Raw genomic sequence first — 272,411 nt, forward strand, 5'->3', positions numbered from 1 at the left:
TATGACATGGATTATTATGGACTAGATGTGGATAAAACCCTAGAGGACATCAAGGACCCACCATTTCCCAGAGCAGCTGGATTTTCCCGCTTCCGTGCTTTCCTTCACTCTAGTTGAGGGCACTTAATCCCCTAAAAAGAATTCCCTCAGCTGGTTAGTTGTGACCCAAATTTGTTTTGACTGGGTGGTACCTGGGTTGTACTGGTGGTTAAATATTTTAAATATCACCCCTGCTTATAGGATCAAATCTAAACTCTTAAGAAGGAAAGTAGGAAGCTCACATTAATTTGGCATTTCTATGTGTCAAGCCTGGACTAAGTTCTTTCATAACATTGCTCACCTGGTTCTCAGAACAGGCCTAGAGGCATGTACTAGCCCCACCATAATGGTGAGGAAACTGCATCTCCAACAGATTTAGTAATATGGCATACACACTAACCCTAACTGCACATCCTTATACTCTAACCACACTGAAGTTTTTACTGTCCCTCAGTCATAAGCTCTGTCATTCTATTATGCTAATTTGTTATACTTATCAGGTAGCCCGAGCATTTTAAAGGAAGATGTCTGTAATCTAACGATAAAACTAATAGTGAAAATTCCTGAGGAAATTTGGAGAGGTCAGAATTTCAAGGCCATCCTTCCAATTACACTGACGACCGACCTCCTTAAAGTATTAGCTCAGTGGCCCTCCTCCCCCAGGCCTGGGCCCCCTGCAGCCTCAGGAACACCCATCACTGTTTTGAAACTTAGCAAGCAATACACTTTGGCATTGCCTTCATTGACATGGAAGCAGTCAGCTCCCACCACAGACTTGCCCTCAGAAGATTTCAGGGAACCCAACCCTTTGAGGACAGTCTTCTTACATGCTTTCTTCAGAGCCTGTAGCTCCCAACACTTCCTTTCCACTGGTTTTATCTTTTTTTTTTTTTTTTTTTTGGCTGTGCTGTGCCACATGAGGAATCTTAGTTTCCCCCACTAGGGACTGAACCCACACCCCCTGCACTGGGAGCACGGAGTCTTGACCACTGGACCGCCAGGGAAGTCCCCCTTTCCACTGGTTTTAAACCTAACATCCTCGGTAAGCGGAACCTAGGGGGTCCAAACCCAGACAAATGCCTTTCCTAAGCCTCCCTCTGGGTCTCTACTAGTCAGCTCCAGTACTGTCATTAGCCCTGTCCTACACCTCAGAGTTGGCTTGTCAGAGCCTTGTTGGGGACTAGGACAGCAATGCCATATCCTCATGACAGGTGCACAAGCAAGTGGCAGAAGACCAAGGTCTTAGCACAGTTAGCTTTGGGGCATGGTGGGTGGGTCTCTAAACTCTTGGTAAAGTGGAAGGATGGGGAACAGTATGCCTACTCCCAAATCCTTCAAATAAGCTCTTGTTATCAGGGAGATTCTTGGATAACTTTGGCTCCAATCAGCAACCACAATATTTCACTGTAAAGGCCGGAACATTATAAAATTAAAATATGAAATCTTTGTTCTAGGAATTTTCAAATAGATCCAAGACATGACCTCAATATCTTAAACTGCCTTCAAATCTCCTAAATATTTTCCCTTTGGAAAAGTCTACTCAAGTGTCTCTCTAAAAGATTTTCCAACCCTGTGATCTTAAGGGTTGATAAAGGGACAATTTGGTTCACCCAATAATAAGATTAAGAAAGGTATCCTAACTCTGAGGCAGGAGAGCAGGTATTTTGAACTGAGGTAATCTGGGGACTAAAACATGTAGCCACATTTGTCTCAAGATGAAGAAGAGAGCAGAGGTTCAGAGGGAGGGTCCAGTCTTAGAACCCAAGCTTGTAAAGTGGAAACTTACATCTATGGGAGGTGCCAGCTTCCAAGCCAGTGATTATACTGACAGGCTTTGTCTTAGATATGCCCTTTAACATGAGAAAGAAACAGGCACTCATTTTTCTTCTATGGGGCAATGAGAGCCCCTAGAGAAGCGGGCACAGCTGGGGAAAACGCGCACGAGGTGGCAAAACCCGCTAGTGGGACTGACTTGAACACATCCGGCAAGCCCACGCCCACCCACCCCGTCCTCCCCTGCGCGGCCCCGCCTCCTACGCAACCGCTTCCGGCCCAGAGTGGAGGGCGGGCTGCACGCTCCCGTTGCGCCTGCGCGGGAAGTGGGGTTGAGGGGAGGTGTCAGCGCGCCGGTGCAGTGCGGCAGTCACAGGGCGGCTGCTGTGGGACGAACCTCCCTTCTCTTAGTGTTGGCCCTGGAGAAGGAACGATGGTGCTGGATCTGGATTTGTTTCGGGTGGATAAAGGAGGGGACCCAGCCCTCATCCGAGAGTCGCAGGAGAAACGCTTCAAGGACCCGGGACTGGTAGACCAGCTGGTGAAGGCAGACAGCGAGTGGCGACGATGTAAGTACCGGGACGCGCGGAGTATCCCCGGATGCCAACTGCAACTTCGTTTCTTGGACCTCGTTACCGCTCCTGAGGTTCCACCCTTCATAAGACCCCCTCCCAGATTGCGGTGGCTCCGAAGCTGTCCCTGTCCACCCGGGGGGCCGGACCGACCCACTTTTCTCCTCCGCTTGGGCCCTGCGACCTCCCTTCCTGGCTAGCTGGGTGCGGGTCGATGCTTCTGAGTCTGGGAAAGGAGCATGGCGCGTTCGCATCAAGAGCTGTCAAGCCTTCCGGCCGCAAGGATAGCCGGAAGAAAGCCAGGGCGGGAGGTTTGGGGGGTTTCACCTTTCCTGACACTTATCTTTGGTCGCCTCCTGTCTTTTTCTCATCTTCAGCAAGGCCAGAGTGGTCTCCCTCTATCTTGATAGAATCAAAGGTTCCAACCTGACTGAGTCACATTAGGTTCACTCCGTCCATATTGGAAGCATTTTGGGACTGTGGAGGCCGCTCCTGGCTAAAAACAATGATCCCGGAGCTTTTGGGAAGGCCATCCCCCTGAACTGTGGGCAAACTTTTAAGAACCGAGAATAGTCTTACGTAGTAGCTCAGACATGGGCAGAGGGGTGCGGTGAAGCAAGAAAAATCTTGTAATTATTGAGGCTGTTTAAAGTTTTCCGAGGAAGACATTGGCAGAGTTGGGCTAGATCCTGGAACTGGACCGGGCATCTTTCATGAGGCTAAACAAAACCGTAGAACCCTCTGCCCATCAATCTCTGCCTAGGCTAGCTGGAGTAGTCACTAACTGGCCGGATGCTGTCAAACACGTGATTTATTGTCTGATGCAATAGGTCTGCCACCCGCTGAGAGGCAGGTTTATGACAGCGCACTGCAAAGGCAGTCGCTGTCCAAAAGTGTGGATTTCTGTTAGGAAAGTTGATTTTCCTAAATATATAAGTATCACCCGTGTAGGGAGAGAGTCGAAGGAAGAGTTGGTAACATGAAGGTATTGGGTACCAGGAGAATATTTGCTTAGCTCAGGTTGTTTGCTGATTCTGCACATCACAGTCAAGCCCAGTGTGGTGGTGATCCCACCACCTGAATCTGAATCTGAAGTTTTGAGTTGCAATGGAATTAAATTAAATCGGAGTGAAAAAACTAGACCGGACACTGTTTTACTGAGTCAGAAGTCAGAAGTATCAGATTTTAGTTTCCCTCTAGCCATTGCCCACCTGCTAAATGACTTTGAATGTGTTACCTAGTCTCTTGGGTATAATGTACACCTCTGTGGGAAGTTCTGTCTTTTACCTGAGGAGTGGATATGTGGTGAGGGGATGAATTCTTCAGGGACAAGGTTGTGTTTTATTCATCTGTGTGTCAGTACCCAGGGTATACATATAGATACAGGATATACATATACACATGTGTACATATAATCCCAGTACCTAGCACTGCACCTGGTCCTTGTTAAGGGCTTGACAAATGTTTGTTGAAGTCATGAATATCTTCTGTGTTCAGGGCACTGTGCTCTTCCATATGAAAAGCAGTTGATGTAGTTTATTTTCAACATTTATTGATTTGATTCTTTTCTACTTGACATCCCTAGCCAGTATTCTCTTTGCAGCTAAGGGGAGTTAATGATTTTTCCCATTGCTGGATGCTGAAGGTGGACATTGACAGATGTTGTTTCAAGATTCTTTTACATCTGAACCTCTGATCAGAGTTTAGGGTTCTTCTATCCTTAGCTGCAGTGAGGAGTTGCAACCCAGAGCCACATGAAGAAATCAGACCATGTTCCCTGAATGAGGACACAGCAAGCTTCAAAAGGCCCTCCATTACAACTATACCCATTTGTCTGTCTGTAGACCTTCAAGGTTTAGGGCTCTGTGTAGAACACAGGAATCTGCTATGACTTGGAGTCAGAGCACCACATCAGAGTTTACCACAGCTCTTGTAACTTCAAGGATTAGAACTGTGATTTCTTCTTTTAATTCAGAGTAATATAATGAGGACACATTTGGGCATATAATAAGCATTTGTCTTGACTACTTCCAAAGTCAGTAGATTTCCATGTATCTTGAAATCTGCCACTAACTACAGGAATTATTAGCTGAAGTTGTTACTTCCTCTTAACCCTATTGCACATGCCTTAAACCAGGCCCTTATCATTGGAAAAACTTTCTAAGTGCTTCCTTTGACCCCAGTCTCAGCTAGTCCAGGGCCACACCTAGGACATATGATCCGTATACTATCTTATATATTTCTGCTGTGGCATTTATATTATTTTTATATACAACCTTTTAAAACTTATTGAAATGTAATGTATTCAGTAAGTTCAGTAAAGTGCACAAATCTTAATGTGCAGCTTGATGAATTTTACAAAGCCATACACTCATGTGACCACCATTCAGATCAAGATCTAAGACATTTGCAGTTCTCCGGGGAGGCTCCCTCTTGCCCCTTCACTGTCACTTCCCTCCTCCAAAAAAACAGTATTTTGTCCTCTATCACCATAAATTACTTTTGCCTGATTTTGAACTTCATATTAATGGACTTATATAGTATATAATTTTGCATGTGACTTCTTTGTCTCAAAATTATGTCTGTAAGATTATTCCATGTTATTATGTGTAGCAGTGGTTGGTTCTTTTTCATTGCTGTGTAGTACTCCATATATGTAAACATACCACCCAGTTTCATTGATGGACTTTCAGATTGTTACCAGTTTAAGGGTACTATGAATAATGTGCTAGGAACATTGTGTCTTTTGGTGGAAGTAAGCACTCATTTCTTTTGGGTATGTACCTAAGTGTGGAATTGCTAGGTCACAGAGTAGGCACATGTTTAGGTTTAGTAGATATTATCTAATAGTTTTCCAAAGTGGTTGTAATAATTGATACTCCCATCAGTAATATATAAGAGCTCCATTTGCTCTACAACCTTGCCCTTGATATTGGCAGTCCTTTTAATTTTAGCCACTTATTCACACTGATTCCAGAGATGGAGAACAGATTAGTGGTTGCCAAGGGTTAGACGGGGCAGGGGAAAGGTAATGGACTGCAGAGGGATGATAGCAAAAGGAATCTCTGTGGAGATGGAACAGTTCCGTATCTTGAGTGTAGCAGTGGTTACACAGATCTACACACGAGATATCACACAGAACTGCAGGCACACGCAAATGAGTACATGTAAAACCACTCATCTGTTCTCCATCTCTGTAATCAGGGTGAATAAGTGAATGAGAAAGTAGCTATATAGTTTGTGCTGAAGTTTAGTTTAAATTTAGTTAAAGTTTGGCAAAACTTTAAAGAATAGCCATGTCTAGGCGCTGTCTCATCTCTAGTCATCATTTTACCTATCCAAAGCTTAAATTTTACCATATTGTTGCTAAAGCTTAGATTCAGGAGGTCCAACTTCTGCAAATCAAGGTTAGACTGATGATTCACAATACCAAGATGTTAATTGGGGCCAGAATACCTATTCAGACTGATTAGTGCACTGTCTTCCCCCAAAGAAACCAAAGTGTAAGAAATTGAATTCTTCTCAAGGCTGCCAGATGAGCGTTGTATCAAAGCAAAGGAAATAACATTAACCATTTCTAGCATAGAGAAGTAGCAACCAAGTTCATGGGAATAGAAACTTGACTGACTGCCTTTTTTTAGATCCTGGTGCATACCACGTAGTTTCTTTAAATGAATTTTAAGATAATTGAACAGGTTATAGTTACATGAGTATTTTCCAGTTTTCTCAGATGTGTTACTCTGTCTACAGTGGTATCATCCAGGTTATGATACTTTTTAATTTCAGCCCCAGAATGGCCTTTTCATTGTCATCATATGCTGGGGAATCCTATTGTAATCACCAGTATATGCCATCTAAATTTGGGGCTCTAAGGCTATAAGATTACACAACTTTGTGAGGCAGATCCTTTAGCTCTGCCTGCATTTTGGCCTTGGGCTGAGATCAGTCCTAAGGAGCCAAGATTAGGAATGAGGTATCTTAATTATGTGCCTATCTTTGGTGTATTGGGTTCTTTATTCTTCAGGCAGATTTCAGGCAGACAACTTGAACAAGCTGAAGAACCTATGCAGCAAGACAATTGGAGAGAAAATGAAGGTAAGAGAACTGACTAATACCCTTGAGAGCTTGAGCAGAGGTATCTAATCTTATTCTTAGTTAATTCATAATTTCTAACGTAGTGTTTAATTCCATGAGCTACTGGATTTCTTACCAGAGGGGGAAAGTTATTTTAAAAAGAAAGGGAGGAAGGCAGGGAGGGAACTAAGGCATTTTCAAGGATCAGTGAGTCCATCTTCTGTCTGCAGGTGTGTTTTGGTCCGTTCTTGCTGCTGTAACAGAATACTGTAGACTTCGTGGCTTATAAACAGCAGAAATTTATTTCTCACAGTTCTGCAAGCTGGGAAGTCCAAGATCAAGGCACCAGCAGATTGGTGAGGGCCTGCTTCCTGGTTAATAGATAGTCTTCTTGCTGTGTCCTCATGGCAGAAGGAGCAAGGAGCTCTCTGGTGTCTCTTTCATAAGGGCACTAATTACATACATGAGGGCTCTGCCCTCCTGACCTAATCACCTCTGAAAGACCCCACCTCCAAATACTATCACGTTGGGGATTAGGTTTCAACATATGAATTTTGGGGGACACAGACACTCAGTCTGTTGTAAGATAAGATTCTTGCCATACAAGTCATTCATTGTCTGTTCTGTTCTTAATAATATGAATTCCACCAGTAATCCTTTCCAGTTATTTCTTGAACTCAACCTACAGTGCCAGAGAGGTTTTCCTGTTGTAGATTTCAGATTCTTTATCCCAGTGTAGTCGTGCTCTTTATTTAAAAGAGCACAGATATTGAGTCCAAATCCTAGACTCTTGGTTATGTGACTTCAGGCAAGTTAACGTCTGAGCCTCAGTTTTTTTGTCTGTGAAATGACAATTCTAACACTAATCTTTAGAATACAATTGTGGGGCTTCCCTGGTGGCGCAGTGGTTGGGCATCCGCCTGCCAATGCAGGGGACACGGGTTCGAGCCCTGGTCTGGGAGGATCCCACATGCCACGGAGCAACTGGGCCCGTGAGCCACAACTACTGAGTCTGCGCGTCTGGAGCCTGTGCTCCGCAACGGGAGAGGCCGCGACAGTGAGAGGCCCGCGCACCGCAATGAAGAGTGGCCCCTGCTCGCCGCAACTAGAGAAAGCCCTCGCACAGAAACAAAGACCCAACACAGCCAAAAATAAATATAAATAAATAAATTTATAGAATACAATTGTGACAACTGAAAATTTCTAATATAGAAAACACGGCACAGTGCCTGGAACATTGTAGTTATTTAGCAATTGAGAGTAACAGTGAATGGCAAGTAGTACTGGCCTTCATCCAGTATATCCTTCCTGTCCTTGAAGAATGTTAAGTTTCAGCTCAGCTTTACTTTGGTAACCAGATTAGGGTTTTTTTTGTTTTTTTGCGGTATGCGGGCCTCTCACTGTTGTGGCCTCTCCCGTTGTGGAGCACAGGCTCCGGACGCGCAGGCTCAGCGGCCATGGCTCACGGGCCCAACCGCTCCGTGGCATGTGGGATCTTCCCGGACCCGGGCACGAACCCGTGTCCCCTGCATCAGCAGGCGGACTCTCAACCACTGCGCCACCAGGGAAGCCCACCAGATTAGTTTTAAATCTTTCTTCAAAAATACCCTCTTAGCCTCTTAATCATTTTTTTAAAAAAACATGTTAATGCACCCTACAGTCTGTCTCATTTTTAAGTTGTAAACCTCTAAAATAAACCAAAAAATTATGACATTTAGGAACCTGAACCTGGAAAGACCATAACAAAAAGATTCCCTTGGATTCTAGCACCTTATCCTTCATGATATTCTGTATCCTTCTCTTTCACACTATTTTATCACACTTTCAGCATGTGACAGGCTGTAGAAATTGATATTGATGATAATCATACAGTTTTCTTCCTGTGGAACTCTTGACACTAAGTCAGGTACACGTCAGTGACCCCATAATTATGTTAATTTCCATGTATACTTCTGCCTGAGTGTTCTTTGGGGCATATATACGGATAGTGCCAGCCAAGTATTTTTCTTCGCAAGAAGGTGGGAGTAGTTTCATTTGCGTTAACGTTCTTAGATTCCCTTCACTGCTCTCCCTGCAAGGAGTGTTCCCTCTTGCTATCCGTTGAGATAGTACTAGCAGTGCTTTAATTTGTGTAGCACTTGAAAGCATTCAAAACCCTTTCATGTACGTCTCATTTCGGTTTTGATCTTTGCTGTAAACCTGGAGTGTAGGTAGTACATTTGTTAACCCTATTAAAAGGGTAGGGTAAAGAGGCCTAGGAAATTAAGGGGCTTGCCTAAAATGGTGCCATAAGTTAGTTGCAGAGCCAGAACTTGAACTCAGAACTTGAATTTGCTGCCCTGAGGGATTATCAGAGAGGAAGAGGGCCTCAGCTATCTTGGCTACCAAATGGAACATCTTGAGATTTAAGCCATTTTTTTCTACCTCAGTAGTCTATGCCTGTTCTTATCAAGACTCATTCTGATATTGTCAGATTTTTCCAGCTTTTAAAGATGATTTTCCTTGAATCACTGTCTTCTCCCTTGCTCTGGACAAGGATTAGAAATGATGATTTGGCAGAATATCATAAAGAAGGGTGAGGAGAGAAACTGGAATGGGAAAAAGTCTAGTCCTGAGTATACCCTTGCTGTTTTGCAAAGTTGCATTGATTGCTCTAAACGTGGCTTTTTTCCTTAAAAATTGTGTTTCTTTGGCTTCCTAATATTCCTCATCCCATCCATTTTTCCTCTTAGCCGCAGGCCTAAGGGCTGGGTTTGTTCTTAGTAGGTAGATGGGGATTCACAAATTGACACACAGGTGTCTGCCCAGCGCTGGCTCCTGACCAGCACAAGTGTTTTCATACATTCTTAGGGTCATAACATTCTGTGTCCATGTCAGACATTTTCCTTCTCAAGTTCCCGATGGTGTCAACCCTCTGACCTGGATTGGTTAATCAATCTGTCCAGGATCAGAAAGCTAGTAAGTGTCAGGACAGGGACTTGGAACGTTAACTTCTTGCTTCCAGTTCACTAATTTTTCTCCCATGTGTTGCATCTTTTAGAGACTAAGTTATGTAGAATGTTCTGTAATTAGTTTATATGATATATTAGTTTGGTGTACACTTATAAAACTATGTCAGAAATTTTCCTTTATAATTAGTTATGTTTTTGTTGTTGTTTGTTTGTTTTTCTTTCCCATAGAAAAAAGAGCCAATGGGAAATGATGAGTCCATTCCGGAAGATGTATTAAATCTCGATGACCTCACTGCAGACACTTTAACTGTAAGTTATTGTCCTTTTCCAGGTTGGGATTTCTGTTCTTTTAGCTTTGTTCCTAGACAAGCAAGTCCTGACACTCTGCTCCACACAGCACTGTGGCATCCTTGAATTTCTGCAGCTGGGACATGTCCCTATCCACTCTTGTTAATCTCAGTACTTGAGTATTAGAGCAGAGATGGAGACAGGTGGAATGGAAAAGTCAAGAGTAGGAAGAAGAGAAAAAAGGAACTGAACTATGTTTGGTTTAATAACTCCATTTCCACAGAGTCAGTAATTTTTCAATTTTTTGTAATTCAGTAAGTATTCACTACAATGGGCCTAGAGCAGGAATTTTCAAGTTTTTTAGTCACTGAACCCTTTCTTAAAACCTGCAACACAGGGACTTCCCTGGCGGTCCAGTGGTTAAGACTTTGCCTTCCAATGCAGGGGGTGAGGGTTTGATCCCTGGTCAGGGAGCTAAGATCCCACATGCGTCACGACCAAAAAACGGAAAAAGCATAAAACAGAAGGAATATTGTAACAAATTCAATAAAGACTCTAAAAATGGTCCACATCAAAAAAATCTTTAAAAAAAAAAAAAAAAAAAAAACCCTGCAACAATAGCAAGAGCATAAACCCAAAAAAGCAGAGTTGCTGTGCTTGAAGGGCAAGGTTGGGGTGCTATTCCTGCCCTGCCCTACCTGCTAAGGGTCCCCCCAGGAAATCAGAGTACAGTTTGAAACACCTGCAATAAGGAATACAAAATGAGCTTAAGGTCTCTTGCTCCTAATAAATTTATAATCTTCCTAGAGAGCAGTTAAATATAGTATATAATAGCATGCTGAATTGGTTTAATCAGGAATATCAGAAAGTGCAAGTTAAGCTATGGTATTAACACTCCTGAGATATATAGGAACGAGAGGAGTGGCCACAATTTATCCATCTCTGCCTTAGGCACCCTGAAAGAAAATGCCAATGGATTTGTTGGGCAAAACTGTATATATCCCTGTGTGAAATAAATCTCAGTTCTTTGAAAGCCTCCAGTGTCAATTTTTAAAATGCTATCACAAGAATTATCATTAGAGCCCAACAAGGTTGGGGCAACAATCTTTTTCCTACTCTGCCCTTGACTCGCTGTGGCCTTGGACGGGCTTGGCCTTGTTCATCTACAGAACCTGAAAGTCTCACAAATCAAAAAAGTCCGACTCCTCATCGACGAAGCCATCCTGAAGTGTGATGCAGAGCGGATAAAGCTGGAAGCAGAGCGATTTGAGAACCTTCGCGAGATTGGTAACCTTCTGCACCCCTCTGTGCCCATCAGCAATGATGAGGTAGGCGTTGGTGCCACAGCTAGCGGCTGCCTTGCGTCACCCCTCTCTTTTGGGAAGGGGGTGGAGTAGGAGGAGGACAGTGAAAGTCTGGCACGCTCTGTATAATAGAAGCAGGCTCTTTGTGTATTCGCTCTGCCCACCAATTGAGAATTGAAAGAGTCAGATCCCTGCCTGATTGGGAAGTAGCAGAGACAGCAGGTAGGTGGAGACTCCTGGCACGGAAATCTCTTCTAAATCAGGCTGCTGTCCTCCACTGCGTGTTGCCCATGGTAGCAGCTCGTCTCGTGGGAGGGATCTGCAAGATCAGCCTCACCCCTCACCCACACCCTGCTGAGAAGCTGCAGGTTGAAGGGAAATCTGCATGATAAAAGTTTCCTGCCGAGTGGGAGCTTCCCCAGCACAAAGCTGCTCTGAGCCCAGCCTTTGTTCCCTGACACCCCAGCCGTGGCAGGGCCCATCTGTGCCTCTTTCATTCATTCCCTGGTGAACGGACATTAAACTCACGGAGGGCTGGGGTGGCAGACTCAAGAGGTCAGGGCCCTGAGCCCACCCTTGTGTGGCCCTGGACCAATGAGAGCCTGGAAAAAAAAAATCTGCATTCCCCTCCGTACCCCAGGCAGTGCGGATTGTCCAGGGAAGGGTTTTCCCTGTATAGGATTTTCAAGGAGTCATTTAAAAGGGTATAAAAACGAGAGAATACTACAGATCTTTTGGAAAATCATGATTTCAGTTCCATGGCTAGAATTGCCTCTAGGACTTTATAAATTATTATTTCTCTATTGAGCGCAGATTCTCTAGCAAATTCCCTTCTCTAGTCTCTGTACACAAGGGCCAAAACCTAGCGTTTGAGTTAAGCAGTGACATCACAAAGCTCTAGGTCGTTCCTGGAATAGGGTTCGGAAAGATGGAGGTTGTAGAATTCAGAGCTCATGCATCTTTGTCTCCTGGTCTTGTTTCCTTAGGATGCCGACAACAAAGTAGAGAGGATTTGGGGTGATTGTACCGTCAGGAAGAAGTACTCTCACGTGGACCTGGTGGTGATGGTAGATGGCTTTGAAGGCGAAAAGGGGGCTGTGGTGGCTGGGAGTCGAGGGTACTTCCTGAAGGTAAGAGTCGGCAACCAGTGAGGTTGGTTATAAAGAAAGAACTGAAAAAAAAGTGCAGAAAACATAACCCACTTAAAGAGGCCCACAAATCCGCCTTTCTATTACAAACTTACTGGCAATTAGATGCAATTCTCTTTCTAAGGCAGGAGAGTGCTCATCAGGGTTCCCTAGAACAAAAGCCACTGAGTGATCCTCCATAATGAATATGTTTTGCTGACTGAATTAGAACAGTCTGTGCCTTTAAGGAGCTCTGTGTAATTGGACAGTCAGACAAGTAACAAAGAGTCAAAAACCCTCTGTGATAAGTGCTCTGGTGTGAGTAGCCCAGGGTGCTATAGGAACGGGTAGGTGGAGGCAACACACCCAGATTAGCTGGGCAGAGGGCAGATGCACTCAGGGAAGCCTTCCAGAAGGACATGGTAAAGTAGTTTTGGAAATACTGTCCATATAGGTATGTTCTACGTATACAAATAAGTCCAGTGTTTTAAGAATTAGCACAGGAAGACTCTCCCATGCACCCTGGGTGAACAGTCCTTTTCCCTTGATTGGTATCTTAAAGGGAATGCTCTTCAGATGATGTGCTGTGCATGGCTGTTAAGAAAGAGTCTCTTGAGTCAGTTGTTGGATCCATGGTCTTTGTGGCCTACTGTGTGCCCCCAGTTGCCTCTGGGGGTAAATGCTAGCAGATTGACGTGATGGCAGCAGAACCCACTCACACAGTGCTGTGTCTGCTCCTTTAGGGGGTCCTGGTGTTCCTGGAACAGGCACTCATCCAGTATGCTCTTCGCACATTGGGAAGTCGAGGCTACACTCCCATTTATACCCCCTTCTTCATGAGGAAGGAGGTCATGCAGGAAGTGGCACAGCTCAGCCAGTTTGATGAAGAACTTTATAAGGTGAGTAGCCTGAGGCAGTGTGGCAGAATGACTCCTTAAGGTATGAAGTTTAACTTCATAGACACAGCAATGCTGTCCAGCAGAACTTCCTGCGATGATGAAATGTTCTATATTGTGGCTATTGAGCACTTAAAATGCGGCTAGTGCAACTGAGGAAGTAAAATTTTAATCTTTATGAATTTTAATTTAAATGGTCACATGTGGCTGGTGGCTACCATTTGGACAGTGCAGACATAGAGCCTATTTTATCTTTCCCCAGATAGTTTATGTGATCTATCTAAATTGAGCATGCTTTAGCACCATGAGCTTAGAAAAGAAGCTCATATGTTATTATTAAACTTGGACAAAAGGAAATTGTAGAAGTGGCTGATCTTCCCATGTCCTCCCACTCCTGACCCCAGACTGGAAGCTTCCACAGGGGGAGACATACTTCCCTTTGGATGGATGTGGCTTCCAGTCTGTGGCTCTTTCTCAACCATGAACCATCTCAGGGAGAGCCAGTGGATTTGAGTTGAGGTGCAGAAGGTCATTCTGAATCAACCAGCTTTAACATCAGCTGTAGCTCCCCCTACCCGAAGTCTACGCCCAACACTCAGAATTTCTAGTGTCTCTGCTAACGGCTGCCCATCGCATCTGAGTCCACTTCTCACCTGTCCCTCTCCTTCAACCCTGTTCCAGGGCAGGGGGGAACGACTTTGTTCTTATTGGCTGTTTCCTCCCAAAACCCATGTAGCAGGTAGTTAGACAACTGCTCCTGGCCTCATCTGATTTATCTTATGTAGAGAGATGAGTTTAATAGTCAGAACCTTCTTCCCACTAGGTCCTGTTGGTGAGTTCAAAGGTATGTTTTAATTCAAGACGCAGTGGGAAACAAAATGCTCTCTCCAAACCCTGAGCATTGGTACAACCTTGGGGTCCTCCTCTTCTTCCTTTTAATGAGAGGAACATGTGCATTATCAGATGAGACCTGTTTTTATCTTTTCCCTTTTTTTTCTCATCTCAACTCCCAAGATTGGATGGATAATCACTGACAGAACTTTAGAAGGATGCCCTGCAGGTAACACCGGGGAGAAGCTTATATGGAGGATTATGAAAAGGATTAGGTAGCAGGTGCTCTGCGTGTTCGCAGCATTCTCCATCTCTTATCCAGATGCTTCTTGGAGCCATAGGCAGGGAGAATCACAGGTCTCCATAGTGAGGAATTTTGGCTGGCATTTTGCTTAATAAACTCAGTTTATTAATTCTCTAGAGCAGTGCTGTCCAACTGAACTTTCGGCAATAGTGGAAACATTTTGTATCTGTCCTATCCAGTGTGGCAGCCACCAGCCACATGTGGCTGTTGGAATGTGGCTCATGCAAACCAAGGAATTAAATTTTAATTGAATTTAAATAGCCATGTATGGCTAGTGGCTATACCATATTAGACCGCAAGCTCTATTGTTTTTACGTTGTATGTGAATAACCTCACACGGGGCTAAATTCCCACTGTTAGGTAGCAAGGTAGTTTTCCACATTTCCAAACAGTGGCGTAGAGGAAGTTTCCTCCCCTCTTTTTTTTTTTTTTTTTTTTTTTTAGTTTTAATTAAAGTAATACCACATGACAGAAAATTTGGAATTAGTGGGGGGAAATCATCTTCTTTCCCATTACCTACTACAACTGTCATTTTTAATATTCTTGTGGGAGCTTTTTTTATACATGTATCATTTTCTCATACTTCTAATCACAATATATATAGATTGCCTTTTTACTTCACATTATATCAGAAGCATTTTTCAGTGTTACTACATGGTGTTCGTAACCATCATTTATTAGTGGTTACATAATATTACATGGCATGGATATAGACTACCCAACTCTCCCCCTGTTGAATATTTAGGGGGCTCCCTTTTTTTTTGCCATCAGTAAGTAATGTTACAATGAACTTTGTCCTGTCTATAGCTTTTTTTTTTTCTTTTGCATTACTTTCTTCAGCTGAATACCAAAGTGATTCTTCAAGGATTACAATCCTAGGTCAACCCATAAGCACCAAGAGAGCAGAGACTGTCTCCTTTTGCCCCGCATTGGCAAAAAGGACTTGGCTCTTACTAAATGCCTCACAAACATTTGTCAAGTGGATAAATTTATACTGCTACCAGCTCAGGTTTTATTGCACGCCTGCCATCACTGGCCACTATACATCATTTATAAGTATTTCATTTATTAGATAAAGTAAAAATAGTATCAGAGGGAATTCCCTGGCGGTCCAGTGGTTAGGGCTTCACGCTTCTACTGCAGGGGGCCTGGGTACTGGTCAGGGAACTGAGATCCCACAAGCTGCGTGGTGAAGCCAAGGGAAAAAAAATAGTATCAGAATATTTTATCTTCTTTTAATTTGCATTTCTTTGATCTCTAGTAGGGACCCCATTTTGGACTGACCCATTCCCTCCCATGTCTTTTTAGCATCTCCTGCTCACTCCTGGGCAGGGACTGAAGAAAATTTGTCCTCCCATCACTCAGATCTTCTCTGTGTGATCTCTGTGACTCCTTGCTCGAGCTGAGGCCCTACTCCCTCGCTCTTAACTAGTAAATATTACCCTCCTCTGACAGGTGATTGGCAAAGGCACTGAAAAGTCTGACGACAGCACCTATGAGGAAAAATACCTGATTGCCACTTCCGAACAGCCCATTGCTGCTCTCCACCGGGACGAGTGGCTTCGGCCAGAGGATTTGCCAATCAAGTATGCCGGCCTGTCCACCTGCTTTCGCCAGGAGGTGGGCTCCCACGGCCGTGACACCCGTGGCATCTTTCGAGTCCATCAGTTTGAGAAGGTGAGTAGGCAGGTCAGGGTGAGGGGTGGGACCCTCCCCTCTGTCTCTCCAGGGCTGTTACAGAAGAGATAGCATCTGTGTTGCTCAGGCCCACCCCAGCTCCAGTCTTTCCTCTCGTTGCCTCCATCTGGGTTTCTAGGGAAGAGCCTGAGAAGCACGTAGTGGAGCGGCTAGAGCATGGACTCTGGAACCAGGCTGCCTGAGCCCTAAGGCCAACTCTACCACTTGCTGCTGTGTAACCTGGAACAATTTACTTAACCTCTCTGTGCTGTTTCCTCCTCTGTCAAAGGAAGATAATAGCAGTACCTACCGCATTAGGCTACTGTGAGGATTAAACCAGTTACCACGTGGAAAGTACTTAGAACAGTAGCCGCACGTTATGTGGGACGCTCTCCACACAAGCATTCGTTCTTGCTGCAGCCCCAGCCAGTCCAGTTCAGCCCCGATCTCTCACCAGGGCTCCAGCCCCACCTGACTCTCAGTGGAATAGGAATAGGTCTTCACTGCTAGGATAATTCCCACTTCAGCCTTCAGTTTATTCACCCCGTCCCATTGTCACTGTGCCCTTGGGTACCTCTTTGCAGATTGAACAGTTTGTCTACTCATCGCCACATGACAACAAGTCCTGGGAGATGTTTGAGGAGATGATCGCTACCGCTGAGGAGTTCTACCAGTCTCTGGGGATCCCTTACCATATCGTGAATATTGTCTCAGGTTATTGGCCTCCCTCTCCTGCATCCCACAAACACTACCCTGACCAATTGAGCTGTTACACAAAGAAGTAGCTTACAGTCCAATTAATTGCCCACATTAATTAAAATATCACACTCTTTTCCCTTGGGAGTTCTTGGTGATAAGAATATCTGGGCATGATTTCCCTCCTGGGGATAACATGTGAATTAAAGAATTCTTTGGGTTTGCTAAAGGTTAGCCTTCTGAAATACCATCCCTCCTTCATGAATTCTAGGGGGTTTTCCTTACAGGTTCTTTGAATCACGCCGCCAGTAAGAAGCTTGACCTTGAGGCCTGGTTTCCGGGCTCAGGAGCCTTCCGTGAGTTAGTCTCCTGTTCTAACTGCACAGACTATCAGGCTCGCCGGCTCCGAATCCGATACGGGCAAACCAAGAAGATGATGGACAAGGTAGATGGCCCCTGGGGAGGCAGAAAGCAGGGCCTTCAGCTCAGAGTAGGTCCATCTTATTTCTCAGCCCTTGGAGGACATTATTTCCCAGCGTCATGGGAAAATCTGAGCTTCTCAGTCTAGACCAAAAAGGGAATCTGAAAATGACTTCACTGAATCAGGACTGAGTCCTTTTAGATAGAAACCTGAATCTAGCTCTATTCTACAAGGTAATTCTAGCTTTTCTCTTCTTGGCTTTGTCTTCCATAACTCCAGATAAAGAGTAATCCCCATTTGTCTACACAAAACAAGTTGGAGGCAATGTCTTCCCTCTTCTCACCCAAGAAGGTCTGGGTTGTAAGCTTATCTCTTCAAACCCAATTTTCAGGCCCTAATCTTTTGCAGGTCAGGGACTTGAAAGGGGTTAAAAGGAGAGGCCATTGAGTAGTCTCTTCCCTCCCTCAAAGGGCCCAACTCTCCTCAAAATACTGGGACCTACCACTTATCGCTCATGGAGACATGAGGAATCTTCCTGGAGTTATCTAATAAGCCATAAGTACCAAACAGAATTCAAAGGTTTGGAGATCACTAATGGGTAGAACCTGTTTTTTATTTGATTTTAGATTTGGATTTGGATAGTTGCAGTTGGGGGAGTCTGGCTGAGTGGATGGTTCCTGGTCATCAGTAAGCCCAGCTAGGGGTTGAGTGTAACTGCTCCCTCTGGGGACCCTCTCCTCGCAGGTGGAGTTTGTGCACATGCTCAATGCCACGATGTGCGCAACAACTCGCACCATCTGTGCCATCCTAGAGAACTACCAGACAGAGAAGGGCATCCTCGTGCCTGAGAAATTGAAGGAATTCATGCCACCAGGTGAGACTCCCAGCCCAGCCCATCTTCCTCCTCTTGTCTGTTTTCCTGCTCTTCTAAATAGTAAGCCCCTTTCAGAATGCACCAAGTTTTCTTCTTCATACACAGCCCCCAAAACTCTGCCTGTCCTCTGGTGCTGGGCATTGCAAGGGGCAAGGTTGAAAAGTAGCCAGTGCCGGTATGAGCTTCTATTTAAATGCGGCTAAAATTCAGGCTGGGAAAAAAAGGAATAAATGAAAGCAGTGCCTGCCTTTGTCTTGTGTAACTTTCCCCAGAGGTCCCTGGGCTTTGACTCTTGAGGAATGATGGGTTGTTTGTTCCCTTTCAGATCTCCAGGAACTGATCCCCTTTGTGAAGCCCGCACCCATTGACCAGGAGCCATCGAAGAAGCAGAAGAAGCAGCATGAGGGCAGCAAAAAGAAAGGGGCAGCGAGAGATGTTGCCCTGGAAAGCCAGCTGCAGAATATGGAGGTCACTGATTCCTGAACATTCCTTTCTCCCACTTTACCAGGCTTCCATTTCAATTAGCTGCAATCTCAGAGCCTGCCCACAAGCAGGGAAGCCAAGCACGCACCCATCGCCCACCCTGTGTGACTGCATTGCCAAAAGGGGAACCATCTGCCCTGTACAATGCAGTGTTCCTCTTTTCTCGCTTGGGCATAGGATCTAATCACCAATGACTGATGAAACCATGTAATAAAGCACCTCTGAGGGAGGCCAGGACTCTTCCTCAGTCTTCTGCCCAGGGCTTGGACCCTGTCTCTGACATTTCTCCCTGGAACCGTATTCACTTCTGCTTTTCCTGCTATATCAGGCAGGTTGTTCCATTTAGCAGAGAGCCTTTGAGAAGGTAGGTGAAGGCAGGGGTAGATTTAGTAAAGGCTCAAGGGGAAAGTGAAAAGTGAGTCTTAGACACACAGGCTTGCAGGGCAAGGGCAGGATCCTCCTTTGTAAATTTGCTCCTGCTTTGTTAAAGCAGTTAGGTAGGACCAGCTCAGAGACCTGAGTTGATACAAAAAGCTTCATAGCGGGACTTCCCTGGCAGTCCAGTGGTTAAGAGTCTGCATTTCCACTGCAGGAGGCGAAGTTGTGATCCCTGGTAGGGCAACTAAGATCCCACATGCTGCACAGCGTGGCCAAAACAATAAAAGCTTCATAGCACTTCTGTTCCCTAGGAAAGGCTCCATAGAGAGGGAAGGAGGTGGTGAGACATCAGGGTAGATGAGACTACATTTAATCCAGAAAAGCCCCTAGATTCAAGAGCACTGGGCAGGGCCTTATTCACAGCTGCTTCTCTCTTTCCAGTCATCCCCAAATGGGAGACCAACTGCCTGGCAGCTTGTTGCTTAACTCCAGAGGATCGATATAGCCCACAGGGCAGGGGGCTAGTGGGAACAAGGTTTTAGTCCTTTCTCTGGAGCTTCCACCGTTGCCCCAGTAGCCAGTTCACTTTTCTCTGGGGAGGATGATGTTTAGGCTCTTTATTTACCTGCTGCCTTTCATCTGCAATCTACAAACACTTTAATAACACCAACTGTTAGTTTAGTGCTTCTCCTCTAGGAGTCTAAAATACTTCCTACAGATGACCCCTTTTATCTTTGTGACAGTCCCAGACAGGAGGGTGGGGACATGATTATACCTCTTCCATCATAAGGAAGAGAGTACAAGGTAGGTAAGGGAGATGAGAAAGCACGGCCGGGTGGAAGCCAGGAGTCCTGACTCCTCAGCAGGGCTTGATGCTCGCTGTGTTTCTTTGTAAGGATGAGAACAGGACTCTGAACTGGCCTGTAACTTAGGAGCTTGATTTTGTCTTCCTTAGTCCCTAAGCAGCAACCTCCCCAGGCCTGCTGGAGCTTGCTTAACACCCAGGAAAGAGGCCATGTGCTTGGTTTTCCACTGGGAGCCTGGGCTGATCCTGTGAATCTTGCTACTGTCAAAACTGTGGCACCTGAAAAGTGGGATAACAAAGCCAGGGCAAAAGAACGAAAGAGCAAGCTGCTCCCATGTACTTGGAAGGATGAGATTCACATTCCCGTAGCCTCCACTATTTGGTTTGAAGAAAGGCAGTTTACACAGTGCGCAGGAGGCTGGTTTTGGTCACCACCACACACCGCTCTTTCCTGTCTGAAAAGCTCATTGGGCTGTGGGATTAGAAACTTTCAGGTGGCCCCGCACACCCCCATCTAGCCTTAGGGGTCACTGCAGCTGCCTCTGCTCCCCACTCCTACCCTCTTGGCTACTGGCGCCCGTGGCCTTCCACCAGGAGGCACTGCTTTTCTCTGGCCCTGAAAGCGCTGCGGGAGGAGGAGCTGGGGCTCTGAGCCCCAGGGGGCCCAGGCCTGGCTCCTGCACTGCACCCTCCGCCCCCTACCCCCACCCCAGGCTGACCCGCCTTCTCACCCGACTAGTTTTCTGGACCTGGCTGCACCTGGGACCTGGACTCCTGCTTGTTTATCCAGAGAGCCTCCTGCCCCGTGCTGCTGGCAGCCCAGCTCCCCATGCCAGCCTTCCCTGTGGCTGGTCAGTGTGTGGGCTGGCTTGTAAAAAGGAGTGAGTGGAGGCCTGGAAAATAGCTGCTGTGTGCACCAAGTAGTCTGTTAGCTGAAAGTCTCTACCTCCTTGAAGCCACAAGACAGAAAAGTAGTAATTGTGAAGGAAAGGATGATCCCGTGGCTGAGGTCCCTCCCTGCGGGTGGAAAACACGAGCAGGAGATGCACATAGGCACTTATTTACTGCGTGCTTGCCCTGCGCTAGGTGTGATTAGGAGCAGGGGTTACAGAATGGGACACAGTCCTTGCTCTCAAGGAACTCCAGGTCATTGGGAAAGGTGTGGCTTGCCTTCCTTCAGTGAGCTGGAAACCAGGCTCCTTCCCTCCCTGGAGCAGTGGGATGGGGCTGATGTGAGCCTTGTTTAGGATAGGCCGGCCGGCCTGGAAGCTGAGCACCAGGAATGGGCCCAGATAACCTTGACTCCACCCTGGCAGTTGCCTCCGCAACCCACAGCTGATGCCCTCATCCCTGGCACCTTGACGTGCCCCATCTCCAGCCTCAGCTGCTCAGGTTACCTCAGCAAACAGCCCCCACGGGCGCCAGGGAGTGAGTCAGAGTCCTGGGTCTCTTACCAACCCTTGGTTCCCACACCCAGGAATTCAGGGACCAAGATGCAGGTCTGGGTGCTTCAGGCAAGAGAGAGGAGCCACTAGGCCTTTCTAGCAAGAGACAGACAACTAGAAGGCCGACTTCTAGAGAGAAATATCTAAAGAGCCAGGCAACTGTGGGGACCCAACATGAGACCAAGGGGCCTGCCCGAACTCACAGTCTGCTGGGAAGTTTAGTTAGCCGAGTACCGCCAATGGGGAAACCACGCCTGGGAACTGACACCTTCCGTGTTACCCGTCCTGCTTTTCCTTCCCTGAAGCGGTTCCGGTTTACCCGGGGTCCTGAGAACGCCGCCTCTCGCCTTACCTCCCTCTGGGGGCCTGGGGCAGCCCTGGCTGCGCTCCCAGGAGGAGTCTGACAGGCAGAGCTGAGACGGACCCTGGGGAAATATGCTGCAAGTCAGAGCCTGTGCCAGGATGAGGGGCGTGCTCCACTCCCGCAGCCACCTCTCAGCAAAGGGTTCCCCTAGAGCTCCTCCCAGATACACACAAAAGGGGGCGCCACTCTGCATCTCCAAGGAGGGAGGTCCTGATGGTGCTGACATAGCCGCCTCTGACGTTGCCCTTTTAAGAGACCCCCCCCCCCCGCCCGCAACGGCGGCGGGCTGCTGCCGGCAGGTTCTCGTTGCAGAACCCCAGCAAGTGCGGCGCCCCGTCTGCGGAAAGGAGGAGACAGGACGCCCACCTTGCCAGTCTCGACCTCTGGGTCTCCGGACCTGCGGGCAGAGGTAGGGGGTCCCAGCAACCTCAGATTCTGAGAAAAACCCTTTTTTCTAGAGGGGAAGTTCCTCTCTCGCGCTGTTCTCATTGGCTGGCGAGCCCTGCATTTTGGAGAGCGGTAGGGTCCTTCCCTTGGACCAGGGCTTCCCTCCCCATACACAAGCCTGCTGTCAGAAATGGTCTGGAAGATTATTTTTACTAAGGTGTAAATTACTGGTAAGATGGTGTGACCCTTTAAGGACACTTCTTTTTCCTTGTTTTTATTAAACCCTAAAGAAAGGGAAGAATTGAGCTCCCATTTAGGATAGCATTCATTCTCTCCTCCTTCCATCTTGTCTCAGGGGGGGAAAAATTCTTTTTTTTTTACTCTTTCTCCAAAACCAGCCTTGTGTGCTTGTGCCCTGGATCTTGCCGCCTTTGGGAATTCCTGAGTCCCTGTTCTTAAGCCAGCTGTCTTTTGAACCTCCCTCTCCCTCTCCTATGCCTCCCCTCCCCACCCATTCCCCTCAACTACCAACCTATTTACACTTCCCCATCTTAAAACAGCCTTTCTGCCATCCAGCCTCTGCTGTCAAATTATGATCCCAACTGGCTCCTTTTCCTCAAAGAAAAATAAACCCTGGACACTTGTAGGTTTTGCTACGTCATCAACATTCCGGGTCCTCCTAGTCCCCACCCCTTCAGAGGGAAGGTAGAATGTTCCAGACTGAGGGAATAGCATGAGGGAGCAGGAAGAAAGCCTGAATAGCTGGAGTGCAGAGGGTGAGGGGATGTTGAGTTGGGGCTAGAGAAGTGGGCAGGATAAGGAGACAGGGCCTGCCCCGAAATGCTGGATTCCCGGGGCTCTTGCCTCTGGCTGCTCTTTCCCTGTATGCTCTCCTGCTCTACATCCCAAATCCATCATCTCTCCTTCACACATCTCTGGCTCTGGCCCACTTACCCCCAACACACACTGAGCATCTTCACCAGGATCCAAGCCTGTAACTCCCTATCTGATCCTCTGCTCCCACCATCCCCTGGGTATTCAGGCACCCAAAACAAATACCTGGGAGTCACCCTGGACTACCCCCTCCTCTTCCGCAGCAGCCAATCTCCCACAGTCCCACTGAATCTCTTCATCACCCGGATCTGGCCCCTTGGCAGCCTAGTCCTCAGCTGCAGCACAGACTCCCCTCCTCCTGGACTGTTACAACCTCCTCGTGTCTGCCAGACCCCAGCCCCTCCTTCAGGTGCAGCCTCCCCGCTGTGGCCGATGGTACAGCCACGTCATGCCCTCACCCCAACCCCCACCAAAACGCTTCAGCTGGCTCCCTCAACCTAGGAAGTAAAGTCCAGACTTCCCAGCCAGATCCGGATTCATCAAACTGTGGCCACAGTTCAGATTAGCAGTCCCTTCTGCTCTTCTTTTCCCTGCCGTGAGCCCTGCTCCAGCCCCGGGGGACTACTCACCTCTCCCAGCACTGACCATGCAATGCCCCCTCCTTATCTGCTCACGCTGTTCCCTCTACCCCAATGCCTCTCCTCCTGCCTGTCCCTGGAATTCCTCCTTCCCCTTCAAGGTGATTCAAATGTCGCCTCCTTTACAATGCCTCCTCTAACTTCTCCCACCCTCACACAGGGATATTAATGAATACGGCTCTACCACAGCATTTGTCTCTGTCCACATTAGACTGGTTGCTCCTTGAGGCCAGAGCTGGAGTCTTGTTCACTTGTGTCCCTCTCACACCTAGTCCGGTGCCTGGAGCGTGGCTAGGGCTGGACAGGGCTCTCTCCTCGGCCTGCTCTGATAAACCTAACTAAGTTATTACAGATGTTGCTTTGGGATTTGCTCCTCGCAGCTCAACCTCAGGCTCCATCTCTTCCCCTCTATGCTCAGGAGCCAAAAATGATCTCAACTGGATCTTAGATGGACTGTGCATCTGTATGGAATGCTTGGGCCTATTGAGCCACCCTCTGCAAACAGTGCCAGCACCGCGGGCTGAAACTATCATGGGTTAAGGTATCCAATGCCACCTTTTGAGTCCCGAAGAAAATCTATCTAACTTGGCTGGGACATCAGGTTTACAACTCCTGGCTGCAGCTGGCATTGGGAATACAGTTTTGTGATTAATGTGAATGAGTTCAGGGCCGCCCAAAGAGAACCCTACAGACCCAACTGGCCTCCCAGATGGTGGTTCAAGGAATGAAGGGACCACCTGGTCACTCCTCTATGCCATTTGTCACTTCATCCATCCATCCATCCACCCATCCATCCACTTGACTAATACTTACTGACTGCCTGCTACTATCAGGTGCCATGCCAGGTACTAACAAGGTATTTAAGGCAAACGTGTTCTCCCTGCTCCTGGAGCTTACAGCTAGTGAGTAAGACAGATGTTAACCAAGTAAATTAACAAATAAATACTTTCTGTAATAACAAACTTCAATATGTGCCATAAAGGAGGGGACATTTAAGACTGCCACATTCAGCAGCTGGAAGGAAGGCAGGGGGCCCAGAACAGAGTGAAGGGGGAGGAGTAAGAAGGGGCTGCGCCACTCCATCCCGGGCTTTGTGGACCCCTATGAAGTTGGCTTTTATTCAAGGCACAATCAGAAAGCCCAGTGCAGGGTTATCAGGAAGGGAGCGACATGCTCAGATTCATACTTCACAGTACTACTCGCCAAAGGACACCATGAGAAGTCCTTTAATCGGAAAAATCCAGAATGTGGCACATTCAACAAGACAGCTAGCCTGGACTTTTCAAACAGTCAATATCACAGAAAAGAAAGAAGGAAGGAAGGTAGCAAGGAGGGAAGAAAAGAAGGAAGGAAACTAAAGCGACATATGGCCAAATGTAATGCATAAACTTCTGGTTTAAAAGTACAGCCATCAAAGACCTTTGAGGGACAAGACGGAATTTGTATCAGGCCGGACATAAGATGACACCAGAATCATCACTCGAGCTCCTGGGTGTGGCAGCAATCCCCTAGGGCTCTGACTCAGGCACGGCACACTGAGGGGGTGAGGGTGGCAGCCCCATGATGTTTGCACCTCGCTTGCACTTTGTTCTCCAAACACTGAGAGAAAGCATAGTGCTGACGATTATTGAACCTAAGTGGAGAGTATCCGGGGGATACGTTGTACCATTTTGGCAATTTTTCTGAATGCTAGACATCTTCTAAAATAAAAAATTGGGGGAGAGTGTTTTCAATCTAAAAAATGTTTATTCATTTAAAAAGTTTAAAAGATTACTTAGGCGGCTGAATGGTGACTGGTTTGGAGGGGAAGCAACCTCATGAAGAATCCATGCAACTCTGGTTGAGCGCCCCCTCTGTGCCAGGCATGGAGATGGGGGCTGAGAAACCCATGCACTGTGAAGAAAAATGCAGGGCAGCAGATGTGCATGCAGGCGAGTGTGGACAGGAGAACACGCAGGTCCTGGCCCGCCCGGGGCTGCTGGCCTGTGGTCCTTTTCATTCCCCCGCCGCCATTCCCGGAGCAGCAGTGTCTGGAGCTCCCCGAGGCCAGGTTCTCCCCTCCCCATTTCTGTGCCCTTTATAAAGCAACACCGAGCCCAGAAACAGGCCTCTCCCCACCTCTCTCCTGTCAGAGAAACTGCCCCGCCCACCCACCAAAGGTCACCTCGACCTCTGCCACCAGCAGCCTCCCTCCACACCTCTCCTTCCAAGCAGGCCATTGGTCCCAGAATTTCAGCCCACAAGGATCTACCCATGACAGAGATCACCTGGTTCTTCCCAGTCTGGCCCTGTCTGGCCCTTCAGTGTGCTGGGCCACAACACACCCGCCCCAGTCTTTTTTCATTTTTTTTTTTTTGCCCATGCCATGCGGCTTTCGGGATCTTAGTTCCCCGACCAGACATTGACCCCGACCCTGGCAGTGAAAGTGCCGAGCCCTAACCACTGGATGGCCAGGGAATTCCCACACCCACCCCAATCTTGGCTTCAGCCAAGGTGACACTCACATTTCACTCATTCATAGTTTATACTGCTTAATCTGGAGCCAGATTGCCTGGGTTCCAATCCCAGGTCTGCCATTTACTAGCTGTGTAACCTTGGAGAAAACCCTTTACCTGTAGGTTAAAGGAGTTTGCTGATGAATTCATCTGGCCAGGAATGCAGTTCCTGATTCTTCAAGAGGCAACCCAAGTCCTACCTCCTCCAAGAGGCAGACTGAGATTTCCTCAACCTTCACTGCTCCCTCCTCTGAATTCCTTTAGCCTTTTCTATCTCAGCTGCTCCTGGAGCACTTCACCCACACTGCCTTATTCAGTTGAGAGCCACATCTTATGCATGTGTGTATTTTCCGTAGACCTGGAGGACCCTCAGGAAGCAGCATGGGTGAGGAAGTCCCATTGGAACTGGAGGACAGCCTGGGCTCTCCCGCAAGGCACTTTCCCTCCTGAGGTTTGGACTAGAAGAGCAGTAAGTTCCATTTGAACAGACTCCAGGATCTTGCTGCACCTTGGTTTTCTCCCATGTGGGAGGGAGATCTAAAGGTTCCTTAAGCTGGAAAGTTCCATGAAACAGGCAGGCCTTCCCCTAGGGGTCAAGGAGGACACCACCAAGACAAGCCCTAGTTTGAGACTCCATGATGCGTAGAAGACTTGGAAGTTTCCGTCCTGCTTTTGGTAGGGAGAAGCGGCTGAGCAGGGGAGAGTGGACTGGGGAGGCAGTTCTGTCCTGTGCCCCTAGGGCAGGGCAGGGAGACCATGAAGGACTATCTGCCAAACGTGCCTGGAGATGAAGGGAGGGGTTCCTTGCATCCCCAGCCTGTCTGTCCTTGGGCAGAAAGGCCCTTCGCAGGGAAGGGGGCTCCCCACAGCCGTGCTGCCTCCGCTCTAGGCTCCAGAATCAAGTTCTCCAGCCAAGGCTGCTGCGCTCTCCCACCCAGCAAGCTTATTTTAGTACAAAGGGAGAAAGATGAATGGAGGGCTGCAGTTTCTCCATGCATTGGCTTGGGCCTTCAGCAGAAATGAGTCTCATTACCCAGCCCCAATTCAAAGGATAATTAACAGATGGTATAATTTCCGAACATTCTCCGCGCCACATGGCTATTATGTGAAGAGCAAAATGCCTACGCAGCCCCTAGATCCTCCCAAACCACAGAGTCAAAGGGAGTCCGGAGAGGCAGAGCCCCGTGGAGGGCACTTAAGCCACCCTTCTGTGTCTGGAGCGGCCCTACGCCTTGTTCATCTTCAGTCAGAGAAGAGGGCACTTCCCTGAGTCGTGGGTCCCCCGCCCACTTCCTTCTCCTCATCCCGTCCACTACCATTGCCAGGAGTCTGGTCTAACCCGAATCCCTCTTGCTGTCGCCAAAGCTCATCTCCTTTCCTTTTCCCTGGGGAGAAAGAAGAAAGCTGATTTCTCATTCTTGGCATCACTCTGTGGTCACACGGAAGTTCCCTGGGCTGGGGCCTCTGAGAGGGGATTCACAGCTCTCCTGCTGTGACCCACTGAGAGTGACAACTGCTGTGACCAGAGTGCCGTGTTGGAAGAGAGCATCTGGCCCCATGCTTTTCAAACTGGGTTCCTCCAGACCCTCAAGCTCCACAGGGGGCCCAGAGGTGTGCTCCTTGGGGAGCAGTGGGGATGTGGCAAGACCTGACGCCCACTTCAACCCAGCAGCACTACTTCTATCTGCTTTATATTCTGGGCTTCTACTTTAGATTTCATTGAAAAAAGGATTCTACTGTTAAATTAATTTTTGAAATTATTGAGCTTATTCGATCCCCTCATTTTACAAACGGAAATTGAGGCACAAGCATTTGACCAAGGTCACACAGCTAGAGGGTGGTGGGCTGGGACTGGAAAAGCCCTGGCTTCGTCCACAGGCCAGCCCTCAGACCACCAGTCCCAGCCCCTCGCTGCTCACACAGTTGGCCCTGGGCCCCTGGTTGGGGTATGAGAGAGGGATGTCCCTTTGAATCATCCTCTACCTCCCTTGCCTGGCTCTTCATCAAGGTCCAGCTTCCATGCCTTGACCTCCTCCAGGAGCCCCGGAATCTCCCACACCCCTTCAAGTGGCAGGTCCAGTCTGAAGGCCTGCTCTGTGAAGAGGCTCCAGAGCCCCATGCACTGGGCAGGGCTGTTTGCTGTCACAAAGCTGTGGGTAGAAGGAGGGGAGTGGCAGCTGGACGTTGATGGAGAAGGAGGGAGGGGGCAAGAGGTCATTTCTCCAGACAAGAGGCCCTATGGGGCAGTGAAAACCACTGGTCTAGGACCCAGGAAGCCTGAGTTAAAACTTGGCTCCACCCCTATCCAGCCTTGTGACCCTGTACAAGTGTCACCCTCTCTGGACCTCAGAACCTGCTAATATTAGCATGTTTATACCAGCTGGCTTTTGCTCGGACATTCCCAGCTTACCTCCCCCTGAAAAGCCCAGGTGGCATCCAAGCTGAGGCTGAGGTCATTCTGCACTGTATTCTGCAGCTGGACCCCAAAGGGGCAGCCTGATTAGATCACAACTTTGCCGAGGGGTGTGGGGAGGTGTGGGCTCAGGAGCTCACTGTGTGTTTGCAGGGAAGTGGGGTGTCTCTCTGGCGTACGGGGGAGGCTTTATACTATTGAACAGGGCTGTTTTAGCTCAGTCTGACCCAGACCTGTGGAGGGGAAAACAGCAAGGGCTCCTATCAGCAGCCAGCAGCATCCAGCCTTGTTGGGTTGCGTGAGGTGGTCACTTGGCCTCTCAGAGCCCTTCAGAAGGTTTTGAAAACCTCTAAACATACTTAGGGTACTGCCACCATTATTATCATTTGCTGTCTGGCTTCTGATTGTTAATTCCTCTCTAGACTGTTGTAGGAATCTGGCATCGGCCCAGGCGCAGGCCTGGGGTGGGATTGGGGTGGGGGAAGGGGGTCTGGACTGCTTGAATTCTACAGCACTGGTGCGGAGGACGGCGCTGGGTGGGGCCCACCTCCTTCGGTGCGGCTGGCGTCGCCACTTTAAGGCGGCGGCGGCGGCGCGAGCAGGTCTATGATAATGAGCCGCCGCTGCTGCTGCTGCCGCCGCCGCCGCCGCCGCTGCCGCCGCTCTGCAGAGCTAGCCCGCCTGCCTGGGAGGCGAGGGAGCGTGGGGCTGGGCCCGGGGCCGCGGCGACAGCAGCAGCAGCAGCGGCGGGGACGCGGGGCACGAGCGGGCGGCGCGGGGCCGTCGGGGGCGGCCGGGGCCGGGCCGGGGTCCGGGTGCGCAGCTCCGCGGGAGCAGGTGGGCTATCCCGCGGGAGCGAGGAACACTCGGAGGATCTGGGGGCCGGCAGGGCCAAGGGCGCGCGGGGTCCGCGAGCGCAGGTGGCGAGAGCCGGGTGTGCCAGTGGAGGCGCGGCGCCAGCCCGTGGTGGTCGGTGTGACCGGGGCGCGGGCCCGGCTCAGGGAACGGTGGGAGCCGGGGCTCCGGTGAGGCATCAAGGAGCAGGCCCCCGGGGACTGGCGCCCTGGCCTGGGCATGAGGCGCGGCGGGGCGGGCAGGAGCGGGAGGAGGAGCCGCCGCCGCCGTTGACCCGGCCGGCCGGGAAGAGGGAGAGATGCGGAGCCCGGCGGCCCGCGCCCCACTTCCAACACCGCTGCCGCTGCTACTGCTGCTGCTGCCGCCACTACTGGGAGACCAAGTGGGGCCCTGTCGTTCCCTGGGGCCTGGGGGACGCGGTTCCTCGGGGGCCTGCGCTCCCGTGGGCTGGCTCTGTCCAGCCTCATCCTCGAACCTCTGGCTCTACACCAGCCGCTGCAGGGATGCGGGGACGGAACTGACTGGCCATCTGGTGCCCCACCACGATGGTCTGAGGGTCTGGTGTCCAGAATCCGGGGCCCACATCCCCTTGCCGCCAGCGCCCGAAGGCTGCCCCTGGAGCTGTCGTCTTCTGGGCATTGGAGGCCACCTTTCCCCACAGGGCAAGCTTGCCCTGCCCCATGAGCACCTGTGCTTAAAGGCCCCACGGCTGAGATGCCAGTCCTGTAAGCTGGTGCAGACCCCAGGGTTCAGGGCAGGGGAAAACTCAGCAGAAGCGTCCATGGGAGGACGTCGGAAGAGGAATGTGAATACAGCTCCCCAGTTTCAGCCCCCCAGCTACCAGGCCACAGTGCCCGAGAACCAGCCAGCAGGTACCCCTGTGGCATCTCTGCGGGCCATCGACCCAGATGAGGGTGAGGCAGGTCGGCTTGAGTACACTATGGATGCCCTCTTTGATAGCCGCTCCAACCATTTCTTCTTCCTGGACCCAATCACTGGTGCAGTAACCACAGCCGAGGAGCTGGATCGCGAGACCAAGAGCACCCATGTCTTCAGAGTCACAGCGCAGGATCACGGCATGCCCCGACGCAGTGCCCTGGCCACGCTCACCATCTTGGTGACGGATACCAATGATCACGACCCTGTTTTTGAGCAGCAGGAGTACAAGGAGAGCCTCAGGGAGAACCTGGAGGTGGGCTATGAGGTGCTCACCGTCAGAGCCACAGATGGTGACGCCCCTCCCAATGCCAATATTCTTTACCGCCTGCTGGAGGGGCCTGGGGGCAGCCCCTCTGAAGTCTTTGAGATTGACCCTCGCTCTGGGGTAATCCGAACCCGTGGCCCTGTGGATCGGGAAGAGGTGGAATCCTACCAGTTGACAGTGGAAGCAAGTGATCAGGGTCGGGACCCCGGTCCACGGAGTGCCACAGCTGCTGTTTTCCTGTCTGTGGAGGATGATAATGACAATGCCCCCCAGTTCAGTGAGAAGCGCTATGTGGTCCAGGTGCGGGAGGATGTGACCCCAGGAGCTCCGGTACTCCGGGTCACAGCCTCGGATAGAGACAAGGGCAGCAATGCCCTGGTGCATTACAGCATCATGAGTGGCAATGCTCGGGGACAGTTTTACTTAGATGCCCAGACTGGGGCTCTGGACGTGGTGAGCCCTCTTGACTATGAGACGACCAAGGAATACACCCTACGGGTTCGGGCACAGGATGGCGGCCGCCCCCCTCTCTCCAACGTCTCCGGCTTGGTGACAGTGCAGGTCCTGGATATCAATGACAATGCTCCCATCTTCGTCAGCACCCCCTTCCAGGCTACTGTCCTGGAGAGTGTCCCCTTAGGCTACCTGGTTCTCCATGTCCAGGCCATCGATGCTGATGCTGGTGACAATGCCCGCCTGGAATACCGCCTCGCGGGGGTCGGGCATGACTTCCCCTTCACCATCAACAATGGCACAGGCTGGATCTCCGTGGCTGCTGAGCTGGACCGGGAAGAGGTTGATTTCTACAGCTTTGGAGTAGAAGCCCGCGACCATGGCACCCCAGCACTCACTGCCTCGGCCAGTGTCAGCGTGACCATCCTGGATGTCAATGACAATAACCCGGCCTTTGCCCAACCAGAGTACACGGTGCGGCTCAATGAGGATGCGGCCGTGGGCACCAGCGTGGTGACGGTGTCGGCCGTGGACCGTGATGCCCACAACGTCATCACTTACCAGATCACCAGTGGCAACACCCGAAACCGCTTCTCCATCACCAGCCAGAGTGGGGGTGGGCTGGTGTCCCTCGCCCTGCCGCTGGACTACAAACTGGAGCGGCAGTACGTGCTGGCCGTTACTGCCTCCGATGGCACGCGACAGGACACGGCACAAGTGGTGGTGAACGTCACCGACGCTAACACCCATCGTCCCGTATTTCAGAGCTCTCACTACACGGTGAACATTAACGAGGACCGGCCGGCAGGCACCACGGTGGTGCTGATCAGTGCCACAGATGAGGACACAGGCGAGAATGCCCGCATCACCTACTTTATGGAGGACAGCATCCCCCAGTTCCGCATCGATGCAGACACAGGGGCTGTCACCACCCAGGCCGAGCTGGACTACGAGGACCAGGTGTCCTACACCCTGGCTATCACTGCCCGGGACAATGGCATTCCCCAGAAGTCTGACACCACCTACCTGGAGATCCTGGTGAATGACGTGAATGACAATGCCCCTCAGTTTCTGCGGGACTCCTACCAGGGCAGTGTCTATGAGGATGTGCCCCCCTTCACCAGTGTCCTGCAGATCTCAGCCACTGACCGTGATTCTGGCCTTAACGGCAGGGTCTTCTACACCTTCCAAGGAGGCGATGATGGAGATGGTGACTTTATTGTAGAGTCCACGTCAGGCATTGTGCGAACACTGCGGAGGCTGGATCGTGAAAATGTGGCCCAGTACGCCTTGCGGGCATATGCAGTGGACAAGGGGATGCCTCCAGCTCGCACGCCCACGGACGTGACAGTCACTGTGTTGGATGTGAACGACAATCCACCTGTTTTTGAGCAGGATGAGTTTGATGTGTTTGTTGAAGAGAACAGCCCCATTGGGCTGGCTGTGGCCCGGGTCACAGCCACGGACCCTGACGAAGGCACTAATGCCCAGATCATGTACCAGATCGTGGAGGGCAACATCCCTGAGGTCTTCCAGCTGGACATCTTCTCTGGGGAGCTGACCGCTCTGGTGGACTTGGACTACGAGGACCGGCCTGAATACATCCTGGTCATCCAGGCCACGTCGGCTCCCCTGGTGAGCCGGGCTACAGTGCACGTCCGCCTGCTTGACCGCAATGACAACCCACCGGTGCTGGGCAACTTTGAGATCCTTTTCAACAACTATGTCACCAACCGCTCGAGCAGCTTCCCCGGGGGTGCCATCGGCCGGGTGCCTGCCCACGACCCTGACATCTCCGACAGCCTGACTTACAGCTTCGAGCGGGGAAATGAACTCAGCCTGGTCCTGCTCAACGCGTCCACGGGCGAGCTGAGGCTGAGTCGGGCACTGGACAACAACCGACCTCTGGAGGCCATCATGAGCGTGCTGGTGTCAGGTAAGGAAGGGCCCAGGTGACATGGGGATGGGGGTGGCTCGTGGGGGAGGGCCTGGAGAGCCATTCAAGGCGGAACTGCTGACCCGCCTCTGTCCCCGGTACTGGCCCGGCGGTTGAGGGGTGAGAAGCAGCTTGGGAAGGAGCCCTAGAAATGCTGGCAGCTGTACTGGCCCTGCCCACTGCCCCAGGCTGGTCTGGGCTGCGTCGGTTGGCCGCCCCTTGCCTACCAGCCTGTGACGTGGTGGGGGAAGTGTTGTGAGGCTGCCCTGGTGACGGCTGCCAAGAATTGTGAAAAAAGGCGCGTGGAGGACTGGGGTCCGGGAGAGCTGGGGGAGGCATGGAGAGGACCGTGGCCAGGAGAGGCGAGCCGGCGGCTCAGCGCTCCTTCACGCCCGCCCACCAGGGTCTCCCTGTGACCTCATACAGCCTCTGACAGAGCTGAAGCCGTGGGGCACAGGGTTGCCACTTCGAGGTCAGGACCCTGCAGTCGGGCCCCTTCTGGCTCCTGGCTGAGCCGCAGACCGGCTGAGGGGGACTTTGTCTAGGACATTCTTTTCCCTCCAGGCAGAAAGAGCCCGGCCCGGCTCCCCCTTCAGAGCTCCCACAGGAAGTGAGGCCACAGCTCATTGTCTCTGTCCAAACAGACCCCACTGTCAGAGGTTGTGGTTCGGGGTCCTGCTTGGGGGAGGGGCTGCAAGCCCGGGGCAGGCTGCAGCCTTCTGGGCCCCCTTGCTGCCCCACGGGCTGGCTGTTCTTAGACGCCAGGCCTTCCCTGCGGGCCGTGAGAGCCTGGGCTCAGGGGATGGGGTGTGGGGACCGCAATGAGCCAGGGGACTGGCGGCCTCTGAGGGCAGAGCCTCCTGGTCCAGTGGCAAGAGAACAGAATCCTGGGGCATGGGAGCCTGGCCGGGACCTAGGCCGGGCATTCCAGCTGCTTGGCCAAGCGCTCAGCCTGCGGACTCCCTGGACAGAAGGGCTGGGGGAGGAGAGTTGGGGTGGGGACGACATCCTGTCTCTTCTGTCAGCTACAGGGAGTGGGCAGCAGCAGCAGCAGCAAGGAGGGGGCCAGCCCCAGGTTGCTGAACCCCTTCCCCAAGCCTGGGACCCTCATGAGGGCTCACTGTTAGCTGTGCCCTGGGGATGGGTGGGTCAGGGTACCCTCACTCCAGAAACATCAGGGAGGGGAGAAAGAGAAGAGCCTGCCGGGCCTTACTTCCACCCTGGGGAGTCTGAGCCAGGACGGGAGTGAGAGGCCTGCAAGACACAGGGTGTGGCTTCAGCTCCGCACCCCCCTCCACTCATGGTTCTTCCGGGGACACATGACTCCCCTCCCGACTCCTCAGGTGGACATCAGAGCCAGGGCACATGAGCTTTTAGAGGTCACGGACAAGGCTCTGTGCATCTTGAAGCCTCAGTTCCTCCCCAGGAGGAGTAAGTGGGAGCTGGAGGTCCCCTATCTCGTCCTTCTCTGTGCTGGGAGGCAGGGGGAAGGAGTGGAGAGGAAGGGCCTCTCCCTCCTGTCCATCCCCAGTCCGCCCTAGGTGATGGTGGGATGGGCAGAGGCCCCACCCAGCCTTCATGCTCCTACCAGAGCAGAGCCCCAGACCTCGGGTCCCCTAGAATAGAGGGGGAGGCCTCGGCTGACCCTCCAGCCCTAGCCCCACCCTCTCCCCTCAGCCCTGACCCTTGGAGGCAGTCACCACGGCAACCCCAAAGTTCAGGGAGGCTGGGGTGAGGGGGATTGACTCCTACTGCCCCTTTGTTTTCCTTCTCTTGTTCTTTGTCTCTTCTTTCTTTCCCGCCTCTGCCCCTGGGGGCCCTTCTGCACTGCCCCCTCCATTGCACTCTCCCCATCCCCTGTGTGACTCTCTCCTGCTTTCCCACTTTCTCCACTGCTGGCTCTTTTCCTGGGCCTTTGTCTTCCCCTGTTTGGTCTCTGTGTTTATGCCTCTCTGATTTCCCCCTCTCTTGTTCCCTGTGGCTGCGGCTGCCCCAGCTTGGGCCGGATGGCTCCCCTGAAGCCTGAATTCTCCTTGCCTCTTCCTTACCCTGCTAGGACACACAGGAGCTCCTGTCCATGGCCTGGTCATTCCCCAGAGTGGCAGACCCCCTCCAGGCCTACAACTCCCACTGGCATATCTGCCAGGGGAAGAGGGGCTTGGAGTCTGATTCTGCCACAGTCTGGGACTTGGCACTTTTCCAGGTATGGCAGGTTGGGTTCTAGACACAGGTGGGGTTTCCTGGAGTCAGGGCCCATCCCAACCCTTTTCTTCCCAGGAGGATGGCTCAGGTAACACCCCCCCCACCCCTGTTTCCACCGTTGCCTTTTGCACCTGAGGGGTGACCCAGGTCAAGGCAGGAGAGAGAGGAACAAAGAATAAACAGAGAGCAGTAGGTTGACTGCTGGGATGGGGGACAATAGCAGAGGGGGCAGGTGGCCACAGATGGTGGACCAGATGGGAAGCAACAGAGACACACTGGACAAGGGGCACAGGCGGGGCCTGGGATGACGGAGGGGGGACATAGGGAGGAGTGCTTGTTCCCAGGGCTGAGTGGTGGTGAGGTTTCTCTTGACTGCCCCCTCCCCTCCCTGATTAGTTAGAAGTACTCTGTGTGGACTCTTGGGCTGCATTCTGCCTGGAGGGATTATCCCACCAAGGAATAACTGGGCACCAGGTACGCAAGAGCCCTGTGCCAGCTCCATAACTAAGTGCAGGGGGGTCTGAAAGAGGGAGAAAAGTAGAGCCTGAGGTCATAAATCTGGGCAGGCTTCCTGGAAAAGGTGAGTTTAGAGCGGGTTAGGAAACCAGGAGGGCCGTGGGCTGGTGTCTGGATAGGCCAGGTAGGAAGGAACAGCTTGTTCAGTAGCAGCAAGTCAAGAGAAGGAGGAGCAGAAGTGAGTGATGACAAACAGGCTTGCTGGTGAGAGCAGGCGGGCCCTGCATTCTCAAGCAATGCGGCTGGAGGGCAGGTGGGCAGTGGGCCGAGGACATGGCTGAGATGGGTGTCTGGCTTTAGCCTTCCCAGCCGCCAGTGCAGTCAGCCACCTCAAGTCGCTGTGACACAGAAGCAGGATCTGTTCCCAGATCCCTTTCCTACTCCCACCCCACCCCAGAAACACCAGCTCCTGTCCCATTCCTGCTAGGGTGTCCTTTTTAATAGCTACCCGGGCCCCTCCTGCTGTGTTTTAAAGACCATTTCTTCATTATGGAGACCAAATAAATTCTCATGAACATCTTACTGAACACCTACTATGCGTAGGACATTGTAGTAAATAAAAAAGATGAATATCCTTTATAGCCCTGCCAAGTCATTTCCCTCTCCCCTTGGCCTCCAGCTTTCATTTTGAGCTAAATAAAATCCATTGCCATGTATTTGTGCATTCAGGTGTGTATGGTATTTCGGGGCTTAGGGTGTGTAGGTGGAGTGAGACGCCAGAGTGTTAGTACTTAGCTGTTTATAAGTGAGTGTGTGGCCTGGGGGTGTGGCAGGCACTCGGCTATAATGCGGTTAGCCAAGTGGGTGATGAGTAGCCAGAGGCTCTGGGGCCGGAGGAGACTTCAGCCCAGTGGGGCTCTTGTCTGGGGCTCAGGGTGGAGAGCTGCCCAGGCCCTTCCATCTCTGACCCCCAGAGCGCCACAGCATCAGGCCAGTGGGCGGTACTACCACCCATAAGGTGGCTCAGCTGGATTTCCTGGGGTGGGACCCCCCAGGCTACCCTCTGCAGCCCAGAGAGCTGGGCGGGAAGAATGCTTTGTGTGGGGCGTTGCCATGGGGATAGCGGGCCTGAGCCCAAGCAGCCATGGGGCTCAGTGGGAGGGGGACTGGGTGGCCCACTGACCCAGTTCACCCTCCATTCTCTACTGCAGTGGGGGAGGGGGAACATGGCCAGGGTCAGAGTTATGGTAGTGTTGAGAAATAGAGGCTGAGGGGCAGAAGGATTGTATCTGTGGGTCTCTCATGGTGCTCTGGGCCCTGTAGGAAGGTAAGAAAAAGGCGAAATAAGATTCTTGTGCAGGAAGGCACCTGGTCTGTTATAAGGGAGCAGGACCCGTGGCTTGGGCAGGGAAAGGTGCACAAATATTAAAAGATGTGCCCGTGCTTCACAACAGAGGGTTTCTGGGAAGTATGCAATGAGAAGTTCTGAAAATCAATCCCCTTACGTGCCCATGCGGGCTGAGCCGTCATGGAGTGACTCTCCCTCAGGTGAGGTACACATACCTCCTAGGGCACCTTTATGCCAATTAGAAAAGAGGACCCTTTCTTGGCAACTGGGCAATGCAAGAGTGTGCAGGCGGCATTTCAGCCCGCACTCACTCCCTCCTCCGGCTGCTCCTGCCCGGGGCCAGGTCTATGGCTTGGCAACCCTGCCCTCCCCAGGTGCTGACCGTCTCACCTCTCCGCAGATGGTGTGCACAGTGTGACCGCTCAGTGCGCACTGCGCGTCACCATTATCACCGACGAGATGCTCACGCACAGCATCACGCTGCGCCTGGAGGACATGTCACCCGAGCGCTTCCTGTCGCCCCTACTGGGTCTCTTCATCCAGGCCGTGGCCGCCACGCTGGCCACACCCCCAGACCACGTGGTGGTCTTCAACGTGCAGCGGGACACCGACGCCCCGGGCGGCCACATCCTCAATGTGAGCCTGTCAGTGGGCCAGCCGCCAGGGCCCGGGGGCGGGCCTCCTTTCCTGCCTTCTGAGGACCTGCAGGAGCGCCTGTACCTCAACCGCAGTCTGCTCACGGCCATCTCGGCGCAGCGCGTGCTGCCCTTCGACGACAACATCTGCCTGCGCGAGCCCTGCGAGAACTACATGCGCTGCGTGTCGGTGCTGCGCTTCGACTCCTCCGCGCCCTTCATCGCCTCCTCCTCCGTGCTCTTCCGGCCCATTCACCCAGTCGGGGGGCTGCGCTGCCGCTGCCCGCCTGGCTTCACGGGTGACTACTGTGAGACGGAGGTGGACCTCTGCTACTCGCGGCCCTGCGGCTCCCACGGCCGCTGCCGCAGCCGTGAGGGTGGCTACACCTGCCTCTGCCGCGATGGCTACACCGGTGAGCCCTCACCGAGGGAGCGGGACCCCTGGGGGCGGCTCTGGGGGGCTAATGCCGCGGTGCCAGCACAATCAGGCTAAGGACAGGGGTGGCCTCGTTCTTTTCCAGAGTAAGGTACAGGGTACGCTGGCCATTCACAAGTCCCACTTGCGCTTTCACAGCCACCTATTGAGGAAGGCAGAGAGAGGAGCCCTTCTTCTCGGCCACCTACCCACCCCCCACCCCCAGGTGGTGTAACTGAGGTCAGCTCTAGCTCTAGAGCCAAGCTGCTTGCATTTGTATCCCAGCGTTGACAATACTAGCTGGGTGACCTTGGACAAGTTACTTAACGTCTCTGTGCCTTAGTTTTTTGTTTTTTTGTTTTTTTGTTTTTTTGCGGTAGGCGGGCCTCTCACTGTTGTGGCCTCTCCGGAGCACAGGCTCCGGATGCGTAGGCTCAGCGGCCATGGCTCACGGGCCCAGCTGCTCCACGGCATGTGGGATCTTCCCGGACCGGGGCACGAACCCATGTCCCCTGCATCAGCAGGCATACTCTCAACCACTGTGCCACCAGGGATGCCCCGCCTTAGTATTTTTTAAGTGGATGATGAATCTATTCACATGATAAGGTGGTTGTGAGGACTGATTTAATACAGGTAAAGAGCTGGCCTGTAGGAAGTTTTGGCTGTGATTTAAGGGAACGCTGAGATCAGGTGACTTGCTCCAGGTCTCATCTGGATTAGAGATGAGGCTGGGCCTAGTACCTGATCTCTCCCCACCGCTGAGTGAGTTACCTTTCTGAGCTGCAGCAAGTGCTTTTCTCCCTAGGTATTGAGAGTAAGGCACAGAAGAGCTGGGGAAACTGGAGGGTTTGGGTATGGGGATAGTGGTTTTCAGATTATCGCCCCTGTGTGTGACCCTGAACAGAATAGCCCCACCCTTGCCCAGGTGTGTAAAACAGGGTCCTGACCAAGAGGTCTCCCTGTTGGCCTGTTTCCAGGGGTCTTAACACATCCTGTCCCAAGCCGCTCCCTGGGATGCTCACTGCCTCTGCTTTGTGCTCCTGACCCCTCCCTTCAGGCTCCTGCTTTTCCTCAGGACACCCCCTTCTCTCCTCCTTGGGCCCTTCCTTCCCACATGCCTTAGGGCTTGCTCCCTCTCCTCCAGAGCTATGCCCACTGGCTCTGCCAGCAGTGGTAGGCAAGCCCCACTGCCACCCCTGCTGCGTCTTCCTGCCCAGAACTTGCCAGACTTGACTCCTCTCAGCTGCTACTGTGGGTGGAGGGGCGGGTGGGGAGCAGAGGGGTGGGCTTGGGGGATGGGAGGGAAGTCTTTGTCCAGGAGGATGGGGTAGGGGGGTGCTTAGAGTAGGCGAACAACAGTTTCCATGGAAACTAGAGCCTGTCAGCAGGCACTGGAGCTGAGAACCTATCTCTAGAATCTGGGAATGGGGAGGGAGAGAAAAGGGTGGATTTTTCCATCTGATATTGTTGGAATTTTCATCTCCTCCATTGAATCCTGGTCTGCCCCCAGGGCTCAGTTCCCTGCTCTCTCAGCATCTCCCAAGTGCACAGAGGTCCTCAGTCTGGACCCCAGGGCTCAGGGTGGGAGTTCCCTGCCCCATTTCTGGAAAGTCCCCAGCTTCCTGCCCACACCATCCCATAACTCCGACAGATCCAAGTGGAAGCCTGGTCTTATCCCCAGGGAGGGAAACTGATCTTGGTGCCTGACAGGGACAAAAGCACCAGTGGGAGGGAGGGAGGAAGCAGGGGTTGGCACCAGCCCTCATGCTGTCCTGCAGGCCCTTCCCTCCATGCGCATTCACCCCTGAAGGGGCCAGATCACCCCTAAGCTTGCTCGGTAGCCCTGACGCCAAAGGCCGCTAGGACATGGCCCTTATAATCAGGGACCTCGTGGGCCTGTGCTCTCGAGGTCCAAACGGGTATGGAAGGGACTGGGAGCCTCAAGGAACTCGCAGGACAGCCGTATATGGGACTGTGGTGAGAACAGCCCAGTGCGCCACGCACAGCACAGAATGGCCGAGTTTGCACATGAGAGGAAGTGTGGATGCCTGGGAGAGTTTGGGGATATTATGGGGGTTACAGGAGACCACGAAGGGATCACTGGATGCAAAGGAGTCCCGGTTCCCCAGGCACTTGGTGCTCACCTGCCTTACCTCTTGCCCAGGTGAGCACTGTGAGGTGAGTGCCCGCTCAGGCCGTTGCACCCCGGGTGTCTGCAAGAATGGGGGCACCTGTGTCAACCTGCTGGTGGGCGGCTTCAAGTGCGACTGCCCATCTGGAGACTTTGAGAAGCCCTTCTGCCAGGTGACCACGCGCAGCTTCCCCGCCCGCTCCTTCGTCACCTTCCGGGGCCTGCGCCAGCGCTTCCACTTCACCCTGGCCCTCTCGTGAGTTCCTGGGTGCTGGGGGTAGGGGCCGGGGGGGAGTCTGGTGCCTCCTGTTCTGCGGATGAGGTGGGAAGTCAGGCAGCAAATGTGCCCAGAAGAGGTTGTTGGCAGAGCCAGGTCTGCACTTGGAATTGCCTGTGCCGTTGGCCAGCAGGCCTCCTTCACCCACCAGGGCCGTCTACGCTCCTCCCACCCCACCCTCAAGGGTGGGAGCTAGGATGCCAAGGTTCTGCTTCTGGTCCTGGTTTGGGCTCATCTTCCACACTCTAGCCACATGGCCCATAGCCTCGGCCAAGGAGTCAGCCCTCTGGCGAGTCCTGAGTAGGATCAGGGCTGGTTAGGTGGCTGGGGTGCTGGCATCCAGGTGGGTGCCCCATTGCGTGCCCCCATCGCCCACTCCTACTCAGGTTTGCCACCAAGGAGCGTGATGGGCTGCTGTTGTACAATGGGCGCTTCAACGAGAAGCATGACTTTGTGGCCCTCGAGGTGATCCAGGAGCAGGTCCAGCTCACCTTCTCTGCAGGTGATCCCGCTTGCCCCATGTCCTTGCCCATCTCCTAGAGGCCCCGTGTCTCTCGGCCCTTGACCCCAAGTCACACACTGTCCCAGCCAGATCTGGGCCCAGCCCAACCATGAGCATCCCCTCCCCATTCCCAGCCCTCATCTGGTGTCCCAGCTCACCTGGGTCCTTTCCCCAGGGGAGTCGACCACCACCGTGTCCCCGTTCGTGCCCGGAGGGGTCAGTGACGGCCAGTGGCACACAGTGCAGCTGAAGTACTACAATAAGGTGGGTGTGGGAGGCGGTCAAGGAGCTGGAGGGTTCTGTCCTTGGCTCAGGTGCTCACCTAGACCTGGCTGGCACTGCCTCCCCAGGGGCTGGTCATGGTACTTCTGGCTGAAAGGGGGGAAGGGAGGGGTGGAACTTGCCACCTTGCTGGGCATTCCCATTCCGCTGGGTGGTGCTGGGTAGAGGCTTCCTGTTCTAGTAGGCAGAAACTTGAGTAGACGTTGAGGAAGGTAAGGTGCGTAAGTCATGTGAGCACACATCAGTGTGCCTGTGTGTTTGTGTACACACACACGTATATGTGGGTGTGTGTGTACACACAGGGGGCGAGTTAGTGCCTGGCCCATGACCTGAGTGGCTCTTGCCCACTCTTTCCCATCTCTGCCCTTCCCTGTCCACAGCCACTGTTGGGTCAGACAGGGCTCCCGCAGGGCCCATCCGAGCAGAAGGTGGCTGTGGTGACCGTGGATGGCTGTGACTCAGGGGTGGCCCTGCGCTTCGGAGCTGTGCTGGGCAACTACTCCTGCGCTGCCCAGGGCACCCAGGGTGGCAGCAAGAAGTAAGCAGGCGAGAGGGCTGGGGCTGCGGTGAGGTGTGGGCCGGTCAGGGAGGGAGGGTTGTAGGGGGGCCTTTGGGGGCCCTGAAATGTGGACCAGTTCAGACGGGGGTCTTCCCTCGCCTTGCTTCCCTCTGCCCCTGCTCAGCCCTCTGCGGGGGCTGGGGTGGGAGGCGGGAGCGGGCAAGATTGGGGGACTAGAGCCGGGCCTCGTGCAGCGGTCTGGGGAGGGGTGGGTATCAGATGAGAGCAGCTCCGGGTTGAGGCTCCCCTTCCCCTGGCTGCTCTGCAGGGCCCCTTGGGCTCCTGGCCTGGCGGCAGGGCTCAGTGAGGAGGAAGAGCCGGAAGCACCCCACTCTCCCTCATGTCGCAGCCATTTTCGCTCCCCCAGGTCTCTGGACCTGACGGGGCCCCTGCTGCTGGGCGGGGTGCCTGACCTGCCTGAGAGCTTCCCTGTCCGAACCCGGCACTTCGTGGGCTGCATGAGGAACCTGCAGGTGGACAGCCGCCATGTCGACATGGCCGACTTCATTGCCAACAACGGCACCGTGCCCGGTATGGGAGCTGGGGTAGGGGCTGAGGCCATGGGCCCTACGCAGAGAGGAGGGGTGTGCCTGCTGTGGGGACCCCTGCACATGGCGGGTCTCGGAGGCCCCTCCAGCCACTGCCACAGGTTTTCTGTTGGGAGCCTCCACCTGAGCGCCCTTCTCTCCACTCTAGGCTGCCCTGCCAAGAAGAACGTGTGTGACAGCAACACTTGCCACAATGGGGGCACCTGTGTGAACCAGTGGGATGCCTTCAGCTGCGAGTGCCCTCTGGGCTTCGGGGGCAAGAGCTGTGCCCAGGGTAGGGGGCAGCCCTCAGAGGTCGGGGCCTGGGCGCTGTCAGCAGTGCTGGGAACACTGGCAGGGTCCGGGCAGGCACTGGGCAGGGCCCAGCTGAGCTGGGCTGTGGGTAGAAAAGCGTGTCTGGGCAGAGCCCTGAGAGGGTAGCACGGGAGACAAAGGGCCCAGTCAGAGGCAGGCCTGGGCACAGTGTGGTGCCGGCCCAGGGCAGGTGATTGCTCTGGGGGGGCGGGGCTGCCGTGGAGAGGGGGCACTAGGAGGGCCAGTGCCCTGCTTCCCGGGGAGCCGCCCCTGCTGAGCATCATACCCCCTGGGGCACTTGGGCGCTCCGCCTCTCAGAGTCTGCCTTTATCTGTCTCCCCAGAAATGGCCAACCCGCAGCGCTTCCTGGGCAGCAGCCTGGTGGCCTGGCATGGCCTCTCACTGCCCATCTCTCAGCCCTGGCACCTCAGCCTCATGTTCCGCACACGCCAGGCCGACGGCGTCCTGCTGCAGGCTGTCACCAGGGGACGCAGCACCATCACCCTGCAGGTGATGCAGAGAGGGGTGGGGCAGGCGGGCCCTGGCCAGGGTTGGTCAGAGATGGCTGGGTGGGGCCTTTCCCTGGAAGGAAAGACAGCTAGGTTCGTTTGGCGGATCACTGCTGCCATCTTTTGGGCCCAAGGGAAGTAATACCTTTTCCTCTCTGGCCTCAGCTGGGCAGCAGGATGGGTTTGGTGGTCCAGGAAGGAGGACAGTGGGCTGGAAGAAGAGCCCATTAAGGCGGTCTGCTGACCCTCTTTTCTTCTGGTGCCAGCTTCAGGAGGGCCACGTGGTGCTGAGCGTGGAGGGCACTGGACTCCAGGCCTCGTCTCTCCAGCTGGAGCCAGGCCGGGCCAATGATGGTGACTGGCACCATGCACAGCTGGCACTGGGAGCCAGTGGGGGCCCCGGCCATGCCATCCTGTCCTTCGACTATGGGCAGCAGCGGGCAGAGGGCAACCTGGGCCCCCGGCTGCATGGGCTACACCTGAGCAACATTACCGTCGGGGGACTGCCTGGGCCGGCCAGTGGTGTGGCCCGTGGCTTCCAGGGCTGTTTGCAGGTAAGCCTCCTGCCCTGCCTTCTCATCTCCAACAGCTGGAGGCTGGAGGCCCGCTCCACAAAGGGCCAACACTACCTTGTCCCTCCCAGGGTGTTCGGGTAAGCGAGACGCCCGAGGGTGTTAGCAGTCTGGACCCCAGCCGTGGGGAAAGCGTCAATGTGGAGCCAGGCTGTAGCCTGCCAGACCCCTGTGACTCGAACCCATGTCCTGCCAACAGCTATTGCAGTGACGACTGGGACAGCTATTCCTGCAGCTGCAATCCAGGTATGTCAGGGATCCAGGGAAATGGGGCAGGTTAGCAAGTGCGGGGCGGCTACGGTTCACTCTGGCTCTGCCATGTGACCTGGGGCTAGTCACATCACCTCTCTGAGCCTCTCCTTCTGCACTACAAAGCCAGAGCCAGCTGGTATAGCTGCTCAGAATAGAAAGAGATGGTTGAAGGCAGGTTTGAAGAAAGTGCCAGGGGAAGGTGGGGATTGAGCCTCTCCTGTCCTTCTGGTCCCAGGTTACTATGGTGACAACTGTACTAATGTGTGTGACCTGAACCCATGTGAGCATCAGTCCGTGTGTACCCGAAAGCCCAGTGACCCCCATGGCTATATCTGCGAGTGTCCCCCAAATTACCTTGGGCCATACTGTGAGACCAGGTAAGTGGACCGTTGCAGGCAGCAGCAGGTCCCAGTGGCACTGCCTGTGTCTGATGTGTCCCTCAGAGCACTGAGAACCTGGCTGAGCCACAGCCAGGCTCAGAAGGGCCACACATGGCTACGCCAGACGGGTGGCAGAGGGAGCCCATTCCTGCCTGGTCCCTCTCCGCAGGATTGACCAGCCTTGCCCCCGAGGCTGGTGGGGACACCCCACGTGCGGCCCGTGCAACTGTGACGTCAGCAAAGGCTTCGATCCAGATTGCAACAAGACAAGCGGCGAGTGCCACTGCAAGGTGACAGCCCCGACCTAGGCCTCCATAGCGGCTGCCTTGGCCTCTGTTCTGTACCTCCTGGGCCCTTGGGGGGGACAATGAAGGAAGACTCTGCAGAGAGCTGAGGGCTTATGCGCCTTTGCTCCACTAGGGTGGGCAAGCGGCTGTTTGTCCTCGTGTGTCTGGGGCGTGGGGCGTCCAGGACCTGTACTTAACCGGTGAGCTCTGGGTCAGCTATACTGGTTGTTTGCAGGCTGTTCTGATTGGTGTCTCCCTGATGGATTAAACTCCAAAACATTACCAGTTGTTACATATTTTGAATGTACCATTCTTGGTGGGGACCTGAGGTCAGGGAGCCTCTCTCCAGAGGGGCCACAGTGAAGGATCCATGAGCATCCAGGGAAGAGAGCCTGAGCCAGTGACCCCATCCTCCCTCTCCCCTCCCAGGAGAACCACTACCGGCCCCCTGGCAGCCCCGCCTGCCTGCTGTGTGACTGCTACCCCACGGGCTCTCTGTCCCGAGTCTGTGACCCTGAGGATGGCCAGTGTCCATGCAAGCCAGGTGTCATTGGGCGCCAGTGTGATCGCTGTGACAACCCTTTTGCTGAGGTCACCACCAACGGCTGTGAAGGTGGGGGTCTTGTGGTAGATGGGTGGCCCTCCCTGCTGTGTGCCAGGCCCTGGTGTCCCAGGGAGGCCAGGAGCAGGGGCTGGTTGCAGGCCTGAGGCTGCACGGGGCGGGCTGGGGAGCCTGGCCAGAGCTGTAGGGGGACCGTTGCTCCTGAGTGACGGTGTGTGCTTCCCTGCAGTGAATTATGACAGCTGCCCACGGGCCATCGAGGCTGGGATCTGGTGGCCCCGTACCCGCTTCGGGCTGCCTGCTGCTGCCCCCTGCCCCAAAGGCTCCTTTGGTAGGTGCTGGAGGCCCAGAATGTGAGACTGAGGACTTGGCCTTTCATCAGTGGGGTGAGGGTGGGGAGCCCCTGGCTACTGATCATAGGACCCCACTTTCAGCCTCCAGGTCCTGGGGACTCCATATCCCATGCTTCCTTGGCTCACCGTTCCCCTGCTCCCAAGGTTGCCTAAATGAAAGGTGCCTATATCTTGGACTCATAACAAAAGTGCTAAAAAACCTGCAGTGTGCATGGCACAGGGCTGGGTGCTAGAGATTCAAAGATGAGTCACACAGGGTTCCTGTCCTCAGCTCACCACCTGGTGCTGGAGTTATGCCACTAGAAAGATGGTCTGGGGAGTAGGGGAGGGGAGGTGCTGTCCCAGGGGACCCAGCCGCAGGATGGGGGCTGGCGCTGGTCCTTGGATTGACGGTGAGCAGAGTTCAGAAGTAGAGAGTGAGTGGCAGAGAGCTCAAGGTGGTGGCTGGAGAGGGACAGCCACGTCTGGGGGCTTGAGGGGACCACGTGCCCCATGCTCCTGTAGCCCTTTTTTGGGCTGATCCTACAGAGGTTTTGGCTCTGGTGTTCTCCACACGCGTCTCCCTGTTTTCACAGGGAGACGGCAGGGCCCTTGTTTGGTTGTCTCCTGCCTCTGGTCCGTGAGGGGCTGGCCCCCAGCAGAACTCAGCCAGGTCTCGGCAGCCTCCTGTGTCTCTCCCTGAGGCCTGCCCTCCTGGCTGCCTTCCCCCAGGGACTGCTGTGCGCCACTGTGACGAGCACAGAGGGTGGCTCCCCCCAAACCTCTTCAACTGCACGTCAGTCACCTTCTCAGAGCTGAAGGGCTTTGTAAGTGGAACTTCTCATCTCCATCTCCTTACCCCCGCCCCCTGCCCTGGCCCAGTATGACCTGCCCGCCTCCCCAGCTTTGAGAAAGGGGACTCTGGAATTCCAGCTCCTGTCTCCCAGGGCCCCCACCTGGAGGCCATTTCTCCCCTTTCCTGAGTCCTTTTACTCTAGAGTTCCAGTTCTACTCTCTGGGTACCTCACTCGTGTGCTGACCCCCCAGCCTATCTTGGTCCCAGGCTGAGCGGCTGCAGCGAAACGAGTCAGGCCTGGACTCGGGGCGCTCCCAGCGGCTGGCCCTGCTTCTGCGTAACGCTACCCAACACACGGCTGGCTACTTCGGCAGTGACGTCAAGGTGGCCTACCAGCTGGCCACTCGGCTACTGGCCCACGAGAGCACCCAGCGAGGCTTTGGGCTGTCCGCCACACAGGATGTGCACTTCACCGAGGTGGGGCTTGGAGGGGGCAGGAATGGCTGGGTGGGGGTGGAGGTCACGGTGAGTGAGCCTGCTCCTGGCCACCTGGGGCAAAGTGGGGGGCACTCCCCACCCCTGCCTTTGGGGAGCTCCCAGCCAGCATGAGGCCCCCATGAGACCCCCTGAGCCATGGCCCAGCATATGGGTAATTTAGAGCACCTCTTCCTAACCCTTCTCATAGCAAGGCGCCCGTAGAAAATAACGTTTGTACTGGGGCCTGGTCTGATCAGGCTTCTTGGAGGAGAGGCCCTGCCCGTCGTGCCAGGACAGGGAGGAACCAGCATCTAATAACATCTGTGTGGGAAACTCTTAGAGACTGAGGAGGAAGGATTGGATTAGAGGGAGGGGCATGGTGGGGGGGCGAGCCAGGGATGGTCTAGGTACAGGCTGGGGCCTGGTGGTGGGGACGAGGAGTGAGGATGCAGGCACAGCCCACCGTGACTGTGCCCTCCCCCAGAATCTGCTGCAGGTGGGCAGTGCCCTCCTGGATGCAGCCAACAAGCGGCACTGGGAGCTGATCCAGCAGACGGAGGGTGGTACCGCCTGGCTGCTCCAGCACTATGAGGCCTACGCCAGTGCCCTGGCCCAGAACATGCGGCACACCTACCTAAGCCCCTTCACCATCGTCACGCCCAACATTGGTGAGGCTGCTGCCAGGGTGGGAGGGTTCAGGGAGAGTCTCTGGTAAGGGCGGCCGTGCCCACCTCACCAGGGGTCTGACCTGTGACCTCTCCCTAGTCATCTCTGTGGTTCGCTTGGACAAGGGGAACTTCGCTGGGGCCAAGCTGCCCCGCTACGAGGCGCTGAGAGGGGAGCGGCCCCCGGACCTTGAGACAACGGTCATCCTGCCTGAGTCCGTCTTCAGAGGTCAGTGGGGGCCAAGGGGTGGGTCAGGGGCCAGGCCGGGGCATCTGCTCAGGACCCAGCTGAGTGGACAGTGTCCCCATCCCAGAAACGCCCCCCGTGGTCAGGCCCGCGGGCCCTGGAGAGGCCCAGGAGCCAGAGGAGCTGGCACGGCGTCAGCGGCGGCACCCGGAGCTGAGTCAGGGTGAGGCGGTGGCCAGTGTCATCATCTACCGCACCCTGGCTGGGCTGCTGCCCCATAACTACGACCCAGACAAGCGCAGCCTGAGGTGAGCGGCTGGGGAGACGAGGAGTGGAGTGTGGGGGGGCAGGTCGGGTGGGTGAGGCACAGAGAGGGGCCAGGGGTTGGGGGCATCTCAGAGTGATTAGGGGCGTCCTCCAGTCACGCGACTACCGTGGTGACTGTGTGCCCGCCTGCCCCGTGCCAGAGTTCCCAAACGCCCTGTCATCAACACGCCCGTGGTGAGCATCAGCGTCCATGACGATGAGGAGCTTCTGCCCCGTGCTCTGGACAAGCCAGTCACGGTGCAGTTCCGGCTGCTGGAGACGGAGGAGCGGACGAAGCCCATCTGTGTCTTCTGGAACCATTCGATCCTGTGAGCCTGCACTGCCCTGCCCCCAAGGCTTTGGGCGGAGAGCTCAGGCCCCTGGGCACCCCACCCTTCTTGTCTCCTGACCCTGCCTCCCTCACGCAGGGTCAGTGGCACAGGTGGCTGGTCAGCCCGAGGCTGCGAAGTCGTCTTCCGCAACGAGAGCCACGTCAGCTGCCAGTGCAACCACATGACGAGCTTCGCTGTGCTCATGGACGTGTCCAGGCGGGAGGTTGGCCCCACCAGGGGTAGCTGCAGAGCTGGGGGTGGGAGCCAAGGGCACTGGACGAGGTGCTCAGGCCCCGCCCTTCCTAATCCCTCTGGCTCTCTGCCACCCACCCTGCAGAATGGGGAGATCCTGCCACTGAAGACGCTGACCTATGTGGCCCTAGGGGTCACCTTGGCTGCCCTACTGCTCACTTTCCTCTTCCTCACTATTCTGCGTGCCCTGCGCTCCAACCAGCACGGCATCCAACGGAACCTGACTGCCGCCCTGGGCCTAGCTCAGCTGGTCTTCCTCCTGGGAATCAACCAGGCTGACCTCCTTGTAAGATGTTCCTCCTCACGCAGAAACCTTCCCCAGTGCCCAGCCCTCACAGGCTCCCTTATGCATCCTCCCCAGCGGCCCCCTCAATCCCTGCTCCTGCAGTAGTGGCTGATAAAGAGCCAGCCTAGTGCCTGGCCCCCAGTTTCCTCCTCTCTAGCTCCCCCTTACTTCACCAGCACCCGAGAGGTACCTTCCTCTGGCCCAGACTCCCCCTGAAGCACCTCCCAACACCCAGGCTCTCCTCCCCTGTCTGGCGAGAGCAGGACCCACACTCTGGGCGTGCCTTGGTCACTGACTGGGCGCGGCCTGGGCCCTCAGTTTGCCTGCACAGTCATCGCCATCCTGCTGCACTTCCTGTACCTCTGCACCTTTTCCTGGGCTCTGCTGGAGGCCTTGCACCTGTACCGGGCGCTCACTGAGGTGCGCGACGTCAACGCCGGCCCCATGCGCTTCTACTACATGCTAGGCTGGGGTGTGCCCGCCTTCATCACAGGTACCCCCACCCCCGATCCCGGGCCTTGAGGTTCTACATCCCTAGGGCCTACGTCCATCTTCACGCCACCTTCTCCCACTCCCATGCCAGGCCCAGGGGCCCACATCCCTATGCCCGGGCCAGGTTCTCCACAAGTATCCCTCTGGTTTAACTCAGCTATTGACACTCCCACTCAGGGACAGGGTCCCCCATCCTGGAGAGGACGGCATGGACAGATGGTGGGCAGAAGCCCTCATCCCCTGCACCTGGCCCTAGGAGCCCACTTGACCGCCTGACTGATTTCCAAGTCCCTGATCACCCCTTCCCCGCTGCTGTCACCAGGTCTAGCCGTGGGCCTGGACCCGGAGGGCTATGGGAACCCTGACTTCTGCTGGCTCTCCATCTACGATACGCTCATCTGGAGTTTCGCTGGCCCCGTGGCCTTTGCTGTCTCGGTAAGTGCTGGAAAGCGGCTGGGGGCGAGCAGGCTGAGTGTGACCTCAGGATCCCCTTTAAGAATTGCTGAGGCCTCCATAGGGTGGGGTGGAAGCTGTCTGTCCCGATGGTCCCCCTCACACGTCCCCCTCCCCTGCTAGATGAGTGTCTTCCTGTACATCCTGGCGGCCCGGGCATCCTGTGCTGCCCAGCGGCAGGGCTTTGAGAAGAAAGGCCCTGTGTGAGTATGGGGTGTGGGTGCCTTGGCAGTGGACGGGCATCGGCATGGGAGGCCTCACGGCCAGACTCATAGCCCACCCCCTCCCCAGCTCGGGCCTGCGGCCCTCCTTCGCTGTCCTCCTGCTGCTGAGTGCCACGTGGCTACTGGCACTGCTCTCTGTCAACAGTGACACCCTCCTCTTCCACTACCTCTTTGCTGTTTCCAATTGCATCCAGGTACCTGGTCCGACCCATGCCCTGTGGGAGGCCGGTGGAATTGTAGGCGGGAAGCTTGGGTACGAGGTGCCTTAATAAGCACTTAGACACTTGCTGCTTCTTGCCTATCAGGGCCCCTTCATCTTCCTCTCCTATGTGGTGCTTAGCAAGGAGGTCCGGAAAGCACTCAAGTTTGCCTGCAGCCGCAAGCCCAGCCCTGACCCTGCTCTGACCACCAAGTCCACTCTGACCTCGGTGAGGGAGCCAGGGTCAGGGAGGTGAAGGGGTCATGGGGAGTTGAGAGGGAAGAGGCAGGAGGGGCAAAGGCTGTGCTTTTGTCCCACTTTTTCTCCATCCTTACATCCTTTCCTGGAAGGAGGAAGGGGTGGTGAAATGGTATGTGGGGCCTGGGAAGAAGGGGCCTGGGGTCGGGGAGGGGATTTTTGACTTGGGAGGGATGGGAGCGGAGCTTAGAATAGATGAGGGAGTGGCCAAGACAGGTAATCAGGTCATAAATGCCCCACACCTGAGAATCCCTTGTGCATCTTGGTAAATCTTCTGTGCCTCCCAGAATGCTCTCAGGAGATAATTCCTGGTGCCATCTTTTGCCAGCAGACCCTTACACAGCCGAGTCCGGGGTACTTAGGGTGCGTAGAACTGGCACAGCTATGGCAGAGCTACAACACTACTAGGCCCTGAAATGGGGGCAGCAAACATGTGGGGCCTCTCTCTTCAGTCCTGGGCATGTGCGGGGGGAGAACTTAGGGCAAGCTCCCTCGGCCCCTCCACTTTCCTGGGGCCACCCCTTCCGGCTCCCCCATGTACTGACCTCTCTCTTCCCTGCCTAGTCCTACAACTGCCCCAGCCCCTATGCAGATGGAAGGCTCTACCAGCCCTATGGAGACTCAGCAGGCTCTCTGCACAGCGCCAGCCGCTCGGGCAAGAGTCAGCCCAGCTACATCCCCTTCTTGCTAAGGTGAGCTCTCGTGATGGGACAGCTGGGGAGGGGAGAAGAGCACCGGGCATGCTAGACCCAGGCCAGGCTGCTAGGAGTTGGGTAGCACACACCATGGCTGACACGGTGGCAGCTTGAAGTGGAAGCAGTGAGGAACATGGGGCAGGAACTGGAAAATCCAGAACAGAGAAGAGAATGGGACACCGGGTGAGGGGCCAGGCTGATGCCTCCAGCATGTCTTGTTTTCTTAGGGAGGAGTCCACACTGAACCCTGGCCAAGGGCCCCCTGGGCTGGGGAACCCTGGTGGCCTATTCCTGGAAGGTCAAGACCAGCAGCACGGTGAGGACGGAACCTCCTGACGGCCAGTGGTGGTGGAGGCGCAGCTGCCTAACTTTTGTTGAGGGTGGGCAGTGGCGGATGGGCTGCCTGTGATCTCTCCCCAACTTCCTAGATCCAGACACAGACTCTGACAGTGACCTGTCCCTGGAAGATGACCAGAGTGGCTCCTATGCCTCTACCCACTCATCAGATAGCGAGGAGGAAGAGGAGGAAGAGGCGGAGGCCACCTTCTCTGGAGAGCCGGGCTGGGACAGCCTGCTGGGGCCTGGGGCGGAGAGACTGCCCCTGCACAGTACCCCCAAGGGTGAGTCAGCACAGGGTTGTGGCCTTTGGGGGCAGTGGGAGGGCAGAGGGGCTGGGATTCCTGGGAAGCAAGACTAGGGCGGTGACTCTCCTAGCTGTCTGCCGTCTCTGGGCCTCACCTACTTCCTTTCTCCACCAGATGGGGGCCTGGGGCCCGGGAAGGTCCCCTGGCCAGGAGACTTTGGGATCGCAGCAAAGGACAGTGGTGGCAATGGGGCCTCTGAGGAGCGGCCGCGGGAGAATGGAGATGCCCTGCCTCGGGAGGGGTCCCTGGGTCCCCTTCCAGGCCCTTCTGCCCAACCTCACAAAGGTGAGTGGGGTATGCTCAGCTGCATGCTCCCCCACCAGCGACCTCACTCCTCACGCTGGCCTGTGGCTGGTGGGGCTCTCGAGGGCAGCCCCATGCTCCTTCCACCTGCTCCTCATGGCACCCGCCCTCCGGCCCACAGGCATCCTCAAGAAGAAGTGTCTGCCCACCATCAGTGAGAAGAGCAGCCTCTTACGGCTACCCCTGGAGCAGGGCACAGGGTCTTCCCGGGGCTCCTCAGCCAGCGAGGGCAGCCGGGGTGGGCCCCCTCCCCGCCCTCCACCCCGGCAGAGCCTCCAGGAGCAGCTGAATGGGGTCATGCCCATCGCCATGAGCATCAAGGCAGGCACGGTGGATGAGGACTCGTCAGGCTCCGAGTGAGTGTGGCTGGGTGGGCGGGACAGGGTGCAGCCCCGCAGAGGCCCCGCCTCCAGGCCTCCCCAGGCCACTCTGGTGGGCAGTGGAGTGTGGCCCAGGTCCCTTCAGGCCACATGCCCACAAACATGGTGCCCTGTGGGGTCAGCCCAGCCCAGCATCGGGCAGAGTGAGGGAGGGTGGGGAGCTGGGCTGGCTTTTCTGTTTCCTTCTTCTGGTGAAAGCTGCTCACTGTCTCCTCTGCTCCGACTAACTAACCCTCTGTCTGCCTTTTCTGTCACTTTCCTTTCCTGCCTCTCCAGATTTCTCTTCTTTAACTTCCTGCATTAACCCTGGGCCGGTGGTTCCTACACCCTGAGGCTCCCTTACCTTCCCCAGCTGCACTCATGCCCCCACTCCTGTCTTGTGCTTTATCCCGCCCCTGCTCCCCCTGCCTGCCTGCCTGCCTGCAGCAGCGACGAAACATCCATCTGAGGAGCCTGGGCCTTGCCGGGAGGGGCACCCACCCCACCCAAGGCCATCTAGTGCCAACTCCCTCCCCCACCATCCCCCTCACTGCACTTTGGACCCCTGGGGCCAACATCTCCAAGACAAAGTTTTTCAGAAAAGAGGAAAAAAGAAATTTAAAAAAGGAACTCCACTCTTCATGACTTCAGGGATTAATTTTTTTTATACGCTGGAAATTGACTCCCCTTTCCCTCCCCAAAGAGGATAGGACCTCCCAGGATGCTTTCCCAGCCTCTCCTCAGTTTCCCATCTGCTGTGCCTCTGGGAGGAGAGGGACTCTTGGGGGGCCTGCCCCTCGTTTGCCATCACCAAAAGGAAAGGACAAAGCCACATGCACCCAGGGCATCAAGCCCTGCGGGCCGCACCAGGCAGGCCTCAGTGCGGCGAGGGCGCAGGGCCGAGGGCACTCCTCACCCCGCCTGTGCCGCCCCTTCCAGGAACTGAAAAAGCCCTGTCCAGAGACGGGGCAGAAGGACTCGGCGCCCCCAGACCCCCAAATGCTGCATGAACACATTCTGAAGGGAACCCACGCCCCTGGGTGGCGGCCGGGCCACCCCAGCCCCTCTCCTTTCCCTGGACTTTGGCCGTGCGCTGCAGCCTGGGTGTTTGCTCAGTTCGCTGACCCAAAAGTGCTTCATTTCCCTGCCCGCCCCATGCTGGGGAAGGCCAGTCATGTGTTAAGTTGAGCTTTTTTGCTACTGTGTGGGTGGGACAGGGAGGAAGAGGACAGACGGGGCTGGCACGGTTGCCCCATGCTGTCTCCAGCCCAGGTCTCCAGTCTGGGTTCGAGAGTCCACTTGCCCTCCTCTGAGACCAGACAAACCCCACTGACCTGCTGTGGCCTCTGAGACATGTTCTATTTTTATCCCCTTCTTGGAATTGGCTCTCTTCTTCGAAGGACCAGGTCCCTGTTCCTCTTTCTCCCCCTCACCACCCAGCTCCCTGCGAAGAGAGAGTTAATATATATTTTTTTATTTATTTGCTTTTTGTGTTAGGATGGGTCCAGTCCCAGGGGGTCTGATGTGGCCATCAGTCAGGTCGGGTCTGTACCCAGCAGTCCTGGCGAGGGGGCCTCAGGCCCTTCCCCGTGCTCCAGGCTGTCATCTCCCCACCTCTCCTCTCCCTCCTCAGTTTTGCCAACTGCTGTTCATCTGAGTCACCATTTATGCTGAGCATGTATTCCAGACTTGTCACCCATTTTCCTCTGGAGCAGGTGGCTAGAAAAAGAGGCTATGAGGAGAAAAAGTGTTCCTATTTCTCATTTGTAAGGCTGGTCTCTGGCTTTTCTGCCATGGATTCTTTCCCTGGCCTCTCCCCTCAGCAATTCCTGCAAAGGGTTAAAAACTTAACTGGTTTTTACTACTGATGACTTGACTTAAAAAAATACAAAGATGCTGGATGCTAACTTGATACTAACCATCTGATTGTACAGTTTGATTGTAACTGTAAATACGGTAGCATTTTGTGCTTTGTTTTTTCAGTTCCCCATATGCTACTGAATAAAACTAGGTCTGTGCGGGCTGAGCACTGTCGTCCTTTCTTCTGTGTGGGCCCTCTCCTTCCAGAGCGGGGAGGCCTGGTCTCTGGAAAACACGAGCAGGCAGGGCCCTGGAAGGGCCAGGTCAGGGGACTCAGATATCCTCTCGACACCCCCAGCAGTGTCCCCCAAATAGCCTCAGTACTGAGCCCACGTCTTGGCATTTCCAACGAAGATGTGGCTGTTAGCAGGAAAGTATGCTTCTCACCAGGACAGGAGGGACTTGTACGGCTGGAGAGGCTGCACAGAGCAGGCAGGATTCCAGCCCAGCCCCTTAGGGCTGAGTCCCCTCCTGGGAGCAGAATTCAGGAGGCAGGGAGGGCTGAGAGGCTGGTGGGAATTGAAAGGTGCTCAGTGACTACGTATATCCTAACTTCATTCCTCTGGGTGGTCTCGTGTTTTTTCCCCGTCGGAAATGAAGCAACTACTCATACTCTAGCCAGCTGTGTGCTCTGCCACATTACTTCTGTTCCCAAGTTTTGTGTTTTTCGAAGGTCCGTTCAACAAACTAGATAGGGAGTTCACATGGGGGCCATAGAGGGGAGTTGTTAAGAACACAAACCCTGGAACCAGACTGAGTGACTTAATCTCTGAGCCTTAGTTTCCCTGCCTGCAAAATGAGGATGATAATTGTTTGTGCCTAACTGAGCTTTTATGAGAATTAAATGAGTTGACACATGTTAGTGCTTAGAACAGTTCACAGTGCATAGTAAGAGACCAAGAAACCCTGGCTTCCTTCCCTGGTGCTACTGGGGAGGGGGGTGAAGGTAGAGTGCATAAAGAGAAAAAACAGAAAGCTCGACCCAAACAGAAGGAAGTAAGCAGGCAGTGAACTAGAAGGGCAGCCGTGGCGGGCAGGCCTCCTCCCCCGCGGACGCTGCCTCCTGAACGCTGCTTAAACAGATCTGCAGTGGGATTGGAGGGGCAGTTAATGAAACCCTAGACTGACTCAGAGGGCAAAAGGAACAGGCCTTGCCTTGTCCTCTTCGGCCACCAGGTGGCAACAGCACGCGGGTCTGCTGCTTGTTTTGCCTCTGAGGACCCCCCGGGGCCTGGCTCACACGCAGGCCACACGAACATGCCATCTGCTGGCCACACCTAAGCATGTGCCTGGGCTTGCTTCTGTCAGACACCAGTGCAGGACGCGGTTGAAAGACGCACCTGAGGTCTTCTTGCCCCTGCCAAATTTTCTCCAGAGCCAGACACTCAGTGTCTGTCTCCACACACCCTCCCCCAACTCAATGCTTGGAATCCCAGAGGCTCAGGGAAAGATGAAAGTGTAGGCAGCTGTCACTGTGATATAGGTGAATGTGTTAAATGAAGCTTAAGATCAGCCATAAAAAGAAGAAAGCCATGGGGCGGGGGTGGGGGGTGGGGGTGGGGGGGGTGCCCCTGGCCCAGGAACAGGGGAAGGGCCTTTTAGTGCCTCAGAAGGGGGCCTATGGGCATGTAAACCTGGGGGGGCGGGGCACCAGCTGGAACTCACTCCCTTGGCCCAGTTGCCTGCTGACTTCCTTAAGTCAGGGCCTGGCCTCCAAGGAGCAAAGTCCTCTCAAAACTCATAAGGAATTGGGCTGGTTCTGGCATTTCCAAGAATCGAAGGCTGTGAGAAAAGGGAGACCCTTAGTTAATCTATTAAATGAATCTTCTGTCATTCATTTAACAAACAACCCCCGATCTTGCACTCAAGTATTTTTTCAATAAATGAATAGAACTCTCCACCACATATAAATCACAACACTAGGCACTGCAGAGGTTTATAAATCCTGGCACCAGCCCTCAAGTCTAGTAGGGGAAAGAAGAGGAGAACACCAACAATTCTAAAGATGTAAGGCAGAACATAACAAGGTGTTCAGGCATCTTCTGCCTGAGGCAATCAGCAAACCTGAACACCAGGGTACCCACCCGAGGGCCCCCTCATCCCATAAGTACAGCAGACAAGATGCTGAATTCCTAGGAGTATTCATTCTCTTGCCAGGAAAGGACACCCACGTTTAGAATATAAATAATAATTTACCAAGACCCTGGTTTGATAGCCTCACATACTGTGAATTAAACTCTACTTAAGTTGATCTGGACCTTCTAATAACATATGAAGCCTGGAAATGCCTAGAAAAAGGCAGCCTGTTCCCATTGAATGCCAACAAGGGGGCTAGTTATAGCCTTATTAGCTGGAATCTCAAGGGCCTAGGGCCTATTCAGACCCCTGCCTGGGAAGCCCAGCCTGGCTCCCTCACTGGAATTACACAGGAGTTTACTCCAAATTTGTTAGAAATTGGAGGATTTACTTCCACATGTATACAGAATATAAAAATATACTCATTTTATTTCAGAAAAATGCAGACCAAATGGAGTAAGCTTATCATAAACTGGCCTGTTAGGAGTCATAGAATCCACAGGAAACAAGTTCTGGAGACCAGATGCCTGCCTCTGCCTCTCCAAACAGGCCTGAGTCCAGTAGAGGATGTTATTCAGGAGGACTGCTCCTTGGAGAGGAGGGAGGTTAGCTACAGAGGCCATTCACATGTAAATGTCCAGCACACCAAAGCCTGGGATGAAAATCAAACTCTGTGGAGCTGGACGCAAGAGTAGGGGTGGATGAGGACAAACCACTCTCGAGCATTTCTTATTTTCTGTTTAACTTCACCACTGGGAGGCAACCTCTTTTTCCTATCTTGTTTCAACTGAGAGTTTGATTCCCCTCCAGCTCAACCCTAATCCACCCTATCCCCCATGGTCTCTACTCCTGGGGCACCAACCATGGTGGCAGCTCTTCCTTCTATCCCTGGGCCAGAATCTGCTGGAGTCAGGCCTGCCTCCAAGGAGAGAGCTCGGGAAGCTGAATATAGAGGTGAGTCCAGGCAGTGACTAGAGCAGTTTGCTACTGAATTCTTGCTTGCTGTCCTGATCTCTTTACCTAAAGAGACAGAAGAAGGAACTGCTTTAAATTGCCCTTCTTTCACAAGCCCATTTGTCACCAGCTGAGTTCAAGTTCAGGAAGAAATGGGACTCCCTGCCCCTCCAGGCTCCCCTCCTCATCCCCATCAAGGGAGAAAGAGACAGCATCTCACCCTGTCTTACCTGGTAGGTCCTGGGACTGCAACTTCCCTGGGGGGCTGCAGATTGCTGCGACCGGCACCGGGGATGGGAAGATTCGGTCGCTGAGAAACAGGAACTTGATGGGTGTTAACAAAAGACATGAGTTAGCAGAAGGTTCAAGTGACCTTCTCAAAAAGAAATACTGGATGAAGGCAGAGTGAGTTCGGGTTTAGTGCCTTTCTTCCCACCCAAGATAAAAAACATAAGGTATCTGAAAGCTGAGGCTCCAACTCTGCCCAGGCCCACATTCTCTCCTTAACTCAGCCTCCCCATCTTCAAACAGAGCTGTAATGAGGGTGGAGAAAGTCACTGCGACCAACTCTGGGAGGGTGCGTTCATGCTGGGCAGGGGTAGGTATTCTTCCTCCTGATTTCTTAACCTTATGGCCATTCTTCTCACCTCTGTGCCCTGCGGCACTTGGTCTTGGAAGTCCTTTCCGAGCCGGCAGGGAATCTGGAGGAAGGGCACCTTTGCTGGATGGTACACTCCGGCTGGTGAGTGGCATCCTGCTGGCAGGCCTGGGAATGGCCGACGGAACAGGCAGTCGACTGGAAGGTTTAGCAGCTGCTCCCTGTGGCCGAGACAGGCGCTGAGAGTTGCTGGTAGAAGGCTGTGGAGCCAAGACTGGTCTGACAGAGGTAGGCGGGCCTGGTGGAGAGGAGCAGAGGAATTTTAGGGTCAGCTCCGCATCCTCCCTCTTCCCACTCACCCACAGCTTTGCTGCCCAGGTCTTCTCACTTGCTGTTGCTCTCCCACTGGGCCCGGCTTTCCCCCGGACTGGAGGAGTTGATCGGGCAAGAGGAGAAGATGCTGGGCTTTTGGATGCGGGGAACAGATTGCAAGTGGGCGACTCCTGAAACACAAAGAGAGGGGAAAAAAAGGACTAGAATGGAAGAAGAATCTGTTCTGCTGGCTGACTAAGGGACAGAGATGGAGAGCTGCCTAGACCCCAGTGAGGAAGATCAGAAGTTAGCTGCTAACATCGTCATCATCGTCACCAATGCCATTTATTGAGAGCTGACTGTAAGCATTATAGAGCTCACGCACAGACGCGGTGGTAAGTTCTTTGCTTATGGTACCTCGTTTAATTCCAACAATCCTGTGAGGTAGAATTTGACTATCTCTATTTTACCAACAAAGAAACTGCTCTACGCCTGTACTGAGCCAGGCACAGTGTCGGGGGCACACATCTAACCCAAACCCTCTACACTCACCCTCTTCATGCTGGAGGGCCTCTTTCCAGATGTTGCTCGAAGAGCCCTGACTGACACCTTCCTATCACTGCTCCGGAGTCGGGGTGTCAGGCTGCTTGGGGAGGGGGTGCTCCGAGCCAAAGAGCTCACTGTGGGCAGCAGGTCTCGGACAGGACTGTCCTTGAGCACAAAGGTCTCCCGCCGAGGGCTGGGCTTCACCCTTCGAGGCCCCGGGCCCTCACCGGTGTTCTCCCGCTCCTGCAGGGCACACTGTTCCAGATGAGCTGCCAGCCGGTTGGCTTCACTGAGGATTTCTTCCAGCTTCTCTGGGCTGAGGGGGCCTAAGCTGAGCCTCAGACTCTGGGGGGCGGGGGCCACTGCATTTGGGTCACTTCGATGGGAGAGACCTCGTCGGAGGGGTTTCTCCGGAGTCACTGACACTGTTGTATCTTCTTCCTCTCGACTGAGAAAGAAAACAAATCAGGCACCGTGCCCACATGGAAGAGAGCGGGAGGCTACAAGGGAGACTGGGCCAAACCCCCACTACAGAGCCAGGAACACACCCCCAAACCCTGATACCCGTGCTGGCTGCGAGATCTTAGTGATGAGACAGCCAGTTCTAGGAGGCCTTCAGCACTTACTGACATTGGGAATTACGCCAGGATGGACATGAAGCAAATCCACTTACCCTTCTTCTTAACACCCTGAAATCTCGTTCCAGCTTATCCCTTCTCCCCTCCCCCAGTAGTGTCATAGGGGGCGAAGTCAACCAGCCACCCAGAAGCCCCAGTGCACCAACCTTGCTAACTTACCAATCCAGACCTGAGGCCAATAATTCAGCAGTAAGGGTTAGAGACAACCATTGTTGGAAGAAGGTAAGTAGGATAAAGAGTCTACTACCTGTCAGATGGTGACAGCCCCCCAAAGTCCAAGGTCTCATCTGCTATAAACTTTACATCTGTAGGGGAGGAAAGAAGGAATGCCAGCCTTTGGTCCCTAACACGGCTCTCAATCACAGGGCCTCATTCTTCCCTCCAGCGTTTCCTTACCTTCTTCTAAATCTTCCATGTTCCAGCCAGCAGGAGCAAAAGTCAGCTTAGACCCCGGCGCTGGAGAGAAAATATACCTTTCCTCAGGTCTCCATCCTGCCCAAGGCCTCCCAGCTAGGCTCGGTGCAAGCCAAGGGCTGGGAGTCACGCTGGAGGTAAAGCAGGCGTCCCAGCGGCAGCACCTGCCCCTGTAACTGAGGTACTCTTACCTCCGGAGCAAGTGCCGACCGACGCCCCCATCCTCCCATCTCCTTCCGCACATTGGCCTCCACCCCCCTGCGACCCGACCTCTTCTCGCTGGGGCGGTCTACGCGCCCCATCCTTCTCCCCGCCACCACCCTCCGGGTTCTTCCTCTCCCCAAGCCACCTTTCTACTCCTCGCGGCACCACGCCCGCACCACACCTCCACGCCACCTTCAGTTTTCACTTTCCGACTCGCCTCACCTCCCGCGTAAGGTGCTTTCCTCCCACAACCTACTCCCGGGAACCCGCTCCGAAGGGGCGGGGCTCCTTTCGAATCTCTCAGGCCCCACCCACTCCTACCACACGCGCTCAATGATTGGTGAAGGTCAGCATCCTCCGCCCTTGTGGGGCGGGGCGGTGGAGGGGTAGCCGGCCGGAAGTCCTCAGGTGGGGGCCGAGTGGAAAGCCGTTCCAAGAAAGGCTTCATTTGGAGGAGGGCTGAGGCTCGCCCGGGAGACCTTGTTCGGCTTCCCTCCCAGAGCCGGGAATGCGAGGGGCGGGACCTCGCGGCGGCCCGCGAGGGAACGGGCCAATGAGTGAGAGCTTCGCGACCTGCCGCCCCCCCCTCTTCTCCGCCCCCTCCTTCTCGTGCGGGACAGAGCTGAGCTTTGACGCCCCTTGCGGCCGTAGGTCCTAGAACTAAAGCTCTGCCTGAGGAAATTCGTTTTATTGGGCTCACTCGGCTCACTCCATTCGGAAGCCCAGTGTTAGCCTGATCCCTCAGGTGTATTCACGGAAGCAACTAAACATTTATATTTTAGGTATATTGAGGCTAAGACGTACATCTAACATCGGCTTTTTAGGCGAGAACATTCGGAACCTGAGGCATACAAGGTGTGAAGAAAACAATGGGCTTTTCAGACAAGGAGATTTGGGTTCAGATTCAACCGTGGCTCCTCTGTTGACAAGTATATTGAGTATCTTTGACCTCTCTGAGCTTATGTTTGACCCCTCGCTTATCTAAGGGGATCGTGACCGTCACAGTACATGGTTAGGAGGATAGTTATGAACATCAAGTTTCATACCGTGTGCCTTCCTCTAAATTAAAGCTGTGGTGTAAAAAGCTTAAGCCTACTTATTAGGGATTTTCTTTGTTGTTTCCAAGGGTTGCCTGTGAATAGACTGGGCCACCAGTTAACAGAGCTTCTCAGAAATATTCTAAAATTTTTAAGTTAAAAGTCCCGAAAAGAATGGTTGAAGAGCTTTCCCGTAAACAAAGAGCCTAAGCTTTTAGTCTCCAGAGTTTATGACCATTATTTTGGCGGTTTATAGGCTTTTTGTTTACTTCCTAGTTTTTAGTTGTGAAGTTGAGGTGGTGAGGTTGGCAGGAGTGAGATGTTACAGTAATAAATGCCACAGGGAGCGAAGGAGCCTTGGAATTTAGTGGTGTGATAAGGGAGAGGGTGGGGAGACCCAGAACTTGCAAGCTTATGTGAGGAAGAGCTGAGAGAAGAGGATTGCCTCTTTTTCCGTAGGTTTCCTGGTGACAGTGGAATTTTAGTTGCAGGTTTCAGATTCTTTGGAGGTAAGAAAACCAGAACCAGTAGCTTCTCTCTCTTCAGGCAGGTAGTGGAGATCAGAGGGAAAGAAGCTGTTAATTAACTGCATTCCATCTTCCCCTAGGAGCAGCCTGAGTAGGGAAATTCTTCACCCACCTTCAGGTAAGTGGAAGAGGCAGTTTTAGCAAGTTGGAAGTTAATTTCTTCTAAGGAAACTCATCTCCAATTTTCTGTCACCAAATGATGATTTTGAAAGGTGTTGAAGAGAAGAAGCAATGGATCTGCTTTCTCTTCCATCAGAATGACAACAAAGTCAGAAAATATAGATTTCAGGCACAAGAATTCTTCACTCAGCATAAGGCCACTAATCTGGGAAATAATGTGTCCCCCTCAGCTCAACTCCAAAATGGTATGTATGAATAAGAGTTAAAGATTTGGGGTAAATTATGAAGAAATGAATTAATGAAGAAATTATACCCCCTCCTAGGCACATGCTAAGCCTTAGTTGAGAAGGTACTTTGAGCATAGTGTTGAGTGCATAAATGAAGAATTTAAGGATTCCAGTGCAGTTCTCCTTGAATGCCGGGAAGCCTCTTGGTCACTGTGTACGTGACTGGCTGGCTCGGGACTCTGGCCCCTGCTCCCTAATGGCCCTCTCAACATTCTCAGCTGGGGATCCGCAAGTGCATTAGACCCTACAAATGATTTGTGTGACTATTTTCTCAGTTTTCCCAAGGATGCTACATAACTAGTAACATTCTAGATGCATAGGAAGAAGTTAATTTATGACATACAGTGAATGCCTTGGGGCATTGGGACTTTCTCATAGAACTCCAGTTGAGAAAGGCTGGAATAGATACTTGACCTCATCTGAAAATAGGCCTTTGGTCTGAACAGAAAAGCTCTTCTTCACACTCAACCAAAACATATCCACTTCCTCCTCAAAACCTTGCCTTATATTTACTGCCTCCTAGAAATTTTTTCTTTCTTAAACTCATGATTCCAACCCAGACCAAAACAGTGGGGGTCCCTGGGTGAAAGAGATAAGAGGAAATAGGGAAGACTTGAAGTCAAACAGACGTGATTCAAACCTTAGAACTTCTACTTTCCAGCTACATAACTTGGAGCCATTTATAAGCTTCAACTCACTCATTTGTAAAATGAAGATTAAAAGAGAGAATGCCTGATGCGTAGAAGGCTGTTTCAGTTATGTGTTATTGTGCAACAAACCACTCAATATTTAGTGGTTTGAAACAATAGCAACTATTCATCTGCTCATGATTTTACAGTTTGGGCAGGGCTGTGCAAGGACAGCCTGTCTCTACATGAGGAATAGATTGGGTTTGACTAGGGTTGAGGGGTCCAAGGTAGCCACACATGTCTAGGGCTGTGGTGCTGGCTGTCAGCTGGGATGCTTAGTTGTCCTCCACGTGGCCTCCCATAATTCAGTAATCTATCCTGAGATTCTTTACGTGGGAGCTGACTTCCAAAAGCAAAAGCAGAGACTAGTAGACCTCTCAACTGGCATAGCATCACCTCCACTACATTCTTTTGGTCAAAGCAGGGCACATGATCAGCCAGATTCAAGGGGGGAGAAAAAGACTCCAACTCTTGGTGGAAAGAGCACCATGACCATTCCAGGATGGGAGGAATTGTTGTTATCTTTTGCAGATTCCATCACAGAATGCCTTCAGTATCTTATTTGTTATAGAAATGAAAACATGTAAGCAAGAGCACATCACTTTTATTCTTTCCCCAGGGCTTAATGAGGCTCTGCACTGGTTTCTTCGCTCTCTCCCAGCCCTCACATCTTAGTGCTCTGTCTTTAATTAGCTATGTGTGTATTTATGTGTCCTGCTGTCCGTGTCTCTGTGATAGATGTGCATCCTGTTTTCCAACTTATACTGGAAAGCATAGAGAGGAAGAGAGCAGGTCATCTTGAGCATCCCTTTGAGCACCTAGTACTGTATAGAGTTGTCATAGACTGTCTAGAGAAAAGGACAGTGTTAGGAACCTCTGTGGAAGAGAATGTAGTTATGGGAAGAGAAAGAGGAGTCTGGGGGTCCGCAGATTCCATACAGTCTGGCTGAAGGATTCCAACTTTCTCAATGGTTTTCTATATAGAAAGGCTCAAACAGATGGACACTTACGCAGCGAGGATCCACACCTTTATTTAGATTAGTCCAAACAGACACTATGCTGGAGCTCCTTAAGAACACAGTCTCACCACAGGCTTCCTGGAGGCACAGAAAAGAGAGGGCATGTTGTGGCCATAACGGCAAACAGTGAGAGCTCATCCAGGCTGCTGAGATGACCTCCTTTCATGGTCCCTGGGTCCTGTGCTCTGAATTCTGTATTTACCCTGCTTCGTTGCTGGCACTGACCAGGAGAGATGGAAAAGGGCACGAAGAGTGACAAGGATAACACCAACACAACATGACATTAACCTTAACCTTAATGCAGAGAAGGAATTGAGGGATGGCGAGAGAACTGGCTGTGCAAGCCAGCTGGCAGAGAGAGAGATCTCCTGAGAAGCTTGTACTTTTAATGCATCCCTCAAGGTTTTCATTTGCTAAAGATCAGTGAGAGGCTTAAATAAATGGCTTCTGGGATGGAATTCATTCTTGGGTTTCATTGGCCAGGAGCTGCAAGTCAGAGGAGATGTTGGGAACCAGTTCTCTTTAATTCTCTCATGAGCTTCCTTTTCGCCCCACTCATCAGTTTGTACACAACATTTCTGCTGTGAGTGATTTAGAGTCTGAAGCAGTTATCAAATTCTAAATGATGGTCTGAGTTGCCCTTTGCCAGTAACGTGCTGCTTGGGACCACATTCCCTACATGTTCAATTATTGTTGACATATAATGATAACAGTGGTTTTCTTCTCTTGGAAGGGAAGGAATCCAAAATCTTCAAAGTAAAAAGGAAGCAAACTCATCTGTTTTTCACCATGCTTAAGATACTGAGGTAGAAACACTTAATTGATAAGAACACCTTCCTCTCTCTTTTTCTGCCATGTGGTGGTGGTGGTGACCTCAGCCATCCTCCACTCCTGATTGTTTTCCTTGACACCTTTTCTTACAGCACCTGCTCACTCCATCCCACAAAACCCCCTTACAATTAGGTAGATGCTATCACTCTTCCTCAGAGGGCCACTAGGTTTAATTCCTGTCATCAACTTGAGGAGTACAGATAGATAGAGGATGTGACAAAAGTAGACCTCATCTATGGTAAATTCCCTCCACGGGGATGATAGTATTCACTTACAAGAAAAAAAGTGGTTAAAAGAAAAGTGGTTGCCAGTGAGTGTATGGTTGAAAGGCTCAGGAATACATATCTGTCTCAGACTCAGCAACACTAGCCATAAACATGAAATACTCCATTCAGATCCCCTGTCCCTCTTTCCTTACCTTCCTCAGAGTTGCCCATGTCTGCTTAGGGTGCCTCAGTTAGGAGCTGCAAAATTCAGACATGTCTCCGTGTTGACATCTCTCCATTTTAACATCTCAGAAATCTCTGGGAAACCTTTCAGAGCATCAAGAAGGGATATACTTCCAGGTTTGGGGGGAGTCCATGGTGCTAATTAGGAGTCTATGCGGAGGGAAGAATAGGACATGTAATGGCCCATTCATTCCTGAGTCATGCTGCACATGCTTAGAAAGTGCCCACTGTGTGCCAGAAACTGGGCTGGACACTGGGGGGACAAAGGTGAATAAGATGGTCCCTGCCCTCATAGTGCTCACAGTTTATGGGGAAACAGATCAGTAAATAGATAATTATAAAACAATATTCTAAATGCAATGATGGCAATCTGAGCAAGGGGACAGGAATGGATAAATGAATGAATACTTTAAAAGCGGTAGAGAGGATGTGCAATATTCCCTTTTAACCAACTAGAGACAAAAGTCCTCTGGTTTTTTTAAAAGCCCAATAAAAAGCTAAAGCTTTCCTGGATTGAGTCAGATTGTATAGTTTAGTGAAAAATGATCTGGGTGAGGTCCAGCAGACTTGGCCTCTTTTCCACCATAGTGCCAACTCCTCAGTTAACCAGCACTGGAAATCGCAGGTAAACTGATCAATCACCTCCCTGTGCTTCAGATTTCTCCTTTGCAAAGTGGAAATAGTGATTCTTCCTATATTACAGAATTATGATGGAGAGAAATGAGGAGTGGATGATAAAAATGGCTCCTAAAATACATCCTGATGATGACAGTGATGAGAAGGCCTGAAGGGGAAGCAACCGGAGCCCGTCTCCGTCTAGTCTTGTGTCTCTGCCCTCGACTTTCCCACCTGTGGAGAGAGGAGGTGACGAGTTCTGCCCTTACCTTTCATATCCACCCGACAGGCTACTGACGCCTCCCCCAGGGGGTTAACGGCCTTGCAGGTGTAGATGCCCCCTTCAAAGGGGCCGGGCTTGTGGATTTCTAGGGAGCTGACTCCCAGGTGAGTGAGGGCTCTGTGCTTGGGGTTGCCTTGGTTATCCATCTTGTTCTTTAGCCAGATGATCTTTGGCTGGAAGATATAGATGAGGGGGGTGAGTCAGGAGCAACCAACAGGACTCCAGCCCCCCTGCCAGAGAGACAGCTTTGAATCTCGTGCCCAATTGCTAGCAGGTCATTAAGTGACATCTTCATATATGAGGAACAAACACTAAAAGCAAAACTGGAAACATTATCCACATCAGCCTGTCTTGGGACACCAGTGCCCTGAGTGTTCCTACATAATGTGCTGTGGAAGAGGCAGATGATGGTGACGGGAACAAATGTTTTGGTCAGAATGTTCTTCGACACAGCTAAGGTTAGAGCAGAAGCAGGAAGCAGCACAGCCTCCCTGCTCACCTTGGGGGAGGCATGGACGCAGCAGAAGAGCTGGGTGTCACAGCCAATGACTGTAGTGCAGTCTGCCAGAGGCTGGGTGAACTTCGGGGCTTCTGAGAAGTCTCACTGGACAAACCCCTCGGTCTTGTAAACAGTAGCTGAGGGGACCAAGGAGGGCCTTGCTGTAGTACCTGAGAGCCCCATCCGTCTTCAACTCTTTCTCCTTAACTCTTCCCAGCTCCGAGTCTCGGTGCTTTACCTGCTTTCTGGATGTGGGCCAGGTCGGCAGTGACAGAGGCTGTCTGGCTGAGCCCACACTGGTTCTCAGCAAAGACTTGAAATGCATAGGAGTTGCCGATGATGAAGTCGGAGACTGTGCAGCTGGCGCGGTGATAGCGCTCCAGCACCATGAGCCACAGCTGTGGGGCCCCGGAAGATGCCCGGAATGAGACCCCTGTTTTGGCAACTCACTCCGCCCCAGCCTACTGCGTGGAACTACCAGAGCCCCATTCCAGAACGTGCTGTTCCTCCCTCCCTCCATCCCAGCTGGGCCTCACCCCAGATTTGGTGTCAGCCTTCTGCACCGCGTATCCCAGGAATGTGTTCCCCTGTCTTGGGGCGGAGTCCACTCCAGGGTAGCGCTGGAGCCCCAGACATCCACCAACTTGATACTCTGTGGACAGCCTGGCCTCTCTGAAAGGGCCAAGCATGGCAGCGGGCATGGCACGCCTCACACGCCAGGACATCACTCCAGGAGGGGCCCCTCCGCTTCTGCTCGGCCACCCCTCCCTTCACCCACCACTGCATCCCACAGCCCCGCTTCCCCGGCTCTCTGTGCTGATTCCTCTTCAGGCTGGGGTGGGAGCCCCCAAGGACCACGTCGTCTCCCATTCCCCCCACCGTACCGATCACCAGGGTGTCAGTGGTGGTGGTGGCCTCCAGCCCGCCCAGCTGCACACGGAGCTGGTAGTGACCTGAGTCAGCACGCTGGGCCTCTCGGATGAAGAGGTTGGAGTCCTGCTCCCTATTCCGCATGCTCACATGACTGGCGTCCAAGGCACAGCCGTCATGCATGCAGATAGCTTGAGGTTGGGGTTTGCCCTGAGAAATGGGGAGAAAGCTGTGAGCTGCCCCGAGAGGCCTCTTGCCCCTCCCGGCTGCAACAGGGGTCAGATCCACCAGGTCCACATGGTGATTTGACTCGCAGCTGCAAATTCCTTGAGTGAGAGGTTGGTGGACTGTCCCAGCAGACTTCCATCTCTCAGCAATAGCCTCAGGATCATGGGAAAGGGGGTTGGCTTTGAGTCTCCCCGCCTCTGAGATTCTAGGTCATGGACACTCAGGGCAGCTGGGACTAAAATTAGCTGCCCAAACTCCTGAGAGCCCTCCAAACTGAGAGCTCCCAGACCCCTGCTGACTGAAGGGCATGGATTAGCCTCACATCATCACCTGGGCATACCCCACCTGACCTGACCCCAACACCCCGCAGGAGTGCTGATGGAAGGGCTCTTTGGCCTCACACTTGGTGACATGTCCCTTCCATTCAAGGCTAGGACGACTGTACCACTGCTAGCAGGACTCTTGTTTTTTGTTTCCAAATCAAAACCCTGGCCTGGCTCCAGTCATGGACTCAACGTGGGGCTGTCATGATCACCTGGAACGGGATTAGTAGATTCAGAGTGTCTCCAACCTTCCGGAGGTAGGTCTGCCTCAGGGCCTGAGGTAGCCAGATCTTGGGGTGCTCTGAGTGATGGAAAGAGAGAGAACGGGGTGGTGAGCCTCCCTGGGTGGGGAGAGGAGAGTTTAGAGGAAGTAGAAGTGGATGCTGCGTCTAGCTGTGCTCCATGGCCAGGTGACCCAGGCAACACTCAGCAAATTAAGCCTTCTCTCGGGGAATGGGAAGATAGCTCCCATTGTCTCACTGGGATTTAGGGATAAGCAACCAGCTGTGGGATCCTGTAGAGAGAGTTAGCCTCAGCAGAAAGAGCACTGAAGCGCAAGCCTGACACCTACTTCTTTTAATTGGTAACTCTCCACCATCGACTTTTCATCACCTGAGATTTCTTTTTTGTTTGTGCACAGACCAGTCCAGTCCGAGTAGTCTGTCTTTCCACTCCTTTTCTACATTTGTCCTCAACAACACTCCTTTTATCAAGGCCACTTTCAATGTCAATCCTGACCCCCAAGTGTCCGCCCCGCTCCCCAGTTTGGTGCCAGACCCCGAGGAGAAAGCTTTATATTCTGCAGGCAGAGTCAACACCCTGGCCCCACCAGGACAGCACTGATGTCACTGCAGAGGGAGCTGGCGTCTGGTCCCTTCTGTGCAGGGCTGCCCTGTTCAGGGGCCTGCACAGTGTCTTCCAGTCTGTGGAGGATCACTTTGTACAGTCAGAATCTGGGAAAGATAAGGTCCACTGCTTACTCCCCCTTGATCTTCCAGGCGTGTTCCAGTGAGAAGAGAGATTAGATTATGTTTATTGGCTTCCGGGATGAAGACAGGAGATGCTCAGGAAAGTGCTGAGTGTGAGTTTGGGGAATGACCAGGTGTAACTTTCTCTCAGGATGCCCCCGGCAGCCTTGGCTGAGGAAGCGCAGACATCCCACCTGGGTTCCCTTCGGGCCCGGCTGAAATCTACTCCATTTTCCAGGCTTCTGGTGCTGCTGCCCCCTCCCTTCTCAGGCAGAGACAGTCCGCCGCTGCCGTAGTCTTACAGGCAGCGTGACAGTCTCAGCTCCCACCAACTCCCCAGCCTCCCCGCTCCTTCATTCCTAGCAGTGGGAAGAGCTCCACCCCAGCACACAACTGTGGCAAACAGCTCGATAGCAGATTCCAAACTTTTTGATAACACACATTTCCCTGTAAATACATCCCTGAACATTCACCCCAATGTATGTATGTTTACTTACAAATTGAACTGTTTAAAATGTACATTACATAATGCAGAATTTGAATGGTGCAATTGAAAATAAAATAAACGAAGGGTCTACGAAGCTCTTCCTACACCTCAGTTTGTACATCGTTGTTTAGAGACCAGGAACTTCCGTAGTCCGCCCCGATTAGCATCTCGAGATTACTTGGGCTTTGTGGATGAATATAGACAGAAATATTCAGTGCATGCCGTCCATTTTATTTACCTAGTTTCCTTGTTCACCGTGTGGCTTACGTTTTAACCTGGGTTGTGCTGTCTTAGGCTGTGCCTCACCCCTCTACCCTGACAGAAGTGGGAACTGCGTGGTACGGGGCCTCCAGTGCTCTGAGTGCTGTCCTGCCCGTATGGCCCAGGGCCTGAGGCCTCAGCAAGGACTCAGCTCGGAGCCCAGGCAGCTGAATGACCCTGCTCGGCTGCCCTCTGTTCGACTTTGGCAGTTTGGGTGGAGGCGGGGCATGAAGAACAGAAGAAGTGTTGTGTGATGTGTTCCTCTCCTGTGGCCATCTTGGCAAGCGACCAAGGAGTTGAGAACAGGCGGATATGACTCCAGGGTTTTCTGCAAAAAGAGGGCGGCAATTGAAAAGGAGGGTCAAAACCTCATCTTGTTGGGCTTGGTCCCCCATTGCTGAGTGGGGACCTAACGCTTCACGCTTGCCGGGGAGAGGGCTGGGGAGAAGCCGGCTCTGCTGTCCCTTGCGCTGCCTACAGAACCTCTGAGTTAGGAAGGACCTTGGTGAGGACCCAGAGCAAGGAGAAGACTGGAAGGAAAGGGCTGGGAGAGAGAAACAGCTTTGCTGTTGACCTCATGGCCGGTTGTGAAGTCGTGCTGGCACCATCTAGGAATGTGTGTCTGAAGGACCTGTTCTCTGAGCATGACAGCATATCTGTCCACTTACCTGCCCTTCAGTGTCCACCTGGGACTGGGTACCACAGTCAGGGCTCCTGCAGTGATCTTGCCCCTGGAGGGAAGAGGCCAAGAAGGGAAGGCAGGGGGCCACACTCAAGGATTGAAAAGGCTGATGTGAGGAAAGGAACCCAGGCTGTCACGCCTGGAAGAGGTGCCAGTTGAGCCCTGCTCTGCTTACACCTCAGGTAGGAAGGGGGCTTCTGTAGGTAGGTGCATGCTGATGTATATAGTATTTGTTCCCACTTAGTCTTTCCTAGAAAAATATCCTGGAAAAGATTAGCATTGTTTCACTTGAACTAAGGAGAAAAATGAAAGAAATAAGTTTATGTGGAATGTAAGCTAAGATGGGGGAATTAGGAGGAGGATGAGCAGAATGGCCCTGAGATCCAGAGGGGATGCCAGCAGGGATCAGAGACAGAGGAGAAAGGCTGACAGCCAGGATGGTGGATTCTTCCTCCCTGGAGGGCTCCTGGGCCAGTTCCTTGCTTAGAAGTGGGATTCCCTGACAAGATGGTGAATCAGTAGGGGACAAACTTAAGTTACTATTTAGAATGTTCCAAGTCTGAGGACTAGTAGGCGAGGATTCTGCTCTCAGCAGTCTCCCAGCCCCAGTGGGAGGGCAGAGGATGGGCTTAAGGCTAAAGCCGCTGACAAAATATGGGAGGTGACAGAGAGTGTGTGACAGCTCCAGGTGCCTGGGCTGCAGCAAGCTCTTCCCCAGCGCACCCGAGGCCTTGAATCTGCCCAGCAAACAAGAGCAACCTGACCCCTTGCTAAGAGTGTTAATAGGAGGGCTCATCTGAGACATCTCTTTTCACACGTCCACAGTCAAGCGAGGTGTTAATTGTACTGACCTTGGAGAAACATGGCTTTCCCTGATGCCCAAGGTCTTTCTCCTCCTCATATGCCAGGAGGGATGTGAACCAAAGGCTACAGCCCTAAAGCAGAACCTCGGTTTTCTAAGACCAGGTCTGAGACAGCCGCAGTTTGTCTATGAGGTTTTCTCCCTTCATAGAGTCTTAGGTAAAAGACATTTTGAAAAGTCCTTTGAGAGCCCTTGGCTTCTGAGCTGTGTTGCTCTCAGCACTGAATTTCTCTCAGACAGAATACTGTCTTAAAAAGGAATGGAGAGGAAACTACTTAAAGTCCAGAGATCTCGACTTCTCTTGATTAGAAAATCCTTCCTAATTCTACCGAATTTCATCCTGCTGAGGTTTATGCCCATTTCCTTATTCTCTGCTCATGGGAAATAATTGTTCCCATCCTCTCATAACTTGGTTTCACATGGCTAAAGACTTTCTGCCAGCGATTCTCTAAGGACTATGTAGTTCAGATTGATGGTATTAATTATGGCCCAGAGAATGAAGGAACAAGATAGACACATTGAAAGAGTGGAGGAGTGTGTGCGTGTGTGAGTGTGCAAGACTGCGAGTTCGTGTGCATGTGTGCACACATGCACAGGCCTGTGTGAGTGAACAGTTACCAAAAGAGGGCAAATGCACAAGGCAAGCTATGGCTCCCAAAAAACCCCAGAGATTTCCAGGGATCCAAAAACACCAGCATTTCTTACAGAAACATTAGCAGATGCATAGGGTGTGGCCTTGACCTTATCAGAAACTTGTCTGGAGGAGTGTGGTGGGAAAGAAATGTGGTGACTTCAAAAAAAAAAAAAAAAAAAAAAAAAACCTTGTGAAGGACAAGAGTGTCACTTCCTTGAAGGCCATGAAACTAAGATCAGAAAAAATAAAAGGACATAGAACTAGGCAATACTTCTCTGAGGAAAAGACTCCATCACCCTCCCCGCTTGTGGCAGTCTCCCCCTCATGCTGATGACAGTAGCCCTGGCTCAGTGTCACTTTCTCCAACATTTCTCCAGTCATGATTCCTGATCATGTCAACACCCAGACTTCCAGTCCCTGCAGGGCCGCTCCCAGCCTTGCCTGCCACTCCTCCAATGAGTTCGTCCTCCTCTGCTTCAGCCCATGGTTCCTTTGGTCATTGTCTAGACCAATAACTATAGCCACTCTAGAATCTGAATTTCAAGCGTCCCACTCTCTCAGCACCACCTCCATGACAGGGACGGCTAATTGCTCACAACAATTTGTACATATTATCTCTTCCATAGTATAGGGATCTCTGAGAAGGAGCTGCCCCACTTGCTGTATGACAATGAAACTAGCTCTTGCCAGTGAAATGTGAGTGGAAGTGATGAGAATCACTTCTGAGTCGAGGCTTTTAATGAATGAGTTCTCTATTTCCCATCTGCTAGCTGTATGCAGATGATCACGGGGCCCTAAGGCATGGCGGAGCCACAAGATGGAAGAGGCCCGGGTCCCTGAATTAGTGCTGGAGAACTATCTGCTGAGTAGGAACGCTTGCTTTTAGTTGTTTTGCTAGTAAGGAATAAACATCTATTGTATTTGAGCCTTAAATTCTGAGGCCTGTTTCATCAACTCGCATAACCTAATGAACAGTCTCTATCCCTTCAGCTCCCTCCCTCTAAAGCTCCACCAGCAGTGATCCTTCAGCCCACTGAGACCTCTGATCCATTATCTTCCCACCCCTTCACTCTCCATCACCCCTCCATGTTATCACTTTCTTTCCCACCCAAATTAGATTCCATGGTCCTGTTAGACTCACTCCCTTGCATACCCACTCAAAGCCCTAATCCTTTTCCACTTCCTAGCAATACCCAGCCCCAGTTAAATACACCCCCTCAATGTCTGCATCCACACAGCCAAACATGACTGGGGAAAAATATTACAAAACTATGCTGACTGTAAATTGTTGGCCATTGCCTCCAAATGGACCCTGGTGGATCTGCCAGACTTCCCTAATTCACTCAATCTCTTGTTCTCCTGGGTGACTGTGGTACACCCTCTTCTAAAACTTCCATACCTTCTCCTGAATCCTTATTCTCAGTTGACAATCTTGCTAGTGTCTAAAGCCTGCCTATAGCCTATTCTTAACTCAGCAGCCAGAAAAGTCTTAAAACCTACACCTGATCATGCCAGATCTCACCTAAAACCCTGCGCTGGCTGCCCATCTGTCTCAGGGTTGAACCAGTGTTCACAATGGTCCTGCTACCTCTTTGACCCCAAACCTGCTATTCCCTCCCTCACTCTGCTACAGCCACAGTGGCCCCAATCCATAATGCACACTCCTGCCTCAGGGCCTTTGCACTTACTGTTCTCTCTGTGGAAAACCTTCACTCTCAATATCTGCATGCATTGTTCTCTGGTCTCCTTTAAGTTGCTGCTCAGATCACCTTATTAACAAGACTTTCACTGAATATCCTGCTTGAAAAAGCAAGTACACTTCCCACTCCAGCACTTTATACCCTCCTCTTTCTCTGCTTTATTTTTCAGCATAGCAGTTATCACTATCTGATATTTTATATATTTTATTTGCTTATTTATTATCTACCTCCTTACATAGAATGTAATCTCCACAAGGGAAGTTATTTTTGCCTATTTTGTGCATTTTTGTAACAGTGCGTGGCACATAGTAGACACAAAGTAAATATTTGTAGAAGGAAGAAAGAGGATAGGAAGGGACAGTGGGAGGGCAGGAGGGAGGAAGGAAGGATGGTCACTTCAAGGCTAGGGATTCAGCTTCCCAAGCCTGGAAGACACAGAACAGTCCAGATTGAAAGAGGACACAGGGTCAGTTGGAAGCAATCGAGCTGAGATCAGCAGACGGGCCCTCCTACTGGGTCTCAGGGTCCCCTCTTCTCCGTGTCAGGGTGCAGTCTGTCCCATGGCTCTCACTCTTTCGAAAGCTCTCCTCTGGCCCCTGCCCAGCATTGCCTCCAGGACACGGTGCCTCTGTGTAGTGCTGAGAGTGACAGAGGATGGTTTCCCAGTGCCACACCTACTTCTGCTTATTTAGCCATGGAGCATTCTTTCTTGACTAAAAGCTCAGTGTCGGCCAGTTGCAGTTCATTTTAATGTCACAAATATTTTGACGCCTGCTCTATTTCATGTGCACTCAAATGCTAGCCGCTGTGCCCTTCAATGTCCCATAGAGCTCCCCATAAGGAAGAGGAGGCGTTAAGAGGAAGGAAAAGTCCTTGGTGCTCACAGGGAACTTGGGGGCCATCTAGTCCAGCACCATAGCACCCCCCTGAAGACCTCTGGTTAGGCTTCAGTGATGTTATGAACTCCCTGAACTTTGTTGAGTATTTTTCTTGGAGCAAGAATCCACAGCTTTCATCAGATTTTCCTAGGGATCCATATCCACCAAAGGGTTAAGAACTCTGATTTAGTTCAACCTCTCAATTTACAGATGAGAAAATAGAAGCCCAGAGGGGTGGATTGACTTGCCTTGGGTCACAGGACAGAGCTAGGGTTTGAACTCATGTCTTCTTTTCCCAACCGGATAACAGATGCAAACACTTTGCACAATGTCACAAGGAGTCCTTGCTGCTAGTGACCTCTGGGATGCCGGTGGGTTGAGTCGCTGGGTGCTGGTGGCCCTGAGGCCACACACAAGATCAGGGCCCTTCAGGCCGCACTTGGGGGCTGTGGCCAGGGGCCATCAGGAGGGAGGAGTGTGGGAGGGATGAGCGCCCTCCCCCAGGGTTTTGTGGAGACCAGTGGTCAGAGGGTCAGCAGTCCTGGCTCTCATTCTCCCTCTGCCTGTGACTTATTCCCTGGGCCTTTTGGGGAAGAAACTGGTTTTCTGCCTCAAGACCATTCTAGCCTAGTATGTTCCCAATAACTTCTGCTCTCTTTACCTGTTTTTCAGTGGGGCAAACTCGGTCGGCTCTCTGCCCCTGACATTCAAATGCTGAAGACCCAGCATCTTCCATCAGGATGATGAGAGGCAGCAAACTTTCCCTCCACAACCCTATTTGCAGGGAGAACTCAGTCTTTATCCCTGACTTGGAAATAATTTATTATCTATTCACATCTTTGTTTGGCCTCTTCCAAGGCACTTTGGATTATCTCAACAAGCCTTTCGACTACCTTACCAGGTAGATACTATTACTCACCATTTTACAGAGAGGAAATTGAAACTGAGCAGTCCATTGACTTGGACAAGGTCACGGAGCTGCTGGAGGTGGCCCTGGGAATTGAGTCTAGATGCTGTCTTCTTTTCCTACCTCTCCCTACCCAGGGATTCCATGGTGTCTCGTTTGTGGTCTTTGCATCCTCTGAACTCAAGACTCCAAGGGGCCAGAAGTGGGGACTTTGCGCAGGGAACTGTCTTAAATGTTTCGTGCGGCCCCCGTAGTTGCTTCCGCCGATTACCTCGCAGGAGAGGGGAAGAGCCAGGCTCCCGTCTTCCACTTCCGTCGGCTGAGCCAGGTGCAGTGGGAGCCATCCAGGGTAAATGTCACAGAGCTGTTAGCTACAAAGGCCTCAGCCAGGGGCAGTCTGGGGGGTGGGCAGCAGGGCTGCTGGCAGGGAACTCTGGGGCTGGAAGGGGCACCCACCACCTCCTAGCTAGAAAATGCCTTTATGCTGAGAGGCTCACAGAGACCACAGAGAGGGAGCCAAATTCTTCTTCTGGACGGTCTCTGCTTCTTTGGAGCTCAGGCTCTAAGAGGCTAGGGTTTCCCGTGGGAGCCAGTGGAGATGTTGGGGTAGCTGGAGGACCCACGGCTCTACCGAGGGCGAGGCGGAGCGTCACGTACTGTTCACCACTTAGCCTCCCGGTGGCTCTAAGCTTTTTGTTTCTTTCTTCTCCAAATCCAGATGGACACCATCTCACCCCTCACTCCCTTCCTGACTGGCGTTGGTATATCGGGTCCCTGTGACAGACATATTTTAAAGGTAAAAATACAAACCTATCATTATTAGTCACTGTAAATTGCCACAAACATCATTCACTGACTTTTCAGGTAAAAAGCAAAAACCCAGCAGAGACACTTGAGCAGCAAGCTAGAATCCACCAAGGAAGGGGGTGGGGGCTCCAATGGATGCTCCCCCATCCTAAGTACCAATCCCATGAAACCATTTAGATCTGCAAAACCTACGGAGGTGCAGTCAGGGCAGTAGCGCATCCTCCCAACTCCCACCGCTCACTCCCCATCCCCATGGATCACCTTCTGTGGGGGGCAGGAGCTGGGGAATGGGGCTGATGGCCCCCCGCCGAGGTGAAGCCTGGGCTCCATCAGCATCGGCTAGGCTGGCTTCTTTCACCTTCGGCCGTGGATCCTGAGGCTGCCTCCATGTTGGGCCACCCCAAGGCTGGGCTCCAGAGGAAGATCTTCACTGTTGGTGGTGAGGGAGGGCCTGAGCACCTGCTCTCCAGCCTGGCCTCCCCAGGGTCCCAGCCGCACGGTTATGTAACAGGGCTGGCCTGTTCCCACCCAGCTACTCCCAGAGGGCTGAAGCAGGGGCTAGGGGAAGAGCAGGGAGCAGACTGCAGCCCATAATAGCTGCAGGAGGAGGACCCGGTAGTCCTGTTATCTTGGGAGAGCACCAGAGAGGAAGGGGAGCGCCTGAGCTTCAAACAGCCCCTCCCCACCCAGACCATCCAAATGGGGCCTCTGGCTTCTGGCAGGAGGATGGGGTGACATCTCGGCTCCTGACCTCCAGCTCATCCGAGGGTGTCCAGGTCCAAGGAAGGGGTCCCAGGCTTAGCTGATTCACAGGCACACCTTTAGGTGGTCTCTCCCTCTCTGCTCCCAAATTCGCTGAGTTGTAAAGTCTCGCCAGCTCGGCCTTTATGGGGGCGGCCCCATCCTCTGCACTCCCCCCGTGGCAGTGCAGGGCAGAGTCTGCACCCTGGAGCCAGACCCCCCCGGCTCACTTTGGCTTCATCACCAATTGGCCGTGTGACTTGTAACCACACATCACAGTCTCTCTCAGGTCTGTTTCCTCACCTGTGAAGTGGAGATAACAGCCATAGGGTTGCTGTGAGGATTCAAAGGGGTAATCTGGGTAAAGTGCTTAGCAGAGTGTAGCCGACTAAGTGCTCGATAAATGTAAGCTATTTTTAGGTTGGGCCAGCACTTGTCCCTTTCAAAGCTCCCTTGCCTATGAGATAAAGTACAAATTCAGTGAGAGGCAGCAGGGATGGAGGGGAGAGCCAGGAGCATAAGGTTAGAGGACTTGAGTGTGGCTCTGGGCTCTACTACTCACTCATTTGCTAGGTGACCCTGGAAAATCACGTACTCTGAACCTCAGGTCCCTGGTCCATGAAAAAAGGGATGATGCTGCCACAATTGTGTTGAAGATAAAATGGTCAAAGTATATAAAAGTGGCCAGAGCACAGTAGGTGTTACATACCAAAGGTCTTATGTGATTTCTAGGTTCACCAGACCATCATTTATATGCTCCATGCACTCCATCCAATCAATCTGGTTTCCTATCATACTCTACTTTCTCATCTCCAGAAGCTGGCATCCCCTCTGTGAATATATATATATATATATATATATATATATATATATATATATATATATATATATATATTTTTAAGTAGACTTAAAGAGCAGTTTTAGGTTCACAGCAAAGTTGAGTGGAAAGTAGAGTTCCCACATTCCCCCCTTCCCCTCCTCTCCTTTATTTTTTATGGAAACAAATGAGTATGGTTGAATGAATGAGCTCCTTACTCATTCTTCCCCTTTAGCCCTCAAATTGGGGGCAGTCATTAGGATCCTAGGAGCCTTTTACTATTTTGGGGTGTGGGACAGAACCCCAGAACTCATCTTTGCAACCTGTATAGGGACTGAGGGCTAGGACAACCTGTAGACACAGCTGGTGCCCAGGAAGCTGTTTATCAGGAGCTAGGATGACTGAAGAGGGTGACTGTGGAGCTTGACCTCGGGCTGGTGGTGAGAGGCTGCGCCGTGTCCTGTCAGGATTTGTGTAAAGGCCTCTTTGACCTCTCTCTCTTGTCTGACCCAGCAAAGCCCTTACAAGTCCAGACAGTATACCAGGGGACTCCAAACACCCCCACCCCCTTATACCCCACTTAATCCATGCTTTGATGAGACTGGCCCAGGCTTTTGGTCTTAGCTCCTTGTTGCAACTGAAGAATCAAATAAAAAAGGCAGACTCCTAGGGTCTTATCCATTGGAAAGGCTAATTTAATAGGTCTAGGTGGGATATGCATTAAAAAAAAACCTACTGATTCTGTTGCAGGAAGTCTTAGAACACTATGTTAGATAGAATTCCCAAAAATAAACCACCTTGGATAACCTCCTGGGGGAGGACTCTTCCAGCAGACATGGGCTCCTCAAGAGCAAGGTCTCTGCCTGGTCATCTTTAGACCATGACGCCAGAGTAAGCACTAAATGGAAATACCCACCAGGACGGAAGGCTGAGCAGTCGTCAGGCTTGGCTAAAGGCTCAGTGGGGGTGGGCAGGAGCCTCCCCTAAAAGAAATATTTTGGAGGAGAGGAAAGTTGCAATTCTTTGAAGGTCCTTAAATGAAATGGGTCAGGAAGGACTACGAGTAAGAGCAGCAGGAGAAACGTTAAGAGGGGCAGATGGAAAGGTGCGGAAGGTAAACTCCTTGGTGTTACTTATCAACCTGCTAGAAGAACATGGAATTCAAGAGAGTAATGACATGCCGCTGTGCGCAGAAGGAAGAGTGTAGCGGTTGAAACTAAGAAGCTGTACGGGGTGGCTCAGCTACTTTCGCGGAGTAAGAACAAGAAAGCTGCTTTTACAAATACCCATGGGAGGTAGATCTTTGTGAGCATAAAGCAGAAAAAGGTGAGTAGCTTTTCCCATAAATTATCTAATACCTTACATGCTATAAATGAATAGTTCTGGCTCTTTAACTGACTTATTCTCTGGTTGCTGGAGTTTGATTTTTGAAGCTAGAAAACCAGAAAAGCTTTCATATTAACAAACTGTAGCTTAGTCATTTTAGTAGGTCAGGTAACAAAGTCCAGTCTGTTTTATTTCTAACCCAAATATTGCAAATATACAGAAAATTACCAGTACAAAGTTAAACACACCCAGATTTATTTACACAATGCTAAAGAAATTTGAGTTTTATTTCCATTTTGTGGAATTTTATTCTAGGGTCTGGCTTGTGTAACCGACATTGGTCATTGAAACTTGATTATCCCACCTCACATGCAATTTTCTGTCCCAAGGGAACAGAAAACTTGGGTTTTTAGCATACATGCAGTAATGATCTTAATACTGCTTTACACTTTTGTACCGACAGCTTGGGGTGTAGGCAGAGAAGTTACGGAGCAAGGAGGGACCACATGCTGATAGGGAACAGAGACAAGAGAGGGTTGGACAACAGGCACACGGGGACCCTGAGCATTTCTGTGCACGAGGATAAGGAGGGTGCCATCAAACCCCTCCTCCCTAGACGTCCAAACACAGGAGGTGGGCAGAATCATCAGGAACATTTAAGTCACCCGACCACAACCTGAGGGCATGCGGAGGATGAGAACTGCATTAAAGACTTGGGACATATCAATAAATCATTAACATGTACACTATACAGTTTATACATGTATATATGTACACACACACACATATATATATAGAAAGGTACAGATTAGTTTAAGTTATCCTATATAAACAAGGACGCTTAAAAATGTACCTGTGTGAAAAAATGCATACAGTTAAGTTGTTGAAGACAATTTCTAATTAATGTTCTGATTCTTATTGTTATAATGCAAAGTAGCCAAGAAATCAACATGTTCCTATTTTAATCATCCTCCATGAGGGTGAGGCCTGGGCTCTGCTAGGGCAGGACAGCACTCCCAGAGCTGCCTGAGCTGGGCGAATCAGTGGCAGATGGAACAGTCTGGCACCTGCTGAGTGCCAGTGTTGAAAGTCTGGCCCTCCCTATCACTCCATCATGTGGCAAATCTTAAACTTTGGTTTTTGTTCAAAGGACATGTAAGTCCATGTTAATCTTCCTGCTTGAGGGAAGGTAGTAGCAAAGTTGAAAAGCTGAATCTCTTCCTATTTTAGCAGTTCCAAGTATCTGGGCTTCATGTGAGGCAAGGGGGCGGTACCAAAAATGAGCAGGGCAAGCTCTAAGCCATTGTATACAGGAGCGGGGCTCTTTAAAGCTCTCCGAGAAGGAAAGAGAATCTCTCTACCTGAATCATTTGCGTAGAAAATAAAGAAATGGCTCAAGTCAAGCCAGTCCTGCCACCTGGGGTGGATGTGAACTGCCCTGCACTCCTCTATCCTTGTACCGTGATGCAGGCCATGGGAGAACCAGCAATGGTTTACAGAGCCAGCGGTGGCCAGCTCATTACTTATCTTGTCAGGGTTGAAAGGCCAGCTTGGGCATGTAGAGGCCCAGAGGCAAACCTAAGAATTAGAGAGACACACACTGGAAGGCCTATTCAGAGGCAGACGGCAAATTCTAAGTTTTAGTTACAGCTAATCTGTTGAATCTCTTAAGCCCAGCCTAGAACTGCCACAATCCTCCAAACACTTTCATTCTTCTAAGGGGCATTCCCATTCGATGAACAGCCTAGGTGTATGCATCCCTGTCTCTGGTCTCACTAAAACCCAAGAGCCCCCTTACGTCCAAGACACCTGTCCACAGAGCACAAAGGATGATGAGTTCTCCGCCTGGATTTTAGAGCTCAGATCACTTTGGATGGTCTAATATGTCTAACCTACCTTACAATGCTAACTTCTATTCCTGAAATAATCTTTTGCTATCAAGCCTGAGACTTTACACAACTTTACTTTCAAAGATAATTCTCCTAACCTAACATCGATAGGACAAATTGGAAATCTTCTTTTCTTAGAAGCTGTCACGGACTTAGGCCGTTTTCCTCTCTGGCTGAGGGCATACACTTGTGTGAGAGCAGGCTGACACAGAAGGCTAACTAGCCAGGCTTGTTAGCCGTCCTCAAACCAACTGAGCTCGCTAGCCAGCCAGGGGTGGGAGGACAAGAAGAGTGAAGAGGCTGACTTGTCAATGGAGATTCCATTCCTGCACTCTTGAACAGTGACCCTCAACAAGGTGAGGGGCGGTTTCTAAACACATATTCAAAATTACCATTACTTTTGTTTTCAGCCATGAAAAACAGGAGAATAAACTCTTCTGTTTACGAAGGTGGCAAAAAAGAGCTAAATATTGCTTTGAAAGAAATGTCACTGATCCGCGTCCTAAAGAATAGCAAGTCATCTATAAGAAAGCAGCCCTGGGCCTCCCTGGTGGCGCAGTGGTTGAGAGTCCGCCTGCCGATGCAGGGGATACGGGTTCGTGCCCCGGTCTGGGAGGATCCCATATGCCGCGGAGCGGCTGGGCCCGTGAGCCATGGCCGCTGGGCCTGCGCGTCCGGAGCCTGTGCTCCGCAACGGGAGAGGCCACAACAGTGAGAGGCCCGCGTACCGCAAGGGGAAAAAAAAAAAAAAAAAAAAAAAAAAAAGAAAGCAGCCCTGCTCCAGGGGCTCAGCACTGGCGCGCATCAAAACGTACACAAGATCTGAAGACGACCACTGGCGGTGCTCGTAACACACAGGGACCCTGGCGACTTGCTCCATTTTTGTACCTCAGCTCCATCTCTAATGGGGATTACAACTCCCCCCTTTTTTTTTAATCTCACGAGAATGTTGTAAGGTTCAAATTACATAATGCAAGAGAAAAAGTGCTGTGAAAACTGCCAAGTCCTACAGAAATATCATTATAGGCAAAGAGCCCTAATCTTATACGGTTAGAGAAGAATATTAACTTTCCTACATCTTAAAACTAATCAGAGAATTACCATATATCGGCACACCTACCCCAGTGGGTATATGTGGGGAGAAGAGGTGTATGATGTAAGTAGGTCTTTTCTGGACATCAAATTCATTTTGGGCAGGAGATGAGGGCGACCGGGACAAAAGCCGATACTTAATCATTTGTGAGCTGGTATATCTTTGGAATTACTTTTAATTTAAAAACCTTGTAAAAGGAAAGAGCTTTTCCTAAAAGACTAGTGGTCTCTGGCTCTAACAAGTATTAACTCTCTTCACAAAAACTGCCCTAACTTTATAGCTCCCTGACTCATTTAAGTTTACTGCAGTTTCAAAGTCTCTAGAATTCTCCATCCAGTCCCTCCCCCACTTTCCCTGCGGCTGTGAATCCATTCTGGTGAGGAGAGAACTCAGCCATCTGCTCACGCATTCTGACAACAGTTAATTTGGCACATTTACTTCTTCCTGACTTTCTAGCCATAAAGTGAACTAGCAGCAAAACGGCAGTTTACCAAAGAATGTCCCAGTCATAATTATTGGGAGAAACTGTGACCGGCACAGTAGGTATGCTAAGACTGAAAACATACTACTATATTCCTGTATTGCAAATAGTCAAGCTGTACTAAAACTAACGATTGCAGCTTTCCGTCACTATATGGCCACCCCAAAATCCATCTTGCTACATTTTCTAATTTATTTCATTTTTTAAAATGTCAAAAGGAAAATTTTTAAAAATTTAAAATACGAACTTAACGTATCACACGAAACATCATCTACACTAGAAGTGTGTTTTTCAGTTGGTTCAGCCAAAAGTTTCATGCCAACAAATTACTTGGCAGAGCTGGGGAAAAGGGCAAAGGAGGAGAGTCTGGTAATAAAATTCTGTTTTAAAAAAGCCTAAATCTGAAAACATGTCTAGTCATGGCTCCATGCAGAGCAGCAACCTAAGAGGAAGCAAATAAGCAGCCATTCTAATGATTCACCAAGGAGCCAGCACAGCAGGCAAGAGGGGACACAGAAGACTGTGACGTGCCATCCTCAGGGGCTGCACGGCCCATGCCACCAGCCACTCCAGCGAAGAGCTCGCTCAGCCTGGGCACACAGCTCAGGCAAGCCTGAACCCAGACCTTGAGCAAGTCCACTGGCACACACACAAAGCATGGCTTGAAAGATCTCGGAAGAAGCAAGAGTTTCTCCTTTAATAGGTGCTAAATCTAGTCAATTCTCTGCTGCTCCCTTTTTCCTGCCCCAAGTTAAAAATATTGCCCTTTAAGTTTTCCTGATTTAGTGTCTTGGAAGCACATGTAAGTTAGTTGCCAAAGGGCAATTAATGAGGGTACTGCCTAATTAAACAGGGGAAAAGAAAAATCACCGTGGCCTATGGTCCCTGAAACAACAACAACAACAAAAAGCAGGGATCTGTGTGAGGAGCTGGTGTGCAATGTTCTTGGAGCGGGGCCGTCCCCAGATGGAGAAAGGCTGCCCAGGCTGTGCCAGTCATCGCAGCCTCTGTGCTCATCTCTGCGGCTGCTTCGTGTTGCCAGCACAGCCCAGGGACGGCACCAAGTGCTTTGTGAGAGTTGATGCTGAAGCTAGCAGGTGCCCTGGGGCAGGCGCCATGCAAAACATGCAACAGTGGGGTTAGTGAAAAGTTCCCTTCAATTCCATTTCATTTCCCTTAAAAAAACCAAAACAAAACCGAAAAGGGCCCGTACCTTGCAAAAAGACAGAACTTGAAATGAAAAGTTAAAGAATTAAAAAATTTCCCTCTCTTTTCAGGGCCAATTGTGAGAGTGTTTAGGGTCCCCACCCCCCCATTTCTTTAGTGTAGGTCCTTTTGGCTTTGATGGAAGCAGCAGAAATAGGGTCCCTCGCAACGGGAAATTTATTTCCCCAAGTCGGAGCCACAGGGAGTGTAAGAGGTACTGCGGTTCCATCATCTGTGCTCAGTCCCAGCTCCTTTGAGGAGCTATTCCAGGAGGTCCTGAAAAGAAAGACATAGGTCATATTATTTACAGACCAAAAAAATCCCTATTTTGAAAGCCATTACCTAGTTTCTGGGCTGGCCAAGTCTTACAGTCATTAAATTGCTGCTTCTAGCTTATACCCTCCTTTGCTTCAATCATTATCTTGATCATGAGTAAGAAAAGATCACCCTTTTTCTTTTTCTCTTTTTTTTTTGCGGTACGCGGGCCTCTCACTGTTGTGGCCTCTCCTGTTGTGGAGCACAGGCTCCGGACGCGCAGGCTCAGCGGCCACGGCTCACGGGCTCAGCCGCTCCGCGGCATGTGGGATCTTCCCAGACCGGGGCACAAACTCGTGTCCCCTGCATCGGCAGGCGGACTCCCAACCACTGCGCCACCAGGGAAGCCCAAAGATCACCCTTTTTAAAAATTTCTGGACCACCCCTCAAGAAGAAATAGTCTCACCTCATCTGAGTCATCATGATAACCACTTTTATGAGCGTGGGAGGTTGTGTCCAAAGCATCCACACCATCCACACCATTGGCCTCCGCATGTTGCTGGAGCACAGAGTATCGATGCACCAGGAACCTGTGGGTGGAAACCACCGTCAACTCTCACTTGGTGAGGAGGGGTGCATTTCTTATAGGACGGTGGATTTTCCAAGTTTTACACACTTGCAGAATGAGTCACACATATAGGAAGCACAGCCCATAGCTGGCATATGGAAAATGTAAGGAAAGATTTGGGCCTGATGTTTCAGGAACATCACTTCAACTAGTTAGTTTTTGCCAGGGGCACACTCAACCGTCTGCCCTCGGTGGACTTTCTGGTTTGATTGATTTCCGTTCCTTACCTTCCCCCACAGACGTATTTCTTCACGATCAGCACTCCTGCTATGACTGTGACCAGCATCAATCCCACAGTAGCCAGGATAATCGGAACAGAATTTGACTTGGAATTCTTGATAAATTAAAACACAAACAAACAATTTTGGGTGTGCATATTCTAGGACTGAATTCAAAGAGGCTGCTCATTCCCCTATTTCTCTGTTGAATGATCTGCAGTCTCTAGGCACCTAATGATGATACTTTCCCAACCCCCGCCCCCAAGAAGAACCATCTCAGTGCTCCCAGGAGAATATCACAGCTGGCAGAGGGTAACCAGAACTTCAACTGCCTTAAAGCTGTCAGAATGGTGCAAACTCAGTGGCTTCCATGTCAAAGTTACACTGGAAGTCGTAGCAACTACCTAGATCAAATGGTAATTGTGACTGTTCCCCACTACCACTGTTTATAAGTCTTGGAGCTTTTAAGGGTGAAGCAGGAAAGGGAGACTGTGATAGTAAGTGGGCTGAATGAATCTAAAACAGGGCCATTACCTGGGAAGGAGCTGTGCCAATGTTACATTAGGCAAGCCATCCTATGACACCAAGATTTATTTTTTACTTAAGTTGTGGTATGTTTTTACAAATAAGCTTTCCGTATCATTGTTTGAGTGTGACCTACCTGCTTTTGGGTGGGAGATAGGGAGTGTGTGTTTTCAATGTATCCAAGAGGAGGCGGAGCTGGATTCTGGGACAAGTTGTGTCCCTGTGGGCGGGAGTCCTGTGCAATCACACACACAAACACTCTGAGGACAGCCACCAGGAGTGCAGGGCGGGGATGCAGAGAAGGAGGAACTTGCCCCCGACAAGTACACACACCCACACATTTTTCTCCCACTGCCTTCTTAATCCCACCCCTTGTCAGGCCCTCATCCCTTAGAAGGTTAGATAGGCGGGAACTTCAGATTGTCCACCTCTCAATTTCCAGATTAGGAACCTGGGGCCCACAGTTTACTGCCCCAAGTCTCACTGCTGGGCCAGTGCTTCTTTATCAAGAGGTTTCCTCTTTACCATATCCCCATATTACAGCCAGATAGTTCCACTGCTACAGAATTGTAATCAGCCCTAAAACTTGCTTCTAAATCAAAACCAGCCCCTTATTACCATAGTTCAGTTTTTCATTCTGAACACACTTGACATGACTCGGCACAGAGATCCACCCTACCTATGGTCCAGTACCCTTCCCTTCCACATGTGTAAAACTCCAGCCCTTTACAGCCGAACTTCTTGAGTCGTTTTCCTAAATGACTCTGAGCCTCAGAAATTTCCTCAACCGTATGCATCTAAGACTTGGAAAAACTTTACTGAATACCATATTTTTTTCCCCAACAAAAATGTTTTCAGTAGATGAGCTTAGCATTGGGTTATGTGACCATCCCTCATCCTGACAGTTTCCTGTACGAAGGGAAGCCTGACAGAAGTAGTCTGGCCACTTGCACTCAGTAATAGAGTTCTTGACGCTGTAACTTTGACTATTCCTGGCAGAACTTGAAACCCCACTTGTATCTAAACCAGATCTACTTTAACATACCTGCTTTTCTGGACTCAGAAAGTTGCTTGTGCACTTCTTTTTCAAGTCTTTCACTTCTCGAACAGGATTCACTCCGCCCTGGCATCTGTCTCCTGGAATTTTCCGGTACCTGAGAGGCAGAGAAAATTTGTTAACAGAATACAAGGATGTACTTCTGGATTCTTGCTTACTTCCTGAAAACAAGATTTTAAAAGTTGCAGAAAAACTTCTGGTCATTACACCATCTTTCAGGCCTTGGGGGAGATCTGCAGGGATGTTTTGGGGATATTCTGGGGATATTCTGTGTAGTTTCAGTCCTTGGACAGACCACACATCCCTTGCCTTGCTGCAGGGACATGCCACCTTTCTGCCTTAAGAGACTGTGTCAAAGAACTGTGACCAGGGAAAGCACGTCAACACGCGGTACATAAACCACAGGGGAGGGGAGTGTTTATCAGGGAACGAGGCAGTGAGCCTCCTCTAGAGCAGCACTCTCTACTGTGGTGGCTATTTACACTTAAATTAATTAAAATTACTTCAGTTCCTCACTCACACTAGTGTCAACAGCCACACAGGGCTAGTGACGACCGCATCAGACACAGCAGATTATAGAACATTTCCCCCATCACAGACAGTTTTAGTAGACAGTATTTTTCTAGAGTGCTCTCAAATACTGCTCAGAACTGTGCGGAGGGACGCAGCTTTCACTCTGCACAGTGGAGGCTCAGTCCCGATACGGGAGAAGCAGCCATCTCACCCATTGGTCGTCAGGTGCTCTTCTCTCCCGTACAAACAAAACTCTAGGTCGTGGCCCTTCAGTTCTGGCTGTTCCACACACTTGGAGTCATTTTCTGGACGGAAGTAGCCAAAATCACTGTAAGAATCAGCAAATAAGGTATCTTTCAAAGTTGCTGAAAGACAGGAAGCGACTAGCAATGAAGGCTTTATATGGGGCAGTGGATGGTCAATATTCCTGTCTTGGGTTGCCAGAAAGAAGCTAAGGAAGCCTGTGACATATAAAGAGGTCTGTTTAGGAAAAAAAAGCACATGTGGAGGGCTGAACTGAGGGAAAACAGCTTATGGATTGGGCCTGGTGGACTTCAAACTCAGTAGCTAGGAGTCCCACACAGACAGCTCAGGCTCCGGGAAGGGAAGGAGGGCAGCCTGCAGGGGGTGGGGACTCAGGTGACTAAGACACAGGGAAATAGTACATCAGCAACAGATCTAAACTCTGGGACACTTGGCAACTCTTTTTTTTCTCTCCAAATTACTCATTTACCCATGTTCTACCCATGGCAGGTATGTTAAACCTTTCCTGCCTTCCCCACTTCCATGTCCCTCTTAGTTTCTTAGATGGTCCCTGCCGCCAATGTGAATGCCTGTTCCTGCCCCCCATTCCATCCCATCTCTCCATAGCGCCACCCATCTGCTCTTTCTCTGCTCTCCCCAAAGAAATGACATGAGCGGCCTCGGCCCCACCCTTCCTACTGCCCCTGGGCGGGGGCTCGCTTCATGGACAGTGTAGCAGTGACCACTAGTCCCACTTACCTGCAGGCTTCTCCTTAGCCTGAACCTGTCCTCTTCCTTCACCATCCTCTCCTTTACTGGCCAGATTTCTTAAAAAATATTTTTTCCTTGTTCTGTTTTACTCATTTACTTTTTATTCTATGCATTTGGGCTTCGACCCCCCTCTGCAACTTTGAAAATGAGTGTCTGTGGCCCCCCAGGGCTCACCAGTCATCCAACCTAGGGGGCTCGCTCTGTCTCGCTCACTCTGACCACCTATTCTGGGGCAGCTGCCACACTGCTGGGCCCCACCCGCCGAAGCCCCGAGAGCTGCACTCGTCTGTTTCTTTGGTCACTGCTTGCTCTGCTCTCTTCCTAACCCATAAGTGCGGATGTTTCCCAAGATGCTATAATTCATTCTCTTACTCCCCCTTCATGAGCTTAACTATGTGTTGCAACTAAAACTTCTAGGTTTTACCTCTCTTGAGCTCTAATCCTACATTTCCAAATACCTGCTGGACACTGCCACCTAAATCTGCTGACAGAACCTCAAATAAACAAAACATTCAAAATACATTACGTTTCCTCCTTCGTGCCAGTCCCTCTGGTCCTTTCCTCCGTTTGTCCAGGACACTACCTTCCTTCCCACCATCTAAGTTGGAAACAGCCTGAGTGAGCACCCCCATCTGGACCCACTCACTACTTTATCGTAACTACTGTAACTTCCCCTCATGGCCTATCTTCCAGCACACCCTTCCTGATCACGCTGTTGGGGTGGTCTAAGCCCACATCAGTCCACGGGCTTTAATGACCTGCTTCTTCCCAGACGTGCATGGTCAAATCCTACGGCTCGTCAGGGCTCAGCCCAAATGCCACCTCCTCTACAAAGCCTTCTTTGACCCACCTACCTCCTTTCAGCTCTGGATGGAATAGTCTCTCCCTTTTCTAAATCCTCAAGGATCCCACCTTCTGTTTCAAACATAATTATGTGCATCTTACCAGGAGGGTCTATAATAAACTTCCTGTTATCACTTTGCACTGCCCTGTGCATAGAAAACATTCAATGAATATTTGGTGAATATATAGATGTTGCTTGTACTTCAAGGCTTTCTGACAAATATTTAAGGGAGAGGATAGAGAAAACAAAAGATACAGAGACACCACACCTCCAATAGCAAGGAGAAATTTCCGGCAAAAATTTTATGTGTTCAATCGAAAATTTCAGGGACCATACCCTTCCCACTCACAAAGTACACATTTCTCAAGCACGTGGGGTACAGTGTGCAGGCTCTGGAGCTGAACAGCCAGGTTCACATCGCAGCTCTGTCCCATGATGGCAAATTAGTTATAACCTCTCTGTACCTTCATTTCTCCCTTTGTGAAATGGAAATAACCAGAGTACCTCTCTCACAGGGCTGCTGAGGGGAAGTGTAAACAGACGTACTGCTAAAAAACGTCAGCTGCTATCATTATGACTATGTGACTATCAAATACAATATGCGCTCAAAGAGTCTGGAGTTTAATGGTGGAAGCAAATCTATACACAATAATTAAAATACGGTAAGTGCTGTATTAGGAGCCTAGATGAGGAAAATCTGGGGAAGCCTTTAAGAAGGCGGTATCTGAGCTAAGTATTAAAGGCCAAGTAGGAATTCACCAGGCTTGGGGGACAAGCAGGGAAAGACTTCCAGGAAGAAGCAGCAGCATGCACAGTGGCATGAAGCTCTAAAGAAGCACAACATGTTTGGAAAACAGCAGAAGCTCAGGTGACCGAGAGCCACCCTGTGTGCACTTAAGGATGGGAGACAGCCCTTCAGAGTTTGACAGTATGAATAAGCTCTAGCCCTATTACAACATCAAAGTGATCTGAGTGATATTTTCCCCTGCGGAAATAGAGAAGGGAGGACCCCTGGCCATTCCACAGATATGAGCCGCGCAGGAGGAAACACACTGGGTCAGACTGCAGTTTGCTCAGTCCTGCATTCTCTGTCACCTGAGGAGAATACATTGTGGGAGGACAGGACTGCTATCTGCCTGCCTTCTTTTCCAAATCCACTTCTACCTCCTGTCAGTATCTTTTGCAGGTAACAAGTTCCATAAGATTAGTACCTGTGATGTGAAGCAGTTCCTCTTATTTGCCCTAAGTTACCTTGCTTAGGCTACCCAGGGACTCCCTCGCCCTTGTATAATCAACTAACCCTGTGCCAGCCAAGTAACTAATCCTTAAGCCTGGATGGTCCTGAACTCTAGGGAGTCCACCTTGATGGCTTCTAAGCCTTGATGGGACATACAGACCATACATACTGATGTCACCTCCTCTCTCAGGACAGATCCACACTCATTCCGCCTTCAGTCCTGCAGACCACCCCAAACCTACTACCCTACCTGCTACACCCAGGCTGTCAGTCCGGTTTCCTCTTAGCTCCTGTACCACTTTTCTTGGTGTTTCTGTCCTATCATCTCTCTCTCTCCTTTTTAATTCTCATCCTCCTTATGTATCTCTCTCCTTCCCACCACTGCCAAGTCAGGATGTCCAGGGGTTGTTGCTGGTTCCGGCCAATAAGTAACTGATACGATGTTATCTGTCCAATTATTAACAACTCTGGTTCCCTTTCTCTGTGCCTCAATTTCCTTAATAAGAAGCAACAGTTCTCCACTCTTGAGGAAGAAGGGAAAGAAAAGGATTTAAATATTTTTGAACTGTCTTTTGCCTCCTCCAGCATGGGAAATGGCTGATAGGGATCTGAGGGATGCTGATACCAGAGGAAGTCCTCCAGGGAGCAGGGACAGACGGACGGCTGCTTGGTCACAACATAGTCCCGACCATTCTGACAGACGGATGACTTGCGTAGTCGTAGGTATTGTTCTTTATAGCCTAAAATGCAGCCATCTCCATAATCTCCAGGGCCTGTGGAGTGAGCCAGCCATACGGTATAGTCCTTCTCTTCACCTAAAAGAAAGACAGGCTGTTCAGGAAACTGCATGGGACAGAACCCACCCATGTGAGGCAGCTGCCAGGCAACAGGAAGAATGAGGAGAGGAAAAGTAGGGATGTCTGACTCAACCTATTGCTTCACTTTGGAGTTGCAAATGAAAGCTAACATTAGTGGGAGCCTATCAGCAACTGGCTTTTCTTCATGCCAAGGGAGGAGTCTTTGCATCTCATGACCCATTTGAGTTCTAGGAAGAACCTTATTTTTGAAGTGGGGAGCTGGATGGAGAACCTCTAAGGTTCCTTCCAGACTGAGAAGCTTCTGTCTTTAAGTCTTGCACACCTGAGCCCTTGGTCAGCAGGAGCTGTCAGGTAAGCAACCAGACGCTTGCCTTTAGGACAAGATACCAATTAGCCAAAAGCATGGGTTTAATTTCACTATGGGTTAGTTTGCGTCAAACAGAAGGGGAAACATACTTTCTAGACTTTTAACTCTTGTTGACTGGCTTTCAAATGAAGACTGATGACAGTCAACCTGGCTTAGTGTGTCATATCATCCACTCCTGGAAAAATGACTCAAAGGCTGTGGCCTAAAGACTGTGGATTAGGTTTTTATCTTTTGGGATGTGAAGACCAGAACAGGGCCTGTTAAAGAGCAGGGGCTGGGGCTTCCCTGGTGGCGCAGTGGTTGAGAGTCCACCTGCCGATGCAGGGGACACGGGTTCGTGCCCCGGTCCGAGAAGATCCCACATGCTGCAGAGCGGCTAGGCCCGTGAGCCACAACTACTGAGCCTGCGCGTCTGGAGCCTGTGCTCCGCAACGGGAGAGGCCGTGACAGTGAGAGGCCCGCGCACCGCGATGAAGGGTGGCCCCCGCTCGCCGCAACTGGAGAAAGCCCTTGCACAGAAATGAAGACCCAACACAGCCAAAAATGAATATAAAATAAATAAATAAATAAATTTAAAAAAAGAGCAGGGGCTTAACAAATCTTTTAATGATGTTAAACTTCAGGGATAACTGTAGAGCTGCCTGCTGAGGGGAAAACTCATAAGCCAGCTCCTTTACAGCCTATTTAGTGAATTTAGATTATAATGACTCTCCAATTTTAAATCACTGAAACATCTTGTAGAAAAGTAAGGTCCAAACTGAGTGCTTCTGCTTCCTGCAGGACTCACTAAATTAACATGCTGAGGAAACAGGCCCCCAACACAGCCTAATAACAGTCAGGACCAAATTTAACCAGAGCTTCTCGAAACTTAAGTCTTCTATCATATTATGCCAGAAAGCAACTACGGGTCACAGGGAGTCACTTTTTCTCCAGTTTTTTTTTTTTATCCTCCATGTTTTCAGTACAATGTCAGCATCTTTGGAACTGGGGGCATGGGTTTGCTTGTGATTCTTTAGGAACACCTTGCAATGAATATTTTAACTTCTCCGAAGCCATTTTCTGGGCCTTTAATATGCCTTCCAGTTTGAAGTCACAGCATTCTGAAATGGTCAAGCCAAACTCTTTGCATGAAAACTTCCTCACTTCAACATTTTGATAAGTGACACAGTCAGTTAGATGCTCTTTGTAACACACTTTCCTCTAGAGTTTCCTCTACAGTTCTGCTGTAATCAAGTGTGAAAAACCCTGAAGTGTTATGAAATAACTTTAGACAAACATAAACATGCATTATCCTTACAAGCAGAAAAAACTCAGAAAATGCTACGGAGATCTAAAGTACAAAACTATACTCTCCTAGATGTCCACATGTGACTAGTCTGAATTGAGATTTACTGTAAAATAAGGGTGAGTGTAGAATATGCACTGGATTTTGAGGCCCTAGTTAGAAGAAAAAGAATATAACAGATGGCCAAAAAGCACATGAAAAGATGCTCAACATCACAAATTATCAGAGAAATGCAAATCAAAACTACAATGAGGTATCGCCTCACACCAGTCAGACTGGCCATCGCCAAAAAGTCTACAAATAATAAATGCTGGAGAGGGTGTGGAGAAAAGGGAACCCTCCTACACTGTTGGTGGGAATGTAAATTGGTATAGCCACTATGGAGAACAGTATGGAGGTTCCTTAAAAAACTAAAAATAGAACTACCATATGACCCAGCAATCCCACTCCTGGGCATATATCCAGAGAAAACCATAATCCAAAAGGATACATGCACCCCAATGTTCACTGCAGCACTGTTTACAATAGCCAAGACATGGAAGCAACCTAAATGTCCATCGACAGAGGAATGGGTAAAGAAGATGTGGTACATATATACAATGGAGTATTATTCAGCCATAAAAAGAATGAAATAATGCCATTTGAAGCAACATGGATGGACCTAGAGATTATCGTACTAAGTGAAGTCAGACAGAGAAAAACAAATATCATATGATATTGCTTGTATGTGGAATCTAAAAAAAGGTACAAATGAACTTATTTACAAAACAGAAATAGAGTCACAGATGTAGAAAACAAACTTATGGTTACAAGGGCAGAAAGGGGGGAGAGGGATAAACTGGGAGATTGGGAATGACACACTACTATATATACAATAGGTAACTAATAAGGACCTACGGTATAGCACAGGGAACTCTACTCAATACTCTGTATTGACCTATATGGGAAAAGAATCTAAAAAAGAGTGGACATATGTATATGTATAACTGATTCATTTTGCTGTACAGCAGAAACTAACACAACATTGTAAATCAACTATACTCCAATAAAAAATTTAAAATATCTTAAAAAAAGAATGTAAAATATTTCATTAATAATTTAAAAACATTGCTTACATGTTAAAATGATAACATTTTGGACATACTGAAGTAACTATATTATTAAAATAAATTTTGCCTCTTTTACTTTTATAATGTAGCTAGCTGACAGAATAATTTAAATTATGTATGTGGCTCTCATTTTATTTCTCTTGGACAGTGCTAATCCAAAGAGGGAAGTGCTTTTCTGGTACCATCCCTTTGCCTGCTAACCCACATGGAACATCCTTCAGTCCTCTTTCACACACATGATTTTCTTATTCCAGCTAGAAGAAATTAAACTGAATCGGTTATTTAGGAAAATGGGCTTACAAGTTTCTGGTAGAAAAGTTCAAAGGAGACACTCACAGTTCCTTTCAAGGATATCTTTAAAATCGATGGTGTAGGAGACCCACTGGCGAGTCAGGAAAGATTCTGTGAAACCCCAGATGCTTATGTTCATGGACCTAGCTCCGGGTTCTGAAGCCAGGCCAGTAAAGTAGATAGGCTCCCTGGTAAATATGTAGGTTTGCCAGCACTGACCCTCATCTGTGGAGAACCTGAAACCACAATTAGAGAAAGATCATGAGAGAGGATCAACATTTATGGGAATATCAGGAAACCACCGGCTGTTTGATAACAAATCAGAGAAAAACTCATATTTAGGTGATGGCTTACTGACTATTATATTAATTTTTAATGCCTATAGTTAACGGGGAAAAGGGATTCACTCAAATATTATGGAAGAAAATGCCTTTATAAAAATTCTTCCAGGGCTTCCCTGGTGGCACAGTGGTTGAGAGTCCGCCGGCTGATGCGGGGGACATGGGTTCGTGCCCCGGTCCGGGAAGATCCCATATGCCGCAGAGCGGCTGGGACCGTGAGCCATGGACGCTGAGCCTGCGCATCCAGAGCCTGTGCTCCGCAACGGGAGAGGCCACAACAGTGAGAGGCCCGTGTACCACAAAAAAAAAAAAAAAAAAAAAAAAAAAAAAAAATTCTTCCAAAGGAAAGAAAGGATAGTGACCCATGTAAGAATGGGCTTCCAAATCAACAAACAGAAATTATATAATAAGAACTTGTACTTAAGGAGTCATTTCCCCCCCAGAGTGCTTAAATGCTCCCATAATATTCTTGTTGGGAGGAAGAAGAGTATTTTTTAAACGTGACGAAAAGTGTTAGCTAGAGAGTCAGAGGAAAAAACAAAGCCATTTAATTTGAGTTGCTCTAAATGCAATCCTTTCAAGCACCTTCCCTACAGCTCTGTAGAATGCACAAATCTGAATCAGGGACTGTAACTTCCCCCCAACAAACTGACAAACATCCCACAGTTGCTCTCTATGCAGATAGTGTGGGTGGAGCTGAGCTCATGCATACTTAATCACATTGATAGGACGGCTGCTGTGCTCGATGGCTACAATGATGCCTCCGGAATCCAGGATGGTGTAATAGTGAGGTCCTTCCAGCATCTTCAGCCAGGAGTAACCCCCATCATCTGAGATGTACACATCTGGGATCATCACTGAGATGGCATCCCCCACGCTACCTACAACACAATCCACCATCTCATCAGCACATATCATCAGTGAAACAGGATTTACTGTCAAGAGAATAATTCTGAATGAGTTTATTCTGATTATTTCCCATCATGCCTCTTGTAATTGAAAAAAAGGCCACTGACAATTTGGTAAAGGGAGAAGTCATGTTGCTCTCTGATGAGAGTCTATGAAAAACCCACAGTATCATTATCTTGCAAGAAATTCTGCAAAGGATGGTAAAAGCCACGTATGGTGGTTTTCTCACAGGGTTCCACACTGTGACTGTGTTTCAGTGTGCTCAGCCACTTCTTCCTGCGGAAGTGAGGGTGGGCTGCTTACCGTGGGCGATGACTATGCCAACAGCATTAGGCTCTGAGAGTGGGGCCATTGGAACGTTTAGTTTCTGGGAGATGCTGTAGGAAGCGTGAATATGAAGGCTGCACTGTGGAAAGAAAGCGAAGCTTAGATTAAAACCAAAGGTGCAATTTTTTTTCTCATCTCACAGAGTCTTCTAATAAGGCTTTGAATATATTAACCCAGACTTCCGTGGGATACTCTTTTTAAAAAAAATTATGGTAAAAATCACATACCATAAAATTTATCATCTTAACCATTTTTAAGTGTGCAGTTCAGCAGTGTTAAGTACATTCACACTGTTGTGCAGCCATCACCACCATCCATCTCTGGAACTTCTGTGTCCTGCAAAACTGAAACTCTGTGCCTGTTAAACATAACTCCCCACTCCCCCTTCCCCCGACACTGGCAACTATTATTCTACTTTCTGTCTCTATAAATTTGACTAGTCTAGGTACTTCATATATGTGAAACCATACGGTATTTGTCCTTCTGTGACTGGCTTATCTCACTTGGCATAATGTCCTTACAGTCCACCCATGTTGCAGCATGTGCCAGAATACCCTGCCTTTATAAGACTGAATATTATTCCATTGTATTTATACACCACATTTTGCTTATTCATTCATCTGTCAATGGACACTTAGATTGCTTCCATCTTTCAGCTACTGTGAATAATGCTGCTTATAAACGTGCATGTTCAAATATCTCTTGAGACACTGCTTTCAATTCTTTGGGATATATACCCAGAAGTGGAGTTGCTGGATCATATGGTAGTTCTACATTTAAGTTTTTGAGGAACCCTCATATTGTTTTCCATAGCAGCTACACAATTTTCATTCCCACCAGCAGTGCACAAGGGTTCCAATTTCTCCACATCCAAGTCAACACTTATTATTTTTTATTTTTTGGATAGTAGCCATCCTAATGGATCTGAGGTGCTCTCTCGCAAATCAAAAATTTTGATTTGCATTTCCCTAATAATTTCCCTAATAACTGGTGATATTGAGCATCTTTTCATGTGCTTACTGGCCATTTGTATATTTTCTTTAGAGAAATGTTTATTCAAGTCCTTTGCCCATTTTTAATGTGGGTTATTTGTTTTTTTGTTATTGAGTTATAGGCTCAGTGGGATATTCTTGATTCTGAAATGCATTAGTATATTTGGGAAAAAACTATGCAATTACTTTTGCATGCATAATCTGTCTTAGTTTACTTTATTCCTGCACTACACCAAAGCCTCTGATCAATATTTAAAGTATGATTCCACACAAATAAACTTGATGAACGCCTGACATACTTCAGATGCTGTACAAGATGTGGCAGTGATTTGAATAAGACCCAGTCCTGTCTTATGAAATATTTCTCAGAAACTAGTTGAGGTATAAAGCAGGATGAAAATTAGTGCTCTACAAGAGGTTCAAATTGGTTAAAATGTTAATATTATGCCATGTATATTTTACTGCAATTAAAAAAAAGCTTCAAGCAAACTGCTAATGAAATGAAGAGCAATGATTAGTTCTAACTGAAGACGGGCACTAAGGATGGCTAGGATTTCCACTAACCCTAATGAACTGGGGGTAGGGGAGGCAGGTACAACTTCCCCAGGAATAATGTGGGCAAGAGGCAGCTACGTGCAGGGTGCTCCGGGAGCAGCAGAAGTTACAAGGGGCGTGCCAGTGATAAAATGGGCAATGACAATGAAAAGGCAGAAGATAGCCTGACAGGGGAGGAGGGGACCTTCATTCGCCAGATCACAGGCAAAGGGGAACCACAAAGAGTGTTGGGGAGGAGAGACACAGCAGCGTGAGGGTGTCAAGGTAAGTAAAGAGGCCACTGTACCTGCCCAGGCTTAAGGTGAGAAGGGCAGGTGCAGGGCAAGGCCAGGGCGGAGGGATGGAAAAAGGGGAGCAGGATAGGGAGAGACACTCCACAGCACTCATGAATACAGAGAAGAGAGAGGGTGTGACGGGGGTGGTGTACCAGAAAGCCCAGGTGGGACAGCAGAGTGCATAGCAGCCACAGGTACTCTGAGGAGGGCCTGGAATTACCAACACTGTCACTTTTGAAGAAAACTCCCAGGGTTCCACTAAGCTCCTCTCAAATTCTGTAAAAGTCAGACATAAAGCTTGGGGTTTTTTTGGGGTTTTTTTTCCCTTTTTTTCTTGGCTGTCAAGACCTGTCAATCATGAAACCTGGGATCTCCTGGAGCAATGCATTTGTATTTCTAGTTCTTGGTCTCTCCTCAGAGGGCTCATCTCCTGCTTCCACATGCCACACCGAGTCACCACCCATACACACCGGCCACGTGGAGCTTTGGCAGAGGGGAAGAGAGGCCAAGTTCTCCTTCATTTGTTTCTGGCCAGTACGGCTTTGCACTGCTCACGAATAGACTGGTCTATGGCTTTCTGTAGAATTCCTGAAGTTTCATAGCTTCCATCATGACTCCTAACTAATCACCAGCCCATCTGTCCACTCTGTTTTCATTCAGCAGTTTAGTACAACACAAATTGTTAGCCTTCAATTTTGTTTTTCTTTAAAGACAAATAAGCCATAATATTTTGGTCTTTCTTCACCCTTCCTATTTCCTACATCCTAGTTAATTTCAACCCCTCACTTCCAAATTTTCCACCTTTATCTGTAGACCCTCATCAAGTACAAAACTTCATTATTCAAAAGCCTGGCACTAATAAGAGCAGAACAGAATGGCTGCTTTGCTCCAAATACATGTGACAGTTGGAGTAAAACAAACCTCATTCTTATTTTTTGCAGTAGCATCGCATTCACTGTTCTCAGGCTTCCTCAGGTGCTTCCACCTTCCTCCTTGGTCAAAAGTGATCATAGTCTGGATAGAATTATCTGAATAGGAAAAGGATGATATTAAGCCTGATACACTGGAAGCACCCTATTAAATTCAGTTTATCATTGCATAACTCTCTCCTAACAGAGACTATATAACACTGTTAGAACCCTGGAGTCCCACAAGCTTGTTACATCCAGTGAAATGGCTCAGTGCTGGTGAGTATGATATTTGAAAGAGGCTTCCCACCTGAACAGGATCCAACTGATCCCAGAAATCATCTACACTGATACTCTTGTAAAAAGATACCTTTATCTCCTTACCAGCACTAACAGGCTGATGATGTCTATTCTTCCACCTTGTTTGCTTGCCTTGGAAGTAAAATCTACAGTGGGAAGGCATTCTAATCGTGACTCAGACAAGGCCATGATACGGGGCTTGTTTTAGTGAATCTCAAGATTTGAATGTATCTGTGTAAGTCTCAGTTAATAATTCCTAATTTTTGTCTCTCTGCCACTCCATATCCTATCCCTCTTTTACCTTTTCCTTTTTTTTCTTCATGTGTCTTCCCCATTCTCTATTCTTAATGATATAAACTGTTGCAGGTTTAAATTCAAAGATATTATGCTTTGAGTTTCTCAAGGAAAACCAAAAAAGAAAGCAAATAAGGTAAATTTCATTTATTCAATAGATGTTTTATTGCCTGTTCACTATGTGAAAATTGCTGTAAGGCTTTGGGAATATATCAGTGAACAAATCAGGAAAAAAAACTTTGTGAAATATATATTCTAGTAGGGTGAGGCAGATAAACACTAGACATTGTACAGGTAAATTAGATAGTATGTTAGAAAATAAGTGCTATGGAAAAGACTTGCACAGCTAGAGGGGGACTGAGAGTGTACGTGTGTAGGGGCAGGCAGACTAACATTTAAAATAGGATAGTCAGGGCAGGTCTCATCAGAAAGTAACACGACCAAAGGCTGGGAGGAGGAAAGTGTCAGCCTTCCAGATATCTGGGGAAAGACGGAGAACAGTCAGTGCAAATCTCTCAGCCACGAGTGTGCGATTCTGGTGTGTTTAAGGACTGGCAGAGGGCTGGAGTGACTACAGGAGAGTGAGTAAAGCAGAAGGGAGCTAGAAGTGAGGTCAGGGAGGAACCAGGGTGTCAACATCACTTGGACTTTGCAAGGTCTTTACAAAGTGAAAACAAACATCCCCCACCTCCTTCCAAAAAGTGAATACATAAATAAACAAAACCTAAACAAATCTTTGTACTTTAAAATAATGTGTTTACTTGTACAACTGGGCCATAGTAAAGGTAAGGTCTGAGAACCACTGAAGAGAACGCAAGACGAATCTCGGCTGGCTATCACTCCGCCCTCCACAAGGCGAAAAGCAGTAAGTGGGCTAAACTCCTTCCTGTAGGCCTGAACCTCCCAACACAGAAGACTTATTTTTTTTTTTTTTTTTTTTTTTTTTTTTTTTTTTTGCGGTATGCGGGCCTCTCACTGCTGTGGCCTCCCCCTGTGCGGAGCACAGGCTCCGGACGCGCAGGCTCCGGACGCGCAGGCTCAGCGGCCATGGCTCACGGGCCCAGCCGCTCCGCGGCATATGGGATCCTCCCAGACCGGGGCACGAACCCGTATCCCCTGCATCGGCAGGCGGACTCCCAACCACTTGCGCCACCAGGGAGGCCCCAGAAGACTTATTTTATAAACAACGTATAACCCCCCAAATATTTCTTTCTGCCTGCTGCTGTTTTGTTCTTTCTTAGTTCTATTTACCATAACTTATTTGAAATAGAGAGCCAGAATTTACATGGATAGCCTTGTTGACTAGGTAAGCAACATTACAGGGGAGGATAGGATCCTCACTTTCCCCAAAAGCCTCCACTCCTAACATGTTCAGCTGAAGGAGAGCTGTGCCGAGACCCACCTTCTGAGAGCACACTTGTCATGTAGACCCCACGGAGGGAGGTCACGTTGGTAAAGTCTGTCTCGCCACCTGTGGTTGTGTAGAGATGTCGGTCCAAGGACTTGGAATAGACAATGCCTCGATCGTCCGAGGTAAATATAGTGCCAAATCCGGTATCTGGAATAGGCAAACAAACAAAAACACTAAGTCTTGGGAGGGAACAGAGAGAAAACAATAGTCTAGTCATACACGTGACACATGACTGACTGACTGCACACATCAGCCAACTGTCTCTCTTCATGATGTACACGCAGACCTGAGAGTCAATCAAGGTTTGATACTCAAGATCTTCATGGCCATCTTTAATTCTAGTACCCAGCTTAGTGCCTGAAATATAGCAGATGCTGAATTTGTTGAATAAATTAATCAGATATTACAGAAAAGCTCTTCTCAGTTATACTCTGGTGGCAGAGGCACTGTATTTAGCTTCATATCTTACACATCTTTAAATCTTTACACTCTAAAATAATGCTTCTCAAACTGTGGTGAAGGATCAATTTTAAAATTTCAATTATGTCACAAACTGATGCTTTTGTAAATATAACAAAAATTTATCACTAGAAAAATGAAATACAAAGAAAAAATATAATCCTTAAAATTTTTTTTACTATTAGAGTCAACAGATACAAAATTTCTTTGTCAAAGGGCTGTAAGAGTTTCTAAATGCTCACTCTTGCTTTCCATACATATTTGGTAATAAAGAATTTGCAAATCAGTACCAGTCCTCTGACCATTCTTTGAGCAGCACTGCTCTAGAACACCTGGACATACTATACAAACCGCCTTAGAGGGTCAAAGCAAGTGACCTTTTTAACAGAGGCTACATATCATCTCTAAGACAGAGTATTCAGTAGGCCACTAATAAATTCCTAGGGGTAAAAGCAAAAATTGACACATAAGAAGGAAAGCTACTAAAATAGGGTTCGGAGCTTAAATCTCTGTGCTTCAAGGGTGAGCCGCTGCACAGCTCTTACCTCCAGGCTCGTCTACATGCATGAACACCATGTCATCATTAGCTGCTAGAATAGAATAGAATTGTTCCTGCCCCACAGAGGGGAGCTGGGCCATGCTCCATGTGTCCCCTCGATCTGTTGACACATGAATCCTTCTTGTTGTATCCTGGAACAAATGCCAATATTTATCTGTTAAATTTTCTACCAAGATGCCATGTGCAGTGACACGAATAGGTACATTATTATTATTAATTATATGTGGGCCTCCCTGGTGGCGCAGTGGTTGAGAGTCCGCCTGCCGACGCAGGGGATACGGGTTCGTGCCCCGGTCTGGGAGGATCCCATATGCCGCGGAGCGGCTGGGCCCGTGAGCCATGGCCGCTGAGCCTGCGCATCCGGAGCCTGTGCTCCGCAACGGGAGAGGCCACAACAGTGAGAGGCCCGCGTACGGCAAAAAAAAAAAATAATAATAATAATTATATGTATCATTATCCATTTCCTCACTGGGTACAACTGTTAAAAATGAAAGGTCCTAGTACCAATTACCAAAGCTATTTCTAACCTCTTGCAAGATCCAGGCACTGGAACAATCCATCTTATTGTAAGTAAGGTTATCCTGGTTTCCTCTTTGGCTTCTTCATTCTGGTGTGGCCCCCTAAGATATTAACCTCCCAACTTCTGACATGCCAATTTCCTTCAATAGAGATTAGGGTTTGTCGGGACCATCATTAGTTTGGCTCTATAGCCATTTGCATATGCTTGCTCAGATAATTCTTTTTATTTTTTAATTGATTAATTTATGTATTTATTTATTTATTTTTGGCTGCATTGGGTCCTCGTTGCTGTGCGCGGGCTTTCTTTAGTTGTGGCGAGCAGGGGCTACTCTTCGTTGTGGTGCGCAGGCTTCTCATTGCAGTGGCTTCTCTTGCTGTGGAGCACGGGCTCTAGGCGCGTGGACTTCAGTAGTTGTGGCACGCAGGCTCAGTAATTGTGGCTCGCGGGCTCTAGAGCGCAGGCTCAGTAGTTGTGGCGCGTGGGCTTAGTTGCCCCGCGGCATGTGGGATCTTCCTGGACAAGGGCTCGAACCGGTGTCCCCTGCATTGGCAGGCGGATTCTTAACCACTGCACCGGCAGGGAAGCCCTCAGATAATTCTTAAAATGATGACTGCTGCAGAGAAGTTGGGTCCCTTTGAGACAGTCCTGGCATAACCCAAAGAATCAGATAATTAAGGGTCGAGAAAATGGAGACGAAACGCAGGCTTGGGAGATCATGAAGGAAGTCAAAATGTGACATGTCTCCTCTTTTTTTTTTTTTAACATCTTTATGGGAGTATAATTGCTTTACAATGGTGTGTTCGTTTCTGCTGTATAACAAAGTGAATCAGGTATACATGACATGTCTCCTCTTTAAGGAAGGCTCTCAGAACAGCCATGATGGAGGGAACATGCCAGGCCAGGAAGAGGCCAAGGAGAGTCGGAAATTAATATAATGAAGCTGATCAGGGAGTATTTAGCTGTTAAAAGGAGTCTGTTGAGGAGGCAATTAACACGTACTGTCTGATAAATAGTTTAAAATAGCTTCTAGACACAGTTTAGCCAGGGCACAAGAATTAGTCCCAGAGCCTCCTTATGTTAAATACTCTTCAGTGACAAGTACATTTAACTTATTTTTCTAACTTACATCTTCGATGTTTACTGTGAATCTTACTGTCACTGTTATAGGTAGAAACTAGAGTTCTAAAGCACACAGCAGAATTTTAATTTTGTAGCAGTATAGTGTATAGGCGACTACCTCTGGAATTAGACAGTCTGGTTTCCACCAGGGTTCCACCTCTGGGTGACCCTAGACAAGTTACTCAATTTCCTCAAATAAAAACCGAGATAACAGTATGAACTTATAGGGTTGTTGGGAGAGTTATTACAAAACTGCTCCAGGGCGTGATCTGTAGTTACTATGTCTACTTCCCCATCTCCAATTCCCTCTGAACCCACTCCAATCAGCCTTTTAACTTCAGTACTCCAAGGAAACTGCTTTCATCGAGGTCACCAACAACCTATACTTTTCCAACTCCAGTGGATAATTCTCAGAACTCATCTAACTACACATTTCAGCTGAGTGTAACACAGCTGACCACTTCTTCCTCCTTGAAACATTTCTTTCACTTGGCTTTCATGACATCACATGTCTTACTTCCCCCACCTCACTGGTCCCTCCCTCGAAGTCCTCTTTGCTGACTTGAACAGTCTCTTTCCAACCTTTCCCTGCTGGGGTGATTCAGGGCACCAGGTGCTCAGCCCTCCCATCTCTTCTCGACTGACTCATTCCTCCACAAGATACCATCTAGTCACATGGCCAGATGAGATTATACCATATGATTACACCATATAATTTTGGGAGATTCATATACCCAAGTGTTTACCTGACATTTCCACCTAGATATCTAATAGGCATCTCGCATCCAAAGCTGATTTCTTGATTTTCTTCCCACAAACTTGCTTCTCGTGCAGTCTTTGCCGTCTCAGTAAATGGCACCACCATTCACCCAGTTGCTCAAGCCAAAGACTCTAAAGTTATCCTTGGTTCATCTTATTCTGTCACAATCCGCATCTAACCCATCTGCAAACACTATTGGCGATACACTTAAAAATATATCCACAATCTTACCATGTCTCCCCTCATCCACTGTTAACAGCCTGGTCCAACGTACCATCTCTCTCACTACTGCTCCTGCTGCTTCCATTCCTGCCCCATGAGGCTACTCTACGTACACCTATTCTGTCAGAAGAGAAGGCCAGTTACACCACTCCCCTGCTTGCAACCTTTACAAAGCTTCGCAACACGTGAAGAATGGAAGCCAAGGTCTTAATCACAACCTACAAAGGCCCTGTGTGATCTGGCCACTGGCTGCCCATCTCTGGACCACCCTTCCCTATGCTCCAGCCATGCTGCTCTTCTCACTTTTCTTCAGTATTCAAGCATACTCCAGCCTGAGGGTCTTTGCACTCACTGCTTCCTCAGCCTAGATGTCCACGCGGCTGTGCTCTCACTTTAGTCAGGTCTCAGAGAGCCCATCCAAACCACCCTATCTAAAACAGTGCTGCTCCAGGACTTCCCTGGTGGTCCAGTGGTTAAGAATCCACCTTCCAATGCAGGGGATGCGGGTTCGATCCCTGGTCAGGGAACTAAGATCCCACAGGCCGTGGGTCAACTAAGCCTGTGCGCCGCAACTACTGAGCCCGTGTGCTGCAAACTACAGAGCCCACATGCACTAGAGCCCGCGTGCCACAACTAGAGAGAAGCCTGTGCACCACAGTGTAGATCCCACATAGCTAAATAAGTAAATAAGTAAGTAAATAAAACAGCGCTGCTCCAATTCCTGCCTCTTTCTATGTATTCACTCTGCTTTAGGTTTCTTCACAGCTTTAATTATTACCTGATTTTATATCATATTTATCAGTTTAGTATCTATCTCCCTACTTGAATAGAAACTCTGAGAGCAGGACATATATCTGTTTTGTTCACTGCTATATTCCCAGAACCTATATACCTAGTATATAGCAGGTACTCAATTAATGTTACATATTTCCATTATCTTTATTGAATAATAAGCAAGTAGATTGCTTTTTTCAGAATCCGTGTCTGAGTAAAGCCCAAACACTGGATCTACATATCCCAAAACAGACACCAGAATTGTTGGTGACATAGGCCAAAGTACAGAGGAGCCCAGAAGAGTCAATCAGCCTCTATAAAAAGAATCACCCCCAAATCTTACAGTGATATTAAATATGCAAAGGGCAAGTAACTCCATCAGTACATGTAGTAAAAGCTACCTATTTGAGGCATAATTTATTAAATATTGCAAGAGGCAAGAAACTCCATCAGTACATGTAGTAAAAGCTATCGATTTGAGTCATATTTACAGAAATATCAGGACCCATAGAGAAGAGGCAAACACCCACCTTATCAGCCATCACAGAGGCAAAAAGGAAACGTCCCCCAAGACCAAATGAGTAGATTTTCACACCAATGGTTTTGAAGCTTCTTCCCAAGTCTGAAGTTCTCCGTAATTCCAGTGCCCCAAGGTCAGCTTCTTAAACAAGACAAAATATTAATTAAAAATTTCACTTACTTGTGAGCCTCTAGTTCAAAACAATTGTTTTAGAATTGTTCTTAGTTTTATAGCAAAAGAATTTTTAATCCTATGCATGTTAATCAGGTAACAATATAAAAGGATATAGAATTAGACATAGGAAATTCACAGTTGGGTTTTATCTTTATACACGTGAGGTTTTATATTGGACAGAAAGACAGAGTTTACTTAATTCCAATACAGTGTTGCATAAAAACACCACAGCATCCTGCTTTACTTTCTTCATGACACAGTTTGCAATTATCTTATTGTATTTTAAGTTGTCTTGTTTGAGTTTCGGTTTTCCTGTTGATCATCCAACATCCCTACTTGAACTGAGGCTCCATAAGAGCAGGCCTTGGGTGTCTCACTCTCGCCGTCCTGAGAATGGTGTTTAGCATACTACTGCAGGTGCTCAAATGAATGGATAAATGAAATGAGTCTGCTGAATGAATAAATGAAAGATTATGCTTTCAGCTTCGAAACTGTGCCACTGATTGGAAAGCCAGCGGCTTCCACCAACACAAACACAATCCATGTTCTTTGGCAGAAATCACTATGCATTTCAATTTGTTATTGTTTGTAGCCTCATATTTACTTTATGTAAATACACTGCTAAAATTAAGTATACTGTCTCTGTGTATAGGCTGCATTTTTTATTTGATCGAGGTAGAGTACAGTACTTGGTTGTTTGTACTTTCAAGATTTTAAAAATCACTAACAGCTACCTATCTTTAGCTATTAAAATAACAAAAGAATGGAAACATCTTTGATGCTTCTACCTCTTACAACCCAGAATATTCTACCATGAATGGACACCAGGACACTCTTTTCTGGGACTAAAATATACTTACTGCAGGAGCCATTCACATAGGTGGTAAAGAAGATGGTGTTTTCTGATCCCCTACAATGAGGCAAAGACAGAGAAAAGACACAGTTCAAGACTGCTAACAGACTGCATCAACCTTAGTCACTTAGTTCCAAGCAGGTCTAATAAGGGTCACCTATGGGTACTAGCCAAAACAGCCTTCTTGGATGCTGTACACCGATTCTTTCACAGCCTCACATCAAGGTTCCCACAGTCTGGCCCCAGGCATTTTCCACATGCCACTACTTCTTTATGTGAACTCTTCCAGCCGGTCAAACTGGTCTCCTTACACTCTCCAAACCTGCCTCTTGCATTTGCTCATATTATTTCCTTCTTAAAACACTTTTCTCCCGTGTGACCAAATCTTACCCTCACAATCTTCAGGCTCCAGGTTAAAATCTAACTCTTCCATGAAGCGTTGCCTGTCACTCTAACTGGAAGCCTTCTCTGGTGCAAACTTCTAGAGCAGTGGTTCTCAACCAGGGGCGATTTTGCTCCCAAGGGACATTCTTGGTTGTCACAACGGGGGGAGGGGGATTGTTACAACTGTTTAGTGGGGAAAGGCCAGGGATGCTGCTAAACATCCTGCAATGCTCAGGCTTTTCCCCCCGCAACAAAGAACTGTCCAGTCCAAACATCATTAGTGCTGAGGTTGAGAAACCCTGTGCGAGAGCCCTGTGCTACTCTGTGTCAGCCACTTGGCACTCCTTTGTCTCCTGTTTGGTTATTTTAATTGCATAGTGTTTGCCTTATCTCTCCTACTACACTACTGAGTTCTTCAGGGCAGGTACTAAGTTTTATGCTTTGTTGTCTCCCCTTAGAACCTAGTTCAATGCTTTGCATGAACTAAATAATTTAGTTCTTTCACCTCAAATAGACAACTAGGTCAGAGGTTGAATTATTTAAATTCTAACTTGGAAAGGGAGTTTCCAAGGAACTAGATTCAGACCTTGATAGTACTTATACATTAGCACCAGCAAAAGGTGCTGGGTCTCAGACACAGAGGACAAACTAGTGGTTACCAATGGGGAGAGAGAGGAGGGGAGGGGCAAGATAGGGGTGGGAGATTAAGAGGCACAAACTACTATATATGAAATAAATAAGCTACAAGGATATGTTGTACAGCACAGAGAATACAGCCAATGTTTTTTAACTATAAATGGAATATAATCTATAAAAATTTTGAATCACTATGGTATACACCTGGAACTAATATAATATTGTAAATCAACTGTAACTCAATTAAAAAAGGGTGCTGGGTCTGAGCATGTTCTTTCAGAACTTTAGATTGTAACTTCCTAGAAACCAAAGATCTAAAAGGTGAGTAAATAGTTACCAGCAGCCCAGATCTTATATTTAGACACCATGCAGAGAAACAAGTTACAAAAGTAAAAAATCTTGTATAGGATACAAAATAAAATACCACTTTAAAATAACTTTTTAGTTTTAAAGATGAGTTTTCTATTTATTTCTTTTAGCTTTACTGAGGTATAATTGACAAATAAAATTGTAAGATATTTAAAGTGTACACTGTGCTGATTTGATATACAGATGTAAAGGTGAGTTTTAATGATCAAAATTATTATAGTCTTATTTGAACACACCTTACATATTTTAGGTCTATCAGGAGCGAAATAATTTGTTAACTTAGTTAGTTTAAAAATTCCTTCCTGATAAGACCATATAAGATATAAACACAATTAATTAAAATACATAAAATGAAAGCAGATGTGGCATGTGTACCATAGTGGTGTTGTAAAAACCTAATTTAACCAGCATTTTCTTAAAAAGGATGCTTTACTTAAGCACCATTTTTAATAGTTTATTTTGGTAGACATACTTGGCAATGTCTATATTACACATTTCCCTATCTCCCTAAGTAGAGGACATTAAATAGTGAACTCTTCCTTGGGATTATGGACCATCTTCATCAACATCAACCATATGAAACGGTAACACAGTGTTCCTATTGGAAGTTACTGAGACCTGTGTGCTCTCTTGACACAGCACTAAATCCTTTCATCCCGTTGTGTTCTCTGTCTCTGCCTACTCTGAGAGTTCTCCTGCCTCCATGTGGCTCCCAGGCAGTGGACTCTCAGGCTGGCCTGTGCTTGCTGTTCACACTTACATGCCCCACCTCTGGCAGCAACCTGCTATCAACTGGGAAACCAGATCAACAAACTTGCTGAAACTAGTCAAAGAGAAAGAAGAAAGAGGCTCTAAACAAGGGTCTGAGCCTAATCAGAGTTTTGGAGGTATGAAGGCTCATAATTCTTGCTCAACCATCCCCCAAATTCCCCAAACAATTCTCCTTTCACAGAAGGAACAAACTAAAGCCCAGAGAGGTTAAGCCTCGACTAGCAGCCAATCCAGGTGAGAACAAAGGTGACATGACTCCCAAGTAGGAGCCTCCTCCACTCCATCGTCTGTAAGCCGGGGTTGGGGAGGGGCACCGAGAGAAGTGAATGGATTTTGGTGCACGGACAGTGTGACTCTGGCAGTCGGGAAGCTCTTTGAGCTTTCTTCCTGATGCCTCACTACATTCCACATAACTGAAATGGATCTCTAGAGGAGATCTCTGTGTGCAGAGAAGTCTGTAAGTCCCCAAATCAATGCTGTACTTTATGCTCTTGCAACTGATGTCACCATTTACATAAAATCAACTGTTTGCAGGCAGCAGCTACTCAGTAATGTGCCTTGTTTTATACTTTACATTCTAAAACTCAGAGAGACTAAGTCTTCTTTCCCAGAAGAATCAGAAGCTCCTCCAGGTCAAGGTCTGTGGCATACCCCTCTCTCATATCCCTCATGGCACCCTGAAGAGTACTCGGCACATAGTAAGTGCTCAATATTTATTCCTGTGACTTCTGGCAGCACCATAAGGAAAGGTTTAGGGCCCTGCACAGATGGAATGTTCTGTTACTCACCATTTGGCCAAACATACTGCTTTGTGGATTTCTTCCCATTTTCCCCCAAAATTCTTGGACACCCACAGGCCATTCTGAAAGATTATAAATGACTTATCAAAATTCCAGCTTTATCCTGTGCAGCTGCTTGTATGACCTTTAATAACTCATATCCAATCATTCAGGACAGTAAAAACACACACTGAAATTCCATCCAAGCTTCCTGAGCTCCACAGACACATACACGGTTTATGGGGGCCCCTTTGGGGTCTTGCAAGTTCAGAATAACAAATGCTTATGAAGTGCCTACTGTGTGCCAGGCACCATACCAGACGTTGCACTGGGGATACAAAGATGAATACGACACACTCCCTGTTCTCAAGGAGCTCACAGTTTAACAAGGGGTGCACATAACAAAGTTCAATACATGTGGTAAGTGTTACGGAAATATGGTCTCTGGGGTAAGAGCAGGGAAAGGAGGGACACTGCATCAGAGATGGTTTGTGAAGAAGATAGCTGAGTCTTAAATGATGAGCAGTGTAGCCAAAAGAAGGCAAATGGGAGATGAGATATCACTGCACAAAGACAGACTAGCACAAGCAAAGGCAGAGAGGTGATGAAACATCTCAGTGTATGCAGGGAGCTAAAGCCTTCAGACACAGGTGGAGCACACATTCCAAGGTGAAGACAGGAGAAGCCAGTGCTGGGTTGGGGGTGCACTCCTTCTATGCCATGCTGAGGAATCTGGTCTTTCTTTTATATGAGGTACTTGAAGTAGGTGAATGACACAACTAGTTTTACTTTTTTAAGAGGAATACTTGGATGACAGTGGGAAAGATGGATTTCAGAGGGTTCATACTAGAAGCAGGAAAAGCAGTGACTAACTGCCACATTAATTCATGAAGAGTTAGTGAGTCCTGACACCACGGCTGGGAGGAGGAGGCTCAGGAAGAATTTAGATGCTGGAGTCTGTAGAACTGGATGGCTTTTCCTGTAGGGCAGGGCGGAGAGAGAGAGAGAGAGAGAGAGAGAGAGAGTGTGTGTGTGTGTGTGTGTGAGAGAGAGAGAGAGAGAGAGAGAGAGAGAGAGAGAGAGAAAGGGAGAGAGAGAGAGAGAGAAAGCTGAACACTCTGGGAATCTGTGTGAGGGGAAAGCAGCACTGTGGAATCTTTAGCCAGCATAAGGATGAAGGGAAGAACAACATGTCTGAGACACAGCAAGGAAGACGTCAGCTTTAGATTGAGTTTGAGGGACCTGTGGGACATCTAGCTAGAGATACCCAGGGGACAGCAAGATAGGCATCTGCAGCCCTAGGAAGAAGCCAGGCCCAGAGACAGGGATTTGAGACTCTTACGCATTACAGTGGTAGTAAAATGGTAAGAGTGGAAGAGACTGTTCAGAGTAAAATGAGCAGGGATGAAAGGAGTTTAAAAAAGAGACTAAGAAGCAACCATTAGAAGGTAGGAAAAAACCAAAGGGAATGATGTCACAGAAGCCAAGCAAGTGGAAGGACTGGTCAATACTTTCAAGTGCAGCAGAGACTGACAATTTCAGTTACACTGGCAACACGAGCCTAGTGGGCCCAGATTCAGTGGAGGTGGGACGGAGGTGTCCCGGTACAGCTGAAATTAAATGGTGCTGATCTAGGCAGAATTACCTTCAGTGCTCCTCCACTCTCACCCACCATTCTTCTTTCTTTAACTTTTCCTCCTCTAGTAATGTTCACCTCCCAGCATTTCTAATCTACCTAATTCTGCTCAGAAACAGGAAAGGGTCTGGTATCACCTATTTGCACTTTAGTACAAATTGGCCCATCTTCTCCACCCTGATTATGTGTACTTCAAACTTACCCTTAATGGGAAGCCATTTCAGGTATAAAGGCAGATTGTGCCTGCCTCTTCCTGAGGACAGCCTGGTTTAATAAGCTTAAGATACTTGATAATTGCAATGGGGTGGGCAAAGGCAGATCAATGGTTCTGTCCATTCCTATGGGAGTCTCTTTGTTCCCTTGAAGGGCCTTCAGCTCAAGCTGCTGAAAGCCAATTCCCAGGAATTGTTGCTTTAAGATCTAAAGCCTACCCAGAAGGTGAGTTTCCTTCCCCTGGCCTCCTTTGACTAAGCTTAACTCTGACCTTCCTTGAGTCCTCCAGCCTCACCTCAACTCAAAGATCTGCCCACAAAAGGCCCAGAACCCAGACCTCTCTTCCAAGTGCCCTTCTCCTCCTCTTCATGCCATCTGTTTGTTCAGCCCAACTTGTCTATATTCGATAATCCTATTTCTGTCCCCACAATGGTCATTACGGCAACAGATCTCAAATTTTAGTGTGCAGGCTCAGCTGGGGAGCTTGTTAAAAACACTAGCAACCTCGCAACCAGAAGTCACCAACATACTATATCTGGATTGGGGTCGAGGAATTTGTATCTTAAACCAGCCTCCCAAGGGTTTCTATCTGATGTTGCTGGTCATTAGACCACACTCTAAGCAGTAAGATGAGAGACAGCCACATAAATATAGAGTGCAATTATGACTATCATAGTCTAGCAACTCAGCCACTCTGGGCCCTTAACATTCATGATACAGGAGACTGATCCTCCAGGAAAGGAAAAGCTGAGCTGCTCCTCAGGGAACTTTCAGAAGAGAGGTAGGAGGGACAGGGAGGGACACTGGTTTCTGGGGAGAGTATAGGAACGTGGTAGGGGGTGCAGGGATTTAAGACTCTGGATATTTAATACATGGGTGTCAAAGACAGAAATCAATAGGCTTTTATACCAAGGACCTAAACAAAAAAATTATAAAGATGTGGTTTGGCCACAGGAAAGGAACAATAACAACATTAGGAGTTTGACAATTTATGCTTGTCCCCTGTAGAACAAGAAGGATTACATTAAACTGTTTTCTAGTTCATTACTCCAACAGCACATATCTGTTCAATTTTTAAAAACTGTAATGACAACTAGACATCATACTTATCTGGAATAGATAGCACATGAAAATTGTGCCCTTTACGATATAGGAAAAAATGCAAAAAATACATACTTCATACCATAAGAAGTCACTAGAAAACAGTCCAACATAAAAAGCATTACCTACAGGGTCGTTTTAAGACAGTATATTTTGAGACTATAAAAATGCAAAAGGCAAGACAAGCTCTTCAACTAAACTTACTTCAGTGCTGAGAGCTAAAAGATAATCAGAATTCTGAGGACTATACATCATCTGAGTCAGAGGATGAAAAGGGAGATTGGTCTGAACAAAGTTCTTTGCAAAATCTGATGATCTGAAGATTCTTCCTCCATGACTTCCTCCCGAAACCTCCGCTGTTAAAATCACCTGATTAGGGAGAAGAAAGTTCAGCATCAGGGTATAATACTATGAAAGTACAGGAAGTTCTTGCACCATTTTCACCAGACATTTGTTAAGAAAATTTTAGTTCCAAAAGTAAGAAGAGTTATAAAAACAGATTAATTGGTACACTCTGCTCCTCAAGTTATTAGTCTTATCAAAAAATACTGTCCTGAATTGAGCCAGTACATTATATCTATGAAGTTGAGCCTGGTCAGTTTGAGATTAGCCCGTTTCCCCAGAGACTAAAATGTTGTCTTAAGATGTATACCTTATAATGCTAAATAACCATCACATAATTATGAAGAGTTTTGGTGCCTCTTGGACACGGTCCAAAATAAGCTGTGTGCTAAATTCCATTCTTTTGTGATCAGTATTAAATGTTTAATTTTTAAAACACGGTAATAGTAAACTAAATATATTGCTGTGTATCACCGGATCATTCAAATATCAACATATGACAGCCCTGCATATGGTTTCATGCACAGCTCTGTATATGTATGAATGAGTCTCACCTTCCCAGAGTTCTCAGGACCAATAGCCATGCCAAATTCAGTCCGAATGAAGGTGTTATTGATGAGATTTGTAATATCCTTAAAGTTCTTTCCATAGTCCTCACTGAGGGGAAGAAAAAAAAGACAAATTTAGAATGCAGAGGTCACGGGCACTGTTGGGTTCCCACCCAGCTTCCATCACTCACGCCGACTTTACTGAAGCACTCACCCTCCTCAAGAGGTCACAGCTTCAGGGAAGTTGATTCTACCCGTACCTCCAGTGGTGGGCCTGATTAGTGGAAAGAAGTTCCAACCCCTCATGGGTGATGGGGTCAGGAATGAGGGGGTGATCCAGGCTGAGCCAGTAAGGCAAAAGGGGGGAATTGGGGTCTATTAGGAAACACATTTAAGACAACCACCTAATGAAATGATCTGTCTTCTTTTAGATCAGTGGTTCTTAACCAGGGTATTTTTGCCCCATCCCCCAACCCCACCAAGTAAACATTTGGTAACATCTGGAGACATTTTTCATGATCATAACTCAGGGTTGAGGTGCTACTGGCATCTAGGAGGTAGAGGCCTGGGGTGTTGCTAAACATCCTACAATGCACAGGACAGTCCCATAAACAAAGAATTATCTGGCCCCAAATGTCAACAGCACAAGGTTGAGAAACCCCCATGTTGTAATATGTGAATGCAAAACAAAAAAGTGCTGTAAGCATTCTGATACAATGAGAACACAACTTGAAGATGAAGCCAACATAAGTGGATAGTACTGCTGAGGTAATTCTGGAATTCCAGAGAAGCAGAACCTATGACCCTGGATTGAATTGACCCTGAAACCCATCCTTCCTCTGTATTTAGTTATGAGCCATGAATTCCCTTATTATTTAAGCTAGTTTGAGTTGGGATCTCTGGTAAATGTAGCCAAAGGCTTTCTAACTAATCTACCAATGCATAGTACTCACAATAAAGCTGTAAGTTAAGTCCCCCACCAAAGTTACCATCCCTAAGCACAAGTCTCTTAATGCATGCAGCACTCAGCTAGGGAAGACAAAGATAATCTCAACTCCTGGGTTGGTAAAGCTTTTCCCAAAAGTTCATTCCAACAATATCTTTGAGAGGTATTAAATTCCATGTTTAGATTTCAAAAAATAAAAGAAAAAAAAGTCAGTAGCTGTTTAATTCTGACAGGTTTAATACTATACACAATTCTGTTACGATATATAATGCTACATCTTAATATTCATTAAGTTTCAATGTCCACGAGTGATGACCACTATGTACTGCAAGTTAGCTGCCCAGTGATAAATGCAGTATACAGTGGTCTTCACTGATAGTATATATGACTTAAAAGATGGTACAATTTTGGCAGCAGCCTCAACAAAGAAAGAATCACAGAACCACAGAACATGAGAGATACAAGGGGCTGAAGAGAACACCTTGTCCAACTCCCTCATTTCACACATGAGGAGGTTCAAGGGGAAGCAATTCATCAAAAGTCAGCCAGTTAATTAAGGGCAAAATTGAAACTACAGTCCAGTTCTCTTAACTCTCAGCCCCAAACCTGAGACAATTTTTTTTTTTTTTTTTTTTTTTTTGCGGTACGCGGGCCTCTCACTGTTGTGGCCTCTACTGTTGTGGAGCACAGGCTCTGGACGCGCAGGCTCAGCGGCCATGGCTCACGGGCCCAGCCGCTCCGCGGCATGTGGGATCTTCCCGGACTGGGACACAAACCCGTGTCCCCTGCATCGGCAGGCGGACTCTCAACCACTGCGCCACCAGGGAAGCCCAAGTTATCCTTCTTTTTAAAACCTCAAGTAACATCCTGAAAAACTTACATTGACTATGGAATAAACTTTAATGTGCAATCTCTCAGAGATTCCCTTATTAATTTCCAAAATTTGAACAACTCTCAACAGGAAATAGAAATCACAATAGCCCAGCAGTTTTCTGGTAATTTGGTACAGAATTTTGCGTACATAATGCTTACATGTGCTTTACTAAGTAGCTAATCTTACAATGAAAGGTTAGACTCAAGGCGCCATAAAACAAAAAGGTGCAAAACATCTTTTAGTTGCCAAAAATCAAATTATCACCTTAACTGTAGCTAGTTATTTCCTTTTTAACTTCATATTTGCAAGTGAGAGGCAAATGTACTTTATAATCTATTATATGAATTAATATTCCCTAACAGAGAATCAAAATTTATACTATTCAAATGATTCCTTTTAATTGAAGATATTAATATATTATTCAATTCTACCCAAACACTAATGCCTAGGGACTTTACTTCCCAAATCTTTCAACAATCCTCTTTCACAACCTGACGATTGAAGTATGCTCCAACTCGGCACAGGTAACAGAGACAACTTCCTTCTCCTTGTGTGTGCCTCCATGCAGTACTACTCACGGCAGGTGGCATGTGATTAGCTGCCTTCTACTTGAATCCCAAATGAACCTTTGACTACATAAGATGTAGCAGAGAAGGATAATCCAATGAATAATACAATCATTAAAGCTGTGAAAAACAGAAGAATCTTCAGAGTAGTTTCAACAGGCTTTTATTTTATTCCTCAGTTAGGCAAGCTCAGCATATTCAGGACTCATTTCGATCAAACTGCTCCCTCCCTTTCCCATTTCTGAAGCAACATGTGCCTCTTGGCTGGTGTGTCCAACAACATGAGTCACTTCAGACCAGGCCAGGACAGGCCAGCCCAACTGGAGAGGCAACAAGGCATATTTACAGTTTCCACCTAAACTCTGGAAGAGTTTTCACTTCACAGCAGGGAGGAAGTAATTAATATTCAAAATGACCTTTGTAAAACCAACCAACCAAGCAAACAACCCGCTGTGCAAAATGAAGAAAAAGAACCTTAGTAACATGATAGTATACCAGAAACAAATAGGATTACTCTCTGGTAAACTGTATGTTAGTGGTTTCTCACAAGACTAGACAAATATAGGATGGAAAAGGGCTGAGTCAGATGGTGGTAGGTATTTAAACAGTAACATAGTGATACCATTTTGTTTTGCTTGGGTTTGTCTCAAAGTAAGCAGGACACTGAAAAGCAAAAGAATAGGAAAAGAAGTCGTGAAAACACATTTCACTCCCCACGGGTATGATGCAGGTCTGCCAGGTCCAGTTCTAGCCACATGATTAAAGAGCACTATAGAGACTAAAAAGTGAATTCAGAAGGCAAGCAAAAAAATGGCTTAAGCAACAGATTTAGGAGATAATTCAAACAAGAGAAGGAGTTTAGTAAAGGCTTCAAAACATGTAGAGATCAATCAGAGAGGAGGTTTTCATTTGCTACCAAAAAATAAACTGGGGGCCTCCCTGGTGGCGCAGTGGTTAAGAGTCCGCCTGCCGATGCAGGGGATACGGGTTCGTGCCCTGGTCTGGGAGGATCCCATATGCCGCGGAGCGGCTGGGCCCGTGAGCCATGGCCGCTGGGCCTGCGCATCCGGAGCCTGTGCTCCGCAACGGGAGAGGCCACAACAGTGAGAGGCCCGCATACCGCAAAAAAAATAAAAAAATAAAAATAAAAATAAACTGGAAGTAGGCATCTTCTGTGACATATATGTGATATTGATTACAGCGGTATTAACAATAGTTGAAAAAATTAGCTACGACCTAATTGTCCAAGAGAATAATGATTAAATAAATTCTTTCAATCTAACAAAAATGATGGGTTACTAGCAGAGGAAATATGACAAGTATCATGGTACGAGCACTGACCAATCAGAATGGTTATAGTTTGCGATGCCAAGTGTTACTAACACCTGCATGTTGGCAGGGGTGGGGGGCGGTGTGTATCTGTAGAAGCCATGGAGGCACCTGGTGTCAGGCACTTTTTATCAACTGGTTCGGAAGGCTTTCAATTCATTTAAAAAACTGTACCACAGTGCCAGCACATGCTGGCTACATGCCATATCTGGCCGTTGGCACAGTAGCAGCTAAGAGCACCAAGTTCTTACTCCGTGCCAGGCACCGCAAAGTGTAACTCGCAGCAGCTCTAAGGTGGCCGCTATTATCATCTTTCTTTTACAGACGTCCAAAAAGACTCAGGGAGGTTAAATGACTGGCCCAAGTTCATTCTGCTCACAAATGACAATGCTGAGATCCAATCCCAGGCCTATATGCCAATAAAATTTGGCAACTTTACACTATACCATGTTGCTTCCTAAGACTATCTAGCCATATGGTATAACATTATAGGGGAAAAATCAAGATAATAAACTGTAAATAAGATTACTTAACTTTAGGGTGAATTTTTTCTTTCTTTTAAAATTTACAAATGTTTTATAATATGGTTATATTGCTTTTAAAAAAATTTATTTATTTTCTTTATTTTATTTTTGGCTGTGTTGGGTCTTCATTGCGGTGTGCAGGCTTCTCGTTGCGGTGGCTTCTCTTGTTGCAGAGCACGGGCTCTAGGCGCACGGGCTTCAGTAGTTGTGGCACGTGGGCTCAGTAGTTGTGGCACAGGGGCTTAGTTGCTCTGCGGCATGTGGGATCTTCCCCGACCAGGGCTGGAACCCGTGTCCCCTGCATTGGCAGGTGGATTCTCAACCACTGCGCCACCAGGGAAGCCCTGCTTTTTTTTAATGAAAGGTGCATTGGTAAGAAAAACTGTATCATAAAGAAAGGTTTTACAACAGCAAATTTTTTTAAAAAATGGAAAGTTATTAAAGTTACAAAAATTTTAATGCATTTTTCCCTTCTAAAACAGGATACTTTTCATATGTCTGAAATGGTTCAACTACTGTTCTAACTTAATAAACAAAGTCACCTATAAATTATAGCCCTTCTAGAACTAGAATTCTATAATACATTGTCAATCTTTATCAAACAAATCAAAAATATTATTAGTCTAAGAATTATTAGAGAAGGCAAGCCATTCATTCATTCAATTAATATGTACTGCCTGCTTGCTGTGTCAGACATTTGGCTAGTTGCTAGAGAACCCCAAGTTAAGTCAAGAACCTGCCTTCATGGAGCGTACAACAATTCCAAGATGGCAATTCCTTCTTGGCCTATTTTTAAGCTAAAGTCACTGTGTTAAAGGGCAGAGAGCACCATCTCCAGGCTCAGGAGCAGCAGTCATGGGTCACCTATTGGGGAAGGGAGGTTGGGCTGATCTATCTCAGAGTTTCACTCCCACCTTGGCCAAGACCAACAATCAAAAAAGAACCCTGAGAAAGTATGATGGCTCCTGGGAGATCCTTTGGCCCTGAGGGTAATTTCTATGTCATCTGCTGAAATGTCAAATTTCTTTAGGTTTCTAGGGGGAAAATGGGATAGAAACAAATGATTGGGAAGACAATCAACAACTTCTGGATATTAGCTGGTTTTGAATCTTATGGGTAAGGAAAAGAACCCTACTCTTTAACCAAACTATACTTCTTAAAAATTAATTAATTAATTAATTAATTATCTTTGGCTGTGTTGGGTCTTCATTGCTGCGTGTGGCCTTTCTCTAGTTGCGGCAAGCAGGGGCTACTCTTCATTGCAGTGCGTGGGCTTCTCATTGCGGTGGCTTCTCTTGTTGCGGAGCACGGACTCCAGGAGCACGGGCTTCAGTAGTTGCAGCATGCAGGCTCAGTAGTTGTGGCTCATGGGCTCTAGAGCGCAGGCTCAGTAGTTGTGGCGCACAGGCTTAGCTGCTCCGCTGCATGTGAGATCTTCCCAGACCAGGGCTTGAACCCGTGTCCCCGGCACTGGCAGGTAGATTCTTAACCACTGCACCACCAGGGAAGCCCCCAAGCTGTACCTTTGAGAAGATAACTCTAAAGCTTTGTGAATGTCACAGTACAGACTATGGTTCCAGAACATACATTACCACAATCATTACCAGGCACTTTGGTAGTTCTGACCTGAGAACCTCCTCCTCATCTAAAAACAATCTGTTTGGGGCTTAAAATGTTAGATAAAAAAATATTCACTTGGGGGAATTCCCTGGAAGTCCAATGGTTAGGATCCCACGCTCTCACTGTGGCGGCCTGGGCTTGATCCCTGGTCGGGGAACTAAGATTCTGCAAGCTGCGCGGCATGGCCAAAAAAAAAAAAAAAAAAAAAAAAAAAATTCACTTGGAAGATACAGTAAGTATTGTAACTTCAGGAGTATAAAAACCAATTTTGCTCATAATAAATAGAAAGATGGTTAAATGATATGCTACCTCCCCACAAATATCCATTTAAATTAATATGCATACACCCCTATAGATACTTCCTTCATCTTCCTTTACTGTTCTGCCACTCAGTCAGGTCAACCTAATTTCCTTGGAACTATATCCCTTTTCATACTTCTTCAGGTTGCTAAGTAGTTAGATATTAAAAAGTGTGCTGACTGTGAGTCTGGTGAAAATTTAAGATAGCCAGAAGATCTTTTAAATCAACTGTTGGATCCCATCATGTCTAGAAAAGCAGAGAACTTACATTCACAATGCATTACTCAGTCAAATGCCCCAATCATATGCTAGGCATCTCACCTTCGATATAGCTTGGACTGTCCGAAAGTCATAATTACCAGTGGTACATGGAATGTAGTCAAGACGAGAATGATCTGGAGAGACAAAGCATGTGGTCAGTAAGAAACACAGTCCAATTACATGCTTGCAACAACTGACCATCTGAACGATTGCCAGTAGCCGTGCTTCGTAGTAGCCTACATTGTAATACTATATCTGAAAACCAAGAAGGACCAAGTGATTAGGGCTTACAATGATTCAAAATCTCAACTCATTTTGTTGAGATGGTCTCATCGCCTACACTTGAAGCAGTGAGACAGAGCTAATCAACTCCACATTACAGTAAAGGAAGGATTTAACTATTTTGTATTCACATTATTGTAAGATATTCTCAAGCAAGCATCATCTCTCTGCTTACAGAGGCTAGAATAGGGTGGATGCTCTAATAGAAGTCACTATGTCACATCTGTCCTTTTCTTCTTCTCCCGGCTGTTAGTTCTCCATGAAATCAACTTTTTAAATAAGCATTCTTCTAGAGAAAAATATGCACGAAGGTAAGATTGTGACAGATTAAAACAATAGGCTAGGGAGTCTCAGATATAGCCATATAACAAATCCTGGAGACAGCAACTGTCTTAGATAAATGGATAAATCATGGGAAATAGGGAACAACTTAAATTTTAGAAGAAAACGAGACATGCTTAAAGAAATTCTACCAGGAATTAATTAAAAATTAATTAATTTATAACTTACTCTTCAGTGCCAAAATTATATTTCTTTCAGCTCTTGATACAGCCATCACGTGCCTCAGTGCTCTGATACACACATTACTGGAATACTAGCGGGGCATGAGCTATGGTCCCTGATGTTGTCAGGCAGGGTAATAACCGACACAGGTAATGCCAAGCCCTGATTCAAGACTTGAGGCCAATGAATCCTCAGCATCCCTCCTACTAGGAGATGGGCTACATACTAGGATGGATAAGGGGGAGCTTATTGACTCTCCCATTCCCCCAATCCTGGCAGTACCTCCTCTGTGGTAGGGGAAGGGACAAAAGATGGAGCTAACAGCGATAAGCCCATGGGCGCTACAATCCTTCAACATTAACTGTGGGAAAGGACACCGGAACAATACAGTTTGGAGGACAAATGCCAAGATGTATAATGTGCAGTTTTCTGCTTCCACACAGAAGTTTCCTCAAGTACTGTAAGTCTCCCTTTTCACACATAGCACTCTCTTTCCTCTATCTTCTTCTTGCTCATCTTGATGCCAAGCAGCCACCAAGGACTAAAAAGGTGTTTATCTTCCTATTATGGAAGAAGGTGGTCACAAGATGTTCCTAGTTCTAAAGCAAAACAAAATCGACCACAGCTTTCTGAAAGTCTGTCCAGCAAACATGCATTTTCCACAGTTGAGGTTGGAGACAATTTCAGAAGGTAAAACAGTTAGCACTTAAACTCCCCAAATCTACACCATCTTCTTGCTAGGTTGAATCAACAGACTCAAAACATTACTTACCCCAGTGGTATCTCCAACCCAGGACAAGGATACTGAGCCACTGAGATCATCAAACACATGCTATAAGGGAAAAAAAAAACTCAATTTAGAAATGACATCTCCTCTTCAATCTTTGACTTCTTTAAATAATACAGAACACTATTACTTTCAAAGTAATTATGTTTATAATTATAAGGGGATATGAATTCCTGGAACAAAATTTGGACGAGATAGTATTTAACCACTTAACCTGAATTACAAATAAGTTGGAAATTTTAATTCTCTCTCATACAAAGTAAGCCAAGCAGATGAGTTTTCTTCACTGCACCAGATGGGGAGATGGGATAATCTACTTGCTTTCTCCAACAGAACTAAATATAAAGATATAGAAAGTATTCTTAGGATATTTTAAAACAAGAGATCACAGCCCACAATGACAGATATAACTGTAACCCAATCAGCACAGTTAAAATTTTTCTAAGCAGCCTTCACAGTACAGCTGAATAGCTAATAGCTGGATTCCTTCTGTTTCTAGGCTAACTCACACAAAATGACAAGGGACAGAAGCAAGAGTAAATGCCCTTGTTTCGCCTTTTTATTTAATAATAACAACAACAATAATAGTATTAATAATAATAGAACAACCTTAATAGAGATGTGGTGAGTGAGGAGACAAAAATGGGAAAGCTGGTATATTATATCCAAAATATGGTAATCATATTGAAATGCAGCTATAATAATTATTGTAGGTGCTTTTGAGTTTCGGTTTTCAACTTTCTTCTCTATTTTTAAAATAATACACATCCATTATAGAAAATGTGTACAATAATAGATACAATAAAGAAAATATAAATCATTCATAATTCTATCACACAGAGATATTCAAGGCTAACATTATGTGTATAATCTACTAGTCTCTATCACTTTTTTAACCGATAAAGAAATAACACCAAAAAGGCAGCATTAGCGCTTGGTAAAAATTTCTTACTATATATATAGAAATGTATATAGTAAGAAGTGAAGATCCTTCCTCTTTCCAGCCACAGCCCCACCACCCAGAGGGGTTAGTAGTTTAGTATATATTGCTACTAAATGTTGATGACTATACTTTTCTTTTATGAAGACTTATATATTATTAAGATTTTAAAAATCTTAAATATGTCCTGCCTTTCCAAATATGAGCAGTTCCTTAGGAGGTGAGGATATAATTTTATAGTCACGGTATGCCCTGTGCCTACCATGATACTCTGCATGCTCAATGAGCATTTGTTGAAAATGATTATACATCCTTCCCAAACCACACAGTTGATCTCAAAATAGAACATGTCCATAAGCAGCTGGTGGGATTCCAGCTGCTTGGTCACTCAAGCCACCATTCCCAACAGACAAGTCTGAAGAAACAGAACTCAAAACACTGTTTTGCTTATCCTTTAATTTTCTTTTGTGGTCCTCCTAAATGGGCCACTGACTTCACCTATACTATTTCCCCCTGTACTGTAAGTACCTTTGAGGTCGACAGAATCTCTTGTATAATCTCTGTAAATAGTCAGTGCCACACAGACGGCTTGCTCAGTAAGTGCTGGTTAACTCTCAAACGCTCAGAGCTTCTCACAGCCACTGCAGGACAGAAAGGCTATTCATACATGTAAGCTGGCCAAGCATCTGAGAAAAAGTAGGTCTGCTAGAGACATCTGGAACCAGAAGCTTAAAAACTGACACAGCAGCACGTCTTGTAAGATGCCACACAGAGCAAGACAGCATGTTCTCTTGAGTGAGGGATACAGTGCCTGAAATTACATCAGTGAGCTCCTTGAGGAGAGCAGGAATATCCAGAGCTTCCACAAACACCAGATAGATCACATGGGCTAACAGTTATCTAAACAGAGGCTATCTTTCCAAGAAAGGTTCTGGGCACAACAGCTGACTAGGATAAAAGAAAAATCCCATCCCTGGAGCTCTGGCTAGCTTGATCAAGCTTTCACTTTTCAGGCAATGCTCTACACACCTGAACCAATCAGCAGACACTGGAATTACTCATATCTTCCTACTGCTCAGTCACAGAAGGAGGAGGATTATTAGATGACACTAGCAACCCTCAACTTAACCCAAACAAATCAAAGGATAGCTGACCTCATTCATCATCCAGAGTTCCTTTGGGAAAACGCAGGTGAAATTCATGAATTACAATTGTGGTCTTCTGCTACTCTTAACCTTCCCTTCCCAACAACCAACTAAATTTTACTTTTGAAAACACACAAACTCACTGAAAAACTCATCCACCTAGAGAAAAAAGCAATTAATTTTTTATATTTCAGTTTTTACCACTCTTATACTAGAGAACTTACTAAAAGAGAAAAATGAAATCAGATGTAACAACAGACCAGAGCTCAGGTAGAAAGAAAAGGTCATATGGAAAGGAGACAAATCCAGGAGAATGGGGAACCAAGACCCCAGATACAATCCTACCCCTTTAACGGGAGAATTACAGATGTCCAGGAAAAGGGTGGACAACCTGATCATAGTTAGGAGACAGAATTTACAAATGTCAGCAAATGGCCATTAATTCTAATGCTTGATTATTTATCATGTTTAACACAATGTACGTCACTCTACATTATGGTAGTATCTTAGATATTTCAAAACGTGTGTTACTTTTAATTATAGCAACAAGAATCTTGTCTGCCTCCCTCACTAGACATGAAGCCCATCTGGTGCAGGGACCAAGCCTATTCATTCTGGCAACTAATATATAGCAAGAGCACATGGAAGACAATAAATATTGAATTCATTTCCTAGAAGAACTACTTGCAAAGCTCTGAAAAGGAGGATAATGAAGTGAAAAGATAAGGCCAGATCCACTTAATTTCCCCAAGGCAGAAATGAGTATGAAATGTAGAAGTTTTATTCTGAGAGGACTTCTGCTTCTGGCCAAGATGGAGTAACATGGATCAGATTTACCTTCCCACCTGAAACAACTAAAAAAGCACAGAATATATAAAACAACAGTCTTCAAGACATTGGACTTCTGGCAATGAAAGACAATGATCCCTGAGAGAGAAGAAACAAACGAGGGCCTACATCTGCCCTAGTTTACTGTCCGGAGATAATTTTCAGGCCACGGCACAAAGAAGAGGAGCTCAGGCAGAGCCCAGGGGTCTTCCTCACTTGAAGAGATGAGCTGATAGTCTGAGGAGGCCAAAGAGGCTGGAGTTCATAGTTTAGTGTATGAAAGAGGAAGGAGCTACAAAGAAAGAGAACAGTGGAGATCTATATATGGGGGCTCCCTAACCACCCTGCCAAGTTTTCATCTGAGTACTAATCATCACATGAATGTGAGGAAACTACCTGAGGCCAGGGAAAAACATACCTGAAAAAATTGAAGGAAATAATATCTGTGTATCACACAGGACCAGAAACAATTCCTGTTCCCCAAAATCATAGGAGAAAACCACATATTTCACAAGGATTTGGACAGAATATTCAGAAAAGTTTTACCTTGGTAATGAAGAAAAATTAATCCTAGACTAAATGCTATACCAGCCTTGCCTAGAAAGCTTAAAAACAAGACCAAAAAGGATCAAACTATTGTCAAGTAACCTAACTACATCCCAAAACAAAGTTCAAGAATACTTACAGGCATATTAAAATATGCAGTACCCAAGAGGATAAAATTCACCACGTCCAACAGTCAATAAAAAATAACCAGGCATGCAAAGAAGAAAACAGGACCCATAATGAAGAGAAAAATCAATCAAACTCACCCAGAAATAATACAGATAACAAGATTAAGGACATTAAAAGTTATAATTATACTCCATATGTTCATTCAAGAAGTTAGAGAATAAACTAACACAACAGTATAAAGCAATTATACTCCAATATAAAAGAAAAGAAGTTAGAGAACAGACTGAGCAAAGATAAGCATTAAATAAGGATACAGAAGATATTTTAAAAAGACTCAAATTGGACTTCTAGAGATGAGAATTACAACATCTGAGATGAAAATTACACTGGATAGGATTAACAGGAAATTAGACATTGTAGAAGAGAAGATTAACAAACTGGAAGACACTGCCAGTGGAAACTATCCAAACAGAAACACACAAAAAAAGACACACACACAAAATTAAGAGAGCATCACTGAACTACAGAACTTCAAGCAACTATACATATATACATATATATATGTATATGTACACACACAAACACACACATATAACTGGAGTCTCTGGAAGATGTGGAGGGTGGAAATAGAAAAAAAAAATTGAAGAAACAATAGCCACAGTTTTCCCAAATTTCATGAAAAATACAAACCCAGAGATCCAAGAAGCTCACAAACCCCAAGCTCAAGAAACACAATGAAAACTACACCAGGGCACATCATATTCAAATTGTTTAAAATCAGTGATAGATAAAAATCTTAAAAGAATCCAGAAGACAAAATGATTATTACATACAGAGGAACAAAAAATCATAGTAGACTTCTCTCCAGAAACAATGCAAGCCAGTGTATCAACATCTTTAAAGAATAGGGAAAAAAACTGTAAAGATAGAATTCTATACCCAGTGAAAATATCTTTTAAAAATGCAGGTTCTGGAGGAGCTTCAAGAGGGCGGAAGAGTAAGACACGGAGATCACCTTCCTCCCAACAAATACATCAGAAATACATTTACATGTGGAACAACTCCTACAGAACACCTACTGAACGCTGGCAGAAGACCTCAGACCTCTTCCCAAAAGGTAAGAAACTCCCCATGTACCTCGGTAGGGTAAAAGAAAAAAGAAAAAACAGAGACAAAGGGTTGGGACGGGACCTGCACCAGTGGGAGGGAGCTGTGAAGGAGGAAAGGTTTCCACACACTAGGAAGACCCTTCGTGGGCGGAGACTGCAGGTGGCGGATGGGGGAAGCTTTGTAGCCACGGAGGAGAGCTCAGCAACAGGGGTGCAGAGGGCAAGGCGGAGAGATTCCCGCACAGAGGATCAGTGCCGACCAGCACTTACCAGCCCCAGAGGCTTCTCTGCTCACCCGCCTGGATGGGTAGGGGTTGGGAGCTGAGGCTCGGGCTTCGGTCAGATCCCAGGGAGAGGACTGGGGTTGGCTGCGTGAACACAGCCTGAAGGGGCCTAGTGCGCCACAGCTAGCCGGGAGGGAGTCCAGGAAAAAGTCTGGAGCTGCCAAAGAGAGAGGAGACCTTTTCTTGCCTCTTTGTTTCCTGGTGCGCAAGGAGAGGGGATTAAGAGCCCGCTTAAAGGAGCTCCAGAGACAGGCGCGAGTCGCGGGTATCAGCGCGGACCCCACAGACGGGCATGAGATGCTAAGGCTGCTGCTGCCACCAAGAGGCTTGTGTGCAAGCATAGGTCACTACCCACACCTCCCCTCCCGGGAGGCAGTACAACCCGCCAATGCTAGGGTCCCGTGATCCAGGGACAACTTCCCCAGGAGAACGCACGGCGTGCCTCAGGCTGGTGCAATGTCACGCTGGCCTCCGCCGCCGCAGGCTCGCCCTGCATCCGTACCCCTCCCTACCCCTGGCCTGAGTGAGCCAGAGCCTCCGAATCAGCTGCTCCTTTAACCCCGTCCTGTCGGACCAAAGAACAGACGCCCTCAGGTGACCTACACGCAGAGGCGGGTCCAAATCCAAAGCTGAACTCCGGGAGCTGTGTGAATAAAGAGAAAGGAAAATTTCTCCCAGCAGCCTCAGGAGCAGTGGATTCAAGCTCCACAATCAACTTGATGTACCCTGCATCTGTGTAATGCCTGAATAGACAACGAATCATCGCAAATTGAGGAGGTGGACTTTGGAAGCAAAGATATATATGTATTTTTCCCTTTTTCTCTCTTTGTGAGTGTGTATGTGTATGCTTCTGTGTATGATTTTTGTCTGTATAGCTTTGCATTTACCATTTGTCCTAGGGTTCTGTCAGTCCGGGTTTTTGTTTTGTTTTTTTTTTAATTACTTAAAAAAATTTTCTCTTAATAATAATAATAATTATTATTTTGTGTGTGTGTGTGTGGTACGTGGGCCTCTCACTGTTGTGGCCTCTCCCGTTGCGGAGCACAGGCTCCAGACACGCAGGCTCAGCGGCCATGGCTCACGGGCCCAGCCGCTCCGTGGCGTGTGGGATCTTCCCCGACTGGGGCACGAACCCATGTCCCCTGCATCAGCAGGCGGACTCTCAACCACTGCGCCACCAGGGAAGCCCAATAATTATCTTTATTTTAATAACTTTATTTTATTTTATCTTCTTCTTTTTTTCTTTTGTTTCTCCATTTTATTCTGAGCCGTATGGAGGACAGGCTTGTGGTGCTCCAGCCAGGCGTCAGGGCTATGCCACTGAGGTGGGAGAGCCAAGTTCAGGACAGTGGTCCACAAGAGACCTCCCAGCTCCACATAATATCAAACGGTGAAAATCTCTCAGAGATCTCCATCTCAACGCCAAGACCCAGCTCCACTCAACGAGCAGCAAGCTCCAGTGCTGGACACCCTATGCCAAACAACTAGCAAGATGGGAACACAACCCCATCCATTAGCACAGAGGCTGCATAAAATCACAATAAGCCCACAGACACCCCAGAACACACCACCAGATGTGGACCTGCCCACCAGAAAGACAAGATCCAGCCTCATGCACCAGAACATAGGCACTAGTCCCTTCCACCAGAAAGCCTACACAACCCACCGAACCAACCTTAGCCACTGGGGACAGACACCAAAAACAACGGAAACTATGAACCTGCAGCCTGTGAAAAGGAGACCCCAAATACAGTAAGTTAAGCAAATGAGAAGACAGAGAAACACAGAGCAGATGAAGGAGCAAGATAAAACCCACCAGACCTAACAAATGAAGAGGAAATAGGCAGTTTACCTGAAAAAGAATTCAGAAAAATGATAGTAAAGATGATCCAAAATCTTGGAAATAAAATAGAGAAAATACAAGAAACGTTTAACAAGGAACTATAAGAATTAAAGAGCAAAAAAACAGAGATGAACAATACAATAAATGAAATTAAAAATTCTCTAGAAGGGATCAATAGCAGAATAACTGAGGCAGAAGAACGGATAAGTGACCTGCAAGATAAAATAGTGGAAATAACTACTGCAGAGCAGAATAAAGAAAAAAGAATAAAAAGAATTGAGGACAGTCTCAGAGACCTCTGGGACAACATTAAATGCACCAACATTAGAATTATAGGGGTTCCAGAAGAAGAAGAGAAAAAGAAAGGGACTGAGAAAATATTTGAAGAGATTATAGTTGAAAACTTCCCTAATATGGGAAATGAAATAGTTAATCAAGTCCAGGAAGCACAGAGAGTCCCACACAGGATAAATCCAAGGAGAAACACGCCAAGACACATATTAATCAAACTATCAAAAATTACATACAAACAACAAATATTAAAAGCAGCAAGGGAAAAACAACAAGTAACTCATAAGGGAATCCACATAAGGTTAACAGCTGATCTTTCAGCAGAAACTCTGCAAGCCAGAAGAGAGTGGCAGGACATATTTAAAGTGTTGAAAGAGAAAAACCTACAACCAAGATTACTCTACCCAGCAAGGATCTCATTCACATTTGACAGAGAAATTAAAAGCTTTACAGACAAGCAAAAGCTAAGAGAATTCAGCACCACCAAACCAGCTTTACAACAAATGCTAAAGGAACTTCTCTAGGCAGGAAACACAAGAGAAGGAAAAGACCTACAAGACCCAAAACAATTAAGAAAATGGTAATAGGAACATACATAGTGATAATTACCTTAAATGTAAATGGATTAAATGCTCCAACGAAAAGACATAGACTGGCTGAATGGATACAAAAACAAGACCCGAATATATGCTGTCTACAAGAGACCCACTTCAGACCCAGGGACACATACAGACTGAAAGTGAGGGGACAGAAAAAGATATTCCATGCAAATGGAAATCAAAAGAAAGCTGGAGTAGCAATTCTCATATCAGACAAAATAGACTTTAAAACAAAGACTATTACAAGAGACAGAGAAGGACACTACATAATGATCAAGGGATCAATCCAAGAAGAAGATATAACAATTGTAAATATTTATGCACCCAACATAGGAGCACCTCAATACATAAGGCAAATACTAACAGCCATAAAAGGAGAAATCGACAGTAACACAATCATAGTAGGAGACTTTAACACCCCACTTTTACCAATGGACAGATCATCCAAAATGAAAATAAATAAGGAAACACAAGCTTTCAATGATACATTAAAGAAGATGGACTTAATTGATATTTATAGGACATTCCATCCAAAAACAACAGAATACATATTCTTCTCAAGTGCTCATGGAACATTCTCCAGGACAGATCATATCTTGGGGGTCAAGCCTTGGTTAAATTTAAGAAAACTGAAATCTATCAAGTATCTTTTCCAACCACAACACTATGAGACTAGATATCAATTACAGGAAAAACTCTGTAAGAAATACAAACACGTGGAGGCTAAACAACACACTACTTAATAACCAAGAGATCACTGAAGAAATCGAAGAGGAAATCAAAAAATACCTAGAAACAAATGACAATAAAAACACGACGACCCAAAACCTATGGGATGCAGCAAAAGCAGTTCTAAGAGGGAAGTTTACAGCTATACAAGCCTATCTTAAGAAACAAGAAACATCTGAAATAAACAACCTAACCTTACACCTAAAGCAATTAGAAAAAGAACAAAAAACCCCCAAAGTTAGCAGAAAGAAAGAAATCATAAAGATCAGATCAGAAATAAATGAAAAAGAAATGAAGGAAATGATAGCAAAGATCAATAAAACTAAAACCTGGTTCTTTGAGAAGATAAACAAAACTGATAAACCATTAGCCAGACTCATCAAGAAAAAGAGGAAGACGACTCAAATCAACAGAATTAGAAATGAAAAAGGAAAAGTGACAACTGACACTGCAGAAATACAAAGGATCATGAGAGATTACTACAAGCAACTCTATGCCAATAAAATGGACAACCTGGAAGAAATGGACAAATTCTTAAAAATGCACAACATTCCAAGACTGAAACGGGAAGAAACAGAAAATATGAACAGACCAATCACAAGCACTGGAGTTGAAAATGTGATTAAAAATCTTCCAAGAAACAAAAGCCCAGGACCAGATGGCTTCACAGGCAAATTCTATCAAGCATTTAGAGAAGAGCTAACACCTATCCTTCTCAAACTCTTCCAAAATATAGCAGAGGGAGGAACACTCCCAAACTCATTCTACGAGGGCACCATCACTCTGATACCAAAACCAGACAAAGATGTCACAAAGAAAGAAAACTACAGGCCAACATCACTGATGAACACAGATGCAAAGATCCTCAACAAAATACTAGCAAACAAAATCCAACAGTACATTAAAAGAATCATACACTATGATAAAGTGGGGTTTATCCCAGGAATGCAAGGATTCTTCAATATACACAAATCAATCAACGTGATACACCATATTAACAAATTGAAGGAGAAAAACCATATGATCATCTCTCAATAGATGCAGAGAAAGCTTTCGACAAAATTCAACACCCGTTTATGATAAAAACCCTCCAGAAAGTAGGCATAGAGGGAACTTTCCTCAACACAATAAAGGCCATATATGACAAATCCACAGCCAACATCGTCCTCAATGGTGAAAAACTGAAACCATTTCCACTAAGATCAGGAACAAGACAAGGCTGCCCACTCTCACCACTATTATTCAACATAGTTTTGGAAGTCCTAGCCATGGCAATTGGAGAAGAAAAAGAAATAAATGGAATCCAAACTGGAAAAGAAGAAGTAAAGCTGTCACTGTTTGCAGATGACATGATACTATACGTAGAGAATCCTAAAAATGCTACCAGAAAACTACTAGAGCTAATCAATTAATTTGGTAAACTAGCAGGATACAAAATTAATGCACAGAAATCTCTCGCATTCCTAGACACTAATGATGAAAAATCTGAAAGTGAAATTAAGAAAACACTCCCATTTACCATTGCAACAAAAAGAATAAAATATCTAGGAATAAACCTACCTAAGGAGACAAAAGACATGTATGCAGAAAATTATAAGACACTGATGAAAGAAATTAAAGATGATACAAATAGATGGAGAGATATACCATGTTCTTGGATTGGAAAAATCAACATTGTGAAAATGACTCTACTACCCAAAGCAATTTACAGGTTCAATGCAATCCCTATCAAACTACCAATGGCATTTTTCACAGAACTAGAACAAAAAATTTCACAATTTGTACGGAAACACAAAAGACCCCAAATAGCCAAAGCAATCTTGAGAAAGAAAAACGGAGCTGGAGGAATCAGGCTCCCTGACTTCAGACTATACTACAAAGCTACTGTAATCAAGACAGTATGGTACTGGCATAATAACAGAAATATAGATCAATGGAACAGGATAGAAAGCCCGGAGATAAACCCACGCACATATGGTCACATTATCTTTGATAAAGGAGGCAAGAATATACAGTGGAGAAAAGACAGCCTCTTCAATAAGTGGTGCTGGGAAAACTGGACAGCTACATGTAAAAGAATGCAATCAGAACACTCCCTAACACCATACACAAAAATAAACTCAAAATATATTAAAGACCTAAATGTAAGTCCAAACACCATCAAACTCTTAGAGGAGAACATAGGCAGAACACTCTATGACATAAATCACAGCAAGATCCTTTTTGATCCCCCTCTCAGAGAAATGGAAATAAAAACAAAAATAAACAAATGGGACCTAATGAAACTTAAAAGCTTTTGCACAGCAAAGGAAACCATAAACAAGATGAAAAGACAAACCTCAGAATAGGAGAAAATATTTGCAAATGAAGCAACTGACAAAGGATTAATCTCCAAAACATACAAACAACTCATGCAGCTCAATATCAAAAAAACAAACAACCCAATCCAAAAATGGGCAGAAGACCTAAATAGACATTTCTCCAAAGAAGATATAAAGATTGCCAACAAACACATGAACGAATGCTCAACATCATTAATCATTAGAGAAATGCAAATCAAAACTACAATGAGATATCATCTCACACAAGTCAGAATGGCCATCATCAAAAAATCTACAAACAATAAATGCTGGAGAGGGTGTGGAGAAAAGGGAACCCTCTTGCACTGTTGGTGGGAATGTAAATTGATACAGCCACTATGGAGAACAGTATGGAGGTTCTTTAAAAAACTAAAAATAGAACTACCATATGACCCAGCAATCCCACTACTGGGCATATACCCTGAGAAAACCATAATTTAAAAAGAGTCATGTCCAAAATGTTCATTGCAGCTCTGTTTACAATAGCCAGGACATGGAAGCAACCTAAGTGTCCATCAACAGATGAATGGATAAAGAAGACGTGGCATATATATACAATGGAATATTACTCAGCCATAAAAAGGAATGAAACTGAGTTATTTGTAGTGAGGTGGATAGACCTAGAGACTGTTATTCAGAGTGAAGTAAGTCAGGAAGAGAAAAACAAATACCGTATGCTAACACATATATATGGAATCTAAAAAAAAAAAATGGTCAGAAGAACCTAGGGGCAAGACGGGAATAAAGATGCAGACCTATTATAGAATGGACTTGAGGATACAGGGAGGGGGAAGGGTAAGCTGGGACAAAGTGAGAGAGTGGCATGGACATATATACACTACCACACGTAAAATAGATACCTAGTGGGAAGCAGCTGCATAGCACAGGGAGATCAGCTCGGTGCTTTGTGATCACCTAGAGGGGTGGGATAGGGAGGGTGGGAAGGAGGGAGATGCAAGAGGGAAGAGATATGGGGACATATGTATATGTATAACTGATTCACTTTGTTATAAAGCAGAAAATGACACACCATTGTAAAGCAATTATACTCCAATAAAGATGTTAAAAAAATAAAAATAAAAAATAAGAAATGATTGTAGTTGACAATTGCATAACTCTCTGAATGTATGAAAAATCACTAAATTTTACACATTAAGAAAAATGCAGGTTTTAAGAAGAAAGGTTCTGTTCTCAACTTGTCCATCACTCCTCAGCATTATATGGTGGGTTTTTCTTTTCTTTTTTAAATTTTATTGAAGTATAGTTGATTTACAATGTTGTGTTTAATTTCTGTTGTACAGCAAAGTGACTCAGTTATACATATTGGGTTGGTCAAAAAGTTAGTTTGGGTTTTTCCTTAACATCTGTTTTTTTTTTTTTTTTTTTTCGGTACGTGGGCCTCTCACTGTTGTGGCCTCTCCCATTGCGAAGCACAGGCTGCGGACGCACAGGCTCAGCGGCCATGGCTCGCAGGTTCAGTGGCCATGGCTCAGGGGCCCAGCCGCTCCGCAGCATGTGGGATCTTCCCGGACTGGGGCACGAACCCGCGTCCCCTGCATCGGCAAGCAGACTCTCAACCACTGCGCCACCAGGGAAGCCCTTTCCTTAACATCATATGGAAAAAACCCAAATGAACTTTTTGGCTAACCCAATATACATATTCTTTTCCATTATGGTTTATCACAGGATGTTGAACATAATTCCCTATGCTATACAGGAGAACCTTGTTGTTTATCCATTCTATATACAATAGTTTGCATCTGCTAATCCCAAAATCCCAATCCTTCTCTCACACACATACACCCCACCACTGGGAATCACAAGTCTGTTCTCTGTACCTGAGTCTGTTTTTGTTTTGTACTTATGTTCATTTGTGTCCTATTTTAGATTCCACATGTAAGTAATATCATATGATATTTCTTTCTCTTTCTGACTTACTTCTCTCAGTATGATAATCTCTAGGTCCATCCATGTCATTGCAAATGGCATTACAGTATTTCATTATTTTTTATGGCTGAGTAATATTCCATTGTGTACATACATCTTCTTTATCTATTCACCTGTCGATGGACATTTAGGTTGTTTCTATGTCTTGGCTATTGTAAATTGTGCTGCCATGAACATAGGAGTGCATGTATCTTTTAGAATTATAGTTTTGTCTGTGTATATGTCCAGGAGTGGGATTGCTGGACCATATGGCAAAGTCTATTTTTAGTTTTCTGAGGAATCTCCATACTGTTTTCCATAGTGGCTGCATTACATTCCCACATTGTGGGTGTTTCTTTTTGATAGCCACAACAGAGGGACTACACCAATGCAAAAGATCTGAAAGACAGCTGAAATCCCATCTTTCCATGTAAAACCAACCACTCTAGTTCCTAATTATCGGAGCTTGAATAACCTCTTCTTACGTATTATTCTCACAGCACTTATTGATGTTGCTTGTAGTATAACTATTTACATATTTGGCTACCTCGCAAATCATGTTAGGAATTCTTAGATGGCAAACAGTATGATCTGGTATTTCCTGTCAGGCCTAGCACAAGGTCTTAAAGATAGTAATTTCTCCACGAACATCTCCGTAAAAGTGTATTCCCAAACCCCTGCTACCAAAATTGATCTGTGTGTAATCTCCCCTCTACCATGATTACCACCATTTCAGTAAATACTAGCTAAGTAGGGTTTCTTCCTATGCCCTTACTGCCAGCCACAACATTATTAAACACTAGTATGTGTTCTTGGGTATTCACACATACAAGAGTGACCTTACTCCTCTCCTTCACTGTAGTTACCATCAATTCCATATAGTCAAAAATTGATAAACAAATCAAAGTGTTTAGAGGCAATGGCCAGGAGTAGACTATACAGAAGAGAAATTCAAATATTTGAGTATGAAGAAATAAAAGTCTGTCCACTAAGATTTAAGTGGGGCTGACAGAGCTGGGAGCAGTTGGGAGCAATAGCAAGGTATGGTAGAAGGGAGCTGTGCAGGCAGAACAAACGCGAAGATATAGGCAAGTATTTTGAAAAATTTCAAAGGGTAACACAAATAAAATATATTAATTTCACCAACTAGTAAAGTGTTGCGTATACGGTAGATGCTATTAAGTACTTGTTAAATAAGAATTTCAAGATCAGGATAAACACAGTTACAGTGGGAATAAAAGGAAAATAAAAATAGAGAAAAGGAAATGTGTGTGAAAAGAAAAAGTACTTCTTGAAATACCCAAAGAAAGCTGAGACGAGGCCACAGGATCACTCACTCAAACAAGGAAGGTTTCCCAGGGCAGCCTGGTTCTTACTTTCTTTTACCCCACAAGAGTAGATCTATTCTTGGAAGAAACTAAACCCAAAAGACTCCACAGTATGTTGTGTTCATTCTGGATTGAAAATATATGGTGCTTCTCTGCTGCCTTTCTGAGCATCACAATGTACACATTCCTGGTCCTAAGCAAAAGCAAATGATACTCCTTGGCGATGGGATAAATGGAAGGGGGGTTATGTTCTACCTATGTAATGGTCAATTGTCTAGTTGGCTGCCTCCATATTCTTTTCTAGGATTTCATTTGTTTTGGTCCTTTGGAAGTAAAACTTGGAACTCTTTCTGCCTATCATACTATTATTAGATAAAGAATCCAAAACCGCATTTTCCTGCATTAACCTATTTTATTCTCCCCATTATCACTTTGGTCCTTCTATTTAAGGTAGCCTTTTCTTTTCCAGAATGACATAAAGTTTTTTGAACAGTTGTACTGTGTGATACAAATAAAAACAAATCGTAAAAAGAAAAAAAAATGAGGAAGGTTTCCAACGGTACATACAGCTGAATATAATCAACTAATAAGTTACGGTTCAACTGCTCTAATCAAGGCAAAGTTAGATGAATAAAAGAAATAAGAGCAGAGGACAAAGCTCTGTGGATAGAAAGAACTGAAAGGCAGAATAAGCCCTTTAGGAAGAGAAAACCCCAAACCTCCAACACAATATTTCCAATGAATATCCTAGAATATTAAAATACTAAACATATAAAAACATTTAGGAGTTGAGGAGTCCAGCCAATAGAAGGTAAAGTGTCTACTTCAAGCATTGTTACAAAAAAGATGTTATGTATTAGCTGTATGCATGACAAATGAAATGGAGAAGGTGGCAGAGAGCTGAAGCCTGTTTTATTTCTGGTAAACAATAGTTGTGCTGCTCCAATGTAGTATGCTTAAGAGGTAGATTATTCAGCACTAAGAGAACACGATCTGGCCACTACATATTGCTAAGCAGTCAGTCAAATGTAGGATCTAGAAGCAGGTCAAAATTAAGGGGAACCATGTAAATATACTGTTTGTGTGATGAGCAATCCAAAACCAGCATCTAGAGGGGCCACAGAGTAAATACAGTAATTCAGATTACATAATCATACCCTATTGCAGAAAGCTCAGAAACCAAGAACTTTCAGATGAGCTATGTCAAATGTCAGCCTGATTCTGTCAGGAGCAGATGAGCATAAACCTTGCCCCATCTAGTGAGAGGTTTACGAATCCCCCAGCACAGTCACTGGCACAGGAATAGATAAGACAGATCAATGGAACAAAACAAAGTCCAAGACTGGACAAAGTTTCTTTTAGGGTACGATAAAGCAAGCACTTCAAATCAGTGGTAAAAGAGTTTTGGAAAAACCAGCTATTTGGGAAAAATTAAAAGCTGGATTCCTAATTCCCTTCTTACCCGCCCCCCACCTCGACTCCACATTAAATTCCACATATGACAAAGATTTAAATACAGAAAGTTAAACCATAAAAATCCCAGAAGTATGAGTGAATATTTTTATAATCTTAGAAATGAGAAAAACATTACAAAAAATGATACAAAACCCAGAACAATTACTTTGACTATTAAAAAAAAGTAATGGCAAAATACTGAACATAAAGTTAAAAAAAACTGGAAAAAATTATTTGTAACACAATAAAGGGTTAATACAGAGTTTTCAAATCAATAAGAAAAAGATAAAGATCTCAAAAGAAAATAGGCAGGGACTTTCCTGGTGGCGCAGTGGTTAAGAATCCGCCTGCCAATGCAGGGGACATGGGTCCGAGCCCTGGTCCGGGAAGATCCCACATTCCACAGAGCAACTAAGCCCATGTGCCACAACTACTGAGCCTGAGCTCTAGAGCCCACGAGCCACAACTACTGAGCCCATGTGTCACAACTACGTGCTCTAGGGCCCGCGTGCTGCAACTACTGAGCCTGTGTGCTGCAACTACTGAAGCCAGCACCTAGAGCCCATACTCACAACATGAGAAGCCACCGCGATGAGAAGACTGCGCACTGCAACGAAGCGTAGGCTCCCGTGTGCAGCAACTAAGACCCAATGCAACCAAAAATAAATAAAATTTAAAAGAAAAGAAAATAGGCAAAGGACACAAACAAGTAATTCACAAAAGGACACAGAAATGACCAATAATGTTTGAAAAGCTATTCGATCTCACTAGTAATCAAAAGAAAATCAAAGAAAAATAATGTGTTAACATTTTCCACCTGTTGGAAGCGCTTGACAAAATGTATCCAGTGAGGGGTGGAGACCAGAGCACCTATGTGCACTGTGGGTGGGAGTATATAAACTGCTGTAACTTTTCTGGAGAGCTATTTGGTGATGTGAATCAGAACTGAAAATGTCCACACCACATGACCCAAGCAATCCCACTCAGGAATTTATTATCAGGGGATAATTACACATCTTTACAAAATATGTTATACACCTGAAGGTTTATTGCATCCTGCAGGCCATCTACTGTGTTAAACATCTTACACACATTATCATTTAATCCACATAACAACCCCATATTACTATATCTGTATATTCTAGACAAGAACTGAAGCTTTGTTAAATGCATTATGTTATGCAATGAAACAATATACCAGGTGCTAATGAAAATGTTTCAGGTATTTACTGACATTGAAAGATATTCATAACATGTTGAGTAAAAAGCAGGTTTACAGAATAGCATGTAAAATCGTGTGTGTGTGCGTTTATGGTTAAAAACATAGTCTTCCAAATACTAACAGCAACCATCTCTAAGTGGCAGAATTTATGGTGATGTTTCTTCTTTATAGTTTTTCCATGGTGACCGAATTACTCCCCACCCCATCATCTGTTGAATAGTGATTTCTAGTGTCCCAGGTGGCACTGATAGCCATATACTTACCTCTGGTAGGGGAGCTCTGGGCAGCAGGGAGTCACTGACTGGCATTTATAACCAAATTGGTTTTCAGGGACCCATTACGTTAGAAAGTAGATGACAGCTTGTACTACCTTCTCTGAAATACAACCATCTTGACAGAGGATAATGCAAGACTCATCCACACATTTAATGCCCACCATTTAAAGCCTGAGGTCCACACATTTTAGAGATCATGAATTAACAAAAATGTCCATTTCTGTGGTCATTTGGCTAATCCCTAGTTCCATCTGGAAAAGAGAAAGGCCATAAAACACAACATTCTTTACGGAAATAACTTTGTCTTCACATCTAATCAAACAAGAAGTCTAATTAAGTTACTGTTACTATAGCTGGGAGAACTTAAAGTTGGATCCGAGAGTCACCGTAGCTTGGAAAAAAATTTTGGTAATGAGAAACCTCTGCCTATCTTTAGTTACACACCTGATCAAAAGTAAAACACTGAAAGAATTAACACCAGCACAACTGAGCCTGGATCAGTTTCACATGGCACGCCCCAGTTTAAAAGCCACTTGCAGATGACCCGACAGTCTGGCCATCAGGAGCAACCTCTCTGGCAAGTAAACGGAGAGTGAATTCAATGATGCCATCCTTCACACATGTTCCTTCTTTCAACAAATACATCTGCTTGCCTACCATGTGCTGGACCCTCTTTGGGGCACTGCGGACACAGCAGTGATAACACATACACTGTGCTCAGGGAGCTTATACTCTATGAACACACTTCTTAACAAGTCTAAGAATGAAGACTAAACATGCTAGATATTCAACCTACAGAAGACAACCTGTCATTGTGAAAATAAAACTGCAGAAGGGTGTTAAAGCCTGGTCTAGTAACTAACCGGTTGGGAAAGTGGGCACAAATCATTTTCTCTCTTGGGAATCTACTTCCTCAGGAGTAAAACTGAATTATGCTCCTTCACTCACGGAATAATAAGAATCAAATGAAATAACAAGGCACTGGTGATCCCATAGAGGCTGGGAATTTAAGATTTAGGCTTCCAAACCCCAAACAGGGAACACAGGGACAGACAGGACATAGTGATGGTGTAAGAGAGGTTTGGGACAAAACCTGGGCGAAGCTCTTGTGGGCAGGAATAAAATCTTAACAGAATACAGTTCTGTTAAATAAGGCACTGCTAGGATCATAAAACATGAGCCAAAAATAAAATCACACATGTTCCAGTCCTCCCAGAGACTACCCTTAGAAATAAAAAGGCTAAACATAAAACAGTATACAAGTTTGCAAACCTATTCAATTATTCAGAGTTTTCTGTGAGGCAGGATGATACAGAGGAGAGCACTGGGCTAATACCTGGTCAATGTGAATTTCATTTCCGGCTCTGCCAACAGCTCTGTGAACTTGGGCAGTAAAACTTAACTTCACCACCAAGGCGAGGAAGCTGGAATGACATTTCCAGTCCCTATAAGCTTTAAAATTCTATGACTCATCAATAATTTCACAACTCAGTTTGCTTTTCCACTGCTCTGCCTTCATTTGGGAAAAAAACAACAACAAAAATCAGCCCGTTGCTCCACAATACTCTAGTGTCAACAGGAAAGGGCAACAGCAACTCCATTATCTAGAAACCTCAACAACCTGGACACTCACTGAAAGGAAGCAAGGGAGAGAGACCTCTGATGACACTGTCCATGCAATAAAACCCTACGCACCTGACCACAAGAGAAACCTGCAGACCGTCACTCTAAATCAAGCTGCTAAACCTGTTAGACTGCCTAAAATTAGAAATCTTTTTCTTACAGAAGCATCTTACAGAAGTAAAATTAAGCTAAGTAAAATTTCTTAGCTTACAGAAGTTAAATTTGGGGGACACTGTATCTAGAGACAGGGACAGCAGCAAGAAGGAACAGGATATTGCAAGGGGACTATCATTTCTGCAGGAAAAAAAGAGTAAACTTCAACAGGCAGACAATGGCACTAAGCTTATAAATCTGGGCCATTCAAAATGGGAGAAAATAGCCCCACAAATCTCAACAGACCTTGAGGGCATTAATGCCATACCACTTTAAAATAATGTGAGTCGTAGTACAGCATAATTTAAACTCCTTAATGATCCAAGGTCATACTGCTGACAAAGAAGGCAGAGACATATTTTAGAAAGATGTCCATTAAAAACAACAAAAACAACAAACTTTGGCAGTCAAAAGGGTAGGCTTAAATGCCTACCCTAGGCTTAGTTTTCGAAAAACTCATCTTCATGGGATAATTCATTTCTAATCATGCCTAATAAATGAGTTAAATTTCAAACTGTTAGCATTTAATTTTTACATCTTAATCTTATTTCAAAGAAAAGAAAGTGATGAAAGGATATGTGCCAGTGGCCAGCTGACTGGACCATAAAAGCTCACCGGTCCCCACTGGGTGTGGGGACCAGCCCGGCCTCCCTCTGCTGCAGCCACACTGGCCTTCTTCCAGACCTCTGGGTGCACCACGCTCTTTCTAGCCCCAGGCCTGTGAACATGCTTTTCTCTCTGTCTGGCACACTCCTACAGGAAAAACTCTATTCATCTTCCAGTACCAGTTTAAGTAATTTCTCAGCAAGTGCTTCCTAGTGCCCCAGGCTAAAAGGACCTCTGTCAATTATGCTCCTGTAGTTGCTTTTTTCCTTCTTGGTACTTATTGTATTTGTAATTACATATGTGTTTAATGTCCATTTTCTCTACTGGTCCATAAAGGCAGGGATCTTGTCTGTTGTGTTCCAAATCAGTTCCCAGTACCCAGTACAAGGCCCAACACATAGTAGGTGCTCAATAAAAAGTTGCTGAATAATAATAATATTGACCTTTACTGAGCACTCATGATATATAAAGCACCACTGCTACTTTACAGATGAAGAAGGAGGGTCAGAGAGGCTAAGTAATTCTCCCAAAGTTACACAGCTGGTAAGTGGTAGAGCAAGGATTCAAGCTTCTGTCTGTCTGACTCCAGACTACACATTTAACGACTACGCTTTCTCCAGCACTATGTGAGGCAAAAGGGTGAAGTTAAGGGGCCATGCTTGTACTACCTTTAAGGTGTTTATAATCTGGAGAATACCAATTGAATAAATGAAAGTGAATACAAAATAGAATACTATAGTAAAGTGCTGGATTACATGGCATTGCTAAATGTTGTACGCTAGAACAGAAAAAAAAACAAGCAGAGCAAGAAAGGCATTCAGACAGGAGGAATGCCATGAAAACAAAAATGGAGAAGCAACAGAGCACATGGCAAGCTAAAGGGACTGGTGAGAAGGGAACTTCAACTAGAGCAGAGTTAACGTAGGCCAGGAAGTGGTGAGATACTACCTTAAAGATATACGTGCATTATAAAAAATAATTCCATTACCATTCTGGTCTGCCACGCTCTCAAGCTAAGTTCTTGAGGAGTACCTATCACATCTCACTAATATTTCTTAAAACGTTACAGAGGTCAATAGAGTACAAAGCTAATAGTGATTGCTCAGTTAATGAATCAAGGTGAAACAAGCAAAGTGCTATTTTAGAGCTGTCAACTTAAAACCGCATATTTAAAGCTTAATGAATGAGAAGAGAAATAGTTATTGAATTATAAATAGCCTTATTTTCTTTTAATTGTAAGCTCTTTAACACTATAAGTAAATAACTATATATACTTGAAAATATTATAACCAGATGACCAGGTATCTGATGATGGTGGGGTTATTTTCTCCTCCATCTCCCATAGCTTCAAGAAAGACACTTTGAATAGATGGTCTCTCCTTCACCATACCCAATTTTTTTTTAGCTCCAAGTCCAAGGACACAACTAGTACATAATTCTTAACACAGATTTGGTTCCTGTGAGTACCCATACTAATTTTCCTGGAATATTTCAGCTGTGGAAAAAAAAATTTAAGTGCATACACAAATATCTGAGCATCTAACTGGTAATGCATTAGAAGCTTTGTGTAGATAATCATTATAAAAAACATCCAATAAAGGATGAATACACACCAAATTCTACACTGTCTCATTTAATCTTCACAAGGACCCTAAAAGGTACGTATTAGTATATCCATTTTATAGATGAAAAAACTAAGGTTCACTAAGAGTCATCTGTCCCTGGTTACCACTGAAGTTTGAATCCAGGTCTAACCTGTGATCACATTCCTTCCTAACCACGGCCTCAAAGAACTCCAATTAATACCACTTGTTAGTATCACTCATATTAACCAGTTAAAATTTTGATGTAATTATGAAGGTTAAAAAAAAAGAAAAGAACACATATGCTTCTTACATTTCTGCCAATCTTGACTCACTCTCATTCTTGCCACCTCCGCCCAAGCCTGTCACCCAACCCTGCCAAGTGATAAAACCAAATACATTTATGCCTCATCTGTCTCCTTTTATGCACATGTTCCTCTGGAGTTGGTATTTATCAGGATCATTTGGCTGATAATTGGACTCTATGGACACAGTAATATATCAACAGGCTTATTAAGAAATGACATAGGGCTTCCTTGGTGGCGCAGTGGTTACGAATCCGCCTGCCAATGCAGAGGACACGGGTTTGAGCCCTGTTCCAGGAAGATCCCACATGCCGCGGAGCAACTAAGCTGTGCACCACAACTACTGAGCCTGTGCTCTAGAGCCTGAGAGCCACAACTACTGAGCCCATGTGCCACAACTACTGAAGCCCACACACCTAGAGCCCGTGCTCTGCAACAAGAGATGCCACTGCAATGAGAAGCCCACGCACCACAGCGAAGAGTAGCCCCGCTCGCCGCGACTAGAGAAAGCCCACGCACAGCAACGAAGTCCCAGTGCAGCCAAAAATAAATAAAATAAATTAAAAAAAAAAAAGAAATGACATAAATCCTACATATGTGGTAGGATTCAAGGTTTTCAAAACATTCTCTCTTTGAAGCCTTATGATAACACTTCATTTTACATGATGGGGAGCTGAGGCTTAGAAGGGCTAATTGAGCTCTGTTGAGGGAACTATGACCTCAAGGAGCAGAGAGGAATTCACAACTACATGACTTACAACTGGGGTCTATAACCTTGCCTTATCCCTAAAGCAAATGCATTGACTTAAAATATCTCTATGAAACACTTCCAAATGCAGCACCATGTTGGGACATAAGTGTTCTATGCCCAGCTCTTGGCCTGTAAGCAAGTCATTTAGCCTTCTTGGTAAGAGATCTGACCAGTTAATCAGCTTAACAATCTATGATGCAAACTGTTAAGCACATTATCAGCAAGAGTTCAATCTTACCCTTGTTCACAAATGTTCAGAAAAATCTGTTCCCGGGCTTCACTGTCTTATAGCTCCTGGGTTCCTCATGCCTGGGCTAACAACCTCCTTCAATAAGGTCCAGGAGTCCTGGATTGTTTCTTGGAAACTTGAGCACTTCAAGTATAAAAGATGGTCGGCCCTGCCCTCTATTCTGCTCTCCTGTTGGACATACTCTTCCAAGAGCACAGTAACGGTCAACCTCCAAAAGGATAACTCTTCTTGGCTCCCCATTTCCACCTCTGGTTTATCCAGCTCTAGCCTCATGTCAACCACTACCTGTTAAAACACTTTCCCCAGTAAGTCCTAATGGCAGACTCCCTCCCCATACCTCCCCTCTTTTTCCATCCCCCACAAAGAGCTATCTTTTTTTTTTTTTGCGGTATGCGGGCCTCTCCCGTTGTGGAGCACAGGCTCCAGACGCGCAGGCTCAGCGGCCATGGCTCATGGGCCCAGCCGCTCCACGGCATGTGGGATCCTCCCGGACCAGGGCACGAACCCGTGTCTCCTGCATCGGCAGGAAGAGCTATCTTTTTTTACTTCTCTATATGTTTTCCTGGAAACCTTAGTCTTTCATACTCCTCATCAACTACTTCTCCCCAACAGAAAGTCCCCACTGATCATCCCCTGAGCATGTCTTGGACTTCCCTACCTCCATGCCTTTACAGGTCTCCCTAAGAATTCCCTCCACACCTTGATTCTCTCTTCATCCATGAGGCCTTCCCAGACCACTGCACTGCAGTGGTCATGCCTTCTTCAAAATTTCTTCCAAACTCTCAGCAAGCCGTCTCTGAACAGCTAAATCCTTAAGATGACATCAATGTGGATGTTTTTAATGTTTAACTTTTCTTACGTACAGGCCAGAACTCCAGAAGTGTGTGAGTGAAAGATATCTACACAATACATTTAACAAAACATTTTGATAAAACTTCTCGTTTGACCCTCCAAATAATCCTAAAACTGATTCTCCAGTTTAAAATAAATAAATAAATAAAGGTCAGAGAAGTTAAGTGATTGTCTATGATCACACCATACAACTATGAAGCAGCAGAGCCAGGATTCAAACCTGAGTATTAAGAAGTCTTTTTTGAATTTTGCATATAGCATATTTATGATGTGAATCTCTTTGACAAAGAGCAGGTACCAGATAAACATTGATCTGAACTATCCTGTCTGGGAAGTACTAACGTCAGTTAAAAATTTCCTTCCCAGTTCAATTTCTCTTGGTACTTCAGGGTGATCTTACTGTTGAATCAGATTTGCAAACAGGCTCAACTACAATATTAGAACTTAGTTTTTTAGAACATACAGGAAAAAAAAGAGCAAAACTCTTAACAAAATCAAACGTAAGAGAGATACTACTCATAAGCCCTAGAAGGAAAAAACCATACATTTTCTTCTAATGAAAATAAATCAAGCCAATTAATCACATGTAAGTTTCTAACTTGCATAGGGCTGAGTATATTAATGGGAAGCTGACCATCTATTTTCAAGCACACAGGCAGCCAAGACAAAAAGAAAAAATAAAAGCCCCAGTTTTGGCAGAGTACTGTAGGGAAGGAAAAGAAAAAACAAATTTACTGCTAGATATCTATTTGGTTTGCTTTTGGAATATCCAAGCTAGTAGCTTTGATTTGCATTAGATTTTTTTCAGCCAACAAGGAACAATAAAGTATTTCCCAAAAAATAAAAGTCAAATGTCTTTCACAATTATATGAAAAAAAGAAATACTCCTGTTATCTTTAAGAACACTCATATTTCACTGAAGCAAGCTCTGGAGGTGGTAACAAATTACCCCCAGATGTGAAATCCAGGCTATGTTCAAGTTCAACTGGGAAATGGAACAGCCACAATTTGCTTCTAAACTTGGAAACAACCAGTAAACATTTGTGATCACAACCTTTGGCCTCCTCTTCTTCCATATTAATCACAGAGTTTTTTAGACATTTTAAATCTAGTCCAAAACTTCTCATGCTGTAGATGAGGAGTTGAGGGCCAGATACTGAAATGCAAAACAGAAAATAAATTACATTCACAGAAAACTTTCTCAGGAAAACACCACAGGCTCTGAATGGAAGATTTTGTTTTTGTTGTGGTTTCCTGAGACTGGGGTTGAGGACAGAGAAGGAAAAAATAGCCCCAATCTTAAAAAACAAAACCAAACCAAACAAAAAAAAAACACATGTCCAGCATTCACCTAACAACCTCTAAAGGTATGAAGCGTCTATCATGAAGATTCATTCAACTCAGCTAGCTCAAAGCCACATATTACTAACCCAATTTTGACTGCAGTCACCATTACAGTGTCAGTAAAAAAAACCCTGCCTAGAACAGACTGAAATTGACCAGTTTGTGCCGAGCCCCATTACTCCTCAAAACCACCTACATACAGATCAGTGAGGCCACGTAGACAGTGGGAAGAACAAGTTTTCACCAAGCATTTAAATAGAAGAGTACAAGATGCAACAGAAACACTGGTTAGAAAAAGATAAAAAGGTAACTGAGGGCTTCCCTGGTGGCGCAGTGGTTGAGAGTCCGCCTGCTGATGCAGGGGACATGGGTTCGTGCCCCGGTCCGGGAGGATCCCACGTGCCGTGGAGCGGCTAGGCTCGTGAGCCATGGCCGCTGAGCCTGCCCGTCCGGAGCCTGTGCTCCTCAATGGGAGAGGCCACAACAGTGAGAGGCCTGCGTACCGAAAAGTAACTGAAAAAAATAATTTTTTTTTTTTTTTTTAGAAATTTACAAATGCAGTATCTTTTTTTGGAGCCATTGCCACACAGCCCTCTGCTAGAAAAGCTGTATTTTTAATTACACGTCAAATTTGATATCTGGTCTACCTTAACATTAGCTTCTCATCATATAAAACATCTGCACTTCATTTCTCCAGTCTCAAAGCACAGTTCACTTTCTGCAAAGACAGCTTGAGGGGTAGAAAGGGAGGAAGAAGAGGAAATGTGACTCCTGATCTGACCACTGCCCTCAAGCACTGCCCTTTTTGTGAGGATCACATGAGTAACAGGCCAACTAGGACAAAGTTGGGGGGCATGGTTTCTGCAGTCACCCACTGAGAACCCAACGTTTATTGGCAAGAGTTGATTTGAAATTGGCAGAGTGCAAAAGAAGCTGTTAATAGCCTATGTGAACCTAACACAAAATATCAGATCAAAACAGCAGGATGAGGAGCCTATTATTACTATCATTACAGAAAGAAAATAGTTATTAGAAATTGACCAGAACAGGAGACTCATCATAGTGATTTTTAATTTTCTAATTAAAAATCACTATGCGCAGAACCAAAAATTTGAGTCAGCAGAGAACTTACCTAATTGTTACCCTGCATTCCCTTTGAGCCACTTGTCCTACCTGGCTAGCCCTCTACCCTCACCTCAACCAAACCTCAGATGAAAACTAACATTTCCCCAGATAAATATACTTCATCAACTTTGCTGATACTTCTAACTGAAATCCCCAATACAGAATTCATTTTAACATCCTGTAGGGATTAAAAGTCTGATGAGTATACTGTATGGGCACAGAGTCCTCATGAGGACTTTGCTCATTCTGCTCAACCAGGACCAGGAAGGAGATCCTATGGAATTCCTATTCCTTGACCCCAACACTAACGGATGAAACAGGACTCAAGAAAGATTAACTAGAGGGTGACAGTGGGAGTGGCGGGGAAGGCAGTATGAAGAGAGGCTGGGTACTGGGATAAATGAGGCAGTTAGAAAGTTCCGGGGCAGTTAAATGCACTGACCTTCAGATTTCCGGGTGTGACAAAGATCCACAACTGGCTAAGAGCGGCAGCTCCCTGAAGCCTCCAACAGGCACATTCAGTCCTGTCAGCCTGGACTCAGCCCTGCCAGCACCAGCAAACAAATACATGCATTCTTCTCAGAGCTGACACCCCATACAACACAACCTCACTACAGGGCCTGTTTATATAAGAAACCAGATGCTTTGATGTTGGGGTAGAAGTTGGGAAGTTATGTGTAAAGAAGTAGTTAATGACAGGAACAGAAGGAGGACAAAGAATGAACAACATTCCTGGCTTTCTAATCCTAAATTTTAAAAGCTTTAAGGAAATTGTCAAATAGTCTGAGCTCAGGAATGAGAAGTAAGGAAATTATGTCAGCCACCACCATAACTCTGACCAAGGCATTTCATCTGTTTCTTTAAGACAGAGCTTCATGCCTAACCTCAAAGGGGTGCTTATAGGAGGAATGTTTGGAAGCAATCCAACTTAGCAACCAACATTAATAAAATCTAGGCTTGCTCAACTTCTCTCATGCACAAAGGTTATACATGTCATGAACATTCCAAGCACTTAAAGGAAAGAATCAGTTAACAGTGTAGCATGAAAAGAGTTTGGGGTTAAAGGCAAAAGGAAGGTTATTCTTTAGTCTAAGAAAAAATCATTTATAAATACGCACACACACATACTTGCTGGATTTCATGAGTGAAGAGACTGAGTTATATAGGTCATTAGGGCACAGGTCTCCTAAAACCAGAAGACTATAAAAGCACTGTCATGCTTTAGTTCTACTTTGCTTTCTTAAGAAGATTAGTTAAACACCAACATATTCTCACAAAGCCAAATAAGCCATAGAAACAGGTCTAGGAGATTTGCTAAAACTTTCTGAGGCTTTTCGTTCTCCAGTCTGAATTATCTCTTCTTTGTATCTTGGCACCCCCAGTATCTAGCACATCTTGGACTTTTGGAGGACATTCATGTACACTGACTACATGAAGCAATGTGGCTTGACATGAACAGCAAGTTATAACAAATAAGAGAACAACAAACTTTTCATTTTTCTTGGGAATTGAATCCTGTCATCTTATGAAAAACTACTCTAAATGGCACTTTCCCAGCTGTACAAAAGTATACAATATTTCTAATAAAAAGTTGTTCTGTTATGCTTATACTTTTATTTCACACTGTTTATAAAGGCTCCCCCAACACCAGATCTCTTCAGCAGAATTCAGGATGACTTATTATGACTTCTAAAAATATAGAATTGAAAAGCAGAACAGACCACTAGATAACAGTTCTTGGTTAAGGGGGTGCACCACTAAGAACTGCTTTATTCAACCATTTCTAAGGTGAAGATTATTAACAGTGGTTCCACTTTTACCACATACACATGCTACAAAAAGGATGGGATCTCTGAAGAAACCATGGATGATTAAGAAATGCAAAAACAGTTCGTTTAAATGAGGTCAATGAAAGAAGACAAAAAAATAAGTTTAAAAAATCACTGGAAACAATAACTAAATAAAATGAAAGAAAAAGAGGGAAGATTTTTTTATTAACATGTGGACTTCAAAGAATGAGGTTTCAGATCTGCTCTTGAGTAGATCTGGCCTAAGAACCCCCTGAGCCAGTTTTTTCAACCTCTTGCTTTAGAAATCAATATATTGCAAATGACATATAAATTCAAACCAACCAGGGAAGGTTCTGACTAAAGGAATAAATCCAGGAGTAGCCCCAGGTCCTAAAGGTAGGTCAATCAGCAAGAGAATAATCCAAATATGGAGTAAGAATGCTGTGTCTGGCTGGCTCAAGGAAGGAAGTGCTCCCGTTATAAATTAGGCACTGGTGTTGTAAAGCCTTTCTCAACTCTCCACCGTGAGATGGAAGTCTACACATTTTTTCCCCTTCATCAAACGGGAAGACTTCCCAGTTCTCATTCTGCCCTATCTGCACCCAACCCATCCCACACGTCAGCGCTAGCTTGGCCACTTTTATGCAGCTGCTGCTTGGACTGCGTTTAGCAAGAGTTCTCCCTGACTGCTTATGCTTTGACTGCAATTGCCCTGGGTCCCCAGAACAGAGAATTCTGCACAGGTAACAAGTCCAGGCAGAGGGAGAAAGATCAAGGGGAGATTGAGATTCGGCTGATACAGAATGTGGTATAACGAAGACAAGTGCAGTTAGCCACTCACCTCTGTCCCCATGTGCAACTCTCTTTGAATGAGGAAGAGATATAAGAGAGAAAATGCATTAAACTGAAAATACATTATGCAACAATTAAACCGGTAGTTCTAGAAAAAACACGGGGAAGATGCCCGAGCTGATCTAGAGCAAGTAAGTAGACAGGATGTTGCCAACAACTGGCTTTGTCAACACAGTAGTGTGCAGAGGTTGGGTTGCTTGTCCCCAGAAACAGAACTGCCACAATTTTTAAAGTGTCCGACTAGGACCTAGCTCAAAGCAGAGTATCTGCAATGTGTTTCTTAACCACTGTAAACCTTGTTACAACAGGATCTAGACATCCTGGTCAGAGTCCAATGCCATGATAGAAGGTCAAGTTGAAGGCGTAAGAGAGAGCACACATACGCTGTCACCCCATTGCCAAGCTTGTTCCTTTAACTATTAAAACACACAGGAACCTAATCATTGCTTTGGGATTTCTGAACACCCGCCTACCCACCCTGAAAGTACTGACCCCGCGAGGACACACGTTTGTTTCTGCTTAGCCCCAACTTCTCCAACCACTTAAGAGGTAATTTACTCCTCCAGCTTCCTGTTGGGGTATAGCGTTGTTGGATCCAAATTATTTATACAGACGGAAAACAACAACGCTCGAGAGATGCTGACAACTTAAAAAAAGAATGCCGTGAAAAGTCTAAGCCGGCTTCCCCTGTGACGAAACACAGCTGCCCGGGTTGCGGCGTCCGGGGGCCGCTCTCCGGGCCCGACGCGGCCCGCCCGACCGCCGTAGTTTCGGGGCCGCGGCCCAGGTGGCGCGGGCGCCGCGCGGCGGGCGAGCGGCCGGGGTCTCCTCCGCTGGGACGCGAGGCGCGCGGACAGAGAAAGAGGAGCCGGGTGCGCGGGCCGGCCGCCAGAGGCCCGCGGGTGGCACCTCGTAGTCCGGGCGGTGCCCGGGCCCGGCGCCCGCTCACCTGGTGCGTGTTGTTCGCTAGCCTGACGACGAAGTCCCGGACCCCGCCGCAGTCCTCATCCTCGTCGAGCGCGCTGCGGCGCCAACGGCCGCCGCGGGGAGCCGGGCCCCCGGGCGCGGCCGCGCGCAGCCCCCAGCTCACCCCGACGGGGCCGGACCAGCGCGACAGCGGCGCAGCAGGCGGTGGCGGCGCGTCCAGCCGGTCCTGGCCGAGGGTCGCCGGCGGCAGCAGCTGGAGGAGGAGGAGGAGGCTGAGACCGTGGGGCCAGCGCGAGAGGTCGCCAGCAGCTCCCCGGGGCCGCTCCATCGCCGCCGAATGCCTACGCTGCCGACACCTGCCGCCCGGCGCGCCCGCCCACCCCCGCCGGCGCCGCGCCACACCCCCGATCCCGAGCCCGGCGCTCCTTGGATATGCGCAGCCGGGCCTCTCCGCCCCCATAGGCTGGCCGCCTGTCCTTCTTCCCTGGCCCACTGCTCATTGGCTCGCGTCGCCTCCGGCTTCGGGGGTCCTGGATTAGGATGCCAAGTTGCGGGACTGATTGGCTGGAACGTGGTAGAGACGGCTGAGGTCATCCCCCCCTCGCCGGCGTATCCGAGGCCGGGCTTCTAGAGTTAGCGCAGGAGCTTCCCTCCTTCACAAGAACGCCCCCGCTTCGTGGCGCCCCGACCCCTCGTTGCTCCCTCTGGCACCCTCAAGTTGGGGCTGGGTTGGTCCCCTCTTCTCCCCCAGAGACACCCCTAAAATTCCTTGGGTTGTGGGAGCGCCTGGAAAATCTCGGGGGATCCCTGAGTTTGCTCAGCTGGAAAAGGGGGCTCCGTCATGAACCGGTGCTTCTGGTTTTTAACCCCCCGCACGCTGCAGCGCCCATTGTCTGCTGAAGCAGCCTCCTTGCTGACACAAGGTGAAGGAGAACTGTGTGGGCTAAGTCTCATGGAGGCAGACATCAGAACATCCATGACTCACGCAAGCCTGGAGAAAAGTCTCTCCTCACTCACCTTCCTCTTATGCAAGGGGTTAAGCCAAAGAAGGAGTTGCTTATTGATTTTCCTGGAGTTAGAAAGTAGCTTAGGCATTAGGGACAGGTAAAAGGGGGCAAGAGAATTGCCCCGTTTTATAAAGTCGGCTCAGTGCCGACTTTAGACATGATCATTGCATAGATGCATATTTATCAGGGTGCCTTAACCCTGCAGTGAGCACACTGCACAAGTTTGGTTTTCAATATATAATATCCCCTAAATTAACATCCCGCCTCCAATAAATAAAACAAAACCCCTACGCTGTTCCTTTTATCGCAGAAACTACACCCATAAGTTTATTCTGGAACATGCAGTGCAGGTAAAACCAGTTCTGGATGTTCTCTTTATTGACTCCATCTCTTCAGAATGCCAGTTGTTCAGAAGAAAAGGGGACAAATAGAAAGACACAAAGTATACAACACGTTATACCCAAATAAAGAAAGCAACTAAAAATTACTTTTAACTATTAGCTGCAGGTAAACCCGAATGAGAATATATTTATTGGAGAGGAAAATGAATGGTGCAGTGCACCGAACCCAAGGTTTACATTAAAATCCTCTAGTCACATTAATTTGCAAACAAAAATTTACAAATTTACATTCTGCCAGAACAACCATAGTAAGACATGACAAGTGAAAAATATTTTTGAATGGCATCTGAGCAGGATGGTAAAATCACTAAAATAGTATTCCAAGTTCTCAGCTACTTAACTGACGAGATAAAGCTCCATGAAAACTGGTGAACAATTTGTTCCTTTCCATTAACTACAATGTGTCAGATAATTTTTTTAAGAGATTATTTTTTAATCTGTGCCAACTGTGGAGTAGATCACAAGACAGTCAGTTCCAGTAGCATGTGATTAGCCGGGGAGAGAAGAGGGGCTATACAGGAATATTTCTTTGTTTGGGTGACACAAAGATGAATGGTCTATTGTCTTACTGTCCGAAAAGTAAAAAGCCAACTCAACAGTGCCATCTCCTGGAGAAATTACTAAATACACTTTTAAACTCTTAAAATTGTTGGAATTACCTGTACATTCATTTTTTAATATATTGCTTTTAGTTATCAATGTATGTTTACAGAATATGTTTCCTTCTTCAAACTGTATTAGCTTCTGGGGACACGGTACCTTGCATATGGAACTGAGAAAATGTTTGAGTGAATGAATTATTTTAGTATTTCACTTTTGTCAATGACACTGGCACCAAATACAAAAGTTGCACTGTGATATCCTTTGTGAAATACCACACCTAAGATCTTACCTTACTTGCAGAGCTAAAATATGTAAATTTATCTTATTACTAAAAACGATACATTTCTCCAAGATAAATTCTGTGACAGAAAGATGAATTGAAAGCCGTTACATATCACAAAACCATTGCTTTTGCTAATAAGATTATTTCTGATTCTATTTAAACGGACACAAAAAGAAACTTCGTAGGAAAGTTTAAAACTCTACAGAAAACCAAAGTCCATCTCTTTCAAGAATTCTATAATTGGAATTATAGAAGGTATGAAATTTTTTGTTTCACCAGTACAGTGTAAGCTGAAGCTAAGAGCTACTTTATTCCTTGGTGTATGTTTTTCCCCTGCATAATACACATGATTCAGAGACACAACTTCACCTTGCCCTAAAGCAGCATGTTTAGTCCATTTCTGCATTAATCTACATTGAGTTAAATGGGGTATTTATTGTCTAGTTCTCCCCCACTAGAAGCTTCATGAGAGCACAGACCATACCTAGACCACAGCTCTATCCCCAATGCCTAATACATTACTTGGCATATAGTACATAGGTACTCAAATTTGTTAAATCTGAACAAATATTAGTTGAGATAGGATTTTTCAATGGCATTTTCTATTAGGATTTGATAAGAGGTGAACACGAGGGAAACTAATCTCATGATCACATTATATTTAATAACAGGGTTAAAATCACTAGGACAGTCTCCAGAACATTGGTGACAATATAACTTTAGTTCCCTACCTCATGTGTGTGTGTGTCTAGAGCAAAATTCTGTTTTCCCAAATGTTTCCCATCATTGCACTTTCCAACTGTATATAAGCACGTATTTTGCTGGAAATTTGGTATAAATTTAATATGAATTCAGCCTATTCAAATAATCAGAATTTGAAATCATAGAGTACAACTTCCTACAAATGTTAATGAAGACAATACACAATCAATTCTGCATTATTCACACGTGGATTAGCCATGTTGTGTATAGTACATTTCAAATCTCAATGAGATTTCCCTATTACTCAGTAGGTATCTAGGCTTCTCATGCCTGGCATTGTAAAACCAAGAGTTGATTATTTAAAACCAGAAAAACCTGAGTTCAAGTCTCAACAGCTTAATTTTCTGAGTCCATGGTCACACAGCCTTACATTCTTCATCTGTTAAGAATGATAAGTAACAATATCTACTTCATATGGCCATTCCTTTTAATAGATATTTATTGGAGTATAATTGCTTCACAATACTGTGTTAGTTGCTGTTGCACAACAAATCAGCCATATGCATACACATGTCCCCATATCCCATCCCTCTTGAGCCGCCCTCCCACCCTCCCTACCCCACCCCTCTAGGTCATCGCAAAGCACCGAGCCGATCTCCCTGTGCTATGCTGCTGCTTCCCACCAGCCAACTATTTTACATTCGGTACTGTATATACGTCGATGCTACTCTCACTTTGCCCCAGCTTCGCCCTCCCATCCCACGTCATCAAGTCCATTCTCTATGCCTCTTTATTCCTGCCCTGCAACTAGGTTCATCAGTGCCATTATTTTTAGATTCCATATATACGCATTAGCATACGGTATTTTTCTCTTTCTGACTTACTTCACTCTGTATGATGGACTCTAGGTCCATCCACCTCACTACAAATAACTCAATTTCGTTTCTTTTTATGGCTGAGTAATATTCCATTGTGTGTATGTGCCACTTCTTCTTTATCCATTCATCTGTCGATGGACATTTAGGTTGGTTCTGTGTCCTGGCTATTGTAAATAGTGCTGCAGTGAACATTGTGGTACGTCTATTTCTGAATTATGGTTTTCTCAGGGTATATGCCCAGTAGTGGGATTCTTGGGTCCATATGGCCATTTTTGAGGCTCCAATAGATTGATTCTTTAAATCATCTCAACCAGTCATATGCTGGCAGCTCTAACGGGGGAAGTTCATAGTATACTCCAAAGTCTAATGTAAACTACTTCTGAATTACCCAGTTCTCTCTTACTGATTTGTAATTGATTGCCAGTGAGGCCAAGATCATGAATTTGATTCTTTTATAGTCCTTGACTTCATAAAAAAAAGAAAATCTCATTCCAAATTGTCTCTTAAGGCACAAGAAATAGTACAACATTGTAGCTGGCTTATTCCAACCCATCAGTTTTGGGGAGGGCCTCAAAACATGTTCTTTTGATGGTCAATTAGTAGCATCTCCTCGTATAAGCAGCAAAAATAACTATTTACTCAAGAAAAACTACAGAACTGAAGTTTACAGTGGTATTAGTACCTATAACACATGAGGAGGAGTTGGACTAGTTGGGAGTTCATCTGTCAACACCAAGGAATTCATAATATAGTTGATTCTGTTGTACAGAGCCACTAAAACAATTTTAGGATACTGGTAGGATAGGGATATTAATACCACTATCCTTTTTGCCCCCAACACAAGTATTTTATACACAAGACTGCATTAGAAGAGAATAGTCTATTAACAAATATTCAAAATTTTTCTTTATTTCAGAACTGCCTTTATGTACAGACATCATAAAAAAATGCACATACACTGGAGATTTTCCAAGGAATTGGAGCTGGAAATAAAAGTTAAGGGCAACTAGGAGAACTGAAACTGTCCCCAAGAAATTCTGAGGATCACGCTTCCTTAAATGTCCTTGATAACCTCTTCAAGTTCTTCCTTTGTGAACATGTGGAAATTCTGGCCAGGCTGCACTGTGGCTAGCTGGAAAGAAAACAGAGAAGGGTTAATAAGCTCGGCTCGATCACCCTGCTTATAGCCCCAGCACGGTCAGGAGAAGTTGTTGGTGACGCAGCTGTTCATTAGGAACTAAGGGATCTGCTGTCCCAGGGATATCCTTTCCAGCAGCAGGTCCTAAAATAGCTGTCTGACTCCAAAATAAAAATCTTCTTGACCAAATTTTCTATTTTGAGGTTAACCCACCACATAATAGTTAACCAAATGCCTGGCATCACTGTCCCTTCTTGAGGTTACTTCAACAAGGATCACAAAAGCAGCAGCAAATTGGGGTCAGTAGTTTTTTCTGTTAAAGATTCCTTTAGAAATATATTAAAAGCATATTCACACACTTGCAAGTTGAGTTTGTGTATGTGACCTTGGTATACTTGCCCACTCTGTGCCTCAATTTCCATCAGTAAAATGGGGATAAAAGCACCTAACTCATAGGGTAGTTGTGAGGATTAAATGTGTCAATCCATGTAAAATGCTTAGAACAGTGTCTAGAACATTGTAATAAGCACCACATAATTAACTATTATTGCTGGGTATTATTTTCTCTAAAACTGCCCATATGGTAACTTAATAAGAAAAACATTTGTTTTGTTTTTTTAAAAGGACTGGCGATGAAAAGATCTCATTAACACTGACCATAGGAAATCAGTTGCGAGTAAAGATATTAGTAATAACCAGCAGTCCAGATTATAATGTATTTAAGCAATAAAAGACTAGGGTCAGAAGATGGTTAGTTTCAAATTTAACCAAACCACCAGGTTTTCCATCATCTCTGCTGACAACATAGTCCCATGTTTTAGGGTAATACTGAGGAATAGGTGCCACTTCACTTTTCCCTTTAGCTTTTGTGTTTAATTTGTTTGAAATGTCATTTCCTTATATTATCTTTTTTTAACTTTAAAATTAAACATAGTAGGGCATTTTTTGAGTAATATTCACCACTGATATTTAGTATAATTTGAAAACTGCCAAAATTAGCATAGCCCAGTTACATGATGTTTATTATTCTCTGCCTCAACTACAGGTAAAATTTAGAAGAAGACTACTACTGCACATCTTAAAACACCTGAAGATCTGGTCTGGGGACAGACTAAAAAAAATGTTCTCTCAAAGCCTGAAGTCTCCATTAGATTCTCCTAAAAGATCTATCCAATTACACGAAATATCAGAAGAGTCCCAAACATATTTGTAAAATATATGTAAAATAATTTAGTGATGTCCATATAGACCATGAGTTCTATTCCAAGGAAATTAAAATATATAAATGCTTTTCTTAAGGACATGAGGACAGAGAGATACAAAGTCAATAAACCAGAGAAGAGTGAGAGCCTATAGAGTTTTTTGTCAAGTCACCCATGGCTCACAGGCTAGTCCTCCCAAACCACTACAGGGGCTAAAAACCAGAAACTGGGCAACTCTGAATTAGAACAGACCTATAGAACCAGGCTGCAAATCAATACTAATAGGACTTAAACCAAATACTGCCTTCAGGAAGGTACCCATCACTAGGTGAGTAAAAATAACCCCTTGCCATTTACTTACATAATGAATATGAAAGCTACTTTTCCATTTATCTCATTTTACTTTCTTTTTTAAAATATACATTTATTTATTTATTATTATTATTTTTGGCTGTGTTGGGTCTTCCTTGCTGCGCGCGGGCTTTCTCTAGTTGCGGTGAGCGGGGGCTACTCTTCATTGCGGTGCGCGGGCTTCTCATTGCGGTGGCTTCTCTTGCTGAAGAGCACGGGCTCTAGGCGCGCGGGCTTCAGTAGTTGTGGCACTCAGGCTCAGTAGTTGTGGCTTGCGGGCTCTAGAGCACAGGACCAGTAGTTGTGGCGCACGGGCTTAGTTGCTCCGTGGCATACAGGATCTTCTTGGACCAGGGATCTAACCTGTGTCCCCTGCACTGGCAGGCGGATTCTTAACCACTGCGACACCAGGGAAGTCCTCACTTTACTTTCAAAAAACCTCTGTGAGGCAGGTAAAACAGATATTTTCTTTTATTGATTTGATCAATAATTAATTGCTAAGCACCTGTGTACTAGTTACAGTTTTACGAGGCACTAAAGATCCAAAGGTGAAGAAAGTCTGTCTTATTTACTAAGAGCGCTAGACACCAAATGCTTTTAATGTCAGGTAAGTGTTACAACAGAGCCAAGAATACATAAAGGCACAAAGGAGTAATCTAGGGGGAGTCCAGGAAGGCTTCAAGGAGAAGCAATCTTTGAGTTGTGTCTTAAAGCACTACAAGAATGGGTCAGTCAAGGAGCAGAGGGCAGACTGAATATGCAAATGCATAAATGCACAAAACAAGATGATGTATTTGCAAACTGAAAGTAATTCCGAATGACTAGAGCAGAGGTTGCATATGTGATGAGATGAAATGGAGAGGTAGCAGGAGTTCAGAGCTCAGAGAGAGATAGTGTATTAAAGTGGTAAAAAGTACAGGACCCCAAATCAGACCTAGTTTCAAACTGACTCCACCATTTACCAATGCTGTTACTTTGGGCAAGGTCTTGCCTTCTCAAAGCCTCAGTTTCCTCCTCTGTAAAATGGAAGTAGGAATACCTATCTCATAAGGCTATTGTGAGGATTAAAAGATAATTACATGTAAAATTAGCAAGGTACCTAACGGGTTAAACATATGCCTTAAGAAGTAGTGAATTACTGTGACATGAAAAGAAGTTTGGAATTTATCTTGCAGACAGTTAAGAGTCAGAAAAGACTTTTTACAAATGGAGGACAATTGAGATTAGATATGCAATTTAGAAAATCCACTTCAGTAGCACAATGGAAGGGGAAATGGAATGAAAAGGAGGAGGGCAAGGCTAGAGGCAGGAAGACTAGCTAGGATATCTGAAAACATACAAGGCAGGAGAAAAATGAGGGCCTGAACAAGAGAAGGCCCTGGGAATAGGCATGAAGAAGAGGCACTGATATGAGTTATTTAAGGAGGCAAAGACACAAATCGGTGAAGGCAAAGGGAGGTCAAAGTCTTCCAGGTTTCTGCTGTGAATGACAGGTTCACTGAAGGTGTCATCAACCAGAATTAGAAATAAGGGAAGAGGAAATGGCTTTCAGGAAAAATGATGAGTTTAGTTTTACAACTGTCAAAAATTTGTGGTGTCTGCTTCAGAAAAGGTCATATAAGAAGTCTTGGGCTTCCCTGGTGGCGCAGTGGTTGAGAGTCCGCCTGCCGATGCAGGGGACGCGGGTTCGTGCCCCAGTCCGGGAAGGTCCCGCGTGCCGCGGAGCGGCTGGGCCCGTGAGCCATGGCCGCTGAGCCTGTGCGTCCGGAGCCTGTGCTCCGCAACGGGAGAGGCCACAACAGTGAGAGGCCCGCGTACCGCAAAAGAAAAAAAAAGAAGTCTTAAAAATGACCATGAAATCTGATAAAGAGGAGTTATCTTTGCAAGGGGCAGTCTCAGGGAAATAATAACAGAAACCAATGGCAGTGATTGAGAAATAAATGAGGCGAGGCAGTGAAGACAATGAATACAGATTCATCATCTAGCAATTAAAGGTTAAAAGAGACGATAAATGGAATAGCAATAAAATGTAACAAACTCCTGAATTTCAAAATTATTAAGTGAAAGAAGTGAGACACAAAAAGAATACACACTGTAAGATCCATTTATAAGAAATTCTAGAACATGCAAAACAAATCTATAGTGACAAAAAGCAGATCGGTGGAAGGAAGTGACTAAAAAGGGGCATGAGGGGGGCTTCCCTGGTGGCGCAGTGGTTGAGAGTCTGCCTGCTGATGCAGGGGACACGGGTTCGTGCCCCGGTCTGGGAAGATCCCACGTGCCACGTTGCGGCTGGGCCCGTGAGCCATGGCCGCTGAGCCTGTGCGTTCGGAGCCTGTGCTCCACAGCGGGAGAGGCCACAACAGTGAGAGGCCCGCGTACGGCAAAAGAAAAAAAAAAAAAAAAAGGGCGGGGGCATGAGGGAACTTTTGGGGACGACAGAAACGTTCTGTATCTTGTGGTTGCGGATACAAGGGTTATACCTTTGTCAAAATTCACTGAACTGTAAACTTAAAACAGGCGCACACTACAGTATGTACATTATGCCTCAATGAAGTTGATCTTTAAAAAAAAGGATACTGGGTAGAGAGAGGGGTTGACAAAGGTGGGTTTTGTTTTTTTGTTTCTCTAAAGAAAGATGCAACTTGGAGATTTTCCCTTTTTGAGGGGAAGTGGCTGTTGAGGAGAGGCTGGTGACGCAAGGGACAACTGGCGGAGCAGGGACCTCAAAGAGACAGAGGAGGATGGGCTCTAGAGCAGTGGCTCCCAAATGCCTGACCTTCTTAGACTGACCATCAGAGTCACCCAAGGAGATTTCAAAAATAGAGATTTCTGATGGACAGCCAAAGACTGATGGACAGCCAGGTTTGGAAACCATGAGTTAGAGCTTGGAAAAGTGGAAGTGCTCCTGTTTTAAAGGAAAGAAAACTCTAGTCGGGGATTAATGATACAGTGTGGATAAGACACACACCTGATGCTCTCTTCAAAGCAACACTGTAGTTGCACTGAAACTGAATGAGCTAAAAAATACCTTTGAAGTTTTAGTTGAACCAAGCAGGCCTTAGAACCTTCACTGTGAAATCAAAAGAGCTACATGTGAATTACTCTGAGGTAGCAAGGAGATAGTCTTAGTGGAAATGCCAAGACCCTATCTCATTCAGTACCATAGAAAACAAAGCACAAAAGGAACTGACAAAATCCCTCCTAAGGGTCAATATGGGCTATCGTTGCATTTTTTGTGCCTCATCATCTCAGAGACTGGCATGAAGGGGAAGCATTTTCAAATCTTTGCTGAGAAGGTGAAAAAACAACTATTTATGAAGTAAGTTTTCCGTTTCCATTCCATAACCCCCTCTCCCCATGACTGCTAAAGAAGCAAGACAAACACCCCTCCCGCAGCCCCAACCTCTCTCCAACTCTTCTCAGACCTTCCCACCATTAGGCCAGCCCCTTGTTCTGGCGCCCAGTTTTGCCCATTTCACTGCAGCCTATGGAACCGGGCTCTATTGGTGACAGATTGACAAACAATACTCTCCAGTACTCTCTCCATTCTTCTGCCCATAAACAGTCAATCCTCTGCCAGAGATTTATCCAAATATACATGTTCTCAATCTATGCTGAGCATAGCTGAAAAGTATCCTGGTAAGTGCTGATTGGTTTAACTACTCATTTGTGATTCCAGCTTCAGTTGGCCTTTAAAAATTTTTTAATTAAAATATAATATACATACATACCATGCCTCCAAGGGTAACCAGTATCCTGACTTTTTACAACTTGTTTTGTGATTTCAGCTTCAGCTAGCGTATTTTAATGTGACCCAGAAATCCTTTTACTCATCCCTGTCTTCCTTTCCCCTATCCATAATGACTTTTCCAAATATTTCCCATTCTTCTTAATTTCACTGTTGCATTCACCCACCCTCAGCAGATGATCTAAAAATCACCAGGGAAATATAACACCTCTCTCCCAATTCACCTCCAAACCTGCCTTAACTTTACTCATCATTACCTCCCATCCTCCTGTCTACTCTTAGGATCCTAAATAAGGGCATTCAGAATCTGGTCCACGTCTCCCCAGTGTCATCTCCCTATCTTACATACATCTCACACTCCAGCATTCAGATAAATCCCTCAGAGTTCCCTTTCACGCACAATGTTATTTTACATGTCCTGTTCCCTCTTCCTGGAATACCATTCTCTTCCCTTCTCCAAACTTCACCTCTTCCAGTAAGCTTTCCTAACGCCCCAGTATAAGTTATATGTTCCTGTGTCAATCCATTCATATTGCTATTACAGAAGTATCAACCTAAGCTGTTATTATCTGTATGTCCTCTATACTACTTAATGGGAACTGGATTTTCTGTGTCTGTATCCCTGGCATCTACATAGTACCTGGCATGTAATGGGTATTCAATATAATGCTGAATCAATTCTACTTTTCAAAACCAACTCCTTCATTTGTACCATGCCTTCTCTCTTCTACAACTTTTCCATTATTATCTAACTTCCACTTTTAATTCTTTTAACATTTTTCTATCCACTACTTGCTTCTCAGACTATAAAAGTATTTTCAAGTCTTTCCCCATCCTTAAAAAGACAAAAATCCTTTTCTTTAATGCTGCCTGCTGCTGACATTAATTACTTCTTGAGAAGGCAGCATATTCTTGTTTTGTCCACTTCATCACTCCCTTTTATTCTTTAACTCACCAAATTCTGGCTTCTGCCATTACCATATTACTAAATTTGCTTATTCACAGGATAATAACTTCTTAAGAACTGAGCATACAAAAATGTTACTATCTTGATCTTCAGCAATGAGAGCTATATCTGAATAAAACAGAAAAATACCTCTATGTTAGTTGCATTCAGCTTCTCCTCCATTACTTGTTTGAGGATTATGAGTGAAGATTTGATGGCTTCTTTCAGTGTCATAGACTTGAAACAAAGAGGGTAAGAAGAGTAGCCATTAATTGTACATAATGCCTCCTTCCTTCAAAGATTCCCCCTATATCTCCCTGAAGAAATGATTTAGCAAATATTAATAAATCAAACATCTCAATAAGTACAGTGCATTACAAGTATCTCCAGAATTCAGGTAAATGATAAATAAGTAGAGTACCTTTATTCAGAGAATAAAAAAGTCTTATTTTGAACCAGAACAAAGTTACCAACTTTAATATGGTAAGTGATCTTTGAAGAAGGGGAAAGAGTTAGACTTCTCTAGTTATTGTCTTTTGATCTAGAAGCAAGATAATATTGATGATATCCTGTGAATAATTCCCAAATGATCTAGAAGGTAGCCCAATGGTTTAGAAAATCTGCTCTTTGCTTACCCCATTTTGTACCTAATTTTCTGCACACGTAAAAGCAATACTAGGAGAGGTAGATGTAAGCAGGCATCCCTGTATGAACCACCTGAATGACAAGTAGGGCAGCCTTCAGCCACTACAATGAGTTACCTCAAACCAAGTCTTCCCATCCCACAAAGATAAAAAGTACCAAATGCCCACTTGCTTGGAGAGCCAGACTAGGAAATATAAACTGCTAAGTAAAGCTGTGAAGATAAAGGATAAACAAATTGTGGTACATCTATACCATGGTATACCACTCATCAATAAAAAGAAACTATTGAAATGTGCAAAAATATGAACATATCTCAAAAACAGTACGTTGAACGAAAAAAGGCAGACATGAAAATACAAACTGTATGATTCTATTCATAGAAAGACCAGACAAAACTAATCTATAACGGTAAATGTGCCTGAAAGGGGGGAAGAGACTGACTGGAGAGGAGGCAAGCATTTTGGGGCAGGGTGATGGAAGTTTGCTATATATATATATATGTATCTATTTTAAAGTATTTATTTATTTGGCCACGTCGGGTCTTAGCTGTGGCATGCAGGATCTTTTAGCTGCGGCCTGTGGGATCTAGTTCCCTGACCACAGCTCGAACCGGGGCCCCCTGCATTGGGACCATGGAGTCTTAACTGCTGGACCACCAGGTAAGTCCCTATATTTTGTTTTAAGTGCTGGTTACAAGGGTGTATACAATTGTCAAAACTCATAGAACTGAACTCTTAGGTCTGTGCATTTTATTGTATATAAATTATACCCTGATTTAAAAAAAAGATAATAGAAGTAGTGAGAATGCTTAATTACCTTGTGGTAAACTTCTTGCAAGGAGCTCTGGGCACCCTCTGAAGCAGAGCCAATTGCTCGAGCATCACACTGTACAAAGGTTCCAGATGGGTCCATATGAAACCTGCAAAACCACCAAAAAGAAGAGGATTAAAATGCTTAAGAACGGTGGCATTTTATGTAACAAACATCTCACTAAAAAATATAAATGCTTGGCCCTGCAGCCAGGAAATACCGAGGCACAGATCCAAAAGATGTTCTATGGCTGGAGAAACCAGATCTTTTAAAAAGTGTTTAAGAAAACTAATAATAATTTCTTCAGGGATTTAGAAGGGAAGTATATATAAGAATACTTTATATATAGAGTATATATAAATATGACACTTATGTATGCCTATCTAAATACTATTTGAGGATAGGGATCAAATCAATATTCCAAAGCAAGGCTCTAAAACACATTTTGACTACAGCAACAAAGTTACTTCTAATTTCTTTCCAGAAATAGCACTGATTCCAATAGAGGAGTTCTTCATAAAATCCCCAAATTTGTTTTGTGTAAGCAGCACAGAATCAATGAACTTTATAGAATTAGAAGCCCTTCATTTTTACAACTCTACAATAATCTTCTCACTTGATTTAAACAACTAGTCCCATCCCAAATGAAAATAATTCTCCCAAAAAGGAAGCAGGAAAAAAATGGCCAAATGGTACTTACAGCTGGGGTCCTTTTTCATCAACTCCTCCAAATAACAGTGCTACTCCAAAGGGACGAGACTAGAACCAAAAAGCAGGAGGTATTAAGATAAATAGCTACGAAGTAGGGGGGCGAGAAGAGACAGGAAAGACATGTTCCAAGGACAAATGTCATCAGTTCCACAGGACAGCAAGAAAGCTTGGCACAAGCATCAAACTCACCATGGCACCTGGATCTGCATCTTCTTCTCCAAACTGTAGAGCCAGATTTGACACAGCCTGAGTCACACTCTCCACTGTCATGGTCTCATTGTAGGTGAACCAGTGGTTCTAAAAGAAGAGCAAAGCATGGTCTACCTTTCGTAAGAATGGCATTAAAAGTAGTCCATCATCTCACCACACACATCCCTTTGAACTGTGGTTAGAAACTGAATGCTCAAGCTCTGGTGTGTTTTCCTTAACACTAAACTCAAATGCTCGGGACTGCATGAGAGGAAGAGAAATAGCTCTGGAAATAAAGTTATACCAAAAGGACTCTAAGCAATGATGACTTTTCAAGGGAGAGGATTGCTCCCTTGAAAAACAGAGTTAACCCTTCAGAGCACCAAATCTAGTCTTTTCACAAAGTGAAGGCTAATAGCTGAGTGCTGCTTTCCCTCAAAGGCCCTATCTTATCACTCTGCTGGAGTTTAAATTAAATGACTTATTCTTACATAAGTACTGACAGCAAACCTGCAAATAAGCACAAAAAATTTTTTTACCAATCAGATATTTTTTTCCTACCAGTCTACTACTCTGCAGGCAGCAGAAGCTCAGTTTAAAAAAAAAAATCAGTATTCCTAACCAGCATTTATCACCTGGTACATATCATTACTCACTACAGGAGAGCTGTCATTTGCAAGCCTAGCTGCAAAGGCAGTTGGGGTGAGAATTCCTTTAGCTATTTCTACCTCTTGCTATGGTGCTCCCACAGAAAGTCAATTAGGGAACAGAATGCAGTGCAATGCTTGTTTTATATAAGGCAAGTCAAAAAGAAGCAAGAGACTGTCAGCACTATTTACCAGGGCTTCCTCAAAGCTGCAATGGTTGGATGGCTAGACTCCAAGCCTCAGAAAGTTGTAACTAGGGATTCTACCCAAAATCACTCCCAAGAGCTACATCTGATATTAACACAGATACCTGCAGTACAGCCCAGGCAGTTATATCATCACTAAACAAAGAACACAAGCATCATGGTAAAAAGGAGAGATGATGCTAATTTTACCTGTGTCTCCACTCTGGCTTTATCAATTAAAGTCTTAGCATCAGCAATTAGCCCACTCATGGCACAACCTGCAATGTAAAAGCAACAGTGACCCGGTAGCCAAATCCTTGTAGAACTCTTTCATCCACTCAGGAAATACTGAAATTCTGGAGTGAAACCATGGCAGCCATTCAGCAATCCCATAGCAATATACCTAAGAGATTAGATGGGAAATTATCTGCACTGAACACAAGTATAATTATATCACTAATAAATAAAAACCATTCATAATGACACAGAAGTCCAGCTATTAAGGTAGGAGACAGAGAAGAGCAGCTAATCAAACATGAATTTCCACACTTTACATCCTCAAGCATTCCTTCAGCACTCTTTGGTAGCCCGTGATGCACTTTCAAACTAGGCAAGCACTAACAGTCCAACAGGAGAAACAAGGGAAAAAAAATAACTATCTAACTATGAGCTACAATGGAAGACACTAGAAGAAAATCAAGTCTTTTCACTTTCTGACCCAACACAAACTAGTTATATGAGAGATGGCCCAAGATGCCAAGATTATGGCTGTGACTTTACATGTCATGACCCAAATCTAAATTTCCAGCCTGGGTCTCACTCCCACATTTCAGACCTATAAAGCCAAATGACTCCCTTAATATATCTACTTGGATAGAACACAGACTCAACTCATTTCCCTTCTAGGCTCCATCTTTTTCCCTGGTCCTCACAACCAACTGAATCCCAAATTCTATCAATCGCTGTCTGATTAGCCTGTCTGGCATTAGTCCTTACCTCTCCGTTTTCTGGCCACCACCTTGGTTAAGCCTTCATCATCTCTTTATTTGGACTATTAAAAAAATTTCTGACCTGGTCTCCCTGCCTCCAGTCTCAGCCCCCTTCACTGTACCTTCAACACTACTATCAGAATGGTCTTTCTCAAATCCTAATCTGATCATATTTCCTCAGTGCTTAAAACCTTGGCAATGCAAAAGGATCAAGTTCAAGCTCTTTAGTTTGGTAAAAAGGACTTCCACTGTTTGATCCCAGACTCATTTCTTGCCACATTCCACCTGCCAGTCATGCCAAACTGCGTGTGCCAGGGTATTTTATATTTTACACCACCACAGCTTTGCTCTTTTCTATTCCCTCTGACCAGAAAGCTCTCCCCTGCTACACCCAGGCACTTATTCACTTGGTAAACACTTCCTTATCTTTTAGAATTCAGTTCAGCTCAAGCATCACCTTTATGGAATCCTTTTCTGAAAACCTCACTACCACTGGCCCCAGGGAAAACTAATTGTTTCCTCCGTTGTACCCCTACTAAGCATATACTATAGCCTTTCTTAATACCCACTTCACTTAATTGCATTGACTTATTTACATATCTACCTCTGTTATTAAACTGTATGCTCCTGGAACACAAGGGGACTATGTCTCATTCCTTTCTGTGCCCCTGGTGTCTAGCACAAAGCCTGGCACATAATAGGTTCTCAATTTGTTGAACGAAGTGACACTGACCTACCTCCAAAAGGTAGATGGCTTCAGATAAAGTAGATACAATGTTCTAATCTTAAAAGACTAAATCTCAGTTTCTATATCTATGAAAGAGATAATGTCAAGTTCCCTGAGTCACTATGGCATTTGATTCTGACGCCCTCAAGCAATTATTTTACCAATGTTTCAGTAATTAGATGACTAGATAGGTTAAGTAAATGTGGGCAGTCAACTAAAATGCCATGCTATAAATAGGTAGAACTACTCATCATGCTATAATGATGCTAGAAGCCACGGCAGGGGAATTTAACAGGGACCCAAAAAAAAGGGAGGAAGGGAAGGTGAGGGGAGATAGATTGAAATGAAAAATCTGAAAACAGAGGAAGAGTACCGAGCTGGGTCAAAGTCTATCATCCTTATACTCTCTGCACCTTAGTTACTCTGAAGATCTTTAAGAACTTCTCTTTCCTTAGTGGACACCCCTACCTTCCCACACAATCCTCTGCTCCAGGTAGCCCCCTAATGTTATGCATCGATGAAGACCCAGCCATCAGAGGGAACTGGCCTATGATTCAACCTTCACATATTTCAATAACCATCACATTTGCTAAGTATAAATGTGAGGGAGAAAGGAACGTCTGGGAGTAGGTGAATCCTATAACTGCTTCCTACTGCCTATATTATGCACAGTGGCCTACTACCTGGAAAATGATAACTAACAAGGGATAAGATGTTCACATAATGAACCTCCCTTGAAACATCAAAGAAGACTAATTAACCCAGGCAAGATCCTACAGACCAGCCTTCTCCTACTCCTTACCTATGTGAGCATCAATCTCTACAATTTTCTCAATGCTGCTGGGCTCCATGAGTGGAGAGGTAATTCTCTTCTCCACAGCTAGGCACACACCCTCTGATGTCTGGATCCCAATGGCTGTAGAACCAAGCTAAAGAGAAACAGGTTATGGTTATCATCTAGAAGTCAAAGAACAGTCTCACATACTCACCAGGAATCTCTCTGTATATCTTCACATGATAGACGCTTCAATCAGCCATATCTAGTACACAGAGAAAATAAGGAGCACCCTAATAATGTACTATTTCTGTCAATGGCAAGAGCACTGATTTACAGAATTTTGTGCTTCTAAAGGGGAAGTTCAATAAAGGTCTTGAAAATGTCTGGAAAATGATCAACTCTAATGCCAGTTTTTTGGAGAGGGGCAGATTCTAAAGTTCTAAACATAGTGGGCAAGAAGTAATACAACTCTAATGTTTTTTTCTGGACTTCGTATCTTTTTACCTCTGCTACCTTGATCTATCCCAAAAGGTGATATCCCTCAAATCTATGTGAACTCCAGAAAAGTAATTTACTTAAAAAAAAAGAAAGAAAGAAAAAAGAAAAGAAAAAGAAACACCACCACCAACATAAAAATATCTTTCAAGGTCACTAACAGTCTACAATATAGCTTGATTTCATCTCTCCATCTCCATGTCACCATCCTCATCACCCACCCCTTTGTCTCAGTTTCCTTATCTACAAAAGGGGGATAATAATAACAATACCTACGCATCAAGAGGGGTAAACACACATACATAAAATGCTTAAAATGGTAACTTGCACATAATAAATGAGCAACAAATGTTAGCTATTTTTTTATATGCCAAGATTACTTCAATAGCCTCCTACTTAGTCTCCCCATCTAATCTCTCTCTCCCAATGTATCTTTCATGTTATGGCCCGACTGATACAATAAAATGCTATTTTCATTATACTTCTCCTTCTCTAAAGAACTAATACCTCTCTATACTGCCTGTAACATAAAATCCAAGTAAGCTCCCAGAGTCCTCAAAACCTAATCCTACTTTACTCTTCCAACTTTATTATTTATCACTCTCCAGCAAAATCCCTCAGGTAGAGCCAAATCCATTTTCTCATGCCATAGTATCCGCTACCCTCGTTCTGCCCATGCCGTCACACCTAGAATACGCTCCTCCCTTTGCCTATCCAAACTCCACCCATCATTCATAAAGCCTTCCATGACTATATGTGCTCTCTCCTCTAAATAATCACTATATTTACTTACAGTAAATCACTATACTTACTTAGTTCTACAAAGCAATGACTATCAGTGTGAGCATCATATTCCTGGAGTCTGTTATGGCAAAATAGTCCAAAGAATTTCATCAATCACTGTGCATAACATGCTTAAAACGCATGCAAACTGAATGATCATGTCTCATACGTATACATATTATTTTTCAAATGTGTAAAGTTGTGACTTTATTTAGAAGTGTTGTTAAATATATATACCTGCTTTTCACTGTATATTTTCTTAATGGTACATGCATAACTACAGGAGCTAAAATGTCGAAGAATTTTATGTCAACAATGAGTGTTCTTACTTCTACGTAAGGTGTAGACTGAATGCATACATTAGCTCTACTCCTTCTCCAAGCCTGAGAACAGGAGATTAAAAGGCTTAAGCGGGGACTGGATAAGTCCACTAGGACAAAGAGAATGGACAAAGACACAGACACAACATTTTAAAGAAAGAAGATGGGTTAGTGATTACTCACTTAGCAAACCTGAGAAATCCAAATCCTAAGCCAGTAGTAAAGAAAGTCAAGAAACAACCTGACTTCTATCATAGGACCCCCCAAAAAAGGGAATGGTGGCAACAAGGACCTCTGGAAATAGAAACAGAACAGCTAAAAATTATAAAATTGTTCAACGTTTGCTTAAGAGACAGATTTCCAGATCTCTTGCCCTATGTTGTAAAGCTAGATGATGGCCCCCACTCCCACTCCTGTAGAAGACTCTGGAGAGAGTAAAACAGAGGGTCTCTAGATTGGGGGATGCCACCATCGAAGGCAGAGTACTACAGGAAAACAGGGGAATTAAGTAGAAATTGACAAGTTTAATGTTAAGAACCCCAGCCTTCTTTCCCTGCTCAGCTCTCAGAAGCGAGCAGGCAGAAGCACCTTCCAGGCATGAAATGAGAAGAGACAGTTTTCTCTAGAGCAGTAGTTTTCAAATTTTCTGACCCAAATCTACATTAAGAAATATACTTTAGGGCTTCCCTGGTGGCGTAGTGGTTGAGAGTCCACCTGCCGATGCAGGGGACACGGGTTCGTGCCCCGGTCCGGGAGGATCCCACATGCCACGGAGCGGCTGGGCCCGTGAGCCATGGCCGCTGGGCCTGTGCGTCCGGAGCCTGTGCTCCGCAACGAGAGGGGCCACAACAGTAAGAGGCCCGTGTACCGCAAAAAAAAAAAAAAGAAATATACTTTATATCATGACCAAAATACACAAACAGATACAAAGAAATAAATGTAATAGAAGCAAAGTTTCATGAAGAAAACACTCACCAATACTATGAGCAAGGCATTCTGAGATCTACTGCTCCAGTCTACGTCAAAAAGAAATGCTCCCATGACCTACTAAATTGATTCAGTGCCCACTAATGGGTCAAGATCTGTAGTTTAAAAATATATATCTCTAAAGAAACTAGCTTGTTCAAGGGGAAAAAGAAATCTAAAGAAAAAAATTTTTTTTAGTCCTTGAGAAAGGTATTTTCATCCATAAAACAAGAGCAGGACACTAATAAGAAAAAGGAAAAAAACAAAAAAGCTTGGAAATTGAAAATACTTTCTTATGAAATCATTGGAGAACGGGTTCTACCAAATTGAAGGAATACATCAAAAAAGAAAATGACTTGCGATCTAACGCAAGAGGGAGTTAAACAGAGTTCCTAGGATGATGATGATAGAAGAGCCTAAGTATACAGCTGTGCAGCAGGCCCAGAGAACCAGTCCAGATTAGAGCTGGTCAAAGGCTCAAAGATTTCTTTAATAATCTTTTACAGGATACTTAATGTGCCTGAGTGTTTTGAGAGGATATACATAACTTGGAGAGACCCTGGGGCTGAATTATTGATATTTACATACTAAATTAGGCAAATTTTTTAAAGAGAATTATAAACTCCCAGGAAAACACTATTGTGCAGAAACAGAAAAATGGCTCAGGTATGAAAAGCATTTACATAGTCTTACCAATAGAAATGTTGACTAATGATCTAACAAGATTATGATAGATATGATATACATTGAGAGGGTTGCCCTATCTCTACCCCAGTAGGAAACTGTATCTGTGTGTCACTGGGGGCAGAAATCGTCACCCTTCATAATGAAAAGTCTGTGGATAATACCTAGGTGAAAAAAATGTAAGTCTGCGTTCCCATCTTAGAGATATGGAAGTAAATGCCAAGAAAATTAGCTAAAAGACTTTAAAATGTTGCATCTGAGAAGCTGAAGATAAAGAGGGGCAGGCTCGGGGATTTCTGCTTTCATTACAAGGTTTATAAAACGATTTTACCTTCTGACTAAAACTACATGCATGTATGCCTTAAAAATACAGTTGACCCTTGAACAATACAAGTTTGAACTGTGCAGGTCCACTTACATGTGGATTTTTTTTTTCAGTAGTAATACAACAGTACTGATCTGTGATTGGTTGAATGGGTGAATGAGGAACCACAGATATGGAGGGCCAACTATATCAATATATTATAGGCCAATTTTAGGCTGCTTGGAGGATCGGTGTCCTTAACCCTTGCCCTGTTCAAGGGTCAATTGTAAAATAAAAAAGTCAGAAACCATTGTCAGAGAATTTAATTTGGCACTTAGTTGTCCCCTAATTGTTTTATGTATAGTGTATTGATCTTGAATCTCCAACTGAACAGAGAAGAACAGAATTCATACCTACTTTTTAAATTTATTTATTTATTTATTTGCTTATTTATTTATTGCTGCATTGGGTCTTCATTGCTGCGCGTGGGCTTTCTCTAGTTGCGGTGAACGGGGGCTACTCTTCATTGCAGTGTGTGGGCTTCTCATTGCGGTGGCTTCTCTTGCTGTGGATCATGGGCTCTAGGTTCATGGGCTTCAGTAGTTGTGGCACATGGGCTTCAATACTTGTGACTCACAGGTTCCAGAGCACAGGCTCAGTAGTTGTGGCTCACGGGCTTAGTTGCTCTGCGGCATGTGGGATCTTCCTGGACCAGGGCTCGAACCCAAGTCCCCTGCATTGGCAGGCGGATTCTTAACCACTGCACCACCAGGGAAGTCCCCATACCTACCTTAAAACTTTATCTAGCAGGGTTATTCTCAACCGGGGGCCATTTTACCACCTAGGGGACAACTGACAAAGTCTGGAGACATTTCTGGCTGTCACAACTGGAGGAGTGAGTGCTACTGGCATCTAATGGGTAGAGGCCAGGGATGCTGCTCAACAGCCTGCAATGCACAGGTCTGTCCCCCACAACAAAGAATTATCCATTCTAAAATGCCAATAGTCCCTGTAATTATTTTGTGGAGGAAGTTCTCATAGCACAAGAAAAAAATTTCAACTTGTTCAATTTGGCCTCCAACTTAAATAGCTTTCTAGGACTTCCCTGGAGGCGCAATAGTTAAGAATCTGCCTGTCAGTGCAGGGGACACGGGTTCGAGCCCTGGTCCGGGAAGATCCCACATGCCGCGGAGCAACTAAGCCCGTGCGCCACACTGAGCCTGCGCTCTAGAGCCCGCAAGCCACAACTACTGAGCCCACATGCCACAACTACTGAAACCCGTGCACCTAGAGACTGAGCACCACAACGAAGAGTAGTCCCCGCTCACCGCAACTAGAGAAAGGCCGCGCGCAGCAACGAAGACCCAATGCAGTCAAAAATCAATCAATCAATCAATTAATTAAAAAATAGATTTCTATGCTTCTACTCCAAAAAAGTGTCAATATTTTGAGACAGGCTATTTTACAAAATATATCAAAATCAAGATAATTTTCTCTTGTACATTACATTTATCCCCAGACATTTCAATATTATGATTCTGACTAAACTCCACCCCCACCCTGGGTTGGGACCGGGGAGACGGAGAAGGGAAGAAAGGGAACATCTGAACTGACTATGTATTATTTATTTAATATAATTTACTAGCATAGTAACCAATATCCAGATGCTCAGAATAATACAATAATTTTGACACTGCCACAGATTTCCATTTCTTCCCCCAAACCTACTCTAAAAGGCATTCTGCCCCCACCTCAGCTGGCTATATCTCACCCATGCCATCCATACAGCACCTCTACGTGATAATTTCTATTTGTCAGTCATTTTTAGAAATTTCTCCAGCTCCTTTCATACTACTAAATCCTTATAGTTATCAAATTGCTTTCACATTGGCTAAGTTGCCAAGACAACAACAAGGTTGTTTCAACACCCAAGAGTATGAATTTTTACACAGGTTAAGCAGCATACATTAATGGCACTACTCCATCCTAGCTCAAACTAGGGCTACAGAGATCAGATACCATCTCGTTATCTCTAAGCAACATGGAAATTACTAGCACTAAGGGGCTTAAGGAGAACCCAAAAAACTGAGAATTACTCTTCGCTTGCACATCTGGATAGAACTATTATCTTAGCTGAGCCTCAAAATAAATGCTACAGCTTGGAATTGTGATAATCTCAGACTGCATAGTAACATATGGTTTAAATATAGGGCACACATGATGAGAAATAGAAAACAGGCACTTTTTGTAGCTGGCCCATCGTTTTCTGCCAACTATCTACAACAATGCTTCCACCTTCACTCCTATGTCTTCAACTAAGAATCTTCTTTGCCCTTTCCAGATTCTCACACAACGATTTCCCCCAATACACTCTTTCTAGAGGAGGTAACTTAGAGGGAAACACAATAGTTCTCTTCAAATATGTGAGGAATTGCCTTATGAAAGAGGTTTAAACATCCTGTATGGTTCAAGGGCAAAACTAGGGCCAACTGAAGGAAACTTCAGGAAGCTAGACTTTCAATTCAATATAAGGATAAATTTCTAAACCATTATGAACTATTTCCAAATAGAATGAGCTATCTAGTGAGAAAATATTCTGTCACTAGATCTATTAAAACAGAAGCTGTTTGGGGATGTAGAGGTGATTGAAACGGAGTGAAGAGTTGGACTAGATCAGTGATTCTCAACCCTTGCTAGACACTAAGAATCACTGAGGTAGTCCTTAAAAATACTGATGCCTGGACCTTATCCTAAATGACCTAATTTAGATCTAAAGCAGAATTTAGATTATCCATAATCCAACAAATAGAAGGTCCCACATAACTAACTTTAGTATAAATAGCTTATTTTCTAACTAATTTTTTGAATACTGGTTTGAACTATTCGATTTTGTTGTTAGATTACAGGACACATCTCTTATTCAGACCCAAAAATGTCTAGTACAAATTGACAAATTTACCAACAAGAATACAGGTGATCAGTTAAATGATTTGTTCAAGATGATAAAATATCTCCCAGGTGCTAACTCAGGAATTCTAGACCCCTTTCTTTATAGCCAAGAAGATTATAAACACAAACATGTCCTTCCAACCCCACTAAGAAAAAGCTACTTACATAACTATGAAGCAGTTATTTGTTTAAAAAGTTCCAAAGTAGTTGTTAGGAATGGGATTGAAATTGTTATACAAATGGTTAATTGTGCCCAACAGTGTAAATCAACTATACTTCAATAAAAAAATAAAATTAAAAAGAAGGTTAACTATGGTTGATTAAAGGGAGATAAAGAACATTTTCTAAAGGAACAGGTAAAACACATTTACTCCAAATGTTCTGCCAGCGAAGTACTAAGTTGCCATGAAACTTCAAAAACTACCCCACTTGATACTATACCTTGATAGCCTCAATGGCATATTCCACTTGAAATAATCTTCCCTCAGGAGAAAAAGTATTCACACCCCTATAATTAAAAAAAAGAAAAAGGTATTAAAATTGTCAAAAAATAAGCGTAGAGACACTAAAGTCAAGTTCCTTGACATCTAGCTCAGATGGCTACACGATGTGCACACTGCCTTTATGCTCCTTTACCCACAACAATCTGTAGCTATTTTTTGGTACATTAACAGTTTTTCAAGAGAATGGAACCTATACATAGAACACCTCTGCCCCACTCCCATAATATCTTCAAACTGATCAAATGAAACCAGGTGACTTTCTGCCTCAATCCTGAATCAATTTGGAATCCCTCTGGTAAATTCATGCCCCCAAACTATCAGGCAATTCCTAAGAAAATGTGCATTTATCCTTATCCTCTTCCCATTATGTGAATTTGATGTTAATATCTTACTTTTTAGTAAAAGTCAGCCACAGGGACATTTCTCTATTTATTTGTATGAATTAGTATTGTTATCTGAACAACAGACTGAGATCTGCTGCAGTTCCTAAAGCCTAACCTAGTTAATTCATTCAATACATTATACAGGCCAGACTGCTCTTCTCCCTTAAACAATTCCCAACCTTTCCTTGCTCATCTGTTAGAAATCCCTTTGGAGAAGAGGCATCACGGTCCTAGCTATAAAAGCTTTCCGCACACAGTGGACACTTTAAGAATATTTGAACAAATGAATGAAAATAGTTGTGCTCCTTGGTTTATGGAGTCTGGAGTTTATAACGTGTAAGATGATATAGAGCAGTGTTTTCAAATTTGTTTTATCAAAACCTCTTTTTTGTTTGTTTGTTTTTTTGTTTTTGTGGTACGCGGGCCTCTCACTGTTGTGGCCTCTCCTGCAGCGGAGCACAGGCTCCGGACACGCAGCCTCAGCGGCCATGGCTCACGGGCGCAGCCGCTCCGCGGCATGTGGAATCCTCCCTGACCTGGGCACGAACCCGTGTCCCCTGCATCGGCAGGCGGACTCCCAACCACTGCGCTACCTGGGAAGCCCCAAAACCTCTTTTTTTTTACAAGAGAAATATTATATATATATATCCCAAATATAAAACAGATAATAATACAAGTTGACATTTACTGAATATGTACTATATGCCTGGCACTGTTACAAACCTTTAAATGACAACACACTTAATTCTCAAAACGATCCCATGAAATAGTATTCTAAAGCGATACTATTTTAGAGATGAGGAAGTTGAGACACAAAGAGGTTGAGTAATTTGCCCAAAGTCACTCAGCATATAAGAGGCAGAACTGGAATGAGAATTTAGGCAATCTAAGACCAAGCTTTCAACCATCAGGAGTCAAAAGAGAATCTCACCATTCCAGCCTCCTACTTTCCCCAGAGGTACTATCACTAATGTCATTTAAAAGGAAATTTAGGACTCTAAGAAACAGCTTTTAAAAATCACTGAGAGGAAAGTCCGAGGGCAGAAGACCTGGGATTAAATTCTAGTTCTGCCACTTACTAACTTTAATTCGCTCAAATGAAAAAAAAAATCTATCCTGCCTCTGTCATAATACAATTGGTATTGAATTGCACAGATTATGAAAGCACTTTGTAAAGTGTAAAGTACTATGTGAATACGAATACAGTATTTTCACCCTAATTCAGGAACTTCATCCTGTTGAGGTATTACTAAGTCTTCCCTAATGTGGGCTCTGCTCTTGGCCCTGTTTTCAAACTTTCTCCGGGTTATTTCATTTATGTCAAGCACTAACTACTTCCAAATCTCTATTACCAGTTTGACCTCTTTCCTGATTAATCTGAAAGCCTCCTGAGCATTTCCATTTGGATATCCCATTAGTACCAAACACTTGACATTTTCCAGTCTGAAATATCCAGTCACCCTTGCAAAATCAGCTACATCTCCTGCCATTCCTACTTCATTTTTATTTTAAAACACCTCGCATCTCCCAGTTCCCCAAACTATAAAGTTCTGAATGATCTGACTCACTCCTCCCCTTTTCCCATAATTAACCATATGCCAAGTCATATCAATTCAAATCAGTCCCCCCCCACGCCTCCCCCCCACAGTAACTCAACACTCCCTTCCATTCTCAATGCCCTCATTACCTTTCACCTAAGTATTTTAATAGCCTCCTAACTGGTATTGATTCTCTTTCCTCTAATCCAGTCAATTAATCTCTATACAACACAATTATGATTATGTAACTTCTTAAAATGATAATTTATGCCACACAGATGCCTACAAAATAAGACCCAAACTTCTCAACCTCATATTAAAAACCATCCAGTATCTAGCACCATAGTGTTTTCCCAGATCTCCCCCCATTCCCATATGTGTATCATATGTGCCAGCAGACTAGAATTTTCACAAACACCAACTATGTATGCTTTCCCACTGCCCCTCCTTTGTTCATCCTATATTCTCTGCCTCAAAACTATTCACTCTTGGGCTTCCCTGGTGGCGCAGTGGTTGAGAGTCCGCCTGCCGATGCAGGGGACACAGGTTCGTGCCCCAGTCCGGGAAGATCCCACATGCTGTGGAGCGGCTGGGCCCGTGAGCCATGGCCGCTGAGCCTGCGTGTCCGGAGCCTGTGCTCCGCAACGGGAGAGGCCACAACAGTGAGAGGCCCGCGTAACGCAAATAAATAAATAAATAAATAAAACTATTCACTCTCACTCTCCATATTTATTAAAACCTTACATCTAAGACTCAGTTTATTTATGTTTTTTTTTAATTAATTTATTTATTTAGGCTGTGCTTGGTCTTACTTGCAGCAAGTGGGATCTTCATTGCCGAATGCGGGCTCTTGGTTGCGGCATGCATGTGGGATCTAGTTCCCTGATCAGGAATCGAACCCGGGCCCCCTGCATTGGGAGCACGGAGTCTTAGCCACTGAAACACCAGGGAAGTCCCTAAGGCTCAGTTTAAATATCAGCTCCTTTTGAAGTTTTCCATAATACCCTAATATTGAATGCAATCTCTCTCATCAAACTCCCATAGTGTTGATCTGAGCTTCTCTAATGACATGAACACATTTCTGAATTATACGGTAGTTACTTTAGTAAATAGTTCTTTAAAAGACAGTCTCCCATATGAGAAAAAGGATCATGACATTGTTCACTGCCATATGACAAGCATTCAAGTACCTTAGCTAAGTGAATAAAAAAGGACTGTTTTAGGCATTCTTTAGGAAGATACAAAAATGAGTAACACAAAGCAGTTAATAAAGATGTTAAGTAAATGATCACAAAAACCTTAATAAAGGCTTTCTGATAAGAATAACAATTTCCATCATACACACCCCTTACTCAAAATTATATCACCCACAGATGATTCTCTTCAATGCTCTGGAAGCTAAATATTGACTAACAAAGTCATTTTATAGGACAGTAGGAAAAGGAGTCCGTTTTTTTTTTTTTTTTTAAGGAGTCAGTCTTAAAACCTCACATACATTTTCTATGCGTCAGTAAAAGGATTTTTTTCTTAAAGTGGTAGTTCTGATAAAACTTTTGACAGGTTCAACATATACTTGACAAGAAATGCAGCTTCTCAAGCCATCTAGTACAAAGAAAACATCTGCCTTTCCTGGTTTTAAAATTAAAAAAAACAATAGCTATGTGAAACGTAAATGATCAAAAGAGAAACTGAAAGTAAAAATGTCTACAGCATAAGTATGTACAATTTAATATTACTTAACTTTTCCAAGCTCTGAAAGATTTTTTGTTTTATACAAATACAACAATCTCACAGCTTTGATTTCAAAAACAGATCTGGCTTCAACACACATTTAAAGTAACTTGCTTTAAACTGTTCAAAAAGTCAGAAAAGCCTGGGTCTAGTTGAATCAGCATGATGACAAAACTCTTGAGAACACTCTAAACCCCAGTTCCCATAAAATCAGACTCCATACACTGTATCTGGGCAAAGCTGAGACTTCCTTCGCGCTTCTGCAGAAACTATACATCACATCACGCCCCATTACACCGCAATCAAAGGAATGGCTGCTCTATTCCCACAGCTAAGAAACGGAAAACGAGGTTGTCCTCCTAGAAGGAAAAGGGAGCTGATATGATCAAACCCATTAAGTGATCTCTAATTGCTTTTTCTTCCAGGCACACGTTTACATTTTTAAAAAGGCAGTCACACTCAGCACAAAAAGATGAAGGGGAGAAGGGGTGACTCCTGGCCTTTCCCAGGTTAAAGGTCGGAGTCGCGGCGCACCAGCCTTCTTTCCCCAAGTACAAAGCGGAGCTTCACGCTTCCGCACCGACTTCGGACACAGCAGTGACTCAGCGGTAGGACAAGTGCGGCCGACAGGCGCAACTCTAGCCTGGGGAATCACAGCGGGCGGCTGGGGAAGGCGAGAGATCCCCGGGCCGGGCCAGACTCGGGATCCTGGGGCGCCCCCATGACACGGCAGAACCCAGGCCCAGACCGGGCCCCGGGCCCGCCGACCCGTAACTTCCACCCCATTTCCCCCAGCCACACAGACCTGTCGTACTCAGACCGGGTGAGAAACATGGTAAGGGCAGGAGAAAACGGCAGCGGCCACTCGGGGATTCTGAGGGCCAAGACGAGTCCACCTGCACCCAACTCACCCACACCGCCACACAGCCAAGTCTCCGCTACCAACTGCGCGTGCGCTCGCAACCCCTTCAGCCCGCCCTCCTGTACCTGCCTTCTATTGGTTGGTCGGAGTTCCCGCCGAGGTGACTGGGCCAACGCGCTTCCCCCGCCCGGCCTCGGTAGTTCCAGAGAGGGGCGGGACAAAGGTCGTTCTTCCGCTTTTAATCGCTGGTGGTTGCTAGGGGCGCTCGGAACGGAAGGTGTGTGGTGAGAGTTCACGTTTTAGAGACGTTGTGAAGCCATCCCAAGATTGGCAACTGGGGAACTTGTATGGAGAGTCGGTCTGTCTGAACCCTGGTTTGATAGGTCCCTCGCCAATTCCCGCAATCCCCGCCAGATCACGTTGGTCCCAGTCTCTCCTCGCTCTCCACCTGCCCGGCCTTTGGCGGGACTTCCCGCTTTTCCGGCTCCGGCGCGGACTTCCTCCAGGTGCTGTGTGACGGCCTCCAGGACTCGACTTGGGAGGTGATGAGGTGCGCTCCGGTGCGTCTGAGCGGGCGCCGGGGGCGAGTCCAGTCGCTTCAGCACACCCCTCCCATGGCTCGTTTGTTGAGAAAAGTTGGTGAGTTCTAGTCGGTAGGAAAGTCTTCAAGTTTCCGCACGGTCAAGGTAATTTTACTAGCATTTCCTTCCATTCCTCCCCGCTGCCCCCAGTACAGGCTTTCGACCTGGTGACCCATAGCTCTAGATGTGGGATTCAAATTGTTCACTGTTTTTCTTTTATTCATGGATTAGCTGACGGTGCCGTCTTTTTTGTGCTTGATGCTTCCATTCCCTAAGCGTAGGAGAGCAACTTCACAGCTTCCTAGAAAGACTGTAAATGAATTATGTGTTCAAGAAAGATAGCCAGTTAGGAAGTCATTTAGTGGGCAGTGTATGACTGAAAGGGAAACGCCAGGGTTCCGATTCCGGTTAAAGATATATACCACTGGTCAAGGCCTTAACCTCTCCAGGCCTGTCTCTCTCAAGTTAAGTTCATAACTTGGCCTTAGATTAGGTTTGTAAATGACCAAGGCAATTCAGTGGTAGGGGAAATGTAGAAATAAGCCTTTTGGGTATTGACATCTGTTTCTCCCATCATTTATTTCTTTCCCTCGTGAATTCAACAGGAATTTCGTTTTGTGGTCCCTAGCCAATAAGAAGTTTGGCACCAATAAAACTGAGGAGAAATTCCAAGTGGCAATCCTCAGGGACCTTTTAGATTTCTGAGAAAAGAATGGTATCCTTTAGGTTTCTGGTCAGCTTAATGTGTCCTTTCTATTTAAAAATTTTAGTTAATTTCAGTATGCTCTCTCTTTTGAAGTTCTCTTGAAATTAATATATAGTAACTACCTATATACCTACATAAATATTACCTATGTACCTATATAGGTACTTGAGCATAATAGTATTTCCTGAACACCCAGGGATGCAAGGTGCTCTGCAGCCCTTACTCATATCAGATGTGGTGGTGAATGTCTCACAAGATTATTTGAATGTAGACTCCTCTGGGTAAATGTGTTTGTGCCCTATATATCATAAGTGAAAGGGAGCCACAGGTAGCTCTGATTGTGGATAAGAAGGGAAATCTTGGTTTCTCCCAAGAAAGTGGACCATTATGGAATAAAAATCCAACACCTACGGACTTCCCTGGTGGCGCAGTGGTTAAGAATCCGGCTGCCAATGCAGGGGATACGGGTTCAATCCCTGGTCCGGGAAGATCCCAGAAGATGCCGCGGAGCAACTAAGCCCGTGCTCCACAACTACTGAGCCTGAGCTCTAGAGCCCGTAAGCCATAACTAGTGAGCCCGCGCGCCACAACTACTGAAGCCCGCATGCCTTAGAGCCCTTGCACTGCAACTACTGAGCCTGCGTGCTGCAACTACTGAAGGCTGCGTGCCTGGAGCCTGTGCTCCACAACAAGAGAAGCCATCACAATGAGAAGCTCATGAACTGCAACGAAGAGTAGCCCCCGCTTGCCACAAGTAGAGAAAGCCTGCGCGCAGCAACAAAGACCCAATGCAGAAAAAAAATAAATTCAAAAAATTTTTAAATCCAGCACCTAGTATAGTTTCTTGCCTATAATCAATTCCATTCAATAAATGCTTCATTAAAAGTTGAACCAGGTGTCCCTCTGAAAAAATGAGCCACAGAAGACAGAAAGGAAAGGAATGGAGTAAAGCATGAGAGAATGAGCTAGATTCAGAAACTGAAAAAGGTGTATAAACATCTCGGAGAGCTAGGCACATGGCTCCTGGAGCAAAATAAAGTGTGGCAGAATGGTCAGGGTGGACTGGAGACACTACTGGAGAAACCAGTAAGAACTGATCCCCAAACTGAATTCTTTATGTTCCTGTAACTGTTTAACTTATAAATGACTGCACTTGGCTAATGTGCTTCATTGCTGTAATGTTTGGGTCTCTGATGGGCAGTTTTGGCTGGAGAACCCATCAGCCTAGCTTGAACTTTCTTCAAACTGTGCTGTGGTCTGAGACCCTGCCTACTCTCAATCCTTTCTTTTCCCTCTCCTTCATAGGTGTCAGGCCTGAGTCACAGTTTGCAGACTCTCCCACCTTCCCTTGCATCTTTCACAGATAGTTCCCCTAAAAATATCTTGCATGTTGTTATGAATTGTGTCCTTCCCAAAATCCATATGTTGAAGCCCTAAACCCACAATACCTCAGAATGTGACTGTGTTTGGGGAAGAGTCCTTTAAAGATGTGATTAAGTTAAAATGAAGGTGTTAGGTAAGGTGAACCCTAATCCAGTTCGGCTGATTGCTTATAAGAAGAGGAAATTTGGACACGTAAGGAGACACCAGGGGCATGTTTGCAGAGGAAGGGCCATGTGAGGACACTGTGAGAAGGTGGCCATCTGCAAGCCAAGGACAGAGGCCTCAGAAGAAACCAAGCCTGTTGACACCTTGATCTTGGACCTCTAGCCTCCAGAACTGTGAGACATAAATTTCTATTGTCTAAGCCACCCAGTCTGTGGGATTTTGTTATGGCAGCCCTGGCTAATACATATGTCAAATCCCACCTTGGCAACTGCCTCTCAGAGGGCCCAAACTAGCACAAGTGGTGCCAGGAGAGGTCCAAGAAAACATAATAAGTTGTAGTTTCGGGACTGGCACACTCATTACCTCATAAGCAAAGACGATGCTATCCTGAGTAGTATAGGGGCATGGGTAGTTCCTAGCACAAGGTGGTGACCCAGTTGCTAAAGGTTTAATCAGTAGTGACCTGGGAAAACATCCCAGTGGAGGAGAAAGCCCTTGCGGATAGAATTTCAGGCATGTGAAATATATGAGTGGGAACATGCCTACAAGGCCAGTGGAGTTGGCTGGTTACTGCTAAGTTGTATTGACACTCTGAAAAGGAATAAGAAGAAAGCAAGGGTTCTCCCTGGGTTAATGGCTAAGTGTGAGAGACAGAAAACCTCTTTAGTAGCTTACAAAGAGGCTTTTATGTCCTATAGTGGAAGAGCTGACACAGTTAAGCCACAGACTCAGGTCGTGATAGAGGCAACAGAGTTCCAGAGACATTTAAATGTGCAACCAAAGCAGGTCAGGGCCCTGGTTGCAAAAACCTGAAACCCTGAAACAAGGGATAGGACTTCTGGATGGACATCTGTAAGGATGTTAGTTCTGCAAACCCACATGAACTTTCAAAGTTTGCAGAGGTGGTTCACCTCTTCGTATTATTCTCTGCATGCTGAAAGACACTGCAGAGCCACTGCCCACGAGGCAACATAGAAGTTGCCCCTACTTCCTGTCCTGGCTGCCAGGCCAGTAACTAGAGTTAAATCCTAATAAAACCCAGCTGAGGGACTTCCCTGGTGGTGCAGTGGTTAAGAATCCACCTGCCGGGCTTCCCTGGTGGCACAGTGGTTGAGAGTCCGCCTGCCGATGCAGGGGACATGGGTTCGTGCCCTTGTCCGGAAAGATCCCACATGCCGCAGAGTGGCTAGGCCCGTGAGCCATGGCCGCTGAGCCTGCGCATCCAGAGCCTGTGCTCCGCAGCAGGAGAGGCCACAACAGTGAGAGGCCCGCGTACCGCAAAAAAAAAAAAAAGAACCTGCCTGCCAATGCAGGGGACGTGGGTTTGAGCCCTAGTCCGGAAAGATCCCACATGCCACGGAGCAACTAAGTCCGTGCACCACAACTACTGAGCCTGCACTCTAGAGCCCACGAGCCACAACTACTGAGCCTATGTGCCACAACTACTGAGGCCAGTGCGCCTAGAGCCTGTGCTCCACAACAAGAGAAGCCACTGCTATGAGAAACCTGTGCACTGCAAGGAAGAGTAGCCCCTGCTCGCCGCAACTAGAGAAAGCCTGTACGCAGCAGCAAAGACCCAACGTAGCCAAAAATAAATAAATAAATTTATATTAAAAAAAAAAAACCCAGCTGAGAACATACTGGGCCTGATAACGGAGGAAAGAGATTAAATACAAAGAGCTGTAAGAATTAGCTCGCATATATAGACAGAAGCCAGGGGGAGTACCCTGCAATTGAATTTTGAGGTTGCTTGATCAAAGTGGATGGAATATAAGACTAGACAATCAGGAATTCATTGAATTGGGAGCACTTTCTTGAGGCACAGGATTTAACACCCTGGCAAGAGCTCTTGGGGATGAAACAAACTCACTGCTGGGAGGCTTTTAGAAACCTAGAGAAAGTGATGGCCAATGCTGAGTAAAGTAGAAATGCCCCAGTTGCCCTGGCATATGGTACAAGAATGAATAAAAAGACAGGAAAGTGGGCATGCAGGAATAGGTGTGTGAAGCCAGAAGACCCATCAGAAGATTATGTTCAACAGGAAGGCTTAGAAAACACACCATTCACTGAGGCCATCAGAAATCTAGTGAGGGGCAAGAGCATCACCAAGAAGTTCTCTGCTGCCTGGGCTGACAGTAGAAACAGTCACAGAGCTGGGGCTCATTAATAACTATGGGAATGATATTCCCCTTCCCCCAAGTAAGAGAGACCAGATGGTGGCAGTTAGTCACCAGAAGCCAGGAGGCTATAATTATGACAAAGACCAACAACATCTGACAAGAGTGGCAACCAAGGGGGCCTGACCCACAGCAAATTGTGGAGATGGATATAGAACTTGGCATCTCTAGGGGCAAAGTTAACATCTACAACCAAAAAAAGGCCAAAATAGAGAAGCAAGAGCCTGAGTATGGTTCCCCCCAACCACACCAAAGGTCATTATCCCTTGTTCAGTGTCTGGATTTGAGCCACTCTTCAGATCTGAAACCCATTGACTTAAGAGGTGGCAGATCCTGCAGCACTGTAGCAAGTATACATGTAACGATTCCTCAGTCCTTCCCCAAAGAGACCTGTGGCCATTTACTTTGGTGACTGTACACACTGGGGAAGAGGGATAACCAGAAAATTTACTCAGGGTCTGAGTTGACATCAGTACCCTGAGACCCAAAGCATTGTCATGGCCTCTGTTAGAGTGGGGGCTTATGGGGGCCTTGTAGTAAATGGGGTCCTGGCTAAAGTCCAGCTTACAGTGGGTCCATTGTGGCTATGCACCCACCCGATGGTCATTTCTCCAGTTCCTGTGTGTGTAATTGGAATTGATATATTTGGTGGTTGGAGTGATACCTACATTAAATCCTTGACCTGTGTGAAGTAAGAGCTATCATAGTGGGGAAGGCCAAGTGGAAACACCCACCCCTGGCCAACATAGTGAATTAAAAAAACAAATATCACATACCAGGGGCATAATGGAAATTAGTGCCACCATTAAAGACCTAAAGAACATGGGTGGAGGGAGGATGGTCCCTATCATGTCTCCACTTAATTAGCCAGTCTGGCCCCTGCAGAAACTAGATGGATCCTGGAGAATGACTGTAGACTACTGCAGGCTTCAGTAGTTGACCCATTACATAAATAATAATATGCTGGTCAGACAAGCACAAGCAAGAGGTGGCTAGTATGCTGTAGGTATTGATAAGGCCAGTGCTCCAGAGAGTAGAAAAATGCTACAAAGATTCAAGGACTTGCCACTTTGGTGAATTTTTAAGGGTCCACTGGTTAGAGGTGTGCCAGTATATCCTTCCAAGTAAAAAACAAATTGTTACATCTTGCATCCCCTACCACAAAGAAGAATTCACAGGGCTTGGTAGTTCTCTTTATGTTCTGGAGCAATACATTCCATACCTGGGAATACTGCTCCAGCCCATATACCAGGTAGTATTGAAGATTTCCAGCTTTGTGGCCCAGAACAGGAGAAGGGCTCTTCAGAAGGTCCAGGCTCCTGTACAAGCATCTCTGCCATTTGGCCATATATTCCAGTAGACCCTTTTGTATTAGAGGTGTCAAGAGTGGGAAAAGATGCATTTTGGAACTTGTGATAGTTAATTTTATGTCAACTTGACTGGGACATGGAGTACCCAAATAATTTGGTCAAACATTATCTGGGTGTGTTGGGGTGGGGGGTGTTTCTGGATGAGATTAACGTTGGACTGGTAGAATGAGTAAAGCAGATTGCCCTCCCTAATGTGGATGGGCCTCATTCAATCAATTGAAGACCTGAATAGAACAAAAAAGCTGAGTAAAAGAGAATTCCTCCTGCCTGACTGCATAGCTAGGACGTTGGTCTTTTCTAGCCTTCAGACTTGGACCGAAACATCAGCTCTTCTTGGATCTTGAGCCTGCCAACTTCTAGACTGGAACTTATACCATCGGTGTCCTGGTTCTCAGGCCTTTGAACTCAGACTGGAACTAAACATTGGTCCTCCTAAGTCATCAGCTTGCTGACTGCAGCTCTTGGGACTTCTCAGTCTCTCTAATCATGTGAGCCAATTCCTTATAATAAATCTACATCTGTATCTATATCTAACTTGTATTGGTTCTGTTTCTCTGGAGAACCCTGACTAATAGAGATACTATCAGTGGAGTGCAGCTGTAACAAATAACTAAAAATGTGGAAGCAGCTTTGGAACCGGGTAATGGGTAGAGGCTGGAATAATTTTAAGTTACATGCTAAAAATATGGACATTACGGGCAAATCTAGTGAAATCTCAAACGGAAATGAGGAATATGTTATTGGAAACTGGAGGAAAGGCGATCCCTGTTATAAAATGGTAAAGAACTTGGCTGAACTGTGTCCTGGTGTTTTGTGGAAGGTAGAATTTGAGTGATAAAATTGGATATTTAGCTGAGGAGATTTCTAAGCAAAGTATTGAAGGAGGGGCTTGGTTTCACCTGATTGCTAGCAGTAAAATGTGAAAGGAGAGAGATGAATTAAAGAAATAATTGGGGCCTCCCTGGTGGCGCAGTGGTTGAGAGTCCGCCTGCCGATGCAGGGGATACGGGTTCGTGCCCCGGTCTGGGGGGATCCCATATGCCGCGGAGCGGCTGGGCCCGTGAGCCATGGCCGCTGGGCCTGCGCATCCGGAGCCTGTGCTCCGCAGCGGGAGAGGCCACAACAGTGAGAGGCCCACATGCCGCAAAAAGAAAAAAAAAAAAAAAAAAAGAAATAATTGTTAAGCAAAGAGGAACCAGAACTTGATTTAGAAGATTCTCAGCCTATCCATATTGCAAAAAATGAGAAAGCATGTTCAAATACCAATGGTGTGATGAGATTATCACTTGATAAGGAGTTTACAGGATTACATGAGCAGAAGCACTGCCAGTTTGAACTGAAGGGGACAGAGATGGGGCAAAATGAAGGATGGCTGTTAGATTTATTGAATTGGACAGGACAGAGTGATAGATGATCACCAGGGCCACTGCCTCAGTTTTGACAGGCAGGTGGCTTCTGCCTGAAGCCTTGGGAGTGGGACTACCCAGCAAAGCCTTGGGGGTGATGCTGCCACCCCACTGGACCTGGATGGCTGAGCATTGAGCCAGAGGATTATTCTCAAACCTTAAGATCTAATGGAATTTTCTTCTAAATTTTGAACTTGCTTAGGACGCATCCCCCCTTCCTTCTTTCCTGTTTCTCCCTTTTGGAATGGGAATGTCTATCCTGTGCCTCTCCCACCATTGTAGTTTGGAAGCACATAACTTGTCTGATTTTACAGATTCACAGCTGGAGAGGAATTTTGCCTCAGGATGAATCATACCTTGAGTCTCACTATATCTGATTCAGATGATATTTAGATGAGACTTTAAAGTTGATACTGGAGTGAGTTAAGACTTTGGGGGCTATTGGGATGGAATGAATGCGTTTTGCATTTAAGAATGACATGAATTTTAGGGGGCCAGGGGTGGAATGTTATGGACTGAATTTGTCCTCCTGCCCAATTCTTTTTTTTTTTTTTTTTTTGCAGTACGCGGGCCTCTCCCGTTGCGGAGCACAGGCTCTGGATGCACAGGCTCAGCGGCCATGGCTTACGGGCCCAGCCGCTCCGCGGCATGTGGGATCCTCCCAGACCGGGGCACGAACCCGTGTCCCCTGCATCGGCCGGTGGACTCTCAACCACTGCGCCACCAGGGAAGCCCCTCCTGCCCAATTCTTATGTTGAAGCCTTAACCCCCAATGTGATGGTGAAGAAGAGATACCAGAGAGCACTTTCCACCCACCCCGCGAGGACAGAGTGAGAATGAGAAGGTGGCTGTCTCCAAATCAGGAAAAGGGATTGCCAGAGCCTGAACATGCTGGCACCCTGATCTCAGACTTCCAGCCTCTAGAACTGTGAAAAAATGAGTGTCTGTTGTTTAAGCCACCAAGTCTATGGTATTTCGTTATAACAGCCCAAACTGACTTAAGACAGAACTTATGGTAAGCCTCAGTGGAAAAATCACAATGCAGTCCCTGGAACTTGAGCAAGGCCATGCCATCTGCAGCAGAGAATTATATACATTTTAAGAAACAGCTACTAATGTGATACTAGGCCTTGGTAGAAACCGAACACTTAACTGTGGGACTCCAAGTAGCCATGTGCCGAAAACTGCCTGTTACGGCCTGGGTTCTTTTGGTGTTCAGATGGACCCAGCAGCATTTATTGTAAGATGGAAATGGTGCATCTGAGATGGAGCTCAAGCACAACTGAGGTACTTGTAAGCTGCATGACCAGGTAGTCCAGACCCCCATGTCACCCACCACAACTGCACCAATACCGTGACCAGCTGAAGGAAGGGTAAAGCCTGAGTTTGGTTTATGGGTGAGTCAGCTTAAGATGTGGGTGTAAGCCAAAGTTAGATAGTGGCTACATTATAGTCATATACTTGAGAAGCTTTGAAAAATAGTGGAGAGGAAAAATCTTCCTAATGGGTAGAGTTAGAAGCATTGTCCCTGGTCATCTGGTTTGTGTGTAAGGAGAAGCAGACTGAAGTAAGAATATATATAGATTCTTGGGCATGTGTCAGTGGCCTGGCCCACTGGTAAGGGGCCGAGAAGAAAAAAGACTGGAAGACCAAAGACAAGAAGGTCTAGGGTAGAGTCTTGTGGGTGAATATACATGAGTCGGCATGAAGTGTGAAGATTTTTGTATCATATTTTGCACCCACTAAGGAAGAGGTACTAAACAATGAAGTAGAGAAAATAACTCATGCAATTGTCATTACCAGCCTTAATCATTGGCTACCTTGGAACCAGCCTGATGGGCACTATTGTGGGTTATATTGTATCCCCCCCAAATTCATACGTTAAAGTTCTAATCCCCAATACCTCAAAATATGACATTTGGAAATACGGTTCTTGCTGTTTTAATTAGTTAAAATGACATCATACTGGAGTAGGATGGGCCCCTAATTCAATGTGACTGGTATCCTTATAAACAGAAGGCCATATGAAGACAGAAATGTGCAGAGGGAATGCCATGTGAGGATAAAAACAGAGATTAGGGTGATGCAGGAGAAGCCAAGGAACACCAAAGATTGCCAGCAAACCACCAGAAGCTAGGGGAGAAGCATGGAAGAGATTTTCCCTCACAGCCCTCAGAAGGAACCAAGCCTACTGACACCTTGGTCTCAGACTTCTAGCTTCCAGAATTGTGAGACAATAAATTTCTGTTGTTTAAATCACCAAATTTGTGGTACTTTGTTAACGCAACCCTAAGAAACTAATACAGGCACATAAATGGTGTGGCTTCAGTGGTAGAGATAGAAGCTATATATGGGCCCAGAAAGCATGGACTCCAACTTTTTAAGGCTGATCTAGCTACTAATGCCTAAATGTCCAACATGTCAGCAATAGAGACCAATGCTGAGCCCCCAATATGGAACTATTACTCATGGAGACAGTTGACTACTTGGTGACAAGTTGACTACTTTGAGTCCCTTCCATTCTGGGGGGGCCAGTGCTTCATTCTCACAGTGATAGATAGCTATTCTGGATATGGGTTTTCCTTTCCAACAACAGATCCTTAGCCAACATTACTGAATTGGGGTTTGTGGAATGTCTGATCCACAGGCACAGACTCCTGCATAATGTAGCATCCAACCAGGGCAACTGCTTCATGGTAAAAGAAGTGCGAGAGTGGACCCATGACCTAGTACCACACCAGCCAGAAAAAGCTGACCTGATAAGGAGCTGGAATGGCTTTCTAAAGTCTCAAGTGAAATGCCATTCAGAGGCAACTCTGAAAAAACAAGATGCTATCATTCAGGATATGTTATACACATTAAATCCCAGGCCTTTATGAACCCAATAGGAAAAATACATGGGTCCACTAACCAAGGAGTGGATGCAGGAATAGCTCCATTTACCTTTACTACCATGACCCACTAGAGGATTTTGTGCTTCCCATACCCACAAATCAGGGATATATGGGGCTAGAGGTACTGGTCCCCAACGGGATTGCACTCCTGTTAAGGGACACGGCAAAGGTCCCATTGAACTGTAAGCTATGACTGCTGCTGGGGCACTTTGGACTCATTATTCCAGGGACCAGTAGGTGAAAAGAGAAGTCACCATCATGACAAGGATAACTGACCCTGATCAGTAGGAGAAGGTATCATGGCTTTTTACAGAATCCATGTGATCCACTTGGGCATCTCCTGATATTCCCTTGCCCCACTGTAACTGTGAACACATGCAGCAACTCTGGACTAAGAAGGGTATGGTTACTAGGAGCTCAGTCCCCTCAGGAATAAAGGTTTGGATTATACCACCACATAAGCCACCAAGACCTGCTAAGATGATAACTGAGGGTGAGGGGAGTTTAGAGTAGATAGTGGAAAAGGGAGAGAAGGAGTATCAACTGTGGCCTCCAGACCAATTTCTATAGTTCATTCCACTAACCTTCCTCTTGCAAGTTTCTCGTCAGGAAGAGAGGCCCATGGAAACCATGGAGGAGCTTCTCCCCAAACCAACAAGAAGAAGTGTATAGATCAGTGGGGCAAAGGAGTGGACTGTGGTGTTTCTGAAAATGTGCCACTGGATTTCCTGTTGTGCATAGCATAGTTAACTGATGAACCCAGATACTGATCTGGATCCACCAGTGTGTTCACAACTGAGGCCACATTTCCCACAGCCTACTCCTACCTAACCACGGAGCATGGTGGAGTAATAATGCAGGCTCATTCCTTCCACACTTGGGACTCCTCTAACGGGACACTTTGGCTTGAGAACTACTGTTAGGATTCAGAGCTCAGAGGGAAATTGAGAGAAAGGAAATTTTTGCAAACACAGTTTAAAAAGAAAATAAAGGGACTTCCCTGGTGGTGCAGTGGTTAAGAATCTGCCTGCCAATTCAGGGGACATGGGTTCGAGCCCTGGTCCGGGAAGATCCCACATGCTGCAGAGCAACTAAGCCTGTGTGCCACAACTGCTGAGCCTGCGCTCTAGAGCCTATGAGCCACAACTACTGAGCCCATGAGCCACAACTACTGAGCCCATGAGCCACAACTACTGAAGCCCGTGCGCCTAGAGCCCGTTCTCCACAACAAGAGAAGCCACTGCAATGAGAAGCCCACACACTGCAATGAAGAGTAACCCCCGCTCACCGCAACTAGAGAAAGCCCGCATGTAGCAACAAAGACCCAACACAGCCAAAAATAAATAAATTAATAAATTAATTTTTAAAAGATAAATCAGAAATTGATAAAATAGAAAGCAAAAAAAACAAGAGAGAAAATCAACAAGGGCAAAACTTATTAATCTCCAAAAAGAAAAAAAAATTAATCACCTCCTAGCAAGACTAATCAAGGAAAAGTTTAAGAGGACACATTACTAATATCAGCAATAAAAGGGCATAGGGCTTCCCTGGTGGTCCAGTGGTTGAGAGTCCGTCTGCCGAAACAGGGGACGCGGGTTTGTGCCCCGGTCCAGGAAGATCCCACATGCCATGGAGCGGCTAGGCCCGTGAGTCATGGCCGCTGAGCCTGCGTGTCCAGAGCCTGTGCTCCACAATGGGAGAGGCCACAACAGTGAGAGGCCCGCGTACCACAAAAAAAAAAAAAAAAAAAGGCATCACCACAAGTCCTATAGACATTAAAAATATAAGAGGGTACAACTTTATACCAATAAATTTGGCAATTCAGATGAAGTGGAAAATTTTATTGAAAAATAAAGCTTATCAAAACTGAAACAATAACAAACAGGAAATTCTATATTTTATATTTTAAAGGAATTGAATTAATCATTTAAAACCTCTCTACAAAGAAAACTCCAGATAGCTTCACTGATGAATTCCTTCCAACATGTATATTTCTTTCAGAAAGGCATAAAAGGCATATTCACACTCCCTGATGCTTATATATCACACAGTCTATTTGTGGATTAACTTCCCCCTGCTCCATGTCTCATTCATTTAGCACCTACTATGCATTATGTTAAGAGTTGTAGAAGAGAAGATGGATAAAGTTTTTGGCAGAGGGAGCCTTCAGGTTGGTGGAAGAAGCAGATATATAATGTAAATGCAATGAAATAATTGCTAATGAAGATTTTTGTAAAGTACTATGAGAGATGGGTGTGAATCCAGGGAAGGAAAGGCTTTAACAGGCATGAGAAGTGAAACAATATGCCATGTGCTGTGGTCATAAAAATAACTGGAAAATAGGGGACATTCTTCCTCAGAATTCCTTACTGGATGTTCTCCCCTTATTCCCTCTAATTTTTGATACCTTGGGACTGTTCCTTGGCTTCTGCTTTTCATTCTTCCTAATTTCATCCACCCTCATATTTGTCCCTTTCATATATAATTTAATCATTCCAAAACTTGTATCTCTAGCCTCTACCCTCTCTTGAGCTCCAGGCCTAAATATTCAAATATCCAGAGAACTCACCTACTCAAAGACTTTGCTTCCACACTTATTCTCCTCTCTCTCCTGCATCACCAGTCCTCCCTCCCTTCTTGAAGAAACCCTCCCTTGATGGCATATGTCTCTTCAGCTACTACACTACTTTTCTGCTCCCCTTTATATAGAGAATCTTCTCACTTTCTTTCTACTGCATCTTAACCTTTTATGATACTTAAAAACTTTTTTTTATAAATTTATTTTTATTTATTTATTTTTGGCTGTGTTGGGTCTTCGTTGCTGCGCATGGGCTTTCTCTAGTTGCAGCGAGCAGGGGCCACTCCTCATTGCAGTGTGCGGGCCTCTCACTGCAGTGACTTCTCTCACTGTGGAGCATGGGCTACAGGCATGTGGGCTTCAGTAGTTGCAGCACGTGGGCTCAGTAGTTGTGGCTCACGGGCTCCAGAGCACAGGCTCAGCAGTTGTGGCACACGGGCTTAGCTGCTCCACGGCATGTGGGATCCTCCCGGATCAGGGATTGAACCCCTGTCCGCTGCACTGGCAGGCAGACTCTCAACCACTGCGCCACCAGGGAAGCCCGATACTTAAAAACTTGTATGAGTCTTTTATCCCCGCTACTCTTCTGAGACTACCTTTACCTGGCTTCTACCCTCTTGATCACTACTACTCTAGTCTAAACCACCATCATCTCTCACCTAGACTTATCAAGGTCACCAATAACCTTCGTGTTGCCAAATCCAATTCTCAACTTACCTGACCTAACAGCAGCATTTAAGCAGTTGATCATTTCCTCTTTCCTGAAAGGCTATCTTTACCTGGCTTCTGCCCTCTACTGATTTTCTTTTCACTTCACTGGACACTTCTCAGTCTCTTTCTTGGATCTTCTTTCTCTTCTCAACCCTTAAGTATTAGAGTATTCTAGTGTTCCATCCTTGGACTTCTACTTAGTTTTAGCTTACACTCATCTTAGAAAATCTTAACCAATTCCATCATCTTAAATGTCACCTATAAGCCAATAAATCCAAAAATGTATATCTATAGATTTAACCTCTCCCCTGAACTCCAGACTCATATCTCCAATAACTACTTAGAAGTCTAACAGTATTCCAAACTAAACATGTCTAAAATCAAACTCTTGAGTCCCTGTTTATCAAACCTAATTCCCTTCAGTCTTCTCCATCTCAGTAAATGGCTCTGTGATTCAGCCTGTTGCTCAGGCCAGAAATATTGGGGTCATTGTTGACTCCTCTCTTTTTCTACTACTCTCATTCAATCCATCATCACATTGCATCAGCTCTGCCTTCAGAGTATATCCCAGGGCTTCCCTGGTGGCGCAATGGTTAAGAATCTGCCTGCCAGTGCAGGGGACATGGGTTCAAACCCTGGTCCGGGAAGATCCCACATGCTGTGGAGAAACTAAGTCCGTGTGCCACAACTACTGAAGCTGTCATGCCTAGAGGCTGTGCTCCACAACAAGAGAAGCCACTGCAATGAGGAGCCTGTGTACCTCAATCAAGAGTAGCACCTGCTCACCGCAACTAGAGAAAGCCCACATGCAGCAATGAAGACCCAACACAGCCATAAATAAATAAATAAATAAATAAGTTTTTAAAATGTATATATATATATATATATATATATATATCCCAAGTCTGATCAGTTCTCACTAACTTGATCACTACTACTCTAGTCCAAACCGCCATCATCTCTCACACAGATCCCTTCCTTGTAACTGGCTACCCAGCTTCCACACTTCCCCCACTATAGTCTTTTGGGAGTGATCCTTTTACAGGATAAGTTAGGATATGGTACTCCCCTATTCAAAAGCCCTACAACGATTCACATCACACTTAAAATAAAACCCAAGGTTTTTTCCATGATCTACGAGGTCTCTTGCTATATTCTGACATTATCTTCTCCCATTCTCCCCTTCATTTTTTTTGTGCTTCAGTCACACTAGTCTCATTGTTATTCCTCAAACATATGACAAGCACATTCCCATCTCTGGACATTTGCACTTGCTGTTCACTCTGCTTAAAATACTCTTTCTCTAGATATTCACATGGCTCATTTCTCTGTTCAAATGTCACCCCCTCACAGGGACTACTTCATCTAAAATAACTCCTTCATATGCTGGGATTTTACTCTGCTCTATTTTCTTTCATAGCTTGTAACATTAAAGGGATGATATCATGTATGCATTTGGGTTTTTTTAATTATTTATTTTTTAACATCTTCACTGGAGTATAATTGCTTTACAATGGTGTGTTAGTTTCTGCTTTATAACAAAGTGAATCAGCTATACATATACATATATCCCCATATCCCCTCCCTCTTGTGTCTCCCTCCCACCCACCCTATCCCACCCCTCTAGGTGGTCACAAAGTGCCAAACTGGTCTCCCTGTGCTATGTGGCTGCTTCCCACTAGCTGTCTATTTTATGTTTGGTAGTGCATATATGTCCATGCCACTCTCTCACTTTGTCACAGCTTACCCTTCCCCCTCCCCGTGTCCTCAAGTCCATTCTCTAGTAAGTCTACGTCTTTATTCCCATCCTGCCCCTAGGTTCTTCATGACCCCCCCCGCTTTTTTTTAGATTCCATATATATGTGTTAAAATACGGTATTTGTTTTTCTCTTTCTGACTTACTTCACTCTGTATGACAGATTCTAGGTCCATCCACCTCACTACAAATAACGCAATTTTGTTTCTTTTTATGGCTGAGTAATATTCCATTGTATATATGTGCCACATCTTCTTTATCCATTCATCTGTCGATGGATACTTAGGTTGCTTCCATGTCCTGGCTATTGTAAATAGAGCTGCAGTGAACATTGTGGTACATGACTCATTTTGAATTATGGTTTTCTCAGGGTATATGCCCAGTAGTGGGATTGCTGGGTCGTATGGTAGTTCTATTTTTAGTTTTTTAAGGAACCTCCATGCTGTTCTCCATAGTGGCTGTATCAATTTACATTCCCACCAATACAAGAGGGTTCCCTTTTCTCCACACCCTCTCCAGCATTTATTGTTTGTAGATTTTTTGATGATGCCCATTCTGACTGGTGTGAGACGATATCTCACTGTAGTTTTGATTTGCATTTCTCTAATGATTAATGATGTTAAGCATTCTTTCATGTGTTTGTTGGCAATCTTGTGTACCTTCTTTGGAGAAATGTCTATTTAGGTCTTCTGCCCATTTTTGGATTAGGTTTTTTGTTTTTTTGATATTGAGCTGCTTGTAAATTTTGGAGATTAATCCTTTGTCAGTTGCTTTGCATTTGTTTATTGGATGTATTATCTGCCTTCCACACTAGAATGCAAGCTCCATAAGGGCAAGGATTCATGTTTTGTTCAGTCACCAAGTCCTATCAATTCTACCCCTTAGAAATATCTTCATTCCATCTTCTTCTCCATTATCACTACCTTCGCCTTAATTCAATTGCCATCACTACTGGCTAGGACTATTACAGTATTCTCCTACTTGACTTTCTGCCTTCACCTTCTTTTGATGTCTTTCTCTCCCATTACTTACCAGTTTGGTAGCACTGTAGTTGATATGTATTCATGTCTCTCCTACGTAGAATCCTTTCTAGGGGACACCCTCTTTGCGTACTGGATAAAATTCAAGCCCCTCAACACAGCATCCACGTCATCTCCTGCAACCTCCTCACCTTTACCAGCAGCACCAAACAGCTTATATCTCCTCATGTCCTTACCTGTGTCCTTGGGACATACTGGTTCTTCTACTTAAATGTCCTTTCCTAACTCTCAGAGATAGATAAATATTTCTTCCTTTGGCCATACTTCTATTGCATTTATTATAATGTGGTGGAATTTTTTTCTTTTTTTGCTTACATGTAGGTCTCTTATTAAACTATGAGCTCTTAAGGGAAGAGAGTTGTGTTTTATTCAGGCCACAGCTTCTGTCACACAATAAGGGGTAGATGAAGATTGGAGTAGGGCATGGAGAACGTTCAAAGTAGAAGGGACTGTGTGTATAAATACTCTGAGGCATGAGGGGGCTTGGCGTCTTCAGAAAAGAGAGAAAGGCTGTGTGACTGACCCAGTGAATAAAGGGGAGAGCGGCAGGAGGCAAGCTAGAAAGACATTGGGAACCAGATCACGCAAGGCCCTTGTTGAACATGCAAAAGATCTTGAACATCATCCTATGAAGCCTCTAAAAGATTTTAAGGAGAATAAAGGTAAAAATTGCAATTAAAAAAAAAACCCTCATGAAGCTTGCTATGTAAAGAATGGATTGAATGAGTACAAGAACAAACAGAGAGAGACCTGATGGACACTAGTGCAGTCGTCCAGGCGAAAAGGGATGATGCATTGGCCTGGGTTGGCAGCAGTGGGGATAATGAAAAGTAAACAGATTCAAGATATATCTTGGAGGTAAAATGAACAGGACTTGATAGGATAAAAGGGGGTGAGGAAGATAGATTGCACAACTGAATGGCTGATGGTGTCATTTGCTGAAATGCAGTAGATTTGTCCTAGGAAGTTCAAAGGAGCAATAGCTAAGTTTTGAGAAGTTGAGTTTGAGATGCCCGAGTATGAGACATATAAAGGGATATGCTGAAAAGGCAGCTGAATATGGAGGTATGAATTTCAGAGAGAGGTCTGAGCTGGAAGAATAGCTAGGAGTCATGAGCACACAGACTGTGTCTAAAGCCATAAGAGCTGATACGAGAGCCAAGGAGACATGGTAGCATGAAAACAGAAGAGGATTATGGATGATGCAGAGTTGAGAAGAAATTCATTGGATTGGAGATAATGAGGACAGGAAGCTCAGAGGCCACATGGACTTTATAATTGCCCAGGAGAGTGGCAGAAGTTGAGGGGACAGGAAGGCCATGAGCCAGGTGCTTGCAGGTCTTCAGAGAATGAGAAAAGTGGCCAAGAGTTTGGAAGATCATTGCATTCAGAAGGGAGAAAAGATGAATGGATAGATGACATGAACCTTAAAAAGGCAGATTTTGCAAGAGGGAGAGGGAATAGTGAGGAGAAACAACCTAAATTTCCCCTTAATTATATTCTCTGTTTCAGATAATGAGGATCTTCAAGAATGTCTTCGAACTTGGCAGGTTAAATAGGCTCAAAGAAATCCCACCCCTATTGTTCCAGACTAAGCCCATCCCCTGGGGCTTAATCAAGGCAGAGAAGCTGCCAGAATAAGGAGGCCAAACCTGTGGGAAAATGGCATGGAATAAGAATGGCAACTAAAAAGCTATACTAAGAGTTCAGGTGAGAGCGGGTGAGAGATTGAATTAATGCAGAGGCAGAGGGGACAACCGGGAGGGAGAGCTTGAGGAAACATCTCTAACATAGCTGGAGACTGAGTTCAATCATGTGACCAATGATCCAATCAGTCATGCCTTCCCAGTGAAATCCCAATAAAATGTCTTGATGCTGAGGTTCAGAGGAGTTCCTGGTTGGTGAACACGGGTGTGCTGGGAAGGTGACACGTCCTGGCTCCCCAGGGAGAAGATATGGGAGGTCCATGTTGAAGACCCTCCCAGACCTCACCCTATGTGTCCCTTCATTTGGCTGGCCCTGGTTGTATCCTTTAAATAAAACTGTAATTGTTAAGTGCAGTGCTTTCCTGAGTCACTCGGTTCTGTGATTTATTCTTGTGAATTATTGAACCTGATGGGATAATGGGAACCCCTGAATTTCTGCCAGTTGGTCAGAAGTGTGGGTGACCTGGGGACTCTCAAAGTGTGGATGGCATCTGAAGTAAGGGCAGTCTTGCTGAGGCCCGTGCCCTTAAACCTGCGTAGTCTTACACTACCTCCAGGTGGTTAGCATCAGAATTGTATTCAGTTGGGGTTTGTGTTAGAATAACAGGTAACAAACAGAGAATTCTACTCAAACTTACTTTAAAAAGTGAAGGGAATTTATTGGTGCACATTACCAAAAAAGTCCACAAGTAACATGGCTTCAAGCATGGCTTGACCCAGCAACTCAAATAATGTGACCAGGACCTGGTTTTTCTCTCCTAGTTTTTCCTGAGACTGGCTTCATCCTCAGCAAACTCTCCCCTCCTGGTGCAGGTTGGCTGCCAATAGTTCCTGAAGCTATGTGCATGTGGATTTACATCCAATTAAGAGAGAGATTTTTATTCATTCAAATAGATGTTCAAGAATTGAGTATAGGGCCTCCCTGGTGGCGCAAGTGGTTGAGAGTTCGCCTGACGATGCAGGGGATACGGGTTCGTGCCCCGGTCTGGGAGGATCCCATATGCCGCGGAGTGGCTGGGCCCGTGAGCCATGGCTGCTGAGCCTGCGCGTCCGGAGCCTGTGCTCCGCAACGGGGGAGGCCACAACAGTGAGAGGCCCGCATACCGCAAAAAAAAAAAAAAAAAAAAGAATTGAGTATAACTGGCCTAAATTGGGTCATATTCCCATCCTTGAATGAATTATTATGACCAGAAATGGTGCCATAAGTCAATCAGAACCTACTTCTAAAACCAGAGGTGGGGGCTTCCCTGGTGGCGCAGTGGTTGAGAGTCCACCTGCCAATGCAGGGGACGCGGGTTCATGCCCCGGTCTGGGAAGATCCCACATGCCATGGAGCGGCTGGGCCCGTGGGCCATGGCCGCTGGGCCTGCGCGTCCGGAGCCTGTGCTCCGCAGCGGGAGAGGCCACAGCAGTGAGAGGCCCACATAACGCAAAAAAAAAAAAAAAAAAAAAAAACCAGAGGTGGAATTTATCTTACTTAAACCATTTGGCCATAAATGGCTTGCCTTATACAAAATCTGGGTACTACTGTTGGAAAAATGGGGAAATAAATACTGTGGAAGCAATCAGTAATGGAACAGTGTTCAGTTGATATTTATTTAATTGACATCTCATTTTGAAAATTAGCTGCATTCTGGAAAACAGTCCCAGATTCCTTTAGTTCTTAAATTCTACACTTAAGGGTTGTTCTGTCTGTACTCCAGGTGGCTTAGATACCCTGTGAGTTTCTCTTTACAACCTAATGATTTGCTGGTACAATCCCAAATGAGAGAAATACAGCTTGTCAGATTATGGTACAATTCATCTTCTCCAGAGATCATTTATGTGACAACTTAATTATTCAGAGAATAAAACCCTAAGAGGTGCCCACACTTAAAGAGCTGACAGAAGATGATTCTGCAGAAGAACATCTCCATGCCCTCAGCTCTGAAAAATCACTTGAAACTACTGAAAGAGATGTCACAAAGTTTACATACCAGAGTTCATGGACTTTATTTATGGGAAACATTCTTCGATCTTCTCTTAGAGCCAATTTGCCATGATTCTAGGTGCAGTTCTAACAGGTTTGTTATCTGATATAATGATCATCTTTGTTTTTGCTTGTTCACTATTCTTTCTTATTTAGGCAAAAGCACCCTGATTTTCCTTTGGGGAAACTAGTTCTCTCTAACTTTCAGTTTTGTGGTTTTGATAGGACTGATACTACCCACAAGGTCCAAGAATGAGTACAAGGATCTGGCCAGTCCCTTGGCCACACCGTGACTGATTTTGAAATGGGAATGTGGGCCAACCTGGGCTATTGAGAGCCCGACCCAGAACTTCGCCTGCAACTCTTATGGGGTTGCTAGGTTGTCACGATGTTAAGACGAGACATGTTGTTGGGCTATCAAGGGGGAGAATCCAGCTGGAAAATGAAACCAACATAGAGAGGAAAGCAGAGGAGAGATAGACAGAGACAGAGGCAGAGAAAGAATCCAGTTCTGATGTTATCATTTGGGCCCCTGGAATGAGTCATGACTAAAACTCTTGGATGTTTCAGTTACAGGAGGCAACAAATTTCCTTTTCTGCTTAAGCCTGTTTGAGTCAGGTGTCTGCACTAAAGTAGTTTTAACTAATTCATCTGGTTTTCTGCAAAAAGCAACTTGGAAGCAACAACAGAGGAGGGTTTTTGCTTGGAGGCATGTGAATTAGCAGCAGTTTCACCAATTTTTAAAAAACGTTAAGAATTCTGCACACTTAATGAAATAAAATCCAATATTTTGGTACTTGGTGCTGACACCAAAGGAAAGCAAAGGAAAACTACAAAATCTCTTTCTCTAATTAGAGAAAGAAAGAAAGAAAGAAAAGAAAAGAAAGAAAGAAAAAGAAAGAAATCAGTTTGGGATCCAGATCATGACATCATATCTTACAGTAGAGGACAATGTTTGATAGTCCTGATGTGACATTCCCTATTTTTATACCTGTCATCAATGGTCTTTCACACTTAAAACCATCTTTGATTCCTCTCTTAGTGAGTAGTTACAATACTGGAGCAAAATTATATTTTTAATCTTTCTGCTTTAATTTCCTGCAAAGCCAAAATACTGGATTTTTTTACATGTTTAGAATTTATAAAGCTTTAAAAATATTAATGTAACTAAATATTATTTAACACATTTAAAAACAAAAATTGTAAACAAATTACAAAATATCCTCTGGCCACTACTGGCTCTGCTGCTTTCTGCAACTTCACTGCTCCTACCCAACACATATCCATACACATCATCTATGATGTAGCTGGTTAGGAAGAGCTTCTAGGCTTTCCTGCCCAGTTTAGCAACCCATAGGGTTTTCAGGACTACTTCCTCTGATTGAAAATGATGTCTCTCCTGTGAGCCCAAAAGAGATGGCCCTAGGTGGGTCTGACTCTTCTCCATCCCCTATGGGGAGCTTTCCTACTTCAAAGGCACCTCCGTTTTAGTCCTCGCTCAGCATTTTTGCTGAGAGAGCGTAGTGGAGGATGAAGAAGTTTGGAAGAGGTAGGGAGTTACTGGAACTGGGTGGTAAGGAGGGGATTGGAGGGTTTATGGTGATAAATGGTAATGGTTTATGGTTAGTGATGAGGAGGAGGTTAGAGCAGGAAAAGGAAGGAGGGTTTGAAGAAGACCTAAGAAGAGTAAATAAAGCTGCTGACCGAGGTCTAAAATAATGGTATTACACCAATAAAAATACCTTAATTTCAGTGCTTAAAAATAGCACAGTATACGGGTACACTGGAATATAGAAAACAGTAATGCAGTCATGATTCCCTCTTCCCTGACTTTCAGTCAGCGTAGCCTCTAAATCTTGTTAATTCAATTTCAGAGACATGCCATTCCACCTAGAGATTCAACTTCCTGAAGTATTCTTGGCACAAACCTTGGAAGGCTCTGGTTCTGTTTTAAGAAGGAAAGCCGGGCTTCCCCGGTGGCGCAGTGGTTGAGAGTCCGCCTGCCGATGCAAGGGACATGGGTTCGTGCCCTGGTCCGGGAAGATCCCACATGCTGCGGAACGGCTGGGCCCGTGAGCCATGGCCGCTGAGCCCGCGCGTCCAGGGCCTGTGCTCCGCAACGGGAGAGGCCACAACAGTGAGAGGCCCGCGTACCAAAAAAAAAAAAAAAAAAAGCCATGTACTTACATCACTTATACACACTGCTGCCAGATTAATAGTTCTGAAACACAGTTCTATCACATAGCAACGAATATTTATTGAATATTTGGTATGTGGCAGGCACCAGGCTCTCTTTTTATTACCTTATTTAACCTTCATAACAGCCCTTCATAGTAGATACTGTCATTAACCCCATTCTGTAGATAAGAAAATAGAAGCTTAGGAAAATTAAGTCTCTTGAAAAGGAAACATAGCTACTAAGTGGCAGAACCACGTTTGGAACTCAGATCTGTCTCACTCCACTTGGGTCCTTAACCTCTATTCTTTATCACCTCTTCTGCTCAAAATCTGAGTGAGTAGTCAATAAAGTCTAAGGGCTTATCACTTAAGGCCCTTACCCCCAACTGCCATTCTAATTTTATTTTCTACTATGGCCCTTCATACATCTGATTTTCAGGGCAAATAGAAGTATTTGCTGATCACCAATATCCCTCAGCAATACACACTTCCATGTCTTTGTTTATGGAGGAATGTTTTCTCTGTGTCACTGGTTCCAGAAAAAAATAGAAATATTTAAATCACTGTTTCACACAATAATTGTAATTGGTATTTTCCATTACAATAACAGCCATTGATTTTTACATATATACATATATACACACACATATATATATTTCTTCCCTTAAAATAAACTATTTTCTTCTGAAGTATGTACAAAGATTAAGTGGTTTGGAAATGTATTAGGCCTTTACAAATTGTTTATAAATCCAAATCCAACAGAATTAGGATTACAAATAGTAGAAGTCATTTTACCAGAAGTCCAAAAAGTCTTCAGGGTCTCCCAAGATTATCTAAAATAAACACAGAAACAAAAAACTATTCAGGACAGAAATTTGGCAAGTGGTCAGTCTCCTTTTGTAGGGTGCCTCTACTCCTAACAGGCATAATTTTCCCCAAAAAACAAAAAAACCCCGCTGTGGAATAAATTTCATGGATTAAAATGCTGAGTGATGTTACCTTGAATGTACAGTCGATTTGGCCACAATACAGCTTCAGCTTTTTAAAAAGCAGTAGCTCTCCAGAAAACAAAAAGAGAAGGGAACATTTTCCAACTCATTTTAGGAGGCTACCATTACCTTGATAACAAAACCAAAGAGAGTCCAAAAAAGAAAACTACAAACCAATAGCCCTCATGAACATAAATGGAAAAAATCCTCAACAGGGGAATTCCCTGGTGGTCCAGTGATTAGGACTCGGTGCTTCCGCTGCACAGAGCCAGGTTCGATCCCTAGTCAGGGAACTAAGATCTTGCATGCCGTGCACTGGCATGGCCAAAAAAAAAAAAAAAAAAAAAAATTCTCAACAGAATTTAAAAATTGAATTCAACAATATATAATATACACATATATATTATAGAATATATATATGTAAAGAATAACACATCATGACCAAAAATTCAAGGCTGACTGATTCAGTATTCAAAAATCAGTCAAGAGACCCACAAAAATATAGTCATTTGATCTTTGACAAAGAAGCAAAGGCAATTCAATGGAGAAAAAATAGGCTGTTCAACAAATGGTGCTGGAACAACTGGACATCCACGTGCAAAAAAAATGAATCTAGACACAGACTTTATACTCTGCACAAAAATCAACTCGAGATTATAGACCTAAATGTAAAATGCAAAACTATGAGATTTAGAAGATAACATAGGAGAAAACCTAGATGACTTTGGGTTTAGTGAGGTCATTTTAGATGCAACACCGAAGGCATGACTCATGAAAGGAGAAATTGATGTCAGAATTCATTAAAATTTAAAACTTTAAAAAAAGTTTAAAACTTTTTTAAAAAGCTATGCAAAAAACACTGTCAAGAGGATGAGAAGACAAACCAAACACTGGGAGAAAAAATTTGCAAAAGACATATCTGATAAAGTATTGTTATCCAAAATATACAAGGAACACTTAAAAGCCAACAATAAGAAAATGAACAACCTGATTTAAAAATAGGGAAAAGATCTGAATAGACACTTCACCAAAGAAGATATACAGATGGCAAGTAAGCATATGAATAGAGGCTCAACATAACATGTCATTAGGAAATTGCAAATTAAAACAACAATGGGATACCACTATACACCTATTAGAATGGCTAAAATCCAAAACACTGACAACACCAAATGCTGGCAACGATGTGGAGCAACAGGAGCTCTCATTCATTGTTGATGGGGCTGCAAAATGGTACAACCACTTTGGAAGATAGTTTGGCAGTTTCTTATAAAAGCAAACATACTATACAGCAATTGAACTGTATTTGCCCAAAGGAGTTGAAAACTTACATCCACACAAAAACCTGCACGTGGACATTTATCGTAGCTTGATTCATAGCTGCCAAAACTTGGAAGCAATCAAGATATTCTTCAGTAGGTGAATGGATACACAAACTGTGACAATGGACTTATTATTCAGCGCTAAAAAGAAATGAGCTATCAAGTCATGAAAAGACATAGAGGAAACTTATGTATTATATATATTTCACTTATATTACTAAGTGAGAGAAGCCAATCTGAAAAGGCTACATAATGAATGATTCCAACTGTATGATATTCTGGATAAAGCAAAAATAGGGAGGCAGGAAGATCAGTGATTGGTTGTGGGGGGGGAGGGATAAACAGGTAAAACAGGATATCTTTAGGGTAGTGAAATTATTCTGCATGATACTATAAGAGTGAATACATGTCATTATACATTTGCAAAATCCATAGACTATATAATACAAAGAGTAAACCCTAATGTAAACTATGGACTTTGGTTGATAATGATATGTCAGTGTTGACTTATTGATTGTTACAAATAAATGTACCATACTGATTTGGGATGTTGATGATGGGAGAGGCTGCGTAAACGTACCATACTGATTCGGGATGTTGATGATGGGAGAGGCTGCGTGCAGGGAGGGGACAGGGAGGCAGGAATTCTCTGCAGTTTCTGCTCAATTTTACTGTGAACCTAAAACTGCTCTAAAAATAAATGTATGTATGTATGTGTGTATATATATATCTATATGTACGTATGTGTGTGTATACATACACTTTATTTTTAAATTATATATTTTTTATATATGTATTTATATATCCTTTTAATATTCTAAAAAATATATCAGTGTAATCTACCATACTTGTCATAATTGTCCAAAGAAGAAAAAATACATTATCATTATCAATTGATGCAGAAAAAGCATTTGACAAAATTCAACATCCATCCATGATTAAAAATTCTCAGCACAGCTTCCCTGGTGGCGCAGTGGTTGAGAGTCCTCCTGCCGATGCAGGGGACACGGGTTCGTGCCCCGGTCTGGGAGGATCCCGCGTGCTGCAGAGCGGCTGGGCCCGTGAGCCATGGCCGCTGAGCCTGTGCGTCCGGGGCCTGTGCTCCGCAACGGGAGAGGCCACAACAGTGAGAGGCCCGCATACCAAAAAAAAAAAAAAAAAAAAACCTCTCAGCAAACTAGAAATAGAAGGGAACTTCGGACTTCCCTCATGGCACAGTGGATAAGAATCCGCCTGCCAACGCAGGGGACATGGGTTCAATCCCTGGTCCAGGAAGATCCCACACGCTATGGAGCAACTAAGCCTGTGCGCCACAACTACTGAGCCTGTACTCTAGAGCCCGCAAGCCACAACTACTGAGCCCACATGCCACAACTCCTGAATCCCGTGTGCCTAGAGCCCGTGCTCCACAACAAGAGAAGCAACCACAATTAGAAGCCCACGCACCGCAACGAAGAGTAGCCCCCGCTCACTGCAACTAGAGAAAGCCCGCGCGCAGCAACGGAGACCCAACACAGCCAAAAATAAATGAATAAATTAATTAATTTTAAAAAAGAAAAGAAGAAAGGAACTTCCACAAGCTGATAAAGGGCATCTATAAAAAACCTAGAGCTAATATCATACGAAATGGTGAAAAGCTGAATACTTTCCCCTAAGATCCGGAACAATGCAATGATGTCCACTGTCACCACTCCTATTCAACATCATACTGAAAGTCCTAGCCAGTGCAATAAGGCAAGGAAAATAAATAAAAGGCATACAGGTTATAAAGGTAGAAGTAAAACCTCCCCTATTTGCAGACAATGTAATTGTCTACATAGAAAATCCTAAGGAACCTACAAAAAACTCATGGAACTAAAATGTGAGTTTAGAAAGGTCACAGGATACAAGGTCAACAGAAAAAATCATATTTCTACATACTAACAATTGTCAAAAGGAAACTTAAATTTAAAATTATATAATTTATAATGGCTCCCCCTGCCAATTAAATTCTCAGGAATAAATCTACCAAAACATGTACATGATCTGTATGCTTAAAACTTCAAATGCTGATGAAAGAAATCAAAGACCTAAATTAATGGAGAGGCATGCCATGTTTATGGATTGGAAAATGCAACATGGAAATGATGTCAGTTTTGCCTAAATTGATCTGTAGATTTAATGCAATTCTAATCAAAATCCCAGAAGAATTTTTTGAAGATATGGACAACCTGATCTTAAAATTTATTTTGAAAGGCAAAGGAACTAGAATAGCTAAAACAATTTTGAAGAAGATGACTAAAGTTGGAGGAATTATATCAACCTATTTTAAGATTTACTTTAAAGCTACAGTTTCCAACACAGTGTGGTATTGGCAAAGGCATAGATACATAGATTAGACAGACAGTCCAGAAATAGACTCACACAAATATGGCCAACTGATTTTTTTACAAAAGTGCAAAAGCAATTAAATGGAGAATGAATAGTCTTTTCAAAAAATGTTGTTAGAACATTTGGACGTCTACATGCCAAGAAAGAGAGAGAGGAGAAGGAGGGAGGGAGGAAGGAAGGAAGAAAGAAAGAACCTTGACCTAAATTTCATACCTTATACAAAAAATAACTCAAAAATATATAAATGGAAAGCATAAACTATAAACATTTAAGATAGAACATAGGAGAAAATACATGTGACCTAGGGTTAGGCAAAGAGTTCTCAGACATGATGCCAAAATAATGATCTGTTTTTAAAAAAAGATGAATTAGACTTCACAAAAATGTAAAATTTTGCTCTGCAAAAGACACTTAAAAGAACAAAAAGACAAACTACAGACTGGAGAAAATATTAGCAAATCACATATCTAACAAAGGACTTGCATTCAGAATATACAAAGAATTCTCAGAACTCAATTGTAAGAAACAACCCAACTAAAAAATGGGCAAAGTATTTGAACAGCCACTTCACCAAAGAAGATACACAGATGGCAAATAAGCACATACACAATGTTCAACATCGTTAGCTATTGGTGATGCAAATTAAAATGGCAATAAGGTACCACCACGTACCTTTTAGAATGGCTAAAAAAACTCTGACAATACCAAGTTCTGGAGAAGATGCAAAGCACCTGGAATACATTGTTGGTGAGAAAACAAAACGATAAGCCCACTCTGGAAAACAGTTTGGTAGTTTCACATAAAGTTAGACATATAATCTAGAAATCCTACTTCTTGGTATTTATCCTAGAAATAAAGACTTACTTCACTCAAAAACCTGTACAAAAAAATGTTTTTTTTAACAGCTCTACTTATAGCAGTAAAAAAATAAAATGGAAATAACCCAAATGTATTTTGGCAGGTGAATAAACAGTGATGGATCATATTTTGTAAGAGGATGGAATACTACACACACAGGGCCTCAATTTTGTATGCCATTTTAATTTTGTTTTTAAGGAATAGATCTGAGACAAATGAGGAAGAATTAAAATTTAACAAGGCTGGTTGGTGGATGTGTGGATTTGCTGTGTTATTCTGATTCTTTTCTGCTTGTGTTGTATTCTGTGCGCATATTGTTGTCGACACCGGTAATGAGTAGATTATTTCATATTTGTGTAGTGTGAGCATTTACATACCTCACACCACTTAAGCCTCATTATCACTTTATGAAATAGGGACAGAAATTATTATCCCTATTCCATAAAAAAGGAATCTGAAGTGGACTGGGGACTCAGTAGTTCCTTGTTTAGCCTAGATTTGCATGGAAGTCCACTGGAGAAGTTCCCTTCAAGCCCAGGTGACTTGACCCCAGTCACTCCCCCCACCCCAACCTTGGAAGGCACTTATTTAGTGGGGGAACGAATTGTATTAATAATAGCTAAATGTTCAAAAAACAATCATTCTGAAGTACCAGAAGGGGCCTCCAGGAATGATTTCCAGGCGATGGATACACATTTACAAGTCAATTCTTAGGAGGTGAAGGCAGGTTCTTTGGCTACCTCCCACTGGCTCACTCAGTGACCTTGGGCAAATCACTTAACCTTTCACTACTTACATTTACACTCTGGTAAACCGAATGTGTAATATTCATCATTACTCATTCAGGCTCCTGCGGAACACATCTTGAAAATTAGGGACCGATTTACGGTGGATCATATGCAACAACGTCAACTTTTCAACACAAAGTACATCTTCTTAGCCAACCACCCCCCTTCCCCGCCATTCCTCAAAGAATATTTTCACTCTCATTTAAATGGCGAGGGCTATTTTAAAGGAGATTGAGTTTATACTTTTAAATGATCCATAACTTTTAAATCACTAACGTAAGAATGCTTTTGGTGTTAACAAATTAAAGCAACGCCTAACTAGGCAGAACAATAAGTTACATTCTATTGCCCATTTCGTTTGTACTGGCTCTTGAAGATTTTGGAAGCAAGCAGTTTGTTAACTGTAAGTTTTAGAACTTTATTTCAGCCCTGATAATGCCTTTATGAAAATCCTTTAGGTTCTGAGTATTATGGTGTGAAAGAAGAAAAAACGGCACAGAGCAGTTCCAAATCCAGGAAAATTAGTAAAGATAAACTAGGAGCCGATGATTGCCAGCGCGCCAGGCTGGTTCCCGACTTTGGCTATGGGTCAGGGCAGCTGTGATGTCTCGCTTGGGACTGGCCCTGGAGGCTCCTGGCAAGGAACCTGAGCCCCCTCGCGGCCGAACTGCCCGCAGAGGCCACAGGTCCCTTTAAGGCGTCCTGCGGGCAAGGACCCGGGAGCTAAGGGGGCGGGAGGAGGGTTCTCAAGCGCACGCCACGTGACTCTATTGCCAAGTTCGTTCACGAGTTTGACAGAAGTTTGAATTGGACTCGGGGGTTTTCTGCAGCCGGCGGGGCAGAGCGGCGGCCGCGGCCTCGGCGAGCGCGAGCAGCAGCGCCCCCGCGACCCACCCAGCCAGACTGGATCCCGGGCCGCCGGCGGCCGCTCGCGCATCGGTACAGCTCGCTTACCCCGCCGCGGGTCAGCAGCCCCGAGCCCCACCGCGGTCCCCGCGGACCGCGCGCCGCGCCCCGGCCCCGCCGCGCCAGCATGTCCTCGACGGAGAGCTCCAGTCGCACGGCGGACAAGTCGCCGCGCCAGCAGGTACTCCCTGCACGCCCCTGGGGCTCTCTCGCCGCCCCTTCTCCACCTGGGTGTCGGGCCGACCCTTATTCTGCCCTCTTTCCCGGGTGTGAGTGGGAGGAAGAGGGCCAGCGCTTTCCTGGGTCCCCCACCACCCTGACCCCGGGCCCTGTCTCCGCAGGTGGACCGCCTGCTCGTGGGGGTGCGCTGGAGGCGGCTGGAGGAGCCGCTGGGCTTCATCAAAGTTCTCCAGTGGGTGAGTCGCTGCCCCAGACGAGGGCTATTTCGGGAGCCTGGGCTGTGACGCTGACCCGAGCAATGTGGCCGAAGTGGGGGGCGGGGAGGTGCTGAGGCGGGTCCCGGAGGAAGGGTGGGGGGCGGCGACAGGTGGGCGGGGGAGGGGCGGGCTGGAGCTCCTTCTCCAGCACTTGGTGGCAGGAGGGTGAGGAGCGAAGCATGCGGAGCCCCGGATTCTGTCCTTCTATGTGCAAGGAGTCTTTGCCCAGGGCGCTCACATTTCACCCGGGCGAGAGGACTCGGGTGTAACCTTTCCAGAACTCTGATCCTGCACATACCACTCCTCGGTGGCGGGAGGGGCGAAGAGGACAAGTGGGAATGAGGAAAGCTGCAGAGGGCAGAGGACGGAAGGAGGCAGGCGATGGAAACCATCCTGTCCCCAAACCCACCAGGACCTGACTGATCCTGGAGGTGGATTCATGGGACAGGGTCTTGGCTTGGTGGCTGTCCTGTTGAGGTCACTAGAGTAATCTGCGTTCCTGTAACTGCGTGAGGGAGTGGATGAATGAATGAATGGAGTTCATGGCTCTAGGATTACATAAAAGAAAAAATAGTAAGACAGAATAAAAATCAGCCAAAATGTGGCTTGTAGAATAAGATAGAATATTGAGCTGGAAAGCTGGGGCCCTGGGTTCTAGACCTGGACCTGCCTTTCCTACTTACTTGACCCTGGACAAATCTCTTCTTTGGACTTCAGTTTACATATTAATCAAATGTTCAGACCATCCCTAGGGTCCCTTTCTGCTCTAAATGGGTTGGCATGCTAGAACATTGCCCTTGGGTTAGACTTATCCTGTGACCTTGAAGAAATCACTTGCCCAGGGCCTCAGTTTCCCCTGTAGTGGTATAGGGGAAATGCCATCTTCTCCTGCCTCACTGGTACTTTGAGACATTAGCATGTTCTCTGTCCTTCGCGGTGCCCAAGGCCTCCTGGGTGTAAATTAGGAATGTGGACAGGTGCAGTCACTCTTTCAAATCATAAAGACTTTTCGGGAGCAGTTACTGCACTATCACAGAAGAGATTTAAGTTAGACAATCCACACACCAAATGGTGTGTGAATAACTTAATTAATGTGCTTTCAGCACAGAATTCAGCTAGGGAATAAGTTACCATTAATACTGAGGAGGATTGAGTTCTAAAGGGCTTTTAACTCACTGGAGACAGGAGTTAGCACTGTGTCGCTGATTCTTAAATCATCCTTTGGATGAGAATCATCAGATCTGGAATTCGGGGGCAATAGTGCATTTGGGGTTACCTCTGGACATCTGAGACCCTGACTGGGGCTACAGGCCAGCATGCGGAGCTCCCAAGTGCAAACTCTGGGACCTGTTGGGGACTTTCCACTCTCTCTACTGCCTCAAGAGCGGTTGGAACAACTGCTGACTGAGCTCTTTCACCTCTCCCCCCACTTCCACTTCCCTGCCATGAGCCACCACTTGAGTACTTGAGGGGGCCGTAGAAGAATGATATTAAGGCTCCGTGTGTCTACCATCCAGAACTAGGGATCCATTATGAGTGGTCCAGAGGAGCAGAACCAGAAATGTAAGGGTACAATTTTATCATTAAACTAGACAAATGGATCTAAGGGAAATTTGAGAAAGGCTGTCAAGGGATGAGGGAAACAATGAGGTTATTAGACCATGGAATCATCCTCCATGGGAGGGATTCTGAAAAGCTTCCTTCTTCAACCTTTCTATCCTTTTCCCAACCCTCCCCCAACCAATACCCACAACATTTCTATAAGGCTGCACAAAGTAATGCCTAGTCTCCCACAGTCAGTTCTGATCCCTAAGAATAAGACCTGTTTGACTTTTTTTTTTTTTTTTTTTTGCGGTACGCGGGCCTCTCACTGTTGTGGCCTCTCCCGTTGCGGAGCACAGGCTCCGGACACGCAGGCTCAGCGGCCATGGCTCACGGGCCCAGCCGCTCCGCGGCACGTGGGATCTTCCCGGACCGGGGCACGAACCCGTGTCCCCTGCATCGGCAGGTGGACTCTCAACCACTGTGCCACCAGGGAAGCCCCCTGTTTGACTTTTAAGATCCTCAACTTCTTAGAGAGGAAGTTATGCCTTTCTCTCATAATACTCAATCCAAGAGTCCAGGGCTAGGCTCTGCACTCAGCCCTCATTCGAAGGGTAGCATCATAAAGAGACATGATTTGCTTTTACTGCCATCCTGGTAGCCTGAATTGAGAGTGAGTTTCACTTGCCCTGAGTCTCTGCAGGTGAACACAGGAACCAGCACCAAAATGACAGTGAAAATGTCGTTTGGGACTTTTTGTATATTTCCTGCTTGGAGGGATCAAATACACCCTGTCTGGAAAAGGGGGAAAAAACCACAGACGAACCTGCGGTTTTTGTAATGATAATTGAAAGCTTTGTTGTCACTATTACAAAAAGCAAAGGTTTTACTGGAATCCTGGTGAGATAAAAGTAATGTTATTCTTTTATTAGTGAGTAGCTTAGCTTAGGGTACCTCTTTAAAATTTAAAGATTAACTAATCTCACCTCAATTGCAGTTCTGGAGTCTCACTAAGTAAGTCTACACTAAGCTAGGAAAATAACATGGGCATATACCAATTACTGGAGAACTAGTTTTTCTCTGCTTTCTAGCTATGGAGCCTAGGGTAAGTGATGAAATCTTCATGGGTCTCAGTTTCTTATCTGTAGATGAGGGTAAGATCTGTCTCATGAGCTCACTGGGAGGACAACAGGAGCTAATATCTGTAAAGCATTGGAGCATTCAGGAAGACCATGGTGAGCCTGGCAGTCCAGGAGGTATTCAGCAAGTGTTTGTTCCCAAACCTCTCCTTCTCCCTAACTTTCCCCCTTATGCAGACTGTCAGCTGGACTTGTCCTTTGGTGAGATTATTCAGATGTCACTGCCAAATCCTCACTTTGAGGGTAAGGTACGAATCTCCTGGATTACTCAGTTACTGTATCGATAATGTCACGTTACCTTTAACTTGGTGTGCCCTTGATCAGTAATTCACCTTTGAGGTGCCAAAGTCACTTATTTGGTCCTGGGGTCTCTGTAATGAAAATAAGGTATTTCCATAAATGTGGGGAATTCGAAAGTACACCATCAGAGTCCATGAAAACCAGTGAGATGATTGTGGGAATAGGATCTGGGGGAGAACTTGTCTTCCTTGTGCCCTGCACTAAGTGAAAATGTTAGTGTTCTCAGGACTGACAAAGGATTATCACCAAAAAGCAAGTCAGCACTAAAGTGGAGCCTCATCCTTAAAGTAGCAAGCTTATTCTGACATCTTTCCAAAAGAGATGCAGAGGGCTTCCCTGGTGGCGCAGTGGTTAAGAATCCGCCTGCCAATGCAGGGGACACGGGTTCGAGCCCTGGTCCGGGAAGATCCCACATGCCGTGGAGCAACTAAGCCCGTGCGCCACAACTACTGAGCTTTCTCTCTAGAGCCCACGTACCACAGCTGCTGAAGCCCGCGTGCCTAGAGCCTGTGCTCCACAACAAGAGAAGCCACTGCAATGAGAAGCCCGTGCGCCGCAACAAAGAGTAGTCCTGCAACTAGAGAAAGCCCGGGCACAGCAACAAAGACCCAACACAGCCAAAAATAAAATAAATAAATTTATGAAAAAAAAAAAGAGATGCAGAGGGAGGTGGGGGAAGGGAAGAGGAGGAGGAGGAGGAGGAAGAGGGGGAGGAGGGTGGCAGTGTATGACCACTGCTGTTCCCAGCAATGCAGGTCCATGAGGAGGGAGGCTGGTTGGTACCAGAGCTCTGGAGTTGCCCCTTGTCTTAGGGTCTCCATGTCTTCTTGGCTCCTGTTCTTTATGACCAGCTTGTTTGGCTCAGAGCCTTGTGCTTGGTGACAGGGGTGGTTTCTGTTCTTCCTCACTCTTCCCTGTGGCTCAGTCACCTGGCACAATTAAGGAAGAAAGCATATCTGATACAGAAAGTAGAGGGGGCTGGGAAAGCGTGTCTTTCTCTGCTCCTACATCCCAGCTGCAGAGCTACTTCCTCTCTCTTTGCAATCCTCCCTGCACACGGTAGAGATCTTTTTCAGCCTTTATAACTCTGTGTTGCAGGGTTCTGTTTTGGTTTTTATCTGAGCATGACTCTCTCCTTTATGGATGCAAACTCTTGAGAGCAGGCACCAGGTCTGAATAAGTTGAATAAACTTAGATTCTGCAGCACCTGGCACAAAGTAGATGCTCGATAACTCTTTGTTGATTAATGAATGGGTGACGTAGAAAGAGCACTGAACCGGGAATCAGAAGTTGTGAATTCTCAGCCTGGCTCTCACATTGGCTAAATGTGACCTTGGGAAAGTCACTTAATCTTTTGGGACTTCAGTTTCCACCTCTATGAAATGAGACTATTGTGCTTGATAATCTCTGAGATCCTTTTTGCTCTGCTGCTCTGTGAACCTGTGAGATTTTGCTGAGATTCCTCCATCCGTTCACTTGCATAGCCAACTGTCATCTGTTATCTGACACCATCTGACTGTGTTATGTTCAGATTTAATCATATATTCTGGTTAATAAAGTTATATAAGGTGTTTAGAGGCTCCTGACTTTCAAAGAATCAGAATAGAAGGGAATATAGTTAATACTCAAGTTACTATGGGTATATTTTGCCCAGAGAGGAATTGTAAAGAAAGGTTCAGGATTTTCAGAACCTCAAGGTTGTCATCTGGACATAGCAGAACTTTCCGCAATGATGGAAAAGCTCTATAATCTGTGTTGTCCAGTATGGAACCTGCTAGTCACATGTGCCTAGGGAGCACTTGAAATGTGGCCAGTGTGTCTGAGCAACTGAATTTTAAGTGTTATTAAATTTTAATTAATTTAAATGTAAATAGCCACACTTGGCTAGTGGCTACCATTGTGGATAGTGCAGCTCTATAGTAGGAGCTCCATGAAGACAGAGGGTTTTTTTTTCTCTTTTGTTCACTAATAAATCATATCGCCTAGAACAATGCCTGGTACATAGTAGATGCTCAGTAAATGACATCTTTCTGTAGATGGTCAGGAGTGCCAGTCAAGAGAATGCTGGTAAAAAGCAGGCTCCATAACTGACTGTTCATTGCCCCAAGTTAGGAGTACCTACTTTTGGGGGGAACCTATTACAGAGCCATTCACTGGCTAACTGCCAACAGTAAAAATATATCCAACTGTCTGCCCTTCCCAGAATGTAACGCCTTAATTGTGTCCAGTTCTGGGCACCAGAAGCTAAGAGGAACAAAGAAACTTCCAAGAGGAATCAGAGAACTGACAAGAAACAGAGCTGACAAGATTGGAGAATTCTTACGAGGACGAGCTAGAGAAGTTCCACTGTTATGCCAGGGAGGCAACTTGGAGTATGTAAAGGATAATAATGCAGAGGCTTTGAGTAACTTCTCTCCAGGCCTGTCAAGAAGATGAGCAAACAGGGCTCTACTGCAGCCTCTGTAATTTAAGTCAGATCAGGAGGTTAAGCAGGCATTGGAGAGAGGTTTTACTGTCTCCTTTCTTGGATGATTTTTAAGATGGAGACAATTGTCATTTGTTTGAACTAAACCTCCTAGAAACAGAGAGGTACCCATTATGACCTTTAGAGAGGGGTCAGCGGCTCCAGCATGAAGAAGATCTGCCAGGCCAGGCGACGCAAGGTGGGGCAGTGGCACTGGACACCACCCAGGGACAGAGCACAGCTGCTGGCGAGCCCAGCCAAGAGCACACTGATAGCGTTACCCTTGGAGAGTGACAGAATCAAAGAGTTGGAAAAGGCCTTTGGATTACTTGCTCCAAACCCCTCATTTTACAGAGGAGGAAACGGAGACTCAGAGAGCAGAATGACTTATTAGAGGTCACCCTGCCAGTTAGTGACAGGGCCAGGAGACTAGGACCTGGATTTCCAGACTCCTGATCCAGGTCTCTTCACTCCACAATACTATCAAGCATTAGCAAAATTATGTGAACACAACTCTATTCTATAAACACTGGTTGCAGGACTGGGATGTGAATTAGCTGTCTTCTAGGTGCTTAATATCCAAGATACCAAATCGCAAAGAAACGTACAAAAAGTGAACAATTAACAGAATAAACTCACTGCTTAATACAAATGATTATATGGCGCACAAGCCAATGGTAAGTGCACAGGAAACGAGGCCTGAACAGATGATGTGGGAGGATCAGAGACTCCAATTTCTCACCTCCTTCTAACCGAAGTGTGTATCCTCAGAAAGAAATTAGAAAATCATAGGATGAGGGAATTTCATGTCACTCAAGGAAGGAGGTTTAGTAACATGTGATGAAAGGTGAAGAGGAAAACAATTCACGTGATCTGAAACGCCTCTGGTTCTTAACACTGAGAAATGGCAGCAGCAACGGATTATAAAGGGAAATACCACTGGGGAAAAAGCAGAGGCTGATAAGGCAAGTTGAGGATACTTTTCTCTGGGCTTGAGCCAGGACTGCCAGCATCAACCCAGCCAGCACAGTTGCCAAAGGAAAGGTGCCTTTGGGAGACAGGAGTTAGCTGGCAGTACCATGGGACAGCAGCCAGGCCCCTGCCCCCTTGGCCCCTAGGAAGACTTGGCAGAGGTTGTCCCCTCTAGCTATACCTCCACTGAGGCAGGAAGCCATTGGAAGTTAGCAAGAAGGTAATGGTAAGATTCAGTGATGGCTTCAAAGGAGAAATGGAAAGAATTCCATACACTCCTGATCTAGATTGGTGCAGGGAAATCTATTTCTAGGGTGCCTCTCCCTTGGGGAGGAAATTCAAGTCCAACTTTGAGATAGAAGTTTCCAAAGCCTAAATTGCTTTGTGTTAGTCATCATCTTAAGGAGGCTGCTTGTGGTCTCCAGTGTCACATCCAAGGGGGAGACCTGGAAGCTGCCCATTTCTCCCTCTTCATCTCCCTCCCCGGTACCAGTCAAAGTCAACCTTATTCATTTGGCTGTTTGGTCCAACACACTGTGCAGTGAACACAGCACCCTGAGGCTGGGAGACCAAAGGAAGCCATGGGTCCCTGGGAGTCCTGGCCCTCCCCCCCCCACCATATCTGCACCGGCTGAGAGTCAGAGGGTGGTTCTGAAGGGATAGACCTTGGCCAGCTGACCTTCTGACTCTCAGAGGGTCTTCACTCTCCCTCAGCTCTTTGCTATTTTCGCCTTCGGGTCCTGCGGCTCCTACAGTGGGGAAACAGGAGCAACGATTCGCTGCAACAACGAAGCCAAGGACGTGAGCACCATCATTGTTTCGTTCGGCTATCCCTTCAGGTGAGCAGGAGTTGATTCTGACCCCGCATAGCCTCTCTCACTGGATTGGCAGGACCTGCTTAGTCTCTTTCTCCTCCAGAAACCTAAAGACCTTTTGTTGTGTGCCACTCCAGTTTCAGATAGAATTACAAAGCTCAGGTCCTTCCTGCCCTTTAGGAATTTCAGACACACTGGCCAGAGAAAAATATAAGGGAAACTCAAATAAATCCTTGTTATAATAATGTTGCAGTCCATGAATAACCAATAGCAGGTAACAACAGCTCCTACAGAAAGAACCCATGCAGTGTGGGGTGGAGGCTTCTCGACCCTCAGCAGCCTCCTCCCTGCCTTGAAGGTAAGGAAGCTTGTCAGTACTCAGATCATAAAGAGCTGATGGGGGATGCTCACCAGTACCATCAGAATACAAGGAGGTATACCTTGACCAGGAGGTAGAAGACAATACTCTTTCCTGAGGGTTTGGGAGCTTAGAGAAGGGAGAGCCCAAGTGTTCAGAGGGGAATGGGGACAGGGCTCAGCTTTTCAGAAATTTCTATTAGCAGCAGCCAAGTTAGATTAGCTGTCTCTTGTTCATAATAGGGTATTTGTTTTTCTCTCTTGATTTTGTCCAGTGTAGTCTCATTGGGGGACCTAAATAAAGCCTGAGAATGGGTGATTCCAATCTTAACTTGGCCACTGTGGACCTGTGCTTTCCCAGGGACAGAATGAAGCTGATTTCCCTGGTGGTTTGGCTACCAGAAATAGATGAACTATATATACTGTGGTTACAATCTAAAGGGTTGTGGAGATACTTGGAAATACAGGGTCACCGTATCTGGGCAGGGTGGATGAGTGTGAGGTGGTGGCTGAGAGGGAGGTAGAGTTTGACCAGAATTCCAGGGAAATTCCTGTCCTGACTGCAAGGTTCCCTCCAGAAACTTTCCTCCCTACCTGCCCCTTTCTTGGTTCTGTAAGAGTCCTTGGGTGACAACTAGTGCAGGACTGCTCCTGGGGCAGGGGAAGCCCACTGCCTCCACAGGGAGAGGATCGCCCTGAGCTCAGGGTGGGCTCCGTGCCACCTGCAGGTTGAACCGGGTCCAGTATGAGATGCCCCTCTGCGACGATGAATCCACCTCCAAGACCATGCATCTCATGGGGGACTTCTCTGCCCCCGCCGAGTTCTTCGTGACCCTGGGCATCTTTTCCTTCTTCTACACCATAGCTGCACTCATCCTCTACCTGCGTTTCCACAACATCTACACGGAGAACAGGCGCTTCCCCCTGGTGGTGAGTGGGCACAGCCAGGAGGGATGGGGTGGAGGCACTGAGGAGACACGTTCCCCGGCTGAGGACAAACATGGTGGCTTTCCTGGGTCCCTGACACTCGGATGTGAACCTCCTCAATCTCCCTGCCAGCTCTTTGCTGTTGGTCCCTTCGGGTGCTGAGGCTGCCACGGGTCCTCGGGCCAGTGGAAGGCCCATGTCCCAGGACTCTGCATCTACCAACCTCCCATCGCTTGCTCTACTCAAAGTAGGCACAATAGCTTCAAGAAGCAGGCGCTGAAGTCTGATTGCTTGGGTTCAAATTCCAGCACTGTCCCTTACTAGCTGTGTGCTCTTGACAATTTCCTTAACCTCTCTAACTCTCAGTTTCCTCAACTATAAAATTGGAATAAAATAATAACTATCTAATAGTGTTTTGGAAGGATAAAGTGAACATGCATGTAAAATACCCGGTGTATAGTTAGCCTCCATAAGTGCTAGCTATTATCAATATTATTTCCCCTTTACTTTCTCCTTATCCCAGGCATGCAAGGTGGAAAGGGTGCCTTAGGAGACCCCATTTATCTCCTGCAGTCTGCCCTCACTCTGCCACCAGTTGTAACTGAGCAGTGGTGATCAAAGGAAAGGCTGGGCGTGGGGAGAGTGTCAAGTTTAGGCCACGTGGGTTTGGGGATGACACTGACCAACAGATGCCTGGGCACATTGTTACCTGACCTCAGTTCTGAGGGCATGGGCAGGGGTAGCCCTGGCTGGCGGGATTCTCTTGGTGGCAGATTCCCTAGGATGATCTGAGTTCCCTGAAGCTCTAGGTGTTGGGTAGGATGGGAAGAGGCAGCTGTCCTGGGACCCCAGGATCCCAGTGCCTTATGGCAAGAGGAAAAGAAGTACAGAATCATGGAGGCCTTTCTGATTGTATTTCCTGTCCCTCTGCTCCTCCCAGGACTTCTGTGTGACTGTCTCCTTCACCTTTTTCTGGCTGGTAGCTGCAGCTGCCTGGGGCAAGGGCCTGACTGACATCAAGGGGGCCACACGACCATCCAGCCTGATAGCAGCCATGTCTGTGTGCAATGGAGAGGAGGCGGTGTGCAGTGCCGGGGCCACGCCCTCCATGGGACTGGCCAACATCTCCGTGGTGAGACCTGTGGCCACTGAAGGGGTCTGGGGAAGGCAGCACACTCCCAGCTGCCCAGGCCTGTCACAGCAGGGTCTGAGAGGGATAGAGAGGGTGTCTCCACAGCTGCCCTCTCCGGCACTGGCAGCCAGTGCTTCCCCTGCACCTAATGCTGGCTGCTGGCCCCTGGCTGACCCTGAGGGACATTTGGGCAGAGGGAACGCAAGAGCCACTCAGCCTCCTGTGCCTTCCTCCTTCTGCCCTCTGCCTCCCATTTCCCTCTCTTCTCCCCACCTCCAGGCGTGCTCTTTGTGACTGCCTCTCCCTCCTCCTGCCTCTTTATATTCTGTGTGAATGTACACACAGGAGCAGGTGGAGGGGGAGCCTAGGGCTGTGACTGGGCTCAAAGTGGTGGGGCAGACCCAGAGTGGGTGAGAAGGGACTTATTGTCACTCAGGCCTCCAGGCTGGAAAAGGTCTTTGGGCAGTGGTGGGTCTAGCTGGTATGCATGTATTTGGCCACCCCAGCTGTTAGAACATTGAAACATCTCCGTATCAGTTGGTAAGTAGCTGAGCTTTGCAAATGCCCTCCTGTCAGCCCAGCCGCCTCAGCCCTGCCCTGAAAATGGCCTGAACCTTCCCCAGGCCCAGCAACTGAAAGGTTTAATGGCTGGCACACCAGGGAGCCTTCTAGACCTTGCTGGAACCCTGCTGATAGGTGTTAGCCTCACAGCCTTTTACTGTAAAAATGTTCACACATTCGGCGAAGCTGAAAGACTTTTACAATGAACAGCGACGCACTCATCAGCTAGACAGTACCATTAACATTTTACTAGACTTGCTTTGTCCCGCATCTATCTGCCTCTCTTCACCTATCGATCCATCTTATTTTTAATGCATTTCAAAGTTGATTGCAGACATCAGTACACTTCCCCCTAAATACTCCCTGCTGATAGGTTTTTAAATACTTTGCATAAATATTTGGATAGAGCTGGCTGGGTCGCTACCCTAGGGAAGGAGCACCTTGGACAGCTCGGGCCCCACCCACCCCGACAAGGCCTCCTGAAAACAGCCTGTGGACGCTGTGGGAAGCGCCACTAGAGCCCGTGCTCCTTGCTATGCTTTGCACGGTGCTCCACTCCGGGAGCCAGGTTCTCCTAGCGACCAAGCCACAACTTGGGTGCATGCTGTGGAGAGAGTGAGACACTTTCACCAGAGGATCCCTTAGTGGGTGATGGCCTTAAACCCTGACTCTACATCCAGTTCTCCTTTAGTCTTTCTAGCCCTCTGCACCTCCCCCTCCCCCCAACACACAGGTACTCCCCCTCCCTGTTCCCAGGATGCCCTCCTTCTATTCTCATAAGCCCCCCTCCCCCTGATGTCTTTGCAGCTCTTTGGCTTTATCAGCTTCTTCCTGTGGGCCGGGAACTGTTGGTTTGTGTTCAAGGAGACCCCGTGGCATGGGAAGGGCCAGGACCAGGGCCAGGGCGCCGGCCAGGAGAGCGCAGCTGAGCAGGGAGCGGTGGAGAAGCAGTAAGCGGCCCCCACCCGGCTACTCCCGAACAGGACAGCGCCTCTTCAACCGCCTCTGGCTTCCAGGACCTCCCTCTTCTTCCTCCCCCAACTCCCCTCCCCCATTATTCTGGGCTCTGAGCTTTGAGACGTCTTCACTGGATGGGCAGGCATGGAAACCTGGGCAACCCTCCCAGTGGCTTCCTATCCCTCCTCTTGCTGGAGCCTCGGATGGCAGGAGCTCAGTGCTTCTTATCTACTGCCTGGACCCAGGCATCTTACTTGGGGTCTTACATGTACCCTCATGGCCTTTGAGAACCAGCCTCTGCTACAGGCAAAGGTTGGGGTCAGGAGACCTGAGACTGGTTCCTAGCTGCCACTTCTATCAGTCTGTCCAGCGTCAATAAAAGTGGGGGGAGGGGAAATTGGCTGGCAGCCTTCTCCCTGCCCCCTTGCATGGAGGGCCCACCAGTGGTTTAGTGACCCCTCTGCAATGGCTGTCATCAAGGCCCCGTGTATGCGCTGACCTCCAATCCGCCTGAGCTCAGTATGCTCCCCACCCTCTCCTCTGGCCTCTGTTTGCCCACAGAGCCCATCATGTGGGAACCCAGGAGGCTGACTAGCCTAGAAAACAGTCTTTCAGAGGGTCCCAAGTAGGCTGAGACTTGGTGGGGAGCAGATAAATTGCAACTGAGTTGCAACTTCAAGAAACAGAAGCCAGGAAACTTGCTGGGGAATCCGTTTTTTTTTAATTCCCTTAGTCCTCCCACCCCTCCAGGCTGGGGCACTTCCACCAACACTCTAAACTCATACTTGCCCTAGAAACTCCTTACCTTCCTCCCTGTCCTCCTTCTTGGGCTTGGTCTCACACCTGGGACACAAGATGAGGGGTCTAGGAGCATCTCCATTTCAGCCCTCCCCGCCTCCCACCTCTCTGTCCCTCTCCCTTCCCCAGCCTCTTGGGTCTGAGGCATTCAAGATCCTTTTCAAAGTCTGTCCAGGCCTTCCTTTCATTCCTGTAGGGCCAGATAGGGGCTTTGAAAGGGTAAGAAAGGACCATCATGAGTCTAAGTTGCCCCAGAGCCCCAGGACATGGACGGATGGGCCCATTTCTTCCTCACTCTCTGCTCGTTTTTTTCCCGCCCTGCTCCTTCTCTGGCCCGTTTCATACTTCCCCTTCTCACCTTTACGAAAGAACACGCCCTCTCCCTTTGCCCGCCATTCCTCCCCTGCTTCCGCATCTGTTCCAAGCTCTATCCCCACTACACACCCACCCCGGTCCAGGGCAGGCTGATGCTCTTGGTACTTCTTCACTTCGGGACCCAGTTCCATATTTGTCTTTGGTGTGTCTCCCCTTCCTGACACCTCCTCAGTCCCTCTGCGGACCCCAGGGCCCAAGAGTCAGTGCTGACTGGATAAGGGCCATCTGTCTCCCATCCAGCTCAAAACATTTCAGTCTGCCTTGGCCATAGGGCTGCCCAGGGAAGAAGGAAGAAGGCAGAATCCAGCCATTTTCCAATCCAGTGCCAATTAGCCCAGATGTTATCCCAAAGGTAAATGTGCCCTGTGTCAGTCTCTCCTCAGGACTGAGTCATCCCCTCCAACCTCCTCACCTTCCTCAGCACCCTCCATTGTAACGTATGCGTTACTGGGGTACCCAGGCGGCAGGACCTTTGACTTCGGGACAATCATTTCCTCTTTGGGTCAGTTTCCCCACTTGACAGGGGAGTGTGAGGTTTACATCTTCAAATGCTCCAGAGTCCTTCAGTGAAAAATTAGGTGTTTTGTTTTGTTTTTCAGATTTGGGGGAAGGCATTTGAGGAGGGAAGATAGGAGATGGGGATAAGGGTGTTTCTAAGTCTGAACCTCTCTGTCCTGAGCTGTCCCCATGATTACTCAAGGACAAGGGGAGACAGTTTTGCCCACAGCTCCAGAGACACACAGAACAAAGGGATGACCTTCAGTTTTCTTCAAGCTGGCCCCTGTGAGGGTCTATGAGCAGCTTCTACTGGAACTTTGTTTGGATTCTGTGTACGTATTTGTAATTTATCTGAAATGTGAAGGATAAGATGTTCTCATTTGGGGGCCTAAGTTACTAATTGGCCCTTCAGCTAGGGAAAGGGAGTGGGTGAGTATGCACTCCTGCCAAGGACTCCTAGCCCAGAACTCTCCCTAGAGCAGAGAAGGCTCTTTCTCCTCTTCAAGAGGCTGGCGTATTCTCAGCCTGAAGAGCCTTGATTTAGGCTATGGCCTCTCTCTCCGTAGCCACCCTAAGAGGAAAGGCTACTTTCACCTCATTACCTTCAGAGCGCTGGGCTGGGTCAAATGCTGAGTGCGCGGCTGTCCTCATAGGACTCATGTCCCTTCCAACTAGGGCTGGCATCACCACTTTGCCTAGTGGGGCCTGAGGTAGAAGGTGCTGGTCTCTCTAGTTGCCGCAGGAGGCCAACAGGCAGGGCACTTGCCCTTTGCCCTAGTAAACTCTGACCCTGCCAGGGTGCCCACCTAGGACCTTTCCTGAACATGAGTCCCCTCCACTATCATGATCATAGGTGTCCTTCTTCTGGGATTGAAGATCAGGGGTGGGGGAGAATGTTGCATGTTGTTTTCTGGTGCTTGTTATTATACATTTGAATAAACAGTGCTTCAAGCATTTGCCATGAAGGAGCCAAGAACGTAGCCCTTCTGGGGACTTTTTTCCTCCTCCTCTCCTTGCTTTAAGTTCTTGGACAAATATCAGCATTTCCACCAAAACATCATTCCACTCCTCTCCACTCTGCACTCCCAGCGATAGTCTGCAGGCTGAGGAGTTGTTCCTGGCGGACCCCAGTCTGGCGACATCTCTTTTGGTGGCACAAATTAGTCCAAAGTAACTGAGACATTAGTAAATTTAGAGCAAACTCAGAAGGCGAGAGATATTGGCTTCCACAATGCTGTTTCCACTTACTCTCCTACCATCTGTGACCTAGACAAGCTTCCTGTCAGGAGTTGAGGGCCACGTGCTTTGCCCTTTTAACTATAAAGGTTCTTGCTGAACAAACTTGCACCTCTATGCCCCTTCTGACAAACAGCCACAGGCTACATTTACATTCCCTAGAAAAATACACTTGGGCACAATATTACGTTCAATGTCACCAGTTTCCCACTCCCCCTAGGAATCATCCATGGTTCTCAGGTTAAGAATCTCTACCCTCAGAGATTATCCTTGAAGTACTTAAACCTTCCCTGGGTGAAAATGAGAAGACAGTCTGAGGTCTTGAAGTCACAGACCTTGACTTATTCGCCTCCAGTTTGGTTTCCCCTTAGATGAAAGAATGAATATGTGGTGAGGTGTAAGGGGTTGAGGAGGGAAAAGAGAATTAGTATCTCTTTTCTGAAGTGATGGGGTGGGGGGCAGGCTTTTGTCTCTTGATTATGTGCGGGTGGGAAGGAATGTTGTCAGCTGAGAAAAGAGAAAGAGGTGGATGATTAAGGTATTTTCCAGGCCTTAGCAAGGAAAATGACAGATCTGATGAGAAGTCTCCCTGTGCCCAGGGAGGCTGCTCTGGTAGCAGCCCTGCCAGCAGAGAAAATATTCGTTAGAAAAAGAAGCCAAAGGGATGGATGGAGTCAGGGTCCAGCCAGGGTTTGGGAAGAGGCGGTACAGGGTATCGATCGCAGTGCTCATGAGGAGAAAGACGGATCAGCAGAGATGCTGCAAACACCAGCAGCCTCGGGCCACCCCAGTTCCGGGGCTGGCTCTGGCTCGGAGATAGCCTTCTGTCATCCTGACAGGTGATCCCAGTCAGCTCAGCTAGGTCCTCCCAAACCCAGACAACGCCACTTCAACCCTCTGCTCTGCGTCAGGGAAGCGTGGGTTTCCCACACAGGAGGCACACCCCGAGAGTTGAGGACCCTCCCCCCACTCCAACCCCTGTGTCCTTCAGCACATCCTACAGAACCCCCTCCCTTTGCCCTTCTGATTCACAGCGCCCACCTCCCTGCACCTACCGCATTCGATCTACTGGGAAGCGAAGTCGCTTCGTGGCCGCCAGCCCGGGAATGGGCGCCAGCCAGCTGGCGGAGGCACGGTTTAAAGGGGCATCTTGGGCAGAGAGAGGTTTGGGACTGGGGTTTGTGTGCAGCGAACTTAAGAGAGTGGGCTGGTAGCACAAAGAATGTGTTCACAACGGTTAGGAGCAGAGGTCCTGGGGCTTTGGTCTCTTTTTCCCCCGCAATTGTGCATTTTGGAGGGGCTCTCTCGTCAAGCTCAGTAGGCAACCTCACCACCTCTAAGCCTACGTTTCCCAGAAGGCTATGCGGCAGGGAGAGTGAGGGGAAGGCAACCAGTGCTGCGCTTGCGCAAAGAGTGAGCTGGAAAGGTGGGAGGGAGAGGGGAGGCGTGCCCGCGGCAGGGATGGGGGGAGGGGGCCGCGCAGCGGCGGCGCCGGGGCGGGCGCGCGTCCGCGGCGGTGATGGCGGTGCGTGAACGCGCGGCGGCAGCAATGGCCGCTCTGGAGCGGCGGGTGCCGAGTCTCGATGACTTCGCGGGACAGAGCTGGAGCTCGTGGGTGGAGCGGGCCGAGCTGCCCGCGGCCGACGGTGAGTGAAGCACCCCTAGAGTCTGAAGACCCCATCACTGTCTCCCCTCCCCCCCTCCGGGCCCCCGCCAACAGAGGGGAGCTGCCGACGGGAGCCGCCGTCCGGCTCCCCGGCCCCCCAAACAAAGGACCCGCCGGGTCCTAGTGCCCGCCCGCTCCGCCACCTTCGCGCCTCCGGGTCCTAGCGCCGGCTCTCCTCTAGCAGCCCACCCTGCCCACCTCTGCCTCTGCAGTTGCCCAGTACCTGCCCCCACATCTGCTTGCTTTTATGTTTCTTCTTGCCTGCTGTCCTCCAGCTTCCGCCCCTCCTGCACCTGCCTCAAGCTTTCCCCATCCGCAACAGTCCTCTCCACGTGTTTCCCACGCACCCCACTTCTGTGCCCCCCTCCCAACCCCCCTTGTTCCTTCGCCTTCTGCCCTACACCTTTTGCTCCTTTTCGGCGTTCGCCTGTCGGCTGCAGTGCCACTAGACCCCCGCCTCCTCCGCATTAGTTCATGGATGGTCCATCCATCCATCCATCCTCCCTTCCTCCCTCCCTCCTCCGTCCATCCATACATGCCTCCAACCCTCCGTCCTTTCCCGGGCCTCTTGCCCTGCCTCCCGGGCTCTCTCCCCTGACCCCCACCTTCTCTAGGCCCCTGAGTGCTTTTGGTGAGCGGGCTGACAGCCCCTTCTCCTGATCTTTGTCTCCTGGGCCCCAGGGGGCATCTGGCCTCGTGGCCTTTGGGGTGACAGCAGGCATCACACCCCTGAAGAAGTTTGCAAGTGAGAAGAGGTGGAGGAGGAGACCACATGGAGCGGTCTCTGATGACACTTGTTCTCCTCTGAGACGTCCAACTCCCAGCTCAGTTCTGTCCATCACTGCATTTTAATGGACTTAAGAGTGGGAGCTGCCCCTTGTTTCTTGCATGCCTAACCCACCACCCCTCATATCTGGAGATTATATAAGACTGTCAGTATTCTTCTCATTCTAGAAAGGTGCACGTCTGTTAGTAGGTGTCAGAAGCAGACCTAAGTGGGAGCCTCAGGCCACCCCAGAACTGCCCCATGCTGGGTGGGCAAGGATGGGGCCATTGTCAGGGTCTGGGTGCATTGAGAACCGGAAATGGAATCAGACGGGTTTGGTGACTCAGAATTGATTTTTTTTCCAAGGGACAGGGAGGGGGCGTAGAGGAGGGAGGGGAGAGGAGTAAGATAGGGGGATGGGGAAGAGCTGCTTTGCACAGCTAAAACGTTTTTGTCATCAACCTAGAAACTGAGGTACAAGGGCAACCCTTGCCCAAACCCCCTCTTAAGAGGAAAAGGGCTTGCATAGCTGATCAAGGGGACTTTGAAGATGCTGAAGGGCCCTAAGACAGCAGTTTCTCTGCTCTGTGGCCATCCTATCAGTGCAGGACCTGAGAAGCTGGGTGTAACTTTGACAATGCCATGGCAACCCAGGTGGAACAAAATTGGGGATGGGGACCTAGGAGAGTATCTGTTTGGGATGCCACAGAAAAGCAGAAAGGACCTATCTGAGAAATCTCAAGAAGGGACTCGGGGATCTGTAGTAAGATATGTTAAGGACTGTTTCCCGTTTAAATGGGGAAGCAGGCCCAGAAGAGATAATTACCCATAGTCACCCAACTAGTCAGCAGTGGAATCCTGAACTGTACCTTGGAATGAAGGATCCATAAGAAAGGTGGCTGGATCCCTCCTAATGGGGCCAGCTCATTCCAGAGGTAGCAGGTGAAGGAAGAATGGGCACTTGAGAAAGATCCACTGAAAGGTTCTCCAAGTGGTCCTGAGCACCAGGTGCTTGTCAAGGAGTGAGAGCTTCCTCCTGCTTGGCCCCAGGACCTGGTCGGATGGAAGATGGGGCTTCTGGGATGGGGGTGGTCCTTCTGAGCTGTGTTTCTCCTCCAGGGGCTGAGTTGGAGGAGAGTAACAAAAACCTGAAGAAGTTGGATGCCATGACCCTCATTAAAGAAGGTGCGAGTTGACACATACTGGGGCTGGGGCCCAGGGCAGACAGGACCACCTTCCCTTCTTCCACCACAGCCCAGGAGGTGGCTGCCTGAAGCAGCAGGTCTGGGAATTCTCACTTTGATAGGTCTGAGTCAGCCTGTTCCCCTGGCTCCTGTGACTTATTGAGGGAGATCCTAATCATTGGTGTTTGGTGCCCACTCACCTGAAAGCCCGCATTCTTAGGGACTGGTTAGATTGATCTCTGGAAGCTGGAAGCATCCAATATAAAGCTTGTCATATCAGCTGGGAGGGGAAGTGTCATCTGAGTGGTGGGTGGGAGTGTTCTCTGATCTTACAGGGAAAATCTGGTGTCCTCAGCCCCAGTGATAAGGGCTTCTGTCATTGCAGACATGTCCATCTTCGGGCACTGCCCTGCCCATGACGACTTCTATTTGGTTGTATGTAACCATTGCAGCCAAGTGGTGAAGCCTCAAGCTTTCCAGAAGCACTGCGGTGAGGGGAGCCCTCGGGAGGAGATAGAGGGGACAGGGGAAGGTGGAACATGGAACTCTGAGGACAGGGCCAATTGGGAGGTCATGTGGGTAATGGAGGGAGGCTTTGGGAATAAGAAGGTGGAGACGGGGAGCTTCACAGATTGTGGTTGGTGGGGGTTATTGTTTAAGCAACCTTTCAGCATCTGGTGGAGTAAAGTTCTAGCGTCTGGGAAGAGCTAAGAGGTTCAGGAAGCTGATTCCTAGAATTTTGAGTCTTGAAGGCTCAAATTCAAATGGGAAGGAGGCAAATTTAAAACCTAAGCTTTGGAAACTCCAGGTTCTCTATCATGAGTCTGTGATCAGGGTTAGGAGGTTGGGGAAGGAGACAGTTGATGCCACTCACCTCAATTGCTCTCTCCACCTCCTGGTGACAGAAAGAAGACATGGGCCGCTCAGCAAGCTTTACGCCCGGGCCCCACCCCCACCTCCAGCCCCTGCCAGCTCTCAGAAATGCCATGTAGTGAACGGTCAGGGCCCAGCTTGTAGGGCCCCAGGTTCCACCAAAACCTCCTCCAGGGAGAAGGGCCAGGGGTCCCGGAGCCGTGGCCACCAGCCTCCTGAGAAGACCCAGAAGGACAACCTCTGGTAAGGAAAGGCTGGAGACTCCCTGAGACAAGCCCTGACCCTAGCCCAGGGAGGGGTTGGCACACACGGAGGCAGCTGTGGGGCGATGGACACGGCTCACTGCGGGAGGCGGACATCCCTCTCTGCAGCTCCCTTCCACTCGCTCCCGGGAATATGGGGTCCCCTTTTCCCATGTTCTGCACCCCTGCAGGAGCCCACCCAAGTTCCAGGGCTGGGAAAGGAGATGGCTCTGGGCTAGAGTCTGGGGCCCAGGCCCAGCCTCCCTACCTCCCAGCCTGCACCCTCTCTCCATGTATAGCCTTTTCGTGCCTGTGGTGAATCTGGAAAAGATGTCCAGTCTCCCGAAGCCCGATGGACACGGAATCAGGGTGGCTCCGCCCTCTGCTTTCCTCAGCCAGCCGGCTGGCCTCACCAAGGACTCCCCTGGAAAAAACCCCATGGCATCCCCTTCTAAAGAATTTCCTGGCAGAGGGAGCATCGAGATAACCCCCAGCGAGGGCCCCATTCACCGGGCTGAAGGCAGCCCGTCTGAAAAGGAGCCTGGTGGGGCCAGACTGCCCCCTAAAACCCACCGGAAGATGGCTCGTGAGTAGTCGTGGTCTTGGGGTCAGGAAGGTAGAGTGGGGACTCCTTTGGACTGCTTTGTCCTTGGGCCTGATGGAGAGGGGGTCAGGAAAGGGTGGGCTTGGCCATCACAGGGTGCCAGGGTACAGGAGCCCCTGGTCATCCCTTGACATGGACACTCACTTGACCTGCTTATTCTCTTGGAAGATTCTCTTCAGCCCAGGTCTCCTGATTAAGGCCATGGGAGCCTGTGCCTAAGCAGGTGAAGGCATTTTTCCTCACCTTGGGCTGTTGAACTTTATCTCTTTTCTCATCTAGATCCAGGGCACCAGAAGCCTCCCATAGCTGGTTTCCCTGGCATCCCGGATGCCTGTAGCTGCTTTTGTTTCCTGGTACATGTTGCCCTGTTTGAGACTTGGGGCCCCCCAAAGGAGTGCCTGGGCTGGCATGGGGACGGGATGGTTCTTAAACCCAGCAGAGAGCTGCTGATGCCCAGAGGAGTATCTCTGGAAGGCTGCAGCCCCAGACTCGAGGCCCAGAGGCTCTCCTGCCTTAGGCCCAGCTCTTCCCAGGCCTTTGGCCTGAAGACGCCAGACCCTCCCAGAAATGGCCTTGGGGTTCATGGGAACCGCTTTCCCCACAGGGAAGGAGTGCGACCTCAACAGGCAGTGTGGGGTAATAAATCCAGAGACCAAAAAGATCTGTACCCGCCTGCTGACCTGCAAGGTAACCCCCAGTCCCTCTGCATAGTGAGGGAGGACAGCACAGACACGGGCCCTGGGCAGGGATAGCAAGTGAGGTCTCATCCAAAATCCAGCTGAAGGGATGGGGGTTAAGCCCAGACCAGGCAAGGGGAGGGGAGGCTGCCCACACTGGGCCCAAGGTGGGGACAGCGGGCAGGGGGTGGCTTCCAGATCCCCCTCTCCAGAGGAGGGTTCTGGCCCTGTCAGGAAGTGAAACAAGGACACACAAACACACCCCCACTCACACACCCAGTCTCTTCACTTGCCCAGGCCAGAGCACACCGCTGCCCCTCACCTCTGCTCAGCCCCTCCCCACCCTCCCCCCTGCTGTGTTCTAGATCCACTCCGTGCACCAGCGCAGGGAAGTCCAGGGCCGAGCCAAGGACTTTGATGTGCTGGTGGCAGAGCTGAAGGCCAACTCCCGCAAAGGGGAGTCTCCCAAGGAGAAGAGCCCAGGGCGCAAGGAGGCAGCTCTTGAGCGCCCCTCCCAGGAGCCCCCCTCCTCAGTCCAAGCTGTGGCAGCCGTGGCTGCTCCCAGCAGCACCTTCTCTGCTCGTGCCAAGCAGACCTACCCATACTGTGCACTGCCCAGGTACGTCCAGGATCCAGCGCCCATCTTGCCTGGGGACACGTGGCCCCAGGCCATCAGGAACCCCTGGAGACAGGCCCAGGGAGTGCCCTGGAAGGTGCTGCTCACTCCACCCTGAGTGTGTGGGGAGGGGCCCCTGGCGGTGGTGTGGAGGTGGGCGACTCCCTGTTCCTAACCCGGCATACCGCAGTACCCCAGGCTCTCTGTAGTGTTCCAACACCCAGGAAAAAACATTTTCCCAGCTGCTTCCAACAGGCCAAAAGTGGTAATTGGGGAGCCGAAAGGGTCAGGGTCCTGGGTGAGGCAGTCCTACTGTTTATTTATTCACTGGCCCCTTCGTGTGCAGAGGCTGCGCTGGAACCCAGGGAGAGCCTGCCTTGCGGAAGGAGACACACACGCATCTCTGCCTGTAACATGAGGGGCAGACACGAAACATAGGCTCAGCTCACAGATAGGCTCACAGGAATATGTGATGCAAGAAGGGGGTTGAGAAAATTGACTGGGCTGACCAGAGCTGGGTGCGGTTATACTCAGATTCTCTGGAGGAGGCGAATGTGGAGCAGATTTTCCCCCTGAGGAGGCAGGGCCTGGGAAGTGCAGGGGCTGGGGAGAAAACCCCTTGGGAGCTGTGGCCCCTGATCTTTCTGGCTCTTACTCTGTGAGCTCTGTTGTTCCCTCCCTTCCTGTCCTCCTTCCTCTTTGTCTGATCGCCCAGCAGGGTGTCTGCCCCGACTTTTTGAGCTTGGCAGGTTCAGGGACACACCTACCGTGACCCACTCTCATCACATCGCCCTCACGTCCCCTTTGGCCCTTCCAGATCCCGGGCCTCCTCTGAGAGTGAGTTGGATGATGAAGGCCCTTGTGGTGGTGATGGGGACCCAGGCCTGTTCCCCTTCCCCCTGCCCCGGGGTGGTGCCCAGGCCTCCAGCGAGGAGAGTGAGGAGGAGGGGACATCTGATGACCTCCACCTCCCCACTGACTGCCATTATGCAACCAGGCCCCCTCGGCCGCAGGCGGTAAGGACCTGGGGCAGGGACCTGGGGGTGGGGGGCCAGTCCTCCTGACCCACGATGTGGGGAGGAGGTCACATCCTACGTGAAGGTGCCCTCCCTGTATTTCAGGCCTCTTTAACCATATGCCTTCCTTCTGCCTCCAGTTCTGCACCTTTGGGAGCCGGCTGGTGAGTCCAGGATGCTACGTGTTTAGCCGCCGGCTGGACCGGTTCTGCTCGGCACTGAGCTCTATGCTGGAACGGCACCTCAGCTCACACATGTGGAAGTGAGTCTCTCAGCCCCAGAACCTCCCTTCCCAGGCCCCAGGCATACACGGGCTTCAGAACCCCTAATTCGTCACACATACCTATAGATGTGGCTTGGCTGTTTGCCAGGGAGACCCCAGGTAGGGTGAAAAGGAGGTGGGGGAAACTTGGCAGCCTGGAGCTGGGCTAAGGCAGGGCCTGAATGGGTCGCCTGGGAGTGAATCTTAACTCTCACCAATCACTTCCAGTACCTTTTGGGTAAGTAGGGATAGGGGATGTCCAACCTGAGATTTAAAGTGAGGTTTTTAAAGGGTCTGTATATTAGTTCATTCCTGCCTTTCCCTGTGCCTTCTTCCTATCCCTCAGTTCCAGCGTTTCCCAGCAGAGGGCGGCACTGCCAGGACTCTGTGGGCCATTTCTACGTGGGTGGAAAGACTTGTATGTTGGTGGGGAGGCCCTCTTGCTTGCTTGGCATCACAGTGGGGCTCTCTTCTTGCTGCAGGAAAATCCCCCCGGCGGCTGAGCCTCCATCCCACCTTGTCAGCTCCCTGCCATCTGCTCCCCTGAGCCCATCCTCTACGGGCAGCTGTCCCCGCCTTCCAGGCCCACCCCCCAGACCCACCTGCCCAGCCTCCATGCCCCCCACCAAGGACAGCCTTGGCCCCGGCTACCCTGCAGGCTCCCCCAACGTGGCAGCCGCCTGCAGCCAGGCGGAGTGCATGGGCGGGAGCCAGGCTATCACCTCACCACTGCCTGCCAACACACCTTCCCCGTCCTTCAGCAAGCTCCCACCTTCCAAGGCCAGCAAGTCATCCAAAGGCAAGGACGGGCTCGAGGTGGAGGCTCCTTCTCGAAAGCGAAAGTTATCCCCTGGGCCCACCACTTTCAAACGGACCTGCGTCCTGGAGCCCACTGGAAAGGGCAAACCCTCTGGCTGCCGGGGCCTCTTGGCCAAGACTAAAACAGGCCTGGGCATGGGGCTTAATGGGACGGTGGAGCCAAGAGTGAAGCGGGCAGGGCCCCTGGACTGTCGGGGTTCCCCTCATCAACCCCCCACGCCAGTCAAGGCTTCTCAGCTGGACAACCAGGGAGCGGCTGGACAACCGGCCAAGGCCCTGTCAACCAACTGCCTCTCTGAGGAGGAGGTAGCCAAGAAGCGGAAAAACCTGGCCACTTACTGCCGGCCAGTGAAGGCCAAGCACTGCCAGGCTGGTGCCCCTGCCGACGCGGCCTGCTCTGTGCGCCGCAAGAAGCCGGGTCCAGCCCTGGCCTTTGAGGAGAAGTGTTCTACACTGAAGGTACCAGCCCAGCTCCCTGAAGAGCAGGGGCGGGGAAGGGTCAGGATGGATGAGGTTGGAGTGCACAGGCACCTGACAAAAAGGTGCTTAAGTAAACGGCTGTGCAGGGAAGGGAAGACTGGGGAAGTTGAGAGAGAGTTCCTGGGCCATCTGCTCTAGGGAGAGGTGACCCCAGCTTTTGCTTGGTGGGCCTTCCCCTATCCCCAGCCCTCTCCTTTGGGCTAAGGAGATGTTGCCTGTGCCTCTCCCCCTTCCCCTGCTTGCTTTAATCAAAGGGCCACTTTCTGAATTGGCTGTGGCCCTTACTCCGGGACTTGGAGCTACCTCTGTTCCCTGAAGGAGAGGAAGCTGGACTCCATGAGCTCTGATAAGAAAGGTTTGGGCAGTGGGGTTGAGCTTGGGTCCCTGAGCCTAACACGCTGCGCACAGGCTGGGTGGGCTGGTCTTGTTCATTGGTTTTGCCTCTGGGCATCAGGGCATGAAAGGGCAGGGACATAACCCAAGGTCCCCATATGCATGTCCGCCCACCTTATACATATACCCATTGCCAGGTTTTGAGGTGCCAGGCAAGCTCTCCAGGGTTTCTGGTAAAGCCAGCAGCCAAGGTTTATGTGCCTCTTCTGATGGGAGCCCTGGAGTAGCATGCTATGAGCTATCCATATGACCTTAGCCAGGAGGAACGTATTGGAGGTGGGAAGGGGAGATGCCCTCCTGGTTTAGGCACTGGCCAGATGCATACCATCACCTTTGGTGCCCATATGAAAGTAGTAAGTTTGACAGCTGCATGGGGCCTGAGTGTGTTTTTGTCACACGTGTGCACGGGTGATCTCCAGGCTGCCTCTGCTGGGCTGGCATTCATTCTCCCCCTTGCCCAGCTTTACTCACAAGACCAGCAGGAGGAAATCAAGCCTTAGCTTTTCTGGCCCACATAGTTTGCTGGATAGGAGGACAGTTAGACCCCCAGCCCGACCCTGTCTCTTGCCTCTTGTCTTCCTACAGTCAAAAGCCCATTAACAAGAAAGTGCCTGCCCACTGCGATGGAGCCGCCAGCACCTCCTCCCCTCCAGATCCGGGCCCCAGGCTGCTGCCGCTTTTTATAACTTTATATTATTTTTTTTAAGAAAAAAAAACTCTTTAAAATACCTCAAGATTGTCTCCCTGTTCTGTTGCTGCTAAGAAAATATAAAAACAGAAACGTAGAAAAGGAAGGAAAGAAATGTAACAAAATGAGTGTCCTTACTGTCCCCAACTGCTCCCCAGGAGGCTGAGATGATAGGCAGTCAGACTCCAGCTCCCGTCACTTGCCTGCAAAAAAAATCTCTTACACTCGTATATTTTTGTCCTTTTAGTCTGTGGAAATGGCTGGGGGTTGTATCACTGGGGGAGTCTTAGGATGAGGAGGCATGTGGCTCGGAGCAAGCAAGGGGACTACAGTCCCACTGGGAAAGGAAACTTGATGGGGGAGGGAAGCCACACCTCTGGCTCTACTCTTGGATCTTGGCCTTGAAGGTCTGTGGATGTCCGCCTGTGGCCCTTTTCTGGTCTTCCAGCAATCCTGCTCCTCCGTCCTGTCTCTGAATTACTGCCTCAGTTTCTTCAGCCCTTTCCGCCCTTCCTGCCTCTTACTAGTAGCCTTATTTTCTCAACCACTGGAGCTTGAGTTGGTAATTGCACTCAGGATGTCCCTGATTTCTGTGGGATGGCCTGGTTTTGGTCTCTTTCTCCATGGCCGGTGGGTTTACCCTTCAGGAAGGGGTACAGCCTCTCCCAGGTAGGCCTCCTTAAGCTGAACCACCCCTTTTTTTGGAGGCAGGAAGGGAAAAGGTATCCTCACTTACAGAACTTCCCTTGGTGTGGGAGGCAGCAGCTGTGTGGGAGGCCCTAGCCCCTCAGGTTCGCCTGGCTCCCCAGGGCTGAGCAGATGGTGTGGAGGCGGCAGGGGCTGGGAGTGCCCTAGTTTTTCCATTTGTCTCACTGGGGACAACAGCTACTGTGCAGACAGGGGATACGACTGTTGCATGTCCCTCCTTTGGTCCTCAAACCTGAACTCACCAGGCACAGGGCACTAATTTTTAGCCTTCTCCTCTCCTTTCAGTCTCCTTGCTTTTAGGCAGGGAGGGATCTTATTCCCTTAACAAGACAGAAGAAGAGGTGGCAGAAGAGAGTGGGCAACCAGGGAAATCCAGTATTTCTGGAAAACTGTTCAAAACACTGGTTTCACACCCTTGGTTCAGTATACCAAATCTGTGATTCGGGTGAAATAAGTTGTCGTAAATGTAGTTTCCACAGGCTATTTGAGACATAAGCCCCGTCAGCCCGGGTAGACATAAAGATACACATGAGTTGGGCAGAAGACACACGGTGGGCCCGGAGCTGTCCACTCGCCTTCTGCCCTCGGGGCTCTTCAGGACGGATGCGCTTTCCCCCAGCCCCCAGAGGGCGCTGTGGACGAACCGCCGCATTGCCGGCGGCGTCCCGGGGAGGAGCCTTTCCCGCAGCCGAGGCCGCCTCCGCGATCGCAAACCCGGAAGACGTGCCCTGGCAGCTGCAAGTGTGGGGCGGCTGGGCACCGCCATGCAGTCCCTGGAGGTAGGTCTGGTTCCCGCTCCACAGAGGGAGCCGAGACTGACCCGGTGGCTGCGGAGAGGCAGTGGGATCTTGGCGCACCTGGTCGCTTTGGGCTTCACCATCTTTCTGACAGTGCTGTCCCGACCAGGAACCAGTAAGTGTGCAAGGCGGGGCGGGGAAGGGGGCGGAGCCGAGATGCTGGAGGGGCAGCGCTTGGGAGCGCCAAGAGGCGTGTAGTGGGGACCCTAGCAGTGGATGGGCGGACTGTGGAGGGGTAGTAAGGGCGTGGCGGGGCGTGGCCTTGGGGGGTGGGGCCTCGAAGGGTGGGGCTTTGGGAGGAGAGGAGGCGACTGAAGTGAACGGAACTCACTAGTTCATCATAAGCAAAGCCCCTCGTGGATGATACAAGTAAAGGAGGGATGCCAAGGTCTGTTCTAGGACTGGGCTGGTAGCTGCGAGGTGCTGAATGGGGAACCCAGGCCAAAGTGGTATGTTTGCCCTCTTGGCTGCTCCACTTTGCCTGGAGTTCCTGATGACCCATTAGGGTTGGAGACACTACTCTGACCCTTCCCCTCCAGCCAGATTCTTTGGGCTCCAGCCAGACACAGGGGTAGAAACAACGGTGCCCAGTCGTCAGTCTGTTCTCTTTGATTCTTAGGTCTTTTCTCCTGGCACCCTGTATTCATGGCCTTGGCGGTGAGTTTGGGCTTCTTTGTGCAGGTGATTTGTTTGGATATGCCCCTAAGGAAGCATCCAGCCTTCAGAAGGCTTAGCCTTTCTGAGGCTCAGAGAGGTGGGGGGAAATGCCCAGGGCCCCATCTTTCCCTGCAACCTGTGAGATCAGGAAACATGGAGGGCTGGGCTGTAGGTAGTCAGGTGGTTTAAGGGGGTGGGAAGACATGGAAGATACCATTTTTTTCTCCATTAGGGCCTGAAAGGAGGAAGTGGAAGGGGTGTAATCCAGTTGCTCCCTACCCCAAAGTTCAGGAGGAAGTTTAACATTTGCTGTTCCCATTGGTCAAGAAATGAGGGTCACTGTCTGTGGTGGAGGTGGGGGCATGATGTCAGCCTGAATGATGAGACTTCCGCTCTAGCATGGAGTCCTAGTTCTGCCCATAAATGCTGACCTGTGTGGCAGGTGGTCCCACCCTCTGTCCTCCTCGTTTGGATGTATGAGGGCACCTCTTTTTTCTTAGGCCTCCAAGCTGGGTCTGAGGCTCACTGGCCCTCTCCTGTGTTCACAGTTCTGCCTCTGCATGGCTGAGGCCATCCTACTCTTCTCGCCTGAGCACTCCCTGTTCTTCTTCTGCTCCCGAAAGGCCCGGATCCGACTCCATTGGGCGGGGCAGACCGTAGCCGTCCTCTGCGCAGCCCTGGGCCTGGGCTTTATCATCTCCAGCAGGACCCGCAGTGAGCTGCCCCACCTGGTGTCCTGGCACAGCTGGGTAGGGGCTCTGACATTGCTGGCCACTAGCGTCCAGGCACTGTGTGGGCTCTGCCTCCTCTGTCCCCGGGCGGCCAGGGTCTCAAGGGTGGCTCGCCTCAAGCTCTACCACCTGACATGTGGACTGGTGGTCTACCTAATGGCTACAGTAACAGTGCTCCTGGGTATGCACTCTGTGTGGTTCCAGGCCCAGATCAAAGGTGCAGCCTGGTACCTGTGCCTGGCACTGCCCCTCTATCCAGCCCTGGTAATCATGCACCAGATCTCCAGCTCCTACTTGCCAAGGAAGAAGATGGAAATGTGAATTCCTCCAAACTGAATCAAAATGGGACACTTGACTCGGACTTCAGTGGTTCCTTTGGTGACCTTCAGGGATCCACTTCAGAAGTGGTAGGGTTTTTGTATTTCTTAGCTGGGCTAGGGGCTTCAGAAACCCAAACTGCTGTTGCTGACAGACGACTCAGTGGGCCAAAATGGGGACATGTAGGGGGCGCAGGTGAAAGGTGATGGGGAGCTTGATCCTGAAGCCTCCACTCTTGATGGGAGACAGACGTGTTGGGTGTTGGTGGCGATGGTGCTGGCAGTCCTTTCTTGCTTGCGTGCCTGGTGAAAAGTTGGCTTCCTGTAACTTATGAACGACAGCTATGGCTCTGTGGGTCACTTTGAGAAAGCAGTGCAGTGGAGAGAGCCAGTGGGTCTTGTTTATGGGGTAAGGTCCGTGTGCACTCTATTGTGGGACCTTATGTGAGTCACATGTCTCAGGACCTCAGTCTCCTCATCTGTGTAATGAGTGATTGTTTCTAAACAATCTCCCTTAACATTCAGTGTCTGTCAAGTTGATGTCACAGAACACCCTCCCAGGTCTGAACCATGGGCTGGCCCAGTCAGCAGACTCAGGGTGTAATTCTTACATTCATTGTCTCCTTACCCCTCTGGAGGGACAGGTCTGCTCTCGTGGCCTTTCAGGAATCTGTGCCGATTTGGCCCCTGCACCAGGGGACAGGGGGTCAGGCACTGTGGAGAGAAGGGGCCCAGGTGAGGGTCTCCAGAACATCAAGACAGTAAAGGCACTAAAGTCACTTTAAAACTTTTGGAGGAGCAAAAGGGCATTGGCTTAACTAAGCCTTGGCTCTTGGCTGGGCTTCTTAGCCCAGCTAAGAACTTCCTTCAGCTCACTTCAGGATCTGGGCTTGAGGGCTGTGAGACATCCATTCTCAGTGGCAAAGTAGTCCTGAGCATCTCATGTTTTGTCCTTCTTAGGGCTCAGGTCCTTGCCTTAGCACATAGCTTCGTGGAGCTCTTCCGAAGCTGTTAGAACAAAATAAGAGTCAAGGAAATGGGGCAGGGCTCTTCTGATCTAAGAGAAAACAGTGTGTCTCTGGTTCCCCTTCTCCCCTCGACAGCTAAGCTTTCCTCAAGTGTCGTCTCTTGCCAGCTCGTTGGCCCAGGAGGGGGCTGAATTTGGTGCCAGCTGGCAAATGAGGGCTGAGCTCTCTTCCCTGCAGAGACCCCTCCTTGTTCCAAACTGAAAGTATCAGTAGTTCCCCAGACTGCCATCGGTGATAAGGGCTGGATGCTAGATTGGTTAACTGTCGTCTGGCTCAGTCGGGGAGCTGGGACCTCCGTAGACCATAGCAAATACTGAAAATGGCTGAGCCAGGAAATTGGTGTTAAGGCTGGTAGAGAGAGCTCAGTGGGAACTCTGGGAGGCCTGTGGTGTAGGGCCTGGAGCTCTAGGTCCCGGGAGCAGGGGTAGGTGTTCCTAGATAGCAATATTTTGGATATCTCAGGTCTTTAGAAGATTCAAGACCTCCTCTCTGGGTGGCTCAGAAGCAGCAGGGAGGTTGGTATGATTCAACAGTACAGGAGTGAGAACTGCAGGGGCGGAGGGGTCCTCTGAGCGGACCTCGCTAGGATCCTCCCGGGTCAGATGTCATCTCCTAGGAGTTTTCCAGACCCTGAGCATCTCAAGGGGGACCCCTGCTATGCAGAGGGTGATTGTTCCTGTCTTTTTCATTGCCCTCTCTCCCCTCTCCAACTCCTCAGTGTGTTCCGAACTTGGGAGAGATGGTTGCTGGGGCTGCATGGAGGAGATTCTCACTGAGGGTCGCTTTGATCAGGAAGCCCATCTCCGCTTGCGCACCACAGTCAGTGCTGGGAGCCTTACTCTGTCTATAGCAGGGTAGGAAGGCTGGGTGGGGTTCACCAGCTTGCTCTGGGAGCCAAGCAGGCAACACCATAAAGCCCGAGCCTGCCTGAGGTGTTGCCTCCTCCCAGGTGGTGCGGGGGCTGGTGAGCGGGCAGCCTGGCTGACAGCCGGCAGTTTGCGTGGGCAGTGCCAACTGATGTCTATTCCCAGCCCTGGGAGGAAGGGGGAAGTCATTTATATTCCGCAGGAGGAAGGGTTCCCAGCTGTCACTTCTGTGACCGGTAGGCCTCGGCGGTGGGGGGGGGCGGGCGGCAGAGGCACAGGGCAGAGAGGGGGGCACAGGTGGTCTCCTGCTTAGCCAGTCTGATTGCAGTATAGGGAGGAGGTCGCCAGGAGGAGCCCTTCTTCCCAGCTGGCCAGATTGTAGGGGGACTTCCCTCCGCTCCCCTCCTTTCTCCTTCCATCACCACCTGCCCTCACATCCTGGGGCAGCAGCTGGACAACCATTAGACCTCAGTGCCAGGGCACTCTTCCTCCAGCTGGGATCTCGGGGGCTGACGGCTGCATATGCCTCTTGCTTGTGTGTTTCCTCCTCCCTACACCCTCTATCCCCCCACCTCCCTGTATCTCCCCATCTGGGGTATTATCTGGGCTCCTCAGGAGTGAGGCAGAGGCCTTGGGGGAGAAGCAAATGGCTGCCCTTTTGCCCTTGTCCCCTAACTAGGGAAAGCTGCTAGTAGCCAGCCTGTTTTGCCTTTTTTTTAAAAAAGCCAGGGTGTTCAAGTTTTTTTTAATTCTGTGTCATTTGCACAAATTTGCATATCAAGCTCACTAAGTCCGGATTCCAAATATGATTACATTCAAACTCAGCCTTGAGGACATTAGAAATATAGATGCTTTTTGTATCTAAATCCAAATGGTAATAGGATCACCATTCTGGGTTCACATACCACCCCGAAGCCCCCATCTTTCCCATAGCCACCGCTTTCCCACCCCAACACTTCCCCCTGCCCTGCCCCTGGCTGGGGGGTGGTGTTGAATGGCAGGAGCTCTGTCTGGGGAAGTCTCCCAGCCTCACCTTCTTGGCTTTTCAGCTGCATCGAAGGTAGGCTGCTATCTCTTGCCAGCCTGTGCCTCGTCTGTCCGCACCCTCTCACAGCACAGACTACCTCTCCCCACTCCCTGACACTGGCCTGTCCCTTTCTTCTCATCGTCCCCACCCTTCCATCCCTGGGCATGGCTGCTATGGATCTTGTTTTTAAAACCTCACCGTGGGCGATCCAGGCATTCTCCCTGAGCCAGCTGGCTGCTATGCCAAGGCCCGTTCAGAGTTAACAATAATCATTAGCTGAACAGTGCTGGGGCCTTTCAGCTCCAGATCTCTAAGCACTTGCAGGCTGAATCAGCCAGCCCTCACCTTCCCCCTCTTCTTGAGCTGCAGAGGGATGAGGGGTCAGGAGTCTCACCTCCCAGCCAAGCCTTATCCTTCCTCTGGGAGCGGGCCCTGAGCATCCTCTGAGTAAGCTAATAAGGCCTGTTCACCTGACAAAGGTCAAGATGTAGGGAACGTAGTGCATGCTCCACTGACACTGGTAGTGGTGGCTGTTGACCTTGAACTTCTAGTACTCCTGCCCTTCCTTCTGTTGACCTGTCTTGGCCTCCAGGGGACACCCCTGACTCCCTCAGCATTTCTGGTGGCCCTCTGCAGGCTTAGGGAGCAGGGAGGCATCTGGTTCAGTGCTCCCGCTGCCCTGCGTCTGGTTGGCATAAAGAGTCTACATATCATGAAGTGAAAAGTGAATCGACCTGGGAGCTAGGAAACCTGCAGTCTGGGTTTACCCAGCTCCTAACACTGGTGTGGCCACAGGCAAATCACTTACTGCTTGACCTATCTCACAGGGCTGTTGTGAGCGCTAGATGACAGAATGCAATGTTAACAGGCACTGGGAAGTTCAAAGCATTAAACAGATGTCAACAGGTGGTATTACGTGCTTGTCCTTCTCTCTCTTTCACTCAGCCTGGCTCTGGGTTTTATGCTTCTTTTAGGGAGGCAATAAACAGCTATGGATAATGATGCTTAGAGGACCCAAGTCTCAGAGAAGTTGTGTTGCTGGCCATCACTGGAGAACACAGGCATTTCCTCCTAGATGCAAGGTCAGGAATGCCACCAAGGCTATGACTCTAGTGAAGCTTGCCCTGAGTGCTGCCAGCTCGTGCTTTCAAGTCACGGGGCTGACTGCAACTCTGGGAGTCAGTTATCCCCCAGGTCCAGCCTGAAGTTCCTGGAGCTGGTCTTAGTCTGGAGCTCCTGGTCACAAGTCTATCTAAATTTCTCCTACCTAATTCTGCTCTTCTGAGGGAAAGGTGGAGCAGACAATCCAGGAAGGGAGGAGCAACAGCAATGGACACAGCACTGCCACACCAACCCTCTGGTTTCCCCCATAGCCACAGGCTGCCTCAGGCCCTCACCCAGGCACAGGGTGGAGGTGGGGAGCTGTGAGACTCAACCCCTGGCTTGTTCACGGGTTTGTTTCTCCTTCCTTGTTTCAGGCTCTTGGAGTAGGATCACAGCCCCTTCCTCCTCAAAGGACTTTATTGGAATTAAAACACACACGCACATGCACACACACATACATGCGCCATGAAAGCAGTTATGTTTAAATTAGGAGAAGGATACTTTCCATTCCATTGGTGTGAGAACAGCCAGCAATCTGCCTGGAGTGGACACAGAGAGGCAGGCACCCCAGGAGCGCAGAGGCTTCAGTATTTGCTTTTTAATCTTGGTGGTTTTTATTTTATTTTATTTTTCCCTATCCTGGGATCCAGGAATGAAACACTAGCCAGGCATTGCGGTCATGGCCTCAGCAAAGCATAGGCACAGAGAAGACACAGCTGAAAGGCAGGAGAATAGTGCCCCAGAACTGCCCTGGAGGGTGGTTTGATGTAGACAGTCTCCAGCACTGGGCTAAGCTTAAAGCAGACAGATTCCCTCCATTCCCTCCAGTAAGTCCACCTTCTCCCTACCCACCCACCCACCCAGAAGGCTTGACTAAATTACCAATGTGCAGGGAATAAGTTCCAGTTTTTAATCTACCTATTAGAATTTCCCAGATTTTTTTTTTTTTTTTTTGCGGTATGTGGGCCTCTCACTGTTGTGGCCTCTCCCGTTGCGGAGCACAGGCTCCAGACGCGCAGGCTCAACGGCCATGACTCACGGGCCCAGCTGCTCCGCGGCATGTGGGATCTTCCCGGACCGGGGCATGTCCCCTGCATTGGCAGGCGGACTCTCAACCACTGTGCCACCAGGGAAGCCCCCCAGATTTTTTAAACCTCTGTTAAAAGCAGATTAAGTAGCTACTTCAGGCTAGTCTCCGGTACCAGAGGATTCAACTTTGTCTCACTGAGTATACATAAGAGGCCCCCAGCACCCCTCTCTTTAAAGCAGATTCCCACTTATCTCACAGTGCTTTCTAAGGATGCCCAAGACTGGGCTCAGCCTTTCTACTTAGGCCACGCCTAAAGCAAACTACGGCCAAGTGAAGGAGCAGTGGGAGGTGAAGGAAAAGCAGCACAAAGTTCTATCCAGCTACAGTGCTCCCCAACCTGTGTTTGTATGGGCGTGCACATGCATACACACCCCCCAACTTTGGGGTCAGTGACTCTCACCTTATGTATGTCAGTGCTGTAGGGCACCTAGAAGTTCCTGCAGGGCTTCATGTCCTAAAGGTTGGTTCTCTCCATGCCCTCTGTGATTGTGGGACTGTAACAAAGCCTATGTCGACTGGAAGCCCTCAGGGCAGGAAAACACTTCATGTTTTCCACACAACAGTAATATAAGCCTGATGAAAGGGCTTGACGTGGCAGCTGCTTTAGCTTTCCTCTCTCAAGCCTGGGGAGAGGAAGCATCCAGCATAGGCTCACTGTAGCCAGACCAGAAGAGCTAACCATACTACTGCATGGGCCTGAGCCTTTTCTGAAGTGTGGGTGGGAAAAGTGAAGCTTCACCAGTGGTTGCCCGGGAGACAAGATTAGGGGTACAAGAGCTACAACTGCAGAAAGGGAAGGAGTTTGAGACATCAGATGGAAGAGAGACTAGACTGGGCAATCCACTGGACTCCCATTTTCTGTTCTAAAAGGTAACCATCATATTAACCTCATCCATTCTCCTGCAGTGCCACCTAAGAGGAGCTAGGGGAAGAGCTGCAAGACATGGCAGACAAAACTGCACATTTTGGCCAGCACCTATGGAACTCCCTGGGGGGTTGGGGAAGCGGGGAGAAGGGGAGGGTTGAAGAGATGCAGCCACGGATTCCTTGGGATGATGGAGAAAGGAGTATCAAAACGTTTCAGGCACAGAGACAGGGCTTGGCACAGGCCAAAATACAGGGGAGAACTCTCAGTAGTCTTCCTCAGATCTGTTCTCTTTATCAGCTCACCCTCTTGGCTAAACTCAGCCATAGCAAAAACTGCTTTGGAAAGATTAAAAAATACTATATAAATGTAGACTCTGGGGGTGCTCTGGCATCAACATCTGTCATTTCATTGACTGCCAAGGTTGATTGGTCTGATGTGGCTGGCTGTGAGGTGTCTCCATCCCTCACCACTTTACTTGTTTCTCATGAAGAGAAAAAGCTTTCCAGACAGAGGAGGACTGTCCTTTGGTCAAGATTTTATCAATGTAAGAAATTAGGTAATTATTCAAATTCTTTTATTTTTTGGCTGCACTGCATGACTTGCGGGATCTTAGTTCCTCAAGCAGGGATTGAACCCGTGCCCCCTGTAGTGGAAGCGTGGAGTCCTAACCACTGGACCGCCAGGGAATTCCCCAAATTCTGATTCTTTTAGTTTCTTTTTTCCTTATACCATTTCCTCTTCCCTTGTGGAATCTACCATGACAATCCCCTTCCAGAAGTACCAAGAGAGTAGCCAAAGAAACTGCATGTTCAGAGTTTAGTAGAATCCAGTCCAATTTCTGGTAGGCTGTCTTCTGTACCAAGAAAGTGGGGACCGCATTTCTGTGTTCTGTGCAATGCCTAGGACATATTACACTGTCAATGAATAATAACCTTCCTATTAGATTAATATACTTTAAGCCAAACTAAGATGGTTACCATTCACGACATGAATATATACCGGTAATAATCAAAATACTGTGAAACCGAGCTGCTCTCCATCATTTCTTTTAACCCAGTCCAAGCATTTTTCCATGGTACAGTTTGTAGGCTTGATCCAGACATTTAAGAGAACTCTTCAGGGAGGCAACCCTCCTCCCCAGGGATCCAGAAAGCCTTCTTTATTTACAGGCTCTAGCCCCAAGTCACAGAATTTCTAAACTCTCTCTTGCTAAAGCTTCAGTGACATTTCTTTTGAGAGTATCTGCCGGGTTGGCAAACTATGGTCTGCTGGCCAAAACCAACCTGCTGCCTGGTTTTGTATGGTCTGTGAGCTAGTAAGAGTTTGGGCATTTTTAAATGGTTAAAAAACCTCAAATACATGTCACAATGATATGGAAATCGCATTTTAATGTCCATAAATAAAGTTTTACTGGAACAGAGCCACAGTCATTCATTTGTGTGCTGTCTGTGGCTGCCTTCCTGCCACAACGGTACAGCTGAGTAGTTGTAACAGAGACTATATGGGCTGCAAAGCCGAACACGTTTCCTGTCTGGCTGTTTACAGAAGAGGTTGGCTGACCCCTGGTCCATCTTAATGCCTAGATGTGGATTCAACCCATGCCCTTATAACAGCATGTAACTCTTTTCCCCCTAGACAGGCCACACCCTTCTGAGGTCCAGTGAACCCCAGCCACAGGCTGAAAAGATAAATAAACCAGTCACAGACTATGCCAGAACAGAGACTCAAGCCAGGTTTAATGATCATTGTCTAGTTTTCGGAGCCCAGAGGCTCCAAGGTTTGCCAGCCTGAGAGTACATTAAGTGGGAGGACGAGGATCCTGGACATGGGGAGGCCTGCTTGCTCCGCCAGCAGGGCTACGAGGAAGTACAAAGGTAAGGACACATGGAAAACTGGAATCAGTCGGCTTTACTCTCCCCGGCTGGGGTATACCTGCTACTGGCTCCTTCCTAGGAGCCTCATAAATACAGGCAGAGAAAAAAAAATCACAAATAATCAGACAGACAGATTGTAGAGCCCTGTCATACGGTCTCCAGGGACACCTGCTTCCTGGGAGACATGTCTGGTTTATGGGGGTTGGGGTGATGGCTCGACCTTTTCTTATAACCAGAGCTGGCAGTTTCCTACACAGGGTTCTAGTGAGCTTACATACACTGAGTACCAATCCCCCAGGTAGAAAGCTACCTTGGGGTTCTATCGACTGAAACCATGGGAAGAGGCTCATTAGTTCAGTCTCTTGGTGGGGCAGCCAGGCACGTCTACCAGTCTCTCAAACTGGTAGGTACTGGCCAACCTAGTGGATACAGTGGGGAGACTTAGATCCTCAGGGCCTTTTATTGATACTATGCCCTAAACTGGGTAGGATTTATGAAGCAAATGGCCCTCCTAGACCTCAGGAACTCAGCTAGAATGCCCCAGAAGACCCACTTCATTTGACATTAAAGATTTTCAGAGCCCTAGATGGTGCCTAGAGGGGAAGCTGCAGTATGGAGGTGAGATTTTTCCCCGATTCCCTGGTAAGTATGAGGAGGGACTCCTGGTTCCTATAGCTTCAGTATCAGAATCTTCAGAAGTCTCTGGAATATAACCAGACAACTTTTTCCTCCTGCCCATCTTACCAGGGCAGTTAACACAGGAAGAGCAACTTACAGCTCCTTGGTCCCCTGCCAGTGTTCTGGGTCCATCACTGACCTAGTTCTACATTTATTTCTCACATATATCATCTTTAATCCAAGGAAGGTTTCTGAGGGGTCTGAAGAGCCGGCTAGCTCCTCATCACCCCTTCTCTCAAGATCTTCAACCTGTAGTTCTCCTAACTCCAGCCTTTGCTGAGAAGTTATTCAGTGTCGTGGAGATGTGGGTGAAGCTTCAGGCAGTTCAGAAATCTAAAGTACAGAAGTTTTTATTTGTGGAGCCTGGCGTGGTCACTGTCTCTCCTACAGGGCAAGAAAATCGTGTGCATGAAGTTGTGCACATAGGTGGAAACCACTCTGGAAGTGGACGTTAGTGGGGACTGAAGACTCACTGTCCTGATGGAAGTCAAGGTGCTGGGGTGCATGCAGACCTATAAGCATGCATCCATATGAGCATGCAAGTACTTGAGGGAAATGCTGCACCTCTCTTGACAAAACTAGGTTACTAATAAAGGATCGACAGCAGTCTTGACATTCCAGGAACAGACAAGAAGCAGACGTTGAGTTCCAGTTCCCTCCCCGAATCTTAATAGGCAGTGGGAGTTAGGCCCTCCTAGCAAGCAGCTTTCACCCGCAGGTAAATATCACTTCTTGGAACCTAAAGAGAGATCAGAAAACTAGAAGACCTGGAGAACTTCCGATGGAAGGAGACTTGGTGGGAGAGAGGGGAGAGACTGAAAAGACCAACGTCACAGAACATTTTCACCTTGGCCCTGCTCGTCCCCTTGCCAAAGCTCAGAGCAACCAACTCCCAGGGCCTGCAGCAGAGTCAAAGGGAGTGGTCGTCTCTATACCCAAAGTATCCTGCAACTGGGATGGAATGGAACGTTGGGCCTGTTCCTAAGTTCCTCGGGCCTGACAACCACAACTGCACAGACCTCTGGCTGACAGGGTCTCCTTTTGACCCTGTCTTTTGAAAGTTTAGTGCCACTGACTGTCTGTTACAAGACTGCCTGGAACCTTGTGGAGAGGGCAAAACTTAGCCACACTCCAAATTGCCATTCTTCTGTGGCAGAGACCACTCAATTCCATCTCCTCGTATGATGAGATCCCATGCTTTGGCCTTGCAGCAGGGCTGAGATCTCTAAGAGAGGAGCAAAGCAGCTTTGTCAACACAGAAGAGACACATACCCGGCCCCCTCCATCCCCGAGCCCAGTCTAACCCAGCTGGGGCCAGACTTTCCTGGACTCCTTCCTTTGCAGAGCAGCATATTAGGGAACACTCAGAACCCCACCTGAACTTTACCAGGAGACTGAACGAAGAGATGGCATACACAGAAAATCAGGTAGGTCCAGCTGGATGCTACATAATAGAGGCTGATTTACCCTCCTCCTCCTAGTGCAAAGAGGCCCCCATCCCACGCCTGTGGCAGGCATCCATAGAAGCTCTGCTTTCAGCACCCTCCACCCTGGTGTCACACACAGGTGCTGGGAATCAAATGCTAACCAAGGGTTTCACCAACCAGGGAATTAGCCAATCTGGAGTTTACCCCCCATCTCCAAGTTCTGTGCTGGCATCTATGCTGTGACATGGACCCCTCGGTTCATGTTGTACCCCTCTGTACCACTGGTCCCAGGACAAGGCACAGATACGTCTCACGTTGTTGCCATATCTGACAGGCAACAGGCCAGGCTCCTGCAAAGACCCATCAGGGCTCATCCAGAAAGAGGAAGGCATTAGTGGGAAGTCTTACAACGGCTTTGGGGAGTGTTACTGATTAAGGTCTCAGCCTTTTCCTGACTCATTTTTCCAAAGGTTTCCAGTTTCCCCAGCTGTGAAGTGTGACTTCCTGGTCAAAGATAATATAGCTTTTCCCCAACATGGCTGCTGTGGAAGCTCCCGCCAGCACACACAGCACCGCAGGTGTGGGTGGGCAGAGATAGGAAAAAATGATTTTTTTTCCCAAATAATTTGCTCTTAAGGAGCTAGGGATGACCTCAAAAAAGTTTAAGGAATCCGCTCTTCCTCCCACCCCTTCCTCATTCCCACCAGCTCAGATACACTCCTCTTCTTCCACCACATTGAGAACTGTCAGGGCTCTGGGTAGGGGTGTAGCATTTGCCTGAGAATTAGCATATCCATATTTGAAAATCATGGCAGCCACACCCTGCTTGGGGTCTTGCCTGTTGTTGTAACCGTGACCAATTCCCGTGACCAATTCCCTTGAGTTCGGGGGGAGCCCACTCCCTTGGGCAGCTAGCCCTCTCTTCCATCCCCTCATATCCTTCAGGGGTGCATTACCTCTCCTGGGGCAGAATCTCCCCACCAACCCATCCTGCTCACACCACAATGGGCGTATCAGAGAAGACCGAGCTGACTGATTCTGGATCTGACATCCTCCGCTGGCCCTTGCCTGTCGCCTCAGGCACCGGCAGGGTGTTGCCTGGCTTGAGCTTGCCGTTCTGACCCTGCCCGGGTCCAGCAGGTTCCAGGAAGGCCACCCGCTGGTCAAAACCATCATCCTTGTCCCCACCAGCCATAGGATCGTGGTTGGGTGTGGTACTAAGCATGGAAGAGCTGAGGCTGTCTCCTTGATGGCTGGAAGGCTTCTCGACACCCCGGCACCAGCAGCGGCAAGGGGTGAGGTACAGGTATATGAGGACCAGGACCACACTGAGGATACAGCCCACGAGGGTGGTATAGGCTGTGTTGAGGGTGTCATGGTGTCCGTGCAAGGTGAAATTGTATACTTTCAACTCCACAGACAGTGTCTCATTGAAAGCCTCCCCCACGGCATAGCAGGTATACACACCCCCATCCTCGACCTGCACCCGCCGGAAATGAAGACTGCCATCCTTGGACACCGTCACTGTGCTGTTGGCCACCTCATCTAGCACCCGTTCATTGCTTGGTGTCACCCACACCTTGGTCATCCCCTGCTGCTTGGTGTCACACTTGATGGTCAAGGTGTCACCCAGGTGGGCCTCCCAGGCACGTTCCTTGTACTCGCTGCAATTGAGGAAACTCAGACTGAAGACATTGTGCAGCTTCTTGGAGCTCATGCAGTACAGGTCCTCCTGAAAGTCCATCACGGAGCTCAGCTGCCGGTATTGCCAGTGGGAAAAGAGCTGGTAGAGCTCACAGTCGCAGTGCAGCGGGTTGTTGTGCAGGTACAGCCCATTCTTGATCCAGGCGGGCAGCTTCTGCAGGTCGGGCAATGGTAAGTTCTTTAGCTTGTTGGAGGAGAGGTCCAGGAGCGTTAGTTTCGGTAGCTTGGCTCCTTCCTTGACCAGTTCCAGAGGGAAGCGGGAGATCTGGTTCTGGCTCAAGTAGAGTTTCTGCAGCTGGACCACGTCGTCGAAGGCGCAGCGGTCAACTGCCATAATGTGGTTATTGTAGAGCAGCAGCACCTCCAGCGCCTGCAGTTCACTGAACAGGAACTCGTCCAGGGTACGCAGCTGGTTGGAGGAGAGGTCCAGGTAGCGCAGGTTGGGTACTGGGGAAAAGGCCTCAGAGGAGATGAAGTTCAGCTGGTTGTGGCTCAGCAGCAGGGAGTGCAGGTGGGTCAGGCGCGTGGGGGTCCACTCGGCCCGCAGGCGGCTCAGGTTGTTGTGGCTGAGGTCCAGGAGCGCCGTGTAGCTGGGCAAGGAGTGGGGCACGTTGGGCAGCTGCTGCTTGGAGCAGCTGAGGATGTTGCTGGCGCACAGGCAGGCGGCTGGACAGCTAACCAAGGGACGGCCAGCTCTGGCCTCCTCAAAGAGGAGCAGGAACAAGGACAGCAGCAGGAGCCAGAGGCCTCGCAGGTCACGCTGGGGTTGCATAGTGTCACTGGGGAGGGGGCGAGGAAGGCCACAAGGGAGATCTGAGAGGAAGTCACCCGGGCATGTTCTGGTGGGGGAAGGAAGGGTCACTTTCACTATAGGCTTAAGAGAAAGAGGATGGGTTTGTGGTCACCGGGTTCTCTGGCGGGAAGGACCGACTCTCCTGTCTTCCCCTCTCCTCCCCCCACCCCCCACCCCGCGGCCAAGAAGAGAAAGGAAGAGATGCTGGGTAGTTCCCAAGCACTGTGCAGGCGGTGGGCTCAAAATACTGGGACTGAGGAGGAGGTGGGCACAAGGGCCTGCTGGGCTGGGGTCACAGGAGCGGAGGACGGGGATCGCTGGGGCGTCAGGGGCTGTTGGGGTTACAGGGGTTGCAGGGCCCGGGTCTGGAGGCGGGGTCAGCAGGGCCTTTGGGGAGGTGCTGAAGGAAGGTTGACCGGGCACAGGCTGGGTAGGGCGAGCCCTAACCGGGCTGAAGGGCCCCGGGGCCTGTCGGGGCGGGCTCCCCCCGCGGAACCTCTGCTCACTGCACCTGCTCGGCGAGGACGTGTCTCAGCCCATGGCGGGTCCGGGAGCTCCGTCGCGGCCTCCTCTGGTGGCGCCTCACCGGCCGGCCTGCCGCGGCGCCCGCCTTTCGCGGGGGCCCGCGCCCGGCAACATCGCCTCCCGGGGTCTTGCCGGGCTCCGCTCCGCTCCCCCCGCGCCGCCGCCTCGACCGCTGCGCCGTCGGAGCCCCCAGACCACGGCCACCGTCTCCGGGTCCGCTGGGCCGGCGTGCAGCAGTGCTGGGAGCGGGAGGCGCCGCGATCCGAACGCTGGGATCGGCGTGGGGGCAGCGAACACCGCGCGCGCGCCCGTCGCCGCCGCCGAGCCTCGGAGCGCGTGCGCGCGGCGGGGGCGGGGCGCACGTGCGTGTGTTTGTGTCGGAACCCGACTGGCGGACGGGCGGTCGTGCGCTGCTCATTCCTTCTCAGAAAGTGTCGGGACCTGGCGAGGAAAAGTGTCGGGAGGGGGGCTCTGGCCCCTTAGTTCCCCAATTACTTCTTCCACCTTCTTCCAGCCCCTTCACCCCCCCACCCTTCTATCTACCAAAACCGCTCTCAGGAAAAGTAGGTCTAACTGAAGTGAATTCGCTGCAACTGGCTCCGGGCCAAGATGCGTCACATGTCTTCTAATTTTACAAATTAGAGAAATCTGGGTTCAGCTCCCGGCTGTTAATGTTGGCGGGAAATTCATTAGTCACGTTCTGAGGTTCCTTCCTCCCCTCTCTCTAGGTCTGTGAAGTTCCAACATTTGGGGGAAAGATTGGGAGAAGGGCCTCTTTTTTTCAGTCTTGATGCTACTGTTCCACGACTCTTGGGGTACCACTGAAAAGGGTACAGCTCCACAGCCTACAAGCTGGATGGGCAAGAGTAGGGGTAAGGGAGGATCTTTGGTGCAAGCACAGACACCCTGTGAGGCAACTCTCTCTCGGTCTCTCTCTCTCTCTCACACACACACCGACTGCATACAAGCCAGGGACAAGTTTCCACTCCTGGAAACTCCAAAATCCTTCCCAGCCTGGGGGAAATCATTCATCCCTGAAGTCTGGCACTTGCCCTCTTCCTAAACCAGTATCAGCTCTTTCCCCTCCTCTTATGGAGCAATTCCAGCATAGTTTCTCTGCTACCTAATCCTCAAAATGAAGGGGGCGGGGGCTTGTCTTCTTTAGGGTGGTCCCTGAAACACCAAGAAGCTGTTAACCAGTGTGTGTTTTGGGGGTTGGGCATGGGAATAAGGGGATGTAAGAAGAGCCTAGACCTTATAATTCAAGACTAGCTGTTCTTGAGATGGTAGACCCTGGGGGAGAAATTACCTCTTTATTTTTTCTAGTTTCTTACAACAGCAAGAACAAGACAAATTAATGTCTCAAGATATTAGCCTGCTAAGAGTTTTCAAAAGAAAGAATTTATATCTGTCACGTTTTACCATGGATTTAAGGGAATGTATTATCTCTTCAAAGGGTATTAGCATGTTAACCCTATGCACAATGTGAAAAGGTCTTTCCTTTCCTGTTTATTTCAGGCATCAGTGATAATGTAGGGAGGGTATTCAGGGTGTGGGAAATTCTGAAATCACATTGCATCAGTTCTTTATTGCAGTATATATATAACAAATTACCCCAAAACTCAGTGGTTTAATACAAGAATATACATTCATTGTCTTTCACAGTTTCTGTTGGTCAGAGATTCAGGAGTGGCTTGAAAGGCAGTTCTGGCTTGGCAGTTGCAAACAAATGGAGCTACAGTCAATGGAAGGCTTAACTGGGGCTGGAGAATCAACTTCCACAGAGGCTCAGTTACATGGCTCACTCATGACTGGCCGGCTGTTGGCCGGAGAGCTTGGCTCCTCACTGTAGAGGCCTCTCCACAAGACTGAGTGTCCCCACAGCACGGTAGTTGACTTCCCTCAGAGCAAGAGATTCAAGAGACAGCAAGGCAGAAGTCACCATGACCTAGCTTTTTATGAGGTCACACCTGTCACCTCCACTTTGGTCACATGGACCAGCCCTGATTCAGTCAGTATGGGAGGAGACTACACAAAGTTAAGAATACCAGGAGGAGATGATCTTTGGGGACCATTTTGGAGGAAGGCTATCACACACATCATCTCTGAAATCACATCTATTTTTCAATTTTAAAAAATGTCATACATACACAAGAGAAAATAATACTATGAACGCCCATATACCCATCATCCATAGTCAATAATTATCAAGGGAATTCCATCATTTTATTTGTACAGGTATCCCTGAGAAACTCATGCTCTTCCCACCGCACCCCCATCCGCATATCCTGTACTGACTTTTCTTAGACTCAGTGTTCCAGGCTCTCTCCCTTCTCTCACTTTCCCCTTTCTGCTACGCTTAAGGGATGGATAAGAGACAGATACAAAGAAAGAAGCCCCCTTATGCTGGACACCGGTCTCAAATGTGGGTATCTGCAATTTGAAGAGGTCACCACAGGTATGGTTCTCAGTCAATCCTTTTTTTTTTTTAATTTTCAGGTCATTCAGAAATAACCTAGCCATTTTCAAGTTTTAATGTGCATACAGATCACCTGGGGATATTGTTAACATGCAGATTCTGAATCTGTAGGTTTAGGGTGGGGCCTGAAATTCTGCGTTTCTAACAAGCTAATAAAGTGATGCAGACACTGCTGATGCACAGGCCACACTTCGAGTACCAAGGGTCTAGAGCTGTGCTGTCCAAGTCAGTAGCCACTAGCTACACGTGGCTATTTAACTTAATTAAAATTAAATAGCATTCCATTGTAAAGCAATGATACTCCAATAAAGATGTTAAAAAAAAATTAAATAGCATTATAAATCACTTCCTTAGTTGCCCTAGCCATGTTTCAGGTGCTCAGTAGCCATATTGGGCTAGCTACCCTTTTGAACATAATCATGGAAAGTTCCACTGGATGGCCCTGGTATAAAGAATTGACTCATGATAACTCTCCTGCAGATGCTTTCTAGACCAGAACAACCATCTATTAATTTACAACAAAAAGAGGACCTTGGCAGAATAAATAACAACAGGTTATTTATAGTGGGTGTTTATTTCCTCTTGCTGGAATGGATCAACCCAGTGTTCCTAAATACAATTTGAAAGATTGTTTGGTCAGCTCAGCATCTGAGCAAAAAAGACTGGATATGTATAGTAGGTTATGAGATGGGATAAATTGCTTTTCTCCATACTAGAAGTACTTTTTTTTTCTTTTTCAATAACTAGTACTCGCCACTTCAGTCAGAGCTGGAGAAAAGCATCCTGTTAGGAAGCTACCTTAAAAAAAATTAATTTATTTATTTTTGGCTGCGTTGGGGCTTCGTTGGGTCTTCGTTGCTGCGCGTGGGCTTTCTCTAGTTGCAGCAAATGGGGGCTACTCTTCGTTGTGGTGCTCAGGCTTCTCATTGCGGTGGCTTCTCTTGTTGTGGAACAGGGGCTCTAGGCACACGGGCTCTAGGCACACATTTTGGGGATCAAATGAGCTAACAGTTGTGAAAGTACTTTATTATTTATAAGTATTATCTTTTTAAAAACCTAGTTTTCTCCATGAGAGTTAGGAGATCCCCTGATCTTTTTTTTTTTTCTTTTTTTTGGCTGCGTTGGGTCTTTGTTGCTGCGCGTGGGCTTCTCTAGTTGCGGCGAGCAGGGGCTACTACTCTTCGTTGCGGCACATGGATTTCAGTAGTTGTGGCACGCAGGCTCAGTAGTTGTGGCTCACGGGCTCTAGAGCACAGGCTCAGTAGTTGTGGTGCACGGGCTTAGTTGCTCTGCAGCATGTGGGATCTTCTCGGACCAGGGCTTGAACCCATGTCCCCTGCATTGGCAGGCGGATTCTTAACCACTGTGCCACCAGGGAAGCCCTGATCCCCTGGTCTTGATGTCAACATATGTACAGATCACCTTGCACAACTGTCTGCCTTGTTCCCACATTCTAGGGTATTGCCTGTTTAGAACATTCACTCATATTTTCAAGCTCTCACTCCCTGTGCTATCTTTTATAATTTAAAAATATTTACAAATTTAAAATAAAAATTTAAATTCAAAAGTTTTAATTTTAAAAATATTCTGCATTTTGTGGAGAACTTCAGTGGTATTACTACTATCAGCACAGTCTTTGTAGTTCTTGGAGTATCTCCAAAAGAGTGGGCTCCAAAATGAAGCTATTTCTGGGAGGGGTAGCAATAAAGATGACTGCTTTGTTAAGTATTGCTTAACGGGTTGAAATTGAAGCTTCTCTTGTGGCGCCGTGGTTGAGAGTCCGCCTGCTGATGCAGAGGACGCGGGTTCGTGCCCCGGTCTGGGAAGACCCTGCTGAACTTGCGCGTCCGGAGCCTGTGCTCCGCAACAGGAGAAGCCACAACAGCGAGAGGCCCGCATACCGCAAAAAAAAAAAAAAAAAAAAAAAAAAGCTCAACCTTACCATTGGGTTGAGCTGTTTCTATACCTAGCAGTTCACCTATGTTTCCATTTTTAGTTTGTTCCTGAAGGTGCTCAATCTGGAGGATTCCTGTTGCCATCCTCCCACCTCCACTCCATAAACCATCACTCATTTCACTGATCCTTTTAACTTGCTTTTTAGTATGCTCACACATTATTTACTGTCCAGGAGACCAATATGTCCTCTTTTTTGGACAACTGACATCCAACTCCCTTTTTGCTGATCCTTACTCTTTGCCACTTCAACCCTGCACACTTTCTGGAAGCTCCACTTGACCTGCAGGAACCACAAGCATGTGGATACTAACCAGGGGCAGAAGAGGAATCACTGCTGTGGGTGGAGGGGTGCCATTGACACCCTTCAGTGTCTTGTTCAATCTGCAGTGCATGCTCTTGGTCAGGGTTATTCTGCTTCCATAGAGGTGATCATTCCTGATGGCTCAATCATGAACACTTTCTTGGCTTTTGACACCCAGATATGGACATCTCAGAATAGTCCTGCACTGAGTCATCAGATAGAGGTGGCTTTGAAATATTGCTGACAAATAAATTCATGGCTCAAAATGTTATTTTAGCCTTTAGCAGTGGGGTTCCTCCACCTCAGTCAGCCTGCAGCTGGCTGGATATCCCAGAGATGGAAGACTTTTGTTCCAAGGCATTGTGACGAATAGGACTACCCTGGAGCTCCTGCCTGTGAGTCTGAATAAACAGGAGGTCCTCCAAAATGAGTTTGGTGTTTTTTTCATTAAGAAGTTTTGTCAAAGTTTTGATATTTTCTTTTTCTGTACACGCAACCCTCTCTTTTGATTTTGAAAGACTTTATATCTAAAATTAAAATTTAGCTAACATGAGACTTCTAAGCTAGTTCATATCGTATGAATCCTTGACTAGTTTGTATTACATTTGGAGAGTTAATATTCCAGTTTAAGGATTCAGCGCTTTTATGATTTTGTAAAGGATTACAGTTAAACTAAAGGTTAAACTTGTAGTTAAGGATTTTTCTCACTTATCTAAGACCATTTGACTAGCATGACTAACTCTTTGAATTAATAGATCTTTTCCCTCTAATCATACTTTTTGAGTCCTTACCTATTCATTTATGTTTCTTTTTTGGCTGCGCAGCATGCCAGATCTTAGTTCCCTGACCAGGGATAGAACCCATGCCCCCTGCAGTGGAAGCACAGAGTCTTAACCATTGGACTGCCAGGGAAGTCCCTATTCATTTCTGTTTGAAGTTTCTACTCTTTGACCACTTATACTGTTCTTAGCCTATTCTCAGGCTAATCATAATGTCAGCTGGTCTGGACCTTACCTATGATGAGAGAAATTTAGACTACTAGTGTTGGAAGATACCTTAGCAGTCAAGTTCACAAGCTGGGTCATGGCAGAACTGAGTCAGCCTGGAGAAGGAGTGTAACTTTATGGTTAAGACCATAGTCTCTGGAGCCAGGCTCCTTGGGATCAAATCCTGGCTCTGCCACTCACCAGGTGGGCTGAGCCAATTAATTACTTAAACTGTAAAATGGGCATAAAATATCTACCTAATGGAATTGTGTTGTAAGTATTTAATAAGTTCATGTACAGAGTCTCTAGCATGTGGTAGGCACTCTGTAAATGTGGGGAGGTAGGAGTGGGCTGTGCCCTTCATCCTTGTTTAGGGTTCTTTTCCAGGAGTTCTTTTCCAGGTGTAGTGCAAAGCATATAGAACCGGGGGAAAGGTGCTGAGGTTATGGGCATAGCAGAGTTCTGAGTGTTGATGAATGGGAGGCTAGGATTAGGAAGCCACAGTGAGGCTGAAGGAGTGAGGCACCCAGTAATAGATCAGTCAGCTTATATGAGTTTCATGAGGGTTCACCCCAGACCAGCAGGAAGGGCAAGGTCTGGCTCCCCAGAACAGGCAGCAGTTCCTGTAGAAACATGGGCAAAGGAGCTCCTGCTGTACTCAGTTTGGGTCAGACCATCACTGGTGTATCAAGTTCATTTCTGGGCAGCTCATTTACAGTCAGGAGCACAGCCAGAGGTAGTTGATGGAGTGGTAACAGTCCAGTAATCATACAATAATGCATTCTCTCACAAATATCTGTTGAGCCCCTAGGGCAGACCACTGTGTTTTATGCCTTGGGGTAAGGCTGGGTGGAGTGAGATGCAAACATGCTTTATAGAAATAGTTTCTTCCCTCTAGAACCTGTGTGAATTCTATTTAACAAATCTCTACCGATTACCTATTATGTTCAGGCCTCTATGTAGTGGTGTGGCCTTTGTGACCCAGCAGAAAGAGCATTGGACTGAGTGTTGAGAGAGCTGGATTCTAGTCTCACCCCTGACATCAACTATCTGTATGACTGTGGCTAAGTTACTCTGGGTCTCAGTTTTATCACAGATAAAATGGATGTTATGATAACTGCCCTATTTAAAGTACAAATTCCAGAGCCCCTGATCCACTGAATCAGAATTTTTACGAGTGGAGTCTGAGAGGCATTTTGATCATCAAGGCAGTTGGGAAACACTAACCTGTAGGGCAATGTTTTCTTTGTGTGCACTTTAGACTACCTACATCAGAATCTCCAAAGAACTTGTTTTAAAAATGGATTTCAAGGCCCACCCCAGACTTGCTTAGAACCTCTAGAGATGGGGGCTTGGGAATCTGTATTTAGAGTGAAGCTAGGTGATTCTTTGTATCCCACCCCCAAATTTGAGAACCACTATTCTAGGATTTTTGTGAGGATTTAATGAGAATGTATGTGAATACTTACTTTGGTAGTCATATACGAGGGATAAATTAGCAATGAGGACATTTTACTTTGGGAGGAAGCCATAATAACCACTTCTGAAAGTTGAAGCGTTGTGTATTAATCAGACTCTTTGGAACTGCAAAGAAGAGTCATACCCAATAGGTTTCAGGAAGAGAAGGTTATTGCAGGACCCTGCAGAAGTGTATTGTAACTAGGGAGTTGCATTATTAGCTGTAGTGCCTTCAAGGCTAGGAGAACTGAAAAAGTGGTTTGAAATGGCAGAAAGAGGCTTGCAACCCAGAAGTTACCCACCTTCTGTGGGTACCGGCAGGACGTTTGTTTCACCAAGAAGAGTCTTTGAATGAGTCAAATTGCTACCATCCCACATGGAACACCCTTGTGATAAGAATTCCTATCAAGCTCTTCCCTTTGGCCTCCTGTGTGCCCAACCCATACATGGTTAACTTCAGTATGTGAATTTATCACCATCCAATCATCTGTGGTTAAAGTAGCAGAGCTAGTTTTGCTCAAGATACATAACAACTTGGGGATTTGCTTCCTTTGGAAAAGCAAGGAGGGAAAAATCTTAAAAAGTAAGCATTTTTGAGGACTCTTGATTTGTCTAGTATATATTTCATGAAGAAGAGGGAGTAAACAAATGAAGTATGGCTCTAAAATTTGGTAATACAGACTCTTTTGCGAAACAGTGGATTCCCTGACCCTAAGTACATATTTCTTGGGGGCAGGGATCTCAGAAGGCTTATCCATAGAATCCTAGATTGAAGACCTCTGTTCTTCTGGGCCTCTAAAGGGAAGAACTGTTCTACCAGGTAGAAGGGTCAGAAAAGCAGATTTCCATTCCATGACCAGAAACATCTTCTGACATTTCAACTGTCCAGTAATGGATCTTTTCCATCTTGAGGTAATGCACACCTCATCACAGGAAGCATTCAAGCAGGCGCTGGCTGACTGTTTTGCTCAGATGTCCCTTCATTTGTTTGTTCATTCATTCTATCACATACCCCAGTCACATACAGCAAGAACTCCTGTGAGTGTTTAGAGGTAAAAAAGTGAAATACCAAGGTGGACACATAAGAAGCTGTGTCTGTTCTTAAGTGTCATTGTTTGGTGAAGGAAACTGAGACACAGATGGTCACAATGCATGGTGACAGGTGCTATAGGAGCCTGTGTGTAAAGGGCCAGAGAAGAGAAGGGAGCAAACTTGTGGAGGAATCCTGTGTAGGACCCAATGTTGACCAGGTGATCCCTAAGTTCTCTTCCAACTCTGGGATCCTATGCAGCGGTGGAGCCAAGAAGAGGCTCGGGAGAGCTTTATCCATGCCCTCCATACAGATGTATAATATATGTAAAAAAAAAACCCAACGTACTTGGTATGCAAATACAGCTTTAGTACAAATCTTCCAGCTCCCTCACTCCCTGCCTTCCAACCAAATAGCAACCTCTTAGCCTGCCCTATACAGAAATTCTGAAACTGCTACTGATTCTAAGGTTCTGTATTTTGCAGAGTTATCAAGTCATAGGTCTGAGCCCTTACCAGAGATTGTTATTTGGATAGAGCATCTGGAAAGGCAGGGATTGCCAGTGAGAATAGGTTGGTGAGGATGAGGAAGGGGCCAAGAGGGAGTGCAGTTGAGCATGGCCTCAAACCCAGAGCCATCTCCCCATGGCTTAAAAGCATTTCCAACAACTTTGAGGTTTGAAAGCATTTCCTTCCCTCCAAGGTTTTCCTCATTTTCTTTGCCTGCTTCCATAGACAGTACACCCGCCCTCTCTCCCTCCCACCAAGGTCACCACTCAGCAGGCTTTGATAAATGTCATCTTTTTTTGAAAGTCGCCTTGGAAAAAGGCAATTTGACTGCAGTGAGGCAGAACAGGGAGGTGAACGCCAGCTGCCCTTTATTGACCAGAGCCCAACCCCAAGAACAAAACGAAGCGGAGCATAGTGCTGCCGGGGCTCCTGGGGATCCTGAGCCGCCCCTCCCCAGGGATCTGTGCACTGTGCACCCAGCAGTGCCTGAGTCCTGTAGTCAGGGCTCTTCCTCCCTCTTTTCATCTCCACAGCCCTTTGTCTTCTGCTACTTGTTTCCTGGCTGGTAACTAAAGGTCCCTGAGGACCCCCCCACTGCTCTGGGGGTGGGAGCCCTCTCCACTGTGCAAGCAGTGGGCTGCTGATTAACGCAGGGAATAAATAACAGCAAGCTAATTATCTCCTGATTGCAGTTTGCCTCACTAACAAGGCAAGGCTGGAGTGGTGATGCAGAGGTTGATACTATTCCAAGCATGCTTCTGGGTTCAGGGAAATTTCCATGCCTTTCCAGTCTGGAGACACTTTCCCTTCCCAGATGCTCTGGAGTTCTAAGTGGAGATGTTCCCACTCCTGCTTCACCTTGGAATTGAGCGACTCACCCCAGACAGATTGTGACAGACCCTGGTGGGTGATGGGAGCTGGCTTCTCATAGAAGCAGGGAAAGGCTTTCAGGGAGGCTTGGGGGGTGGCCAAGGTCATGGAGAGATGTGTCCTCAGAGACCACACTCTCCAGCACTTAGTATCCTAATTACATCTGCTTCTCCAACTGCTTGAACTGAGTGGTTCCCATCAGACCTGCAAACATAGTAGAAAAGTGCTAAGAGCACTGTTCTGGGGTCTAGTCCTAGCCCTGACTACCTCTGTGACCTTGGATATGCTCCTTAATTACTCAGGTCCTCAACTTCCTCTCTATGAAATGACAGTTAGGCATTTCTCTATGAAATGAAGGCTAGGACAACCTTGGGGCTTTGCCCAACTTTAGAAATATGACTTTGTGACCTTACTCGGAAATTTAGACTGAGGTATTGAGAAAGCTCCCAGGGCTTCTCATGTCCACATCTCCAGCCTGAGTTTTCCTTTCCCCCATATTATTGCATTGTTCCCCACTTTCCCCACCTTCTTGATCTGATTTCTCTAACTCTCTTGGTCTTGAAAAATTGTCTTGCCTGGAGGGAGGAAGGTGAGGAACATCCTCTTCAGGAAGATGTAAGTTTCTAAAAGCCTGCGCTGACATGCTGAACAGCTATTCATAGCTGTCAGCCTGTGAATAGCCAGGATGTAGAGGTGACCAGGAACTGCTGCTGGCCTCCTGTGTCAGAGGAAGAAATCAACTTGTCCCCAAGCCTTTTGGACCATCCCCAGACTTCAGGCTCTCTCACCACTGCCACACCAACCAGAGTCCACTTGTGGGAATTGAAGGGCGTCCCCTTTCACCGGGGAGACTCACCTCTACAGGGTGGGCAAGTCTCCTGCCAGAGGTCAGGTGATAGGAAAACCAGGTGTTTTCATCTGGTGAAGATGCATCCATGAAACAGCACATGTGGGCTACAGTCCCCTTGGGAAAGGGGAAGGGATAAAATGTTGGTCTAGTGTCATGCTTGCGCTAAAGAGGAAAATGTTATTTAACGTGGTCTGATTTGATGAGAAGAACCCTCAGGTAGGGATCAGAAGGTCGTATTCAACATGATGCTTCCTCACTTCTAAAGGGTAAACTTTGGCAATTAATTTACTTTCGTATTAGTTAGGGTGAGCTAACTGACGTGACTAATAATCTCCAAGTCTCAGTTTCTTATCACAATACAAGTAAACATCACATTCACATAAGAGTTTAATGCAGATGTTCAGCTGATGGCCTTCTACAGGGTGCTACAGGGACCTAGAACTGTCCATCTTGTGGCTCAGCCAACTGCTACAGGCTTTGGAATCCTCTACTGGATCCTCTGTATTCAGTCAGCAGATGGGGAAGAGACTTGGAGCCTGCAGAATTGTGTGGAAGGTGTTAAGGGTCTAGAAGGGGCATTCATCACTTCTGCCCACATTCCACTGGCCAGAACTCAGTCTTATGACCAAACCTGATTGCAGGGGAGGCTGGGAAATATAGTCAAGCTTGCACCCAGGAGGTAAAAAGAAATGGTTTGGTAAACAACTAGTCTCTGACATACCTTCTTTGAAATTTTTTTCCTGAATTTATCAGTAGGGCAAAGGATCTCTACTTTGTCATCTTTACAAAGTTAGAATGAATATAAAATAAGAAAACAGATTATGAGAGAGCTTTAAAAATGCAGAATGGGGACTTCCCTGGTGGCTCAGTGGTTAAGAATCCACCTGCCAATGCAGGGGACACAGGTTTGATCCCTGGTCTGGGAAGATCCCACATGCCGTGGAGTAACTAAGCCCATGCGCCACAACTACTGAGCCTGTGCTCTAGAGCCCGTGAGCCATAACTACTGAGCTTGTGTGCCTAGAGCCCGTGCCCCACAACAAAAGAAGCCCGTGCACCACAACGAAGAGCAGTTCCTGCTCGCTGCAACTAGAGAAAGCCTGCAGGCAGCAACGAAGACCCAATGCAGCCAATAAATAAATAAATATATAAATAGAGAGTAACTTTAAAAAAAATGCAGAACGAAGAGCACACATGTTATAATCTGTTTTTCAGATTAATCTAGAGATAACTTCATAAATACTGGCTCTATTACTCTATTAGAAACATTAAAGGTGCTCTGTTATTGGAACAGATATCTTTAGGTTATATGATGTGTCTGAATGACTGTGTAATTGATTTCAATATGTGATGAAGACAAACTTAAATAAATGCAATTCTTCAAAAAATTATAGATTGTGCCCTTCCTCTCCTCTTTCCCTTTGATATAGATGGAGGACTCATAGCTAGTGAGCATAGCTAGTGTGGTCAGTGAGACTGGGGTCAAAATTTGGCCAGTGAAACCAGTATGTTTGGTGAGCTTGGGGCAGAGAAGATATCTCATATGATTAGGAGATTGATTGCAAGTAGAGGACTTGAGAAAATAGGTAATATATTGAGGATAATGGGAGCTATATTTCTCACGGTTAGTGAAAGGAGTTACATTTATGGAAAGGAAATAAACCACCAAAGTTGGGGTAATTAGTTTGAACCTATGTTTTAAACATAGATAAATAGATGTAAGGGTGTATGTGTGTGTGTGTGTGTACATGTATATTTCTTGTTCTGTCCATTTAAACGTCCTATAAGCACTGATACCCGAATAGCAGTGAACACATCAATCACTCTGAACTTTGTTTCTAAATTTTCCACTAAAAAGAACCAGGACTGACCAGCCTAGAAATTACTAGATGAACCTAGAGCATCTTGTTGTGCTAGAAAGTAAGGAATTGCTCAAAGAATGATGGGAACAAAAGGATACATAATCCAGATTGAAGGGATACCCACAGGCCAAGTCTGGAACAATTTAGGCATCAAAGTAAATAATTTTAGCATTAGTATTCAGTAGAGTAACCCATTGAATAAAATAGGAATGGTTGAGTTAATACAGATATGAATAAATATGTGGTGAGAAGGGAAGGCACTACCTTACATTAGAATGCCAACTGATAAATACAGAAAAGAGATAAAATTAGAAAATTACCATTTGGCAATCATCATAGTAATAAATGATTTAGGCAAGAATCATCAATGAGTGCTAAATCCTGTGGGTGAAAATTTGATGAGGAACCCAGTGTTTATATGGTTTCAGTGTATCTCCCCACAAATGCTTATTAACTGATAAGTACACAATATTTATAATTGAATTTACAGTGGAGAAACTTGGCTGACATGATCCTAACCAACTGATAAAAGTTAACATCCTTGAAACAGGATGAATCAACATTGTTTGTCTCTTTGGAGATGAACCGAGAACACAGCATCATTCCTGACAAAAACGCATAACCTGAATCCACTCATAAGGCAACATCAGCCAAACCCAAATTGAGGGACATTCTATAAAACAACTGGACTATATTCTTCAAAAATATCAAGATCACGAAATATGAAGACAAGGAAAGGCCCTTCACCTCTCTGAGCCTCAGATAATAAATAGTATGTGTCTCCTAAGAGTGCCATGTGGCTTAAATAGTAATGTATGTGACAGTCTTTTGTAAGTTATAAAATATGATACCAAACATGAATCATTAGTTGTATCTTTCTCCCAGGAAACTACAACTAATGAATGCAAAATTGTCCCTTCAGTCCGGACATTTCTCTTAGTTCTTTAACCAGTTACCATCGCAACGTTGTTATTCTCAGAGAGATTACTCCCTTAATGGACTGAGAACTGAGGAGGCCCAGCACCTAGGAAGGGGGACAGTTGATGGCAAATCCACGGATTGCCGTGGTGCGTCTGCCTGTGTCCTTGTGTGCTCATGCTTGTGCATGCACTCATATCCTGGATGCTTCGATGTTAGGCGCCTTCTCTGTGAGCAGAGGGACCCTGTGGGGACTAATGAATGCTGTTATAGATTCATAAACATCTGCTGGTGGGGCCTGGGTAATCCCTTCTAGAAGGCAAGGCCCTTTGCTTCTGTCATTCCCCACAAAACTTGTGTACACAACGTTGTGATACAATCCACTCTCTGGCAACTTAGGAATCAGGGTCCTAATGCCACCCACTGTAGAGGTGCCGACAGACAGCAGTGCGGGGTAATGAAAATCATCATTCCTGTTCTGTACATTTTCCGAAGCCTCTCACAGACATTCCCCCCCCGTGAGCCTTAAAGCTGCAGCAACCTGTGAAGCAAATATCGCTCTCTGCATCTTGTCACAGATCAGGAAAGTCTAATGATCAGAGAGACCAGGCCTTGCCCCAGTCTACAAGTCTAGTAAATGGTACCCATGTGACACCCAGGCAGGACTCTTCTCATCAGGGACACTCTGACAGGAGGTGGTTCAGCGTTGGTGCCTCTCTAGCTCCCTTTCCAGCCTCGGGGGGCTGATTCCTGTGCCCTTGGCTTCTCAGAGCTCGTCTGCGCCAAGATCCCCACCTGAAGCACCCTATGCTAAGGTTCTCTCTCCAGGCTGTCTTGCCACCACATTCCGGCTAGAACCACAGGGGTTCAGCATCTTAGCCCCTGCTGCTTAAGGCTGTCACTCCCTGTTCTGGAGTCAAAGGAGAAGACAATGAACACGAGGCCATCCTGACAATGGCCCCGGGGAAGCTGGCCCCAGGAGCTCATTTGTATGCCCTTTCGATTCTGGGGCCAGGTGCTGTGTCATCTTCAAGTCCATGTAGACATTTCTTTCCTCACAATGCCAGCAGAAGGAGCAATACTTAATTTCTTCCAGTTCGCTCTATCCCTGTGAGTCAGGCTGGAGGAAGTTCAGCAAGGCCACGTTATCACCAGGCGCCCTCTGCCCTCAGCACCTCTTGGACCCAGACAGACAGATGGATCAACATCAGACACAGCAGAGCCCAGCCGGTCTGCGCTTGATCAGATCCCTTGGTAGCAGTTGCTCCCGACCTGATGGAGGCTCACGGGAGAAGGGGCTGCTTCTGGCGGCAGTGGTGACCAACCTGCATTCTGATTGGTTCTGAGGGGCCTGAGAAAGAGGGTGCACTCTGGGTTTGCTAGGGATCGATTTGTTGGATTTGTTGGGATGTGCTGGATGGGTCAAGGGTGATCCACTAGACACTGATCAGTGGCTTTTGGAACTTATAACCAAGGCCCCGTGGTGGAATTGAACCAACACTGATCACCTGGGAGTTGGCAAACCCAGTCTCAGCTCTGCGCTCACCAGCTGGGCGTCCTTGAGCAAATTGCTTCTGCTCATTGAGACACAGTTTGCTCATCCATGACGCGAGGAGTACATTTTAGGGGCCCTCTGTCCTTTGTGGCCTTCTAGTTAAACCAGTCTGCCGGCCTCTTCAAGCCTAGCAGGAACTCAAGTCTGGAGTTCAGGCCTTCTGACTCCCAGGCTCAATTCACTGCTGATTCTGGAAACAGAGGCTAGGGCAGGATGTTTGGGGAGCAGAGGGCACGGCACATCCTGGCCTCTGTTCAGCGGGGTAGGGGAACTGCCCAGGAAACCAGCAGCTGGACCCATGGTGGTGCTGGGGGTGGAGTGGCGTAGAGGCAGGATGGAGGGGAGCCTGGCGGTTCCCACAACTCTACTGGTGGCCTGAGGACGTATGACTGAGAGTCCCCGGGGCTGCATTAGAACTCATACAGAGCAAACAGGAAAGGAACAGAGAGAACCAAAGTGAAGCCTTGATAGTAGTCGGCCAGGCAGAGAGAGCTTAAAGCATGTTAGAGTTTGCTTTCTCTTTCTGTAAACTGAGAAGTGTGGCTTGGGATATTCTGGAGGTCTTGACACTTCCTAACTCCATAAGTAAAAAGCCAGGTCATTAAATAAAGCTGAACTCCCCTCTGACAGTGGGCCTCCTGGGGTCAGGCCATGTGGGCAGTTTTCCTCCTATCTTAGGTCCCGCCCAGCTGACCTGCTTCCCTCCCTCCTTTTACCACCTGCCGTTCCTGAGTTTTGGAGCATCCCCTCCCATCTCCCCACCCCCCAGGAAACCAAACCCGGCTAAGCCCAGGGGCACAGACAGGTGGGCCCCAGGCCAGCAGAAACAGCTGCTTTAGGTGTCAACTTGCTGCGGGGGTGGGAGGAGCTGGACTTTTAAGGTCTCAGAGACAAGCGCGGGTAACCCGAACCTCTTTCTGGCCCTTCTAATCCCCTGAGAGAGAAGACTCAGAGGGTCCCCGCAGGCCAGATCAGGGTCAGGTCAGAGTCTGTCTCTCCAGCCTCCAGGCTGGAAGGAGCTGAGCTTTGTGTATGAATTCCAAGGAGCTCAGCTCACAGGCAGGCAGCCCCGGAGAGAAGCACAGCCTGGGGCATGGAAGGAGGCAGCCACTAGGCGCTTCCCCGCCACAGACAGACGGGGTATTGATCCTGCTCGCATGCCCCCTCCCTCTCCCCACTTCATGGTGCAGCTAATGGCCTGGAAAAAACTGGCCAGCTGTTCCCCAGCTGTGACATAATGAGCTCAGGGACGATCAATGCCCATTCCAGTCTCTAATTAGGCCAGGGAGCTGGCTGGGGTGATAGTGTGGCCTGTTTCCTGAGGGCACCACTTCCACTCCAGTCCCCAGCTGCTGTCTGCTGGCAGCCACCTGTGCCCACGCATCTGTGCCCTGGAGGAGGGGGCAGGGCCATCGAGTGGCCCTGGGGAGTCTCCTGACCCAGAGCTCCTTCTCTAGCAGCAGAAGTAGGGACTCCATAACCAGTAGGGGTGGATAGGCTGGTGGGGAGGACCTGGCCTACACGTGAAGCTCCAGACCCCCAGCTTCCTGTCACATCCTCTCTGTCTGGGTCTGCCACTCTGTACAGTGGCCTTCAATCCCAACTCTCTGACTCCCTGCCCCAGAGACCCTGCCCAGGACCCTCCCCCCTACTGGTCCTGGTTGCCTAAGCCTGTGGCTGCAAGGAAGAGGCTGGTAGCAAGTTTGGCTCCTAGCCCAGCCTCCCTCTGCTATTTATACCCTCAGTCCAGAGAGGGATGGATCAGATTCTTAATGTACTCACTGCAGAGGAGGAAGTGAGGGTGGAGAGAGAGATGGGAAAGGAAAGGTGTACACTGAGGCAAAGAAACAGAGAGGCGGGGGAGCAGAGGCCCAGGGCAAAGAGGCTCTGAGACTTGGAGAGTTCTGAGAACAGGCTAGGGAAAGCAGATGAGAGAGATAAAACGAGGGAAGCCAAATAAGAGACAGAAAAGGTAGAAATGGGGCCATCAGGGAAGAAAGAGAAGCTGGGATACAAGAAGCAGGACACACCCTGTGCTGAGTGGGGTCAGGCCCCAGGTGCCCGATCAGATGCCCCATCAGGAAGCTGAGGTGCTTGGGCAGAGTGTGTCCAGGGGCCTGGTGTGAAATGACAGGAGTCAGGAGACATTGCCTGGGGACAAAGAGGCACAGGGAACAGAGCTGGTCTGGAGGGATAGGGGGTGGGCCGGGAGTCCAGAGACGGGAAGGTCAGGCAGGGACCCTTTCCTAGATTCAAACCTTGAGCTCTGCTTTTTGGGAATGAGGGTATGGGCTGGAAACAGGAGTCAGAACAATGTGGGGAGAAGGGCAGAAGGTGACTGTTGGGGGGGTTGAAGTGAAAAGGCCAAGGGAAGGGGTCTAGGCTTTCTGCAGCCTCCACTTTGGGGCTGTCCAATCTGGCCCCGTGGTTTTGGGTAGCCTGGGTCTGGGAGGGGACACTGTTCAGCCAGCCTCCAGCCCTCCTACCATTCACACAGTCACACACAAACCTCTCAGATGGAGCCCTTTAGAGGGGTCTTTCTGGGGCCCAGCTGATGCTGGTTATCCCTTCTTGGGTCCCTTCCCAGTCCTAGGACTGAATCTCTTTCTGACTGTAATTCCCATAGGAATGACCTGGTTTGTGGAGAGCAGAAGTGCCCACTGCTATTTCCTGCACCCAGCCCCTTACCCCCAGGGCCTGAATCTCTCAAGCTGCCAGGGCCCTGGAGAGAGAAGCCACTTGAGGACAGCAGCTGTGACTCAGACTCAAAATCGAGAGCTTCAAAAGACCTTAGAGACCATCTACACGTCTAGTCCAATCCTCATTTGGAGCTTGGGCTCAGAGAAGCGAGGGGAGTAGCCCCAAGTGCACTGCTCACTTATACAGGTGCAGTCTCTGGACTCTGAGTTCACTGCTCCTTCCAGGATGCCAGCCTGCTCATCTCTTCCTACCCAACTCCTAGGAGTAGGAGGCATTTTCTCTTGGGAGCCTTGGCCCTCTTGCCTGGTCCTCCAAGCCAAGATTGTAGCAGGTCAAAAAGGTGAAAATTCGGGGCCCACAGGACAGCAAGTGCCCCAGGAGGGATAAAGCCGGTGAGGTTTGGAGGTGAGAAGCCTCTACCTGGAAACTGAGATCGACTCTTTGCAGCTCTGTGGCCAACACTGCCCCCTTGTGGTTTCTGACTGTCAGGGCGGCCTAGAGGCCCTGAAATGTAGCAGTTGGTGTCTTCTCTCCAGGCCAGGTCTTCACCATCCAGGGTCCCCTGCCCCCAGGGCTGATTTTGACCCTCCAGGCCTACCCTTCCAGGCTAGGCCATCTGAGAGACCAAGCTTTCACACACCATTCTGCAACAGAGTCCTCAGGTAGGTGGTCGAGGGCTGACCATTGGCCCAACCCCCACCCCAAGGGGCCACTCACAGTCCATCTCTCCATCCCTAAGGAGCCCTGGGTCTGGGAGTCTGGTCCTTCCTTGGCCGTGGGGGCATGAGAGTTGGATGGGGTGGGGGGGTCCTGTGGGTCACGAATGCAGGGAGAGGACTTTGGAGGAAAGAACACTGTCTGGCAAAGAAGCTTAGGGGGACTGTCCCAGAGATGTAGAGCAGGGGCGCCCCCTAGAGTCAGAGACCAGGCACTGCTGGGAGTGCTCTGTGGATCATCCCAGGTTGGGAAACCCAGCTCAACTCTTTGTTCTTAAGTCAGAGCCCAGGACTTGACAGCGAGCTGGGCAGCTGGGCAGCCCACTCTGGAATGAGCAGCTGGGTGGTCCACGGTGCCCTGTCCCTGCAGATCAGGCTGGGCAGCTTCTTATGACACCATGAATCTAGAAGGGAGAATTTCCAGGCACTCAAGTTACAGCTCCACCCTTCACCTCCCCCACAGAATGGACATGCAGGTCACGAGTGAGAGCCCCACCTGGGACTCATGGGTATCATTTGGTCTCTACATCACTTCATTTCTGACGGCCCTGAGTTCACTCTGTCATACGGTCACAGGCACTATCTCCTTGATGACCTATGTGTTTTTTCTCCTCTCTCTAGGCCTGAATGATAAGGAAAATTCCCAGCCTTGAGTTCATCCCCTCACTCTGGAACTTGTGGATTCAGTAAATACTTATCAACTGACTCACTAAAAGACCAGAGATGGGCACATCTGTGGCCCTATGTTTCCCTGATTATTTTTCAGTCAAACTGGACAACTTATCGTGCCCTGTCTCCATAAACCTGCCTGTCTCCATGTTTTTGCTAGACCTGCGCCTTCCACCTGAACTACTCTCCTCCTCTCCTCTTTCAACTACTCACAGTTTAAATCCTACCCCTCCTTTAAGACCCATGCCACTTCCTTCAGGAAGCCTTCCCATATTTCCTGAGGGAGTGGGTTCACTTTTTCCTTTGAATCTCCATGGCACTTTGACTCCCCTTTGAAGGTTATAACCTGCTTCATCTCCATTCTAGATTGTGAGCACCAAGAGGGCAATGTTTATATTTGTTTCACCTTCGTACCGTTTCTCTTACCCCCTAAACAGAGCTTTGCATATAGAAGGTGCTCAGTAAACATTCTTGAATCGAGTGACATGAAGCCTGCAGTTTGGGCTGCTGGGAGCTGCAGGAGGTGGGAATGGGATGCTCTGCGGCTTCAGGTGATGATGGGAGTGTGCTCAGAGCAGGGAGGCAAGGACTGTACAGGGAGGTGAGTGGGGAGTCTGGGCCTCCTTGGACCCTTGCCTGGGGAGGAGGAGCACTTTACCTAAGAGAACAGGCAGGTGGGAGGGCCTTGGAGATGTGGTAGGTTGAGGAAGGGAGCCTGGTATTGGGGAAAGTTCAGGTTTGCCCCAGCGCCAGGTATGATGGACCCCCAGGTATCCTGAGTGACGAGCAAAGAAAAGGGGGGATAGAAATCTGGAGGCTTAGATTCTGGTCATTTCTCCTTCACCCTCTAGCTGTGTAGCCTTGGGCAAGTTACTTCCTGTCTCGGTCTAATCATCTGTAAAATAGTTACCTGACCTCCTATGACCCTTGCAGCTCTGTTCTTCTGACTCCAGCTGGGGGTTCTGAAGTAGAGAGGTAATGATTAGTGGGAATTTGTACATCACCCTCCTCAGGCCTAAGCACCATCTAGGTCCTGGACCAGACAAGGTGACAGAGCACAAAGCCATGAAGAAGGAGGCATGTGGGCTGAGTCAGCTGTGGCCTGACTCAGAGGATGTGGAGGAGGGCAGCAGGGAGAGACAACACTCCCAACTCAGGGTAAGTAAAGTGTCCGGTTATCAGCCTCCAGGGAAGGGTTTTCAGGGACCCTCACTTTCCTTTGCTGTGCTTCCCTGTCCTCTTCCTTTTTCCAACCCCAGACTCAGTAAATAGAGATCTGGGATTTAAATCCCAGCTGCCCAGCTGTGTGGCTCTGAGAAAGTCACTTAACCTCTCTGAGCCTCAGTTTCCACGTGTATAAATGGAGTTATTAAAACTAACTCAGAAAATTGTTGTGAAATTTCTCCTGTGAAAGTGCCTTGTTCTAGGGCTACTGCTAGATCTCCCTCCCTCCCCAAGTCTGGAAAAGGGCAACTGGTACAGATCGGCCCTCAAGCCACAGGGCAAACCGTTAATGGTGCTTTTTAGGTACACCGGGGGTGGGGTGGGGCGTGTGGAGGAGCAGGCTGATGCTGAGGAGGTTGGATGGTAAGAACAGGCAGAGGGCTAATGCCCGAGCAGCACCTGATGCTAGTGAGGAAGGGCCACTCACCCTGGAGACCTATTTCCTGTGCAATTATCAAAGGCCCAGCAGCTCTCTGGGAATTTTTCTTTGGGGATCCAGCATTGGGCCCCAGCTGATGGATGGGGGTGGTGGGAAGCATGGGGAAGGCTCCCCGGTCTCATCGCAGGCCTGGCCTACACATGCACTGTGGGTGTTCCTGTCACTCTTTTGAGCCTGGTTCATCCAAGGCCCCCAGTTTCTAATCTGGTTGGGAAAGATTTATTTTTGGGTCCCTGTAACCTAGCAATGGGCTCACATGACCAGTGGCAGCTGCAGGCTGAATATACTGTTGGATCTTGGCTCCTGGCAGGGGGTGTAGGCCAGACTGGGGGGGAATAACGGGAATGGAAAGGCTTTCACCTCTGCTTTCCTCCGACTCCCTCCTCAGCCCCTCAGCTTGGCCACAGATGGTGGGCAGGGGGGTGGCTGCCTGGGGAGCAGGCATGGCTGGAGCTGGCACAGGGGGCTCTGGACGGCCGGGTGCTGAGCTGCGGTGGGGAGGTCCCAGCTGTGAGCCTGCTCTCCACGTGGGGAGGGTTGGGTGTCCATGTGGTCGGCGGTGGGTGCAGGGAGGGTGCCATGTTGGCGTCCTGGTGGGCGAGGCCAATCTTTGTTGTGGGATCTCAGGGACACCCCTGGTCGATGTTGGAATCCCAACATCCGGCTTCTTTCCTTTGTTCCCTGTTAAATTGTTAATATTCCTGGGAGAGAGAACACATTAAGCTGCTATCAGTGTGAATGGATTTGTCAGCCTCTTTCCTGAGAGCAGGCTTTGACAGATGCAGAGAGAGCAGAGGAGGAGGGCAGTGGGTGCCACTGAGCAGGTGAGGGGCTACAGGGAGAAGGCTGTGGGCACATAAAGAGCATTCGAGAGACTGTTGAATACATGGATGGGCGAATGAAAGATAAACTTGGTCCCCTTCAAGGTCTCATCTTGAGGAGGCAGGAAAGAGTGGGAGGGGACATAGCCCCGTCAAGAGGTAGGCAAGGGTAGGGCAGGGCTGCACCAAGGAGAAAGTTTGGGATGGAGAAATCAGACCTCAGCACCAAGGGCTCCACCATGATCCTGAGGAGAGGGGTACCCCTGCCTCCAACCTGTAACAGGAGCCCACTCCTGGGTATGCATGCAGTATGGTGGGCCATGGATCTCTGACGTGGCTTGTGGGACCACCTCCAGTTTCTCCACCTTGGCCTTCCCACCTCCTCCACTGTGCTAAGCTCTAGAAGGAGATATTGGCAGGGTGGGGTGGGAGGATGTAATGTCAATAGCTACTCCAAACCCTGAGTTCATTTAATGAGATATTGCATAAAAAGGCCTCCCCAGATTGGGCCCTCAAGAACTAGTATCATCATCATCTTTGTTGTTCTGTTATTATTGTTGTCAGCTGCCTCCAAGCCAGGATAGGCAGTTTTTCCTCTCCTTCTGCCTCTCCTGAGCCAAGATGGCCTCCAGCAACTGAGAAGATGCTCTAGGATCCACTGCCTCCTTGCAGCCACCTTTCCCAAAGGCTCTCTGGGAGGGGCCTCAGGACCTGGAGACTGCCCGCTGGCCACCACACCAGTTGTTTGACCAGCCAGGGTACTAGCTCCCCCAAGCCGGAGAAGCAGGCTATGTATTATAGGCTTCCTATCCCTATTAGATAAGCTAGGAAGTGAAGAAAGTTTGTCCATTTTATAGATAGAAAGATTAAGGCACAGATGGCCAACTCACAGGCTAAAGTCTTACTATAAACCAATAGAGTAGAGCCCAATTAGAACCAAGGATTCCTGACCAATCCAGTGCTTTTTTTTTTTTTTTTTTTTTTTTTCTTTTTTTCCCTTTGGCCACGCTGCGAAGCTTGCGGAATCTTATTTCCCCAACCAGGGATCAAACCCAGGCCCAGCAATGAGAGTGCCGAGTCCTAACCACTGGACTGCCTGGGAATTTCCTCCAGTGCTCTTTCTATAATCGTGTTCTGATGAGCCCGAATTCTCTCTGGTTCTTTGGAAGGGGACCATGTCAGTCTGAGCTGGGCTTCTGCAGGAATGATGTGGGTGCTGATCAGGGACAGGCTTTCCCTGATGCCAGAGGGTTTGACTGATGCCAAGATGATCTTGCCGACGTGATAGAACAAGGTTTGATAAAAATCACTTTGCTGTCTTCAGGTTCTAAGTTGACCTTTTAATTAGATTTCCCTGTATTCAGGTATATCTACTTTTGTTTTAGGCTGTTTCCTAGAAGGTAGTGTCCATTTCTATGGAATTGGCTTTAGGGCCTCCGCCCAGAGTCTCATGTCAGGCCCCCAGAGAAGCCATGGGGGCAGGGGGGAAAGGAGTAAATGCTTTGGCTTCAAACAAACCTGGGTTCAAATATTGGCTCTGGTATTTACTAGCTGTGTGACCCCGGCACCCATTCCCTCATCTGTAAAATAAGGTGAGTCATGGCTGCCTCGCAGAACTGGTGTGAAGCCTGAAGGTCTCGTACGTAAAGGAGCTGTGGCACTCGTAAGAGCTCAAGAAAGGGCGGCTGGGATATTGGAGATCACAGGGTCGGGTCTGGGCTGGTCAGTGGCCTCTTTGTTGTTGACCTGGGGCAGCCACCTTGCCCCCTCTGAGTTTCCTGGGTGATTCATTGTTCTTATGGCTCTTTGGGTTGGGTCTGGTAAACAATTCCAGAATTCCCTTTCTTCCCTTTTAGAGACAGAGGGAGTTCCCGTATAGGTGAGTCTCAGGAAAGAGGGCTCTGGAGTAGATATTATGCCTGAATTCCTTGTCCAGGCGCATGGCTCTGCCATGCGTGGCTTTGGGTAATCTCTTGACCTCTCTGGGCCTCACAAATATGGGTGCCTTGGCCTGTAGGATGTCTTACAGCTCTACAATGTTAGGATCCTATCCTTGGGTGTCAGTCGTAATCCTGGGGGAGCTGTTTTCTTCCTAGTTGGTGGGAAGCCATGCCCCTTCATCTCACCTCCAAAGGCTCATCACCTGGCCTTGGACCTTCTGCCGATAATGTTCCCCAGCTCTGCTCAGTCCCGCAGATCCCACAGATCGAGACCAATCAGAGCCTTCCTGAGTACCTGCCTCCCACTCTGCCTTCAGCGAGCAGTGCTGTGCTGGTACCACA

General features: G+C 47.3%; 10 protein-coding genes and 1 long non-coding RNA gene across 25 annotated transcripts; 6 read left to right on the forward strand and 5 right to left on the reverse strand.

The window, feature by feature from the left end:
- Nucleotides 1–2,132: 2,132 nt before the first annotated feature.
- Nucleotides 2,133–18,571, forward strand: SARS1 (seryl-tRNA synthetase 1). The gene is made up of 11 exons (XM_060090216.1): nucleotides 2,133–2,381; nucleotides 6,409–6,479; nucleotides 9,638–9,718; nucleotides 10,867–11,025; nucleotides 11,988–12,131; nucleotides 12,872–13,027; nucleotides 15,615–15,836; nucleotides 16,421–16,550; nucleotides 16,820–16,977; nucleotides 17,698–17,827; nucleotides 18,153–18,571. The coding sequence occupies exons 1-11, from the start codon at nucleotides 2,246–2,248 to the stop codon at nucleotides 18,308–18,310; spliced, it is 1,545 nt and encodes a 514-aa protein (XP_059946199.1). The 5' UTR covers nucleotides 2,133–2,245; the 3' UTR covers nucleotides 18,311–18,571.
- Nucleotides 18,572–29,222: 10,651 nt separating this feature from the next.
- Nucleotides 29,223–52,313, forward strand: CELSR2 (cadherin EGF LAG seven-pass G-type receptor 2). The gene is made up of 34 exons (XM_060086099.1): nucleotides 29,223–32,517; nucleotides 36,924–37,571; nucleotides 39,738–39,960; nucleotides 40,368–40,483; nucleotides 40,659–40,747; nucleotides 41,146–41,303; nucleotides 41,692–41,855; nucleotides 42,021–42,146; nucleotides 42,510–42,676; nucleotides 42,942–43,229; nucleotides 43,319–43,493; nucleotides 43,735–43,876; nucleotides 44,049–44,169; nucleotides 44,596–44,779; nucleotides 44,958–45,059; nucleotides 45,793–45,887; nucleotides 46,124–46,333; nucleotides 46,818–47,001; nucleotides 47,099–47,227; nucleotides 47,313–47,493; nucleotides 47,653–47,820; nucleotides 47,920–48,046; nucleotides 48,161–48,361; nucleotides 48,680–48,854; nucleotides 49,176–49,288; nucleotides 49,430–49,509; nucleotides 49,598–49,724; nucleotides 49,836–49,958; nucleotides 50,552–50,679; nucleotides 50,910–50,998; nucleotides 51,111–51,302; nucleotides 51,441–51,611; nucleotides 51,751–51,985; nucleotides 52,286–52,313. The coding sequence occupies exons 1-34, from the start codon at nucleotides 29,223–29,225 to the stop codon at nucleotides 52,311–52,313; spliced, it is 8,754 nt and encodes a 2,917-aa protein (XP_059942082.1).
- Nucleotides 52,314–56,326: 4,013 nt separating this feature from the next.
- PSRC1 (proline and serine rich coiled-coil 1) lies at nucleotides 56,327–59,896 on the reverse strand. 6 transcript variants are annotated; one of them, XM_060086141.1, is made up of 8 exons: nucleotides 59,847–59,896; nucleotides 59,369–59,428; nucleotides 59,220–59,277; nucleotides 58,341–58,782; nucleotides 57,865–57,979; nucleotides 57,526–57,774; nucleotides 57,109–57,202; nucleotides 56,327–56,944 (listed from the first exon to the last, which is right to left on the reverse strand). In XM_060086141.1, exons 2-8 carry the CDS (start codon nucleotides 59,385–59,387, stop codon nucleotides 56,941–56,943), a joined length of 981 nt encoding a protein of 326 aa, XP_059942124.1. In that variant the 5' UTR covers nucleotides 59,388–59,428; nucleotides 59,847–59,896; the 3' UTR covers nucleotides 56,327–56,940. The 6 variants fall into 6 exon arrangements, with proteins under 6 accessions (XP_059942124.1, XP_059942111.1, XP_059942102.1 ...); XM_060086128.1 differs by having other exon boundaries at nucleotides 59,813–59,850; XM_060086119.1 differs by lacking the exon at nucleotides 59,847–59,896 and adding an exon at nucleotides 59,736–59,845.
- Nucleotides 59,897–63,333: 3,437 nt separating this feature from the next.
- Nucleotides 63,334–76,621, reverse strand: MYBPHL (myosin binding protein H like). Its single transcript, XM_060119888.1, is given in 11 exon segments — nucleotides 63,334–63,347; nucleotides 65,434–65,620; nucleotides 65,947–66,083; nucleotides 66,185–66,344; nucleotides 66,483–66,535; nucleotides 66,538–66,618; nucleotides 66,831–67,026; nucleotides 67,580–67,668; nucleotides 75,815–75,932; nucleotides 76,305–76,499; nucleotides 76,598–76,621. Coding segments are annotated over 11 exon segments (1,254 nt in total).
- Nucleotides 76,622–81,095: 4,474 nt separating this feature from the next.
- SORT1 (sortilin 1) lies at nucleotides 81,096–149,881 on the reverse strand. 4 transcript variants are annotated; one of them, XM_060086162.1, is made up of 21 exons: nucleotides 149,504–149,881; nucleotides 120,297–120,356; nucleotides 118,799–118,872; nucleotides 112,325–112,427; nucleotides 111,633–111,797; nucleotides 108,488–108,561; nucleotides 105,547–105,596; nucleotides 104,523–104,653; nucleotides 100,584–100,728; nucleotides 99,571–99,726; nucleotides 97,588–97,694; nucleotides 94,821–94,923; nucleotides 94,321–94,489; nucleotides 93,313–93,503; nucleotides 90,023–90,212; nucleotides 86,514–86,630; nucleotides 85,778–85,886; nucleotides 84,869–84,967; nucleotides 84,217–84,323; nucleotides 83,828–83,951; nucleotides 81,096–83,382 (listed from the first exon to the last, which is right to left on the reverse strand). In XM_060086162.1, the coding sequence occupies exons 1-21, from the start codon at nucleotides 149,807–149,809 to the stop codon at nucleotides 83,368–83,370; spliced, it is 2,595 nt and encodes an 864-aa protein (XP_059942145.1). In that variant the 5' UTR covers nucleotides 149,810–149,881; the 3' UTR covers nucleotides 81,096–83,367. The 4 variants fall into 4 exon arrangements, with proteins under 4 accessions (XP_059942145.1, XP_059942153.1, XP_059942162.1 ...); XM_060086170.1 differs by lacking the exon at nucleotides 84,869–84,967 and having other exon boundaries at nucleotides 149,504–149,858; XM_060086179.1 differs by lacking the exon at nucleotides 149,504–149,881 and having other exon boundaries at nucleotides 104,523–104,650; nucleotides 120,297–120,345.
- Nucleotides 149,882–154,238: 4,357 nt separating this feature from the next.
- PSMA5 (proteasome 20S subunit alpha 5) lies at nucleotides 154,239–178,014 on the reverse strand. Of its 2 annotated transcripts, none has more exons than XM_060086203.1 (9): nucleotides 177,886–178,014; nucleotides 173,367–173,433; nucleotides 166,449–166,575; nucleotides 164,141–164,208; nucleotides 163,099–163,206; nucleotides 162,899–162,957; nucleotides 162,205–162,307; nucleotides 160,894–160,980; nucleotides 154,239–154,487 (listed from the first exon to the last, which is right to left on the reverse strand). In XM_060086203.1, the coding sequence occupies exons 1-9, from the start codon at nucleotides 177,912–177,914 to the stop codon at nucleotides 154,410–154,412; spliced, it is 726 nt and encodes a 241-aa protein (XP_059942186.1). In that variant the 5' UTR covers nucleotides 177,915–178,014; the 3' UTR covers nucleotides 154,239–154,409. The 2 variants fall into 2 exon arrangements, with proteins under 2 accessions (XP_059942186.1, XP_059942192.1); XM_060086209.1 differs by having other exon boundaries at nucleotides 177,992–178,010.
- Nucleotides 178,015–178,197: 183 nt separating this feature from the next.
- On the forward strand, nucleotides 178,198–187,959 carry LOC132481371 (uncharacterized). Its single transcript, XR_009530812.1, has 3 exons — nucleotides 178,198–178,628; nucleotides 184,626–184,812; nucleotides 186,294–187,959. It is a non-coding gene; the product is annotated as an uncharacterized LOC132481371 (long non-coding RNA).
- A 19,964-nt stretch (nucleotides 187,960–207,923) lies between these two features.
- On the forward strand, nucleotides 207,924–219,396 carry SYPL2 (synaptophysin like 2). Its single transcript, XM_060086217.1, has 6 exons — nucleotides 207,924–207,977; nucleotides 208,138–208,212; nucleotides 215,365–215,489; nucleotides 216,551–216,752; nucleotides 217,690–217,881; nucleotides 219,250–219,396. Exons 1-6 carry the CDS (start codon nucleotides 207,924–207,926, stop codon nucleotides 219,394–219,396), a joined length of 795 nt encoding a protein of 264 aa, XP_059942200.1.
- A 4,429-nt stretch (nucleotides 219,397–223,825) lies between these two features.
- Nucleotides 223,826–232,628, forward strand: ATXN7L2 (ataxin 7 like 2). Of its 2 annotated transcripts, XM_060086226.1 has the most exons (11): nucleotides 223,826–223,952; nucleotides 225,858–225,923; nucleotides 226,308–226,412; nucleotides 226,828–227,038; nucleotides 227,337–227,623; nucleotides 228,246–228,328; nucleotides 228,684–228,937; nucleotides 229,752–229,950; nucleotides 230,091–230,212; nucleotides 230,695–231,490; nucleotides 232,490–232,628. In XM_060086226.1, exons 1-11 carry the CDS (start codon nucleotides 223,826–223,828, stop codon nucleotides 232,502–232,504), a joined length of 2,265 nt encoding a protein of 754 aa, XP_059942209.1. In that variant the 3' UTR covers nucleotides 232,505–232,628. The 2 variants fall into 2 exon arrangements, with proteins under 2 accessions (XP_059942209.1, XP_059942210.1); XM_060086227.1 differs by lacking the exon at nucleotides 226,308–226,412 and having other exon boundaries at nucleotides 223,833–223,952.
- Nucleotides 232,629–234,028: 1,400 nt separating this feature from the next.
- On the forward strand, nucleotides 234,029–239,638 carry LOC132481414 (probable transmembrane reductase CYB561D1). 5 transcript variants are annotated; one of them, XM_060086248.1, is made up of 3 exons: nucleotides 234,029–234,079; nucleotides 234,717–234,778; nucleotides 235,303–239,638. In XM_060086248.1, the coding sequence occupies exons 2-3, from the start codon at nucleotides 234,743–234,745 to the stop codon at nucleotides 235,804–235,806; spliced, it is 540 nt and encodes a 179-aa protein (XP_059942231.1). In that variant the 5' UTR covers nucleotides 234,029–234,079; nucleotides 234,717–234,742; the 3' UTR covers nucleotides 235,807–239,638. The 5 variants fall into 5 exon arrangements, with proteins under 5 accessions (XP_059942231.1, XP_059942240.1, XP_059942214.1 ...); XM_060086257.1 differs by having other exon boundaries at nucleotides 234,717–234,754; XM_060086231.1 differs by having other exon boundaries at nucleotides 234,038–234,212.
- Nucleotides 239,639–246,477: 6,839 nt separating this feature from the next.
- Nucleotides 246,478–248,984, reverse strand: AMIGO1 (adhesion molecule with Ig like domain 1). The gene is made up of 2 exons (XM_060086280.1): nucleotides 248,773–248,984; nucleotides 246,478–248,307 (listed from the first exon to the last, which is right to left on the reverse strand). Exon 2 carries the CDS (start codon nucleotides 248,238–248,240, stop codon nucleotides 246,759–246,761), a length of 1,482 nt encoding a protein of 493 aa, XP_059942263.1. The 5' UTR covers nucleotides 248,241–248,307; nucleotides 248,773–248,984; the 3' UTR covers nucleotides 246,478–246,758.
- Between the last annotated feature and the right edge of the window lie 23,427 nt (nucleotides 248,985–272,411).

The sequence above is a fragment of the Mesoplodon densirostris genome, chromosome 2, assembly GCF_025265405.1.
Source record: "Mesoplodon densirostris isolate mMesDen1 chromosome 2, mMesDen1 primary haplotype, whole genome shotgun sequence".
NCBI lineage: Eukaryota > Metazoa > Chordata > Mammalia > Artiodactyla > Ziphiidae > Mesoplodon > Mesoplodon densirostris.

Excerpts from the sequence above, each read along its gene's own strand:
- SARS1 (XM_060090216.1), top strand. The coding sequence starts at position 2,246 with ATGGTGCTGGATCTGGATTTGTTTCGGGTGGATAAAGGAGGGGACCCA. Across the intron at positions 9,719-10,866 it reads TCACTGCAGACACTTTAACT|AACCTGAAAGTCTCACAAAT; the intron begins GTAAGTTATTGT and ends GTTCATCTACAG. Across the intron at positions 17,828-18,152 it reads GAAGGAATTCATGCCACCAG|ATCTCCAGGAACTGATCCCC; the intron begins GTGAGACTCCCA and ends GTTCCCTTTCAG.
- AMIGO1 (XM_060086280.1), bottom strand. The coding sequence starts at position 248,240 with ATGCAACCCCAGCGTGACCTGCGAGGCCTCTGGCTCCTGCTGCTGTCC.
- ATXN7L2 (XM_060086226.1), top strand. The coding sequence starts at position 223,826 with ATGGCGGTGCGTGAACGCGCGGCGGCAGCAATGGCCGCTCTGGAGCGG. Across the intron at positions 227,039-227,336 it reads ACCCAGAAGGACAACCTCTG|CCTTTTCGTGCCTGTGGTGA; the intron begins GTAAGGAAAGGC and ends CTCCATGTATAG. Across the intron at positions 228,329-228,683 it reads CCCGCCTGCTGACCTGCAAG|ATCCACTCCGTGCACCAGCG; the intron begins GTAACCCCCAGT and ends GCTGTGTTCTAG.
- PSMA5 (XM_060086203.1), bottom strand. The coding sequence starts at position 177,914 with ATGTTTCTCACCCGGTCTGAGTACGACAG. Across the intron at positions 173,434-177,885 it reads ACCCGGTCTGAGTACGACAG|GGGTGTGAATACTTTTTCTC; the intron begins GTCTGTGTGGCT and ends TTTTAATTATAG. Across the intron at positions 163,207-164,140 it reads AAGCCAGAGTGGAGACACAG|AACCACTGGTTCACCTACAA; the intron begins GTAAAATTAGCA and ends CTCTTCTTTTAG.
- PSRC1 (XM_060086141.1), bottom strand. Across the intron at positions 57,980-58,340 it reads GGCCCTCCAGCATGAAGAGG|GAGTCGCCCACTTGCAATCT; the intron begins GTGAGTGTAGAG and ends TTTGTGTTTCAG. Across the intron at positions 57,775-57,864 it reads CAGTGGGAGAGCAACAGCAA|GCCCGCCTACCTCTGTCAGA; the intron begins GTGAGAAGACCT and ends CCTCTCCACCAG.
- SORT1 (XM_060086162.1), bottom strand. The coding sequence starts at position 149,809 with ATGGAGCGGCCCCGGGGAGCTGCTGGCGACCTCTCGCGCTGGCCCCAC. Across the intron at positions 120,357-149,503 it reads TAGCGAACAACACGCACCAG|CATGTGTTTGATGATCTCAG; the intron begins GTGAGCGGGCGC and ends TTTCCCTTATAG. Across the intron at positions 86,631-90,022 it reads TCCCTGGAGGACTTCCTCTG|TGATTTTGGCTACTTCCGTC; the intron begins GTATCAGCATCC and ends TGATTCTTACAG.
- CELSR2 (XM_060086099.1), top strand. The coding sequence starts at position 29,223 with ATGCGGAGCCCGGCGGCCCGCGCCCCACTTCCAACACCGCTGCCGCTG. Across the intron at positions 41,304-41,691 it reads ACCCAGGGTGGCAGCAAGAA|GTCTCTGGACCTGACGGGGC; the intron begins GTAAGCAGGCGA and ends TCGCTCCCCCAG. Across the intron at positions 51,986-52,285 it reads GAGGACTCGTCAGGCTCCGA|ATTTCTCTTCTTTAACTTCC; the intron begins GTGAGTGTGGCT and ends CTGCCTCTCCAG.
- SYPL2 (XM_060086217.1), top strand. The coding sequence starts at position 207,924 with ATGTCCTCGACGGAGAGCTCCAGTCGCACGGCGGACAAGTCGCCGCGC. Across the intron at positions 216,753-217,689 it reads ACAGGCGCTTCCCCCTGGTG|GACTTCTGTGTGACTGTCTC; the intron begins GTGAGTGGGCAC and ends TGCTCCTCCCAG. Across the intron at positions 217,882-219,249 it reads GACTGGCCAACATCTCCGTG|CTCTTTGGCTTTATCAGCTT; the intron begins GTGAGACCTGTG and ends ATGTCTTTGCAG.
- LOC132481414 (XM_060086231.1), top strand. The coding sequence starts at position 234,065 with ATGCAGTCCCTGGAGGTAGGTCTGGTTCCCGCTCCACAGAGGGAGCCG. Across the intron at positions 234,213-234,716 it reads GCTGTCCCGACCAGGAACCA|GTCTTTTCTCCTGGCACCCT; the intron begins GTAAGTGTGCAA and ends TTTGATTCTTAG. Across the intron at positions 234,779-235,302 it reads GTTTGGGCTTCTTTGTGCAG|TTCTGCCTCTGCATGGCTGA; the intron begins GTGATTTGTTTG and ends CTGTGTTCACAG.